Source organism: Salmo trutta, chromosome 22 (assembly GCF_901001165.1).
Source record: "Salmo trutta chromosome 22, fSalTru1.1, whole genome shotgun sequence".
NCBI lineage: Eukaryota > Metazoa > Chordata > Actinopteri > Salmoniformes > Salmonidae > Salmo > Salmo trutta.
This window is the reverse complement of record NC_042978.1, coordinates 48228116-48516473: the sequence shown is the minus strand read 5'-3', so window position 1 is coordinate 48516473 and position 288358 is coordinate 48228116. Positions and strand designations below refer to the sequence as shown.

Sequence of the window (288358 nt, the reverse complement as noted above, 5' to 3'; positions counted from 1 at the left end):
CAGAGGAGCTACTCAGACCACACTGAGGTTGCGTCCCAAATCACACCCTTTTCCCTATACAGTGCACTACACTCTTACAAAAAAGGGTTCCAAAAGGGTTCTTCGGCTGTCCCCATAGAAAAACCCTTTTTGGTTCCATGTAGAACTCTTTAGGGTTCCATGTAGAACCCTTTAGGGTTCCATGTAGAACCCTCTGTTTGAAGGGTTCCGCATGGAACTAAAAAGTGTTCTAACTGGAACTAAAGAGGGTTCTTCAAAGGGTTCCCCTATGAGGACCTGCCGAAAAACCCTTTTACATTCTAGATAGCACCTTTTTATCTACGAATGAACTTTTTTTCCCAGAACCTTATGGGTACTGTCTAGGGAATAGGGTGGCATTTGGGACGCACACTGCCACTGTCCAGCCTGAACAAGAGGGCATGCTTGATGTAGTAGGCAAAAAAATGCCATCACAATATTTAGCAACAGACCATTTTTTTTTAGGGAAGTACAAAAGAAGCCTGTTATAGATATAGCCTCTATTGGTGCAGTGTAGATATAGACTCTACTGGTGCAGTGTAGATATAGCCTCTATTGGTGCAGTGTAGATATAGCCTCTATTGGTGCAGTGTAGATATAGACTCTACTGGTGCAGTGTAGATATAGACTCTACTGGTGCAGTGTAGATATAGCCTCTATTGGTGCAGTGTAGATATAGCCTCTACTGGTGCAGTGTAGATATAGCCTCTATTGGTGCAGTGTAGATATAGCCTCTATTGGTGCTGTATAGATATAGCCTCTATTGGTGCAGTGTAGATATAGCCTCTATTGGTGCAGTGTAGATATAGCCTCTATTGGTGCAGTGTAGATATAGCCTCTATTGGTGCAGTGTAGATATAGCCTCTATTGGTGCAGTGTAGATATAGCCTCTATTGGTGCTGTATAGATATAGGCTCAATTGGTGCAGTGTAGATATAGCCTCTACTGGTGCAGTGTAGATATAGCCTCTACTGGTGCAGTGTAGATATAGCCTCTTCTGGTGCAGTGTAGATATAGCCTCTATTGGTGCAGTGTAGATATAGCCTCTATTGGTGCTGTATAGATATAGCCTCTATTGGTGCAGTGTAGATATAGCCTCTATTGGTGCAGTGTAGATATAGCCTCTATTGGTGCAGTGTAGATATAGCCTCTATTGGTGCAGTGTAGATATAGCCTCTACTGGTGCAGTGTAGATATAGCCTCTATTGGTGCAGTGTAGATATAGCCTCTATTGGTGCAGTGTAGATATAGCCTCTATTGGTGCAGTGTAGATATAGCCTCTACTGGTGCAGTGTAAATATAGACTCTATTGGTGCAGTGTAGATATAGGCTCAATTGGTGCAGTGTAGATATAGCCTCTATTGGTGCAGTGTAGATATAGCCTCTATTGGTGCAGTGTAGATATAGCCTCTATTGGTGCTGTATAGATATAGCCTCTATTGATGTAGTGTAGATATAGCCTCTATTGGTGCAGTGTAGATATAGCCTCTATTGGTGCAGTGTAGATATAGCCTCTATTGGTGCAGTGTAGATATAGCCTCTATTGGTGCTGTATATATATAGCCTCTATTGATGTAGTGTAGATATAGCCTCTATTGATGCAGTGTAGATATAGCCTCTATTGGTGCAGTGTAAATATATTCTCTATTGGTGCAGTGTAAATATAGCCTCTATTGGTGCAGTGTAAATATAGCCTCTATTGGTGCAGTGTAAATATGCCTCTATTGATGCAGTGTAAATATATTCTCTATTGGTGCAGTGTAAATATAGCCTCTATTGATGCAGTGTAGGGTTAGGCAATTCAGAGGCATTGGTAAAGATCTGGGACCAGGCTACAATTAATCCACTGTACTGTGAGACGGCATTACACCACACATGACATCTTGCCTTCTGGTAAAATAAACTAATTACTGTTAATCTTTAAGTAATTACCAGAGAAGCCAAGCTAGGCTGTAGCGCCTGCAGATATGCAAGGTCTGTGAAGTGCAATGGTGGCGTCGGCATCCGAATGCGTGTTGTCTTTTTGTTATTACCGACTCCATAACGACTGTAAAGAATGTAAACAAAGGACCCTGGTTAATAGTTGTGCACTATAAAAGGGAATAGGTTGCCATTTGGGACGCTGATTATTAAGATTAAATCAGAGCAGATGGCAATATCTGTGTTCTCTTGGCAGAGATGGCCGTCACTCCCTCTCTCTACTGGTTATGCTGCAGAGATGGCCGTCACTCCCTCTCTCTTCTGGTTATGCTGCAGAGATGGCAGTCTCTCCCTCTCTCTACTGGTTATGCTGCAGAGATGGCCGTCTCTCCCTCTCTCTACTGGTTACGCTGCAGAGATGGCCGTCTCTCCCTCTCTCTACTGGTTACGCTGCAGAGATGGCCGTCTCTCCCTCTCTCTACTGGTTATGCTGCAGAGATGGCCGTCTCTCCCTCTCTCTACTGGTTATGCTGCAGAGATGGCCGTCTCTCCCTCTCTCTACTGGTTATGCTGCAGAGATGGCCGTGACTCCCTCTCTCTACTGGTTATGCTGCAGATGGCCGTCTCTCCCTCTCTCTACTGGTTATGCTGCAGAGATGGCCGTCTCTCCCTCTCTCTACTGGTTATGCTGCAGAGATGGCCGTCTCTCCCTCTCTCTACTGGTTATGCTGCAGAGATGGCCGTGACTCCCTCTCTCTACTGGTTATGCTGCAGAGATGGCCGTCTCTCCCTCTCTCTACTGGTTATGCTGCAGAGATGGCTGTCTCTCCCTCTCTCTACTGGTTACGCTTCAGAGATGGCCGTCTCTCCCTCTCTCTACTGGTTACGCTGCAGAGATGGCCGTCTCTCCCTCTCTCTACTGGTTATGCTGCAGAGATGGCCGTGACTCCCTCTCTCTACTGGTTATGCTGCAGAGATGGCCGTCTCTCCCTCTCTCTACTGGTTATGCTGCAGAGATGGCCGTCTCTCCCTCTCTCTACTGGTTACGCTTCAGAGATGGCCGTCTCTGCCTGTCTCTACTGGTTATGCTGCAGAGATGGCCGTCTCTCCCTCTCTCTACTGGTTATGCTGCAGAGATGGCCGTGACTCCCTCTCTCTACTGGTTATGCTGCAGAGATGGCCGTCTCTCCCTCTCTCTACTGGTTATGCTGCAGAGATGGCCGTCACTCCCTCTCTCTTCTGGTTATGCTGCAGAGATGGCAGTCTCTCCCTCTCTCTACTGGTTATGCTGCAGAGATGGCCGTCTCTCCCTCTCTCTACTGGTTACGCTGCAGAGATGGCCGTCTCTCCCTCTCTCTACTGGTTACGCTGCAGAGATGGCCGTCTCTCCCTCTCTCTACTGGTTATGCTGCAGAGATGGCCGTCTCTCCCTCTCTCTACTGGTTATGCTGCAGAGATGGCCGTCTCTCCCTCTCTCTACTGGTTATGCTGCAGAGATGGCCGTGACTCCCTCTCTCTACTGGTTATGCTGCAGATGGCCGTCTCTCCCTCTCTCTACTGGTTATGCTGCAGAGATGGCCGTCTCTCCCTCTCTCTACTGGTTATGCTGCAGAGATGGCCGTCTCTCCCTCTCTCTACTGGTTATGCTGCAGAGATGGCCGTGACTCCCTCTCTCTACTGGTTATGCTGCAGAGATGGCCGTCTCTCCCTCTCTCTACTGGTTATGCTGCAGAGATGGCTGTCTCTCCCTCTCTCTACTGGTTACGCTTCAGAGATGGCCGTCTCTCCCTCTCTCTACTGGTTACGCTGCAGAGATGGCCGTCTCTCCCTCTCTCTACTGGTTATGCTGCAGAGATGGCCGTGACTCCCTCTCTCTACTGGTTATGCTGCAGAGATGGCCGTCTCTCCCTCTCTCTACTGGTTATGCTGCAGAGATGGCCGTCTCTCCCTCTCTCTACTGGTTACGCTTCAGAGATAGCCGTCTCTGCCTGTCTCTACTGGTTATGCTGCAGAGATGGCCGTCTCTCCCTCTCTCTACTGGTTATGCTGCAGAGATGGCCGTGACTCCCTCTCTCTACTGGTTATGCTGCAGAGATGGCCGTCTCTCCCTCTCTCTACTGGTTATGCTGCAGAGATGGCCGTCACTCCCTCTCTCTACTGGTTATGCTGCAGAGATGGCCGTCTCTCCCTCTCTCTACTGGTTATGCTGCAGAGATGGTCGTCTCTCCCTGTCTCTACTGGTTACGCTGCAGAGATGGCCGTCTCTCCCTCTCTCTACTGGTTATGCTGCAGAGATGGTCGTCTCTCCCTCTCTCTACTGGTTATGCTGCAGAGATGGCCGTCTCTGCCTGTCTCTACTGGTTATGCTGCAGAGATGGCGTCTCTCCCTCTCTCTACTGGTTATGCTGCAGAGATGGCTGTCTCTCCCTCTCTCTACTGGTTATGCTGCAGAGATGGCCGTGACTCCCTCTCTCTACTGGATTGTATTTATCACACTGTCATCAGACGTACAATCACACAATCGGGGATTTTCTCTTCAAGCTTTCTGGTGGCTTTCTCAGTCAAAAACAGAATTGCTGGAGTAGGTGTATGTAATATTCATATGTGTAAACATACTGAATTATAATTGGATGCATTTTACCTCCGTATCATACTGTGCTATGATTGGTTAAGACCACCCAGAGGGTTAGGTCAAGGTCAGTTGATCATGGTTGGAGATAAATGAACATGCCAGTTGTAGCTAGCTAATAATAAAGAGCTACGTTAAGAAATATCCTGTAGTATTGCATTTTATTATTTTGTACAAAGCGTACAAAACAAGACATGGTGTCAGAGTAAAAGGTCTTAAAATATGGATTTTTTTCTGGAGTTCCTTCACCTCGAATGGACTGGGAGTCTACAAACTTACCTGATGCATGGCGTCAGTACAAACAGCATGTGGCGCTAATGTTCACGGGTCCTCTGAAGGCAAGAGGAGAAGAGGAAAAATGTAGCTACCTGCTCCTCTGGATCGGTGAAAAAGGGAGAGATATTTACAACACATGGACACTTAGCGAGGCTGAATCAAAGCTACTGAAAACACACTACGATCGTTTTCAAGCATGTGTTGTGCCGAAGACTAATGCAATTTTCGCTAGGTACAAATTCCATGAGAAAGTACAGGGAGCTAGCGAGTCTTTTGAACCGTTTGTGACTGAGCTGCGTCTGCTTGTTAAAGACTGTGATTATGCAAACAAGGATGAGATGGTCAGGGACCGTATTGTATTTGGAATACACTCAACCCCAAGTGGGAGAGAAACACTTTTGATTGTTGGGTCTGAGCTGGACAAAGCTATCGACATAACCAGATCTCACGAGCTAGCACCGGCTCAGATGAAAACCGTTTCGCGCAGCAGCACGAGCGCATCACGTGAACAAGCAGTGGACTCGGTCAGGCAGACATCAAACCTCCGGTGCACAGAGAGCGCGTTTTACAACGGAGAGAGACACAACTCTCAAACAGAGCGACACAAGACTCAAAACATGTGGATATTGTGGATACAAAGTGCATAGCGAACAAGGAAATTGCCCAGCTGAAGGCAAACAGTGTACTAAATGTGGTAAATGGAGTCACTTTGCAAAGGTGTGCAGAGCTTACCGTGTAAAAACAGTACACACAGTGAGTGAAGATGAAATGTCAATCAAAGAGTCAAATGCTGATGAACTGTTTATTGATTCAGTGACACAGAAAAGTCATATCAGAGACAGAGCAAGCCTTTGCTGACATTGAGATAGGAACACAAGGCACAAAGCTAAAGTTCAAACTAGACACTGGTGCACAAGTAAACATTATTCCTCTGAATAAGTACCGCAGCTTGACATCTGAGTGTGAGCTACAACAGCCCACCATGCGCAGACTGACTGGTTATGGTGGTGAACAGCTCCCAGTAAATGGTCTGGACAGGTCCGCTCCAACCCACTGAACAGTGATGGGAATTTACGTTGATCTTAGTGTCTTACAGAACTTTAAAAACCTCACTCCATGTTCCAAAACCAAACAGAACGAATGAATAAAACACAGAGGGTTCTCCTTACCTCTTGATCCTACCCCCGGCTTTACCTTACACTCCTTGACCTTTCCATGGCGCTTCTTCTCTACAGGTGTTTTGTCACGACTTCCGCCGAAGTCAGAAATAGCGATATAATTAATGCCTTACCTTTGAAGATCTTCTTCTGTTGGCACTCCAAACTGTCCCAGAAACATCACAAATGGTCCTTTTGTTCGATAATGTCCTTCTTTATGTCCCAAAAATGTACATTTATTTGGCGCGTTTGATTCAGAAATACACTGGTTTCAACTCGCCGAACATGCCTACAAATATAGTTACCCGTAAACTTGGTCCAAACATTTCAAACAACGTTCCTAATCCAACCTCAGGTACCCTAAAACGTAAATAATCGATCAAATTTAAGACAGAATAAACTTTCTAATATCGGATAAAAACAATGTGAAGCGAGCTCCAGTTCACGCACCTCAAAACAGTAGAGTCCACCTGGAGTGACACTTACAATGAATAGGACTACTTCTTAATTTCTCAAAAGAAAAACATCGAACAATTTCTAAAGACTATTGCCATCTAGTGGAAGCCATAGGAACTGCAACCAGGTTCCTAATAATAAGGGTATCCCATAGAAAACAATTGGAAAATCCTATGACCTCAATTTATTTTCCCTGGATGGTTTGTCCTCGGGGTTTCACCTGCCATATCAGTTCTGTTATACTCACAGACATTATTTTAACGGTTTTAGAAACTTTAGAGTGTTTTCCATCCAAATCTACCAACTATATGCATATCCTAGCTTCTGGGCCTGAGTAACAGGCAGTTTACTTTAGGCACGTCATCCGGAGGTGAAAATACTGCCCCCTACCCAAGAGAGGTTAAGAAACCAGACATTCTAAATGAATAGGGGAATACATTGAGATTGACAGTAACTTCACTGATGAATATATATGAATATTTATATATATATTTCACTGGGAATTGATAAACAAGTAAACAAATAGTGCGCAGGAATCAGTGGTCTGTAGCACATCTCCCCCCCCCTTTATTCTGGTCTGCATTTTAAATATTATTCTTGAGACATTTTCCTCACACATAAACACTAACCTCAAACAATGTCAGGACATAACAGTGGTCTTTTTACCTTTCAACTCATATTAGTAAATTTGGCATTTTATCCACATCCCTCCAGCCTATTCAATAGAGATGAATTACTTACATCTTTATATGAACTTTCATAAAAATACAAATAGTGAAATATTAAAAAGCTTTGAACCTCGCGGCTTAAACAATGACGCGGCTAATATATGGATTTTTCCCGCTTTCAAATTTTTTTCTCCAAAAAAACACATTCTGTGACGTGCTCAGTTTTTTGCCGGCATGAAGCTTTCATTAGACCAATGAAATTGCCGAACGGGTTAAGGTCAAACAACTTTTTTGTTTACTGTTTAGATTAAATCGAGCGCTCTCAAACTTCCCATCATTCTGATTACGGTAGTCATTTTGTCACCCTCATGGCAAAGAAAAGACACGGAGAAATGTATATGATGCAGCTTTCAAGTTGAAGGCGATTAATCTGGCTGTTGGAAAAGGAAATAGAGCTGCTGCACGGGAGCTTGGTCTTAATGAGTCGATGATAAGACGTTAGAAACAGCAGCGTGAGGAATTGACTATTAGCTTACTGCTAATTTATTATTTTTTGTTACAAGCCGTGTTTCGTTAAAGCCTATTTATTTTGTTACAAGCCGTGTTTCGTTAAAGCCTGTGTAAAGTTAATTTGTTTCAATGTACCGGTAGGCACCTGCGGCTTATAGACATGTGCGGCTTATTTATGTTCAAAATAATATTTATTTTTTAATTCAGTGGGTGCGGCTTATATTCAGGTGCGCTTAATAGTCCGGAAATTACGGTAATCTAAATATAATCACGTCACCAAATAACTGATTTAAACACACTGTTTTGTAATGAAAGTCAACAGTAGCCTCAACAGCACTCTGTAGAGTTGCATGGTGTAGCTGGAGGACAACTAGCTTCCATCCTCCTCTGGGGACATTGACTTCAATACAAAACCTAGGAGGCTCATGGTTCTCACCCCTTTCCATAGACTTACACAACAATTATGACAACTGACAGGACGTCCTCCGGCGCTACAGAGGGTAGTGCGAACGGCCCAGTACATCACTGGGGCCAAGCTTCCTGCCATCCAGGACCTATATAATAGGCGTTGTCAGAGGAAGGCCCTAAAAATTGTCAGAGACTCCAGTCACCCTAGTCATAGACTGTTTTCTCTGCTACCGCACGGCAAGCTGAACCGGAGCGCCAAGTCTAGGACCAAAAAGCTCCTCAACAGCTTCTACCACCAAGTCATAAGACTGCTGAACAATTCATATAATCGCCACTGGACAATTTACATTGACACCCCCCCTCTTGTACACTGCTGCTACTCACTGTTTGTTTGTTATCTATGCATAGTCACTTCAGCCCCCACCTACATGTACAGATTACCTCAACTAGCCTGTACCCCTGCACACTGACTCAGTACCGGTACCCCCTGTAAATAGCCTCCACATTGACTCTGTACCGTAACACCCTGTATATAGCCTCCACATTGACTCTGTACCGTAACACCCTGTATATAGCCTCCACATTGACTCTGTACCGGTACCCCCCCTGTATATAGCCTCCACATTGACTCTGTACCGTAACACCCTGTATATAGCCTCCACATTGACTCTGTACCGTAATACCCTGTATACAGCCTCCACATTGACTCTGTACCGTAACACCCTGTATATAGCCTCCACATTGACTCTGTACCGTAACACCCTGTATATAGCCTCCACATTGACTCTGTACCGTAACACCCTGTATATAGCCTCCACATTGACTCTGTACCGGTACCCCCCCCCCTGTATATAGCCTCCACATTGACTCTGTACCGTAACACCCTGTATATAGCCTCCACATTGACTCTGTACCGTAATACCCTGTATACAGCCTCCACATTGACTCTGTACCGTAACACCCTGTATATAGCCTCCACATTGACTCTGTACCGGTACCCCTGTATATAGCCTCCATATTGACTCTGTACCGGTACCCCCTGTATATAGCCTCCACATTGACTCTGTACCGTAACACCCTGTATATAGCCTCTACATTGACTCTGTACCGTAACACCCTGTATATAGCCTCCACATTGACTATGTACCAGTTACCCCCTGTATATAGCCTCCACATTGACTCTGTACCGTAACACCCTGTATATAGCCTCTACATTGACTCTGTACCGTAACACCCTGTATATAGCCTCTACATTGACTCTGTACCGTAACACCCTGTATATAGCCTCCACATTGACTCTGTACCGTAACACCCTGTATATAGCCTCCACATTGACTCTGTACCGTAACACCCTGTATATAGCCTCCACATTGACTCTGTACCGGTACCCCCTGTATATAGCCTCCACATTGACTCTGTACCGTAACACCCTGTATATAGCCTCCACATTGACTCTGTACCGTAATACCCTGTATACAGCCTCCACATTGACTCTGTACCGTAACACCCTGTATATAGCCTCCACATTGACTCTGTACCGTAACACCCTGTATATAGCCTCCACATTGACTCTGTACCGTAACACCCTGTATATAGCCTCCACATTGACTCTGTACCGGTACCCCCCTGTATATAGCCTCCACATTGACTCTGTACCGTAACACCCTGTATATAGCCTCCACATTGACTCTGTACCGTAATACCCAGTATACAGCCTCCACATTGACTCTGTACCGTAACACCCTGTATATAGCCTCCACATTGACTCTGTACCGGTACCCCCTGTATATAGCCTCCATATTGACTCTGTACCGGTACCCCCTGTATATAGCCTCCACATTGACTCTGTACCGTAACACCCTGTATATAGCCTCTACATTGACTCTGTACCGTAACACTCTGTATATAGCCTCCACATTGACTATGTACCAGTTACCCCCTGTATATAGCCTCCACATTGACTCTGTACCGTAACACCCTGTATATAGCCTCTACATTGACTCTGTACCGTAACACCCTGTATATAGCCTCTACATTGACTCTGTACCGTAACACCCTGTATATAGCCTCCACATTGACTCTGTACCGTAACACCCTGTATATAGCCTCTACATTGACTCTGTACCGTAACACCCTGTATATAGCCTCCACATTGACTATGTACCAGTTACCCCCTGTATATAGCCTCCACATTGACTCTGTACCGTAACACCCTGTATATAGCCTCTACATTGACTCTGTACCGTAACACCCTGTATATAGCCTCTACATTGACTCTGTACCGTAACACCCTGTATATAGCCTCTACATTGACTCTGTACCGTAACACCCTGTATATAGCCTCTACATTGACTCTGTACCGTAATACCCTGTATATAGCCTCCACATTGACTCTGTACCGTAACACCCTGTATATAGCCTCTACATTGACTCTGTACCGTAATAACCTGTATATAGCCTCCACATTGACTCTGTACCGTAACACCCTGTATATAGCCTCTACATTGACTCTGTACCGTAACACCCTGTATATAGCCTCCACATTGACTGTATGGAGCCTCGTTATTGTTATTGTGTTACTTTTTATTATTACTTTTTATTTTAGTCTACTTGGTCAATATTTTCTTCTTCTTGAACTGCACTGTTGGTTAAGGGCTTGTAACTAAGCATTTCATTGTAAAGTCTACACTTGTTGTATTCGGCGCATGTGACAAACAGATTTGATCACATTTATTTACATCTTAAAAAACTACCCATAACATGATGCAGCCACTACCATGCTTGAAAATATGAAGAATGGTGCTCAGTGATGTGTTGGATTTGCCTCAAATGTAACGCTTTGTATTCAGGACATAAAATTGATTTCTTTGCCACATTTTTCCCAGTTTTGCAATATTTGTATTCTGTACAGGCTTCCTTCTTTTCGTTCTGTCATTTCGGTTAGTATTGTAGAATAAATACACTCTCAGAAAAAAAGGTGCTATCTAAAACCTAAAAGGGTTCTTCGGCTATACACATAGGAGAACCCTTTAAAGAACCCTTTATGGTTCCAGGCAGAACCCTTTTGGTTCCATGTAAAACCCTTTACACAGAGGGTTCTACATGCAACCCAAAAAGGTTCTATTTGTAACCAAAAAGGGTTCTTCGACTGTCCCCATAGGAGAACCCTTTTTGGTTCCAGGTAGAACCCTTTTTGGTTCCAGGTAGAACCCTTTTTGGTTCCAGGTAGAACCCTTTTTGGTTCCAGGTAGAACCATTTTTTCTAGGGAGTATACAATGTTGTTGATCCATCCTCAGTTGTCACCTATCACAGCCATAACACTCTGTAACTGGTTTAAAATCCCCTTTTGCCTCATGGTGAAATCTCTGAGCGGTTTCTTTCCTCTCCGCCTGTATTTTTGTAGTCGCTGGGTGTATTGATACAACATCCAAAGTGTAATTAATAACTTGACCATGCTTAGAGGGATATTAACCTTCTACTTTTTTACCCATCTACCAATCGGTGCCCGTCCTTGCGAGGCATTTGAAAACCTCCCTGGTCTTTGTGGTTGAATCTGTTTTTGAAATTCACTGCTCGACTGAGGGGCCATGCCGATAATGTCTAAAAACATAATTCCACTTTGACATTATGGGGTATTGTGTGTAGGCCCGTGACACAACATCTAAAAGTAATCAATAATACAAATTCAGGCTGTAACACAAAATGTGGAAAAAGTCTAGCGGTGTGAATACTTTCTGAAGGAAATATAGGCTATTTCATTTAAGGGTTCACCACCTGAGGAAGTGGAAACTACAAAACAAATAGCCTCGATCGCTTACTCTAAATATAATACTGTTAGTAGCCATTTATTCATGTCATGTCCTACAAAAACATTACCAGTTGTAGGCTATTACCAGTTGTAGGCTATTACCAGTTGTAGGCTATTACCAGTTGTAGGTTATTACCAGTTGTAGGTTATTACCAGTTGTAGGCTATTACCAGTTGTAGGCTACTACCAGTTGTAGGTTATTACCAGTTGTAGGTTATTACCAGTTGTAGGCTATTACCAGTTGTAGGCTATTACCAGTTGTAGGCTACTACCAGTTGTAGGTTATTACCAGTTGTAGGTTATTACCAGTTGTAGGCTATTACCAGTTGTAGGCTACTACCAGTTGTAGGTTATTACCAGTTGTAGGTTATTACCAGTTGTAGGCTATTACCAGTTGTAGGCTATTACCAGTTGTAGGCTACTACCAGTTGTAGGTTATTACCAGTTGTAGGTTATTACCAGTTGTAGGCTATTACCAGTTGTAGGCTACTACCAGTTGTAGGTTATTACCAGTTGTAGGCTATTACCAGTTGTAGGCTATTACCAGTTGTAGGCTATTACCAGTTGTAGGCTATTACCAGTTGTAGGCTACTACCAGTTGTAGGTTATTACCAGTTGTAGGCTATTACCAGTTGTAGGTTATTACCAGTTGTAGGTTATTACCAGTTGTAGGCTATTACCAGTTGTAGGCTACTACCAGTTGTAGGTTATTACCAGTTGTAGGCTATTACCAGTTGTAGGCTATTACCAGTTGTAGGCTATTACCAGTTGTAGGTTATTACCAGTTGTAGGCTATTACCAGTTGTAGGCTATTACCAGTTGTAGGCTACTACCAGTTGTAGGCTACTACCAGTTGTAGGTTATTACCAGTTGTAGGCTACTACCAGTTGTAGGTTATTACCAGTTGTAGGCTACTACCAGTTGTAGGCTACTACCAGTTGTAGGTTATTACCAGTTGTAGGTTATTACCAGTTGTAGGCTATTACCAGTTGTAGGCTACTACCAGTTGTAGGTTATTACCAGTTGTAGGCTATTACCAGTTGTAGGCTATTACCAGTTGTAGGCTACTACCAGTTGTAGCCTACTACCAGTTGTAGGCTATTACCAGTTGTAGGTTATTACCAGTTGTAGGCTATTACCAGTTGTAGGCTATTACCAGTTGTAGGCTACTACCAGTTGTAGGCTATTACCAGTTGTAGGCTACTACCAGTTGTAGGCTATTACCAGTTGTAGGCTATTACCAGTTGTAGGCTATTACCAGTTGTAGGCTACTACCAGTTGTAGGCTATTACCAGTTGTAGACTACTACCAGTTGTAGGCTATTACCAGTTGTAGGCTACTACCAGTTGTAGGCTATTACCAGTTGTAGACTACTACCAGTTGTAGGCTATTACCAGTTGTAGGTTATTACCAGTTGTAGGCTATTACCAGTTGTAGGCTATTACCAGTTGTAGGCTATTACCAGTTGTAGGCTATTACCAGTTGTAGGTTATTACCAGTTGTAGGCTATTACCAGTTGTAGGCTATTACCAGTTGTAGGCTATTACCAGTTGTAGGCTACTACCAGTTGTAGGCTATTACCAGTTGTAGGCTATTACCAGTTGTAGGCTACTACCAGTTGTAGGCTACTACCAGTTGTAGGTTATTACCAGTTGTAGGCTACTACCCATAAGACCTATAGGCCTCTACCCTCACAATGGCAGGTACGTATTTCGCCCGTGTGCCGCCCCCATATCTCAAAGCCATATCAAATATCTAGGTTTTAAAATAGTTGCTATTGAGCTGAATATTGAGCTGATCCCTCCAGAAAGCTGAGACCCTTCCTCTCCTCGACAGGAACAAGCGGACAAAGCTGTGTTTTTCACGCTATTGCATTTTAAAATGTTATACTATCCAGAACTTGTTTTTCTCTCGAGTGACTGTGGGAGAGGAAAGTGGTTCACTCATCACAGCAATAAGCCCCAGAGAGGGCACAGGGGAAGGGAAGGGCAGACACTTTCATCACAGGATTTATGATGATAATGCACTTTTCTATTAGACCAAATTATGGTTTTAGCCGCCCCCCCCAAAAAAGTGATGTTTTAAGTGAGGTGAAAATGTAGAATTCGCTCTTTCTAAAATTATAGGCATCCTTTCTGTTTTTTTTTTTTACGATAACATGATCTTGGCTGTTTAACTGATAACATAGTCGGAGCAGGTGTCTTTGCTGATGGCGCGTTTGATTATGAATGTGAGGACACACCCTCTCCTCTCCAGGTCTCCGGAGAGAGAGCTCGGTCATAATCAATTCAGCGTCAGTCAATGTCAGGATGAAAACCTCACACACCCTATCATGGGGGAGACACTCCTGCAGAGCCCCCCCCCCCCCCATAGGAACAGCAGAGGAGCAGGAAGGACACAGTTCAGCCTCCAACAAGGTGTCCTCACCAGGACCCAACTGGTAAACTTGACTGGATCACATTATTCACTTAGCCTACCACAGAGATTAGATGTTTTTCCCCACATTTTATGGAAACCCAAATAAGTTATACTTGCTGCCAACCTGTCACTCAACTTTTTCTATTTTTTTATATAATGACATAAAACTAAAACTGAGGGGGCTTAAGTTTGAACTGAGGGAGCTGAGCCCACTTTAACCCACTAAAGCCCACTTTAACCCACTTTAATCCACTAAAGCCCACTTTAACACACTTTAGCCCACTTTAACCCACTAAAGCCCACTTTAACCCACCTTAATCCACTTTAACACACTTTAGCCCACTTTAACCCACTAAAGCCCACTTTAACCCACTTTAACCCACTAAAGCCCACTTTAACCCACTTTAACACACTTTAGCCAACTTTAACCCACTAAAGCCCACTTTAGCCCACTTTAACCCACTTTAGCCCCTCGTGGAGCCGGGTACACCCTCTGATCTTCTGCCTCTCATCTTCTACCTCAATACCACCTTGACCTTTCCATAGCGCTCCTTCTCTACAGGTGTTTGATAACATCCTCTACCTAAATACCTCAACATCCTCTACCTAAATACCTCAACATCCTCTACCTAAATACCTCTACATCCTCTACCTAAATACCTCAACATCCTCTACCTAAATACCTCAACATCCTCTACCTAAATACCTTCTCTACAACCTCTACCTAAATACCTCAACATCCTCTACCTAAATACCTCTACATCCTCTACCTAAATACCTCAACATCCTCTACCTAAATACCTCAACATCCTCTACCTAAATACCTCTACATCCTCTACCTAAATACCTCAACATCCTCTACCTAAACACCTTCTCTACATCCTCTACCTAAATACCTCTACATCCTCTACCTAAATACCTCAACATCCTCTACCTAAATACCTCTACATCCTCTACCTAAATACCTCAACATCCTCTACCTAAATACCTCAACATCCTCTACCTAAATACCTCAACATCCTCTACCTAAATACCTCAACATCCTCTACCTAAATACCTTCTCTAGGGGGAGGTAGAGGAGGGGTGAAGGGGGAGGTGAGGGGGGAGATGAAGGGGGGTGAAGGGAGTGATCAAGGGAGAGATTAGAGGGGAGATGAAGGGGGTGAGGGTGGAGATGAAGGGGGAGATTAGAGGGGAGGTGAGGGGGGAGATGAGGGGCGGTGATCTTATGCTGCCACATTAAATGAATTACTACACATTTAGAAAACAGGGTTCCCATAGGAGAAACCCTTTTTAGATCCATGTAGAACACTTTTTGGTTCCATGTAGAACACTACTTTAGAAAAGGCCCACCTTGTGTGTGTGTGTGTGTCTGTGTGTCTGTCTGTCTGTCTGTGTCTGTCTGTCTGTGTCTGTGTCTGTGTGTGTGTGTGTGTGTGTGTGTGTGTGTGTGTGTGTGTGTGTGTGTGTGTGTGTGTGTGTGTGTGTGTGATACTCACTGGTTGTGTTTCCTGACATCTGGATGATGCATTTGCTGTCCTTCCCCATCTCTCTGGAGTTGAAGGGACGGACCCGCACCGCCACCTTCACAGAGGCCCCGGACATGGTGCCTCCTGCCTAGGACCAGCCTGCTCGGAGCGCCTCTCAAAACGGGCCCAAATACAGGGCCTGAGAAATCTATAGCAACACCTGTAAAAGAAAATGGAAAGTATAAAACGGCAAATCCTTAGACAGTTAACGTTAACACACACACGCACAAGAGAAACTTCTATCTGTGAGCTTGTCTCACTGCTATCAAACCTGTCTCTGTTTTTAGTATCGATGTGATACAGTTATACCCTATTACTGTGACTGAACCCTACGATTGGTTTCCAGTTGATCACCACAGAGTCAAACAGAGCAACGTTAAGAGTCGTAAGCATTATACTGTATCTCCATGGTGTGACCTTGTTGTAAGCATTATACTGTATCTCCATGGTGTTTCATGTTCACCTTGTGTGACTTTGCACCACTATTACACCTGGACTACATCCCAAATGGCACCCTATTCCCTATGTTTTGCATTACTTTAGCCCAGGGCCCCATAGGGGGTCTCTAATCAAAAGTAGTGCACTATAAAGGGAATAGGGTGCCATTTGGGCCGCATGTCAGATCACAAAGCCCTTATTCTGCTGCGTTTCCATTAAGGTAAACAGAAGGAGGTATAGTGATTCAAGAAACCTCTTCTCCCGGAAGGATAAAGCTCATAAATTACATTAGTTCAGCTACAGTATCTAAGATCCTTGATCACTAAAGATGTAGACTCCCTCCCTCTGCTCTGTCCGTCCATATCACTATGGCAACCTACTCTTCCGAGAGTCATCAAGCACTCTCAAATCTATAATCTTATTTAAGGGAGATGACCACTGAATTGTAAGAGAGCGAGAGAGAGAGAGAGAGAGAGAGAGTGTAAACATATGTTTCCCATGCCAATAAAACGTAAAACATGCAGAGCATTAGGCCGATACCCGGTAATTATCAAAATCCAGAAAAGAGACGTTATATTCTACAACCATCTAAAAGGAAGCTATTCCCAAACCTTTCATCACCTACAGAGAAAATAACATGGAGAAGAGTCATGGGGCTCTGTTTACAAACACAAACAGACCCCACAGAGCCCCAGGACAGCAACACAAGTAGACCCAACCAAATCATGAGAAATCCAAAAGATAATTACTTGACACATTGAAAAGAATTAACAAAAAAACTGAGCAAACTAGAATGCTATTTGGCCTTAAACAGAGATTATACAGTGGCAGAATACCTGACCACTGTGAATGACCCAAAATTAAGGAAAGCTTTGACTATGTACAGACTCAGTGAGCATGGCCTTGCTATTGAGAAAGGCCGCCGTAGGCAGACCTGACTCTCAAGAGAAGACAGGCTATGTGCAACACTGCCCACAAAACGAGGTGGAAACTGAGTTGCACTTCCTGACCTCCTGCCAAATGTATGACCATATTAGAGACACATACAGAGCCTTCGGAAAGTTTTCAGACCCCTTGATTTTGTCCACATTTTGTTACGTTACAGCCTTATTCTAAAGTGGATTAAACAGAAAAAAATCCTCATCAATCTACACACAATACATCATAATGACACAATTTTACCTTTATTTAACTAGGCAAGTCAGTTAAGAACAAATTCTTATTTTCAATGATGGCCTAGGAACAGTGGGTTAACTGCCTTGTTCAGGGGGCAGAACGACAGAGTTGTACCTTGTCAGCTCGGGGATTTGAACTTGCAACCTTTCGGTTACTAGCCCAACGCTCTAACCACTAGGCTACCCTGCCGCCCAATAATGACACAATGAAACGGTTTTCCCATTGTCATTATGGGGTATTGTATTTAGATTGATGAGGGGGGGAAAAAAAACTATTTAATGAATTTTAGAATAACGCAGTAACCTAACAAAATGTGGAAAAAGAGGTCTGAATACTTTCCCGAAGGCACTGTATTTCCCTCAGATTATACAGACCCACAAAGAATTCAACAACAAAACAAATTTTGATATACTCCCGTATCTACTGGGTGAAATACCACGGTGTGCCATCGCAGCAGCAAGATGTGTGACCTGTTGCCACATTGATTTATTTTCCCTTTTGTAGTTGAACTGTTTGCACATCGCTACAACATATGACGTTTGAAATGTCTTTACTCTTTGTTCACTATTTCACTTTTGTTTTTTTTAATCTATTTAACCTGCTTTGGCAATGTAAACCTATGTTTCCCATGCCAACAAAGCCCCTTGAATTGAATTGAGAGAGAAACAGAGAACTGAACCTGTCTAATCTCAGAACCCAGACCCAAATCTCACGTCAACTGGCCAGCTACTTAATTTATGTTTATGTATTTAACTAGGCAAGTCAGTTAAGAACAAATTCTTATTTTTCAATGACAGCCTAGTTCTGCCCCTGCCTTGTTCAGGGGGCAGAACGACAGATGTGTACCTTGTCAGCTCAGGGATTCGGACTTGCAACCTTTTGATTAGTAGCCCAACGCTCAAACCACTAGGCTACCCTGCCGCCCCAATGTAAAGTCTATCACGAGAGACCTGTCATTCAATTAAATCCATCTGTGTACAAACAAGGCCTCACATCCCCTGGTCCAGACCACCACCAGTGGACTACAATAGAGGGCGCCTGACTGTGTGGCTGGCTGGCTGTCTCATGAAAGGAGCATGCATGGTCAGCTCCAGCGGAGGAGAGATGGGAACTTAGCCTAGCGACAACAATAGAAGTGCAGCCACAGCTGAATGACAGGCCGCTCCCTAGGATTACCCTGGTCCAATAACACAGAGACAGACCAGTCAGTCAATCAGTCAGTCACACTGGCCCAATAACACAGAGACAGACCAGTCAGTCAATCAGTCACACTGGTCCAATAACACAGAGACAGACCAGTCAGTCACAACACAACAGACATAGACTAGACAAGTCCGTCAGTCAGAACACAACAGACACAGAGCAGACCAGGGTTCAGGACTGGGAGAATACAGGAACTATAGGTGTAAATAATGGCTGGATAGGATATTATCATATTTCTATAGCAATTAGTTATCAATGAGTTACATACAGTAGGATTACATGCTCAGCTGTCTCGTTAAGGGAATATATTGAATTTCACAGTATATTTTGACATACTATATTTGGAGACGTGTGCTGTTGAAATCAATGAAAAACCTTTAAAAGTCATTACAATAGTGAACAATAATTCAGCAGCCTCCCTGTTCGTGGCATTAATATGACCTACTGTTTGACAAAATATCTAAAATAATGCTTGGATTTGACGTATAGAATCACAAGCACAATACTAATAGACCTATAACACAGTGGTAAAAACACTACGGCGGTTGGTGTGCAAACTGTACCGTCACACAAGGCATAGTTCCTTTCTCCCCATTGGCTGCCCCCAAAGGCCCCTATGGTGTCTGGAACACAAATCAGGATATAAATATCCTTCAAGTTACCCAACCAGTTCCTAATGTTAAACCGTTACCATATTCAATTATAACCTAGACTATTCATATTTTATGGTTAGGGTTAGAGTATGGCAAAAAAAATAAAATAAATGGAATCATTGTAATCGATTCCCACCATAACACCATAATATCACCATAATATCACCATCATAACAACATAATATAGCCATAACACCATAATATCACCATAATATCACCATAACACCATAATATCACCATAACACCATAACACCATAATATAGCCATAACACCATAATATCAACATAATATCACCATAACACCATAATATCACCATAACACCATAACACCATAATATCACCATGACACCATAATATCACCATAACACCATAACACCATAATATCACCATGACACCATAATATCACCATAATATCACCATAACACCATAATATCACCATAACACCATAACACCATAATATCAACATAATATCACCATAATATCACCATGACACCATAATATCACCATAACACCATAATATCACCATGACACCATAATATCACCATAATATCACCATAACACCATAATATCACCATAACACCATAACACCATAATATCAACATAATATCACCATAACACCATAATATCACCATACATCTATAATATCACCATAACACCATAATATCACCATACATCTATAATATCACCATAACACCATAATATCACCATAACACCATAATATCACCATAATATCACCATAACACCATAATATCACCATAAATCTATAATATCACCCTAACTGTCACGTTCGTCGTTCAATGAAGACCAAGGCGCAGCGTGTATATCGTTCCACATTTTATTCTCACTGTGAAACTATGCAAGACATACAAATAAACTACAAAACAAAATAACAAACCGTGACAAAGAGGTGCAAACATACACTACCTCAAAATAATCTCCCACAAACCCAGGTGGAAAAAACAACTACTAAATATGATCCTCAATTAGAGACAACGATGACCAGCTGCCTCTAATTGGAGATCATCCCCCCAAAAAACAACATAGAAAAACAGAAACTAGAACCCCACAATATAGAAAATATAAACTAGACAAAAACCCCTGTCACGCGCTGACCTACTCTACCATAGAAAATAAAAGCTTTCTATGGTCAGGACGTGACAGTACCCCCCCCCCCCCCCCCCAAAGGTGCGGACTCCGAACGCAAAACCTGAAAAAAATAAAATAAAAAGGGAGGGTTAGGGTGGGTGTCTAATGTCGGTGGCGGTTCTGGTGCAGGACAAAGAACCCTCTCATCCTGCTTATCCGCCAGCATAGGAGGCGGCTCCGGTTCGGGGCGTAGCCCCCACTCCACCAGTATGATCCCTCCGCTTTTTGTCACCGGACCGTGGATCATCGCCGGAGACTCTGGACTGCAGACCGCCGCTGGAGACTCCGGACTGCAGACCGCCGCTGGAGACTCCGGACTGCAGATTGTCTCAGGAGGCTCCGGACTGGGGGACGTCGCTGGAGGCTCCGGACTGTAGGCCGTCTCAGGAGGTTCCGGACTGTAGGCCGTCTCAGGAGGTTCCAGACTGTAGGCCGTCTCAGGAGGTTCCGGACTGTAAAACGTCGCCGGAAGCTCCGGACTGGGAACTGTCGCCGGAAGCTCCGTACTGGGAACTGTCGCCGGAAGCTATGGGCTGGGAACTGTCGCCGGAAGCTCTGAACTGGGAACTGTCGCCGGAAGCTCTGGACTGGGAACTGTCGCCGGAAGCTCTGGACTGGGAACTGTCGCCGGAAGCTCTGGACTGGGAAGGCGCACTGGAGGCCTGATGCGTGGGGCTGGCACAGGTGGCGCCAGACTGGTAACACGCACCTCAGGGCGAGTGCTGAGAGCAGGAACAGGACACACCGGACTGGGCAGGCGCACTGGAGGCCTGATGCGTAGGGCTGGCACAGGTGGCGTCAGACTGGTAACACGCAACTCAGGGCGAGTGCAGGGAGCAGGAACAAGGTGTACTGGGCTGTGGAGATGCACTGGAGGTCTGGAGCGTAGGGCTGGCACAATCCGTCCTGGCTGGATGCTCACTTTAGCCCGGCAAGTGCGGGGCGCTGGCACAGGATGCACTGGGCTGTGAATGCGCACTGGAGACACCGTGCGTATCACAGCAAAACATGGTGCCTGACCGGTCACACGCTCCTCAGGGAAAATGCCGTACATACTACGCCAAATCAACAGCTCTCTCTCATCACCCCCCTCAACTATCTCACAGTACTCCTCGCTCAGTCTCTCCCAATATTCCTCTTCGCTCTCAGAATCACCCCTCGGCTTCGCCGACCAACCCGTGTGCCCCCCCCCAAAATAATTTGGGGGCTGCCTCTCGTGCTTCCGTCATTGCCGTGCTAGTTCCTCGTATCGTCGCCGCTCTGCTCTCGCTGCTTCAATCTCCTCCTTCGGATGACGATACTCCCCAGCCTGCCTCCAGAGTCCTTTCCCGTCCAGGATTTCCTCCCATGTCCAACTCGTCTTCCCCGTAAACGCACGCTGCTTGGTCTTTTTGTGATGGGAGATTCTGTCACGTTCGTCGTTCAATGAAGACCAAGGCGCAGCGTGTATATCGTTCCACATTTTATTTTCACTGTGAAACTATGCAAGACATACAAATAAACTACTAAACAAAATAACAAACCGTGACGAAGAGGTGCAAACATACACTACCTCAAAATAATCTCCCACAAACCCAGGTGGAAAAAACAACTACTAAATATGATCCCCAATTAGAGACAATGATGACCAGCTGCCTCTAATTGGAGATCATCCCCCCAAAAAACAACATAGAAATACAGAAACTAGAACCACACAACAGAAACTAGACAAAACCCTGTGTCACGCCCTGACCTACTCTACCATAGAAAATAAAAGCTTTCTATGGTCAGGACGTGACAATAACACTATAATATCACCATAACACTATATCACCATAATATCACCACAACACTATAATATCACCATAACACCATAATATCCCCATAACACCATAACACCATAACACCATAACACCATAATATCCCCATAACACCATAATATCACCATAACACCATAATATCACCATAATATCACCATAATATCACCATAACACCATAATATCACTGTAACACCATCATATCCCCATGATCTTGTGTATAGTTCAACCAAAAATAAAAGCAAACAATAACTACTGTATATCATATTCCATGTAGTTTACAGTAGTCCCAGTAAGACTTACGTGTAGTTTACAGTAGTCCCAGTAAGACTTACGTGTAGTTTACAGTAGTCCCAGTAAGACTTACGTGTAGTTTACAGTAGTCCCAGTAAGACTTACGTGTAGTTTACAGTAGTCAAATCAAATCAAATGTATTTATATAGCCCTTCTTACATCAGCTGATATCTCAAAGTGCTGTACAGAAACCCAGCCTAAAACCCCAAACAGCAAGCAATGCAGGTGTAGAAGCACGGTGGCTAGGTTGAACTACTAGCATGGTGGCTAGTAGTCCCACGGTGGCTAGGGACTACTAGCACGGTGGCTAGTAGTCCCAGAAGACTTCCATGTAGTTTACAGTAGTCCCAGTAAGACTTACGTGTAGTTTACAGTAGTCCCAGTAAGACTTACGTGTAGTTTACATGGGCGGCAGGTAGCCTAGCGGTTAGAGCTTGGGCCAGTAACCGAAAGGTTGCTAGATCGAATCCCCGAGCTGACAGGGTAAAAATCTGTTGTTCTGCCCCTGAACAAGGCAGTTAACCCACTGTTCCTGGGCCGTCATTGTAAATAAGAATTTGTTCTGAACTGACTTGCCTAATTAAATAAAGGTAAAATAAATTAAAAATTAAAAATATACTGTAGCATGTGGCTAACTGCAGGCTATTATCTGCTAGGCCTGCGTGTAGGCTTAACCTGACATGAGGTGGGTAGTCTATTTAAATGCATTTGACTGCCATTTTATAAAAATACTGTAATAATTAGGTTATTAACACAGGGTTTTGATTTAAATTACCTTTGTTATTACTGTTAGGATGCTGTGTGAAATAAGACTCAGATGCACAGGCTATGAGTTTATCATATGCACAGATGCACAGGCTATGAGTTTATCATACGTTAGCCTATCTACAATGTACTCCCTGCATCATTTCTGTCATACACTCTTAGGAAAAAGGGTTCCAAAAGGGTTCTTCGGCTATCCCCGTAGGAGAACCCTTTTGGGTTCCAGGTAGAACCCTTTTGAGTTCCAGGTAGAACCCTTTTGGGTTCCAGGTAGAACCATTTTGGGTTCCGGGTAGAACCCTTTCCACAGAGGGTTCTACATTGAACCCAAAAGGGTTCAACCTGGAAAACAAGCGGGTTCTTCCTGGAACCATAAAGGGTTCTTCAAAGGGTTCTCCTATGGGGACAGCCGAAGAACCCTTTTAGGTTCTAGATACCACCTCTTTTTCTACTAGTGTAGGCTACAAAACATCCCTGTAGCCTAGACGTAGGATTTCATTTGAAATTGACATTTCAGGATAATTCCTGACTATTGTATAATGCCGGGCCAAAGGCACAATTAATTTGCAACCTAATAAATAAGCATAATTCTTCATGAGGTTGTCAACTGATTTTGCTGCCTAGTCTACCTCCTGAATGACAGGGCAATTCTTATTGTCAACCAGCTCAAAATGATAATAAATAGGTTGTAGAGAAAATGATCTATTATATTTAAGCCCCTAGTTTTCCATCTGTCTTACATGGTCTGAGCTGACAGCTCCTCAATAGCCGCACCCCATCACAATCATTCCTCCCTTCCCTTCCCAGCCCCGGGAGACCCAACACCAAACAAACACTGCCCCATGAATACTGCATTAGTACCAGAACAATGGATCCTACCTCTTCAATGCCACGTCCGGTTTAAGAAGCTTGTTTGCTCTGCTCTCCTCCTCTGTTAATCGTCTTTCTCCCAACTCCAGTTCCTCTCTTTCTCTCTCTTTCTCTCGTCTTGTTTCCACAGCCTCCAGTCTCTTCTCCTCCGGCTCTGTCTCTCTCTCTCTGTCTGACTGTCACAGACCAGCTGGCAGCCCACCTCCCTTCTCTTCTCCCCTCCCTCCGAGCAGGAAGAAGACACAAGGCAGAAATAACACCACCGGTAAGGGTATATTCTAGTATAGCCTAGATACCCTGCTATAGCCTGGGGTCCAGGGAGGGTTTGCGTTGTGTGCTCCACCACCACCTAGAAGACAAAATGTCTCTGTTCTGTTGACTGCCTGCCTGCTGCTGCCTACAGGAAGGATGCTGAACTATACTGAGCCGATGATGTCATCACGAGGGAGGTGGCAGCAGCATCAATGCAGCAGAGAGAGAGAGGGAGGAGGGCTGTGCACCGGGCAGAGAGAGAGAGAGAGAAAGAGACAAAGAGAGAGAGAGAGAGAGAGAGAAAGACAGAAAGAGAGCGAGAAAGAGAGAGAAAGACAGAAAGAGAGCGAGAAAGACAGAGAGAGAAAGACAGAAAATGATAAAGAGAGAGAGAGAGCGTAGATTAGGTTCCTCAGAGGAATAGAACAGACACACATAAGCTCTGCTCTGTCTGTGTTTAGCATTGGAACAGGAATGTGTAGCATCTATCTACACACTGTGTTTAGTTTGTTTTGAATTTGATGGTTGTTTTTACATCTTTAAAGAAGTAGTAGCTTATGGTATAGAGATTGAAGGAGACAGAATTCCTAAGGATGAATACAGTAGGCTACTTGGAAAATGGAAATACAGTAGGCTACGTGGAAAATGGAAATACAGTAGGCTACGTGGGAAATGGAAATACAGTAGGCTACGTGGAAAATGGAAATACAATAGGCTACGTGGAAAATGGAAATACAGTAGGCTACGTGGAAAATGGAAATACAGTAGGCTATGTGGAAAATGGAAATACAGTAGGCTACGTGGAAAATGGAAAACAGCAGCATTCTGATCAGCGTGGTGAATTCATCCTGAGATATCAACCTGTGAAGGGACAACACCAGGACAAAGGAGGGCTCTGTAGCAAAGACATGTTATGAGGCCTGATTAGTTGGTAGACCACCAAGTTGTTTAGAGGGCCTGGTTAGTTGGTAGATCACCAAGTGGTTTAGAGGGCCTGGTTAATTGGTAGACCACCAAGTGGTTTAGAGGGCCTGGTTAGTTGGTAGACCACCAAGTTCTTTAGAGGGCCTGGTTAGTTGGTAGACCACCAAGTTGTTTAGAGGGCCTGGTTAGTTGGTAGACCACCAAGTGGTTTAGAGGGCCTGGTTAGTTGGTAGACCACCAAGTGGTTTAGAGGGCCTGGTTAGTTGGTAGACCACCAAGTGGTTTAGAGGGCCTGGTTAGTTGGTAGACCACCAAGTGGTTTAGAGGGCCTGGTTAGTTGGTAGACCACCAAGTGGTTTAGAGAGCCTGGTTAGTTGGTAGACCACCAAGTTGTTTAGAGGGCCTGGTTAGTTGGTAGACCACCAAGTTGTTTAGAGGGCCTGGTTAGTTGGTAGACCACCAAGTGGTTTAGAGGGCCTGGTTAGTTGGTAGACCACCAAGTGGTTTAGAGGGCCTGGTTAGTTGGTAGACCACCAAGTGGTTTAGAGGTCCTAGCTAGTTGGTAGACCACCAAGTTGTTTAGAGGGCCTGGTTATTTGGTAGACCACCAAGTTGTTTAGAGGGCCTGGTTAGTTGGTAGACCACCAAGTTGTTTAGAGGGCCTGGTTAGTTGGTAGACCACCAAGTTGTTTAGAGGGCCTGGTTAGTTGGTAGACCACCAAGTGGTTTAGAGGGCCTGGTTAGTTGGTAGACCACCAAGTGGTTTAGAGGGCCTGGTTAGTTGGTAGACCACCAAGTGGTTTAGAGGGCCTGGTTAGTTGGTAGACCACCAAGTGGTTTAGAGGGCCTGGTTAGTTGGTAGACCACCAAGTGGTTTAGAGGGCCTGGTTAGTTGGTAGACCACCAAGGTGTTTAGAGGGCCTGGTTAGTTGGTAGACCAACAAGGTGTTTAGAGGGCCTGGTTAGTTGGTAGACCACCAAGGTGTTTAGAGTGGATCAAGATGAGATCAGACTGATACATGGACTATGATGTCAGACCTCTTGCCAAGAAGAGAGTTGCTAGGGCAACAACGTACAATTTGGTATCAATAACACTTGACTTTGGGGTTATATTTTAGTGGATCAGAAACATAGACCGTTGTTTTTGTTCGTAGGTTTCTGTTTTTTAAATTCTCAAATTGTTAGGTATGCGTAACTGGCTGTAAGGGAGTCAGGCGCAGGAGAGCAGAATTTGGGTAGCAAATGGAGCCTTTTATTTAGGCGAACAAAACACACGGCACAAAGAACACTAAACACAATACGGGTTGACATACCCCAGCACAACCAGTCTAACGTGCGCATACACGAAACAATAAACTATTTCACACGCAGACATGGGGGGAACAGACGGTTAAATACACGACAAGTAATGAGGGAAATGTAAACCAGGTGTGTGGGAAAACAAGACAAAACAAATGGAAAATGAAAGATGGATCGGCGATGGTTAGAAGACCGGTGACGTCGACCGCCGAACGCCGCCCGAACAAGGAGAGGGACCGACTTCGGCGGAAGTCGTGACACAAATTGTCTTTGATATGTATACACTGAGTGCACAAAACATTAAGAACACCTGCTCTTTCCATTACATTCTATATTTGTACATAAAAAAAATGTAACCTTTATTTAACCTTTATTTAACCTTTATTTAACTAGGCAAGTCAGTTAAGAACAAGTTCTTATTTACAATGACGGCCTGCACCGGCCAAACCCGGGCGATGCTGGGCCAATTGTTCACTGCCCTATGGGACTCCCAATCACAGCCGGTTGTGATATAGCCTGGATTCGAACAAGGGTGTCTGTAGTGACACCTCTAGCACTGAGATGCAGTGCCTTAGACCGCTGTGCCACTCAGGAGCAATATAGATTGACCAGGTGAATCCATGTGAAAGCTATGATCCTTTATTGATGTCACTTTTTAAATCCACTTCAATCAGTGTTGATGAAGGGGAGGAGACAGGTTAATTAAAGAATGATTTTTAAGCCTTCAGGAAATTGCGACATCGATTGAGTATGTGTGCCATTCAGAGGGTGAATGAGCAAAACAAAATATTTAACTGCCTTCGAACTGGGTATGTTAGTAGGTGCCAATTTCAGCGGTTTGTGTCAAGAACTGCAACGCTGCTGGGTTTTTTACGTTCAACAGTTTCCTGTGTGTATCAAGAATGGTCCACCACCCAAAGGACATCCAGTCAGCTTGACACAACTGTGGGAAGCATTGGAGTAAAGATGGGTCAGCAAACCTGTGGAACATCTTGTAAAGTCCATGCCCCAATGAATTGGGGGGTGGGGGGGGGGGAACCCACCGTTCCTAACTCAGTATTAGGAAGGTGTTCTTAATGTTTTGTACGCTCAGTGTAAATATCATATGTATAATATAATATGTATAATAATGTATAAATTATGGATGGATATGCAGTATTTAATCCTAGATAGTAGCTTCATTTTCCCATAAGATAATATTCCCTATGATATGCCGATAAAGCAGTATATTAAACGTTGTATAATATATCAACCATTTCTGATGCAGTGATTCTGTAAATAAAAGATGCCCTTTTCACCCTGTACTGTCTCTCTGTTGGAGTGCAGGGTTTATGGATCCCTCCCAAAAGCTACCCTATTCCTACGGCGTACTACTTTGACCAGGGGCTCTGGTCCAAAGTAGGGCACTAAATAGGGAATAGGGTGTAATTTGGGGATGCTGTTTATATCCCTTCCCCAAAATGTGAGAAGAAATCTCCTTCTTCAGTAAATCCCATTGCAAGACATCCGTGTAATCCTCTCTCAGTGGTAGGGATTGGAGAATGCAGCGCGGTGAGGACATCATGAACACAGCTCTTCTTGTTGAGTCAGCTTTGGCTTAGCCTCACAAGGGATTGAATTTAGGTATTTTCTCAACAATTCTATTATCTTTGGTAATAATAGGTGTAATATGATCGTAACTTAATTACAGTACAGCATTATGTTGGTCTACTTACTGAATACGTGTAGAATCACCTTACTGGTGATTTTGGGGGGGTGGCAGGTAGCCTAGGGGTTATAGAGCATTGGACTTGTAACCGAAAGGTTGCAAGATCGAATCCCCGAGCTGACAAGGTAAAAAATTGTCGCTCTGCCCCTGAACAAGGCAGATAACCCACTGTTCCTAGGTCGTCATTGAAAACAAGGATTTGTTCTTAATTGACTTAAATGAATAAAAACAGTACAGCATACATGAATATGTGTAGAAAGTTATGACCTATTTATTTAGTCAAAATGGTAACCAATGTATTTGTCCTACTGATGTACACAACCAGCTCCAAAATGAAAGAAAAATTATACAAAATGTATTATATAAAATGTTCTAAATTAATAAACAACAAAAAATGAAGATATCTTGAATGCATACAGTATGTCTTCACAACCCAGAGATAAAGATGTCCTCCAGTGATTTTTGAACTTTTCCTGTTGAAAAGCAATATCCCAAGTATAAATACAGTAAAGTACACACACTAAAGCACGTCAAACTCGTTCCACAGAGGGGCGAGTGTCCGCTGGTTTTTGGTTTCTCCTTTCAATTAAAACCTAGACAACCAGGTGAGGGGAGTTCCTTTCCTAATCAGTGACCTTAATTAATAAATCAAGTCCAAGAGAGGAGTGAAAACCCTGAGACACTCGGCCCTCCGTGGAATGAGTTTGACACCTGTAAAGAAAAAAAAGTAGTTTTTTAGACACAACTGCAAACCTCAAAGAGTTGGTCTGACGGCAAGTCGTGATGTCACCGGCCTCTCCCTTGCTTGAGGAACCTCAAAGAGTTGGTCTGACGGCAAGTCGTGATGTCACCGGCCTCCCCCTTGCTTGAGGAACCTCAAAGAGTTGGTCTGACGGCAAGTCGTGATGTCACCGGCCTCCCCCTTGCTTGAGGAACCTCAAAGAGTTGGTCTGACGGCAAGTCGTGATGTCACCGGCCTCCCCCTTGCTTGAGGAACCTCAAAGAGTTGGTCTGACGGCAAGTCGTGATGTCACCGGCCTCCCCCTTGCTTGAAGAACCTCAAAGAGTTGGTCTGACGGCAAGTCGTGATGTCACCGGCCTCCCCCCTTGCTTGAGGAACAACAGAGGAGCGATAAAGAACAAAAGAGAAATCTCCTGACAAACTCCCCAGTCCCTGCTGGTGACAAGAATACCTTTAACATTATGCTGCCACCATAATAATGATGCTGCCACCATACTAATGATGCTGCCACCATACTAATGATGCTGCAACCACAATACTGATGCTGCCTCCCCAATACAGATTCTGCCACCACAATACTGATGCTGCCGCCACAATAATGATGCTGCCACCACAATACTGATGCTGCCACCACAATACTGATGCTGCCACCACAATACTGATGCTGCCACCCCAATACTGATGCTGCCACCCCAATAATGATGCTGCCACCACAATACTGATGCTGCCACCACAATACTGATGCTGCCACCACAATACTGATGCTTCCACCACAGTACAGATTCTGCCACCACAATACTGATGCTGCCGCCACAATACTGATGCTGCCACCACAATACTGATGCTGCTGCCACAATAATGATGCTGCCACCACAATACTGATGCTGCCACCCCAATAATGATGCTGCCACCACAAAGACCTCATCTTTCCCTAAATAATTGTATCTATATTTATTGTTGATTAATACAGTAGTGGTGTATACAGATCACATCATCACACAGTAAACGGTTAAATGAAGCTGTGTAGATTCTAGGCCTGGTTGTTGATGAGGTTTGTTCCATAATAATGGCTAGTGGACAGGAAGTACTGTCTAGCTGGCTGATCTAGAAGGTACCATGCTACTGTAAGGGCAGGCAGGCTGGGGTCACTCAGGTTTCAGCCGGGCTGTAACACAATGACATTGTATTTTCTGACCTTACTCTCAGTCCAGCCTCGATCCAGACCAGACATGCTAGCTAGCTACAGTCAGCCAGGTTTTTTTTTCTCTCTCTCTCTCTCTCTCTCTCTCTCTCTCTCTCTCTCTCATCCCTCGCCCTCCATCTCGCTCCCTCCATCTTTTCTGACTCACTCTGCAATACATGTATTTAATTCAACAACATGAATGTATCATGGTCTAGCTCTCAGAGCCATACTGCCATCAGCTAATCCAGAGAATATTACAAAGTAGAGGAGTTGAAACGCACACAGCCTCAGGCCTTATGGCCAACAGATACACCCATCAGATGAAGAAGGAATATGATTTAACAACTACAGAGCCAGAGGCAAACTGATATTCTATCCTCTTCTCTCCTCATTTCCTCTCCTACTCTCTCACATCTCCTCTCCTCCTCTCTCACATATCGTCTTCTCATTTCCTCTCCTCTCCTCTCCTCTCCTCTCCTCTCCTCTCCTCTCTTCTCCTCTCCCCTCTCTCCTCTCCTTTCTGTTCCTCTCTCTCCTCTTCTGTCCTTTCCGTTCCTCTCCTGCCTCTACTCCCTTTCCATTCCTCTCCTCTCTCTCTGTCCTCTCCTCTCTCTCTGTCCTCTCCTCTCTCTCTGTCCTCTCCTCCCCTTGCTCTCTCCTCTACTCCCTCTCCTTTCTTCTCTTCTCCTCCTCTCTCCTCTCCTTTAAGTCTCAGTTTAGTGGTACTGTCGCTTTTAATAATTTATTGGCAGAATGAGTTGTTGCTGCTAGGCCAGTATCTGACATGTTTTCTTAAAGAGACGTTACACACCACCTTTACTCTCCCTTTAAATCTTTATGGTCTATAAAATCACTGCGTAATCCTCACAGACGAAGACGTTTATTAGGGTAATGAACAAGAGGAGTTACTTTACCACACATTTATCTATTTCATACACCTGATTTAGCTATAGATGAAACGCAAACTAGGTCCAGGAGAGATACTTGTGTAGTGTAAAGAGACAGATCTAGATTCAAATCTGTCTTTTAAGAGACGTCTCCCAAACTACCTCTGCATGTCGCCATCTACACCACATACCCACCCCCCTCCCCTCCCCTGAGTGGTGCAGTGTAAAGACAATAGTTCTCCCACGACACATGTCCCTGCAAAATAATATTCACACATTTTAGTGAATCATTGCATTAATCAAGTGTGACTCTGCAAGGTGTCGAAAGCGTTCCACAGGGATGCTGGCCCATCTTGACTCCAATGCTCCCCATATTTTTGTCAAGTTGGCTGTATGTCCTTTGGGGGGGTGGACCATTCTTGATACACACAGGAAACTGTTGAGTGTGAAAAACCCAGCAGCGTTGCAGTTCTTGAAACCAACCAGTGAACCTGGCACCTACTACCATACCCTCGTTTAAAGGCACTTCAATCTTTTGTCTTGCCCATTCACCCTCTGAATGGCACACGTACACAATCCATGTCTCAATTGTCTCAAGGCTTAAAAATCCTTCTTTCACCTGTCTCCTCGCCTTCATCTACACTAATTTAAGTGAATTTAACAAGTGACATCAATAAGGTATCATAGCTTTTACCTGGATTCACCTGGTCAGTCTATGGCATGGAAAGAGCAGGTGTTCTTAATGTTTTGTATACTCAGTGTCTATACATGATATTTACAGTATGATAATAGCTGCACCCACATGAATCAAGAATATAGCTTTGTCCACACCACATCTAAGGCTAGTGTAAAAGTTGCAAATCTAATGTTAAAGAGAGATAGATCTCACTAGACATATTTTACTAACATATATCCCCCTGAAAACGAGTTGCTTTAAGCGTGGTACTTGGCTCGTGGGTTCATTCTGTATACAGAGTAAAGGAGAGGTCAACAAACCTCTATCACTGTCTGTAACCACTATCTTACGCAAGCCTTTACTCGCCTGCCTTGGGGGAGGTGCCTCCACAGTATTCCACAGAATATCTGCACACAGACCAGACTTAAAAGCCGAGTCTGTTTGTTTTACTCTTTAGACTAGCCCAGGTAGTCCTGCAGTAATGGAGCCTGGGTCGACCGTGAGTGCAGTGAGGAGTAGCAGGGTTCTGTGTGGCACAGAGATACGGCCTGCTCTGATTGTCATCAAAGAGGGAAAGATACACAAAATCCTCCCAGACTCTAGTGGTTCTACCGAAGATACTGCTGCTGGCTGTGAGGTAGGCTTTGATTGGCTTTCTGGCTTCTGCTCAATTTGGTGTTGGTTTTTTGTGTTAATTATTATTTTGTTTGTTCAGAATGTTTGCGTAATGATTTCCTATGAAGACAAAACACTTCCCAGTTCAACTAGGTCTCACAGTCTCACGTCAGAATTAGACGTTCATCTATGTTTCTCAAAACGTCAAATTTTGAAGTTGTTGCAAACTTGAAATTTCGAAGTGTTTTATGTTAAGTTTAGGTATTAATGCAAAATGTTTAAGGTTAGGGTTAAGTTCAGGCATTAACTCAGAATGGTTAAGGTTTGGGATAGGTTTAAAACAAAAACCTCAACAACAAAAAATTATAGCTGGATTTGAACTTGTGACCTTTGGAATCAGAGGCAGATTCACCCACTATCCTTGTCCACAGCACTTTACCAAATCCAAAACCTACTGGAACGTAACGGCGCTCACTGTTGCCCCTAGTGGCCGGTTTCCACGTCCTCAAACATGAATGGAAGTTAAATACTGAATTAAGCTAGCAGTGTTATTAAAAGTCTTATTGAAACGTTCAGTTAAAGTTTTAAGCAGGGCTTGTAACCGAAATGTTTTTCTCATCATTTTATTTGTTCTGTTCCACTGTTCCAACCAGCAAAATAAAGTTCTGAACCAACATCGAAAGGTTAATCGTTTCTTCTCTAGTTAAAAATCTCTCATGGATGCATGAATCTGTGTGTGTGAACATGACTGAGTGGAAACTAAGTAAACCTACAAAGGAACAAACAAAACAGGATCATACCTAGAGAGAGAGAGAGAGAGAGAGAGAGAGAGAGGAGAGAGAGAGAGAGAGAGAGAGAGAGAGAGAGAGAGAGAGAGAGAGAGAGAGAGAGAGAGAGAGAGAGAGAGAGAGAGGAGAGAGAGAGAGAGAGAGAGAGAGAGAGAGAGAGAGAGAGAGAGAGAGAGAGAGATTAGTGAAGCAGCAGTTTAAATACCCTGAGCCCAGGTGGCTCCAATCACTAACGACCCTCCTCTGCCTGCAGGAGGAACCGCCCCTGCACTGCAGAGGAGGGGCCGAGACAATATAATGCTTATCTTTTATAGTAAATATTCTGACAGAAAATGTATGATTTAGCCTCCTTCTGTATGCCTTTAACTGTATAGCAGATTCATTAGGCCCTAATCTATGGATTTCACATGATTGGGAATACAAAAAGTTGTGGCGTGTGCCAGAAAACCAGTCAGTATCTGGTGTGACCACTATTTGCCTCATGTTGCACGACATCTCCTTCGCATAGAGTTGATCAGGCTGTTGATTGTAGCCTGTGGAATGTTGTCCCACTCCTCTTCAATGGCTGTGCGAAGTATCTGCATATTGCTGGGAACTGGAACACGCTGTCATTCCAGAGCATCCCAAACATGCTCAATGGGTGACATGTCTGGTGAGTATGCAGGCCATGGAAGAACTGGGACATTTTTCATCTTCCAGGAATTGTGTACAGATCCTTGCTACATGGGGCTGTGCATTATCATGCTAAAACATGAGGTGATGGCAACGAATAAATGGCACGACAATGGACCTCAGGATCTCGTCACGGTGCATTGAAATTGTGCATTGAAATTGCCATCGATAAAATGCAATTGTGTTTGTTGTCAGTAGCGTATGCCTGCCCATACCATAACCTCACCGCCACCATGGGGCACTCAATCCGGACATACCCCATCCGGACATACCCCATCCGGACATACCCCATCCGGACATACCCCATCCGGACATACCCCATCCAAAAACATGGATGAACAGAGTATTCGTATCATGCTGACAGCCCGTACTGCAGCATTCAATGTCAGCAGAACGAACCCAGACGACTCGGTGGCGTGCAACGTGTACAAGCAAGTAGCCACAAGCCTCGCAAATCCATTAAGGAAGCAAAAAGACAACCTCAAACTTGTATTTATGTTCAACAACTCAGACTCATGTGGCAAGTGGCAAGGACTACAGACTATCACGGACAACAAAGGCAAATCCAGCTATGTGGTGCCCAACGAAGTCTCCTTCCCAGACGAGCTTGACACATTCTACGCTCGCTTTGAGGCAGACAATACCAAGCCGTTCAGGAAGGCTCTCGCTGCTCCGGACGACCAGGTGCTTTTGCTGAAGCTGACGTGAGGAAAACTTCAAAAGAGTGAATGCCCAGGTGGCATCCCTGGCCACGTCCTGAGAGTGTGCGCTGAGCAGCTGGCGGGCACCTTCTCTGACATCTTCAACCTGTCCCTGTCCCAGGCTGTAGTCCCCACCTGCTTCATGGAGACCACCATCATCCCAGTGCCCAAAAAAAAACAAGGTGAAATGCCCAAATGACTATCGCCCCATCACACTCACCCCTGTCGTCATGAAGTGCTTCGAGAGGCTGGCCGTGGCCAGCATGCCAGGTACACTGGACCCACTCCAAGATGCCAATTCCATCTCCATTCACATGGCCATAACACATCTGGACAAGAGAAACACCTATGTGAGAATGCTGTTCATTGACTACAGTTCAACAGTAGCATTCCCTCCAAGCTCGACATCAAACTCAAAGCCCTGTTTTTTTGGACAGCACACTGCAACTGGATCCTGGACTTTCCTGATGGGCAGACCACAGGCTGTGAAGATTGGTAACAACACCTCCTCCACACTGACCCACACACCCCCCAGCCACGAGCTGTTTACTCCTGACCATAAGGCAGATGTTATCGGCGCATGAGGTCTGATACCAACAGCCTCAGTTTCTATTTACAAACCATCAGACTGCTGAACACTTGAAATGGACTGACCAAATCAAATCAAATGTTATTTGCTGTTTAATACAACAGGTGTAGACCTTACAGTGAAATGCTTACTTACAAGCCCTTAACCAACAATGCAGTTTAAAAATATATATATAAGTTAAGCAAATATTTACTAAATAAACTAAAGAATGGGGGGGGGGTCAATGCAAATAGTCCGGCTAGCCATTTGATTAACTGTTCAGCAGTTTTATGGCTTGGGGTCAGACGCTGTTAAGGGGCATTTTGGACCTAGACTTGGTGCTCCGGTACCGCTTTCCGTGCGGTAGTAGAGAGAACAGTCTATGACTCGGGTGGCCTTCCTCTGACACCGCCTGGAATAGAGGTCCTGGATGGCAGGAAGCTTGGCCCCAGTGATGTACTGGGCCATACGTACCAACTATCATGCTCCAAACATAGTAAGACAGTTGTGAAGAGGGCATGACAATGCATATTCCCCCTCAGGAGAAACTGCTTTGGACCATGATAGCCCTCTGTAGCGCCTTGCGGTCAGATGCCAAGCAGTTTCCATACCAAGCGGTGATGCAACCAGTCAGGATGGTCTCGAATGGTGCAGCTGTAAAACTTTTTGAGGATCTGAGGACCCATGCCAAATCTTTTCAGTCTCCTGAGGGGGAATAGGCATTGTCGTGCCATTTTCACGACTCTGTTGATGTGTTTGGACATGAGAGTTTTTTGGTGATGTGGAGATTAGTCCCCGGGTCCTTAGCTTAGTGATGAGCTTTGAGCGCACGATGGTGTTGAATGCTGAGCTGTAGTCAATGAGCAGCATTCTCACATAGGTGTTCCTTTTGTCCAGGTGGGAAAGGGCAGTGTGGAGTGCAGTATAGATTGCGTCATCTGTGGATCTGTTGGGGCGGTATGTGATTTGGAGTGGGTCTAGGGTTTTTGGGATGATGCTGTTGATGTGAGCCATGACCAGCCTTTCAAAGTACATCATGGCTACAGACGTGAGTGCTACGGGTTGGTAGTCATTTAGGCTGGTTACCTTGGCACTCTTGGGCACAGGGACTGGTCTGCTTGAAACATGTCGGTATTACAGACTCGGTCAGGGACAGGTTGGAAATGTCAGTGAAGACATTTGTCAGTTGATCAGCACGTCCTGGTAATCCATCTGGCCCTGAAGCCTTGTGAATGTTGACCTGTTTAAAGGTCTTACTAACATCGGCTACAGAGAGCGTGATCAACAGTCACCCGGAACAGCTGGTGCTCTCATGCATGCTTCAGGGTCGCTTGCCTCGAAGCGTGCATAGAAGTCATTTAGCTCGTCTGGTCGGCTCGTGTTACTGGGCAGTTCGCATCTGGGCCTTCCGTTGTAGTTTGTAAAATTTTGCAAGCCCTGCCACATCCGACGAGCATCATGGCTGGTGTGAAAGGATTCAATCTTAGTACTGTATTGATGATTTGCCTGTTTGACGGTTTGTTGGAGGGCATAGCGGGATTTCTTATTAGCGTCAGGGTGAGTGTCCCGCTCCTTGAAAGCGGCAGCTCTAGCCTTTAGCTCACTGCGGATGTTGCCTGTAATCCATGGCTTCTGGTTGGGGTATGTACGTACGGTCACTGTGGGGACGATGTCATCTATGCACTTATTGATGAAGCCGATGACTGATGTGGTATACTCCTCAATGCCATCGGATGAATCCCGGAACATATTCTAGTCTGTGATAGCAAAACAGTCCTGTAGCTTAGTATCCGCGTCATCTGACCACTTCCGTATTGAGCGAGTCACTGGTACTTCCTGTTTTAGTTTTTGCTTGTAAACAGGAATCAGGAGGATAGAATTATGGTCAGATTTGCCAAATGGAAGGTGAGGGAGAGCTTTGTATGTGTCTCTGTGTGTGGAGTAGATGTGAATGTGTCACACCCTGATCGGTTTGCCCTGTCTTTGTGCTTGTCTCCACCACCCTCCAGGTGTCGCCCATCTTCCCATTATCCCCTGTGTATTTATACCTGTGTTCTCTGTTTGTCTGTTGCCAGTTCGTTTTGTTTGTGAAACCTACCAGTGTTTGTTCCCCTGCTCCTGTCTGTTTCCTTGCTCCTGTTTTCTAGTCCTTCCTGGTTTTGACCTTCTGCCTCCCCTGGCCCTGAGACTACCTGCCATTTTGTACCTTACCCCACCTTTCTGGATTATTGACCTCTGCCTGCCCTGACCCTGAGACTGCCTGCCGTTCTGGACCCTGTATACCTTCTCCGGATTATTGACCCCTGCCTGCCTTGACCTGTATTTTGCTTGTCCCTGTTGTTAGTAATACACTTTTGTTTCTTCTAAGCTGTCTGCATCTGGGTCTTACCTTAAACGTGTTATAAGGTGGTTTAGAGTTTTTTTTCCCTTTGGTTGCACATGTGACATGCTGGTATAAATTAGCTAAAACTGAGCGCCGCCTCGGGATGAGCATTATCTTGTTTGCTTATGCCCTGATACAGCTCCAGTTGTTATTGACAAATAGGCACAGATCACCACCCCTCGTCTTACCGGAGGTAGCTGTTATGTCTTGTCAATGCACGGAAACCCCAGCCAACTGTATATTATCCATGTCGTCGTTCAGACACGACATGGTGAAACATAAGATGTTCTTAGTGTCCCGTTGGTAGGATAGTCTCAAATGGATTTCATCCAGTTTATTCTCCAATGATTGCACATTGGCCAATAGGACGGATAGTAGAGGCGGGTTACCCACTCGCCTACAAATCTCTAAAGCCACCCGGATCTGCATCCCCTGTATCAGCGCCTCCTCTTCATGTGAATGACGGGTGCAGCAGTAAATCTTTCGCATCTGACTCATTAAAGAAAAACAATGTGTCCAGTATGAAGTGAGTAATCGCTGTTCTGATATCCAGAATCTCTTTTTGGTCAAAAGAGACTGTGGCAGACATGTACTCATTCACGCACACACCCGCACAGACACCCACACATCCACACACACAAACACATACACACACACACACACACACACACACACACACACACACACACACACACACACACACACACACACATAATCTCAGCAAAAAAAGAAATGTCCCTTTTTCAGGACCCTGTCTTTCAAAGATAATTCATAAAAATCCAAATAACTTCACAGATCTTCATTGTAAAGGGTTTAAACACTGTTGCCCATGCCTGTTCAATGAACCATAAACAATTAATGAACATGCACCTGTGGAACGGTCATTAAGACACTAACAGTTTACATACGGTAGGCAATTAAGGTCACAGTTATGAAAACGTAATACACTAAAGAGGCCTTTCTACTGACTCTGAAAACACCAAAAGAAAGATGTCCAGGGTCCCTGCTCATCTGAGTGAACGTGCATTAGGCATTCTGCAAGGAGGCATGAGGACTGCAGATGTGGCCAGGGCAATAAATTGCAATGTCCGTACTGTGAGACGCCTAAGACAGCTACAGGGAGACAGGACGGACAGCTGATTATTTTCGCAGTGGCAGACCACGTGTAACAACACCTGCACAGGATCGGTACATCCGAACATCACACCTGCGGGACAGGTACAGGATGGCAACAACAACTGCCCGAGTTACACCAGGAACGCACAATCCCTCCATCAGTGCTCAGACTGTCCACAATAGGCTGAGAGAGGCTGGACTGAGGGTAATGTCACAAGACATTACCGGCAACAACGTCGCCTATGGGCACAAACCCACCGTCGCTTAACCAGACAAGACTGGCAAAAAGTGCTCTTCACTGACGAGTCGCGGTTTTGTCTCACCAGGGGTGATGGTCGGATTCGCGTTTATCGTCGAAGGAATGAGGCATGTACTCTGGAGCGGTATCGATTTGGAGGTGGAGGGTCGTCATGGTCTGGGGCGGTGTGTCACAGCATCATCGGACTGAGCTTGTTGTCATTGTAGGCAATCTCAACGCTGTGCATTACAGGAAGAGTGGGGTAACATCTCACAGCAAGAACTGGCAAATCTGGTGCAGTCCATGAGGACGAGATGCACTGCAGTACTTAATGCAGCTGGTTGCCGCACCAGATACTGACTGCTATTTTTGAATTTCACCCCCCCCCCCACCTTTGTTCAGGGACACATTATTCCATTTCTGTTAGTCACATGTCTGTGGAACTTGTTCAGTTTATGTCTCAGTTGTTGAATCTTGTTATGTTCATACAGATATGTACACGTGTTAAGTTTGCTGAAAATAAACGCAGTTGACAGTGAGAGGACGTTTCATTTTTTGCTGAGTTTATATACACTGAGTGTACAAAACAATAAGGACACTTTCCTAATATTGAGTCACCCAATTCGTGAATTCTACAAGGTGTCGAAAGCGTTCCACAGGGATGCTGGCCCATGTTGATTCCAATGCTTCCCACAGTTGTGTCAAGTTGGCTGGATGTCCTTTGGGTGGTGGACCATTCTTGATACACACAGGGAAACTGTTGAGGGTGAAAAACCCCAGCAGCGTTGTAGTTCTTAACACAACCGGTGCGCCTGGGCACCTATTACCATACCCCGTTCAAAGGCACTTAAATATTTAGTCTTCTCCATTCACCCTCTGAATGGCACACAAACACAATCCATGTCTCAATTATCTCCTCCCCTTCATCTACACTGATTGAAGTGGATTTAACAAGTGACATCAATAAGGGATCATAGCTTTCACCTGGATAGTCACATGGAAAGAGCAGGTGTCCGTAGTGTCTTGTGCACTCAGTGTAAATTCAAGCTACACACACAGCACAATTTTGTTTTTTATTTAACTAGGCAAGTCAGTTAAGAACAAATACTTATTTACAATAATGACCTAGGAACAGTGGGTTAACCTCCTTGTTCAGGGACAAAACAACAGATTTTCACCATGTCAGCTCGGCGATTCAATCCACCAACCTTGCAGTTACTAGCTTAACACTCTCACCACTAGTCTACCTGCCGCCCAAATTGCTGCTACGAGATTTGTTTTTAGTATTGCTAATACTGCACAATTCAATCACTTGCCCTCCCCCCTTACTCTGATACATGTGTAAATATTGTACTATAATTGTGACTTCCTGTATTATACTTTTACTAACGTATTCATTATATTCTTATCTTATCTTTAATTATTTATTTTATTATTTCTTATTGTTGTTGTTTGATTATAGAGAAGGAACCTGAAGTAAGCATTTCGTTGGACAGTGTATACCACGTGTATCCTGTACATAAGACTAATAAAACTGGAAACTTAAAAATTGGTTCTCTGGCTCACTTCCTCCCCCTGTTGGAGAGAAAAGATACTGTCATTCAGTGTATTTATTCATCACCCATTTGTAATCATAGTTCAATCGAGGCTATTTTGTGGCCTAGATTGCTGAAGTCGTTCGTCATTCTTAAAAAAATTTAATTACACTGTAATAACATCTGTATTACTACATCTGTATCCCAAATACCACCCTATTCCCTACATAGTGCACTACTTTTGACCAGAATCCGATAAGCCCTAAGGGCCCTGGTCAAAAGTAGTCCACTATATAGGGAATCATGTGCCATTTGGCCATTACTGATTGAGCATTACTATGAAGGTGTATAACTATTTATAACGGTGTATCTTAATCCTGGTCCTGGGACCCAAGGGTGTGCACATTTTTGTTTTATCCCTAGCACTACACAGCTGATTCAAATCATCAACTCATCATCAAGTTTGGATGATTTGAATCAGGTAAGGCAAAAAACAAAACGTAAACCCCTTTGGGTCCCCAGGACCAGATTATAAATTACAAATAGTTATACGTGTTCATGGTAATGGCCAGGACCAGGATTGAGATACACTGATCTATAACGTTGTTTTACTGACGTAGCATTACTGACGTAGCATTACTGACGTAACATTGCTGACGTAGCATTACTGACGTGGCTTTACTGACGTGGCTTTACTGACGTAGCGTTACTGACGTGGCTTTACTGACGTGGCTTTACTGACGTAGCATTACTGACGTAGCTTTACTGACGTAGCATTACTGACGTGGCTTTACTGACGTGGCTTTACTGACGTAGCATTACTGACGTAGCATTACTGACGTAGCATTACTGACGTGGCTTTACTGACGTGGCGTTACTGACGTAGCTTTACTGATGTAGCTTTACTGATGTAGCTTTACATCAGTATGGCCTCCCGAGTGGTTCCGTGGTCTAAGGCACTGTATCTCAGTGCAGGAGGCATCACTACAGTCCCTGGTTCGTATCCAGGCTGAATCACATCCGGCTGTGATTGGGAGTCCCCATAGGGTGGCGCAACAATTGTCCCAGTGTCGTCTAGGTTTGGCCAGGGTAGGCCGTCATTGAAAATAAGAATTTGTTCTTAACTGACATGCCTAGTTAAATAAAGGTGAAATAAAAAATAAAATAAATATAGTCTGTTCTGGATTTGGGGACTGTGAAGAGACCTCTGGTGGCATGTCTTGTGGGTTATGCATGGGTGAGCTGTGGTTCAAACAGACAGCTCGGCGCATTCAACATGTCAATACCTCTCATAAATACAAGTAATGATGAAGTCAATCTCTCTTCCGCTTTGAGCTGGGAGAGATTGACATGCATATTATTAATATTAGCTCTCTGTGTACATCCAAGGGCCAGCCGTGCTGCCCTGTTCTGAGCCAATTGCAATTTTCCTAAGTCCTTTTTGTTGCACCTAACCACACGACTGAACAGTAGTCCAGGTGGACAAAACTAGGGCCTGTAGGACCAGCCTTGTTGATAGTGTTGTTAAGAAGGCAGAGCAACGCTTTATTATGGACAGACTTCTCCCCATCCTAGCTACTGTTGTATCAATATGTTTTGACCATGACAGTTTACAATCCAGGGTTACTCCAAGCAGTTTAGTCATCTCAACTTGCCCAATTTCCACATTACAATATTTAGTTGAGGTTTAGGGTTTAGTGAATGATTTGTCCCAAACACAATGCTTTTAGTTTTTGAAATATTTAGGGCTAACTTATTCCTTGCCACCCATTCTGAAACTAACTGCAGCTCTTTGTTAATTGTTGCAGTCATTGCAGTCGCTATAGTAGCTGATGTGTATAGTGTTGGCTTTACTCAAAGCCAGTGGCATGTCATTAGTAAAGATTGAAAAAAGTAAGGGGCCTAGACAGCTGCCCTGGGGAATTCCTGATTCTACCTGGATTAGGTTGGAGAGGCTTCCATTAAAGAACACCCTCTGTGTTCTGTTAGACAGGTAACTCTTTATCCACAATATAGTAGGGGGTGTAAAGCCATAGCACATACGTTTTTCCAGCAACAGACTATGATCGACAATGTCAAAATCCGCACTGAAGTCGAACAAAACAGCCCCCACAATTAATTTCTCTCAGCCAATCATCAGTTATTTCATGGCAGGTCCTATAACATGTATAGCTGTATCTATAACATACATTTGTTACACTGATGGCAGGTGTTGGATGTGGGAGACCGTCTGGTGATGCCTGGTATCGTGGACTGTCACGTCCATGTGAATGAACCGGGTCGCACCACCTGGGAGGGATTCTGGACCGCCACGAGGGCCGCTGCTGCAGGAGGGGTCACTACCATAGTGGACATGCCCCTGTAAGTCATTACCATAGTGGACATGCCCCTGTAAGTCATTACCATAGTGGACATGCCCCTGTAAGTCATTACCATAGTGGACATGCCCCTGTAAGTCACTACCATAGTGGACATTTCCCTGTAAGTCATTACCATTGTGGACATGCCCCTGTAAGTCATTACCTTAGTGGACATGCCCCTGTAAGTCACTACCATAGTGGACATGCCCCTGTAAGTCATTATCATAGTGGACATGCCCCTGTAAGTCATTACCATAGTGGTCATGCCCCTGTAAGTCACTACCATAGTGGACATGCCCCTGTAAGTCATTACCATAGTGGACATGCCCCTGTAAGTCACTACCATTGTGGACATGCCCGTGTAAGTCATTATCATAGTGGACATGCCCCTGTAAGTCATTACCATAGTGGTCATGCCCCTGTAAGTCACTACCATAGTGGACATGCCCCTGTAAATCACTACAAAGTTGAGTTTATTAATTCTACCATTGTAAAAACATAAACCTGATAAATATATACATGTACGATACATGAGTAGAATCATGGAGGATAAAGTCTGGGATTTATTTCCATTCTGGTCCTCTTACCAAGAACATGGAGCAGCCAGTCACAATTAGCTCCCTACCCCTTGCCTTGGCCCTAACCCTTCAATATTTGCAGATCTGTGAGGTTGAAGCTTTTCTGGTTATGCCTATCCAGACCATTCAGATTTTTAGACATGGAGGAGTTAGGGACAAATGGGTAGGGGTAAGGAGTGATAGAGGATGACTGAGTCTCTTTTACCCATTGTCCAGATTACCCATTGTCCAGATTCAGGCGTAAGGTCAGAGGTTATGAGTCTGAGATAGTGGAAGGGTAAACTACAGATTGCCTCAAAAGGTACTTTTCTAAAGCTGAAAGCTGGAAAGATCACCTTGTCAAGACATGCCTGTCACATTGACTAACTTAGGCTACTCCTGTACTCGACGAACACATTCAGATCTGGCCAAACATCCGGATCACTAACGATAACTAAAAGTTTTGAAAAGAGATTTAAAATGTGCAAAATGGAACTGTGTTTTAATTACTGTCTCCATAGCAACAGCATCCCGCCGACCACCACCCTGGATAACTTCCATGAGAAGATGGCAGCAGCGTCAGGAAAGTGTTTTGTAGACACTGCCTTCTGGGGAGGGGTCATCCCTGGCAACCAGGTACAGTACTAGCTGTGGGAAAAAGTAAAAAAGCCTTGCACAAGTCTGGGCTCCTATCTCTGTAGCATGATGTACAAGAATACCCCCATGGACAGGACGCTAGTCTATCGCAGGGCCTTCCCCCCCAATCTATCTCCTTAATGCTGAGTGCCAAGCAGAGACGCATCAGGTCCCATTTTTACAGTATTTAGTATGACTCGCCAGGGATCAAACGTCCAAGCTTCCAATCTCAGGGCAGACACTCTAACCACAAGGCCACAGAGTTGGTTGAGGGACAAAGAGTAGAGATAAAACTAACCCACTAGGCAAAAACCGGGTTGAATCAACGTTGTTTCCATCAACCTGGAAAACTGATTGGATTTGCAAAAAAGTTATACATTTTAAGGGAATTTTGTGTAAATATAAATGTAAATATAAATCAAATGTATTTTTAAAGCCCTTCTTACGTCAGCTGATATCTCAAAGTGCTGTACAGAAACCCAGCCCTAAAACCCCAAACAGCAAGCAATGCAGGTGTAGAAACATGGTGGCTAGGAACAACTCCCTAGAAAGGCCAAAACCTAGGAAGAAACCTAGGAAACTAGACGATCATCTGACATCTGTTCCCAGTGTGAAGGCTCTTTCTCAATTGTCAAAAAGTTCTGTCCTCTCCTCATCGTCTTCCCTTGATCTGCCCTGATTGGGACAGACTTGACAGGTGAACATAACCTGAAACCCCACCTCTTTAAGGAATACCTGGGATAGGATAAAGTAATCCTTCTAACCCCCCCACCCCCCCTAAAAGATTTAGATGCACTATTGTAAAGTGGTTGTTCCACTGGATATCATAAGGTGAATGCACCAATTTGTAAGTCGCTCTGGATAAGAGTGTCTGCTAAATGACTTCAATGTAAATGTACAAATTATTAGGCTGACCTTAGCCTGGTCAGTTATATCAGATCTGTAGAGATTCAAGTAGAGGAGAAGAGGAAAGGATGGATGTTTTTTGCGGGACAATTAAGAAAAACGACCAATCACTCGGGTGAACCTAAACCAAAGCCCTGTGGTGATGGTGTGGCTTTGGTTTCTACCCGTAGTGTTTTCTAGGAAACTATCTGATACAAATGACTCTGTCTCTGCAGCTGGAGCTGCTTCCTATGATCCAGGCTGGGGTGGCTGGTTTTAAATGTTTCCTGATCCACAGTGGAGTTGAGGAGTTCCCTCATGTGACTGACGAGGATCTGCACATCGCCATGAAACAGCTACAGGGCACAGGGAGCGTTCTCCTGGTAACTCACAGATAGCTGGAAAATAAAATACGCTTTCCGTTTTAACGTATTTTAAGCAGCAGAGGTCAGAGCAAACTAACAAAGGCTGTCGCCGAAATGCGTCCGTTTGACTTCTGACTTCTGACTTAAAGGACATGTCTCCTACGTTAATGACTTACAGGGACATGTCTCCTACGGTAGTGACTTAAAGGACATGTCTACTACGGTAATGACTTAAAGGACATGTCTCCTACGGTAGTGACTTAAAGGACATGTCTCCTACTGTAGTGACTTACAGGGATATGTCTACTACGGTAATGACTTACAGGGACATGTCTCCTACGGTAGTGACTTAAAGGATATGTCTACTACGGTAATGACTTAAAGGACATGTCCACTATGGTAGTGACTTACAGGGATATGTCCACTATGGTAATGACTTACAGGGACATTTCAGTGAGTACAGGTTTGTCCTTTTTTCCCAGTATAGACCTTTTGAACACGGTTCCTAAATACGTTTTTTCATGATAAACTTGTGATTAAGCACGCCAATGCCTCATTCTAGAATTCACAGCTTCCTCACCAACACACTCACTGCATTGGAAAGTTGTTTGTTTCTTGTTGTAATTCTATGAAACTTGTGTCTGCTCTATAATATACAACTTGTAAACTATGGGGGTGAAAAAAATCCTCTTGAAGGAGATTAAAGGGAATTTATTAATCAATGTTATACACCTTATAACTAAGGGGTTAACAAATACCAATCTAGACTTCTCCTTTCTCTGTAGTTTCACGCTGAGAGGGATGTCCCCCTGTCATCAGAGGAAGCAGGTATCATTTTAACGCCGATGGCAAAAAGTATTCAGAAAAATTTAGCAGTATTTTGCTACTGGTGTGTCAGAGTAATTTAACAGTTTCTGTAAGAACCATCCTCCTACTTCCGTCCCCATCACTGCTTTCCATAGACCCCAAAGAGTACTCTACCTTCCTCAAGTCCAGACCAGATGTTATGGAGCTGGAGGCCATTCGAACTGTCACTGAGCTCTGCCTGCAATACCAGTAAGAACTACTACTGCTACTGCTGCTACTACTGCTACTACTACTACTGCTGCCACTACTACTACTGCTGCTACTACTACTACTACTAACACTACTACAACTACTACTGCTACTACCACTACTACTGCTACTACTACTACTGCTGCCACTACTACTACTGCTGCTACTACTACTACTACTAACACTACTACAACTACTACTGCTACTACCACTACTACTGCTACTACTACTACTGCTGCCACTACTACTACTGCTACTACTACTGCTACTACCACTACTACTGCTACTACTACTACTGCTGCCACTACTACTACTGCTACTACTACTGCTACTACTACTACTGCTGCCACTACTACTACTGCTGCCACTACTACTACTGCTACTACTACTGCTACTACTACTACTACAACTACTACTGCTACTACCACCATTACTACTGCCACTACTACTACTACTACTACTATTACAACCACCAGTAATACTACTACTACTACAACTACTACTGCTACTGCTGCTACTACTGCTACTGCTACTACTGCTACTACCACTACTACTGCTACTACTACTACTGTAACTACTACTACTACTACTAACACTACTACAACTACTACTGCTACCACTACTACTACTGCTGCTACTACAACTACTGCTACTACTACTGCTACTACTACTACTACTACCACCACTACTACTGCTACTACTACTACTGCTGCCACTACTACTACCACTACTACTACTGCTGCTACTACTGCTACTACTACTACTACTAATCAAATTTCAAATCAAATGTATTTATATAGCCCTTCTTACATCAGCTCATATCTCAAAGTGCTGTACAGAAACCCAGCCTAAAACCCCAAACAGCAAGCAATGCAGGTGTAGAAGCACTATTACTACTACTGCTGCTACTGCTACTACTACTATTACTACTACTGCTGCTACTGCTACTACTACTACTGCTACTGCTACTACTACTACTACTGCTACTACTACTACTACTGCTACTACTACTACTACTACTTCTACTACTACTACTACTGCTACTACTACTACTACTACTATTACTACTGCTATTACTACTACTATTACTACTAACACTACTACTACTATTACTACTACTACTAGTACTAGTACTGCTACTACTACTACTACTACTACTACTACTACTACTACTACTACTACTACTACTACTACTACTACTACTACTACTACTACTACTATCTCTGCTACTACTGTCACCGAGCTCTGCCTGCAGTACCAGTAGGAACATGCCCACCATAGTGATGGAACCTGTGTTATGTACCGTGCTGCTGTTTGAGTTCATATCTAATCGTTAGATTAGATCAGCAACGAGGGACGAGGGTTTAGAGATGGCCCACTGAGTATCTCTCTTAGTTTTTTCAACATTCTATTTATTGACAATTTGTATATAAAACAAAAGCAGTAACATGTCAAATGTACAGAGGTTTTAACTCTAACTCTCTAGGGTGCATTGCCACATTGTGCACCTGTCCTTTGCCCAGCCCTGGGCTCTGATGTGGACTGTGTATGTCTCTCTCAAGGGTGCATTGCCACATAGTGCACCTGTCCTCTGCCCAGCCCCTGGCCCTGATCCAGGCAGCGAAGCAGGCAGGAGCCCCTCTGACGGTGGAGACCACCCATCACTACCTCAGCTTGTCTGCTGAACACATCCCTGCTGGGGCCACACAGTTCAAATGCTGTCCTCCCATCAGAGGAGTAGCTAACCAGGTACACCTCTCATCAGAAGGATATCTAACCAGGTACACCTCTTATCAGAGGGATATCTAACCAGGTACACCTCTCATCAGAGGGATATCTAACCAGGTACACCACCCGTCAGAGGGATATCTAACCAGGTACACCTCTTATCAGAGGGATATCTAACCAGGTACACCTCTCATCAGAGGGATATCTAACCAGGTACACCACCCGTCAGAGGGATATCTAAACAGGTACACCTCTCATCAGAGGGATATCTAACCAGGTACACCTCTCATCAGAAGGATATCTAACCAGGTACACCACCCGTCAGAGGGATATCTAACCAGGTACACCACCCGTCAGAGGGATATCTAACCAGGTACACCACCCGTCAGAGGGATATCTAACCAGGTACACCTCTTATCAGAGGGATATCTAACCAGGTACACCTCTCATCAGAGGGATAGCTAACCAGGTACACCACCCGTCAGAGGGATATCTAACCAGGTACACCACCCGTCAGAGGGATATCTAACCAGGTACACCACCCGTCAGAGGGATATCTAACCAGGTACACCTCTCATCAGAGGGATATCTAACCAGGTACACCACCCGTCAGAGGGATATCTAACCAGGTACACCTCTCATCAGAGGGATATCTAAACAGGTGGGTAGACATTATGAAGAGAGATAACTAACCAGGTCAGTAGACATGACGAGAAGAGATATCTAACCAGGTTGGTAGACATTATGAAGAGAGATATCTAACCAGGTTGGTAGACATTATGAAGAGAGATCAGGAGGAGATCAGAATGAGTAGAATAGGAGACAGGGACGGACTGGGACCAGAAATCAGGCATTTCAAACACACCGGTCCATTTATTCCCTCAAGGCCCCCATTATTACCCAAATTCGTATTATGCGCACAACCCATATCCAGACAGGCCCATTTGGCAAAAAATAGACCAGCCCACCTGGCATTTACCAAAATTGCCTTATGGCCAGTCCGCCCCTGATAGAAGATGATGATGAGCAATACTGGAGATAGTTCACCCCCTAATCAGAGCACTGATCCACACACAATAAATCACACTTTATTACAATTGTATTTAACAAAGTCACCACACACTTTCCAGAAATATATATACAGTATGTATGTATGTATGTATATATATACAGTACCAGTCAAAAGTTTGGACACACCTACTCATTCAAGGGTTTTTCTTTATTTTTACTATTTTCTACGTTGTAGAATAGTAGTTGAAGACATCAAAACTATGAAGTAACACATGGATCATGTAGTAACCAAAAAAGTGTTCAACAAATCAAAATATATTGATATTCTTCAAAGTAACCACCCTTTGCCTTGATTACATTTTTTTTTACACTCTTGGCATTCTCTCAACCAGCTTTGAGAAATGCTTTTCCAACAGTCTTGAGGGAGATCCCACATATGCTGAGCACTTGTTGGCTGCTTTTCCTTCACTCGGCGGTCCAACTCATCCCAAACCATCTCAATTGGGTTGAGGTCGGGTGATTGTGGAGGCCAGGTCATCTGATGCAGCACTCTATCATTCTTCTTGGTCAAATAGCCCTTACACAGCCTGGAGGTGTGTTTTGGATCATTGTCCTGTTGAAAACAAATGATAGTCCCACTAAGTACAAACCAGATGGGATGGTGTATCGCTGCAGAATGCTGTTGTAGCCATGCTGGTTAAAAGATCTTAGGGCTAGGATCTATTTTTCAGAGTTTCCGCCTGACTGACGTGCCCAAATTAAACTGCCTGTTACTAAAAAAATATATTTTTTAAATCTCAAATTTAGACTCATCAGACCAAAGGACAGATTTCCACTGGTCTAATGTCCATTGCTCATATTTCTTGGCCCAGCAAGTTTCTTCTTCTTATTGGTGTCCTTTGGTAGTGGTTTCTTTGCAGCAATTTTGACTATGAAAGCCTGATTCACGCAGTCTCTTCTGAACAGTTGATGTTGAAATGTGTCTGTTATTTGAACTCTGTGAAGCATTTATTTGGAATGCAATCTGAGTTGCAGTTAACTCTAATGAACTTTTAACAAGGCACACCTGTTAATTGAAATGCATTCCAGGTGACTACCTCATGAAGCTGGTTGAGAGAATGCCAAGCATGGGCAAAGCTGTCATCAAGGCAAAGTGTGGCTATTTTGAAGAATCTCAAATATTAAATATATTGTGTTTTGTTTAACACTTTTTTGGTTACTACATGATTCCATATGTGTAATGTCATAGTGTTGATGTCTTCACTATTATTCTACAATGTAGAAAATAGTAAAAATAAAGGAAAAACCCTTGAATGAGTAGCTGTGTTCAAACTTTTGACTGGTACTGTATATATAATGAATGTATAATTAATAAATGAAAACAAGAAAAACAGAGAAAGGGCAAATTAACAGAGAGACTGCATACATACAGACAGTAGAAGACTAACATAGACCACACCATCTCATTACATAACAGAAGTTAACATAAGGGCCAGTCACCCATCCACACCATCTCATTACATAACAGAAGTTAACATAAGGGCCAGTCACCCATCCACACCATCTCATTACATAACAGAAGTTAACACAAGGGCCAGTCACCCATCCACACCATCTCATTACATAACAGAAGTTAACACAAGGGCCAGTCACCCATCCACACTGAGCATGATTGTTATTTCCAAATGAATACCTGAATGTAGCCCGTCATCTGAAACATCCCATTAACTTCTACCCCTCCAGGAGCAGCTGTGGTCTGCCCTGAAGGCTGGTCAGATTGACATGGTTGTGTCAGATCACTCCCCCTGCACACCAGACCTGAAGCGATTGGACAGTGGGGATTTCACTCAGGCCTGGGGAGGGATCTCCTCCCTACAGTTTGGTAAGTGAGATCCATAAGAGATCCATTAGAGATCCATAAGAGATCCATTAGAGATCCATAAGAGATCTATAAGAGATCCAGTGGATCATTAGAGATCAATCAGAGATCAATCAGAGATCCAGTAGAGATCCATAGGAGACCCATTAGAGATCCATAAGAGATCTATAAAGAGATACAATGGATTCATCAGAGATCCAGTAGATCCATCAGAGATCCAATGGATCCATCAGAGATCCAGTAGAGATCCATCAGAGCTCCAGTAGAGATCCATCAGAGTTCCATTAAAGATCCACCAGAGATTCATTCGAGATCCATTAAAAATCCATTAGAGATCCAGTAGATCCATTCGAGATCCATTCAAGATCCATTCGATATCCATTAAAGATCCATTAGAGATCCATTAGAGATCCATTCGATATCCATTAGAGATCCATAAGAGATCTATAAGAGATCCAGTGGATCATTAGAGATCAATCAGAGATCCAGTAGAGATCCATAGGAGATCCATTAGAGATCCATGAGAGATCTATAAAGAGATCCAGTGGATCCATCAGAGATCCAGAGATCCATCAGAGTTCCATTAAAGATCCACCAGAGATCCATTCGAGATCCATTAAAAATCCATTAGAGATCCAGTAGATCCATTCTAGATCCATTAGAGATCCATTCGAGATCCATTAAAGATCCATTAGAGATCCATTAGAGATCCATTAAAGATCCATTCGATATCCATTAGAGATCCATTCGATATCTATTAGAGATCCATTCGAGATCCATTTGAGATCCATTTGATATCCATCAGAGATCCATCAGAGATCCATTAGCTATTAGCCATACCTTGCCAACTATATATGGGATTTTCTGTGTGAGTAGGTACACATAGAAGCCTAATATCCAACTATAGAAATAGAAATAGAATCTATTAGAATCTATTATGTGTCCATCAGAGGCACCAAACGAAAAAGGTATCTATCGTGTTGTTCTGTAAAACTTATTTATAAATTTTCATATACAATAAATTCATCATACATTAAACCATGCCTTGTATGTTGGCAAAGCCCCTAAACTCTGCTCCTGATGACACTACTACTCCAGTCTCCTGCTACACGACAAAGTCCACAAGGAGATAAACATGGATACAGCGCTAGTTTACAAGACAGTGTAATTATTTACTGGCCAGTCACAGTGAACAGAGAAGAGGTCTGATCAAAGACTCCTGGCTTTGTGTGGTGGTTAATTTCTTTACTATCAAATGAGGAAAGACAAACTTATCACACAAGTTAGAGTTATACTTAGACTAAATCTTTATTCGCTTATTAATACGGGAGCAGGTCAATACAACACACACATATAAAATGAATCGAATGAGTGCTTTACGATAATGATGGCTGGTCGAAGAATCACTATCAGATGATTCGTTGAGAGCCCCGAGACAAAGGTATAAAGGTCTTTTATAGCCAAGATACACCCTCTTCAAGCTACATGACAAACAACAGATGTATGGAATGGGTCACAGGGTTAAGATTTGTATGAAAGATACTTATAATTCGGTATCTGCTGTAAAAACTGTTTTTATTGTGAGGAGCTGGACCTGGGGTCATCTCTCCCTGGTACGTTATAGAACAGAAACATTAACTCATGCTCTGGAACGCGGTCTTGTTAGGTTTATCACCCCAAAGGATCGTAAATCTTCTGTCAGAATTAAGCCTCCCCAGAGGCCCACTTTCAGTTCACACAGACACAGTAGAGTTCTAAGAACCCTCAATTCTGTTGCATAAAACAACCATTTGATGCAATTACAGTATTGTAACATCATCTTGTAATTTCTATTTAGCTCTCTCCCTCCCAGGCTATAGTATGCATTCAGCTCTCCCTCTCCCAGGCTATAGTATGTATTCAGCTCTCCCAGGCTATAGTATGCATTCAGCTCTCCCTCTCCCAGGCTATAGTATGTATTCAGCTCTCCCAGGCTATAGTATGTATTCAGCTCTCCCAGGCTATAGTATGTATTCAGCTCTCCCAGGCTATAGTATGTATTCAGCTCTCCCTCTCCCAGGCTATAGTATGTATTCAGCTCTCCCTCTCCCAGGCTACAGTATGCATTCAGCTCTCTCTCTCCCAGGCTATAGTATGCATTCAGCTCTCCCAGGCTATAGTATGTATTCAGCTCTCCCTCTCCCAGGCTATAGTATGTATTCAGCTCTCCCAGGCTATAGTATGTATTCAGCTCTCCCTCTCCCAGGCTATAGTATGTATTCAGCTCTCCCAGGCTATAGTATGCATTCAGCTCTCTCTCTCCCAGGCTATAGTATGCATTCAGCTCTCCCTCTCCCAGGCTATAGTATGTATTCAGCTCTCCCAGGCTATAGTATGTATTCAGCTCTCCCTCTCCCAGGCTATAGTATGTATTCAGCTCTCCCAGGCTATAGTATGCATTCAGCTCTCTCTCTCCCAGGCTATAGTATGCATTCAGCTCTCCCTCTCCCAGGCTATAGTATGTATTCAGCTCTCCCTCTCCCAGGCTATAGTATGTATTCAGCTCTCCCAGGCTATAGTATGTATTCAGCTCTCCCTCTCCCAGGCTATAGTATGTATTCAGCTCTCCCTCTCCCAGGCTATGTATTCAGCTCTCCTTTGTTTAACCAGAACCTTGCTTTGGTTGAATTATGAATTCAACAGATGGCCTGACAATGCACTTTAGCATTTTGTCTGCCTGTTTGTACAATAGTATATTTGTATTTGTATTTATTATGGATCCCCATTACCTGTTGCCAAGGCAGCAGCTACTCTTCCTGGGGTCAAGCAAAATTAAGGCAGTTATACAATATATTCACAACACACTGTGTGCCCTCAGGCCCCTACTCCACCACATATCTACAATACAAAATCCATGTGTACGTATGTACCGTGCACACTCTGACAGAGAGACCAGTCACTCAAAATGTCCTCTATCTCGGTATATCATCCGGTCTGTTTCAAAGAGACTGAATAGAGTGTCCCTGCCTCACTTTCCTTCTGTCTCTCTCTCTGTCTCTCTCTGTCTCGCCCTCTATCTATCTGTCTCTATCTGTCTCTCTCTGTGTCTGTCTCTCACTGTCGCTCTCTCTCTCTATCGTCTCTATCCATCTCTCTCTATCTGTCTCTTTCTGTCTCTCTCTGTGTCTGTCTCTCACTGTCGATCTCTCGCTCTCTTTCTGTCTCTCTCTCTATCCGTCTCTATCCGTCTCTCTCTATCAATTCAATTCAAGGGGCTTTATTGGCATGGTAAACGTATGTTAACATTTCCAAAGCAAGTGGCTCAGTTGGTAGAGCATGGTGTTTGCAACGCCAGCATGGTGTGTGCAATGCCAGGGTTGTGGGTTCGATTCCCATGGGGGGCCAGTACAAAAAAAATTACAATTACAAATTTAAAATAAAAAAAATGCATGAAATGAAATGTATGCATTCACTACTGTAAGTCGCTCTGGATAAGAGCATCTGCTAAATGACTAAAATGTAAGTGAGGTAGATAATATACAAAAGTTAAATAAACAATGAAAATGAACTGTAAACATTACACTCACAGAAGTTCCAAAAGAATAAAGACATTACAAATGTCATATTATGTCTATATACAGTGTTGTAATGATGTACAAATGGTTAAAGTACAAAATGGAAAATAAATATGGGTTGTATTTACAATGGCTCTTGTCTCTCTCTGTATTGACTCTCTCTCTGTATTGACTCTCTCTCTGTATTGACTCTCTCTCTGTATTGACTCTCTCTCTGTATTGTCTATCTCTATTGTCTCTATTGTCTCTCTCTCTCTCTCTATTGTCTCTCTCTCTATTGTCTCTCTATTGTCTCTCTCTCTATTGTCTCTCTATGTCTCTCTCTCTATTGTCTCTCTATGTCTCTCTCTATTGACTCTCTGTCTATCTATTGACTCTATTGACTCTCTCTCTGTATTGACTCTCTCTCTGTATTGTCTCTCTCTCTGTATTGACTATCTCTATTGTCTCTCTATTGTCTCTATTGTATCTCTATTGTCTCTATTGTCTCTCTATTGTATCTCTATTGTCTCTATTGTCTCTCTCTCTATTGTCTCTCTATTGTCTCTCTCTCTATTGTCTCTCTATTGTCTCTCTATGTCTCTCTCTCTCTCTATTGTCTCTCTCTCTATTGACTCTTCTCTATTGACTCTCTCTCTATTGACTCTCTCTCTATTGACTCTGTCTATCTATTGACTCTATTGTCTCTCTCTGTCTCTCTCTGTATTGTCTTTCTCTCTATTGTCTCTCTATGTCTCTCTCTCTATTGACTCTCTGTCTATCTATTGACTATTGTCTCTCTCTCTATTGTCTCACTCTCTATTGTCTCTCTATTGTCTCGCTCTCTATTTTCTCTCTTGACTCTGTCTATCTATTGACTCTCTCTATTGTCTCTATGTCTCTCTCTGTCTCTCTGTTGTCTCTCTCTGTCTCTCTCTGTATTGTCTCTCTCTATTGTCTCTTTCCGCCTCTCTCTGACTCACTCTGTATTGTCTCTCTCTATTGTCTCTCTCTATGTCTGTCTCAGGTCTGTCTCTGTTCTGGACGTCAGCCAGTAAGAAAGGATTCACCCTGCCAGACGTGGTGAGGCTCCTCTGCCAGCGCACTGCACAACTCTGTCGCCTTGACAACCAGAAGGGAAACCTTGTTCCTGGTCACGATGCAGACCTGGTCATATGGGACCCAGAGAAGGAGTTTGAGGCTAGTATTATAGGAGAGGGATTCACTAAAGACAAAGAACACACAGTCTTTCATTTTATCATACTGTTCATTTGTTGGTTTTGTGTGCAACTATTATTTTATATTTCTATTGATGACCTTCCACAGGTGAAAGATGCAAGTATACACCACAAAAATAAGGTGAGCAAACATTAAACCATGAGTACAATACCCTACACAATATTAAACTATGAAGAACAGTCCAGACTATACATATAGAGCCTTCACAATCTACTGAAGGCAATGTTCCTGGTTGACGATCCCCCTCGTCTCTCTCTCCAGCTAACTCCCTACCTGGGCCTGACGTTGCTTGGGGAGGTGAGTGTCACCATCGTCCGAGGCAGAGTGGTGTACAAGCAGGGTTCCTTCTCTCCTACGCCCCTGGGGAAGCATCTCCTCCTCCCCCAGGGGAAGACCCCAGGTCTCCCTGTGTGATGGAGAGAAGACCGAGGGCACCCAGGCCTCACGGTGACTCCCTGGAAAACAGTGACAAGACATGTTACTGAGGGGACAATCCTGGCTAGATAAATACAATACAGTTAAATAAATGGACCATAGGGGTGGAGGGGGGGGGGGGCCTTGTATGTCTCAAAGTTCAGATGCTTGACTGTTGTTATAAGATGTTTTAATAAACAAAGTCATCTCTTTCAAAGGAGATTTGTGTCTGCATTACATTACTCCCTCCACCTAAACCGAGTAGATTCCATAGTACAGCAGTTAAGGAACTAGAGGAGAGTGGGGGGAGGGGTTAATCTCCTGTGCCTTCCCACTGCCTCTCCGTGTCACTGAGTAATCTCTGACCAAACAGACACTGTCAGAAATCTAGGAAGCACATCAGCTTATAAATACCCTGAATCAAAGATGACAGGGCAGAATCCCATGATCACACAAACACTTGTTTTATTAGACTAGTATATCAAGGTCATCATTCTTTACCATTAGGTTTTAGGACTGAATGGAAAAGTCAGTATCTGCTGAATATGGCCTACAGTATAAGATATAATTGTATGACCTACTGAAGCAGTGGCGGTCAATGGTTAACCCCATGTGTGGTGAATAAATTCAGGGGAGGGGGTTCTCACTGCAGTAGAGCCAGGGGAGGGGGTTCTCACTGCAGTAGAGCCAGGGGAGGGGGTTCTCACTGCAGTAGAGCCAGGGGAGGGGGTTCTCACTGCAGTAGAGCCAGGGGAGGGGGTTCTCACTGCAGTACAGCCAGGGGAGGGGGTTCTCACTGCAGTAGAGCCAGGGGAGGGGGTTCTCACTGCAGTACAGCCAGGGGAGGGGGTTCTCACTGCAGTAGATTCAGAGGAGGGGGTTCTCACTACAGTACAGCCAGGGGAGGGGGTTCTCACTGCAGTAGAGCCAGGGGAGGGGGTTCTCACTGCAGTAGAGCCAGGGGAGGGGGTTCTCACTGCAGTAGAGCCAGGGGAGGGGGTTCTCACTGCAGTAGAGCCAGGGGAGGGGGTTCTCACTGCAGTACAGCCAGGGGAGGGGGTTCTCACTGCAGTAGAGCCAGGGGAGGGGTTCTCACTGCAGTACAGCCAGGGGAGGGGGTTCTCACTGCAGTAGAGCCAGGGGAGGGGTTCTCACTGCAGTACAGCCAGGGGAGGGGGTTCTCACTGCAGTAGAGGGGGTTCTCACTGCAGTACAGCCAGGGGAGGGGGTTCTCACTGCAGTAGAGCCAGGGGAGGGGGTTCTCACTGCAGTAGAGCCAGGGGAGGGGGTTCTCACTGCAGTACAGCCAGGGGAGGGGGTTCTCACAGCAGTACAGCCAGGGGAGGGGGTTCTCACTGCAGTAGAGCCAGGGGAGGGGGTTCTCACTGCAGTAGAGCCAGGGGAGGGGGTTCTCACTGCAGTACAGCCAGGGGAGGGGGTTCTCACTGCAGTACAGCCAGGGGAGGGGGTTCTCACTGCAGTAGAGCCAGGGGAGGGGTTCTCACTGCAGTACAGCCAGGGGAGGGGGTTCTCACTGCAGTAGAGCCAGGGGAGGGGGTTCTCACTGCAGTACAGCCAGGGGAGGGGGTTCTCACTGCAGTAGAGCCAGGGGAGGGGTTCTCACTGCAGTACAGCCAGGGGAGGGGGTTCTCACTGCAGTACAGCCAGGGGAGGGGGTTCTCACTGCAGTACTGCCAGGGGAGGGGGTTCTCACTGCAGTAGATTCAGGGGAGGAGGTTCTCACTGCAGTAGATTCAGGGGAGGGGGTTCTCACTGCAGTAGATTCAGGGGAGGGGGTTCTCACTGCAGTAGATTCAGGGGAGGGGGTTCTCACTGCAGTACAGCCAGGGGAGGGGGTTCTCACTGCAGTAGATTCAGGGGAGGAGGTTCTCACTGCAGTCAATGGGATCTGGGGGTAACGGGCGGCGGAGATGGCAGAGAGGATAGGTAGTTGATTAGCATGGGGGACAGGGGGGATTACTTTATTGCTGCTATCTGTCAGACAATGTTTGTGTCCAAAATGCCACCCTGTTCCCTATGTAGTGTACTCGTTCTGACCAGGGCCCTGTTCCCTATGTAGTGTACTAGTTCTGACCAGGGCCCTGTTCCCTATGTAGTGTACTAGTTCTGACCAGGGCCCTGTTCCCTATGTAGTGTACTAGTTCTGACCAGGGCCCTATTCCCTATGTAGTGTACTAGTTCTGACCAGGGCCCTGTTCCCTATGTAGTGTACTAGTTCTGACCAGGGCCCTGTTCCCTATGTAGTGTACTAGTTCTGACCAGGGCCCTGTTCCCTATGTAGTGTACTAGTTCTGGCCAGGGCCCTGTTCCCTATGTAGTGTACTAGTTCTGACCAGGGCCCTGTTCCCTATGTAGTGTACTAGTTCTGACCAGGGCCCTGTTCCCTATGTAGTGTACTAGTTCTGACCAGGGCCCTGTTCCCTATGTAGTGTACTAGTTCTGACCAGGGCCCTGTTCCCTATGCAGTGTACTAGTTCTGACCAGGGCCCTGTTCCCTATGTAGTAGTGTTCCCTATGTAGTGTACTAGTTCTGACCAGGGCCCTGTTCCCTATGTAGTGTACTAGTTCTGACCAGGGCCCTGTTCCCTATGTAGTGTACTAGTTCTGACCAGGGCCAATCTCTTTCTGTGCATCAAGACTGGTATTTTCTGATCTGTTGTCGTGTCACTGTTTCTCCCCCCAGGCCTTTGGCCAAACACAAACCTGTGCTGTTCTTCCTACGGATGATCCTCCACTGAAGTAGTTCACCCACTAGATTACATTGGAGACATATGTCACTAATTAGAGCACCTAGCCACCTCTGCAGCTTCCATTTCAATATAAATGGTTATAAACCACAACAGACAATATACAGCATAAAGTTACAGCGTATTGCATAAAGTAGTGCCTCTATTTTCTTTCTGCAAGGCACAACTGTCTGTCTCTCGTTGACCGTGTGGCTTCAATGGGAGGGCTTGGTGGTGAAATTACAAGATAAGGAACCCCATTCCATTCAATGGAATTACATTAGGTTCATCACCGAAGGCGTCGTAAATCTACTGTCAGTGTTAAATCTCAGAAGCTCCTCTCAGTTCACACAGACACAGTGGAGTTCCGAGAGCCCTCTATTCTGTTGAAATAAAAACAACCATTTGATGCAATTACAGTATTGTAACATCATCTTGTAATTTCACCACCACATGGACAAACAATGTATGGTTTTGTAGTGACACTGCAGGTATAACAGATATTACAGGGACCCTACAGGTACTATAACTACTACCTTTTCCCCTACTGTATTTATTTATTTTATTTATTTTTGCTCCTTTGCACCATATTATTTATATTTTAACTTTTAACTTTCTTCAAAATACAAATCTACCATTCCAGTGTTTTTCTTGCCATACTTTATTTACTCTGCCACCATGGCACTTTTTTGCCTTTACCTCCATTATCTCACATCATTTGCTCACATTGTATATAGTCTTATTTTTTTCTCTACTGCATCATTGATTGTATGTTGTTTTACTCCATGTGTAACTCTGTGTTTTTGTATGTTGTCGAACTGCTTTGCTTTATCTTGGCCAGGTCGCAATTGTAAATGAGAACTTGTTCTCAACTTGCCTACCTGGTTAAATAAAGGTGAAATAAATAAATAACAGATAGTACAGGGACCCTGCAGGTATAACAGATAGTACAGGTATAACAGATAGTACAGGGACCCTACAGGTATAACAGATATTACAGGTATAACAGATAGTACAGGGACCCTACAGGTATAACAGATAGTACAGGTATAACAGATAGTACAGGGACCCTGCAGGTATAACAGATAGTACAGGTATAACAGATAGTACAGGGACCCTGCAGGTATAACAGATAGTACAGGGACCCTACAGGTATACCAGATAGTACAGGGACCCTACAGGTATAACAGATAGTACAGGGACCCTGCAGGTATAACAGATAGTACAGGTATAACAGATAGTACAGGGACCCTACAGGTATACCAGATAGTACAGGGACCCTGCAGGTATAACAGATAGTACAGGGACCCTACAGGTATAACAGATAGTACAGGTATAACAGATAGTACAGGGACCCTACAGGTATAACAGATAGTACAGGTATAACAGATAGTACAGGGACCCTACAGGTATAACAGATAGTACAGGGACCCTGCAGGTATAACAGATAGTACAGGTATAACAGATAGTACAGGGACCCTACAGGTATAACAGATAGTACAGGGACCCTACAGGTATAACAGATAGTACAGGTATAACAGATAGTACAGGGACCCTACAGGTATAACAGATAGTACAGGGACCCTACAGGTATAACAGATAGTACAGGTATAACAGATAGTACAGGGACCCTGCAGGTATAACAGATAGTACAGGGACCCTGCAGGTATAACAGATAGTACAGGGACCCTGCAGGTATAACAGATAGTACAGGTACCCTACAGGTATAACAGATAGTACAGGGACTCTACAGGTATAACAGATAGTACAGGTATAACAGATAGTACAGGTACCCTACAGGTATAACAGATAGTACAGGGACCCTACAGGTATAACAGATAGTACAGGTATAACAGATAGTACAGGTACCCTACAGGTATAACAGATAGTACAGGGACTCTACAGGTATAACAGATAGTACAGGGACCCTACAGGTATAACAGATAGTACAGGGACCCTACAGGTATAACAGATAGTACAGGTATAACAGATAGTACAGGTATAACAGATAGTACAGGGACCCTGCAGGTATAACAGATAGTACAGGTATAACAGATAGTACAGGGACCCTACAGGTATAACAGATATTACAGGTATAACAGATAGTACAGGGACCCTACAGGTATAACAGATAGTACAGGTATAACAGATAGTACAGGGACCCTGCAGGTATAACAGATAGTACAGGTATAACAGATAGTACAGGGACCCTACAGGTATAACAGATATTACAGGTATAACAGATATTACAGGGACCCTACAGGTATAACAGATAGTACAGGGACTCTACAGGTATACCAGATAGTACAGGGACCCTACAGGTATAACAGATATTACAGGTATAACAGATATTACAGGGACCCTACAGGTATAACAGATATTACAGGTATAACAGATATTACAGGGACCCTACAGGTATAACAGATAGTACAGGGACCCTGCAGGTATAACAGATAGTACAGGGACCCTACAGGTATATACAGATAGTACAGGGACCCTGCAGGTATAACAGATAGTACAGGTATAACAGATAGTACAGGTATAACAGATAGTACAGGGACCCTGCAGGTATAACAGATAGTACAGGGACCCTGCAGGTATAACAGATAGTACAGGGACCCTACAGGTATAACAGATAGTACAGGTATAACAGATAGTACAGGGACCCTACAGGTATAACAGATAGTACAGGGACCCTGCAGGTATAACAGATAGTACAGGTATAACAGATAGTACAGGGACCCTACAGGTATAACAGATAGTACAGGTATAACAGATAGTACAGGGACCCTACAGGTATAACAGATAGTACAGGGACCCTGCAGGTATAACAGATAGTACAGGTATAACAGATAGTACAGGGACCCTACAGGTATAACAGATAGTACAGGGACCCTACAGGTATAACAGATAGTACAGGTATAACAGATAGTACAGGGACCCTGCAGGTATAACAGATAGTACAGGGACCCTACAGGTATAACAGATAGTACAGGTATAACAGATAGTACAGGGACCCTACAGGTATAACAGATAGTACAGGTATAACAGATAGTACAGGGACCCTACAGGTATAACAGATAGTACAGGGACCCTACAGGTATAACAGATAGTACAGGTACCCTACAGGTATAACAGATAGTACAGGGACCCTACAGGTATAACAGATAGTACAGGTATAACAGATAGTACAGGGACCCTACAGGTATAACAGATAGTACAGGGACCCTACAGGTATAACAGATAGTACAGGTACCCTACAGGTATAACAGATAGTACAGGGACCCTACAGGTATAACAGATAGTACAGGTATAACAGATAGTACAGGGACCCTACAGGTATAACAGATAGTACAGGGACCCTACAGGTATAACAGATAGTACAGGTACCCTACAGGTATAACAGATAGTACAGGGACCCTACAGGTATAACAGATAGTACAGGTATAACAGATAGTACAGGGACTCTACAGGTATAACAGATAGTACAGGGACCCTACAGGTATAACAGATAGTACAGGTACCCTACAGGTATAACAGATAGTACAGGGACCCTACAGGTATAACAGATAGTACAGGTACCCTACAGGTATAACAGATAGTACAGGGACCCTACAGGTATAACAGATAGTACAGGTATAACAGATAGTACAGGGACTCTACAGGTATAACAGATAGTACAGGGACTCTACAGGTATAACAGATAGTACAGGTATAACAGATAGTACAGGGACCCTACAGGTATAACAGATAGTACAGGGACCCTACAGGTATAACAGATAGTACAGGTACCCTACAGGTATAACAGATAGTACAGGGACCCTACAGGTATAACAGATAGTACAGGTATAACAGATAGTACAGGGACTCTACAGGTATAACAGATAGTACAGGGACCCTACAGGTATAACAGATAGTACAGGGACCCTACAGGTATAACAGATAGTACAGGTATAACAGATAGTACAGGTATAACAGATAGTACAGGGACCCTACAGGTATAACAGATAGTACAGGTATAACAGATAGTACAGGGACCCTACAGGTATATACAGAGTCCTGGTTTGTTGAGAGGGATGAGCAAAGATCACATCAGTGTTACAGAGCCACCGGTGGCTCCTGGATACACAGACAGGTTTATCAACCCAGGGGAAGGCTTGCCTCTGTATTCATCTGATTGCTATGTTGATGCTTAATAGGAAGCTAGTACTAATAACGATTGAAATGCACCTTAACCCTGCATATAACTTTACTACATGCAATGTGAAAATAGCATTACTGCTAGTATAATTAATTTTTACCTCCATCAGAGCTAACAGATCTCAGGTTGAAACTTAACTAGTCATTTTAATATTTGTTCCTTGTGTTTTCTTCAGGTGTCGACATCCTGTACATTGGCTTACAGAAGGTCCTGAATGCCCCATCTAGTGGTCCCAGCTCTTTCCAGCACTCTGTATATATTGACCTATGCTAAACCTAGAGGTAACTGCCAAAATAAAGGAAACACCAACATAGTGTGTCTTAATAGGGTGTCGGGCCGCCACGAGCCAGAACAGATTCAATGCATCTTGGCACAGATTCTACAAGAGTCTGGAACTCTGTTGGAGGGATACAGACACCATTCTTCCACTAGAAATTACAGCATTTGCTGTTTTTTTGTTGATGGTGGTATCAGGCTATTGGTATCATGTATAGGTCTATTGGCATCATTAAGGACAGTTACCTGTATAGGTCTATTGGCATCATTAAGGACAGTTACCTGTACAGGCCTATTGGCATCATTAAGGACAGTTACCTGTATAGGCCTATTGGCATCATTAAGGACAGTTACCTGTACAGGCCTATTGGCATCATTAAGGACAGTTACCTGTATAGGCCTATTGGTATCATTAAGGACAGTTACCTGTATAGGTCTATTGGCATCATTAAGGACAGTTACCTGTATAGGCCTATTGGCATCATTAAGGACAGTTACCTGTATAGGCCTATTGGTATCATTAAGGACAGTTACCTGTATAGGTCTATTGGCATCATTAAGGACAGTTACCTGTATAGGCCTATTAAGGACAGTTACCTGTATAGGTCTATTGGTATCATTAAGGACAGTTACCTGTATAGGTCTATTGGCATCATTAAGGACAGTTACCTGTATAGGCCTATTAAGGACAGTTACCTGTATAGGTCTATTGGTATCATTAAGGACAGTTACCTGTACAGGCCTATTGGTATCATTAAGGACAGTTACCTGTATAGGCTTATTGGCATCATTAAGGACAGTTACCTGTATAGGCCTATTGGCATCATTAAGGACAGTTACCTGTACAGGCCTATTGGTATCATTAAGGACAGTTACCTGTACAGGCCTATTGGCATCATTAAGGACAGTTACCTGTATAGGCCTATTGGTATCATTAAGGACAGTTACCTGTACAGGCCTATTGGCATCATTAAGGACAGTTACCTGTACAGGCCTATTGGCATCATTAAGGACAGTTACCTGTACAGGCCTATTGGTATCATTAAGGACAGTTACCTGTATAGGCCTATTGGCATCATTAAGGACAGTTACCTGTACAGGCCTATTGGTATCATTAAGGACAGTTACCTGTACAGGCTTATTGTTACAATTATGGCAAGGCAACATTATTCCTCTTAGGAGAGTCCAGACAATCAATAAAATCCTATGTGCAACCGGCTCACTGACCAGTCATGTGACTCTTTCCCCAGGTGCTGCGTGTGGGACTGATGGGGTGTCACAGCAACAACGCCAGTGTTGACATGGTGCTGGAGGCCTTGACAGATGCTCTCAAACACTGCCATAAAGGCAGGGTATAGACATGGCTCAAACACTGTCATAAGGGCAGGGTATAGATGTAACAGTGTATACATAGACATAGCTCAAACACTGTCATAAAGGCAGGGTATAGACATAGCTCAAACACTGTCATAAAGGCAGGGTATAGACATATCTCAAACACTGCCATAAGGGCAAGGCCAAAGTTTGTATCAACATTGTAAACCTTCTCTGACAAGGTCTTAAAACATGTACTGTCATAAGAGTAAGGTATAACATGGCTGTCTCGAAGTCAGTTTAAGTTGTCTTTAATATCAGGGAAGAAAAATGTATATATTATACATGTTGAATCTGACAAATAAGAAACACAGTATGGCTTATTAGTTACCTCTGACTCAACTGTAAACTTTTAATAAAATGCATATGTGATTGTGGGGTTTTCTTTCATTTGATAAAATATATGCAATGTTTTTAATTCTTTCAAAGGCTGTTTGAGAATTTAAAAAAAAGTGTCTCCTCTTCTCCCAAAGCTGTGATACTATTCTGTCAACAGTAGAGGGCGGGCTCTACTTTACCCAAAAGTCTTACTTGGTGTTTAATTTGGAGGAGTGTTTGGCGCATGTCGACTTGGGTCTTCCTGATTTCACAGCCAAGGCGGTGCAAGAAATCCTTTCGGTGAATGTAGCCCCATCACAGGCCCCTGAGCTTGTGTAGGGATGTATTTTGGAGTAGACTGTGATTGAAGAAGTGTGATGGGTTTTCTTAGTTGACATGTTTTATATTGTAGGATGTCGTTTTCCACCTTTCACCAAAATGTGTTTGTTTGTTATTCAATACCCCGTCCAGCTGGTGGCGGTAATTCACCATTAACATTGGATGCCAACCGCCGTTAAACACCAGAGAAGAATTATTTTGACATCAAGAAACCACCAGCAGTCGAGCCACATTCCTTTCTTGTTGCAATTGAAATATTTGTTCGCTATTTATAATGACATGCAGAAGAGGAGCTCTCATTGTGCTCGAAGGAGTGGACAAGGCAGGGAAAACGACACAATGTAACAAACTTGTCCAAGCACTGCAGGATAGCGGACAGACAGCTGAGATGATGAAGTTCCCTGGTAAATTGACTTTATTGTTCGTGGCTGCTAATTTATCAAAATGAAAGGTATTTTCCTCAATTGTGTGGTTTGAAGCCGCTTTGATTGCTAATTTACCTAGACCCAAATCTCTCGGATCATACATACGTTTTGCCTTGCCCTGTTCCCCTGTCTGGGTGGAGTTTGGTCCACATGGCGATGCAAAATGAATTCGCCTTTGATTAAATGCTCTTCCTGTATTACTCTTGTTTGTACAGAAAGAATTACAAAGATCGGCCAGTTGATTTGCTAATTTACCTCGACCCAAATCTATCAGATTATACAAACTCGTTTTGCCTTGCCCTGTTCCCCCGTCTGGGTGGAGTTTGGTCCACATGGCGATGCAAAATGAATTCGCCTTTGATTAAATGCTCTTCCTGTATTACTCTTGTTTGTACAGAAAGAACTACAAAGATCGGCCAGCTGATCAACTCCTATCTTGAGAACAAAAGCAACCTGGAGGACCATACAGTGCATCTGCTGTTCTCTGCCAACCGATGGGAACTAATGTAATACACTCAAACATACAGAAGCATTGATCATCACATCAAATGGTATTGATCACATACACATGGTTAGCAGATGTTAATGCGAGTGTAGCGAAATGCTTGTGCTTCTAGTTCCGACAGTGCAGTAATATCTAACAAGTAATCTAACAATTTCACAAACAAGATGTCGTAGCATTACGTTGAATACACAACGTAACACTGAACTCAAACCGTCTGCGCGCGTGCGCCATCGTGCATAAATGTATTTTGTCCCCCTACACCAAACGCGATCACGACACGCAGGTTAAAATATCAAAACAAACACTGAACCAATTATATTAATTTGGGGACAGGTTGAAAAGCACTAAACATGTATGGCAATTTAGCTTGCTGTTGCTAGCTAATTTGTCCTGGGATATAAACATTGAGTTGTTATTTTACCTGAAATGCACAAGGTCCTCTACTCCGACAATTAATCCACACATAAAACGGCCAACCGACTCGTTTCTAGTCATCTCTCCTCCTTCTAGGATTTTTCATCTTTGAACTTATATGGTGATCGGCATCTAAACTTTCATAGTTTTACCACGACAACCGGCAAAACAGTTTGTCTTTCAATCCCCCACTGGGTACCTGCTTCTATAAACCAATGAGGAGATGGTACGTGGGTACCTGCTTCTATAAACCAATGAGGAGATGGTACGTGGGTACCTGCTTCTATAAACCAATGAGGAGATGGTACGTGGGTACCTGCTTCTATAAACCAATGAGGAGATGGTACGTGGGTACCTGCTTCTATAAACCAATGAGGAGATGGTACGTGGGTACCTGCTTCTATAAACCAATGAGGAGATGGTACGTGGGTACCTGCTTCTATAAACCAATGAGGAGATGGTACGTGGGTACCTGCTTCTATAAACCAATGAGGAGATGGTACGTGGGTACCTGCTTCTATAAACCAATGAGGAGATGGTACGTGGGTACCTGCTTCTATAAACCAATGAGGAGATGGTACGTGGGTACCTGCTTCTATAAACCAATGAGGAGATGGCACGTGGGTACCTGCTTCTATAAACCAATGAGGAGATGGTACGTGGGTACCTGCTTCTATAAACCAATGAGGAGATGGGAGAGGCAGGACTTGCAGCGCGATCTGCGTCAGAAATAGAAAGGACTTATATTTTAGCCCTTGGCAACGCAGATGCTCTTTGGCGCAATAATTGAATAACATGGATTTCTACATTTATTTTGCGACGTGTCTGGTCTGCATGTCACTTCCTACCGGCGCATACTATAGAACGGAAGTCAGTCCAGTTGTTATCGACGATATAACGTTACCACCACTATGTCGCAGTTGATTACTAGGCGTCTTCAGGACTTGCCTCATTGATTTTAATGTTGTAAGTTACATTGAATTGTTAAATCAGCCTCCGAGACTCCAGCTAGCAAGAATGAAAAGGGGTTGAAGATGTATATAGGAAGCTACATACACAACTATGAAGGTGAGTACCAAGTCAGTGACCGATATAACGTTAGCTAGCTAATTTAACTATTAACTGTAGCTAGCTAGCTAATTTAACTATTAACTGTAGCTAGCTAGCTAATTTAACTATTAACTGTAGCTAGCTAGTTACTTTGTAAATGGATGTAACGTTGACAGAATCTACCTGAGAATGTGTGTATTTTCATTAGCTTGGTTAATTTATGCTTGCTAGCTAAAAATCATTGTTATTCATGTCTTCTACACAGTATCTAACAAAGAGACATTGACAGGGGAGATCACCGTGAGGGCTGCCTGTCACAGGTCCATGAGGAAGAGTGAAAAGCCGCACAGCATGAGAGCAGGGAAAGGTTATAGATGGCTACTAGGGACCTTGTTAAACATCTCCTGTGAGACACTGTCATCATAGTGTGTTGGAGACAGTGTCAACATTTAATCTTATCAGTAGATAGATATTAATGATGGGTCCCAGTTTAGAATTTCCCACTTAACAGGTTATTTGGTAAAGATCTGTTAATGCAGTGTTTGGTAATTGTGTTACTGAGACACAATGTATTCCTGTATAGTTAAATGATCCCCTAGTTCAGACTAGACACTATGTTTATTGTTATTTATGGGCCGCATCATTCTTGTTTCTCACTTCAGTCTTTCATCACACTTATCTTCACAGATGGTGTTAAAGCACTCCGTATCAGTGATGGTGGTCCAATGCTCCTGTGTTGCAGGAAGTGCTCTGTGCAATCATCTGGTGGCCCTTTACCAGACAGCGTACTACTCTCAACTAAAACATTCCTGCTGCACCACCAGTTCACAGCTGCACAGACACAGAACAGCGTTGAAAAGTATTCAGCCTTTGTAACAGTAAATCCTTGTTAATTAGGGTGTGGAACCAGGTCAGGTTGATGGGATAGAGTTCCGTAAACCTACTAACTCGTGTGCTGATGGAATAAGGTAAATTGGAGGTTCCTAGAATGGAAACATTTTAGAAAACATTTTCTTGTGATTTTTTTTTTTCTCCCCCCCCCCCAGATAAGCCTAAACAGTGGCGTCTTAAGAACCAAAGACTGGGGGGGAAATATATGATCTATAAATCTGTATATTTTCATCCATTTTATTTGAACTTTCGGGCTTGTTCTGTTTCTGGAGAAGTTACATGAGTCTTTGTCATAGTGATCTCTCCAACAAGGTTTTAAAATGTTTTGCAGAAGTTCTCTCTACAAAGAACTCAATGGATACATGCCTGACATGGATCTTCTCCGTGTCTCAGAAACGTATGCCAATTTTACTCCACTTACTGCCCCTCTTGTGACAACAATGGAAATGTCAGCTGACGTGCCCCTGGTTGAGTCTGCCTTTGGGTCAGCGCACGCTGGCAGTGTTCTGTCCTATCCGCTTCCATAGCCAAAGACCAGTGAAATAGTGAAGATTGCCAATGCCCCTTCTCCACCAATACCTCCATTAGATGGCTTCAGGAGTACTTCAGGAGTACTGCGGGGGGCTAGCCATGGAGCCAGTGTCTGTACAGGAGTACTGCGGGGGGCTAGCCATGGAGCCAGTGGCTGTACAGGAGTACTGCACACTGAAGAATGTTAACTTCTTTCCGTGTGGCTTCGTAGTGCACCCAGACGCTCCGTGGTTAGGATCCTCTCCAGATGGAATCATATTTGATCCCAGTGTGAGACCACACATTGGACTCTTAGAGGTCAAGTGGCCAAATGTACCAAGTTATGTTGACTGCCCTTACCTGAAGATACAGAATGGAGAGCTGAAGTCGAAGAGATCTCATGCTTACTACTGTGGGGGTGCAAAGGTCAAATCCTTCTCACAGGTTGTAGCTGGTGTGACTTTGTCATCTGTGCACCGGAGGAACATCCTAGTTGAAAGGATATTATAAAGATCTACAGGTTTCAAAAACTATAAGAGAGAAGGTTTACCACTACTTGCAGAAGTGTCTCTCGCACCTCAATGATCCCCTGCATGGGCGCCAAGTTTAGTGGTTTTATGAAAAAAAACAAGTATTGATGTTCTTGTGAAGAAAACTACAGTAGGATATATTTGTTTATAAACAATGTATTTCAGCAAATGTTCAACAGTTGAGTTATTGTATTGTTATTGTATTAAATCTTGCATTGTGGCTATTCTGTGTTTACTTGATTTCCCCCCCCCACCCCTGTTACTCATTGCCTAATTAAAGCCAATACAAGCTCCACACAAACTGATATTCACTACAACACAAATGATTGATACATGTCATAGATAAACAAATTATTTTGCTGCTAGCAAATAAACACATGTACATTTACGCTGGCTTGGCCCATGCTCTGACCAAAGGTCCGTTTTGATAGTTGACCAACAGGCACGCCACTACAAATAATTGGTTGATGCTGCCTGAGATGGTCAGGGGGATGACTGTGTCAAACAGCTTGTGCTCCTTTACTCTGCGGATCATTCTTTCAACATGCAGCCTGGCAATGGATTGGGCCTCCCTAACCTCATGCGCTGGCATCTGTGTGCGTCTTGACAGAAAGGCTGGCTGGTAGACATCGCACGGAAAACAATGTCATCTACGAGAAAGCCCTTATCCACCATAATGGCCATGTCTGGTGAGTAAGGAACTAATTCCAGACTGCTTGAAGATCTCCTTGTCATTCACAGATCCAGCATACAACCATGACACAAAAGTGACAGCTCCATGCGGTGACATTCCCAACATGCCCTTAAGAGGTACAGTGTGACTTGTAGGAAGAAAACACCTCACTGCAGTAGTAGTGAAGATGATGTCTGGCAGCGGAGTTCAGTGCAGTCGATCACTACCTGGGTCTCTGGATAGTCCTTGAACTCAGGTGGCAGGTGGGATTTGATGGTTTCCTTGGGGATCCATATCCGTGCTGATCCAAGCAGACAGTAGAGGAAGTTGGCCCAAGAGATGATAATCCGGGCTCACTGTCGATTGGTGGATGCTGAACCGATGGGCCAAATCCTTCTGCTTCAGACCCAGCGACAGACGAGTCATAAACAAGAAGAACTCGTCGATTGATGGCAGTGTCTGAACGTAAAGAAAACCGTTTTAGTACAATATATTCCTTATATTCGGTCCTTAATAAAACAACGTAAATAATGTTTAACAATTACAGTAAGATCAAATAATATTCTGTTAAGTATTTAAATAAGTTGTCCCTGACTGTTTTTTTCCCCAGTAACACTTGTTTCAGATGGATTGGTGCTTGTGACTCTAATAAACTTAGTCTCTGCTGCGTGCTCAATCGAGTGCCAGAAGGCCATCAGGTCGGTGTAGCTTGCAGATCTAAAGACTGACCCAGAGTATTTGAATACCAAAAAAGCTCATTACTATTATTGCCCGTCTTCTCTAAGCATCAAGTAGCACTAGACATGACCTAGCTGCTATTGTAGCCTGTTTTTCTTGTTACTGCAATTGGTACTGTAATTCACAGCAGCGAATTTGTTTAAATGATCAGTTATTTAACCTGGGAAGTGGACTAAGAACCAAATCTTATTTGCAGCAAGGACCTGGGATCATTTTTGGGGGTTAATGTAAAGACAATATACACATTTTAGTCATTTAGCAGACGCTCTTATCCAGAGCGACTTACAGTAGTGAATGCATACATTTCATACATTTTCATACATTTTTTTTCTGTGCTGGCCCCCCGTGGGAATCGAACCCACAACCCTGGCGTTGCAAACACCATGCTCTACCAACTGAGCCACAGGGAAGGCTTACTTATACATTCAATGTGCCCACTTATGCTAAGATATGCTAGCCTAGTTTTAAATAACAATGAACATTTTCTTAAAGTTAAGATGGACTTTGGGATGATAATTATAAATAGTAATGCTGGATAATAATAATATAATTACTGTACCTTGTGTAAAAAACGTGTATATCCTTGTCAGAACCAGGAAATCGCTGTAGACCAAAGCCGTGTTGGGCGGTCAGTTTCTCCAACTTGGCTCAAAGATCCTCAATTTCTCTTACGTGCTTATGGTTTGCCATTAGGGCCATGTTCAGGGACTGCACAGTAATCATGTGTCTGGACCGGATCAAGAGACGGCACAGTCCATAGGCAGCGCACCTTGTTCTCCATCCCCCTCAGTCGGAGCAGGAGGTTTCAGTCTTCTTTCCAAAACACCAGGTCTCTTTTGAATGTCCCAGTTCCACGTGAAGACTAAGAACAACACCTTTTGTTTTGGTTAGTGTTAATTTTTGTTTTGGAAAGTGTTAATGAGGTGTAAATGTTAGTTTGTTACAATCTAAGATGGATAATGATCGTTAATGTAATTAACGGTTATTAGAACACCTGTAATGCGGAGTGATACATGTATAGTTAAAAGTCCCAGTGCTGTTATAATCTACTCCAATCAAATAACTTCGTCGTATCATAAATACTTGTGAACATTTTCAGTTCTTTCCGCCTTTTTACTTGCATTTGCTTTTAGTAACATTCAAGATGCTTTTGGTGGTGCGTTATCTGCGGCGTTTTTATTACTTCCTCATTTACATTTTTGTCATTTAGCAGACGCTCTTATCCAGAGCGACTTACAGTAGTGAATACATATATTTAATTATTTTTTTGTACTGGCCCCCCCATGGGAATCGAACCCGCAACCCTGGCGTTGCAAACGCCATGCTCTACCAACTGACCAACTGAGCCATGCTCTACCAACTGACCAACTGAGCCATGCTCTACCAACTGAGCCTTATCAATAGATTGCACAGTCGCAGCCCTGATTTCTAGTTGCTCTGTGGTATTGACGGATGCACCGAGAAATATAGTGTACAATTCCTTCTATCATCTTGTAAAGAGAAACCACCTTCAACACTTACTTGAAGGCACCCGACCAGATGAACAGCCATTGGAGGAAAATCAAGTACCACCGGAACAAGTAAGTAGCTAGCAACCATTTTTTGTTGTTTGGATTTACAAAAATGATTTAATGAACGGACGATACACAGACCAAATTCATGCTGTCCATTAGGCTATTCGATCATTTTAGTTATAATGACTCTTATTGCAAACGCTGAGTTAATGTGAAAATAATCAATGATAAATAGGAACAAAACACTTAAATAACTCTTGGTGAAACTAAATACAATTTCAAATAATAATCTGTTTCTTTCATGTGTGGTATACAGGACAACATTCAACCCGATCAGCTTCTAGCTAACTCCATCCATCTGACTCAGATGAAGGCAAACCCAAGTTAGCGTGGAGCTGTCACAGTGCAACAAGTAAGTTACTCGGTTGGTGGCAATCTACTGAAATTAACCATATTTTTTTTAAGTACTTAGATTTACAAATAGCATTTATAGTCAGTCTTCACAACCACTTCTCCTGTCACAAACATTATACTTGTCATGAACTAGTCATGTCCAGCCTCAGGATACTACATTCAATGATATGACAACACATGCCACTGTTTTTGTGATAAATGCCAGAGCCAAGCATCATCTCTCACAGGTAAGATGCTTTTTCTGAACAGAGCACAGAATTTGGTTAGTTAGTTAGTAGTTCAGTGATGGTTGAGTTCATTGTCAGTGCTAGGTTGTCCACCTTACTATTGTTGATCCCTTATGTTAATATGTCATAAGCAAAATCTGTATATCATCGGTATACATGATGGAGTGTTCCAACCTCCATGACTGATTCTCTTTCGCTCTCTTTCTCTTTCAGAAAGGTGTGAATGACATTGTTGCTGTGGTACAGCAGTATCAATCACCACTATTGGACAACCTCAGGAAGCAGATGGAGGCAGTGCTAAAGAAGCATTCAGGAAGCACATCAGGTCAACTTGGAAAAGATGCAATGGATATTTGACAATTTCATTGACCCTTGAAACAACATTTAGACAGGACAGTGTTATTAAGAAGCAGTTTAGCTGTTTGGACGTAGAGGAAATTCCAATTGCTGGAACCAGTGTGGAGGATCAAAATACATTTTCATCAAAGACAAATTATTTCATTATGTACCATTAGTCAAAAGTCTAGAACATTTCTTAACACACCCAATGATTTTGTCTGGTTGAAAAGGGACCTAAGATGTGCAGGGAAAGTTGTTTTCATGACATTGTTGATGGTGCTCTTCTAAAATCACATGCCTTTGGTTTCTCTGAAACTAAGGGATTGCAGATTGTTCTGTACACGGATGAAATAGAGATCTGTAATCCACTAGGATCTTTTGCATCAAAAAAACAAGTTGTTAATGGTGTACTACACCCTAGGAAATATAAATCCAAAATACAGGTCTGAACTGGCTGCTATCAGGCTACTTGCCATGGCTAGATTAGCAGACCTCCGTCAATCTGGTGTAGATGTAATATTGAATAGAATCAAGGAAGACATGGATGCATTGTACAGTGGGGTTAAAATGCTAACTAGTAACAGACAGAAAACGATATATGGTGCCATGGTCTCTCTGTGGAGATACCCTGGCACAACATAAACTAGCCGGGTTCAGAGGGTGTGGGCTTTGCCTACAGTAAGTGCAGACACTGTGAGTGTTCTTTTGAGGACATGCAGTCACACTTCAATGAGGATGCATATACTAAAAGGACATTGGAGAAGCATGTCAGAGAGTGTGATGAAATAGAAAAGGCACAGACGGACTTGCTTCGCAACAGCCTGAGAACAACATATGGGATCAATAGAAGGAGCAAGTTAGTTGAATTCCCAGCCTTTGATATCATACAACAAACTCCGCAAAACATTATGCATGTAATTCTGGAGGGCGTAGCCCCATTGGAAATCAAATGTGTTTTGAATCATCTTGTTGTGTCAGGACAGATTGATCTGGACTCAGTGAATTCTGCGATTCTTGGTTTCCCTTATTCCCCTCTAGATGTTAGAGATGGGCCATCCCCAATTTCTGTTAGTGATGGTAAACTTAAACAGTCATCTGGGCAAATGCTTGTCCTGCTAAGGATATTGACATTTGTTTTGGAGACTTTGGAAGTCGATGCATATATACACGACTGATAATTGAGCTAATAGAGATTGTACAGATGGTATTCGCACATGTTCTTTCCGTTGCGACTGTGTCTGCGTTGAAGTTACTCATTGAAAATCATTTGAAGCATTGGAAGGAGCTTTTTCCAGACCGCAATGTTACACCTAAACAGCATTATATGATATATTTGCCATCACAGATAAAGTCATTGGGTCCAATGGTTAGACATATGTGTATGCGGTTCGAGTCTAAACATTTTTCTTTAAACAATGGGCTTCCAAGCTCAATTTAAAAAATATTTGCAAGTCTTTGATCAATCAGAACCAAATATATGAAGCTGCCAAAATGTTGACAGTTCAATACACCCACTTTTTTTCAAATGAAAGGGAGATGGGACCTGTATCAGAGGTTAAAGATCTACAATATTTATGTGGAAAAGTGAGGGACTTCCTAGGTTTAAGTAAACCATGCTGTATCAGTCAAATGGCTTGTAATAAATACATCATTCAGAAGTCCATGGTAATATGCCAGAATTTGGACTGGTCAAAAACATATTTCTTGTTGATTCTAGGCTTTATTGTTTGGAATATCAACAATTTCAAACTATACGCTTTGATAGAAACGTCATGGCTTATCAAGTTGAGGTCCCACACCTTGCACAGGCCACTGAGTTGATTTTACCTCTTATTACACAATTGGCAACAAGAGCCAAACTTATGTACAAGTTAAATACCATCTTGGGGATGTAATAGAATTGTACAACAGTTCAAATGACTCATAGTGTGTTCCCCAGATATGAAAAGTGTACTGTCATTGTTCTGTACTGTATTTTGTCTACATGATTGCTGTGCTGTGTGTAAGATTGACAATAAAACAGTGAATTCCATTTGGTCATTATCTGTTCTTAATATGTGAAGCGATGAAAAGGATAAGATGCTTGAAATAAGAAATCATGACTTTGACAAAGCAGTTTTGTACTTGTCAGTGTTGATCAAACAGCTTTGTAATTCTAGTTTCGAGCATTAAGTTACTCAGAACCAGTAATACAACTAACAAGTCATAATATCTTAAGATAATTAAGGACAAAAAAGCTTGAAACAAGTAAAATGCTTTAACATTAACTGCCTGGTAAGAAGAAATATCTTGTCAGACAAAAATCAAGCATATTGCCTTGATTTAATCTTACTTAGATTCCAATTTTTGCAGTGTAATTGTAGACTGTGTTGTGGAGTTGTACGGTTTTGATTTATTTATATTCTTTGCTGTAGCACAATGTTTTTTGATGTCATACATTTTTGCAAGCATATCTGATTTGCAGTAGGCACAGTATACCCGACAATCATCCCCAATGATTGGCTTCAGCCACCCTTTAAATTCAGGTACAGTCTCCCACTCTTTTCTGTACTTCTGGCTGTACAATTTTGATTGAGACATGTTGATTGATGTTGTAAGTTCTGTTCAAGATCAAACATTCGTGACCAACTATAAACATTGGGTTTGTCTAGTCGAACCCGTACTACCACTGCAGCAGTCAGCCAACAACGATTTGCAATTTGCTGAAAATGCTGCTGGCCTGCTGCTGCCTCTGCACGAGCTGAGTGCCTTCTGCTGACGTCACTCACAATGTACTTTTGCAGACAGGCACGTGTGTTGTGACTGAGTGTGTGACAGAGAAAATCATTTTTGTGTCGTATAGAGGGGAAATGCATGCATTTCAGCATAGTCTGAAAAGTTGCTAAATCTAGCAACAAACGTGCTAAGTTGGCATCACTGAATGTAGGGTATGTAAACATTATATAAAGTGGCATTGTTTAAAGTGAGTAGTGATACGTTTATTACATCCCATTATTAAAGTGGGCTAGAGATTTGAGTCAGTATGTTGGCAGCAGCCACTCAATGTTAGGGATGGATTGTTTAACAGTCTGATGGCCTTGAGATAGAAGCTGTTGTTTAGTCTCTCGGTCCCTGCTTTGATGCACCTGTACTGACGTCGGATTCTGGATGATAGCGGGGTGAACAGGCAGTAGCTCGGGTGGTTGTTGTCCTTGATATTTTTGGCCTTCCTGTGACATCGGGTGATGTAGGTGTCCTGGAGGGCAGGTAGTTTGCCCCCGGTGATGCGTTGTGCAGACCGCACTAACCTCTGGAGAACCTTACGGTTGTGGGCGGAGTAGTTGCCGTACCAGGCGGTGATACAGCCCGACAGGATGCTCTCGATTGTGCGTCTAAAACTTTGAGTGCTTTCGGTGACAAGCCAAATTTCTTCAGCCTCCTGAGGTTGAAGAGGCGCTGTTGCGCCTTCTTCACCACACTGTCTGTGTGGGTGACTGTTTCAGTTTATCCGTGATGTGTACGCCGAGGAACTTAAAACTCTCCACCCTCTCCACTACTGTCCCGTCGATGTGGATAGGGAGGTGCTCCCTCTGCTGTTTCCTGAAGTCCACAATCATCTCCTTTGTTTTGTTGACGTTGGGTATGAGGTTATTTTCCTGACACCACATTCCGAGGACCCTCACCTCCTCGTCATTGTTGGTAATCAAGCCTACCACTGTAGTGTCGTCTGCAAACTTGATGATTGAGTTGGAGGCGTGCAGTCATGGGTGAACAAGGAGTACAGGAGAGGGCTGAGAACGCACCCTTGTGGGGCCCCAGTGTTGAGGATCAGCGGGGTGGAGATGTTGTTTCCTACCCTCACCACCTGGGGGCAGCCCGTCAAAGTCCAAGACCCAGTTGCACAGGGCGGGGTCGAGACCCAGGGTCTCGAGCTTAATGACGAGTTTGGAGGGTACTATGGTGTTAAATGCTGAGCTGTGGTCGATGAACAGCATTCTTACATGGGTATTCCTCTTGTCCAGATGGGTTAGGGCAGTGTGATTGTGATTGCGTCGTCTGTGGACCCATTGGGCTGGTAAGCAAATTGGAGTGGGTCTAGGGTGTCAGGTAGGGTGGAGGTGATGTGGTCCTTGAATAGTCTCTCAAAGCATTTCATGATGACAGAAGTGAGTGTTAAGGGGCGATAGTCGTTTAGCTCAGTTTCCTTTGCTTTCCTGGGAACAGGAACAATGGTGGCCCTCTTGAAGCATGTGGGCACAGCAGACTGGGATAGGTATTGATTGAATATGTCAGTAAACACCAGCCAGCCAGCTGGTCTGCGCATGCTCTGAGGACGCGGCTAAGGATGCCGTCTGGGCGGGCAGCCTTGCGAGGGTTAACACGTTTAAATGTTTTACTCACGTTGGCCACAGTGAAGGAGAGCCCACAGGTTTTGTTAGCGGGCCGTGTCAGTGGCACTGTTTTGTCCTCAAAGCGAGCAAAGAAGTTGTTTAGTCTGTCTGGGAGCAAGACGTCCTGGTCTGCGACGGGGCTGATTTTCCTATTATAGTCCATGATTGACTGTAGACCCTGGCACATACCTCTCGTGTCTGAGCCGTTGAATTGCGACTCTACTTTGTCTCTATACTGACGCTTAGCTTGTTTGATTGCCTTGCGGAGGGAATGACTACACTGTTTGTATTCGGTCATGTTTCCGGTCGCCTTGCCCTGATTAAAAGCAGTGGTTCATGCTTTAATTTTTGCACGAATGCTGCCATCAATCTACAGTTTCAGGTTAGGGAAGGTTTTAAATTGTTTAACTTGGGTCAAACGGTTCGGGTAGCCTTCCACAAGCTTCCCACAATAAGTTGGGTGAATTTTGGCCCCTTCCTTCTGACAGAGCTGGTGTGACGGAGTCAGGTTTGTAGGCCTCCTTGCTTGCACACACTTTTTCAGTTCTGCCCACAAATTTTCTATGGGATTGAGGTCAGGGCTTTGTGACGGCCACCCCAATACCTTGACTTTGTTGTCCTTAAGCCATTTTGCCACAACTTTGGAAGTGTGCTTGGGGTCATTGTCCACTTGGAAGACCCATTTGCGACCAAGCTTTAACTTCCTGACTGATGTCTTGAGATGTTGCTTCAATATATTCACATAATTTTCCTCCCTCATTATGCCATCTATTTTGTGAAGTGCACCAGTCCCTCTTGCAGCAACGCACACCCACAAAATGATGCTGCCACCCCCGTGCTTCACGGTTGGAATGGTGTTCTTTGGCTTGCAAGCCTCCCCCTTTTTCCTCTAAACATAACGATGGTCATTATGGCCAAACAGTTTTATTTTTGTTTCATCAGACCAGAGGACATTTCTCCAAAAAGTACTATCTTTGCCCCCATGTGCAGTTGCAAACCGTAGTCTGCCTTTGTTATGGCGGTTTTGGAGCAGTGGCTTCTTCCTTGCTGAGCGGCCTTTCAGGTTATGTCGATATAGGACTCGTTTTACTGTGGATATAGATATTTTTGTACCCGTTTCCTCCAGCATCTTCACAAGGTCCTTTGCTGTTGTTCTGGGATTGATTTGCACTTTTCGCACCAAAGTACGTTCATCTCTAGGAGACAGAACGCGTCTCCTTCCTGAGTGGTATGACGGCTGCGTGGTCCCATGGTGTTTATACTTGCGTGCTATTGTTTGTACAGATGAACGTGGTACCTTCAGGCATTTGGAAATTGCTCCCAAGGATGAACCAGACCTGTGGAGGTCTACAATTTTTTTTGTTCTGAGGTCTTGGCTGATTTTCCCATGATGTCAAACAAAGAGGCACTGAGTTTGAAGGTAGGCCTTGAAATACAGCCACAGGTACACCTCCAATTGATTCAAATGATGTAATTAGCCTATCAGAAGCTTCTAAAGCCATGACATCATTTTCTGTAATTTCCCAAGCTGTTTAAAGGCACAGTCAACTTAGTGTATGTAAACTTCTGACCCACTGGAATTGTGATACAGTGAATTATAAGTGAAATAATTTGTAAACAATTGTTGGAAAAATTACTTGTGTCATGCACAAAGTAGATATCCTAACCGACTTGCCCAAACTATAGTTTAAGAGAAGTTTGTGGAGTGGTTGAAAAACAAGTTTTAATGACTCCAAACTAAGTGTATGTAAAACTTCTGACTTCAACTGTGTGTGTATATATATATATATATTTATTTATTTTTACATCTTGGATTTAGGAGAACTGAAAAAAAGGGTTACAATGACAAAATAATGAGATGGTGTGTTATTAGATGAGGTTGAGCTGCCTTCCTGTCATAAGCAGTAGGAAATGATGTGTTATTAGCTGTGGTTATGTCTGGGTCCTTTTCCCTCCAGGCCTCTGATGAAGGAGAAGTTGGAGCAGGGCATCAGTCTGGTGGTGGATAGATACGCCTTCTCTGGAGTGGCCTTCACCAGCGCCAAGCCTGTGAGTTCATTAAAACAATACACACAACTCTCACCAGAGCCAACCCTGTGAGTTCATTAAAACAATACACACAACTCTCACCAGCGCCAAGCCTGTTCTGTATGTACTGTCTGTGGTTACCCCGATCACGTTTTGCTCTGCCTGAAATACCCCCTCCTGCAGTGTTGTAGTACTCGAGTCCGGTCTCGAGACCACACATTGAGTGTGTCGGTCTTGTCTCAGTTTGGAATACATTTGTACTCTGTCTTGACTTGGTCTTGGACAGTGAGGACTCAACATTTCTTCCCAAGACCAGCTGGGTAGGTAGATAGATGGGCTGTTTACAGATGGGCTGTGTACAGGTGCAGTGATCTGTGAGCTGCTCTGACAGCTGGTGCTTAAAGCTAGTGAGGGAGATATGAGTCTCCAGCTTCAGTGATTTTTGCTATTCGTTCCAGTCATTGGCAGCAGAGAACTGGAAGGAAAGGCGGCCAAAGTAGAAATTGGCTTTGGGGGTGACCAGTGAAATATACCTGCTGGAGCGCGTGCTACGGGTGGGTGTCGCTATGGTGACCAGTGAGCGGAGATAAGGCGGGGCTTAACATAGCAAAGACTTATAGATGACCTGTAGCCAGTGGGTTTGGCGACGAATATGAAGCGAGTGCCAGCCAACGAGAGCACACAGGTTGCAGCGGTGGGTAGTATATGGGGCTTTGGTGACAAAACGGATGGCACTGTGATAGACTGCATCCAGTTTGCTGAGTAGAGTGTTGGAGGCTATTTTGTAAATGACATCGCCGAAGTCAAGGATTGGTAGGATAGTCCGTTTTTACAAGGGTATGTTTGGCATCATGAGTGAAGGATGCTTTGTTGCTAAATAGGAAGCCAATTCTAGATTTAATGTTGGATTGGAGATGCTTAATGTGAGTCTGGAAGGAGAGTTTACAGTCTAACCAGACACCTAGGTATTTGTAGTTGTCCACGTATTCTAAGTCAGAACCGTCCAGAGTAGTGATGCTAGACGGGCGGGCAGGTGCGGGCAGCGATCGATTGAAGAGCATGCATTTAGTTTTATTTGCATTGAAGAGAAGTTGGAGGCCACGGAAGGAGTGTTGTATGGCATTGAAGCTCGTCTGGAGGTAAGTTAACAGTGTCCAAAGAAGGGCCAGATGTATACAGAATGGTGTTGTCTGCGTAGAGGTGTATCAGAGAATCACCAGCAGCAAGAGTGACATCATTGATGTATACAGAGAAAAGAGTCGGCCTGAGAATTGAACCCTGTGGTACCCCATAGAGACTGCCAGACGTCCGGACAACAGGTCCTTCGATTTGACACACTGAACTCTATCTGAGAAGTAGTTGGTGAACCAGACGAGGCAGTGATTTGAGAAACCAAGGCTGTTGTCTGCCGATAAGAATGCGCCGATTGACAGTCTCGAAAGCCTTTGCCTGGTCGATGAAGACGGCTGCACAGTACTGTCTTTTATCGATGACGGTTATGATGTCGTTTAGGACCTTGAGCGTGGCTGAGGTGCACCCATGACCAGCTCTGAAACCAGATTGCATAGCGGAGAAGGTGCGGTGGGATTCGAAATGGTCGGTGATCTGTTTGTTAACTTGTCTTTCGAAGACTTTAGAAAGGCAGGGTAGGATAGATATAGGTCTGTAGCAGTTTGGGTCTAGGGTGTCTCCCCCTTTGAAGATGGGGATGACCGCGCCAGCTTTCCAATCTTTGTGGATCTCAGATGATACGAAAGAGAGGTTGAACAGGCTAGTAATAGGGGTTACAACAATTGGGGCGGATAATTTTAGAAAGAGAGGGTCCAGATTGTCTAGCCCAGCTGATTTGTAGGGGTCCAGATTTTGCAGCTCTTTCAGAACATCAACTATCTGTATGCAAACCAGGTATTGAAAAAGTTTGGTTCTTAGTCTTGGTTAGTTGGTTATTTGCGATGCTCAATCCAGTCATCATTCACTGTTTGGATGAATAAAGGCTTTAACAAACAAACCTTCCCAATTAAATGTTGACTGTAATGTTAGCTTACCTGACAGAACAATTTAATGCTGAGCTGTATCAATGGGGAGGACATTTTGTTTTGCTCAATTGAATTAAAGGGCAACTACACTCTCCAAAAATATATTACATTTTTATTTATCCCAGACCTGAAAAATGTTCTGACAGTTTAAGCATTGTGGTGGACTTAGAACAACACATTTTTGTCTTTTTTTGTTGTTGTTAAAAATGTGATTTTTGACTGAAAAATCTATAGGAAAACAGGATTTTTCACATGGGGCCTTACCTTCACCAGGCACCACTGCATAGGGCCGATGGAAAGACAGTCCATTCACTCTGACACAACAAGCCAGTAGGTCCTATGCCATAACGAGCCAGTTCATGTTTGTCTGCCGAGCAGGGTTTCAGTCTGGACTGGTGTATGAATCCTGACAAGGGGCTGCCCAAGCCAGACCTGGTGATGTTCCTGCAGCTCAGCCCCTCCGAGGCCGCCCAGCGGGGTCAGTTTGGGACAGAGAGATATGAGACCACCGTCTTCCAGAAGGCCGTACAGCAGAAGTTTGAACTTCTGATGAAGGACTCCTCTGTCAAGTGGCAGGTAAGAAACTGTGTCCTGATTCTCCACACTTCCTATGTTTGCACTTTCACACTCCTTATCATTGATTTAACAATGGTGGAAACTCCCCTCCAGCCAATGACTACACCTGTCCAATACTTTAATCTATTAATGGGAGTGTAGAAGTGGGAGAATCTGGAGATTTGGCCATTGGTTTGTCCCACCATAATACAGCACGGCACAAACATGTTACATTGTGCTCTTAAATGGGAAATTCACCAAGATATTGTTGCCATCTCCCAGGTGATTGATGCAGCCAGGAACATTGAAGATGTGCACGCTGACATTAAGAACCACAGTGTTGATGCCATCAAAGCAGCAGAGAATGAGCCAATCGGGGAGCTGTGGAAGTGAGCCTGGACCAGGAGACCAAATTTATCCTCTGGAGATTCCACCCAACAGTACCTAGTACACAAGAAGAAGCTTGAATATGAAACTGCAAACTGTATGTTACGATATTTGAGTGGGTATAGTCAACTCTTTCAAATCATTATTTCACAAAAAAAAAACACAAACAAGTAAATGAAATAAATGTCCAAGCTGTAACTTTATTTCGTCCTTATTAACATTTCAAATGGTCTGTTCATCATTCATCTTCATGGATTGAGTAAATCAATGAGCCAGTGTTTTTGTACAGAGAGATTTAACATGACAACGATACTCTGAATGAACAAGATAATCTATTTGGATCTGCGAATTTCACTTAACCAAATGTTGGTTTACATCCGTTAATACAGACTTCAGATATCAGTGACCTAAGCAAAAAAGTATAGTAGTAAACCGTTATGGATTAAACACTAGTCAACTGTGTTATGGAAATTCAGCTTTTATGGGGAGGGGGCGGGTAAAGGCACCATATCACTTGAAATATTTCCTTTTGAAGTGTTAAGACTTAATGGAAACATGTAAAGATACACTGAATTGGTCCTGAAAGCTCCCACTACCTTGTATCACCACCTCCTAGCAAGGAGTCTCCTCATTGGACACAGGGCAGTCAGTGGCTGTTCAGAAGACAACTGTGTTGACACATCACTACGCCATCGTTGCCAGGCTGGCTAGTGATGTTATTATCTCCTGTCCCCCTATGGCTTCCCTTCTGATGCAGAGAAGAATCGTTGGGGTTTCTGCCAGGACATATGATTGTATTCGATCATCACAGGGACAGAATTTCAAACTCTTCATCCTCAGAATCAAAGAACCGTTCCAACCTATCAGAGTCTGAGAAATCTAGGAGGGGGAGAAATACTGGATTCAACAACACTATCACAACGTCTGTAAAGGGAAATGAATCACCTCAACAACAACCTATTAAATCACTGCATTGTCCTACCCAGATTTAGGCCAGGATTCGATCAAAGGCATGTTGTAGATAAACACACAGCGCTTGGCATTTAAAGGTCATTTACACTTGAGCTGACATCTGCAGGGATAATTGCCTTTCAAAAGGCGCTTGTTGACAACGCACCTCTCTGACTGAATCCCAGCCTCAATCTGTAAAGAAAACTAAAATCACAATATCCCTTCCTCGATTCCCCCCCACAGGTCAAGAGAATGTAGGTCAAGTGTTTGATGTTTACCAGGATTGAGGTTGAGAACGTCTACAGAACAGGCAAAGTGAGATGGTTGACAGTCTACCAGTTCAAACATGGGCAGACCTGCTCTAGTGTGAGACAACTGAAGAAAGAGCAGAAAAAGAATGGTTAGTACACGCTGGGAGAATTACGAGGAGTCAATGCTCGCTGAACCACAACGAAAACAACTGCCCCGATGAAGTAACCGTTATTTAACCAGGTTGACCCATTCAGCTGGGACAACTGACACCCCTAACCGTTCTGAAAAGAGGTTTAGTGCTGAGGTGAATTGATAACCTCCTATATTTGTATCCCTTTGATGAAACATCGTACAGTACCTTTCGGAAGCGCATACACCAGTCATCAAAGTCGTCCTCCGTTCTGCAGAAGAAACCCTGGTAAGCATCAGAAAAAAAGGACAGCTGTAGGACAAACATCTGCTTTACTGTGTCAGCAAAATAAAACGCAAATCCCTAGAGCTGATATCACACCTAACCAACAGAGGCAACGTTTAGTCATTCACTTCAAATAGTGTTCAGCAAAATACTATTTAGCTAAATGCTATCATTAAGATATACCTGCTGCTTGCTAACCTTGCTGACCTCAACCCACTTAGCCCTAAGTCTCTGGTTCTCTTACCACTGCGATGGAGGGGTCTATTTCACAGATGTGCATGCGGCATGGCGGGTGCTGACAGTGGTAAGTGTCGTCAGGGACCTGGCTGTCCTCACAGGGCTCTACTGCAGGCTGGGTAGTGTGGGGGTCCAGGTAGATCAGCTCCTCTCCTGGGGGCCAGATGCAGGACAACAAGCTCTACTTAGCAGAACGAGACCAGTCAACAGAGCCATTCAAGTACGACTTTTAGCTCCTAGTGAGCAGAGGGTCGCAATAGTGCAAAGCATGAAGTATCTGTTTTAATTGGAGGAGACCATAGACTGGATATAAATAACTAGAGGACCATAGACTGGATATAAATAACTAGAGGACCATAGACTGGATATAAATAACTAGAGGACCATAGACTGGATATAAATAACTAGGAGGGACCATAGACAGAACATACCAACATAGCCTATGAAGTAATGGGCATGGTTGGGTTTCCCTCCGATGACACCCAGGGACTGGGGCAGCTGGAAGCACTGCTGTGAACAAGAGACACAGAAAGAGGGGACAGAATTTGACCTGGCTGTATACATGTGAAAAAGATCATTACACTTTAGTTTGTTGGTGAATATTAGCCTGGCCCCAGATAGGTTTGTGTTATATAGCCAACTCTCATGGCATGACAACAACCATTAAAAGTTGGTAAGACAGCACAAACAGATCTGGGACCAGGCTCTTTCTCTCAGTCCTACCTTCAGGGTCTCGATGTAGGCCTCGTTGATATCGCTTAGGCCCAGCCTGAGAGGAATGAGGAGGAGCAGGGGCTTCCAGAGAGCTGTCTCTTCCTCAGCCAGGGCACAGGCCCCCTCCAGGCAGCCGTTAGGCTCTGGCATACCCCCCTGGAGATCCACACACGCTGCTCCACCATAGTCCAGCCAGGGCATACACAACCGCTCTGAGGAGAATAGCAACATTACATAACATACAGTGCATTCGGAAAGTATTCAGACCCCTTGACTTTTTTCCCACATTTTGTTACATTACAGCCTTATTCTAAAAAGGATTAAATAGATTTTTTTCCCTCATCAATCTACACACAATACTTTAGAATGAAAAAGCAAAAACAGTTTTTATTTTTACATTTTTGGCTAATTTATTTAAAATAAACTGAAATATTACAGTTACATAAGTTTTCAGACCTTTTACTCAGTACTTTGTTGAAGCACCTTTGGTAGTGATTACGGCCTGGAGTCTTCTTGGTTATGATGCTACAAGCTTGGCGCACCTGTATTTGGGGAGTTTCTCCCATTCTTCTCTGCAGATCCTCTCAAGCTCTGTCAGGTTGGATGGGGAGCGTCGCTGCACAGCTATTTTCAGGTCTCTCCAGAGATGTTCGATCGTGTTCAAGTCCGGGCTCTGGCTGGGCCACTCAAGGACATTCAGAGACGTGTCCCGAAGCCACTCCTGCGTTGTCTTGGCTGTGTGCTTAGGGTCGTTGTTCTGTTGGAAGGTGAACCTTCGCCCCAGTCTGAGGTTCTGAGCGCTCTAGAGCAGGTTTTCATCAAGGATCTTTCTGTACTTTGCTCCGTTCATCTTTCCCTCGATCCTGACTAGTGTCCCTGCCGCTGAAAAACATCCCCACAGCATGATGCTGCCACCACCTTGCTTCACCGTAGGGATGGTGCCAAGTTTCCTCCAGATGTTACGCTTGACATTCGAGCCAAAGAGTTCAATCTTGGTTTCATCAAACCAGAGAATCTTGTTTCTCATGGTCAGAGTCCTTTAAGGGCCTTTTGGCAAACTCCAAGCGGGCTGTCATGTGCCTTTTACTGAGGAGTGGCTTCCGTCTGGCCACTCTACCATAAAGGCCTGATTGGTGGAGTGCTACAGAGATGGGAGAACCTTGAACAAGGACAACCATCTCCACAGAGGGAACTCTGGAGCTCTGTCAGAGTGACCATCGGGTTCTTGGTCACCGTTTTTTTATATACATTTGCTAAAATTTCTAAAAACCTGTTTTTCGCTTTATCATTATGGGGTATTGTGTGTAGATTGATGAGTAAAAAAAAATATTTAATCAATTTAGAATAAGGCTTTAACGTAAAACAAAACGTGGAAAAAGTAAAGGGATCTGAATACTTTCCGAAGGCCCTGTACACATCTATACATACACAACCACTCTGGGGAACAGGACAGGAGGTCAGTTTGAATTAGAGTCTAGCTCACTCATCTCAATAACCTGTTCCACCTACTGTTATGGTGGAGATTGGTCCATAAAATCCCTTGGCTTGACAATTCTGGACTACACTCAATACACAACTGGATGAACGCTAACGTGAGTAGGACTAATAGTTAATGGCCCCTCTTTAACCATGTCTGAGTAGGACTAACAGTTAATGGCCCCCATCTTTAACCATGTATGAATAGGACTAACAGTTAATGGCCCCCATCTTTAACCATGTATGAGTAGGACTAACAGTTGATGGCCCCCATCTTTAACCATGTCTGAGTAGGACTAACAGTTGATGGCCCCCATCTTTAACCATGTATGAATAGGACTAATAGTTAATGGCCCATCTTTAACCATGTATGAGTAGGACTAACAGTTAATGGCCCATCTTTAACCATGTATGAGTAGGACTAACAGTTAATGGCCCCCATCTTTAACCATGTATGAGTAGGACTAACAGTTAATGGCCCCCATCTTTAACCACGTATGTTCTATAGATTGATGAGGCACTGTGTTAATCCTGTAGAAACCATGGCTGTGTTCACTACTCACTGATCTCTTCGATCACCACAGTGTTGTCCATAGCAACGTGTACAGTCAGGCGACTCCACGAGTCAAACACAGCTAGTTTCCTGAGGGGGAAGACGGATGATATTCAACACAGTGTAGCAGTCATCATCTGTATCACACACTGTGCAGCCATAGCCTGAGTGCCAGTCTGTTTGTGCTAATACCAATGACTGGCTTGACAATGACAGCAATGGATTTGGCAAGAGCACACACACAGAGATCTGGGACCAGGCTAGTGCAGCCATCATCTGTACCACAGAGTTGGCCATTATCTAGACTGGAGACTAAGTGAGGAGCTCACTGTACTTACTTCAGTACCTGTGCCACTGTGTTTGGTCCGTACCACTGGCCTATAGACTTCCCCTCTCCGACTCCCATCTGGGCTGTAGTACACAGACACACAACTGATGTTTTAATCCTAATAAAGATAGATGTTGTTATACCAATGATGTCATCCTAGTAAAGATAGTATAACGCTATTGGTGTCAGAAATACCGCCCATTCCTTTCTGAAGTATGACTGTCTGAAGATGAGATTACAAGTCAGTATTCACCGATTTGATGTAAAGAATAGTAGCCATCTTTCTTGTCAAGGAAGGCGTTGAGGATACTGATGTAGTCTTCTCTCTGAGACTGGCTCCTCACCCATCTCCAGTCTGCTTAACAAACACACCATTATCAATGGCTGGTTGTGAAAGCCCTTTGTACAGAACACATAGTACAAGTGCAATAAGAGATTTGTATCACAACAGTGATTTGGTGAAGTACATTTGATAACTTGAATAATAGAAGCTAATGTTGACGGGTACACACAATAACACTTGCTGTATGCTCCAGGGAACAGATAACGGTACAGAATTAGAAAAGCAGTCATTCATACCTCGGCCTAGATGCCTGCGGACCAGGGCCTCGCCTAGGATCATCTGTCCACATCGCAGCATGCAGCCCCAGCCTGTGTCGGACGTAGGCCCTGTCCCTCCTGGAACACATTGAAACAATCTGCACCTCATAGGCTAATCTTAATGGGCATTACAATCAAAATGCTATGGTACTGTAGACGTAATAGTAACGTCCTAGAGTTTATTCTGTGGCCTGCGACAGTAGGTTTAGGCTACTCACCAATGGGTGGGAAGTTTTTTCTGTAGGTGAACCATAGTCTTGAAGTGACATGTGAAAGAATGTCTTCCTTTTCTGGATAAGCAAAGACAATGAATTAGCTAAGAAGCATGCCTTCTGCTGCTTACAGTAGGCCTTTATGTACTGCCTGCTGCTTACAGTAGGCCTTTACTGCACTGTCTGCTGCTTACAGTAGGCCTTTATGTACTGCCTGCTGCTTACAGTAGGCCTTAACTGCACTGTCTGCTGCTTACAGTAGGCCTTTATGTACTGCCTGCTGCTTACAGTAGGCCTTTACTGCACTGTCTGCTGCTTACAGTAGGCCTTTATGCACTGTCTGCTGCTTACAGTAGGCCTTTATGTACTGCCTGCTGCTTACAGTAGGCCTTTACTGCACTGTCTGCTGCTTACAGTAGGCCTTTATGTACTGCCTGCTGCTTACAGTAGGCCTTTACTGCACTGTCTGCTGCTTACAGTAGGCCTTTATGTACTGCCTGCTGCTTATAGTAGGCCTTTACTGCACTGTCTGCTGCTTACAGTAGGCCTTTATGTACTGCCTGCTGCTTACAGTAGGCCTTTACTGCACTGTCTGCTGCTTACAGTAGGCCTTTATGTACTGCCTGCTGCTTACAGTAGGCCTTTACTGCACTGTCTGCTGCTTACAGTAGGCCTTTATGCACTGTCTGCTGCTTACAGTAGGTCTTTATGCACTGTCTGCTGCTTACACTAGGCCTTTATGTACTGCCTGCTGCTTACACTAGGCCTTTATGCACTGTCTGCTGCTTACAGTAGGCCTTTATGCACTGTCTGCTGCTTACAGTAGGCCTTTATGCACTGTCTGCTGCTTACAGTAGGTCTTTATGCACTGTCTGCTGCTTACAGTAGGCCTTTATGCACTGTCTGCTGCTTACAGTAGGTCTTTATGCACTGTCTGCTGCTTACAGTAGGCCTTTATGCACTGTCTGCTGCTTACAGTAGGTCTTTATGCACTGTCTGCTGCTTACAGTAGGCCTTTATGTACTGCCTGCTGCTTACAGTAGGCCTTTACTGCACTGTCTGCTGCTTACACTAGGCCTTTATGCACTGTCTGCTGCTTACAGTAGGTCTTTATGCACTGTCTGCTGCTTACAGTAGGCCTTTATGCACTGTCTGCTGCTTACAGTAGGTCTTTATGCACTGTCTGCTGCTTACAGTAGGCCTTTATGCACTGTCTGCTGCTTACAGTAGGTCTTTATGCACTGTCTGCTGCTTACAGTAGGCCTTTATGCACTGTCTGCTGCTTACAGTAGGTCTTTATGCACTGTCTGCTGCTTACAGTAGGTCTTTATGCACTGTCTGCTGCTTACAGTAGGCCTTTATGCACTGTCTGCTGCTTACAGTAGGTCTTTATGCACTGTCTGCTGCTTACACTAGGCCTTTATGTACTGCCTGCTGCTTACACTAGGCCTTTATGCACTGTCTGCTGCTTACAGTAGGCCTTTATGCACTGTCTGCTGCTTACAGTAGGCCTTTATGCACTGTCTGCTGCTTACAGTAGGTCTTTATGCACTGTCTGCTGCTTACAGTAGGCCTTTATGCACTGTCTGCTGCTTACAGTAGGTCTTTATGCACTGTCTGCTGCTTACACTAGGCCTTTATGCACTGTCTGCTGCTTACAGTAGGTCTTTATGCACTGTCTGCTGCTTACAGTAGGCCTTTATGTACTGTCTGCTGCTTACAGTAGGTCTTTATGCACTGTCTGCTGCTTACAGTAGGCCTTTATGCACTGTCTGCTGCTTACAGTAGGTCTTTATGCACTGTCTGCTGCTTACAGTAGGTCTTTATGCACTGTCTGCTGCTTACACTAGGCCTTTATGCACTGTCTGCTGCTTACAGTAGGCCTTTATGTACTGCCTGCTGCTTACAGTAGGTCTTTATGTACTGTCTGCTGCTTACAGTAGGCCTTTATGTACTGCCTGCTGCTTACAGTAGGCCTTTATGCACTGCCTGCTGCTTACAGTAGGCCTTTATGCACTGTCTGCTGCTTACAGTAGGCCTTTATGTACTGTCTGTTTGTTCTGTACTTCATTTATGTGTATACAATGATGATTTACTGAGGATCAAATCAAATGTTATTTGTCACATGTGCCGAATACAACTGGTATGCTGTTATACCATCGTAATAAAGACGTTATACCGTGAAATGCTTACTTACGAGTCCTTAACCAACAACGCAGAGTAATAAAATGCTAAATTAACTAAATGTAAAAAAACAAAAAAACACATCAGAGACACCACCTTCCCTCTTGCATTACATATCAGCAACATTGTAGGTGACAGTAGACTGCCCCAGCATATGTGTGTTAGAGATGGTGACAGTAGACTGCCCCAGTATATGTGTTAGAGATGTCGACGATGGTGACAGTAGACTGCCCCAGTATATGTGTTAGAGATGTCGACGATGGTGACAGTAGACTGCCCCAGTATATGTGTTAGAGATGGTGACAGTAGACTGCCCCAGTATATGTGTTAGAGATGTCGACGATGGTGACAGTAGACTGCCCCAGTATATGTGTTAGAGATGTCGACGATGGTGACAGTAGACTGCCCCAGTATATGTGTTAGAGATGGTGACAGTAGACTGCCCCAGTATATGTGTTAGAGATGTCGACGATGGTGACAGTAGACTGCCCCAGTATATGTGTTAGAGATGGTGACAGTAGACTGCCCCAGTATATGTGTTAGAGATGTCGACGATGGTGACAGTAGACTGCCCCAGTATATGTGTGTTAGAGATGTCGACGATGGTGACAGTAGACTGCCCCAGTATATGTGTTAGAGATGGTGACAGTAGACTGCCCCAGTATATGTGTTAGAGATGTCGACGATGGTGACAGTAGACTGCCCCAGTATATGTGTTAGAGATGTCGACGATGGTGACAGTAGACTGCCCCAGTATATGTGTTAGAGATGTCGACGATGGTGACAGTAGACTGCCCCAGTATATGTGTTAGAGATGTCGACGATGGTGACAGTAGACTGCCCCAGTATATGTGTTAGAGATGGTGACAGTAGACTGCCCCAGTATATGTGTTAGAGATGTCGACGATGGTGACAGTAGACTGCCCCAGTATATGTGTGTTAGAGATGTCGACGATGGTGACAGTAGACTGCCCCAGTATATGTGTTAGAGATGGTGACAGTAGACTGCCCCAGTATATGTGTTAGAGATGTCGACGATGGTGACAGTAGACTGCCCCAGTATATGTGTTAGAGATGTCGACGATGGTGACAGTAGACTGCCCCAGTATATGTGTTAGAGATGTCGACGATGGTGACAGTAGACTGCCCCAGCATATGTGTGTTAGAGATGTCGACGATGGTGACAGTAGACTGCCCCAGTATATGTGTTAGAGATGTCGACGATGGTGACAGTAGACTGCCCCAGTATATGTGTTAGAGATGTCGACGATGGTGACAGTAGACTGCCCCAGTATATGTGTGTGTTAGAAATTATCGACGATGAGTATGACACGACTCCCCTCGAACGCCCAGAAAACTCTGATTGAAACTCCCATTAGACAGCTCTGCAAGCGTTATGTCAAAATACCTTCGTTGCCATCTTCATTTACTCCCGTTACGGCCGGTATGTACTTCCAACAAAGTTCCAAATAAAAATGTACAAGCAACCGAGAAAATGCCTCTTTGGCACCTCCGATGGCAGCTGTTGTAGACTCCGACCTGTGTGTGGCAGTAATGAGTGATTGTAGGTCGTGAATACACATTTTCTCGGTTGCTTGTAAATGTTTCTTTGGAATTTTTGGGGGGAAATACATACCGGCCGTAACGTGAGTAAATGAAGATAGATACTCAGCGAAATTCCATATTTGGTGAGTAATGAATGTATTATAACATATGCAGAGCTGTCTAATGGGAGTTTGTATCAGAACATTCTGGGCGTTTAGAGAGGAGACGTTATACTCATCGTCGACATCTCTAACACACATATGCTGGGGCAGTCTACTGTCACCATCGTCGACATCTCTAACACATATACTGGGGCAGTCTACTGTCGACATCTCTAACACATATGCTTGGGCAGTCTACTGTCACCATCGTCGACATCTCTAACACACATATGCTGGGGCGACAGTACACCCGTTTTATGATCCCATGTCTTCAGTACCTGTGAGTGCATTGAATTCTTTCCCCAAGATCCACACTGGCTCTGAGGTCTCTGGAAAATCGTCAAACTCTCCAAAGCCAAGTGTGTCGTATGTGAGAGTAGCTGAAATATAAAAGTGCATCTGATTCAGAACCCTTTGTTACATGGCTCTCACACACACACTCGATCAAGGAATCATTAATGAACACCTTCCTAATATTGAGTTGCATTCCCTTTTGCCCTCAGAACAGCCTCGATATGTCAGAGCATGAATTCTACAAGGTGTTGAAAGCGTTCCACAGGGATGCTGGCCCATGTTGACTCCAATGCTTCCCACAGTTGTGTCAAGTTGCCTGGATGTCCGTTGGGTAGTGGACCATTCTTGATACACACGGGAAACTGTTGAGCATGGAAAAACCCAGCAGCGTTGCAGTTCTTGACACAAACCGGTGCACCTGGGACCTACTACCATACCCCTTCTGAAGGCTCTTAAATATTTTGTCTTGCCCATTCACCCTCTGAATGGCACACATACACAATCTCAATTGTTTCAAGGCTTAAAAATCCTTCTTTAATCTGTCTTCTCCCCTTCATCTACACTGATTGAAGTGGATTTAACAAGTGACATCAATAAGGGATCATAGCTTTCACCTGGTCAGTCTATGTCACGGAAGGAGCATGTTGTACACTCAGTGTATATTTATTTCAGTAACAGGACTAGTACATGGCTATCTTTCAAGCACTTTCAGCACTGCAAAACATACTCAATGCAATTTGACAGTTGAGCTTGCTGGCTAGCTAGCCAAGGATGGGATTGCGACAGAGAATGACATTGCAAATACAGATTTGGCTTGCTAGCTACGTGACCATCCTTTCAGCAGTTGTTGGTAGGTAGTTAGCTAATTAGTTTGCTAGTGACAATGGACAATAACGTTATGTTACATGGGTGTAGACGACAAAAGATGATTTGTCTTGGGAGTCAGGGACCCAATTATGCTAACGTTAAACTGATGTCAAGGACAGGAAATAGCCGCAGCTAAACATGGGGTTTATTTCACCTTAGTTCGTCGTTTTCAGTCCAAAATATAATGATTGCTAGGTCAGCTAGTTAGTACACCATGAAAATGTTTTTCATAATCTACCAAACTGACATCTGCTGATTTTAGCCTGTCTGTCTGTCTGTTAGCGAGTAACAGTATCTGCCTAAACAGGCTAGCAATGACTATTTTGATTCACATTCAAAATAGATGTAAACCTCAACCGATGTACAAATTGTAATCCATTATGAAAATAGATAAATATGCCGTGCTTTTGTTCAGAGGGACTCAAAAACACAAAAGTGTTAAATCATTGTTTCCTACCTGCATCCATCCTGACAGTTCTTAACCCTATCTTGTTGTTGTTGTTGGTCCGTCTAACGCTGCGAAATATCATCCGGCCAATGAGAAATCAATACTGTCCGAAATCGTCTTGCAGTATCCAATAGGATTTCCTGTTTTGGGCGGGGCAACTATTTTGTCCAATAAGAAGCCGCCGAACTCATTTTAGGCGGAACATTTTCGCAGATCTGTTGGTGTTGATTAGAATGCAAGGAAAGCAATTTCAACGCGATTTCTTTCCACGTAATACTATGAAGATCAGCGAAACTTGGCAAACTGACTGGCTGCTAAGATCTACTAAAGTAAACAGGAAGTCAGAGAAGAAAGGAATTTGTCCAACGTGTCCCGTCCCGTGATCAACTTGTTTACAGGTCATGGCTAGCTGGGATATAGATTATGTGACACTGACGTCAAGAAATGTATTTTTTTTTGTTATTGTATTTTAGCTAACTCTTACCATATTCCTAACCTTAATGTAATTTCTCATAACCTGCTGCGTAAATTATCCTAACCTGCTACGAAAAGACAATTCTGTAAAATATTGACATAAACTGTATCCCATCTAGACGAAACCATTGTTTTTACCTCGTTCCCCTCAGCTTTCAACTCGCCTGTAATAACCTGTAATAGTTTCCCATTAATTATTTAAAATCATATTTATTGTTTTGTGTTGAGCCAATAAATAACGACTCATTATTATTTGTAGATCAGACAGTTATTCATAATTTACCCATGATACATCACGGTTTTGATGCTCTCGAACACGGTCGTCACTAGTTAACACAGCCACAAAGTCATAAACCCCACCTATTTCTGAAACGTATCTTCTTAAAATGCGATTTTAAACCTAACCTTAACCAACACTGCTAACCTTATGCATAATCTTAACCTTGAATTAAGACCAAAGAGAACATTTTTGTTTTCATGATTTTTTAGAAATGTTTAGCCAATTGTGTTCCAGGATTCATCCTATAACATTGAAGAGTACCACATCAGTCACCGGCCATAATTCATGGATTTACAGGCAACATCTGCACTGAGCTAAAGGCTAGAGCTGCCGTTTTCAAGGAGTGGGACACTAATCCGGAAGCTTATAAGAAGTCCTGTTAAACCGATGAGCCATCAAACAGTCAAAAAGTCAATACAGGACTAAGATCGAATCCTACTATGCCAGCTCTGATGCTTGTCGGCTGTGGCAGGGCTTGCAAACTATCACGAATTACAAAGGTTAACCCATCCGCATGCTGCCCAGTGACGCAAGCCTACCAGAGGAGCTAAAATCCTTCTAACACTGAACCATGCATGAGAGCACCAGCTGTTCCGGATGACTGTGCGATCTCGCTCTCCATAGTCGATTTGAGTAAGACCTTTTAAACAGGTCAACATTCACAAGGCCGCAGGGCCAGATGGATTACCAGGACGTGTACTCAGAGCATGCGCTGACAAGTGTCTTCACCATTTCTTAAATTGTAAATCGGGAGGTGCCGGGAAAAAAAAGTGAGCTAGGGGTCTCTGAGGCACTGGAATGGACCAACAAAAAAAATCACATTTAGAATAAAGCAGTGCATGCATATCATCACATTTGCATAGAGCAGTAGAGAAGAAGGAAAAAGTTGTACTTGGGTCTGGGAAGAATTTGGCCTTTTATAAACACATTTCAGGCCTGGGAAGAATTTGGCCTTTTATAAACACATTTCATACACTTTTCAGACTTTAGTAGAATATTTTTGAATACCACACAAATGATCGAAATGACAGGCTACTTTGACACTGACAAACTGAGAATCTGAGATCAAAAAATGGGCAATACTCTCATGCCAAAAGCATATCGCTCTTGTATTACTTTGTAAAACAATGTTCGCTCCATAGGCCTATTTGGAAGTTGATCAAATATTTTGATAGCCTAAAGTCAGAATAGTTTTCACTTTTAAGCAGGAGTATTTGAAATATTGCAAAAGGATTGTTCTGGCTGCACGTGGTTCACTGACAGATTTGCTGTGCATTCCCAAGCTACAGTATATGCCTTGTGATTGGTCTATATAAACACAATCCACAGCAGTGGCGGTTCTAGCTTGTATGGCTCCGTGGGCGAACCCCCCATTCAGCCCCCCCCACCAACAACCAAAAAAAAGCACCATTCTGCATTAACTGTAATTTTTATTTCAACATTTGGAAGGCAAATAAATAATCCTAACATTTAAAACTATATAAATATAAAAATATATACAAAAATAAGAATCATTTATATCAAAAAGAAGTAACAAAGACAAATAGAAACAAATTTGTGTTGATTTGGCACTCGAGCATCAATACATTACCCCTCCCCCAACACTGTCAACCAAGGGTCAAGACTAAACCAGTTCACCTTGGTGGTGTGCAGACTGGTTTTATATTATTCTTAACGATTTCTCACAAACCAGAAAAAAATGCAACAATATGTCTGTGAAACTATATATTCACAGTATTATGAATGAATTGTGGTTTATTTGGTACCATTTTGTAGTGTGACTGATTTTACAAATTGCATTTGTACTGTACAAAGTTAGAGGTACGCTATTTGATAGATTCCCCCGCTCACCCCTACCTCAGGATTCCAGTGGGGAGACCTGAGGTCAACCTACCCCCGCCCCCTCCCAATCTCGTACTTCCCACTCAGAAGTAGGCAGGCTAGTTTATGAGCTAGAATCAGGGCGCCACTCCGTAAAGGTTCATTGACCCACAGTCCCACATGGTGACATGATATCATTGACGTGACGTGCAAATGAGCGATAGAAAACCGATCGTGCAAATGTCACCATTCAGAGTGCGGGCGCCCCGTGCCACAGCCGGTAAGATGCCGCCCTGAGCGTCTGCCCATGTCGACTATACCTAAATCCGCCATTGATCCACAGCTAGTCTATTTTTAAAAAGAAGCTATTGGTCCTCTGTGGTTAAATTATAGGTCTACTCCTTGAGTAGTATTCTGAATGATTTCATTTCTTTCTGAACAGACAGCAGTGATTCTATAACTTTGGCAAATTTACTTCAATTAATCAGGGGGCGCTGCAGCTCCTCCAGCACCCTTCCCGCGGCTATGATTCTATAAGAAAATAAATGAAGTTCAACGCTGGAGAGAAGAGAGTTGCAGGCTCATGTCTAGCAGAGAGGAGAGAGATAATAGAAAGTGAATCTCATTTTAGTTCTGAGAGAGAGATACAGGTGCGCCACAGCAATGGCCACGTGTTGGTCTCAAACACAGGATATAATGTTGTGTAAACTATATGCCAGGGCAAATTCATTCTTAGAATTATGTTTTTTTTTTTTTAGGGGGCAGGAGAATTAATGAGGAGGCAACTCGAATTACCTCTGATCGCTTTTGTTCAAATTCTTACATTCAGGGCCGGCTCTGGCAAAGTGGGTGGGGTTATATCCTGCCTGTTTGGCCCTGTCCGGGGGTATCATCGGATGGGGTCGCAGTGTCTCCTGACCCCTCCTGTCTCAGCCTCCAGTATTTATGCTGCAGTAGTTTACGTGTCGGGGGGCTAGGGTCAGTCTGTTATATCTGGTGTATTTGTCCTGTCTTATCCGGTGTCCTGTGTGAATTTAAGAATGCTCTCTCTAATTCTCTCTTTCTCTCGGAAGAACTGAGCCCTAGGACCTTGCCTCAGGACTACCTGGCATGATGACTCCTTGCTGGCCCCAGTCAACCTGGCCGTGCTGCTGCTCCAGTTAACTGTTCTGCCTGCGGCTATGGAACCCTGACCTGTTCACCGGACGTGCTACCTGTCCCAGACCTGCTGTTTTCAACTCTCTAGAGACAGCAGGAGCGGTAGAGATACTCTCAATGATCGGCTATGAAAACCCAACTGACATTTAATCCTGAGGTGCTGACTTGTTGCACCCTCGACAACTACTGTGATTATTATCATTTGACCATGCTGGTCATTTATGAACATTTGAACATCTTGGCCATGTTCTGTTATAATCTCCACCCGGCACAGCCAGAAGAGGACTGGCCACCCCTCATAGCCTGGTTCCTCTCTAGGTTTCTTCCTAGGTGTTGGCCTTTCTAGGGAGTTTTTCCTAGCCACCGTGCTTCTACACCTGCATTGCTTGCTGTTTGGGGTTTTAGGCTGGGTTTCTGTACAGCACTGAGATATCAGCTGATGTAAGAAGGGCTATATAAATAAATTTGATTTGAATTTGATTTGACTCTAGCCTTTTGGGGGGCCCTAAGTGCAATTTGGTTGGCTTCTCAATTTACTGTTGCGAGTTAGAATAATAGAATACACAAGGTGCAAGTTCGAAATGTGGTTGTGCATCAGCAGTTTTTTTAATGTTATGTCAGTCACTGACAGTCACTCAATTAGCCATGTTGTCACAGCTGTCGTATTGATGAGACCAAGGCGCAGCGGGTTGCGTGCTCAACATATTATTTATTAAAGACGTGAACACGAAAAACAAGAAAATACAGAAACACGACAGGAACAGTTTTGCAGGCTAACAAAACGCAGTGCAAAAACAACTACCCACAAATCCCCAGGTGAAAACAAGCAAGTAATATATGACTCCCAATCAGGAACAACGACGTACAGCTGTTCCTGATCGGGAGCCACACAGACCACACAGAAATAGACAAACTAGAAAAACCATACAAAACACAAACCCTTCTGCCACGTCCTGACCAAATACTAATACAATTACTCCCTCTGCTGGTCAGGACGTGACACATGTCAGCAAAAAAAAAATGGATTGGTAAATTAGTCTAGCCAGCTATCTAAACTAGTAGTAATCATGGCCGAATACCAATCAGGAATAATGGTCTGGGGCTGTTTTTCATGGTTCAGGCCCCTTAGTTCCAGTGACAAATCCCCAGTGCACAAAGCGAGGTCCATACAGAAATGTTTTGTCGAGATCGGTGTTGAAGAACTTGACTGGCCTGCACAAAGTCCTGACCTCAACCCCATCGAACATCTTTGGGATGAATTGGAACGCCGACTGCGAGCCAGGCCTAATCGCCCAACATCAGTGCCCGACCTCACGAAGGCTCATGGCTGAATGGAAGCAAGTCCCCTGCAGCAATGTTCCAACATCTAGTAGAAACCCTTCACAGAAGAGTGGAGGCTGTTATGGCAGCAAAGGGGGTGACCAACTCCATATTAATGCCCATGATTTTGGAATGAGATGTTCGACAAGCAGGTGTCCACATACAATTACCATGTAATGCATCTACCTCAATTACCTCGTACCCCTGCACATCGACTCAGTACTGGTACCCTGTGTATATAGCCATGTTATTACCTCGTACCCCTGCACATCTACTCAGTACTGGTACCCCGTGTATATAGCCATGTTATTACTTCGTACCCCTGCACATCGACTCAGTACTGGTACCCTGTGTATATAGCCATGTTATTACCTCGTACCCCTACACATCTACTCAGTACTGGTACCCTGTGTATATAGCCATGTTATTACCTTGTACCCCTGCACATCGACTCAGTACTGGTACCCTGTGTATATAGCCATGTTATTACCTCGTACCCCTACACATCTACTCAGTACTGGTACCCTGTGTATATAGCCATGTTAATACCTCGTACTCCTACACATCGACTCAGTACTGGTACCCCGTGTATTTAGCCATGTTCTCGTTACTCATTGTGTATTTATTCATCCTATTATGCGGTTAATAATTATTTCACTTTTTATTATCTGTATTACTATTATGTTTTAAGTCACTTTGTCCTGCATTGTTGGAGCTCGGAGCTCAAGAATTTCACTGTACCCTGTAAATACATCTGCAATCTTGTACATGTGACTTAAAACTAATCAAATCCATTATTTTTCAAAAATAATTCTCTGCTTTGTTGGAAAGGGCCCGTAAGTAAACATTTCACTGTTAGTATACACGTTGTTTACAACACAAGTGACAAAAGCGATTTTATTTGTGGTCCTGTGTGGCTCAGTCAGTTGAACCCACAACATCAACGGTAGTGGGTTCGATTCCCGCTGGAGCCACCCAAGTGTAAAATGTGTGACTAAGATCGCTTTGGATAAGTTTCTGTTAAACGGCTTATTACATTTGAACACAGCTATTTAGATCTAGTGGGAAGATAAAAAGCCTTAACTTTCAACCACACAAATATTTTGTGTATCCTACCTAGAGTTAGCCCAATGTGATCAGAATGAAAGGTTCTCTAATATTGCAATAGACAAACGTTTGGTGTTATACTTGTATTGGACAGTAGGTGGCAGTAAATCATGATAAATAAATTGGCTATTTAAGACTACATATGGCAGACTTGGGCTATTTGGTCCAACCATTCACTTGTTAGTAGGCTAAGCTAAGTTGGTATCGCTTTTCAATGTATAATGCTGACGTTAATAAATAAGAAAACAATGTTGAAATGTAAAACATTTTATTTCTGAAGACACTCAGTGCTGCATGCCAAATACAGTGTATGTGTACGCTACTGTGTAGTTAGTTATTCACAGAATACAAATTATTTGTAGAAAACAGACAAAATGTCTGAATGGGATTCAAGTGAGAGCGATCCATAATTGCACAATATTTTACAAAAACAGTCATATATATATATATATATATATATACACACACACACAAACACACACTTATTCACCCAGATTGTTTGTAAATTCACACACTCAACTACGTGGAGCATGCAGACAAACCTTAGAATCTAAATGATATTTCCATCCAAACTGAGGAATTCCGAATGATTTCACAATTTTCCTTTTCAAATCGTCATCAAAAAGGGATTCTGGTCATTCTTATTGTCAGCCACCAGGGAGAGTATAACCCCTGGATGAAAAATACTGGTTTATTTACAGGTACACTGTCTGGGCCATATCCCCTTTGCTTGACATGTGCAGAACAGAAACGGAAATTTATAGAAATCTTCCATTGCTTTGAATGTAATATTTGCCCATGTGTAAAGCAAGCTCCTGGGTGGTGCACAATTGGCCCAGTGTTGTACGGGGTAGGCCTGTCATTGTAAATAAGAAAATGTCCTTAAGCTGACTTGCCTAGTAAAATTCATATATTTTTTTTTTTTTTTTAAAAGCAAGGAATGTGACTCTCGGATTTAACTGAAGAAAAACAAATACAGAAATATAATGAGTAGAAAGGACATTCACATTCAAGTCAATGGTTGATGGGTGGCATTCTATTCTATAGATCTATATGACTAGACTACTACCTCACAATCCAGCTGGAGGATCTGTACTGCACGCCAAAATATTGCTGTCAAGCTAAATAATAAATACCCTTAAGTTTGTTCAAAGCAGACGAGGCTAATTCACATTGATGCTCCAGGCCAGTGCGTTTGTGAAGGCCCAAGGTGCTCGCCGGTGGCAGTGTCGGAGCAAACTTCTGCAGGTGTAAACAACAACATATCTAGACGCTAGAGCAGGGATGGCTGCAGCTCTGCAGCTCAGACAGAGGGACAGAGGGAGAGAGGAAGGAAGGGAGGGAGGCTGGCCCTGAGTACCAGTCTGTTTGTGCAACTCCTTGTCACTCATTGTCATGACAAACATGTTTGGCTTGACAATGACATCACTGGAGTTGTCAAGAGAACAAAATGATCTGGGACCAGGCTTTGCTTGTCCTGTACTCCACTGATGGACGGGGGTGGCTGTGTTCGTATGACGCAGACTGCTCATCGTGTGTCTGCGAGCTTCCTCCTCCGTTGTCACTTGTCCCGGAGCAGGTAAAACACCATGGCCTTCAGGTAATGTCCACAGGCGCAGGCAGCAGACATCAACCAATGGGAGCGGAAGCTGGGGTCTGTGTTCACCACGCACTTCGTGATATCAGCCTGAGGGAAGAGACAGATGACAGCAACTCAGATACTAGCCAGCATTATTGAAATATACATTACATGACCAAAAGTATTTGGACACCTGCTCATCTAACATCTCATTCCAAAATCAGGGGCATTCATATGGAGTTGGTCCCCCTTTGCTGCTATAACAGCCTCCACTCTTCTGGGAAGGCTTTCCACTAGATGTTGGAACATTGTTGTAGTGATCTGCTTCCATTCAGCCACAACAGCATTAGTGAGGTTGAGCACTGATTTGGGGCGATTAGGCCTGGCTCACAGTCGGCGTTCCAATTCATTCCAAAGGTATTTGATGGGGTTGAGGTCAGGGCTCTGTGCAGGCCAGTGAAGTTCTTCCACACCGATCTCGACAAACCATTTCTGTATGGACCTTGCTTTGTGCACGGGGGATTTGTCCTGCTGAAACAGGAAAGGGCCTTCTCCAAACTGTTACCACAAAGTTGAAAGCACAGAATTGTCTAGAATGTCATTGTACGCTGTATCATTCAAGATTTCCCTTCACTGGAACCAAGGGGCCCAAACCACAAAAAACAGCCTCACGCCATTATCCCTCCTCCACCAAACTTTGCAGTTGGCACTATGCATTTAGGTAGGTAGTGTTCTCCTGGCATCTGCCAAAACTTAGATTAGTCCGTCGGACTGCCAGATGGTGAAGCGTGATTCATCGCTCCATAGAACGCGTTTCCACTACTCCAGCAGATGCTTGGCCTTGCACATGGTGATCTTAGGCTTGTGTGCGGCTGCTCTGCCATGGAAACCCATTTCATGAAGCTCCCGACAAACAGTTATTTTGCTGATGTTGGTTCCAGAGGGAGTTTGGAACTCAGTAGTGAGTGTTGCAGCCGAGGACAAATGATTTTTTACACTATGCGCTTCAGCACGCTGTGGTCCCGTTCTGTGAGCTTGTGTGGCCTACCAGTTAGCAGATGAGCCGTTGTTGCTCCTAGACTTTTCTACTTTACACTAACAGCACTTACAGTTTACCGGGAAAGCTCTAGCAGGGCAGAAATTTGACAGACTGACTTGTTGGAAAGGTGGCATCCTATGACAGTGCCACATTGAAAGTCACTGAGCTCTTCCGTAAGGCCATTCTACTGCCAATGATATGGAGACTGCATCTCTGTGTGCTCCATTTTATACACCTATCAGCAACAGGTGTGGCTGAAATTGCCAAATCCACTCATTTGAAGGGGTGTCCACATACTGCTGTGTATATATAGTGTAATTTAGTATAGTGTACAAGGGCTAAGTCTCAATTCTTGTATCTGTTCCCCACACATCCCATCATGGATTTAACAATGGTTGGCACGCCTACAGCCACTGATTACAGCAATCAATACTGTTAAATCCACGAAGGGACTAGTGTGGGAGAAGGGTGGAAAATTAGGACACAGCCCTTTGAGCAGAGGCTGGGCACTGATGATGTCACTAGTCAAAGTTTCAAAAGGCAATAAGGGATTCCCTATATACACACACACACACACACACACACACACGTCGATTTCCTTTAAACAGGGTGGGATCCTTTAACAGTTAGTCAGTAACCAATGAATGTCTGATAAATAACATGTGTTAACAGGACTAGATTACATTATATTACAAAATGTGTTTGAGAGAGGTTGGTCTCTCCAAATAGGTCTAGGTTAGGTTAAAATGTTCATAAAAAAAATAGAACGTATACATGATCACATAAAAAAAAGAGGAAATGCAGCGAGTTAACTAAGCAACGTCTCAGCCAAATCCAAAACTGTAATCTTAACGACACACATTTCAACATACCACTTGAAACAAATTGGTCAAAGGTTTTGAACAGCAGTAAAACAGCACAATAAAAGGAGAAAAAAAAAATATGAGTCATCAAGACAGGTTGAAGGTTGCAAAGTAATTTCAACAAAAATAAATTGATCTGATGACATTGAAGCCATGTGGACAACTGATTGGATTTGCAAAAAGTCATCAACGTAAAGTAATTTCTTTTTCACCTAAATCCAATGGTGAAATGTTTTGTTGATTTCACGTTAGATGTAAATCATTACTAGATGTTGAAAGGACGTCTGTGGCCACTTGGGTAGCTAATAGTACAGCCATTTTCTCCTCAATGTTTTGGTATGGTTTTATAGCAGCATCAAACTCCAGTCCACGTCAACATTTTATGACCTTTAATTATCTGGCGTGGTCAACTTCCAAATGGGCCATTCCAAGGTTGAGTCCCAAATGGCACCCTATGGGTCCTGGTCGAAAGTAGTGCACTATATAGGGGAAATCGGGGTCCATTTGGGAACACAGGCCTGCTTTAGAGGGATTCTTGGTTGACTTTTAAGCTTTGCCAACAGAGCAGAATTCATAGATTTAGGCCGAGGCTCTTTGCCAGGCCGCCTCTCAGCTTTGAGTACCAGTTGGACACCACACGTTGCTTTCAGAGGATTTTCATCAGATGATCTCTAGAGCAAGACTAATATATATTACATTTTTGGGAGTTTCTTAAAGTAGTGGCTGAATTCAACTCAATATCGAGACATTGGCTATTAGAAATAGCTGTTACAAACACCTCATGCTTTGAAGACAAAGCCTTGAGTTAGTCAAAGTCAATGTGCAAAACACCCTGCCCTTCTACCATGTACAGGACAGGGAGTTGTGTTTTTCAGTCATGATTGTATTGTGTTCAGGCTCTTGTTTACCTCAGTTTTATTGAGCTAGTCTCTCAGTGGACACCTAGAGTAACATGTTCAGGACACACCTGATAGGTGGGTATAGAAGACCATGACCTGCAGGCAGTCTGAACTCAAATATGTACAACATAGGGAAACACATACAGGCATCACAGTCGTGAGACATGGAGTCTGCACTAATCTCACGTGGACAGACTACGTCAACAGAAATGGTACCAAAGATGCTCAATCGATCATCTGACTAAATTACACAAGATGTTAGTTCTGGGTTATCTGTGATTATGTCTGTGCAGACATGGGCTTGCTGTATGCACACTTCTGTGATTAAAATAGCCTATGTCCGTCATCAACACACAGCCCATCCTAAATAAACCTTGGCGGTGCACAGACTCAGTCAATCACTTGAACCACAGGCAGGGCTCTAAAGTAGGACCAATTATTTTTGTGTTTTATTTTGGGAGCACCATGCGACAAAAAAAAGAAAATTACTATCAAAAATTCAAAGCATAACAATATTTCATCCAAACACTCTTTTCTACACTGCTCAAATCACTCAGACAGGCAGCACACAGTTCCTATACACTGTGCCTGTTTCTCTCAGAAAGCAGCATTGTTGAATACACATGTTTTCTCTTTAATAATATTAGTTTGTGTATCTTTCTTTTTGCAAAATGAGAGTTAGTCTAAGGAAGCTGGCATGTGCCTAAAGCTAATCACTAATGCTAATCGCTAGCTAGATAAATGCCCTTAAGATAAAATCACTAGCTAGGACAAAGAGAATGTTAGCTCTAATACAGGTTGCTACCAGTGGTGGTGTATATCAGCATGTTGTTTGTGCAACGCATGTTCTCAATCAGATAAAATAGGCTTCTAAATGTAACATCTATGCATCAATTCAAACGGTATTAGGGTCCACTGGGAAACAGGCGAAGCGTCAACACAGGACTAAGATTGACTCCTACTGCACCGGCTCTGACGCTCGTCGGATGGGAAAGGGATTACGGATTACTAATGAAAACCCAGCCGCGAGCTGCCCAATGACGCAAGTCTATCAGACGAGCTAAATGCCTTCTATGCTCGTTTCAAGGCAAGCAACAATGAACCATGTGTAAGAGCACCAGCTGTTTCGGACGACTGTGTGCTCACGCTCTCCGTAGCCGATGTGACATGTACTTAGAGCATGCGCCGACCTTTCTGGCAAGTGTCTTCACTTACAACGCCTCTTCCCCCTCAGGACACTGAAAAGATTTGGCATGGGTCCTCAGATCCTCAAAAAGTTCTACAGCTGCACCATTGAGAGCATCTTGACTGGTTGCACCACTGCCTGGTATGGCAACTGCTCGGCATCAGACCACAAGGCGCTACAGAGGGTAGTGCGTACAGCCCAGTACTACACAGGGGCCAAACTACCTGCCAGCCAGGACCTCTAGACCAATTGGTGTCAGAGGAAGGCCCTAAACATTGTCAAAAAGACTCCAGCCACCCAAGTCATAGACTGTTCTCTCTGCTACCGCATGGCAAGTGGTACCAGAGCGTCAAGTCTGAGACAAAAAGGCCTGAACAGCTTTGACCCCCAAAGTCATAAGACTGCTGAGTCTACCCATATACGTACTGTCAAATTACAGTTGTCTGAAGTGTTTTCTCCTATTCTAGTAATTGTATGTCTATCGGTAAAACTATGGCGCGGTGAGCATAGAAATAGTCTATAATAAGGGCATGGAACCTTGAACATTCTATAGATTCTACTGCATTTCTATACTAGTGTTTATCTTACCCATCCTCCTCTCCTCTTCAACCAGGAGACCAGGCTCTTGCGGACAAACTCCCCCATGCAGTCTACGATGGTGTGGACCATTGCTGGGTGACCATGCCTCACGCAGTCCACCGCCAGGGCACCAGCTACCGCATACAGGGATACCACCTTCCCCCACGTTATACCTGAGGAGAGATGCAGACAGAGACACTAAAACCTCCTGAATCAAACACCCGGGATCCCCCCCTTTCACACACATTCCAATAATGTTAGCGGTGTCCAAGTACATTTATTTATCCATTTCATTTCAGCTTATTACAAAAAAATATCATGTAAAATCTTTACTTCTGACTGGATAGCAATAACATGAGATCATTTTTTGGGTTTTACATGATCGTGCTGCCTGAAGGGAGGGAGGGTGACTGACTGACTGAGGGAGCCGAGTGCGTATGACTGCGTCTCTGCCAGGAACTCCTTTAGTGAAGGGAGACAGAGACATAACTAGATGTAGCCTCCAGCCATTCAGCCGTCATGCCCATCCGCCAAACAACAATACATCATAAAGGCAGTCTAAAACTGGTATATTATTCTTTATTAGCTCAGACAGCAGACGTTTAGCAAACTTGAAGCACTTGTTTTTCAGTCAGGATTTTAACTAGTAACGCTACCATTTATGGTAATGTGTTCAGACTATGGAGGACAGTGAATAGCCCTACACTGAAATTGTTGCACAGACTCATTCCTTGGTAGAAATCAGCTCCTTTCACTTCTAAGCATCATAGGAGGGATTTACCACCACGTTGGAATCCAGACAGATATTTCTAGGGATTGAAAATGTCAAGTAATCAACTGACAACGTAATGGACTGTGTGTAATGTAAAGTTTTAAGTTGTATGTTTTAAGTTTAATGTAATGTAAAGTTTTAAGTCCAAGGTCATGGATTCAACGGTCATTCCCTGACAGAATGGGATCATGTTAATTAACAACTACACTTTGGTTAGTCTCTTGTGACAGACTAACTATGGACCATCCCCCCCCAAAAAATAATTTTAAAACAGCCATTTAAAACAGATGCTTTTATTCAAAGCGACTTAAGGCGTCGGTATGCTTCAGTTTGGCTGAAGCCGAGTTCAAAACAAACGTGTGCTCACATACTCCCTTAAAAGACCTTTACTTGAAAAAACGAGAAAAGTAGAACCGTTTGTCCATTTTGAGACGCTATAGCCAGTGTACACTTCCTCAAAAGTCAGATTTAATCTAAGATACTTTTGGCTATGTAGTAGTGTATGTGGATATCTGCTCGACAAACATCTCATTCCAAATAACGAGAATCAATATGGAGTTGGTTCCCCGTTGCTGCTTTAACAGCCGCCATTATCGTAGGAAGGCTTTACACTAGATGTTGGAACATTGCTGTGGGGACATGCTTCCATTCAGCCACAAGAGCATTAGTGAGAGGACACTGCTGTTGGGCGATTAGGCCTGGCTCGCAGTCGGCGTTCCAATTCATCCCAAAGGTGTTCGGTGGAGTTGAGGTCAGGGCTCTGTGCAGGCTAGTAAAGTTCTTCCACACCGATCTTGATAAACCGTTTCTGTATGAGCCTTGCTTTATGAAAGTTCGAAGCACAGAATCTTCTAGAATGTCATTGTATGCTGTAGCGTTACATAATTCTTCCCTGCTACCAACTACAGCACAGTACACTATAGGACAGGGAAAGTAAGGCCAATGCTTAGTCTAGCAGATAGGACCTTTGGGAAAGCAGCCCTCAAAGCCATATCTTCGTTTGGGTTTGCAGAATCCTCGTCTCGGCCCCAGACCATTATCCCTCTTCCACCAAACTTTACAGTTGACACTATGGTAGCGTTCTCCTGGCATCTGCCAAACCCAGAGTCGCAGTCTCTACTCTACAGGCTCCATGGCAGAGTCAGTCTCTACTCTACAGGCTCCATGGCAGAGTCACAGTCTCTACAGGCTCCATGGTACCCAGAGTGCTGTACTATACAGTCTCCTGACGCTCTAAGAAACAGCCAAGGCTGAATGTGTACAAAAAATGTCAGAAAATGTCTATTTTTACCTTTCCCACAGAACTATGCTTGGCCCCTGCCAGTAAATCACTTTAAAAAGAGGCCCGTAAAGAGAGGTAACACACCATACTGAGAGCTGGTCTGTGTCCCAAAAAGGCACCCTATTCCCTATATAGTGCACTACTTTCTAGTGCACTATAAAGGGAATAGGGTTCCATTCTGGACACATCCCTGGTCTCAGTTACCTCTGTTGACATGCTTCTTTAAAGTCAGTTGAACTTGTTCTCCCTAACGTTACATATCTTCATTGATAATGAATCCACTAGTTCCTCTTTTTCTATACAACACACTGCTAATAGATCACCCAGCATCCTCTGTGATTCATTACTCCCCCCCCCCCTCTGAATATTCTTGCTAATATTTGCCACAATACAAGAAACAACTCTACCAACATTACCATCATGTTACAACCCAGATACATTATAACCAGTTGTCCATCCATTTCAGGGCTTTTCATACTACTAAGACGAACAGAGCCAAGCTGAGCTGGCCTGGTTCTGAATCCACCATAAATAGTAGCTGAAACCATGCTGCTGAAAATATACATCTGAGTCAGCACAGTTTGGTTGGGGTCGGCAAGATCACGTATAAGGTTTGTTCGCCCCAGGCTGGTTGTCAGAGAGATCTTGTCCCACTGGTGTAGTAGTGAATAGGCATTGACCTACCGGTGGAGAAGATCTCTGCAGCCACAGCCAGGAAGGCATCAGACACCACGCTCTCAGACGCTACGGTGATGTTCAGCTGACGAGCTACGTTACGGTAGATGTTGGGCCGCAGGTACTCCAACTCATCACCTAGGGAACAGAACAGGTAGTGAGCCAATCAGGAACTCCCAACTCATCATCTAGTGAACAACAGGACAGGTAGTGAGCCAGTGAGGGGGTTTGGTTTCCCAGCTTGGTCAGAGATATCTGTGCCTGTATACAGCACAAACATAAGGTTCTACGTGTGCAGAGCACATGCCCCTTTACCCTTCCTGTCTCCAAAGTGCCCTTTTGGGTGGCGGTATAACCCCCCCCCATAAAAAACGTTATGTATATATGTTTGTCATCTTTGTTCGGAACCCACTGCCCGCAAGTCGTTGTCAAGTTCGCACCTCCATCCCATCCGCTGGTTGCGCCTGTTGATCTGCCCTGTACAGAGATCGCGTGTGTCCAGTTGCACCGTTTCCCCAGTCTGCCCTGTACAGAGATCGCGCGCACCCGGTATCCAAACATGTATGGTTTGAGAGATGCGGTCACCGGTCGAGTTTGTGTGTGTGTGTAGCTAGCTACATGCACTGTGCAGAAATCACTCCATTTCCTGGTTGCTAAAATTCTAACATTCCCCTAATTTCAGTTTATGTGACAAAACAAACAAGATAATTAAATGTAGAATCTAAAACCGCTGTGAAATATATTTCTTAGAACCCCCCAAAAATAGTATTTTACAGCCGTTTAAAACATAGAACAGATCTACCGCATCTTAGACTTACTTTCAATGAGAATGACAGATCTATAACGAAAACGTCTACGTGCCCCAAAAAAGGTCATGTCACCCAAAAAGTGACTTATTGCAGGTTTAAAATATCAACCACTTCCACAGCGGCATAACATTTGATTAACACTTGATAAAAATCTATATCATCAATATTTGGTCTGGTTGAGTGATACGCACAGCAGATAAGAGGCAGAAAGACAAAGAGGAGCAGAGCAGCGGAGCATCAATGACTCTCTGACCCAACTTCATCCGTTCTTCAGGGTCGGTTGTTACAGCGTTTCAGGGCAGCAGCAGCAACACAGGTAGGCCTAGTCTACACTCAAGCGAACCACCTATACTAACATAAATCAACACAAGCCACTAGTCAGCCAGCCATATATATCATGAGTTAGAAGATTATTAAGTTATTATTTGATATGAGCATTTGGATTACTGTTTAGTAGAGTTAATTGAATTTTTGTGACGATATTTCTTCATTTCTTTTTTGGATTACGTGTGTATTGCTTTGTATTGCTAGGTATTACTGCACTGTTGGAGATATCAACATAAGCTTTTTTTGCTACACCTAAGATAGCATCTGCAAATCTGTGTACACAAAACAAAAAAAACTCTGATAAATCACAAACCAGTAAAAGAAATGGAGCTAGCTAATTAGCAGATTTAAATCAATAAATCAGCTGATAGCCCACCTTTGACCCCCAAATGTCAATCATGTGCTTAAGAGACACTGTCGCTAGCTAGCTTACCATTTGCAGGCCTTTTTCCATTTTGAGCAACTGTTCCATGCAAGGTCTGTGCACAGCCCTGGTCTGTATTACCCCATAGAATACTTCATCTATATGTCTAGGCCACTCCTATTGTCATTGTTAACCATAGAAGTGGACAAGACAGCACAGACCTGGGACCAGGCTAGTGAATTCCCTGTTCACTAGTGCTGCAGGTACTATCTTTAAGTTAACTCTCTTTACTCTCTGTGATTCAGCGGTATCATTTCTACTATTAGCTGAATGTCAGGAGCCTCTGACCCAGAGGCACCCTATTCCCTATTTAGTGCACTACTAAAACAGACCAGGGCTCCGGTCAAAAGTAGTGCACTAAAAACAGGGAATAGTGTGCCATTTGGTACACAGACATGGCTAATATTTCTGTCCACAGTTAGAAGGTATTTATTTAGAGGTATTCTCCGTTGCTAAGTAACAGGACATTAATGTGATGCACTGTGCTGGGCTTCAGACAGTGATTCATCAGTGTGTCTATCTTTCAGGAGACTTCTCTTTCTCAAAATAATACAGAGGGGAAGGGGGGGGGGGGGATAATGGGCTACAGAGGGAAGGTTTTGTACAATCCAACACCGAGTAGCCTAGGTAACCTCCACAAACTCATGACATCAGTTGGATGTCTAGAGAGGAGTCTGAACAGAGAGCAAAATTCCAACATCAAGCTAATGTGACCAAGTAGGCTTGGCTAATAGCTGAATCTAGAAACTGAAGCTATAATATAAACAAATAACATACTATTTGGACATTGTAGACAATCGATTACCATGTGCTTTCTAAAAAATAAAAATAAATGGTTTTATAGGATATGCTGCTGAATATAGCCCCAATAGATGCTTCACACAGACACTAGCCCACCAATGTACACAAATTGCGCACTGATGCCCTCTTACCTAACCACATGAGGACAGAGGATACCTCTCCAAGCATCCCACCAGATGCTGACAGCTGATGCTCGGGTTTGGACCAACCTATCCCGGTTCGGTTCAGCCTGGAATGGATATAGTCCCTGCATAGAGCCTTCGCCTGTGACACCAGCTCCTTGTCTGTTGGGGAGCGGTCAAATACTTCCATCACTTCAGCCGCGAAAACTGAGGAGCGACGCAACATCTCCATACCCCAGTCCCCAGCAGCAGTTAATCACAAACAACCCGCCTGGCGCTGGCCCTGATCCACCTCAATCTTCAACCTCGGTCGCCGTGTATGGTCCTCTTTGTCACCAGAATGCTACTCCTCTACTCCCCTCCCTCGGACTGAGGGCGTTTCGAACAGAATCGGCCTGTTTGGAAAAAGGGGCATTATTTCATTGATTTTCAGTAGCGCAGAATTGAATTAGTTTATTTGGTCACCGTCAACAACCTATAGGTGCCCATAGGCTCCCATAATGCCATCCTTTCGCAGTTTGACAAACTCAGCTTCCTTGTGTTAATGGCGAGAATTACAAGCATTTCTCTACACTCGCAATAACATCTGCTAACCATGTGTATGTGACCAATAACATTTGATTTGAACTACACATTTTAACTACACAGAAACCTCTACATTTTTGTCAATTGTATTTGATTATGATGATAGTTTACCATTGTAAAGTGAGCAGGTTATTGCAGGAGTTTGTCAATTAAAATGTATTTAGTTACAATATATATTCAAATATAACGTAAATAGAAAATGCTACTGTACACAGATAAGCAAAATGTCCAAATACCTTTCGATTCCAGTCCTGTAGTCTACAGGCGCACGGTGTGCGCCGTCGGGATTATTGGCTACAGGATATCCACATCTACCACTTTGTCATTACGCATATATTAAAACAGTTCATTCTCGGTTCCAAAAAAAAAAAAAACTGCTGTGAAGTCTTCACGGCGTCAGTTCCTTACCGATACTCTGAACGCTTTCTTGACCATTGATTTATAGTGTTCGGCACAGCCAGGGTTGGTAGCTGAGAGAAGTGCGCCCCAACACTCGAGGATAGTTTCCTTCTATGGACCGTTTGGATATAAAGGCAGGGATAAGGATCTCATTATCTCCATATGCCCCGCCCATCCCACAGCAGCACATTTCTAAGGAAATCTCTTTTGATGGGTCATTTTTTGGGAAATTTAATTTAACCTTTATTTAACTAGGCAAGTCGGGTAGGGGTGTAGCAGACAAAGGAATGTGTTTTATATCTTGTAACAAACAAGATATTGCAATATTATGTTGTCCAAAGATAATCACGACTATTGTATTAATACATAATCATGATAATCAAGGCTATTGTATTAATATATAATTATGATAATCACAGCTATTGTATTAATACATAATCATAATCAAGGCTATTGTATTAATACATAATCATGATAATCAAGGCTATTGTATTAATACATAATCATGATAATTATCATCGTCCAACAACATCATCTTCTCTAGAATGATGCCCTGATACTTCTAGCCTCTCGACTTCCATAGAAAAATTCTCCCTCCAAAAATTGAACAGCATGTGTTGCTAGAATCTTTCTCGATTTACATGAACATACTTTTGTAAATAATAACACAACTGGGATGTATTGCCTTTTCCCAATATACAAATATAACATATTTGAACATTACAAACACTCACACATACAAACTCCCAACACTGGTTCCTCAAATGATATCCTTCAGAAAGGTCATTACCGTGCCTTAGCTCGCCATGCCAAGACATGCCCTGTAATTATTGTAGAGCAGCAGTTTGGCAGAATCTCCCTGGAAGAACTGTAGACTACACTTTCAGCTCCCTTATTACTCATTGTTTGTGTTCCAAAATGTACCAGAACTCTAGCTCAAACAATATGGCAGCTACGAGCCAATGAGCTTGAATGGATGGGTTTTCATGACCAACAGCACCACCATGCGGCAAAACGGAACAATATTTTACAGATTAGCTAGACTCGTATCCCTGAGCATGTGTGCCAAATTTCATCGCACAGAGTCAAACAGATCAAGAGATATAAACATGTGCCCGTTATAGCGCCACCGTGTGGTCAATCTGAATGTGCTTGAATATGTTAAGTCTTCAGTGGTTGGAACATGTGTACCAAGTTTTGTAACAATCAGAATATCCGTGACTGATTTATATGCATTTATGTGCCAGACCACGCCCACGCTTATGGGCCTAGTCTGGAAAATGTTGCTTTGGGAGAAATTTGTCCATAGATGCCACATATCAAGTTTGGTGCAGATCGGTCATTCTGTGCCAGAGGAGTAGCGTTTGAAGTGTTTTTCCCCCCAAAAAACTCAAAATGGTGAAAGATCCATCATGGCAGACCTTATGGGTCCTTGAGGTAAATGTGTTCCTTGTGAGGAGAAGTAACCGATGTACTCTAGATCAAACAGGGTGAGGGGCGTGAGCTTTCAAAGATTGCATTTTCATTTTTGCTTGTTAAAGCACCACCGTAAGAGGGTGTGGCCCATGTGTGTTTTTTACCATCATGATAAGTAGCACCTTAGGCATTACCTACTCTCTGGAATTTGATATTTAATATTGCCTTACAGAAGAAGCAGAATAATAATAAATCAAATCAAAGTTTATTTGTCACATGTGCTGAATACAACAGGTGTAGACCTTACAGTGAAATGCTTACTTACAAGCCGTTAACCAACAGTGCAATTTAAGTTAAAACATTTTGTTTTTAAAAAAGGTATTAGGTGAACAATAGATAAGTAAAGAAAAAAAACTGTAAAAAAAATAAATAAAAGTGAAAAATAACAGTAGCAGTAATGGATGCCAACAAAAACAACTGTGTTTGACCAGCTGCTGAACCCTTAATAACATGTTCTATCTACAATATAACAGAATGTTAACAGGCAGCGAGCTTGGGCACCGTTTCACCTGGCTCAAACCACAAACGCCACTTTAGTCGCTCCCTTCTCCTTCCCTACCTGGCTAAAACTGAATGTTATCTTAGGAAAATAAAAAGTAGCTCTCTGGAGCTTCCATATGAAGATTACAGATGGCCCTGGAATTGATCAAACACACAACAGTCCTCCCTGATGATCCAAACAGGATTTAAAAATGCTGTATTCTATTTCTGTTATCAGTTCATGAGTTTGGTTCACTCAATAAAAACCTGGGCAAAAAATAGAATGAGGTTATCAAGATCGTGCCTCATGTAGGGGCGGAAGGTAGCCTAGTGGTTAGAGCGTTGGACTAGTAACTGGAAGGTTGCTAGATTGAATCCCTGAAATGACAAGGTAAAAATCTGTTGTTCTGCCCCTGAACAAGGCAGTTAACCCACAGTTCCTAGGCCGTCATTGAAAATAAGAATTTGTTCTTAACTGACTTGCCTAGTTAAATAAAAGGTTAAGAAGAGAAATATTATAACCTACTTATAAAACGGTCCTTCCCTGCTACGGCAACCCAGAGGTTCAAACCCAGTCCTTCCCTGCTACGGCAACCCAGAGGTTCAAACCCAGGTCACATTCTGAGAACACTTGGTTCTACAGAATGTATTGTTGAAGATGCAGTCTGTCTCCACATGGAGTTAATGTTGTTTGTTACTACTGTACTTCAACAAGACATTGTACAAGTTTGGTTTTCACCGCACCCTCACATACACATGTGGAAAAATGAGTTTTGTTTAGGCATGCCCAGAGAATACCTTCTCATAGGATTCCCCCACCTGTTTGAGTCGTTTCCCAGGGTAAGTAAGCTGTTTACGCTGCTATGGGTGTCAGAGTTTCCATTCTCTCTCTGTTCTTCCAAGGTTTTCACTCAATGGGAACACCACGACCGTCACTATCTGGACAAGTCGGAAGCCTTCTACAATTTCTCATCTTAATAAAATACATTTTTTTTAAAAACCTAACCTGGCCATCTAGTGGGAACAGAATGACCTGCAGTAGTCATGAGCATTAGGTCAACAGCCCATCACTGCCACCTTCTGGTAGAGCGTCAGCTGGACAGGTAACATTGGTAGAGCGTCAGCTGGACAGATAACATTGGTAGAGCGTCAGCTGGACAGATAACATTGGTAGAGCGTCAGCTGGACAGGTAACATTGGTAGCGTGACAGATGGGACAGGTAACCTTGGTAGTGCGCCAGATGGGACAGGTAACCTTGGTAGAGCGTCAGATGGGACAGGTAACCTTGGTAGCGTGACAGATGGGACAGGTAACCTTGGTAGTGCGTCAGATGGGACAGGTAACCTTGGTAGCACGTCGGATGGGACAGGTAACCTTGGTAGCGCGTCGGATGGGACAGGTAACCTTGGTAGCGCGTCAGATGGGACAGGTAACCTTGGTAGAGCGTCGGATGGGACAGGTAACCTTGGTAGCGCGTCAGATGGGACAGGTAACCTTGGTAGCGCGTCAGATGGGACAGGTAACCTTGGTAGAGCGTCAGATGGGACAGGTAACCTTGGTAGAGCGTCAGATGGGACAGGTAACCTTGGTAGAGCGTCAGATGGGACAGGTAACCTTGGTAGAGCGTCAGATGGGACAGGTAACCTTGGTAGAGCGTCAGATGGGACAGGTAACCTTGGTAGAGCGTCAGATGGGACAGGTAACCTTGGTAGAGCGTCGGATGGGACAGGTAACCTTGGTAGCGCATCGGATGGGACAGGTAACCTTGGTAGAGCGTCAGATGGGACAAGTACTCCTTGGTAGAGCGTCAGATGGGACAGATAACCTTGGTAGAGCGTCAGATGGGACAGGTGACCTTGGTAGAGCGTCAGATGGACAGGTAACATTGGTAGAGCGTCAGATGGGACAAGTACTCCTTGGTAGAGCGTCAGATGGGACAGGTAACCTTGGTAGCGCGTCGGATGGGACAGGTAACCTTGGTAGAGCGTCAGATGGGACAAGTACTCATTGGTAGAGCGTCAGATGGGACAGGTAACCTTGGTAGAGCGTCAGATGGGACAGATAACCTTGGTAGAGCGTCAGATGGGACAGGTAACCTTGGTAGAGCGTCAGATGGGACAGGTAACCTTGGTAGAGCATCAGATGGACAGGTAACCTTGGTAGAGCGTCAGATGGACAGGTAACCTTGGTAGAGCGTCAGATGGACAGGTAACCTTGGTAGAGCGTCAGATGGGACAGGTAACCTTGGTAGAGCGTCAGATGGGACAGGTAACCTTGGTAGCGCGTCAGATGGGACAGGTAACCTTGGTAGAGCGTCAGATGGGACAGGTAACCTTGGTAGCGCGTCAGATGGGACAGGTAACCTTGGTAGAGCGTCAGATGGGACAGGTAACCTTGGTAGCGCGTCAGATGGACAAGTAACCTTGCAGGTGATGACAAACTAGTCTCGTGGGGGCCATCCTTCCAAATATTGTATCGTTGGGTGTCAGGCTAAAAGCACACAGGCAAATAGTTTGAAAAGAAAACCTGACTAAGTTGTTTAACATCTGTTCAACTTTATTTGTTATCCTTTCAATGCAATAATAACAGGAGAAAGAAGCATGACATACAGGAACAAGTAGGGCTCCAATGACATGCTGCTACACAATAAATAGGAAGAACATCTGACTGGAGACTTTAACAGCAGGGGGGCCAGTGGGGCCTTGGTTGGTTAGCACACCTGAACACAGAGAGATGAACTGGGAGAGGAGTTAAGAGAGGTCTCCCCCCCCCCCCCCTCCTAAAAATCATAGATGCATCTCAAAATGGCACCCTATTCCCCAAGGGTCCTGGTCAAAAGTTGTGCACTATATAGGGAATAGAGCGCCATTTGGGACACACATAGGGGTGAGATATAGGTGCGCCCTAAACATTGCGATTCTTTCCAGTCCAACAAGGGAAAAAGGAAGATGACAGGACCACACCTCACTGGCCCCTATCACTCCGGAGACAGAAAGACAATATCATGAGACCACGGTCTGTAGACAGTAACGGGGGAAAGGGACTTTTTGATGACGAACGGCCAAGATCAGGGGCCCGTATGCATCTAGCGTCTCAAAGTAGGAGTGCTAATCTAGGATAAATTCTCCCCTCTTATGCGTACGATTTACAAGGGGGGGGGAAAAAATATTTAAAAAAAAAACCTCATCCTAAATCAGCTCTACTCCCAAGACAACGAATATACAGGTCCTGATCTCCTGTAGTCACCTATTAAACACAATACTCACATGACCCGCTTCATACAGCATCACCTAACAGTTATACCACTACAGATCATCTTCTAACATGGTCCCAAATGGTATATTTACTCCCTTTATAGTGTACTACTTTTTAAACAGGGCCCATAGGGAATAGGATCCCATTTGGGACGCATCCAAGCTCTTCAGCCTTAACGACATATTAGAATGGAATCTGTAACTTTAAAGACTAGATATTAGGATATACACTGCATATTATTTTATGAGGTCATCGTCCTCCCTATGTTAAATGAACGACAACAAAAACGCTAAAATAACTATAATCCAGAACACATGATAGTAACTATACAAGCCCAGCAAGCCAAACAAAACATTCATCAAATGTAGCACCTTCCTTCCCGACTTCCTTCTTCTCCTTAAAACTAGGAAATCAGACAACAACAGTAGAACTGGCCAACACTGACTAATAATAAGTCAATAACACAACAATTAAATGCTTTAAGTATGTTTAACTTTAACATTTGAGGTTATGAGAGCCAGAATTAGGTTGGACTATTGTCAATGTATGAAAATAAAATAGGACTACATATTGATAGTATAGGAAAACTTCATTAACAAGTTTTTTTCTCTCTTGGGGCCAACAAAGTACTTTTACATTTATTAACAGGAATATATGACCCCTTGAAACACTTCAATGGAAAACGTACCTTACAGAATGTGCGTTTTGCTCCATTTTTTTTAATTTAACTCCATTTCCATGAATACCTTAGTGTGACAACAGAACAAATGAGAACTACGAAATTCTCAAACAACAGAATAATGCCTCCAAGTCCTTTACAGAAGTATCCTAAAAGGAGATTGACTGCTTGTGTTCCTAACTCATTTCAACATACAATATTATCTGCCTTTTATCAATGAATAAAAAAGAAGGTCATTCACTGGGTACCTCCCTACCTCTCTTGCTGTACCAGAGCTCTGGTCCAGGGCATTAATTCCTCCACTAATTCCTTAGTGGAAGAAATAACACCCTGGACCAGAGCTACCTCGACTACAACTCTTTTAAACCTGGTATAAAGAAAGTATCTGGGGTTGTTCTCCAGCTAGCTATCCTTCCCAGTCCCTAGTCAAATCAATCCTGCAAGCTCTGCACCTCCGTATATCATCACTGCCCTCCTCCACCTACCAGTTCCATTTCTACACCACTATCTCCGTGTAGACAAGACACGATACACACTCCACAACGACCGTCCGCAGAATGCTTTCACTGGTTAAAAGGAAACAACAGTCTTTAGACTAACGCTGTATAAACTTCTCTAGAACATAACCTGATAGATTAATCACTATAAAACGGTTTTCTAGACACAGATTAAGTCTAGTCCTGGACACAGATTACGTCTAGTCCTGGACACAGATTAAGTCTAGTCCTGGACACAGATTACGTCTAGTCCTGGACACAGATTACGTCTAGTCCTGGACACAGATTAAGTCTAGTCCTGGACACAGATTACGTCTAGTCCTGGACACAGATTACGTCTAGTCCTGGACACAGATTACGTCTAGTCCTGGACACAGATTACGTCTAGTCCTGGACACAGATTAAGTCTAGTCCTGGACACAGATTACGTCTAGTCCTGGACACAGATTACGTCTAGTCCTGGACACAGATTAAGTCTAGTCCTGGACACAGATTAAGTCTAGTCCTGGACACAGATTAAGTCTAGTCCTGGAGTAAAAAGCACTTTCAAAAAGGAGATTGTCCATCTAAAATGCTTTTTTTAGGCCAGGACTAGACTTAATCCGAGTGTGGGAAACCAAGCCTATGTTTTGTGATGTAGTTGTTTTACACTGGCTGCCGTGAGAAGGTTATGAGTCCCGCTTTAGTTCCCTTTCTCAGCTGGCTGAGTGTATACACTCAACCTTGACAGAATGTCCTCAAGCATCCTTGTTTATCGTGATAGCACTGTATATCTTTCTCTCTTGAACCACGTATCCAATTACTGGATTCATAATGTTGTTCTGTTCCCTGCTGATACATTGTTTCAACAGATTCTCACATAACAATGGCTGACAATTCTAGAAGGAGAGAATGAATATATAGATCTAAAAAAATATATATATAATAACTTCCAGTCACTCACTGAGCCCTTATCTGCCAAATAAATCCAAGACATGAGTGCCACTTTAACATGATTCCAATGAGAACGAGAGAGAGAGGAGAGAGGAGAGAGAGATGGTATTATACAGTATTGTCTCAGAGTCTATTGGGCCCAGCCCTTTTCTCTCTAGGACTGACCCTAGGGTGCCATTTGGGATGAGGGCTCTGGTCAAAAGTAGTGCATTATATAGGGAATAGGGTTCCATCTGGGACGCAGGTTAGATAGAAGCTTCTAAGCCGCAGTAGATCAGATCAAGGAGCGCAGTTAGTTCCCATTCATCTGCAGGGGACCTTTAGGTATGAGGAGACTCATCCTGCCTGTAGCACTGGCCGCACTCTTAATCACCTCCATCCATCTGTAGAGAGGAGGAGGGAGAGAAACAGAGAGAGAGAAAGAGAGAAACGAAGAGAGAGAGAAACAGAGAGAAACAGAGAGAAACACAGAGAGAGAGAGAGAGAGAGAGAGAGAGAGAAACAGAGGGAAGGAGAGAGGGGGTGGAAAGAGGGAGAGAGAGAAACAGAGAGAAACAGAGAGAGAGAGAGAGAGAGAGAGAGAGAGAGAGAGAGAGAGAGAGAGAGAGAGAGAGAGAGAGAGAGAAACAGAGGGAAGGAGAGAGAGGGGGTGGAAAGAAGGAGAGAGAGAAACAGAGAGAGAAACAGAGAGAGAGAGAAACAGAGAGAGAAACAGAGGGAAGGAGAGAGGGGGTGGAAAGAGGGAGAGAGAGCGAGGGAGTAAGAGAAAGACAGAGGACATCAGCGCTATTACAGCCATAGTGTAAACACAAAGCACCACTCCATCTCCTTAACACTGACCTGTTAGCCAAAAACCACGGGCAAGTTTCACAATTAAAACGCGTCCCGGAAATGTTCTGGAATCATAATGATGCATTGTTGGAAAGAGTTAAATATTGAATGAAACAGTCACTATACCTCTCGAATGTATACTCGCTCTCCGCCCGGAAGAAATAAACGTGGGACTTGAACTGCAGTTTGAAGACGTATTCCTTGTGGATGCTGTCTGACTCTCCCGGGCTGCTCACAGTGTAACCTAGCAACGGGAGGCTGGCCAGCGGGAAATCATCCTGCACACAGAACTAGACATTTGGCTGGGATACCTTAACATCCAGGGAACACTTCAACATAGAATCAACAGAGGACATTTGGCCTCAGCAAAGGAGTCTGACTCAAGATATTTATAAGCATCTAGGCTGCATTTGCAGTACAACTAACATGTAAATTGGTTGTGTAAAAAAGCCAAGCTGCAGTATTAAAGACAAGTGTTGCGCCAGGCCAGTACCTGGTGAGTCTTGTAAAACAGAAGTTGGTGAAAACCACCCAGAGCTTCTACCAGCCGTGTTGTGTTATGTTCAGTGTGTGTTCAGGGTTCGGTGTGTGTGTGGCCAGTACCTGGTGAGTCTTGTAAAACAGAAGTTGGTGAAAACCACCCAGAGCTTCTACCAGCCGTGTTGTGTTATGTTCAGTGTGTGTTCAGGGTTCGGTGTGTGTGGCCAGTACCTGGTGAGTCTTGTAAAACAGAAGTTGGTGAAAACCACCCAGAGCTTCTACCAGCCGTGTTGTGTTATGTTCAGTGTGTGTTCAGGGTTCGGTGTGTGTGGCCAGTACCTGGTGAGTCTTGTAAAACAGAAGTTGGTGAAAACCACCCAGAGCTTCTACCAGCCGTGTTGTGTTATGTTCAGTGTGTGTTCAGGGTTCGGTGTGTGTGTGGCCAGTACCTGGTGAGTCTTGTAAAACAGAAGTTGGTGAAAACCACCCAGAGCTTCTACCAGCCGTGTTGTGTTATGTTCAGTGTGTGTTCAGGGTTCGGTGTGTGTGGCCAGTACCTGGTGAGTCTTGTAAAACAGAAGTTGGTGAAAACCACCCAGAGCTTCTACCAGCCGTGTTGTGTTATGTTCAGTGTGTGTTCAGGGTTCGGTGTGTGTGGCCAGTACCTGGTGAGTCTTGTAAAACAGAAGTTGGTGAAAACCACCCAGAGCTTCTACCAGCCGTGTTGTGTTATGTTCAGTGTGTGTTCAGGGTTCGGTGTGTGTGTGGCCAGTACCTGGTGAGTCTTGTAAAACAGAAGTTGGTGAAAACCACCCAGAGCTTCTACCAGCCGTGTTGTGTTATGTTCAGTGTGTGTTCAGGGTTCGGTGTGTGTGGCCAGTACCTGGTGAGTCTTGTAAAACAGAAGTTGGTGAAAACCACCCAGAGCTTCTACCAGCCGTGTTGTGTTATGTTCAGTGTGTGTTCAGGGTTCGGTGTGTGTGTGGCCAGTACCTGGTGAGTCTTGTAAAACAGAAGTTGGTGAAAACCACCCAGAGCTTCTACCAGCCGTGTTGTGTTATGTTCAGTGTGTGTTCAGGGTTCGGTGTGTGTGTGGCCAGTACCTGGTGAGTCTTGTAAAACAGAAGTTGGTGAAAACCACCCAGAGCTTCTACCAGCCGTGTTGTGTTATGTTCAGTGTGTGTTCAGGGTTCGGTGTGTGTGTGGCCAGTACCTGGTGAGTCTTGTAAAACAGAAGTTGGTGAAAACCACCCAGAGCTTCTACCAGCCGTGTTGTGTTATGTTCAGTGTGTGTTCAGGGTTCGGTGTGTGTGTGGCCAGTACCTGGTGAGTCTTGTAAAACAGAAGTTGGTGAAAACCACCCAGAGCTTCTACCAGCCGTGTTGTGTTATGTTCAGTGTGTGTTCAGGGTTCGGTGTGTGTGGCCAGTACCTGGTGAGTCTTGTAAAACAGAAGTTGGTGAAAACCACCCAGAGCTTCTACCAGCCGTGTTGTGTTATGTTCAGTGTGTGTTCAGGGTTCGGTGTGTGTGTGGCCAGTACCTGGTGAGTCTTGTAAAACAGAAGTTGGTGAAAACCACCCAGAGCTTCTACCAGCCGTGTTGTGTTATGTTCAGTGTGTGTTCAGGGTTCGGTGTGTGTGTGGCCAGTACCTGGTGAGTCTTGTAAAACAGAAGTTGGTGAAAACCACCCAGAGCTTCTACCAGCCGTGTTGTGTTATGTTCAGTGTGTGTTCAGGGTTCGGTGTGTGTGTGGCCAGTACCTGGTGAGTCTTGTAAAACAGAAGTTGGTGAAAACCACCCAGAGCTTCTACCAGCCGTGTTGTGTTATGTTCAGTGTGTGTTCAGGGTTCGGTGTGTGTGTGGCCAGTACCTGGTGAGTCTTGTAAAACAGAAGTTGGTGAAAACCACCCAGAGCTTCTACCAGCCGTGTTGTGTTATGTTCAGTGTGTGTTCAGGGTTCGGTGTGTGTGTGGCCAGTACCTGGTGAGTCTTGTAAAACAGAAGTTGGTGAAAACCACCCAGAGCTTCTACCAGCCGTGTTGTGTTATGTTCAGTGTGTGTTCAGGGTTCGGTGTGTGTGGCCAGTACCTGGTGAGTCTTGTAAAACAGAAGTTGGTGAAAACCACCCAGAGCTTCTACCAGCCGTGTTGTGTTATGTTCAGTGTGTGTTCAGGGTTCGGTGTGTGTGGCCAGTACCTGGTGAGTCTTGTAAAAGAACAGACAGAAGTTGGTGAAGACCACCCAGAGCTTCTGCCAGCCGTTGCTATTCTTGAATTTCCGTAGGAGGTAACCTGAGAGCTGGTTCTGAAGACGGGACCGGAAAGGACAGTCAGCAGTGTTGAAGAGAAGTGAATTACTTGTAATTCAAGTCATTTAACTACAATTTTTTGCAGTAGCTTGGTGTTAGTTGAACAAAATTCAAATCTAGATTGAGTTTTCAGTAGTCAATTACGTTTTGTTTTTTTTACCATGTAGCGGTGTAGCTAACTACTGGAACTACAGACTTGCCAAATTCTCAGTTGAAACATACAGTGCGCCTTCAGAATGTATTCATACCCCTCAACTTAAGAGATTTATACACCTGGTTTGCGCAACATTTTTCCATTATTCCTTTCAAAATTCTTAAAAGTTCTGTCAAATTGGTTTTAGATCATTGATAGACAACCTTTTGCAGGTCTTTCCATAGATTTTCAAGTATCTTTAAGTCAAAACTGTAACTAGGCTACTCAGAAACATTCACTATCATCTTGGTAAGTAACTCCAGTATATATTTGGCCTTGTGTTTTAGGTTATTGTCCTGCTGAAAGGTGAATTTGTCTCCCAGTGTCTGGTGGAAAGCAGACAACCAGGTTTTCCTCTGGGATTTTTGCCTGTGCTTAGCTCCATTCCGTTTCTTTTTCATCCTGAAAAACTCCCCAGTCCTTAACGATTACAAGCATACCCATAACATGATGCAGCCACCACTATGCTTAAAAATATGGAGCGTGCTGCTCAGTAAATACATTTTCCCCAGGCATAACACTTTGTATTCAGGACAAAAAGTTTTTTTGTTGCAGTTTTACTTTAGTGCCTCTGTACAGGCTTCTTTCTTTTCACTCTGTCAATTAGGTTAATATTGTGAAGTAACTACAATGTTGATCCATCCTCAGTTCTCAGCCATTTAAAGGTTTAACGGTTTTAAAGTCACCATTGACCTCATGATGAAATCCCTAAACAGTTTCCTTCCTCTCCGGCAACTGAGTTAGAAAGGACGCCTGTATCTTTGTTGTGACTATGGGGCAACTCTGTTCACAACGTTGACATCAGCAAACCCCTCGCCCACACGACGCCATACACGTAGTCTGCGGTTGTGAGGCCGGTTGGACGCACTGCCAAATTCTCAAAAACGACATTGAGGACATTCCTGCAGTGATCATTCCAATTGCACACTCTCTCAAAACTTGAGACATCTGTGTCATTGTGTTTTGACACAACTGCACATTTTAGAGTGGCCTTTTATTGTCCCCAGCACAAGGTGCACCTGTGTAATGATCATGCTGTTTAATCAGCTTATTGATATGCCACACCTGTCTGGTGGATGGATTATCTTGGCAAAGGAGTAATGTTCACTAACAGGAATGCAAACAAATTTGTGCAGAACATTGAGAAATAAGTTTGTAGTGCATATGGAACCAACACTTTACAAGTTGTGTTTTATATTTTTGTTAAGTATAATAACTTGACCATGCTCAAAGAGATATTCAATATTTGCAGATTTGTTTTACCTATCTACCAATAGGTGCCCTTCTTTGCAAGGCATTGGAAAACCTCCCTGGTCTTTGTGGTTGAATCTGTGTTTGAAATTCACAGCTCGACGGAGGGACCTTACAGATAATTGTATGTGCGGGGTACAGAGATGAGGTAGTCATTCAAAAATCATGTTAAACACTATTATTGGATACAGAGTGAGTCGATGTAACTTATTATGTGACTTAAGCAAATTTTTACTCCTGAACTTATTTAGGCTTACCATAAAAGGGGTTGAATACTTATCGACAGTTGAGCTTTAAATTTTTAATGAATCTGTAAAAACATCTAAAAACATAATTCCACTTTGACATTATGGGGTATTGTGTGTAGGTCAATGACAAACAATCTCAAATGAATAAATTTTTTAATTCAGGTTGTAACAACAAAATGTGTAAAAAGTCAAGGGGTGTGAATACCTTCTGAAGGCGCTGGAGTTTTTGTGTTTAATAGGCTAAATTCCACATTCTGTTAACATATGCCCCAAAGGGATCTGTCCTTGTGATTTGTAGTCTGACATTTCAGATTTTTCATATAATTTTTTTTTTACCAAAGTAGTTTGGATATAGTGAACTACTTTTTCAAAGTAACTTAAGTTAAGTAAACTATATTAAGTAATTGGTAGCTTGGTAAACTATATTTTTTTCTTAGGGGTAGCTTTAGTGTAGATTATCTTCTTCCAGTGAGAAGTAATTGAAGCTTGGTAAACTATATTTTCAGAGTAGCTTCCCCAACACTGCAGATCAGTAAACTGTATGTATCATTTGGCGTCTCCCTGTTAAAATTGTACTGTGGTTCTATCATCAGTTTGGTAATTATTTCAAACATGGTTCTACTATAGTGTCTGGTTCTACCATGGTTCTAGTCTGGTACCTGGTTCTAGTATGGTATGTGTTTCTAGTCAGGTACCTGGTTCTACCATGGTTCTAGTCTGGTATGTGGTTCTAGTCTGGTACGTGGTTCTACCATGGTTCTAGTCTGGTACCTGGTTCTAGTATGGTTTGTGGTTCTAGTCTGGTAACTGGTTCTACCATGGTTCTAGTCAGGTACCTGGTTCTACCATGGTTGTAACTGGTTCTCGAATGGCTATAGTATGATTCCAGTCTTGTACCTGGTTCTACCATTGTTCTAGTCTGGTACCTGGTTCTGGTATGGTTCTAGTCTGGTACCTGGTTCTAGTCTGGTGTATGGTTCTAGTCTAGTGCCTGGTTCTACCATTGTTCTAGTCTGGTACCTGTTCTAGTATGGTTCTAGTCTGGTACCATGGTTCTAGTCTGGTACCCAGTTCTACCATTATTCTAATCTGGTACCTGGTGCTTCCCTGGTTCTGGTATGGTTCTACCATGGATCTAGTCTGGTACCTGGTTCTACCCTGGAATGGTTCTAGTCTGGTACCTGGTTCTACCATGGTTCTAGTCTGGTGTATATTTCTAGTCTGGTACCTGGTTCTAGTCTTGTACCTGGTACTACCTTTGTTCTAGTCTGGTACCTGCTTCTACCCTGGCTCTGTTATGATTCTACCATGGTTCTAGTCTGGTACCTGGTCCAAGTCTGGTACCTGGTTCTATCATGGTTCTAGTGGGTTTCCTGGTTCTACCATGGTTCTACTCTGGTACCTGGATCTAGTAAGGTTCTAGTCTGGTACCTGGTTCTACCATTGTTCTGCTATGGTTCTAGTCGGGTACTCGGTTCTAGTCTGGTGTATGTTTCTAGCCTGGTACGTGGTTCTAGTAAGGTTCTAGTCTGGTACCTGGTTCAACCACGGTTCTAGTCTTGCACCTGGTTCTACCACGGTTCTAGTCTTGCACCTGGTTCTACCACGGTTCTAGTCTTGCACCTGGTTCTACCACGGTTCTAGTCTTGCACCTGGTTCTACCACGGTCCTAGTAAGGTTCTAGTCTGGTATCTGGTTCTAGTATAGTTCTAGTTTGGTACATAGTTCTAGTCTGGAATGGTTCTACCACGGCTCTAGTCTGGTACCTCGTTCTAGTATGGTTCAGGTCTGGTACCTGGTTCTATCATTGTTCTAGTCTGGTACCAGGTTCTGGTATGGTTCCAGTCTGGTACGGTTCTAGTATGGTACCTGGTTCTACCATAGTTCTAGCATGGTTGCAGTCTGGTACCTGGTTCTAACATGGTTGCAGTCTGGTACCTGGTTCTTTCTTGGTTCTAGTCTGGTACCTTGTTCTAGCATGGTTCTAGTCTGGTACCTGGTTCTAGCGTGGTTCTAGTCTGGTGTGGTTCTAGTTTGGTACCTGGCTTTACCATGGTTCTAGTCTGGTACTTGGTTCTAGAATGGTACCTGCTTCTAGTATGGCACCTTGTTCTAGTCTGGTATCTGGTTCTAGTCTGGTACATGGTTCTAGTCTGGTACCTGGTTCTACCGTGGTTCTAGTCTGGTACCTGGTTCTACCGTGGTTCTAGTCTGGTACCTGGTTCTAGTCTGGTACCCTCTTCTAGTCTGGTACCTGCTTCTCATCTGGTTCTAGTCTGGTACCTGCTTCTCGTCTGGTACCTGGTTCTAGTCTGGTACCTGGTTCTACCATGGTTGTAGTCTGGTACCTGGTTCTAGTCTGGTACCTGGTTCTACAGTCTGGAACATGGTTCTGCTAGTGTGGTACCTGGTTCATGCGCAGATAATCAGTGAGTGAGAGGTTCTGGTTGCGGTACCAGCAGACGTGTGTGATGGTGTTGGGTCTCTGGCCCTGACCCAGCAGGTAACGAGGAGGGAGCTCTGGAGACACGGCTGGGGAACAGAACACTGGGGGGACAGAGAGAAAAGGACAGAGACAGAGAAAGAAAGACAGGGGCAGAAAGCGAAAAGGACAGAGAGAAAGAAAGGAGGAAAGTAACATAGGATGAGTCGGCAGGTTACATTCAGTGACAGAAAGAGAATGGTAGATTAGAAAGTCCTTCAGCCAGGGCTGTGGAGGGGAGGAGTTAGTTAAAGACAGAACAAGATTGGTCATAGATAAAGAACACATGCTTCTGATTGGAGTGTTTTCCACAAAGACAAGACTTCAGTGCAAGGAAGTGATGAAATAGTGAAACACTGAAATGAAACAGAAAGGATCATCCTCAGAGAAGGAGAGAAGATGAATCATGGGAGAGAGAGTGGAGCAGGGAGGTGCAGGAGAATGACGATGGGGTGAGGAGATGAGGACAGGCCGTGTATCCACTGCTCTGTGTGCCTAATGAAATCTTCCCCAAATACTGCAGCTCTGTCTGACAGCTGCCCCAAATACTGCAGCTCTGTCTGACAGCTGCCCCAAATACTGCAGCTCTGTCTGACAGCTGCCCCAAATACTGCAGCTCTGTCTGACAGCTGCCCCAAATACTGCAGCTCTGTCTGACAGCTGCCCCAAATACTGCAGCTCTGTCTGACAGCTGCCCCAAATACTGCAGCTCTGTCTGACAGCTGCCCCAAATACTGCAGCTCTGTCTAACAGCTGCCCCAAATACTGCAGCTCTGTCTGACAGCTGCCCCAAATACTGCAGCTCTGTCTGACAGCTGCCCCAAATACTGCAGCTCTGTCTGACAGCTGCCCCAAATACTGCAGCTCTGTCTGACAGCTGCCCCAAATACTGCAGCTCTGTCTGACAGCTGCCCCAAATACTGCAGCTCTGTCTGACAGCTGCCCCAAAATACTGCAGCTCTGTCTGACAGCTGCCCCAAATACTGCAGCTCTGTCTGACAGCTGCCCCAAATACTGCAGCTCTGACAGCAGACCAACACAACGCTGAGGGATGGACGTTTTTAAAAGACAGTGGAGACGGAGAAGGGCAACATGGTACAACTTTTATCGTGTTTCGCTTTATATTAATAGTATTATCATGTGACCACCAAGCACTTCTGGACATCAGATCGACAGTTACTAAACTCCATTTTTTACTTCAAATATGACTTCAAGTGTGTTTTTTCATAAATAACAACTTGTGTGCAGCTTCGAGTGTGAAGGGACTCTCAAGCTAGAATACCTCATGGTAAACTGCAGACCCTTTAATCTACCTGATATAGACCCTTTAATCTACCTGATATAGACCCTGTAATCTACCTGATATAGACCCTATAATCTACCTGATATAGACCCTTTAATCTACCTGATATAGACCCTGTAATCTACCTGATATAGAATACCTCATGGTAAACTGCAGATCCTTTAATCTACCTGATATAGAGCCTTTAATCTACCTGATATAGAATACCTCATGGTAAACTGCAGACCCTTTAATCTACCTGATATAGACCCTATAATCTACCTGATATAGACCCTTTAATCTACCTGATATAGAATACCTCATGGTAAACTGCAGACCCTTTAATCTACCTGATATAGACCCTTTAATCTACCAAGAGAGTTCTCATCCGTAATTATCAAGGCAGTCTACATCCCTCCCCATGCCAACACCACTCTGGTCTCAACGAACTGTATGGGGCCATAAACAAAGAGACCGCTCACCCAGAGGCAACGTTTCTGGTGGGCAGAGACTAACTCAGAGACTAACTCAGAGACTAACTCAGAGACTTAAAACCATCCTAGATCCCTTCAACCAAACACGTCTTTTTGAGTCACTGGAGGCACAGAAACTCTAGACCACTTATATTCTACCCACAGAAATGCATACAAGGCCCTCCCTCGTCCTCCCTTCGACAGATGTGACCACAACCATCTGACCATTGACTCCATTGTCATAGATCTCTCTTTATGTGATGTTGTGGTCTCTTTATGTGGTGTTGTGGTGTCTCTTTATGTGGTGTTGTGGTGTCTCGTGATGTGGTGTTGTGGTGTCTCGTGATGTGGTGTTGTGGTGTCTCGTGATGTGGTGTTGTGGTGTCTCGTGATGTGGTGTTGTGGTGTCTCGTGATGTGGTGTTGTGGTGTCTCGTGATGTGATATTGTGGTGTCTCGTGATGTGATGTTGTGGTCTCGTGATGTGATGGTCTCGTGATGTGATGTTGTGGTCTCGTGATGTGGTGTTGTGGTGTCTCTTTATGTGGTGTTGTGGTGTCTCTTTATGTGGTGTTGTGGTGTCTCTTTATGTGGTGATGTGGTGTCTCTTTATGTGGTGTTGTGGTGTCTCTTTATGTGGTGTTGTGGTGTCTCTTTATGTGGTGTTGTGGTGTCTCTTTATGTGGTGTTGTGGTGTCTCTTTATGTGGTGTTGTGGTGTCTCTTTATGTGGTGTTGTGGTGTCTCTTTATGTGGTGTTGTGGTGTCTCGTGACGTGGTGTTGTGGTGTCTCGTGATGTGGTGTTGTGGTGTCTCGTGATGTGGTGTTGTGGTGTCTCGTGATGTGGTGTTGTGGTGTCTCGTGATGTGGTGTTGTGGTGTCTCGTGATGTGGTGTCTCGTGATGTGGTGTCTCATGATGTGGTGTTGTGGTGTCTCGTGATGTGTTTTTGTCCTATATATATATTTTTTTTATCCCAGCCCCCCGTCCCCGCAGGAGGACTTTTGCCTTTTGGTAGGCCGTCATTGTAAATAAGAATTTGTTTTTAACTGACTTCCCTGGTTAAATAAAGGTAAAATAAAACATAAAAATAAAACTCTTGCTTCCTGTTTACAAACAAAAGCTCAAACAGGAAGTACCAGTGATGTGCTCAATACAGAAGTGATTGGATGAAGCAGAAGTAAGGCTACGGGACTGTTTTACTAGTACGGACTGGGATATGTTCCCGGGATACATCCGATAACATTGAGGAGTTCAGTACAACCGTCACAGGCCTCGTCAATAAGAGCATAGACCATGTCTTCCCCACAGTGACTATCAGAACGTATCCAAATCAAAAAACATTCATTTCAGACAATAGCCACACTGGGCTAAAGGCTAGAGCTACAGTTTACATTCAAGAAAACCAGCTACAACATCCGATGAGACATCAAACGTGTGAAAGAACAATATAATAGGAGGAAAGTGGCATCCTATTACATCGGCGCCAACGCTCGTCGTATGTGGCAGGTCGATAGCCGATTACTAAACGGAAACCCAGCCATGGTTTGCCCAGCGATGCACAACTCCCAAATGAGCTAAATGCCTTTTTTTGCTCGCGTCGAGGAATAGAAGACTGTGTCTCCGTGAAAGCACCCGTTTTTCCAGATGACTGCGTGATTTCGCTCTCCTTGGCCCGACGTGAGTAAAAACTTTTAAACAGGTTAAGAATCACAAGGCCCGCCGGGCCAGACAGAATACGAGGGCTCGTTCTCAAAGAATGCACAGACCAGCTCGGCCAATTTCTTCACTGACATTTATAATCTGTCCATGTCCCAGTCTGTAATCCCAACATATTTCAAGCTGACCACCATAGTCCCTGTTCCAAAGAACTCCAAGGTAACCTGCCTAAATGACTATCACCCTGCAGCACTCACATTTGTAATTAGGAAGTGCTTTGAAAGGCTGGTCATGACACACATCAACACCATCATCCCAGACACCCTGGACCAACTCCAATTCACATACTGCCCCAACACATCCAAATCCACAGATTTCACATCACACCGCCCTCTCCCACCTGGACAAGAGGGGAAATAACTACAGCTCAGCATTCAACACCATAGTCCTCTTCAAGCTCACCACCTAGCTAAGGACCCTGGGACTGAACCCCTCCCTCTGCAACTGGATCCTGGACTTCCTGAGGTGGTAAGGGTAGGTAACAACACCTCCGCCACGCTGACCCTAAACACGGGGACCCCTCAGGGGTGTGTCCTTAGTCACCTGCTGTACTCCCCATTCACCCACGAATGCATGGCCACGCACAACTTCAACACCATTATCAAGTTGGCTGACGACACGAAGGTGGGTAGGCCTGATGAGACAGCCTACAGGGAGGAGGTCAGTGACCTGGCAGTGTGGTGCCGGGACAACAACCTCTCCCTAAACATCAGTAAGACCAAGGAGCTGATAGTGGACTACAGGAGAATGATGGAAGAGCAAGCCACCATCCACATTGATGGGGCTGTAGTGGAGCGGGTTGAGAGCTTCAAGTTCCTTGGAGTCCACATCACTAAGGACCTAACATGGTCCACACACACACACACACACACCGCACAGTCATGAAGATGGGGCACGGCTTTTCATACATCTTTAGACAGGTTGTTTTTTTTACACCACATACGGTCCATTTTTATGTACAGTACCAGTCAAAGGTTTGGACACACCTACTCATTCAAGGGCTTTTCTTTATTTTTTACATTGTAGAATAATAGTGAAGACATCAAAACTATGAAATAACACATATGGAATCATGTAGTAACCAGAAAAGTGTTAAATCAAAATATATTTTATATTTGAGATTCTTCAAAGCAGCCACCCTTTGCCTTGACAGCTTTGCCCACTCTTGGCATTCTTTCAACCAGCTTCCCCCAGAATGCTTATCCAAGAGACTTGAAGGAGTTCCCACATATGCTGAGCACTTTTGGCTGCTTCTCCTTCAGTCTGCGGTCCGACTCATCCCAAACCATGTCAATTTGGTTGAGGTCAGGGGATTGTGGATGCCAGGTCATCTGATGCAGCACTCCATCACTCTCCTTCTTGGTCAAATAGCCCTTACACAGCCTGGAGGTGTGTTTTGGGTCATTGTCCTGTTGAAAAACAAATGATAGTCCCACTAAGTACAAACCAGATGGGATGGCGTATCGCTGCAGAATGATGTGGTAGCCATGCTGGTTAAGAATTCTAAATAAATCAGACAGTGTCACCAGCAAAGCACCCCCACATCATAACACCTCCTCCTCTATGCAGAGATCATCCGTTCACCCACACCGCGTCTCACAAAGTCACAGCGGTTGAAGCCAAAAATCTCCAGTTTGGACTCCAGACCAAAGGACACATTTCCACCCGTCTAATTTCCATTACTCGTGTTTCTTGGCCCAAGCCAGTCTCTTATCCGTGTCCTTTAGTAGTGGTTTCTTTGCAGCAATTCGACTATGAAGGCCTGATTCACGCAGTCTCCTCTGAACAGTTGATGTTGAGATGTGTCTGTTACTTGAACTCTGTGAAGCATTTATTTGGGCTGCAATTTCTGAGGCTGGTAACTCTAATGAACGTATCCTCTGCAGCAGAGGGAACTCTGGGTCTTCCTTTCCTGTGTCGGTCCTCATGAGAGCCAGTTTCATCATAGCGCTTGATGGTTTTTGCGACTGCACTTGAAGAAACGTTCAAAGTTCTTGAAACTTTCCGTATTGACTGACCTTCATGTCTTAAATTAATGATGAACTGTCGTTTCTCTTTGCTTATTTGAGTTGTTCTTGCCATAATATGGTCTTAGTGTTTTACCAAATGGGGGGGTATACAGAACATAGCCCTACCTTGTCACAACACAACTAATTGGCTCAAATGCATTAAGGAAAGAAAGAAATTCCACAAATAACTTTTAAGAAGGTACACCTGTTAATTGAAATGCATTCCAGGTGACTATGTCAAGAAGCTGGTTGAGAGAATGCCAAGTGTGAAAAGCTGTCAAGGCAACGGGTGGCTATTTGAAGAGTCTCAAATATAACATATATTTTGACGACTATATATACAAACCATATACACACACTACATTAACACACCCACACAAAACCCACACATACACTACATACACACACGCAGACTGACAACAAACATTACACACACACTTTTACACTTTACATTTTCTGCTGCTGCTCTGATCTTTATTTTACTCTTATTATTATCTGTCCTGATGCCTAGTCACTTTACCCTGCCTTCATGTACATATCTACCTCAAATACCTTATTATTATCTATCCTGATGTCTAGTCACTTTAACCTGCCTTCATGTACATATCTACCTCAAATACCTTATTATTATCTATCCTGATGTCTAGTCACTTTACCCTGCCTTCATGTACATATCTACCTCTAATACCTTATTATTATCTATCCTGATGTCTAGTCACTTTACCCTGCCTTCATGTACATATCTACCCCTGTACATTGATCTGGTACTGGTACTTCCTGTATAGCTCCACATTGATCTGCTACTTCCTGTATATAGCTCTACATTGATCTGGTACTGGTACTTCCTGTATAGCTCCACATTGAACTGGTACTGGTACTTCCTGTATAGCTCTACATTGAACTGGTGCTGGTACTTTCTGTATATAGCTCTACATTGATCTGGTGCTGGTACTTCCTGTATATAGCTCCACATTGATCTGGTACTCCCTGTATATAGCTCCACATTGATCTGGTATTGGTACTCCCTGTATATAGCTCCACATTGATCTGGTACTTCCTGTATATAGCTCCACATTGATCTGGTACTCCCTGTATATAGCTCCACATTGATCTGGTACTTCCTGTATATAGCTCCACATTGATCTGGTACTTCCTGTATATAGCTCCACATTGATCTGGTACTGGTACTTCCTGTATATAGCTCCACATTGATCTGGTACTGGTACTCCCTGTATATAGCTCCACATTGATCTGGTACTCCCTGTATATAGCTCCACATTGATCTGGTACTCCCTGTATATAGCTCCACATTGATCTGGTACTCCCTGTATATAGCTCCACATTGATCTGGTACTCCCTGTATATAGCTCCACATTGATCTGGTACTCCCTGTATATAGCTCCACATTGATCTGGTACTTCCTGTATATAGCTCCACATTGATCTGGTACTTCCTGTATATAGCTCCACATTGATCTGGTACTTCCTGTATATAGCTCCACATTGATCTGGTACTTCCTGTATATAGCTCCACATTGATCTGGTACTCCCTGTATATAGCTCCACATTGATCTGGTACTTCCTGTATATAGCTCCACATTGATCTGGTACTTCCTGTATATAGCTCCACATTGATCTGGTACTTCCTGTATATAGCTCCACATTGATCTGGTACTTCCTGTATATAGCTCCACATTGATCTGGTACTTCCTGTATATAGCTCCACATTGATCTGGTACTTCCTGTATATAGCTCTACATTGATCTGGTACTTCCTGTATATAGCTCCACATTGATCTGGTACTTCCTGTATATAGCTCCACATTGATCTGGTACTTCCTGTATATAGCTCCACATTGATCTGGTACTGGTACTTCCTGTATATAGCTCCACATTGATCTGGTATTGGTACTCCCTATATATAGCTTCACATTGATCTGGTACTTCCTGTATATAGCTCCACATTGATCTGGTACTTCCTGTATATAGCTCCACATTGATCTGGTACTCCCTGTATATAGCTCCACATTGATCTGGTACTTCCTGTATATAGCTCCACATTGATCTGGTACTTCCTGTATATAGCTCCACATTGATCTGGTACTTCCTGTATATAGCTCCACATTGATCTGGTACTTCCTGTATATAGCTCCACATTGATCTGGTACTTCCTGTATATAGCTCCACATTGATCTGGTACTTCCTGTGTATAGCTCCACATTGATCTGGTACTCCCTGTATATAGCTCCACATTGATCTGGTACTTCCTGTATATAGCTCCACATTGATCTGGTACTTCCTGTATATAGCTCCACATTGATCTGGTACTTCCTGTATATAGCTCCACATTGATCTGGTACTTCCTGTATATAGCTCCACATTGATCTGGTATTTCCTGTATATAGCTCCACATTGATCTGGTACTTCCTGTATATAGCTCCACATTGATCTGGTACTTCCTGTATATAGCTCCACATTGATCTGGTACTTCCTGTATATAGCTCCACATTGATCTGGTACTCCCTGTATATAGCTCCACATTGATCTGGTACTTCCTGTATATAGCTCCACATTGATCTGGTACTTCCTGTATATAGCTCCACATTGATCTGGTACTTCCTGTATATAGCTCCACATTGATCTGGTACTTCCTGTCTATAGCTCCACATTGATCTGGTACTCCCTGTATATAGCTCCACATTGATCTGGTACTTCCTGTATATAGCTCCATTCTTGTATATTTAATTTGATTCCTTGTGTTACTATTATAATTGTTTACTTTTTAACTCTGCATTGTTGGGAAGGGCTCATAAGTAAGCATTTTACTGTAAAGTCTACACCCGTTGTATTCGGTGCAGGTGACCAATAACATTTGATTTATATGTGCCGCTAGAAAATAACCGAAAGGTCGCTTAGTTGAATCGCAGACAAGGTGAAACATATGTCGATGTGCCCTTGAGCAAGGCACTTAATCTTAATTGCTCCAGGGTCGCCGTTGATAATGGCAGACCCTGGCCGTTACCCCATCTCTCTGGGTAATGCAGAAAACGAATGTCCAATTCACACATGTAGTAACACACACTTGTACATGTGTGAAATAGGACAAAAATAAGCACCCACGAAATAGTGTGTGTGTGTTGTGTCTGTGGCTCTACGGGACAGGCCTCTCTGTGTTGTGTCTGTTCCTCTACGGGACAGGCCTCTCTGTGTTGTGTCTGTGCCTCTACGGGACAGGCCTCTCTGTGTTGTGTCTGTGCCTCTACGGGACAGGCCTCTCTGTGTTGTGTCTGTTCCTCTACGGGACAGGCCTCTCTGTGTTGTGTCTGTTCCTCTACGGGACAGGCCTCTCTGTGTTGTCTGTTCCTCTACGGGACAGGCCTCTCTGTGTTGTGTCTGTGCCTCTACGGGACAGGCCTCTCTGTGTTGTGTCTGTGCCTCTACGGGGTCAGGCCTCTCTGTGTTGTGTCTGTTCCTCTACGGGACAGGCCTCTCTGTGTTGTGTCTGTTCCTCTACGGGACAGGCCTCTCTGTGTTGTGTCTGTTCCTCTACGGGACAGGCCTCTCTGTGTTGTGTCTGTTCCTCTACGGGACAGGCCTCTCTGTGTTGTGTCTGTTCCTCTACGGGACAGGCCTCTCTGTGTTGTGTCTGTTCCTCTACGGGACAGGCCTCTCTGTGTTGTGTCTATTCCTCTACGGGACAGGCCTCTCTGTGTTGTGTCTGTTCCTCTACGGGACAGGCCTCTCTGTGTTGTGTCTGTTCCTCTACGGGACAGGCCTCTCTGTGTTGTGTCTGTTCCTCTACGGGACAGGCCTCTCTGTGTTGTGTCTGTTCCTCTACGGGACAGGCCTCTCTGTGTTGTGTCTGTTCCTCTACGGGACAGGCCTCTCTGTGTTGTGTCTGTGCCTCTACGGGACAGGCCTCTCTGTGTTGTGTCTGTTCCTCTACGGGACAGGCCTCTCTGTGTTGTGTCTGTTCCTCTACGGGACAGGCCTCTCTGTGTTGTGTCTGTTCCTCTACGGGACAGGCCTCTCTGTGTTGTCTGTTCCTCTACGGGACAGGCCTCTCTGTGTTGTGTCTGTTCCTCTACGGGACAGGCCTCTCTGTGTTGTGTCTGTGCCTCTACGGGACAGGCCTCTCTGTGTTGTGTCTGTGCCTCTACGGGACAGGCCTCTCTGTGTTGTGTCTGTTCCTCTACGGGACAGGCCTCTCTGTGTTGTGTCTGTTCCTCTACGGGACAGGCCTCTCTGTGTTGTGTCTGTTCCTCTACGGGACAGGCCTCTCTGTGTTGTGTCTGTTCCTCTACGGGACAGGCCTCTCTGTGTTGTCTGTGGCAGACAGTATGCATCCCGCATCGGACTCTACAGTCATCAGAGAACCCACAAGCAGTGATGGAAGTCATCAGATGCGATGTGTGTGTGTGTCTCTCTGTGTGTGTAGTCTCTTTCTCTGTGTGTGTAGTCTCTGTGTATGTGTAGTCTCTCTCTCTGTGTGTGTAGTCTCTCTGTGTGTGTAGTCTCTCTCTGTGTGTGTGTGTGTGTGTAGTCTCTCTGTGTGTGTAGTCTCTCTGTGTGTGTAGTCTCTCTGTGTGTGTAGTCTCTCTGTGTGTGTAGTCTCTCTGTGTGTGTAGTCTCTACCTCCACAGCCAGGCTGTGATCTGACATGGACACGCTGGTGTTACGATGCCAGCAGACATGCATGGTGCTGTTGGCACGGTGATGGGTCTGCTTATCCAGAGAGTTACGGGACGACGACATGTCATCCTCTGACTCCTGCTCCAGAGAAACCTCATCCGACGACCCTGAGGAAGGAGGGGAGGGGTTAGCTACATCTAAAGGGAGGGGGTACAGTACATTTGTACAAAAGTCCACCCAATAGGATCACCATCTGGCTCCAACAGTCCATGGATGCACCAGAAAATCCACAACACATATAGCGACGGTTTCAAACCCAGCTCACGAGGCTAGTAGGTTCCACAATATCCAGCCCAAGAGGCTAGTAGGTTCCACAATATCCAGCCCAAGAGGCTAGTAGGTTCCACAATATCCAGCCCAAGAGGCTAGTAGGTTCCACAACAAAAGGGGAAAAGACAATTTAAAAACATTATCACTATAAAAACAAAGAAGGATCTAATACTGTAGGCTACATCCAGGTGCATGAACAAGTACTATAGATCCTAACTATACACTACAGAGAGGGGTAATGCTGGGATCGCTACAGGGCGGGGTAATGCTGGGATCGCTACAGGGCCGGGTAATGCTGGGATCGCTACAGGGCGGGGTAATGCTGGGATCGCTACAGGGCGGGGTAATGCCGGGATCGCTACAGAGAGGGGTAATGCTGGGATCGCTACAGGGCGGGGTAATGTTGGGATCGCTACAGAGAGGGGTAATGCTGGGATCGCTACAGGGCGGGGTAATGTTGGTATCGCTACAGGGCGGGGTAATGCTGGGATCGCTACAGGGCGGGGTAATGCTGGGATCGCTACAGAGGGGTAATGCTGGGATCGCTACAGGGCGGGGTAATGCCGGGATCGCTACAGGGCGGGGTAATGCCGGGATCGCTACAGGGCGGGGTAATGCCGGGATCGCTACAGGGCGGGGTAATGCCGGGATCGCTACAGAGAGGGGTAATGCCGGGATCGCTACAGAGAGGGGTAATGCCGGGATCGCTACAGAGAGGGGTAATGCCGGGATCGCTACAGGGCGGGGTAATGCTGGGATCGCTACAGAGAGGGGTAATGCCGGGATCGCTACAGAGAGGGGTAATGCCGGGATCGCTACAGAGAGGGGTAATGCTGGGATCGCTACAGGGCGGGGTAATGCTGGGATCGCTACAGAGTGGGGTAATGCTGGGATCGCTACAGAGAGGGGTAATGCTGGGATCGCTACAGAGAGGGGTAATGCTGGGATCGCTACAGAGCCGGGTAATGTTGGGATCGCTACAGAGAGGGGTAATGTTGGGATCGCTACAGGGCGGGGTAATGCCGGGATCGCTACAGGGCGGGGTAATGCCGGGATCGCTAGAGAGGGGTAATGCTACATCTTACTGTTGGAGCGATCCCAGAGAGGGGTAATTCTATGCCTTACTGTTGGAGCGATCCCAGAGAGGGGTAATTCTATGCCTTACTGTTGGAGCGATCACAGAGAGGGGTAATTCTATGCCTTACTGTTGGAGCGATCACAGAGAGGGGTAATTCTATGCCTTACTGTTGGAGCGATCACAGAGAGGGGTAATTCTATGCCTTACTGTTGGAGCGATCACAGAGAGGGGTAATTCTATGCCTTACTGTTGGAGCGATCACAGAGAGGGGTAATTCTATGCCTTACTGTTGGAGCGATCAAAGAGAGGGGTAATTCTATGCCTTACTGTTGGAGCGATCACAGAGAGGGGTAATTCTATGCCTTACTGTTGGAGCGATCACAGAGAGGGGTAATTCTATGCCTTACTGTTGGAGCGATCACAGAGAGGGGTAATTCTATGCCTTACCGTTGGAGCGATCACAGAGAAGGGTAATTCTATGCCTTACTGTTGGAGCGATCACAGAGAGGGGTAATTCTATGCCTTACTGTTGGAGCGATCACAGAGAGGGGTAATTCTATGCCTTACTGCTGTTGGAGCGATCACAGAGAGGGGTAATTCTATGCCTTACTGTTGGAGCAATCACAGAGAGGAGTAATTCTATGCCTTACTGTTGGAGCGATCACAGAGAGGGGTAATTCTATGCCTTACTGTTGGAGCGATCACAGAGAGGGGTAATTCTATGCCTTACTGTTGGAGCGATCAGAGAGGGGTAATTCTATGCCTTACTGTTGGAGCGATCACAGAGAGGGGTAATTCTATGCCTTACTGTTGGAGCGATCACAGAGAGGGGTAATGCTGGGATCGCTACAGAGAGGGGTAATGCCGGGATCGCTACAGAGAGGGGTAATGCTGGGATCGCTACAGAGAGGGGTAATGCCGGGATTGCTACAGAGAGGGGTAATGCCGGGATCGCTAGAGAGAGGGGTAATGCTGGGATCGCTAGAGAGAGGTATTGCTACATCTTACTGTTGGAGCGATCACAGAGAGGGGTAATTCTACGTCTTACTGTTGGAGCGATCACAGAGAGGGGTAATTCTACGTCTTACTGTTGGAGCGATCACAGAGAGGGGTAATTCTATGCCTTACTGTTGGAGCGATCACAGAGAGGGGTAGTTCTATGCCTTACTGTTGGAGCGATCACAGAGAGGGGTAGTTCTATGCCTTACTGTTGGAGCGATCACAGAGAGGGGTAGTTCTATGCCTTACTGTTGGAGCGATCACAGAGAGGGGTAGTTCTATGCCTTACTGTTGGAGCGATCACAGAGAGGGGTAATTCTATGCCTTACTGTTGGAGCGATCACAGAGAGGGGTAATTCTATGCCTTACTGTTGGAGCGATCACAGAGAGGGGTAATTCTATGCCTTACTGTTGGAGCGATCACAGAGAGGGGTAATTCTATGCCTTACTGTTGGAGCGATCACAGAGAGGGGTAATTCTATGCCTTACTGTTGGAGCGATCACAGAGAGGGGTAATTCTATGCCTTACTGTTGGAGCGATCACAGAGAGGGGTAATTCTACGCCTTACTGTTGGAGCGATCACAGAGAAGGGTAATTCTATGCCTTACTGTTGGAGCGATCACAGAGAGGGGTAATTCTATGCCTTACTGTTGGAGCGATCACAGAGAGGGGTAATTCTACGCCTTACTGTTGGAGCGATCACAGAGAAGGGTAATTCTATGCCTTACTGTTGGAGCGATCACAGAGAGGGGTAATTCTATGCCTTACTGTTGGAGCGATCACAGAGAGGGGTAATTCTACGCCTTACTGTTGGAGCGATCACACAGCCCTGGGTCCAGGAACAGGTCTGATTTCTCCTGAGATTTCTTGGCCATCTCTATTGCCATGTTGAGATCCTCTATCCATTTTCCCATCTCCACCTTCGAGCTACAATCACATCCACACAGGGAGGTTATTACAGATCAGCTGATGAAGTGAACAGGGTGGGTTTTACGACTCAGGACTTTAACCAACTCTGGTTCACTATTAAAATGTGCATTTGTCTTTAGATTAAAAAGCATAACGTTTTGCTTGATCTTTGACAGTGTGTGTGTGTGTGTGTGTGAAACTCCTGTGTGTTTACCTGGCTGCCACCACAATGGTCCTCTGCGCAGAGTAGATGGTGAAGCAGTGAGGGACAGACCACTCATTCTCACTCTCTTCCACCTAAGGATGGAAGGGAGGGGGTGGGGGGGAGAGAAAAACAGTAAGATGGTTGATCAGCAAAGATATGTTGGCCTTTGGCCACTACGACCAGCTCTCATGGAATTGGACAAGAGCAGCAGGGGAACTTGAGGTATAACAGATCAAAGGAAGGCCTGCCAAAAGCCTCTCGGCCTGGGGGGTATCTACTGCACATCCGTCTGGCCTGGGGGGGGGGGGTAATCTACTGCACATCTGTCTGGCCTGGGGGGGTAATCTACTGCACATCTGTCTGGACTGGGGGGGTAATCTACTGCACATCCGTCTGGACTGGGGGGGGTAATCTACTGCACATCCGTCTGGCCTGGGGGGGGGGTAATCTACTGCACATCCGTCTGGCCTGGGGGGGGGGGTTATCTACTGCACATCCGTCTGGCCTGGGGGGGTAATCTACTGCACATCTGTCTGGCCTTGGGGGGGGGGTTTATCTACTGCACATCCGTCTGGCCTGGGGGTATTCACATCTGGCATGTGGCATTCGGGGCGGCAGGTAGCCTAGTGGTTAGAGCATTGGACTTGTAACCGAAGGGTTGCAAGATCGAATCCCCGAGCTGACAAGGTCTGTCGTTCTGCCCTTGAACAAGGCAGTTAACCCCACTGTTCCTAGGCCGTCATTGAAATAAGAATTTGTTCTTAACTGACTTGCCTAGTTAAATAAAAGGTAAAATAAATAAAATCTAAACAAACACATCTTCTTTCTCCCTTTCCCAGCCATTCCCAGACGTCTCGTCAGAGCCCACATCTAAGCGTTGTTTTGTCTACACCAGCACGGGAGAGGGAGCAGGGCTGCGTGCCCTAGCCAACAGAACCCAGAGTACTCACCGGAGCATCCAAAACAATGAGCTGCATCACAAGTGAAGAAGCAGAGACGCAGGTTAGACCAAGGCAGGGACCTCGAGGTAGTCTCACTGACAGACAAACAAGTCAAACCCCCCACCCTGTCTGCCAACTTCCCCCAACTCAACACAGTGCTACTCTTTATTATAGAATGCAATGGAAACACCTCACAGGTCTCCCTGATTTGGTGTAAGTTTCCAACCCCCCCCCCCTTAGCAGTGACTTATCTTTCTCAGTTTCCTTCTGACTGACTGACTCTTCAGAAAACTGAACAACCATGACAGCTGAGGGGGTGATGATAAAATATTTCAGTAACTTGGGGATCAATTCAATCTGTAGCGTAGAAGATCTGCGTTGTAGCACGGTTGACATTTGAAAGGTAATTTTCTCTAGGAGCCGACATATGCAACGTTTACCGCGAACACAGTCTCCGCGAATGCGGTAACATTGCCTTTAAAGAAAGTAAATTGAGCTAGAATGCAGATCTTCTGCACTACGGATTGAATCGAGCTCTCAGAGTGGCCCATGAAGGTGATGGTTTTCTGAAACGTCCATTTTGTCGTCATGGGGCGACTTGCTGAATCAGATAGTTGCACATACACATGAGTAATAATTCAATCCAAAATAATAGGAAGGAAATAGTCATTCACAATACGGTTGCTAATTTCTAGGTTTTCCAGAAAACTCAGTTGAAAGATTGCCAGAATCAGGAGGGAAAGCAGGAATTCTGTAATCCTACAAGTAAGATATCTGAATTTTGCAACCCTAGTAAGTATTTTATTAGCAGCAGGTTACCACAGCTAGGTCAGGTTACCACAGCTAGGTCAGCTATACCACAGCTAGGTCAGCTATACCACAGCTAGGTCAGGTTACCATAGCCAGGTCAGGTTACCACAGCTAGGTCAGGTTACCACAGCTAGGTCAGGTTACCACAGCTAGGTCAGGTTACCACAGCTAGGTCAGGTTACCACAGCTAGGTCAGGTTACCATAGCTAGGTCAGGTTACCACAGCTAGGTCAGGTTACCATAGCTATACCACAGCTAGGTCAGGTTACCACAGCTATACCACAGCTAGTTCAGGTTACCACAGCTAGTTCAGGTTACCACAGCTAGGTCAGGTTACCACAGCTAGGTCAGGTTACCACAGCTAGGTCAGCTATACCACAGCTAGGTCAGCTATACCACAGCTAGGTCAGCTATACCACAGCTAGGTCAGCTATACCACAGCTAGGTCAGCTATACCACAGCTAGTTCAGGTTACCACAGCTAGGTCAGGTTACCACAGCTAGTTCAGGTTACCACAGCTAGGTCAGGTTACCACAGCTATACCACAGCTAGGTCAGGTTACGACAGCTATACCACAGCTAGGTCAGGTTACGACAGCTATACCACAGCTAGGTCAGGTTACCACAGCTATACCACAGCTAGGTCAGGTTACCACAGCTATACCACAGCTAGGTCAGCTATACCACAGCTAGGTCAGGTTACCACAGCTAGGTCAGGTTACCACAGCTATACCACAGCTAGGTCAGGTTACCACAGCTATACCACAGCTAGGTCAGGTTACCACAGCTAGGTCAGGTTACCACAGCTAGGTCAGGTTAACACAGCTAGGTCAGGTTACCACAGCTAGGTCAGGTTACCACAGCTAGGTCAGCTATACCACAGCTAGGTCAGCTATACCACAGCTAGTTCAGGTTACCACAGCTAGGTCAGGTTACCACAGCTAGGTCAGGTTACCACAGCTAGGTCAGGTTACCACAGCTAGTTCAGGTTACCACAGCTATACCACAGCTAGTTCAGGTTACCACAGCTATACCACAGCTAGTTCAGGTTACCACAGCTATACCACAGCTAGGTCAGGTTACCACAGCTAGGTCAGGTTACCACAGCTAGGTCAGGTTACCACAGCTATACCACAGCTAGGTCAGGTTACCACAGCTAGTTCAGGTTACCACAGCTAGGTCAGGTTACCACAGCTATACCACAGCTAGGTCAGGTTACCACAGCTAGTTCAGGTTACCACAGCTATACCACAACTAGGTCAGGTTACCACAGCTAGGTCAGGTTACCACAGCTAGTTCAGGTTAACACAGCTAGGTCAGGTTACCACAGCTAGGTCAGGTTACCACAGCTAGTTCAGGTTACCACAGCTAGTTCAGGTTACCACAGCTAGGTCAGGTTACCACAGCTAGGTCAGCTATACCACAGATAGTTCAGGTTACCACAGCTAGGTCAGGTTACCACAGCTAGGTCAGGTTACCACAGCTATACCACAGCTAGGTCAGGTTACTACAGCTAGGTCAGGTTACCACAGCTAGTTCAGGTTACCACAGCTATACCACAGCTAGGTCAGGTTACCACAGCTAGTTCAGGTTACCACAGCTAGGTCAGGTTACCACAGCTAGGTCAGGTTACCACAGCTATACCACAGCTAGGTCAGGTTACCACAGCTAGTTCAGGTTACCACAGCTAGGTCAGGTTACCACAGCTAGTTCAGGTTACCACAGCTATACCACAGCTAGGTCAGGTTACTACAGCTAGGTCAGGTTACCACAGCTAGGTCAGGTTACCACAGCTATACCACAGCTAGGTCAGGTTACTACAGCTAGGTCAGGTTACCACAGCTAGGTCAGGTTACCACAGCTATACCACAGCTAGGTCAGGTTACCACAGCTAGGTCAGGTCACCACAGCTAGTTCAGGTTACCACAGCTAGGTCAGGTTAACACAGCTAGGTCAGAGCCAGATTAACCTCAGAAGTCATGGCTAACAGGGTAAAGGTCAGGGGTCAACACAGGGCAGGCTAACGAACTGCAGGCAGCTTATACTCACGATCATGCCGTGCAGAGGCAGCTGGCCATGGACCTTGAACTGGTTGGTGGCCGTCACACCTTTACTTGTGTACAGGAGCTGGTCAGAGAACTGAGAGGAAAGACCGTATATAGACCATGAGATACACCATGACAAAAACTCTTGTTATCTTAATTAGGGTTGTCATGATACCAGTAACCTAATGTCGCAGGCGTAAAAGAAACGGCTGAAACTAGATCCCCTACGAAAAACTGTTCAAGCAATCCTGTAAATGTGGAGGAGTTAATATGGAGTGTTTGAAAGCATCAAATCTGATGCATTGTGGGTAAATGGTGACTGACTGATCGACAAATAATAAATGAGTCGTTATTTATGATGAAAGTTGATTTGTAGATCAGTCAGTAGGCAGTCTCCTGCATTGTCAGCTGTAATGTCGAACAAGCTCGTTGTTAACGTCCAAAAACGGAAGTTAACAGTCTCTTTCCATTTCCCTTGAAAACCGGAACATTTGGTTGCTGTGGACTCGGCAGAGGCTACGATAACAGTATGGCGATACTACGATACCAGATTTTCGAACGGCAGAAAATAACACCAAAAGCAGACTAAACTCTATAGTCCGTTAAAAACCTACTGTATGCAACATTTTGTGTGATATAGTTTGGAAAATAAATGTGACGGACGGTCAACACAAGGCTGTATTTTTTCTTCCCAACATTAGGACTGTTTTCCTCAAGATATGAAGTCCACTTCATGTTGTTTCCTTTCCTTTCTTACCTCCTAGTATGGCAATACCGGTACCATGATAACGCTAATCCTAATAGTTTATACTGAGGGACCACTAACTGGCATGAAACATCACATATCTGAAAACAGAGAGGAAAGATACACATCAATATATTTAACCATTATTTGTCGAGGTTTGTCTCATTGAGATTATCAACCCTACTGGTTTATAACAGTGTAAAGTAAGTCACTCTGGATAAGAGCCTGCTAAAATGACTAAAATGAAAAATATAAATAATACAGGAGACAAAGGAAAGACGGGAGAGCCATGAGATAAACTCACATTGTCTGAGTGATACTGATCATTTCTCTCAGCTTGTATAAAAAAAGATAGAAATTAACAAACAAAAGGGATTGTTGAAACTGAAACACTGTTACTCACCAGGAAAAACATCCTTTGCTGCAGCCCTTTTTTGGTCAGCTTGTACAGACAACCCTCTCGAATGAACTCCTGAAAACCAGAAAAGTAGATATTAAAAACTCAGTAAAACAAAGAAACGTTCTGTCACTGTCAACTGCGTTTATTTTCAGCAAACTTAACATGTGTAAATATTTGTATGAACATAAGATTCAACAACTGAGACATAAACTGAACAAGTTCCACAGACATGTGACTAACAGAAATGGAATAATGTGTCCCTGAACAAAGGTGGGGGGGGGGTCAAAATCAAAAGTAACAGTCAGTATCTGGTGTGGCCACCAGCTGCATTAAGTACTGCAGTGCATCTCCTCCTCGTGGACTGCACCAGATTTGCCAGTTCTTGCTGTGAGATGTTACCCCACTCTTCCTCCAAGGCACCTGCAAGTTCCTGGACATTTCTGGGGGGAATGGCCCAAGCCCTCACCCTCCGATCCAACAGGTCCCAGATGTGCTCAATGGGATTGAGATTCGGCCTCTTCGCTAGCCATGGCAGGACACTGACATTCCTGTCTTGCAGGAAATCACGCACAGAACGAGCAGTATGGCTGGTGGCATTGTCAGGTTGGAGGGTCATGTCAGGATGAGCCTGCAGGAAGGGTACCACATGAGGGAGGAGGATCTCTTCCCTGTAACGCACAGCGTTGAGATTGCCTGCAATGACAAGAAGCTCAGTCCGATGATGCTGTGACACACCACCCCAGACCATGACAGACCCTCCACCTCCAAATCGATCCCGCTCCAGAGTACAGGCCTCGGTGTAACGCTCATTCCTTCGACGATAAACGCGAATCCGACCATCACCCCTGGTGAGACAAAACCGTGACTTGTCAGTGAAGAGCACTTTTTACTAGTCCGGTCTGGTCCAGCGATGGTGGGTTTGTGCCCATAGGCGACGTTGTTGCCAGTGATGTCTGGGGAGGACCTGCCTTACAACAGGCCTACAAGCCCTCAGTCCAGCCTCTCTCAGCCTATTGCGGACAGTCTGAGCACTGATGGAGGGATTGTGCGTTCCTGGTGTAACTCGGGCAGTTGCTGTTGCCATCCTGTACCTGTTCTGTAGGTGTGATGTTCGGATGTACCGATCCTGTGCAGGTGTTGTTACACGTGGTCTGCCACTGCGAGGACAGCTGTCCGTCCTGTCTCCCTGTAGCGCTGTCTTCGGTGTCTCACAGTACGGACATTGCAATTCATTGCCCTGGCCACATCTGCAGTCCTCATGCCTCATTGCAGCATGCCTAAGGCACATTCACACAGATCAGCAGGGACCCTGGGCATCTTTCTTTTGGTGTTTTTCAGAGTCAGTAGAAAGGTCTCTTTAGTGTCCTAAGTTTTCATAACTGTGACCTTAATTGCCTACCATCTGTAAGCTGTTAGTGTCTTAACGACCGTTCCACAGGTGCATGTTCATTCATTATTTATGGTTCATTGAACAAGCATGGGAAACAGTGTTTGAACTCTTTACAAAGAAGATCTGTGAAGTTATTTGGATTTTTTAAGAATTATCTTTGAAAGTCAGGGTTTTGAAAAAGAGACGTTTCTTTTTTGCTGAGTTTATTATTATCCTGCATCGCCCCAGTCTACCTCCCCTGAATACTGCTCTCACCCTGACCACTGATGGAAAAATAGTTCTACTTTATTTGTGAGTGCTGGATGTCTTCTTCAAAGCGGTCAGATTACTCCTACTACAGCACCCAAAGACTCATTCACCGTACAGAACTTAGTAAGAGTTGAGCATATTGTGCATTTTGTGCAATGATGTAGTCAAGTCACTAAGTGTTCAAGTCTCTAGCGTTTGTTCAAGTCCATCTCCTGGACTCGAGTACTGCTGCCCAGTCTCCATCTACGAGGTAATAGACTCACCCCTGCCAGGCGCAGCAAGGTTCTACGAGGTAATAGACTCACCCCTGCCAGGCGCAGCGAGGTTCTACGAGGTACTAGACTCACCCTGCCGGGCGCAGTGAGGTTCTACGAGGTACTAGACTCACCCTGCCGGGCGCAGTGAGGTTCTACGAGGTACTAGACTCACCCTGCCGGGCGCAGTGAGGTTCTACGAGGTACTAGACTCACCCCGCTGGGCGCAGTGAGGTTCTACGAGGTACTAGACTCACCCCGCCGGGCGCAGTGAGGTTCTACGAGGTATTAGACTCACCCTTCCGGGCGCAGTGAGGTTCTCGATGCCGATCAGGTCTCTCTGGAGCTCAGACAGCTTCTGGAAGTTCTCCAGGCGGATCAAACTACTCTGGAGCTGAGTGGCCATCTCTGCCACCTCTTTCAGGGCCTCTGTAGACAAGGAGGGAGAAAGGGATAAGGATACATACAGGAGGGGAAAGAATCCATACAGGAGGGTTGAGGATCCACACAGGAGGGATACAAACATCAGGGAAGATGACAAGATGGTGGCTGCTTAGCTCGGCCCATGATTACCAACCCATTCTGAACATTTTCTCCCTGCTGAACATTACCCAGGTCTCTTAAGTAGAAATGAGCAGGAGAGCTTAGGTATCTGACTCATAGAAATATAATCCATATAAAAAGGATTGGCACCTCTAACCCTGGCAATTTCAGTGGTAAACTCACGGGTACACTCGCAATGGCTCCCAGTCCACCCATTATGCCATCTTTAACTTAAAAGGGCACGCCCATTCTCTGGATTCTATTACTATGATCTGACTGTCAATGTGACAGCTCTCTATGGTCCCCTGACGGACCTCCCACCCATCAGCCACGTAGCATTCTCAATGTGACAGCTCAGAGGGACCTCCCACCCATCAGCCACGTAGCATTCTCACCTCTGCAGTTGTTGTGGTCGGGGTGGTCTGGGCTGTAGTGTTTACACAGTCTCTCTAGGATCAGTTTGTAGTGCATGAGGCGTTGGATGGGCTTCAGCAGGAACGTGTTGAGAGGCAGGTAACACACCTTCTGAAGCTCAAACTCTTTATAAACCGTCTCCAGCTTCTTCAGACGCTTGGTGGCCTTCTCCAGCTCGGTCAGCACCTCGTCGTGTTTCTGCAGGTAGCTGGTGAACTCCTGGGGAGAGAAGCGGGAACAACAAGCAGGGATCCCTTTATAAAACATGGTAATGGTCTAAGTTAGTGTGGACGCCGTGTAAAAAAAAAAAAAAAAAAAATCACTTCCCTTTTGTAACTTAATGTAAACAGATGCAGTGCTAAGCTTACACATGACAACGGAGTTAAGACGGTTTATCCCATCACTTTCCATCCCTGTTTTGTACAGCAGCAGTCTCCCATCTGACTATAGTGTGTAGCAGTAACCCGCCTGAACAACCAGGTGGTGACAGGAAGCCAGTCTCACCTTGAGAGCACACATGTTCCTCAGCATGACGTCGCCAATCCTCTGGTAGTCTCCCTTCACATGAGCGTTAGATCGTCCCTCCCTGGTCACAAACAACCCCCCCCCCAAAAAAAACAAATTATACTTTTGACTACATACTGTAGCTTTGACAGTAAAAAAAAAAAAAAAGGTCTCAACTTTTTAAAATTAAATAAGGATTGCTGCGTTCCATTTTTCAGTGTTTGCCGTACTCTTCCATTTCTCAGAAGGCTTAGTATAACATAGATCTTGTCTTTTGATAAGATTACCACAGCATTAGCCTGTTTTATATATGTAGATTACCACAGCATTAGTCTGTTTTATATGTAGATTACCACAGCATTAGCCTGTTTTATATATGTAGATTACCACAGCATTAGTCTGTTTTATATATGTAGATTACCACAGCATTAGTCTAATGTTTTGCATATGTAGATTACCACAGCATTAGTCTGTTTTATATATGTAGATTACCACAGCATTAGTCTAATGTTTTGTATATGTAGATTAGCCTGTTTTATATATGTAGATTACCACAGCATTAGTCTGTTTTATATATGTAGATTACCACAGCATTAGTCTAATGTTTTGCATATGTAGATTACCACAGCATTAGTCTGTTTTATATATGTAGATTACCACAGCATTAGTCTAATGTTTTGCATATGTAGATTACCACAGCATTAGTCTAATGTTTTGTATATGTAGATTAGCCTGTTTTATATATGTAGATTACCACAGCATTAGTCTGTTTTATATATGTAGATTACCACAGCATTAGTCTAATGTTTTGCATATGTAGATTACCACAGCATTAGTCTAATGTTTTGCATATGTAGATTACCACAGCATTAGTCTGTTTTATATATGTAGATTACCACAGCATTAGTCTAATGTTTTGCATATGTAGATTACCACAGCATTAGTCTAATGTTTTGTATATGTAGATTAGCCTGTTTTATATATGTAGATTACCACAGCATTAGTCTGTTTTATATATGTAGATTACCACAGCATTAGTCTAATGTTTTGCATATGTAGATTACCACAGCATTAGTCTAATGTTTTGCATATGTAGATTACCACAGCATTAGTCTGTTTTATATATGTAGAGTACCACAGCATTAGTCTAATGTTTTGCATATGTAGATTACCACAGCATTAGTCTAATGTTTTGCATATGTAGATTACCACAGCATTAGTCTAATGTTTTGTATATGTAGATTAGCCTGTTTTATATATGTAGATTACCACAGCATGAGTCTGTTTTGTATATGTAGATTAGCCTGTTTTATATATGTAGATTACCACAGCATGAGTCTAATGTGTTGTATATGTAGATAAATGTGAGCAGAGCAGCACTGACCATAAAGCTAGTCTCTGGTCGATCTCCTTGAGGAATCCCCGGTGGAACTCGTAAATGGGGTCGATGTTGGAGAACAGCAGGGCCATCAGACCCTCTGGCATGGCGTTTTCTTTGATCACAGCACTGCGGAACCACTGACAGGAGACAAGAGAAAAAAGGACACGCACATTTTAGCATTAGAACACAAGCCTTGTTCCAGATCTGTTTGCGCTGGGCAGCATATTCTTATGAAAAGACGGCACAAACTGATCTGGGACCAGGCTACCGCAGCAACAACAAAAAATAACATAAATCTGTACACAGCCATAGATGAAACACACAGTGCGTGTATCGCTCACCACTGTGATGACCTCTAGGTCTTTCAGGTAGGTCCTCTCTGTGGTTAGAATCTCTTTGGCAATGAAGTAGGCCTTGTCGGTGGGATATCGCTGAGGAACGAGACCATCAGGTCATGTCAACACTGGATACACACAGCATTCAGCTAATAATCAAAACAGCTTTATGGAAAATATGGCTCATAAGATTAAAATAAAAGTGAATTTGACCCTGATAAATTTCATGCAACATTACTGTGTAAAGCACAGGCTTTCAAAAACAACGTGTATGGAACTCTAGAGACGATTTAAAATCTATTTATTTTAAGAGGAAAGGACAGTTTGTTATCTCTTACAATTATGATTTAACAAAAATTCACACCCAATCACCATGTAAAAAAAAAAATGATCCACCTAAAACAAAATGTGATTGAATGATCGGTTGATTAATGAATCAACTGACAGATCAATAGAGGCAGGCAGTGTACCTTCCTCCTGCCCTCCTCCTCCTCCTCCTCTAGCCTGTTGGTGCCCACCTCACTCAGGATGGGGCTCTGTAGGGGCGAAGGGACCTGGCCCGCCCCCGGGAGACTCAGCGTAGACATCTGGAAGGAGGGGGACAGGCAGAGGGGAGAGCTCTTGGAGCTGAACGGGGAGAGCTGGGGGCTGTCCATAGAGGACCCTGGGAGAGGGGAAAGAGCAACAACAAAAAACACGTCAAACTATGAATTACATTTCAAAATGTGTCTATACAAATTCAAAATTATTGAATTCATATTCCATCTCTGCTGCACACTATATATACACACACACAGATGCATGTGGACACCCCTTCAAATTAGTGGCTTCAGCTATTTCAGCCACTCCCGTTGCTGACAGGTAAAAATCGAGCACACAGCCATGCAATTTCCAGATAAAAACATTGGCAGTACTGAACAGCTCAGTGACTTTCAACATGGCCCCATCAATACAATGCCACCTTTCCAACAAGTCAGTTAGTCAAATTTCTGCCCTGCCAGAGCTGCCCCAGTCAACTCTAAGTGCTGTTATTGTGAAGTGAAAACGTCTATGAGCAACAACGACTCAGCCGCGAAGTTGTAGGCCACACAAGATCACAGAACGGGACCACCGAAAGCTGAATGGCGTAGCGTGTGAAAATCATCTGTCCTCGATTGCAACACTCACTACCGAGATCCAAACTGCCTCTGGCAGCAACGTCAGCACAAGAACTGTTCGTCAGGAGCTTCTTGAAATGGGTTCCCATGGCCGAGCAGCCGCACACAAGCCTAAGATCCCCATGGGTAATGTCAAGTGTGGGCTAGAGTCTCTGTAAAGCTTGCACCATTGGACTCTGGAGCAGTGGAAACCTACTCTGGAGTGATGAATCACGCTTCACCATCTGACAGTCTGACGGATGAATCTGGGTTTGGCGTCTGCCAGGAAAACGCTACCTGACCCAATGCATAGTGCCAACTGTAAAGTTTGGTGGAGGAGGAATAATGGTCTGGGGGTGTTTTTCATGGTTTGGGCTCCTTAGTTCCAGTGAAGGGAGATCTTGAAGGCCCTTTCCTGTTTCAGCATGACAATGCCCCCGTGCACATAGCGAGGTCCATACAGAAATGGTTTGTCGAGATCGGTGTGGAAGGACTTGACTTGTCTGCACAGAGCCCTGACCTCAACCCCATCGAAGACCTTTGGGATGGATTGGAACGCTGACTGTGAGCCAGGCCTAATCTCCCAACATCAGTGCTCAACCTCACTAATGCTGTTGTGGCTGAATGGAAGCAAGTCCCCACAGTAATGTTCCAACGTCTAGTGGAAAGTTTTCCCAGAAGAGTGGAGGCTGTTATAGCAGCAAAGGGTGGACCAACTCCATATTAATGCCCATGATTTTAGAAGGAGATGTTCTACGAGCAGGTGTCCACATACTTTTGGTAATGTAGTGAATATATCAAACCCATGTATGAGACAGACAACACTTAAGGAGTACCGCATCATCTCTCTGTTATCTCAAAGAAAATATTTCTCTCTACACACAGCATGAGTGAAAACAACACACGAGAACATGACATTAAAATAAGCTTGTATATTTGTAAATGAATCCCACAGGAGGCAGCTGCTTAGGGGAACAGGAGGGAACTGCTCTATTACTGTACAAGCCTCTGCTTTGGAAAAGGTGGGAGGAACATCCAGGCAACAACAGAAAAACACAGTAGAGGGAAAGGCCACTTCATTCAGGAAATAGATACAGAACCATGGGTCAAGGATACATTTGGACCTATTTGAAAAAAAAATACAAATAGGATTAAATATGTTAATAAAAAGTTATTATTGCTCATCCAAACTGTATTATCCCCATGACAGAACCATAAAGAAACAGACTGTTACTGTATGACAATGTCCCGTGTCCTTCAATAGAAACAGGCTGAAGGGTTCTTCAAACAAATCTTTCAATGCTCTCACACACACACACTCTCGTTACAGTCCCACATGCTCTCACACACACACACACACACTCACACACACACACACACTCGTTACAGTCCCACATGCTCTCACTCACTCACACACACACACACACACACGTTACAGTCCCACATGCTCTCTCACTCACACACACACACACACACACGCTCTCGTTACAGTCCCACATGCTCTCACACACACACACACACACACACTCGTTACAGTCCCACATGCTCTCTCACTCACACACACACACACACACACGCTCTCGTTACAGTCCCACATGCTCTCACACACACACACACGCTCTCGTTACAGTCCCACATGCTCTCACACACACACACACACACTCGTTACAGTCCCACATGCTCTCTCTCTCTCTCACACACACACACACACACACACACACACACACTCGTTACAGTCCCACATGCTCTCTCTCTCTCTCTCTCACACACACGGTTTGACATGAATAGAGAAAGATAATGGCCCCCACATTTTTTCTCTCAAGCCATTGTTTTCAGAGCTGCAGTCCCCTAGAATGATTTATCACCAGCTCTTATATGAAGCTAATTACATTAGAGAACTGAAGCTGCTTCACAAATGGCACCCTATTCCCTATGGGCCCGAGTCAAAAGTAGTGCACCCTATTCCCTATGGGCCCCAGTCAAAAGTAGTGCACCTTATTCCCTATGGGCCCCAGTCAAAAGTAGTGCACCCTATTCCCTATGGGCCCCAGTCAAAAGTAGTGCACCAAATACAGAATAGGGTGCCATTTGGGAAGCACCCAGTCTGCAGTGTGATGATTCCCTATTGGAGGAGTCTGCAGTGTGATGATTCCCTATTGGAGGAGTCTGCAGTGTGATGATTCCCTATTGGAGGAGTCTGCAGTGTGATGATTCCCTATTGGAGGAGTCTGCAGTGTGATGATTCCCTATTGGAGGAGTCTGCAGTGTGATGATTCCCTATTGGAGGAGTCTGCAGTGTGATGATTCCCTATTGGAGGAGTCTGCAGTGTGATGATTCCCTATTGGAGGAGTCTGCAGTGTGATGATTCCCTATTGGAGGAGTCTGCAGTGTGATGATTCCCTATTGGAGGAGTCTGCAGTGTGATGATTCCCTATTGGAGGAGTCTGCAGTGTGATGATTCCCTATTGGAGGAGTCTGCAGTGTGATGATTCCCTATTGGAGGAGTCTGCAGTGTGATGATTCCCTATTGGAGGAGTCTGCAGTGTGATGATCCTCTATTGGAGGAGTCTGCAGTGTGATGATTCCCTATTGGAGGAGTCTGCAGTGTGATGATTCCCTATTGGAGGAGTCTGCAGTGTGATGATCCTCTATTGGAGGAAGTGGAGAGAATCAAACTCCACACCAGCTAGACGTTTTGGCTGTACTCTTCCTGACAGAGCCACAGAAAGTCAGAGCCGTTCTCCCATTTCTCACAGAAGAGAAGCAGAACAACAGACCAGGAAGAAGAGAGAGAGAAAAAAAAGATTCCTCTCCGACCTGGAAACAGTTCCCTGAGTCACGGCTCGGAACAGCCCGGCGGCGGCCTGGCAGACAGGCGGTGGTTTATAGTTGAACTGTTTTACAGCCCCACGGGGGACAACACAGGACGGGCGGAGACTGAGGAGATAGATAGCACAGCCTGCAGTCTCTCTACACAGAAGGGGAGATAGCACAGTCTACAGCAGGGTTTCTTAACTGGCGGCCCACGGGTGGTTTTATTGTTGGACATAAAGACTGTACAACACCAGGAAATCGGCTCCAAGTGATTTTAATTTTGGAAATCTGTTCCCAAATATTCCCGCACACAGAGAGACATGATCGTATACTAATGTAAACAAGGTTTGAAATGATTGTTTTGGTCAGACATATTTGTTTGGACTTCTTGAGGTCAACTTCAGTCTACCACTTATTTGTAATTATGTTCCGGCCCCTGAGCATCCACTCAAGAAAAAAGATATATAAAATTGGCCCGTGGCTGAATCTAGTTGATGATCCCTGGTCTACAGTCTCTACAGATGGAGAGGAGTGGGGGGGGGCAGTCACAGGAAGGGGGGAGTGGAGATGGACAGTCCAGTCACAGGAAGGGGGGAGTGGGGATGGACAGTCCAGTCACAGGAAGGGGGGAGTGGGGATGGACAGTCCAGTCACAGGAAGGGGGGAGTGGGGATGGACAGTCCAGTCACAGGAAGGGGGGAGTTGGGATGAACAGTCCAGTCACAGGAAGGGGGGAGTTGGGATGAACAGTCCAGTCACAGGAAGGGGGGAGTTGGGATGGACAGTCCAGTCACAGGAAGGGGGGAGTGGGGATGGACAGTCCAGTCACAGGAAGGGGGGAGTGGGGATGAACAGTCCAGTCACAGGAAGGGGGGAGTGGGGATGAACAGTCCAGTCACAGGAAGGGGGGAGTGGGGATGAACAGTCCAGTCACAGGAAGGGGGGAGTTGGGATGGACCGTCCAGTCACAGGAAGGGGGGAGTTGGGATGGACAGTCCAGTCACAGGAAGGGGGGAGTTGGGATGGACCGTCCAGTCACAGGAAGGGGGGAGTTGGGATGGACAGTCCAGTCACAGGAAGGGGGGAGTGGGGATGGACCGTCCAGTCACAGGAAGGGGGGAGTTGGGATGGACCGTCCAGTCACAGGAAGGGGGGAGTTGGGATGGACAGTCCAGTCACAGGAAGGGGGGGGAGTTGGGATGGACAGTCCAGTCACAGGAAGGGGGGAGTGGGGATGGACCGTCCAGTCACAGGAAGGGGGGGAGTTGGGATGGACAGTCCAGTCACAGGAAGGGGGGGGGGAGTTGGGGTTTGCTGTGTGGAATGACTTGGCAGAGAGCCTGTCTAAACAGGGAGCATGTGCACACACACACAAGCTGTGGAATGTAGTATTTGAGGAGCACCCCTAGGGCTCTGGTTAACAGTAGTGCACTATATAGGAAATAGGGGGCTACTTGGAACACAGCCTAGATTAAAACAAGGAGCATGTGTTTTGTATTCTCTAATTCTAAACAAAGCAGACAGCTCCTGCATTTTAAGCCCCAGATAAAGCCCTAATCCTAAACGACATGCTCTGGCCAGGCACAGTGGTTACACAAAACCATAGGAATGATAGTGACATGTAACATTAAAAAAATGTTAGCAATTTACGAAAGTATATAGAATTGAATATCAAATATCTCCCCCAACCTAGATACTGTTATGAATGTATTTTTTGACCTAGTAACCAGAGGGACCTATTGAGATTGTGGTGTACTTCTCTAACTAAAGGTGTACTGGACCAGGTAACCACCTGAGTGTGAGAGTGTGGTCCACAGCGCTAGTGTCTAACTAAACACTGCAACGTAAGAGGGTTCAGCTGCTTGAGGGTTAGAGGGTTTCAGGTAGGGTTAAGGTGGAGCGAGGACAAGGTGAATTGGTCCATCCAAAATGCATCTCTCTAAAGCCTCTAGCGTGCAGATGCCACTTCTAGCATTCCTCCTCCTGGACAAGGTGAAGAATCAGCAAGTCAGTCTCAGTGGGATGAAAAAACAGGTTTTAGCTGTAGCTAAAAATCCATCACTTTAAACAGTATTAAAATCAACACTTTGTTGTCGGGACCATCTGTTTATGCAATCTTGTGTTTCAAATGTTCATTTAACAATATCCACACTAACATGGAAAAGAATTCTCCAGTTGATGACTGTCAAATTCAGTAGAGGATTATTCAAATTCCAAAAGCCACAGAATTGATCACCAAAACGTCTCCTGCACATGATTCTCTGCTTCCTTGATTGAAAGTAAAATCAACAAAATGTCTAAAATAAATTTTAAGTCTGACATTTAAAAAAAAGGTACCCAAAAGTGATTACTTTATTCTTAAGAGGAGAAAAACAACATACAAAACCGTAAGAGTACACTTTGTTTAGAATCAGTAACCATACATGTTCATTAAGAAATGTGTGTTGCATTATTTGATGCCATTATAAGTGCCAGTTGCAAGCTACAGTAGATCAAAAGCTAGGTGAATAATTGTCTCTTAGTACACCATGCACTTGATTCAAGAGAGGGGGGGGGTGAATCTGCAGGCCACGAATTAAAGCTAAAATGTTCTAACAGAGGCCAACAACCGCAGGTCAAACATCTATGAGTGGAAATGCAAAGGTCTCCATCTGTGCATTTGTTTTTTTGTGTGTGTGTGTGTTTTCTGGGTATTTGAACTTTGACCCCGACTCCCTGTAGGAGGCTCAGAGGACTGCTGTTTTACTCACTTGTGATGGTAGAGAGCGAGGCTCCGCAAGCGCACTTCTATGAACCCTTTTACGAGGGGGAGGAGGGGAACGTGAACGTGTAAGTTCTAAGCATTTGACCAAAATGACAATGAGAACCTGGGTTGTAGAGTTTTTAGAAAAGACAAACTATGTAGCGTAGCTGTTTCACTCAACAGGTGAAATATTAGTTGGTTTTCTTGATCGCCAAGTGGTTTAAAAAAAATTAAATTAAAAAAAGTACCCGGTCCCCCCCACATTTTTACATTCATGTAGAAATCACTCAAATATACTCCCCCAACCCCATTTTGACATTCATGAAGAAAATCACACAAATATTTAAAAATTCACCTCTAAGCGTCAGCGATCCATTATATGAATACATATTAAGTGAATGAGTCAAACAATAAGGCTTAAGGAATTGAGCAACATTAGTCAAAACAGTACAACTTAAGGTCCATAGACTACAGCCGGTTTAGAATGGCCACGCCGACAACGTGAATTAAAAAAAAATATCTATATATATATATATATATATATATATTTTTTTTAAATCGGTCAATGTGCCACTTGAGCAAAGCACTTCAAACCCCAAGTCTGCTCTGGATAAGAGCGTCTGCTGAATGACATAAAAACGTGTAAATAACCTTCAGAGTGAGCAGACTCTACCGTGCTACAGAAGACAAATAGATTGTGTTCTAAACGCACTGAAACAGAACAGTTTGCGTTGCAGAACGCCAAGTCAGAGGCCAAGTCAGAGGCCAAGTCAGAGGCCAAGTCAGAGGCCAAGTCAGGGGCCTTTGGGAAGATTAAAGCTAGCTACTTCAAATGACAGGAAATTTAAAAAAAAATGGGACTTGGGGAGTTTAGATTGATGATGTAATTTCCTCCTCATGACAAAGTAGAGAAACACTCCACTGACTCCATTTCCATGGTTACGCCCCAAACGGCACCCTATTCCCCATGTAGTGCACTACTTTTGACCAAGGCCCATCGTGCACTAAGTAGGGAATAGGGTGCCATTTGGGACTCATCCCTATGTCGATTCAACAGGACTTTATTTACCATGGCACCTAGTCAATTGTTTCTCCACACTGTTCCACTGTTCCCTACTCCGATCCAAACAGAAACCCAACACATAACTGTGGCTTGGACGTCAACACCACAATACGTCACTGGACCCACTATGGTAACGGCTACGGCTGCATACCAGTTCATTCATCAAATTATAAAAGAAAAAAATAAAAAAATTAACTGCTAAGACGAATCTCAAAATGGCAGGTTATATAAAAGTGACAAGATTAAGGACCAAAGTGAGAAAAGTCCCTTGTTGTTACTGCGGCTGTTAGTGTTATTCTCTTGAAGTGCCTCAGACGCCGCTACAGGAAGTGATTATAGACTGTGTATAAAACCTCATGCAACATGTTTACAGTAAACGATCAGATGAAGTAACAGATACATGGAGCTTTTAAAAATCACTTCCAGCACAATGATATGGTGACAATAGTAAAACTTCATTTTCATCACTCTGTTCAAGAACTTCATTGATTCCCCATGATTTTCACTGAAAGAATATAAACCAGGTTAAGTATAAATGCTTCTTACGGTTTACTGAGGGCTTCTATCTTTACTTATAGTACATTAAGACATCTAAACAGTTTGTAATCTATTGGCATACTAGCTGCTGTTATTACTGAAGCAGAAACGTCATATATTTTGTTACATGGGTTTGTTAAACGTACATTCACGTTGTTGGCTGTGGTGTGTATAATATTGCCTCAGCAGTACACTGCCTACATTCTTTAAACTGAAATCTACACCGACTCAAATCTACAATGTGCTTGTGTCTTGTTTCATTCGTCTACGTCTTTACTTCATCAATCTCAACAGGACGTAAAAACCTCTGCGATATGAAGGCCTAGGAAGTGGGTTAACTGCCTTGTTCAGGGGCAGAACGACAGAACGATATAGCCTAATACTCTTAACCCAGTACACCTAACATGAACCCCAGACTGAGGCTGTGTGTTACTCAAGACAGACGTGGTAACGGACAGGAGAGTCAAGGTTATTATGGACCAGCAGATGTCTAAATGGAACAAAATCTTCAAGGAAAGTAGTAGCATGATATAAAGGCTCTAGAAAAACACATATTGTAGTGTCTTTATAGGAGGGCCCTGGTCAAAAGTAGTGCACTATGTAGGGAATAGGGTGCCATATGGCCCTGGTCAAAAGTAGTGCACTATGTAGGGAATAGGGTGCCATATGGCCCTGGTCTAAAGTAGTGCACTATGTAGGGAATAGGGTTCCATAGGGCTCTGGTCTAAAGTAGTGCACTATGTAGGGAATAGGGTGCCATATGGCCCTGGTCAAAAGTAGTGCACTATGTAGGGAATAGGGTGCCATATGGCCCTGGTCAAAAGTAGTGCACTATGTAGGGAATAGGGTGCCATATGGCCCTGGTCTAAAGTCGTGCACTATGTAGGGAATAGGGTGCCATATGGCCCTGGTCAAAAGTAGTGCACTATGTAGGGAATAGGGTGCCATATGGCCCTGGTCAAAAGTAGTGCACTATGTAGGGAATAGGGTGCCATATGGCCCTGGTCTAAAGTAGTGCACTATGTAGGGAATAGGGTGCCATATGGCCCTGGTCAAAAGTAGTGCACTATGTAGGGAATAGGGTGCCATATGGCCCTGGTCAAAAGTAGTGCACTATGTAGGGAATAGGGTGCCATATGGCCCTGGTCTAAAGTCGTGCACTATGTAGGGAATAGGGTGCCATATGGCCCTGGTCAAAAGTAGTGCACTATGTAGGGAATAGGGTGCCATATGGCCCTGGTCTAAAGTCGTGCACTATGTAGGGAATAGGGTGCCATATGGCTCTGGTCAAAAGTCGTGCACTATGTAGGGAATAGGGTGCCATATGGCCCTGGTCAAAAGTCGTGCACTATGTAGGGAATAGGGTGCCATATGGCTCTGGTCAAAAGTAGTGCACTATGTAGGGAATAGGGTGCCATAGGGCCCTGGTCAAAAGTAGTGCACTATGTAGGGAATAGGGTGCCATATGGCTCTGGTCTAAAGTAGTGCACTATGTAGGGAATAGGGTGCCATATGGCTCTGGTCAAAAGTAGTGCACTATGTAGGGAATAGGGTGCCATATGGCCCTGGTCAAAAGTAGTGCACTATGTAGGGAATAGGGTGCCATATGGCCCTGGTCTAAAGTAGTGCACTATGTAGGAAATAGGGTGCCATATGGCCCTGGTCAAAAGTAGTGCACTATGTAGGGAATAGGGTGCCATATGGCCCTGGTCAAAAGTAGTGCACTATGTAGGGAATAGGGTGCCATATGGCCCTGGTCAAAAGTCGTGCACTATGTAGGGAATAGGGTGCCATATGGCTCTGGTCAAAAGTCGTGCACTATGTAGGGAATAGGGTGCCATATGGCCCTGGTCAAAAGTCGTGCACTATGTAGGGAATAGGGTGCCATATGGCCCTGGTCAAAAGTCGTGCACTATGTAGGGAATAGGGTGCCATATGGCTCTGGTCAAAAGTCGTGCACTATGTAGGAAATAGGGTGCCATATGGCTCTGGTCAAAAGTCGTGCACTATGTAGGAAATAGGGTGCCATATGGCTCTGGTCAAAAGTCGTGCACTATGTAGGGAATAGGGTGCCATATGGCTCTGGTCAAAAGTCGTGCACTATGTAGGAAATAGGGTGCCATATGGCTCTGGTCAAAAGTCGTGCACTATGTAGGGAATAGGGTGCCATATGGCTCTGGTCAAAAGTCGTGCACTATGTAGGAAATAGGGTGCCATATGGCTCTGGTCAAAAGTCGTGCACTATGTAGGGAATATGGGGTCATTTGGGATGCAGTTAATGTTGAATTTCTAACTTTAGCAGCAGTCTGCTATATATCTGTACGTTATAACAGTCCCCGAGGCCTGTATAACCTCTTTCAGACTGAGAATACACTGACATACTACTAGACTATGTTACACCAATGAAGGATCAGCATTGATTTCGTTACTACCCCTGAGATCTGAGTGGTAAGACAAATATTCATCTTTGACTCACAAAAAGCATCTGACAAATCACAGATTGTTGCCTACTATTTTAAATGTAAATTTAAGACGTTTTATTTTAAGTAAAATACTATACGTTAGGAAAAGTGCTGTTAAAAATTAAAAATCTAATTTACTTTTAGGGGTGTTAAATTTAGACAAAGAACGCATATATTCAAGTCAAAGAGACGGCTAGAGTCTGAATCCCCTGAATCAAAATCGATTATATTTAAAATGATATATTTAAAATCAAAGCTGTATTAAGTCTGAACCTACATCCATGTAGGTTACAAGATTGAACCTCAACAATGGTGAAGTAATATATTCTTCAGAACGCCAGACAATCAATACTAAATCAGCTGTAGAAATATTCTCCTCCCAACATTCACGTCGCAAATACATTTTTATGTCTTATTCTGAATAGGCACCACGTGTCTTGAAAACATAAGAAATATTTTCCTTAAAAAAAAATAATAAAAAAAGTAAACGATTAAGGAATCGAAATGCAAAGCACCTAACACTATACAGCTGTGACAGAAGGCCAAATCAAAGCACCTAACACTATACAGCTGTGACAGAAGGCCAAATCAAAGCACGGTCTAAGACTGAAGCGTAGCAGGGTACGGAAGAGTGGACAAAGAATAGAGTCACCATAAATGGTACCGACAGATTCAAAACCACAAACAACTTTAGAGCAATTGCTGTATGCTAGGGGGATATAATAGCAACCGTATCCCATCCAATAACTCTCCAATTATTAAGTTAAGCCACATAGGCAAGCATATTATATTCGTTCTATCCCTGCACTCGACCACTTAAGACTTCAGTATTGTGCTCTTACTGTTACTGAGCCGTGCTGTGCAACATGAGCTGACGGCTGTAATGCCAGACCACTGTTACGAGGCATAAAAGGTCTTAAAATATCCTGTTTCAATAACGCAAGCATGGACAGCACCCAAAAGCAGAGCTGGAGGGAGAACAGTCATTAGCAGGTATGATGTCTGGGTAAGTGCTGCAATTGATCTGTTTAAAAAAGGTCAAATGTGACTGGCTGCCCAGTAAAGGCAAATGTGACTGGCTGCCTAGTAAAAGGCAAATGTGACTGGCTGCCTAGTAAAGGCAAATGTGACTGGCTGCCTAGTAAAGGCAAATGTGACTGGCTGCCTAGTAAAGGCAAATGTGACTGGCTGCCTAGTAAAGGCAAATGTGACTGGCTGCCTAGTAAAAAGGCATCAAATGAGTGAGAGGTGGGTGGGCCGTTCGCCAATCACAAAATTAAAGATTCAAATCTGATTCAAAATGTTCCGCGAATATTCAAATCTTCGCCAAAACCACAATAATATTTCGTAACGTTAGCTAAGTAAGTAGTGTGACTGCCTATATAGGGCCTTCACATGTTAATGTGGGGGTCCACCAGAGGATTCCCCCAGGGCTAGGGCCTTCACATGTTAATGTGGGGGTCCACCAGAGGATTCCCCCAGGGCTAGGGCCTGCAGGTCATGACACTGCAGAAGGAACCCTTCCACCCCGCCAGGCCCTCCGGCTAGGGGGTTGCTATAGAACAGGTTCTGCTCAGGGGGCAGGCCGCTGTCTGAACCCCAGTCGGAGTCAGAATCGTCGCTGCCGTTAGCAGACCCCTCCGTGGCCGTAGGAGGATAGCTGAGGTGCTCTAGTTGCTCCACTAGGTCGCTGAACTGCACCGCCGAGCTAGTCTCCGAGCGGACTGAGTACGCCGGGAAGTTAACCATGGAGCTAGCCTCGGACGGGTTGTCAGAGCCCGGGAGGCGGAGGGAGGAGGAGAAGTCTGGCCCGTCGAAGCCCAGAGACCGGGAGTCACCTGCGGAACTAAGCCCCAGGTTGTCAAGGGAACTACACTCCGACCTGTTGTTAACCAGAGAGCTGGTCTCTGAGCGACCAACAACGCTGTGGTCAGAGAAGAGGTTAGTGTTGCTGTTCAGGTCCTCCAGACCCAGACTGACACCCCTGGTTTTAGTGAGGTCCCCACCACCACCCTCTGTATAACCGCCATACTGACCCCACTTCTCCTCATAGCCGTAATAGGCCTCGGCCCCGCCGCCGTAGAACGACATCTCAGAGGGGTCGTCATCTATGAACTCCTCTGTGACATGGAGCTGGGTGTTAGCCAATGGGAACAGGGGCTTCTGCCTGGCTCGGAGAAGCTCCGCCTCAAACACATCAGCTGAGAGGAACACTCTCTTCTCCCCCCCTCCTCCTCCCCCCCTGCACATCGACCCCCATCCCCCACCCTGCTCACTATCCTCATTGCCATTTTGGGAGGGCTGCTGCTGCGGATGGGAAGCTCTACTCTCTACACACACAGACGAGGGGTTGCAGTCTCCTGCCGCCGGGTAACTTGGGGCACCTTGTGAGAAGGCGTGGTGACATGGGGGGATGCCGGTGGCCTTGTGGGGGTCCTCCTTCGCTGGGGGGCTGGAGGGCCTGGCCAGCTGTGGGGGCAGGAGCTGGGTCTGTTGCTGCTGGGGAGGAAGCTGTGGAGACTGGGCCTGTCTCTGGGGAGGAGGCTGTGAAGACTGGGCCTGGCTCTGGGGAGGAGGCTGTGGAGACTGGATCTGGGGCTCCGGACGTAGGGGGGAGCTGGAGACTTGTATGGAGTGGAAGGACCCGGTCCCAGAGGACGGGGAACCTGGCGCCCGCAGGCTGTCATTGAACGACAACGTCTGAAAAGACATGAAAGAAAGAGGAGAGATGGGGGAGAGAGGGTTCCATTAGTTTCCAACGACTCTGTACCTCCTTCCTAAAATGCTTTAGCCTGTCGGAAAGACTCCTCACTAACCCCGTCGTCGGAAAGACTCCTCACTAACCCCGTCGTCGGAAAGACTCCTCACTAACCCCGTCGTCGGAAAGACTCCTCACTAACCCCGTCGTCGGAAAGACTCCTCACTAACCCGGTCAGAAAGACTCCTCACTAACCCCGTCGTCGGAAAGACTCCTCACTAACCCCGTCGTCAGAAAGACTCCTCACTAACCCGGTCAGAAAGACTCCTCACTAACCCCGTCGTCAGAAAGACTCCTCACTAACCCCGTCGTCAGAAAGACTCCTCACTAACCCCGTCGTCAGAAAGACTCCTCACTAACCTGGTCAGAAAGACTCCTCACTAACCCCGTCGTCAGAAAGACTCCTCACTAACCCGGTCAGAAAGACTCCTCACTAACCCCGTCGTCAGAAAGACTCCTCACTAACCCCGTCGTCAGAAAGACTCCTCACTAACCCGGTCAGAAAGACTCACTAACCCGGTGAGAGATGCATTAGTCTTGTAATCCCACTGACCTGTTTAGGCACATCGGGGGCCAGGGAGCGAGTTGACATCCTCACCTTACTGTTCCTCCTGACAGATAGAGAGACAGAGACCACATGAGAGTTAAAGAGGTCAAAGACACAGAGAGACAGAGACCACATGAGAGTTAAACAGAGGTCAAAGACACAGAGAGACAGAGACCACATGAGAGTTAAACAGAGGTCAAAGACACAGAGAGACAGAGACCACATGAGAGTTAAACAGAGGTCAAAGACACAGAGAGACAGAGACCACATGAGAGTTAAACAGAGGTCAAAGACACAGAGAGACAGAGACACACACACCTCTGATATGGTGTCCTCCTTGCTCCGCTGTCCTTGACATATTCCACTAGTTGCTTCTGGGTCCTCCCACTAAACCAGAAAGAGTCACAACACAGATACAATCAAACAACAAAAGCACGAGCCATAGAGTCTCCCATGGGTTCAAGCTGTATACTACATGGTACTCTTAACATCTGTGAAAATTTACCTCAACATAACATCCATTTCATTTTTTTTTTTTACAAAATCTACCTCCGTATGATTCAGCAGAAAGCAGAGATACCTGTATCTGAACGACGATCCCCGACTAAAGAGAATGGCTTTGGACTTGGGCTGCGGCTGATCCAAGAGGCGGAAGAAAGAGTGATGTTCCACACAGTTCTTCCAGAAGATCTTACACTGGTCCCGACTGACCATCTGGAATTCTAAGGTATCCTGATGTGGCCCCTACAAGTAAATATGGCCTTTATTTTTTAAATTAAATACATCGAACAATATGTACATGTAGTCCCAGAGGATAGTTGAAAGCAGGAATTAAAACAGTTATTCCCAAAGTGGTCCAATAAAATATTACTCGAATGCTAACGTTTACTCATGGATGATTGCTGTAAACACGTACAGTGCATTTGGAAAGTATTCAGACCCCTTTGACTTTATCCACATTTTGTTACGTTACAACCTTATTCTAAAATGGATTAAAATGAATACAAATCCTCAATCTACACACAATACCCCATAATGACAAAATGAAAAACAGGTTTTTAGAAATGTTTGCAAATGTATTAAAATATATTTTTTAAACTTATTTACATAAGTATTCAGACCCTTTGCTATGAGACTTGAAATTGAGCTCGGGTGCATCCTGTTTCCATTGATCATCCTTGAGATGTTTCTCCAACTTGATTGGAGTCCACCTATGGTAAATTCAATTGATTGGACATGATTTGGAAAGGCACACACCTGTCTATATAAGGTCCATAGTTGACAGTGCATGTCAGAGAGCAAAAACCAAACCATGAGGTTGAAGGAATTGTCCGTAGAGCTCAGAGACAGGATTGTGTCGAGGCACAGATCTGGGGAAGGGTACCAAAACATTTCTGCAGCATTGAAGGTTCTCAAGAACACAGTGGCCTCCATCTTTCTTAAATGGAGAAGTTTGGAACCACCAAGACTCCTCCTAGAGCTGGCCGCTCAGCCAAACTGAGCAATTGGAGGAAGAAACCAAGAAACCTGATGGTTACTCTGACAGAGCTCCAGAGTTCCTCTGAGGAGATGGGAGAACATTCCAGAAGGACAACCATCTCTGCAGCACTCCACCAAATCAGGCCTTTAGTCAGGATCGAGGGAAAGACGAAGAGCAAAGTACAGAGAAATCCTTGAGAAAAACCTTCTCCAGAGCACCCAGGAAATCAGACTGGGGTGAAGGTTCACCTTCCAAAAGGACAACAACCCAAAGCACACAGCCAAGACAATGCAGGAGTGGCTTCAGGACAAGTCTCTGAATGTCCTTGAGTGGCCATGCCAGAGACCAGACTTGAACCAGTTCAAACATCTCTGGAGAGACGCTCCCCATCCAACCTGACAGAGCTTGAGAGGATCTGCAGAGAAGAATGGGAAAAACTCCCCAAATACAGGTGTACCAAGCTTGTAGCGTCATACCCAAGACGACTCAAGGCTGTAATCACTGCCAAAGGTGCTTCAACAAAGTACTGAGTAAAGGGTCTGAATACTTATGTAAATGTGATATTTGCAAAAATGTCTAAAAACCTGTTTTTACTTCGTCATTATGGGGGTATTGTGTGTAGATTGATGAGGGGAAATATGTTGGGTTTTTTTTTAATCCATTTTAGAATAAGGCTGTAACGTAACAAAATGTGGAAAAAGTGAAGGGGTCTGAATACTTTCCAAATGCACTGTATATGGTTAGAACTTGGCACAGATTACCTTCAGCCCACTGGGATAAAAAAAAAAACACAGATACCTTTACATAGATTTGTAAAGACAGATTTCTACTTTTTTCTTGTACAGGGTAGAGTACAACTCCAGACACTCTGGATGCCACTCAATTAGCCTATTTGTGTTGAATCTACAGACGCTACATCCATCTTTGGACTTATGAATTAATGATACAGGTAAAATGCCAAAGTTAAACATGGTTAAAACTATAATTTTGATATCATGGATGGTCAATCTTTTCATCTATAGCTCTGTCTATAAATTCTAGAGTGGTTACATTTCTTCAGCCCCATTCCTCATTTTTTTACCAAAACAAGGGCAGCGAGAACACTTCATTTTTTTCAACTGCTGATTGCCTCCAATGCTTTGATGACAGAAATACAGTACTCACATGAACCTCTGGGTATAACTTGATCAGGAAGCGTTTCCTCTTGAAGCTCAGTTTTCGGATCTTGGACCAATTGAAAGTATTTATTTTGGTGTTACCCTGGGAGAAAAGGAGACAGAAGACGAAAATGTGAAACCTGAGGGATGAGGCCTCGGGTGCATTCTCAGGGGTGGAGCGAGGTGTGTGTGTGTCAGCAGTAGAACTACTAGTCACCTGGAAGACCTGCAGGCCTATGTGAGCCACGGCCAGATTGATCTTCGTTCCCTCGCGATCGGCTGCTGGGTGGAAGCGGACGCCGTACATCTCCAGTTTACGGGCGATCTCCAGAACCTGAAAGTCTGAGTCGGCTGGAGTCTGCCCGCTGGGGGGGAGAGAGACACAGGGGAAGTTCCGTTCACTTCAGGTCAATGAAAGTTTGTCTTTGGAATGATGGTATGGCACCGATTTTGGAACCTTGGCAACAAGAATATCTATTAGCCGGTTCCATCCCTGTTCACTTTATTGGTCTTATTCATGAATTTGTCTCATATGAGCGAGGGTATGGATGAACTGAATATTAACAGTCTACTGGGTATTAAAACCTATAGAAAGATCAGAGAGAACGGCTGGCTGGCTGGCTGTTGAACTTACAAAATGGCTGACGTGTCCAAATGGGCTGTGATGATTTTCCTGAGAAGAGGAGTTACTCTAGCAGTAAAAAGACAATGACTGTAAATCCCCCGAAAGCTCCCCTCCCAGCCCTAACCTCTTAAAGGACTTAAACAAAAACATGTCAAAATGTTTGACTAACAACATGTTGGAGAAGAGGAAAAGCCATCCAATCGCCTGAATGTTTTCTTGTAGAGCGCACACGTGCGTGTACAAACCAATCATGATGCTCCTCTTTGGTTAGTAGGGTGGCAGTATGCCAGATCATCACCCAGCATTCTAATTTTGTTCATCCTTTAAGCTGTGAAATCTCCTTATGCCACTCCCCCTCCCCTCTTCCCCTGCCCCCCCCCTCCTCCCCCTGCCCACCCCCCTCCTCCCCCTGCCCACCCCCCTCCTCCTGGCTGTCTGGCTAATCAAATAGCCTGTCCTGAGCCGAGGGGGATTAGATCAGGGTGCTAGGGAGGAGGCTAGGAGCCATGCACTAGCCATAGTCTGAGTCCCAAATGGCACCCTATTCCCAGTATAGTCCACTACTTTTGACCAGGGCCCATAAGCCCTATTTAAGGAATAGAATGCCATATCGGACACAGCCAGAGCTTCCTCCCTAACAGCAACAGCCAGAGCTTCCTCCTCAACAGCAACAGCCAGAGCTTCCTCCCCAACAGCAACAGCCAGAGCTTCCTCCCCAACAGCAACAGCCAGAGCTTCCTCCCCAACAGCAACAGCCAGAGCTTCCTCCCCAAGAGCAACAGTCAGAGGGGGAGATAACCCACCACCATGCCTGCCAACCTAGGAGCTGCTACATCAATAGCTATGTTTCCATTAACTTGTCCACTGATTTTGTTGTCTACATGTAGAATGTTTCCATCGAACGGTCTTGCGTCGATAGCCTGCTAGGGCGAGATTCCGTCCAACTGTCTTGCGTCGATAAAAACAGCATGACGTAACAATGTCACACCTAATTAAATGTATTTTTATTTTAAATGGTTGAAGTGCTTCCATTACCCTTTTAGACAAATCGACATTAATAAATTGGAGGCAGCCTGTATGCCCTCCCACCTATCTGTTTCAAGTCTCAAATAGCTGGCGAAAGCCAGCATGGATAGAATGCAAGAATTGGTTTGCCATGTTTTAGTAATTGTCATGTTCCAACGTATCGCCACAACCTGGGCCATGGTGAAGATTTGGATGGTGAAACACGCGTTCCGGCCAAACAGAAAAGCAAGTCGAAGCAATTCAGGCATTCTAGAAAGTCAGGACGATCCCTGTCCTGCAAATTAACCTTTTTATAGTCAAATGTTTTATTTAGCAAGCAGTACGTATTTAGAATTAACTTGAGTGGAGTATTATAGTATTATAATTTTAAATAAGTTAGACACCCATGTCACACATTTTTGTTGATCTTTAAAAAATATATCCTATACATCTGTCCATTGCATATGGCGCAAAGATTTCTTCTGCAACATTGCTTTTGGGGAATAAACCTGGGTCAGTGGAAACCTGCCTATTGTGCATTCCAAATGCAATCCTATTTCCTTTTTTAGTGCACTACTTCTAACCAGGGCCCAGAGGGACGCAACCGCAGTCTATAGAAAAGGAGTGGAAAGCCACTAGAAGCCCGTGGGAGAGTGTTTGAACAGGCAGGCTGAAATGTGGGAAAGGGCAGTGAGCTATAACACCCAGATTACCATGAAGAACCCTTTGAATTCTGAACAGCTACCAGATTCAACTCCTCCCAGAGACACAGTCACATTTAGTTGTCTATTGACTACGTTTGATGTGCGATTTTAAGTGTCTATGTCAGCTTTTGTCCAGTAGAAATCTCTAAGATAATGTTCCTTTTTAGGTAAAAAGTTAACACAGGTTTATGGATATCCAATAAAACCCTGTTGTAATCTTATTATCAAGCTATTCAAAGCAATTTAGTGCTGCCTGAACCACTTGTAAAACAAACAAAAATATAAATCTATGTCAAAGATGACTCCAGGACAGCTTAAAACAACAAGATGTTCAGTACTGAGGTGAAGCAGACAATCTGCAACAGCTAAAACAAATGTATCTTAGGTTCAGCTTCATAAGGTGCCATGTGAGTCTGCATCCCATATAGCGCACTAGTTGACAAGGGGAATGTAAGACAACAAGCAACGGCCGGAATTCCCCAGGGCAGCTGTTTAGGCCCCTTGCTTTTTTCAATTTTTACTAACAACATGCCACTGACTGAGTAAAGCCAGAGTGTCTATGTATGTGAATGACTCAACACTATACACGTCAGCTACTACAGCGACTGAAATGACTGCAACACTTAAAGAGATGCAGTTAGTTTCAGAATGGGTGGCAAGGAATAAGTTAGTCCTAAATATTTCATAAACTAAAAGCATTGTATCTGGAACAAAACACTCACTAAACCCTAAACCTCAACTAAATCTTGTAATAAATAATGTGGAAATTGAGCAAGTTGAGATGACTAAACTGCTTGGAGTAACACTAGATTGTAAACTGTCATGGTCAAAACATATTGATGCAGTAGTAGCTAAGATGGGGAGAAGTCTGTCCATAATAAAGCTCTGCTCTGCCTTCTTAACAGCACTGTCAACAAGGCAGGTCCTACAGGTCATAGTTTTATCGAACCTTTACTGTTCAATCGTGTGGTCAGGTGCCACAAAAAAAGGCCTAATAGCCTGACTACACTTGCAAAATACATTTAGAAATATGTTATTCAATTATTGCACCCACACTGCTCGCGCGCGTCAACAAGCATCTGCGTTGCCAAGGGCTAAAATAGAAGTCCTTTCTATTTCTGACGCAGATCACGCTGCAAGTCCTGCCTCTCCCATCTCCTCATTGGTTTATAGAAGCAGGTACCCACGTGCCATCTCCTCATTGGTTTATAGAAGCAGGTACCCACGTACCATCTCCTCATTGGTTTATAGAAGCAGGTACCCAGTGGGGGATTGAAAGACAAACTGTTTTGCCGGTCGTCGTGGTAAAACTATGAAAGTTTAGATGCCGATCACCATATAAGTTCAAAGATGAAAAATCCTGGAAGGAGGAGAGATGACTAGAAATGATTCGGTTGGCCGTTTTATGTGTGGATTAATTGTCGGAGTAGAGGACCTTGTGCATTTCAGGTAAAATAACAACTCAATGTTTATATCCCAGGACAAATTAGCTAGCAACAGCAAGCTAGCTAAACAGGACAAATTAGCTAGCAAGTGCAAGCTAACTAGCTAAATTGCCATTAATGTTTAATGCTTTTCGACCTGTCCCTAAATTAATGTAATTGGTTCAGAGTTTGTTTTGATATTTTAACCTGCGTGTCGTGATCGCGTTTGGTGTAGGGGGCCAAAATACATTTGCCCACGATGGCACACGCGCCCAGCCGGTTTGGGTTCCGTGGAAGGAATATTGCAATTAGCTCAGAACAGGGCAGCACGGCTGGCCCTTGGATGTACACAGAGAGCTAATATTAATAATATTTATGTCAATCTCTCCTGGCTGAAAGTGGAGGAGAGATTGACTTCATCACTACTTGTATTTATGAGAGGTATTGACAAGTTGAATGCACCGAGCTGTCTGTCTAAACTACTGGCACACAGCTCAGACACCCATGAATACCCCACCAGACATGCCACCAGAGGTCTCTTCACAGTCCCCAAGTCCAGAACAGACTATGGGAGGTGCACAGTACTACATAGAGCCATGACTACATGGAACTCTATTCCACATCAAGTAACTGACGCAAGCAGTAAAATTAGATTTAAAAAACATTAAAAAACACCTTTTGGAACAGCGGGGACTGAGAAGCAACACAAATATTGGCACAGACACACACACACACACACACGATAACACACACACGGATTTAGTACTGTACATGTGGTAGTGGTGGAGTAGGGGCCTGAGGGCACACAGTGTGTTGTGAAATCTGTGAATGTATTGTAATGTTATAAAATTGTATAAACTGCCTTAATTTTGATGGACCCCAGGAAGAGTAGCAGCTGCTTTGGCAGGAACTAATTGGGATCCATAAATACAAATACAAATACCCCGCTATCATCCAGAAAGTGAGGTCAGTACAGGTGCATCAAAGCTGGGACCGAGAGACAAAAAAACCCAGCTTCTATCGCAAGGCCATCAGACTTAAATAGCCATCACTAGGTGGCTTCCACCCAGTTATGCAACCCTGCACCTTAGAGGCTGCTGCCCTATATACATAGACCTGGAATCACCGGCCGCTCTCATAATGGAACACCGGCCGCTCTCATAATGGAACACCGGCCGCTCTCATAATGGAACACCGGCACGGCCGCTCTCATAATGGAACACCGGCACGGCCGCTCTCATAATGGAACACCGGCCGCTCTCATAATGGAACACCGGCCGCTCTCATAATGGAACACCGGCACGGCCGCTCTCATAATGGAACACCGGCCGCTCTCATAATGGAACACCGGCCGCTCTCATAATGGAACACCGGCCGCTCTCATAATGGAACACCGGCCGCTCTCATAATGGAACACCGGCCGCTCTCATAATGGAACACCGGCCGCTCTCATAATGGAACACCGGCCACTCTCATAATGGAACACCGGTCACTCTCATAATGTTTACATATTTTGCCTTACTCATGTGTTTAAACTGTATTCTATTCTACTGTATTTTAGTCAATACCACTCCTACATTACTCATCCTAATATTTATATATTTCTTAATTCCATTCTTTTACTTTAGATTTCTGTGTGTATTGTTGTGAATTGCTAGATATTACTGCACTGTTGGAGCTAGGAACACAAGCATTTCGCTACACCCACAATAACATCTGCTAAACACGTGATTTGATGAGGGTGCCATTTAGTACACAGACGGATAAGACACTGGCTGAGGTTACTGGGGAGTACTGGCATGTACTTGTTAGAAGAAACCTGTAACTCAGGACGTAGAGAGATGAAGACGTTTTCATACTCCTGCTTCAAGGAGGAAATTCATTCATGTTGTAAAGTGTTGAAGTTAAACAAAAGGACCTTCATGTTCTCTCAAAACATTGGAAAAAGTGACAAGCACTATATTTGTAGTCAGTACAACGTGGAAATCGGACTGCCAATAGCAAGGAGCGAAATGAACACGGACTGAGTATGTAGTACAGAGATAGATCTGGGACTCGGCTGTTTGTGTCGTCTTGCCAACTCCTATAATCATTGTCATGCAGACAGCCATAGGAGTAAACAGGTCGGGGACCAGGCTAGGACAGAGGTGATCTTAGTTTAACTGGGTGTGAGGTGAGAACAGAAGGACGTAGCGACTCACAGGTGTCTGTGGTGCAGTTCCATGATCCTCTCCTGTATCCTCTCCTGATTGGGCAGCAGCTTGTTCAGCTTCAGGAAGTCCCTGTCCGCCACATCGTCATAGTCCCCTATCTCCGCTGTGATTGGAGGAGAGGGCGGGGTGCAGTGTTAGAATGCAGCAACATGGCACAAAAAAAAAAATCTTATTTATCCATTGTCAATATAATATGCATGTAAGGCAGCTATAATTGTTGTTTATTTGGTAACGCTTTATTGGAAGGGTAGCCTTTAGGGACAGACTTCATAACACATTCATAATCAGTACACACTGTACACATGTATAAAGCGTTATCATTAATCTACTACACTAGACGAAAATAACCTGTATCATCAGACATACATTGAAGGAGGTGTGAGGCCAGCAGGGAAGCTGTGTTTTCTGTACAGCTCAACTTGCCCTCTAGCAGGTCTCGCTTCATCTGCAGGGAGAACAGGTACCTGAGGAAACACACACAGGGCTTTAGTTTACTCTGCTTTTCAATATGTACACCGGTGTTACACTGATGTATACACCCTGGTGCACTAGAGAAATTGTGTTTCCATATCTAGGGCCAACAAGTACTCGGGAAGGAAACAGTCAGGACTTTAGTGAAACAGTTACAGTGCATTTGTGGAAAATAGTGAAAGGGGTCTGAATACTTTCCCGAATATAGATGTGTAAACACAGTCAGGACTTTAGTTTATAGTGTACATGTGGTCATCGATCTCTATAATAATAACGCCCGGTTAAGCTCGTCAGAGAGGCAGTGTCATCAGCTTTTTCAAAAATAATGACTGAACAATTTAAAGCGTATGACAGCTGTCCTGTTCATGTTTATTGCGACTACGGATGTGTCCCAAATGGCACCCTATTCCCGATATAGTGCACTACTTTTGACCCGAATGGCACCCTATTCCCAATATAGTGCACTACTTTTGACCCAAATGGCACCCTATTACCTTTATAATGCACTACTTTTGACCACAAGTAGTGCACTAAATAAAAGTGCCATTTGAGACGCAGGGAGAGTGAGGGACAATCAGACCTAGTGTACTCCTCCTGCAGCTGACCAGGATCAGGGGGAAAGAACTTCACTGACAGCCTGAAGAGGGTGTTCATGGGTCCTGAAACAAACAAACAGACGTTAAAACTCCACCTCACAATAGTCCAGTTCTGTTGTGTTAGAAATGCGCCATGTCTGTGTGAACTTACTCTTCACTTGTTTCACTACGAGCTTCGTGGGTTCCAACCAAACCTGAAAAAAAAAAGTTTTAAAATTACGATGAGCCTTAATTATCATTTAAAAGAAATGCTTTAGCGCTTAGGAAACATAGTCCTTCCTCTCTGCTCTGTTTGTGGCCTAGTGGGTCCAAGAGAAAGTACTGTCCAACAGTCATAATTCAGGCATGACGGGACCACAGCTATGTAGATGGCTGCCTTGGTGACAGTGGTGGACGCTGTGAGTAACAGTTAAGGGGCGGGGTTTGGGGGTATTTGAGGGTTGGCTCCATAGCCACATTGCAGAGGCCCCCCCCCCCTCCCCTCCACCTTTCTCCCTTCATCACATCTGGGGCCTGATGGAGAGAGGAATGCTCCTTCTATTCTTACACAGTTCACACCTCTATAGCAGTCCTCAGCTCCTCTCTATTTAAACGACACAGGACAGCAGGAGTCCAGTGTCGTTAAGACAACAGCCACCCGGGATAACCTTTGACCTTAGTGAGGAAAGGACATCAGCAACATATAGGAAAGCATTCCAGTTGAAAGATCACTTTCAAATTGTGGAAAGTCTAAACCAGGGACGGGCAACTGGCAGCCCCCTTTTTGTGTGTACACACAAACACACACACACATACAAACTCCGACGTGCTCTCAACTTATTGTTGAGAGTTAGAATAGTAGGAAAACAAATAAAAAATGACCTTGTGTTAAGTGTGGTTGTGCATCACCAGTTTTTCCTCGTTATGTCAGTTTTACCGAGTCACTTAACTAGCCCATGTCTGCACATTTTGTTTAGATTGGTAAACGAGTCTAGCAGCCAGCTATCTAAACTTGGAGTAAGCATGCTCAAATTACCAACCAGGGTGGGGCCCGTTGCAAACATTAGCCTCCACCTTATAGCAAAATGTGTAAAATTGCAAGAAATGTACTTTAAAACTTCCAATTGTTTTTCTTCACGGTCTGGACCGTTGAAATGTTTTGCTCACAAAGGGGGGGGGGGGTAAGGATGCAGGTACGAGCCACTACGGCCATTCATGATGACTTTGCGCCCCCCCCCTCCATCAAAGTTGCCCATCCCTGGTCTAAACTATGGTGTATCCATCTCTACTGTTCCCAGTTTCTACAGCACATCTTTGTCCTGGTTTTATCGATTCAGATTGAGTGCACTTATCAATTGCTATGGTCTCCATGACAATACTCCTTTCACAAATCTGACAGCAGGTCAGAAAAGATGTGTAAACGGTGATGAGGTTTTTTTTTTATTAAGAAGTTGGCTTTTAGATTTCCTTAACTGTGATCCGACTGAACCGCCAACCACCGCTGGACAGACCACAGGATGGATCCAGTGAACCTCGCAGGCATCTGAAAATGTCCCTTAGTCTGTCCTCTTTGAACAAGCCATCCTAACGGTCTCCCATGTGTAAGAGATTCCTTTTCATACATCTACCGGTCTCCCATGTGTAAGAGATTCCTTTTCATACATCTACCGGTCTCCCATGTGTTGGAGATTCCTTTTCATACATCTACCGGTCTCCCATGTGTCGGAGAGTCCTTTTCATACATCTACCGGTCTCCCATGTGTTGGAGATTCCTTTTCATACATCTACCGGTCTCCCATGTGTCGGAGATTCCTTTTCATACATCTACCGGTCTCCCATGTGTCGGAGAGTCCTTTTCATACATCTACCGGTCTCCCATGTGTAAGAGATTCCTTTTCATACATCTACCAGTCTCCCATGTGTAAGAGATTCCTTTTCATACATCTTTAGACAGGTTTTTTTTTTTATACACCACATCCGGTCCATTTTTATGTACAGTACAAGTCAAAGGTTTGGACACGCCTACTCATTCAAGGGTTTTTCTTTATTTTTTACCATTTTCTACATTGTAGAATAGTGAATACATCAAAACTATGAAATAACACATATGGAATCATGTAGTAACCAAAAAAATGCTATATCAAAATATATTTTATTATTTTAGATTTTTCAAATAGCTACCCTTTGCCTTGACAGCTTTGCACACTCTTGGCACTCTCAACCAGCTTCACCTGGAATGCTTATCCAACAGTTTTGTAGAGTTGCCACATATGCTGAGCACTTGTTGGCTGCTTTTCCTTCACTGCGGTCCGACTCATCCCAAACCATCTCAATTGAGTTGAGGTCGGGTGATTGTGGATGCCAGGTCATCTGATGCAGCACTCCATCACTCTCCTTCTTGGTCAAATAGCCCTTACACAGCCTGGAGGTGTGTTGGGTCATTGTTCTGTTGAAAAACAAATGATAGGATGGCATATCGCTGCAGAACGCCGTTGTAGCCATGCTGGTTAAGTGTGCCTTGAATTATAAATTTATCACACCTCCTCCTCCATGCTTCACGGTGGGAACTACACATGCGGAGATCATCCATTCACCTACTCTGCGTCTCACAAAGACACGGCGGTTGGAATCAAAATTTTCAAATTTGGACCAAAAGGACAGATTTCCACCGGTCTAATTTCCATTGCTCGTGTTTCTTGACCCAAGCAAGTCTCTTCTTATTATTGGTGTCCTTTAGTAGTGGTTTCTTTGCAGCAATTCGACCATGAAGGCCTGATTCACACAGTCTCCTCTGAACCGTTGATGTTGAAATGTGTCTTACTTTAACTGTGAAGAACTTATTTGGGCTGCAATTTCTGAGGCTGGTAACTAATGAACTTGTCCTCTGTAGAAGAGGTAACTCTGGGTCTTCCTTTCCTGTGGCAGTCCTCATGAGAGCCAGTTCCATCATAGCGCTGGATGGTTGTTGCGACTGCACTTGAAGAAACGTTCACAGTTCTAGAAATGTTCCGCATTGACTGACTTTCATGTCTTAAAGTAATGATGGAATGTAATTTCTCTTTGCTTATTTGAGCTGTTCTTGCCATAATATGGACTTGATCTTCTGTATACCACCCCTACCCTGTCACAACACAACTGATTAGCTCAAACGCATTAAGAAGGAAAGAAATGTCACAAATGAACAAGGCATTCCAGGTGACTACCTCATGAAGCTGGTTGAGAGAAAGCCAAGAGTGTGCAAAGTTGTCATCGAGGCAAAAGGGTTGCTACTATATTTTGATTTGTTTAACACTTTTTTGGTTACTACTTGACTCCATGTGTGTTACTTCATAGTTTTGATGTCGTCACTATTATTCTACAATGTAGAAAATAGTGAGAAAAATTGAATGAGTAGGTGTCCAAACTTGAGAAAGAGCAAGGAGATGCCGTGGGTCTGAAGTCTAGAGAGCAGCGGAGAAAATACCGACTTTTAAAACTCCAAGGATCCTCTAGGACCTTCCCTTCTGTAGAGAATAATCAAAACAGCTTATTTCCCCAGTTTGGACACAAATTTGGACACACCTACTCATTCCATTTTTTTTGTGTACTATTCATCAAGTTCAAGAACAAGTCACAGTTAGTGGAGTACCTACCCAGCTCATCTGCATGTTCTGGAACTCCAGGCCAAAGTAATCGCTCTCCATGAGGTTGCTCCTCCGGAACACATCAGAGAGAAGAGTCTGTCCGTCAGCTCTGGACTACAGGAGACAGAGAACATCACCACTTTCTATGAGAACAAATATTTTATGGCATGAACAAAGCAGACTATCCCTGTCTAGATTTACAGTAGCTTGTCTGAACACAAATACTGGTCCATTGTAATAAATACGATGTCTAATGGTTCACCAATAACTAACCTGCACTCATAACATAACACACAAAGTCAATCAAGGTAATTTAGTCTCAGTCAATACGACGAAGGGAGTCATTCAGGTTACATAACGTAATTCGCATTTGAGCATAATCTGTTATAAGGCTTGAGAACACAGTTGAGGTGAGTGTCTGGAATCTGTCAATGATCCACTGTCAGTCTGATGGCAGTACCAATGGCCTGTCAGTCTGACGGCAGTACCAGTGGCCTGTCAGTCTGACGGCAGTACCAGCGGCCTGTCAGTCTGACGGCAGTACCAGTGGCCTGTCAGTCTGACGGCAGTACCAGCGGCCTGTCAGTCTGACGGCAGTACCAGCGGCCTGTCAGTCTGACGGCAGTACCAGCGGCCTGTCAGTCTGACGGCAGTACCAGTGGCCTGGCAGTCTGACGGCAGTGCCAGTGGCCTGGCAGTCTGACGGCAGTACCAGTGGCCTGGCAGTCTGACGGCAGTACCAGTGGCCTGGCAGTCTGATGGCAGTACCAATGGCCTGATGGTCTACTGTCTGATAGCAGAACCAATGGCCTGATGGTCTACTGTCTGATAGCAGTACCAATGGCCTGATGGTCTGGCTGTCTGATAGCAGTACCAATGGCCTGATGGTCTGGCTGTCTGATAGCAGTACCAATGGCCTGATGGTCTGGCTGTCTGATAGCAGAACCAATGGCCTGATGGTCTACTGTCTGATAGCAGTACCAATGGCCTGATGGTCTACTGTCTGATAGCAGAACCAATGGCCTGATGGTCTGGCTGTCTGATAGCAGAACCAATGGCCTGATGGTCTACTGTCTGATAGCAGTACCAATGGCCTGATGGTCTGGCTGTCTGATAGCAGTACCAATGGCCTGATGGTCTGGCTGTCTGATAGCAGAACCAATGGCCTGATGGTCTGGCTGTCTGATAGCAGAACCAATGGCCTGATGGTCTACTGTCTGATAGCAGTACCAATGGCCTGATGATTTACTGTCTGATAGCAGAACCAATGGCCTGATGGTCTGGCTGTCTGATAGCAGAACCAATGGCCTGATGGTCTACTGTCTGATAGCAGAACCAATGGCCTGATGGTCTACTGTCTGATAGCAGTACCAATGGCCTGATGGTCTGGCTGTCTGATAGCAGAACCAATGGCCTGATGGTCTACTGTCTGATAGCAGTACCAATGGCCTGATGGTCTACTGTCTGATAGCAGAACCAATGGCCTGATGGTCTGGCTGTCTGATAGCAGAACCAATGGCCTGATGGTCTACTGTCTGATAGCAGTACCAATGGCCTGATGGTCTGGCTGTCTGATAGCAGTACCAATGGCCTGATGGTCTGGCTGTCTGATAGCAGAACCAATGGCCTGATGGTCTACTGTCTGATAGCACTACCAATGGCCTGATGATTTACTGTCTGATAGCAGAACCAATGGCCTGATGGTCTGGCTGTCTGATAGCAGAACCAATGGCCTGATGGTCTACTGTCTGATAGCAGAACCAATGGCCTGATGGTCTACTGTCTGATAGCAGAACCAATGGCCTGATGGTCTACTGTCTGATAGCAGTACCAATGGCCTGATGGTCTGGCTGTCTGATAGCAGTACCAATAGCCTGATGGTCTGGCTGTCTGATAGCAGTACCAATGGCCTGATGGTCTGGCTGTCTGATAGCAGAACCAATGGCCTGATGGTCTGGCTGTCTGATAGCAGAACCAATGGCCTGATGGTCTGGCTGTCTGATAGCAGAACCAATGGCCTGATGGTCTACTGTCTGATAGCAGAACCAATGGCCTGATGGTCTACTGTCTGATAGCAGTACCAATGGCCTGATGGTCTGGCTGTCTGACAGCAGAACCAATGGCCTGATGGTCTGGCTGTCTGATAGCAGTACCAATGGCCTGATGGTCTGGCTGTCTGATAGCAGAACCAATGGCCTGATGGTCTGGCTGTCTGATAGCAGTACCAATGGCCTGATGGTCTGATAGCAGTACCAATGGCCTGATGGTCTGTACCAGTGGCCGCTGGCCATGGGAAGTCATTCGCTTGAGTTGTGTGTGTCAACAAATAACAGGATTGGTGATTCTTTCTCTTCTAAGAATACACAACCTAACTAAACAGGCCCTTCACTGGACCTGAACCCGAGTCCTGTAAATTCACATGGGAGGGGAATGGAAAGAAACTCTCCCGTCCTTCAGTTTACCTTTGCAACGTTGTTGGGTTTGTTTTCACTAAGTGCTGCACTAATTACTATGAACCAGGAATAGACTTCAGCGGTATACCGTGTATACTGGTGTATTTTCAGCAGGAATGATATGAAGGTATGAAAATCTGGATACCGGCCAACCCTAACGAGGAACACACTGCAGTTGGGGTTTGGAATCCTAACCCGTGACTTCCATAGAAAATTATAGTGTGAGACATCTGGTTGTAATTTCAAATTGTATTTTTAAAAACCTTATAAAAAGGTCTGGTTTGCATTGGCAACACTACCATTACATCTCTCTGTTTCCACAAAGACTAGGGAGATAATGTAAGTAGCCTTAAAAATACATCCTCCAGTGATTTTTGAACTTTTCCTGTTAAAAAGCAATATCCCAAGTATAAATACAGTAAAGCATGTCAAACTCGTTCCACAGAGGGGCGAGTGTCTGCTGGTTTTCTCTCCTCCCTTGTACTTAATTGAGGAATTAAGGTAACTGATTAGTCAATTAACTCCCCTCACCTGGTTGTCTAGGTCTTAAGGTCACTGTTAGAAAAGGAACTCCCCTCACCTGGTTGTCTAGGTCTTAATTGAAAGGAGAAACCAAAAACCAGCAGACACAAGGCCCTGGAATGAGGTTGACTACTGCACTAAAGGGCGAAAAAAAATATGTTTTGAGCAAAATATATATATATATATTTTTTTAAGACAACTTCAAGGAGTAGGACATTCAAGGACGTGGTCTGATGGGAATCCGTGATGTCATCAGCCTCCCCCTTGCTTGAGGAACAATAGAGGCGCAATAACAAAAAAAGAGGAAAGCCCCCCCCCCTGCCATGTCATGACTTACCTGGACCACCTGTTGAGATGTGCCTTTTGTTATTAAGGAAATCAGTTGTTAAATGGAGGTGAAAAGGAGGCCAGAGTGCCACTAAGTAAGGCCTTTCTTTGGGGTTGATATTGTCTAAAACACACGCAGACAGATTCAGAATCATTCTTATAACATTTGTTTAAAAATGGCTGCCAGATGGATAAAGCCAGTACTACACTACATCCAGGTAATCTGGAATTTAAAAATGGGACATTTGACTTCGTAACCGTCGACTGGGAGTTGATTTAACGTTAACCCGATTCAAAAACAACAAGCCTTTCGTTACCTGCTTCGATAAATCTGAGGAGGAGGAAGAGAAGGTTTCCAGAATCCGACCGCGTGTTAATCATAAACCTTCTAAAAAAAGGAACGCTGAAGAAGATAAAAGAGGAAGAGAAAAGCTTATAAATTAAATCCTCTTCTCTGTCTCCTTTTCCTCCGGCTGCCTGGGACACTCAGCACCATCTCCCACAATCATGTGGGAGGCAGTCAGAGGAGGTATCCCCAAATGGCACCTATTCACTATTGACCAGGGCCCATATGGCTCTGATCAAACGCACTGCACTATATAGGTGCCATTTGGGACACAGCCAGTGTCAGAGGTAGAGGTAGAGTCGGGGGTGGAGTCAGAGGTAGAGTCGGGGGTGGAGTCAGAGGTAGAGTCGGGGGTGGAGTCAGAGGTAGAGTCGGGGGTGACATTTGTCCACTGCTTAAAATTGCTCCCATAAAAATGTACCTTTGTACAAAGCGTCTAGTTTGAAAACAAAAAAAAGGGCCCAGTGCAGCAGCTGTGTACGCACACGCACACGCACACCTCCACCTACATTCCTGCTGTGCCAAACACCTCATTTCATATCTAATGTAATGTCTGAAGTCAAGACCGGTTGGTATCAGTGGGTATGATCAGACAGCTTTCTCATAGGTCTAGATGCATTTCTAATCTTGGCCTCAAAACACATTCCTTATAGACAAGCAGAGAGCCATGTCAAAGAGCCTGAAAATCGGTTAGAATCCAGTTTGAGGGAGAAGGAAGGTGAATACAATACTTCACAGGAGAATTTACACTCAACCGAGAATGTGTTGGCATTGAGCAACAACAATTAGTACACCTCTCTGGGCACTTGAGTTTACACACGAAACAGATTGGCTTGTTTTAAAATCACCTCGTACTAGCAGGGTTGTGTTGGGGCTTGTTGTATCTGGGAGGAGTCATTGTCTAGCTCCTTATATTACAGATTTTTCCCACAAAAAACATACTAGTTATGGGGAGTTTTTACTGACTCAGATCTTCGACACAAGACCCTCTACTGGTGAACTGAAAAATAATCATTTTTCTACAAGCCTCTCGTTCACATGTTATTGGAGCGGTCATTTGTGATTGAGACTCGTAAAAATGTGTGCTTTAAAACTAAATGTTGATTGCTAGCCTAACAAATACGATTATGTCTTGATACATTTGAAACGAGGTCTAGTCGGGGGCCCACAACCGCGGACTAGATTGTGACCGACTCTCGCCGGAATGCATTGCTTGACTGTCGCGAGGGTGAGAAGTAGGCCTGGGAATTGACAGGGAACTCGCGACAATGTATCGCGACGCCGATACCAATACGTATTGTGATTCGATGCTGTGATTTTATTGCGATTTGATGTCTCAAACATATTGCTCACCATGTCTGCTGCAGAGGGACGAGAGAGCCATGAGAACATGAGTTTTGATCAGTCATGGAAACATAAGTGCTGAAAACACATTGAGTCACTAATTTTAATTAGATGGATTACAAGCTATAGGATGACAAATATGAATTTTGACAGAGGTTGACTAGGGCTAGCTAATGCTACCTAGCAAAAATAAAAATACAAATTTACAAAATCGTCAAAATAATATTGCGATGTGAATGTATCTATTTTTTTTCTCGCATCACTAGTGATGAGCACAATATCATTTGAAGTGCAGACCCCCCCCCCCCAAAAAAGTATTAATTTACAAGTTTGAGTGTGTTGAACAGAGTTGTTTTGCTTCTACAAAGCTATGTCCATAACCAATTAATTGCATTCATTCTTGCACCATGCGATCAATGATAATTTCTGAACATGTCTTTTTCGTCTATGCTGCCTGCAGCATGATCTGTTTTCCTGCACGGCTATATGACAGACAGTTGTTGGTCGGAGCATGTCTCTGGAGCCGCTGAGCCGGAGGAGAGTGGATTAATCCTGCTGTAGGACTTCACTGCGGCCAGCAGGTCAAAACAAATGACTAAAATGAACGAGTCACTCACAAAAAAAAAAAAACGAAGCACGACTTGAGTCAATAAAAAGAGTTGTACCAAAATTAACGAATCGTTTGTGAACTGCACATCACTAAAAACACAATCGTGCGGCCACTTTCACTACAGGAAGTCTCCAAACTGTCCTTTATAATTCATTAAATAATAGTAGTCTGAGGAGCTTTGCTTTTTAAGCCTGATGTTCAAGTTGGCAACTACAGCACTATACTTCCCTTTATTCAAGGGGTCGAAAACACCTACATTCCCTGCAGCCAGGTGACCAATTAAAAAGGTTGGGAGTGTTACAAAATGTCAAATCTCACCTAATCTATTGAGGAAGGAGTCCAATACTAAATCAACAATGTTTGCTGTAGGCCTAAACAGACTGTAAATAGTACCTATACCAGCTGTGGGTGGGAACCGCCCTTATCCTATGTATATGACCAGCTGGCCAAAGACTGTCAGACGATAACAGTGGGATGGTTAGCTAACTAGAGAGAGTGTGTTTGTCAGCCGGTAACAGTGGGATGGTTAGCTAACTAGAGTGTGTGTTTGTCAGCCGGTAACAGTGGGATGGTTAGCTAACTAGAGAGTGTGTTTGTCAGCCGGTAACAGTGGGATGGTTAGCTAACTAGAGAGAGTGTGTTTGTCAGCCGGTAACAGTAGGATGGTTAGCTAACTAGAGTGTGTTTGTCAGACGATAACAGTGGGATGGTTAGCTAACTAGAGAGAGTGTATTTGTCAGCCGGTAACAGTAGGATGGTTAGCTAACTAGAGAGAGTGTGTTTGTCAGACGATAACAGTGGGATGGTTAGCTAACTAGAGAGAGTGTGTTTGTCAGCCGGTAACAGTAGGATGGTTAGCTAACTAGAGAGAGTGTGTTTGTCAGCCGGTAACAGTGGAATGGTTAGCTGGCGCTAATCAGGATCAGGGGAAGAGATTAGATTTACCTGCCTGCCTTCCCTAACCCTTCTGTTCCACTCTGCTGTCCTCCCCAGATATTACTACATGTAATGATACTGTCTCACACAAACGTGAGGCTCCTCAGGACCCCAAGGGGTCGACCTTTCGGTTCTAATCACTACACAGCTGATTCAAATGAACAAAAGCTTGATGATTAGTTGATTATATGAAATCAGCTGTGTAGTGTTAGGGCAAAAACAAAATGCCCACCCCTTTGGGAAACCCTGATTTAACTACTCCAAAGCTGGATGGTTGGTCATTAACAGTCTTACAAAGCTATACATAACTAATTTATAAAATATAAATATTTTTTTTTTTACTGATAATCATAATAAAGGAGATTGAGCAACTTCCTCAACTAGGGACTACTTTGGGTTCTGCCTGCACTCTCTTCCTGCGAGACTTGGTATGGTTTTGTAAATAAAACTCCCAGAAGGCCTCCAGCTGTTGGTACTCTCGTAGTTTGTTTGTTTATTATTTGTAAATCATCATAGTCCGACATGACTTTAATAAAGGTTGAGGTGGAAGACCATTTTTATTCCGAGAAATATATTTATTCGAGCCGGAATTAACGAGCACGGAGGGAGGCTGAATCGGAGGAGCCGGTAGACGAGCTACCAGGAGCGGTGGAGAGCGCCAGGTCTGGGTGGGGGAGTGATGGTGCAACTGTGGGAAATGGCAACCCATGAAAAACAACATGTGTTCGTGCTGCACAGAGTGGGACTTGTGACTGCCATCCGGGGGGGGGGGGGGATGGACTGCAAGAAGCAGTCCATACCGGCTGGACCGAATAGACAACTGTCTATCGAGTAAGTGGCATTCCTGCTTGTCCCAGAACACAGTAACAAATACAGATACATTTATAATTTGTTGTTTTATAATTGCACTCCGATTAAATAGTATCTAGCTACTCACAAATAACATCTGTTCTTAGTCAATACAGGCTGGTTGCATAAAGACTGGTGTTGGAGTGGGCAGTGAAGGGAGATAGACAAGGACAAGGGAACAGGACAAGGGAACAGAAGAGTCTTGCCTTTGTGTTGTTTGTGCCATTCACCACTAATATCCCTCGCCGACAGGAGTCGTCTACATGGGACTCAAGGAGGCAGCGGATGTAATGGGCCTGTTGTAATTACACTACGGTGACTTAGCTTCACAGCCAGACATCACTGTAATAAATACCATTAGTCAGTACCATCTGCTATTAGTGATTCATTACAGTATGCCATGTGATAGTACCATCTGTTACTAGTGATTCATTACAGTATGCCACGTGATAGTACCATCTGCTACCATCTGCTATTAGTGATTCATTACAGTATGCCACGTGATAGCAGATGGTACTATTAGTGATTCATTACAGTATGCCACGTGATAGTACCATCTGCTACCATCTGCTATTAGTGATACATTACAGTATGCCACGTGATAGTACCATCTGCTACCATCTGCTATTAGTGATTCATTACAGTATGCCACGTGATAGCAGATGGTACTATTAGTGATTCATTACAGTATGCCACGTGATAGTACCATCTGCTATTAGTGATTCATTACAGTATGCCACGTGATAGCAGATGGTACTATTAGTGATTCATTACAGTATGCCACGTGATAGCAGATGGTACTATTAGTGATTCATTACAGTATGCCACGTGATAGTACCATCTGTTACTAGTGATTCATTACAGTATGCCACGTGATAGCAGATGGTACTATTAGTGATTCATTACAGTATGCCACGTGATAGCAGATGGTACTATTAGTGATTCATTACAGTATGCCACGTGATAGTACCATCTGTTACTAGTGATTCATTACAGTATGCCACGTGATAGTGTATGATATACATCAATTAGATCAGTAACATCTGAATACTGAAGGTCAATATAACAGACCAGTAACATGTGAATACTGAAGGTCAATGTGTGGTCCCGTGTGGCTCAGTTGGTAGAGCATGGTGTTTGCAACGCCAGGGTTGTGGGTTCGATTCCCACGGGGGACCAGTACGAAAGAAAATGTATGAAATGTATGCATTCACTACTGTAAGTCGCTCTGGATAAGAGCGTCTGCTAAATGACAAAAAAAATGTAAAAAAAATGTCAATATAACTAATTGGTAAAAGCCAGTAAAACACAGCGTAGACCGACAGCATGTAATAACACGACCATCCATGAACCGGAAAAGACAAGCATTTATTTTTACATATCAATGTCCGTAAAGTACCAGACAGTATAGACAAGGCACTCACACAACTCGTCTCAATAACAGGTGAAATATACATTAGATAGTATAAAGTAGGTATGCAAAAAAAAAATTTAAAAAAAATGCTACAGTGTGATAATAACCAGAAGCTAACGACGGACGTTACATGAGTGTTTGTATTAAGTAGTAGGACCATGTCCATGGATAGTGGGTGAGTCGGGGGGTGTCAGAAAAGCCCCCCCCAAGGGTCCATGAACCACGTCACTGCAGACCTCCTTGCTGGGTTTTGGGACGGGGGTAATGTTGGCAGCCAGACGACCTCTTCCACAGGGTTTTGGGCTCCCGGTATTTGTCCAAGCAGGACGCTCTCCATCAGGTCATTCCTGGACTGATATGCTGGCCACTTGTTTTGGGTAAACAACGTTGAATCTTAAGAGTGGCTCAAATGAGGAAAGAGAAGAAACCAGTGGATAGAATCTAAAACACAAGGACATTACATACAGCACATATAGAAGGAACATATGGGATTATTTTTGGTTTTCTACATTGCTTTAGTGTAGTGATTAGTGCAGTGGATATAGTCAGGCATCAAACTAGAAAAAAAGGGTGCCTCTGAGTACACTTGAAAAGGAGCACCGTCACCATCCCCCAAATAATTTACCAGCAACGGTTGAGGCAATTCCTTGTGGTCTGTCCACAGTAGGCATATCTCCTATTCCCCTCAGGACAGCCTCAATTCGTCGGGACATGGACAAGGTGTCGAAAGCGTTCCACAGGAATGCTGGCCCATGTTGATTCCAATGCTTCCCACAGTTGTGTCAAGTTGACTGGATGTCCTTTGGGTGGTGGACCATTCTTGATACACAAGGGAAACATGTTGAGCGTGAAAAAAAAACACCAGCATTGTAGTTCTTAACAAACCGGTGCGCCTGGCACCTACTACCATACCCCGTTCAAAGGCACTTAAATATCTCGTCTTGCCAATTCACCCTCTGAATGGCACACATACACAATCCATGTCTGAAATGCCTTGAGGCTTTAAAATTATTTTTTAACCGGTCTCCTCCCCTTCATCTACACAGATTGAAGTGGATTTAACAAGTGACATCAATAAGGGATCATAGCTTTTCCCTGGATTCAAATCAAACTTTGTCACATGTGCCGAATGTGTAGACCTTACCGTGAAATGCTTACTTACAAGCCCTTAACCAACAGCGCAGTTCGAAAGAGTTAAAAAAATATTTACCAAATAAACAAGTAAAAATAAATAAGCAGCACAATAAAATAACAATAACGAGGCTATATACAGGGGGACCGGTACAGAGTCAATGTGGAGGCTATATACAGGGGGGTACCGGTACAGAGTCAATGTGGAGGCTATATACAGGGGGTACCGGTACAGAGTCAATGTGGAGGCTATATACAGGGGGTACCGGTACAGAGTCAATGTGGAGGCTATATACAGGGGCTACCGGTACAGAGTCAATGTGGAGGTTATATACAGGGTGTTACGGTACAGAGTCAATGTGGAGGTTATATACAGGGTGTTATGGTACAGAGTCAATGTGGAGGCTATATACAGGGGGTATCGGTACAGAGTCAATGTGGAGGCTATATACAGGGGGTACCGGTACAGAGTCAATGTGGAGGCTATATACAGGGGCTACCGGTACAGAGTCAATGTGGAGGCTATATACAGGGGCTACCGGTACAGAGTCAATGTGGAGGCTATATACAGGGGCTACCGGTACAGAGTCAATGTGGAGGGGTATATTTGATTTACAGGTTAGTCGAGGTCATTTGTAGGGATAAGTGACTATGCATAGATAAACAGCGATTAGCAGCAGTGTAAAAAAAAAAATTGGGGGGGGGGGGGGGGGGGGGGGCAATGTAAATAATCCGGTGGCCATTTGATTAATTGTTCTTGGTCTTATGGCTTGGGGGTAGAAACTGTTGAGGAGCCTTTTGGTCTTAGACTTCGCGCTCCGGTACCGCTTGCCGTGCGGGAGATGAGAACTCTCTATGACTAGGGTGGCTGGACAGTCTGACAATTTTTTGGGCTTTCCTCTGACACCACATAGTATATAGGTCCTGGATGGCAGGAAGCTTGGCACCAGTGACGTACTGGGCCGTTACGTACTACCCTCTGTAGCGCCTTACAGTCAGATGCCGAGCAGGTACCATACCAGGCGGTGATGCAACCAGTGGTGCAGCTGGAGAACTTCGAGGATCTGGGGACCCATGCCAAATCTTTGCAGTCTCCTGAGGGGGAAAAGGTTGTCATGCCCTCTTCACGACTGGTTTGGTGTGCTTGGACCATGATAGTTTGTTGGTGATGTGGACACCAAGGAACTTGAAACTCTCGACCCGCTCCACTACAGCCCAGCCAATGTTAATGGGGGCCTGTTCGGCCTGCCTTTTCCTGTAGTCCACGATCAGCTCCTTTGTCTTGATCACATTGAGGGAGAGGTTGTTGTCCTGGCATCACACGGCCAGGTCTCAGACCTCCTCCCTATAGGATGTCTCATCGTTGTCGGTGATCAGGCCTACCACTTGTGTCGTCAGCAAACTTAATGATGGTGTTGGAGGTGTTTGGCCATGCAGTCGTGGGTGAACAAGGAGTACTGGAGGGGACTGAGGGGCCCCTGTGTTGAGAAGCAGTGTCGCGTATGTGTTGTTCCCTACCCTTACCACCTGGGGGCTGCCCTTCAGGAAGTCCAGGATCCAGTTGCAGAGGGAGGTGTTTAGTCCCAGGGTCCTTAGCTTAGTGATGAGCTTTGAGGGCACTATGATGTTGAACGCTGAGCTGTAGTCAATGAACAGCGTTCTCACATAAGTGTTCCTTTTGTCCAGGTGGGAAAGGGCAGTGTGGAGTGGTATGTTCGCGGTATGCGAATTGGAATGGGTCTAGGGTATCCAGGAGGATGCTGTTGATGTAAGCCATGACCAGCCTTTCAAAGCACTTCATGGCTAACGACGTGAGGGACTATGGTGGGCTGCTTGAAACATGTAGGTATTACAGACTCAGTCAGGGAGAGGTTGAAAATGTCAGTGACGACACTTGCCAGTTGGTCCATGCTTTGAGTACACTCGTTAAAGAAAAATTATTCGTCCAGTTCGAGGTGAGTAGTCGCTGTTCTGATGTCCAGAACTTATTTTCAGTCATATCAGACAGTAGCAGCAACATTAAGTACAAAATAAGTTACAAACAACACACATTTTTTTTTTTTTTTTTTAAATGAACAAATAGCACAGTTTAGGAGCACGTAAAATGTCAGCCGTCCCCTCCGGCACCATTCACCTGGTCAGTTCATGTTATCGAAAGAGCAGGTGTTCCTAATGTTTTGTACACTCCGTGTATAAAGGCAAGGCAATTTATTAATTTCTCAAGCACGTGAAAATTGTAGTTAAAATGTACTTGAATACAGATGAAAATAATGGCACCACTCAATTTGGAGTTATAACGACAGCACAGTTGAGCATTCCTACTGGTTTTGTTGTACTCAGCTATTCTTTGGCTTTGAGAGGAGGGCATTCACACAGATGTAGCAGATGACATGGGACAGCCTATCACATTATGAGAACAGCTAGCTACTATTGAATCCGATGTTAGATAATCGTAACACTTACCCCACTCCGCTTTGTTCGACGTGCGTAGGACGCCACTGGTTCGTCTGATAAATAAAATACCGGCGCAAACTAGCTAATGTTCCCAACTCTGAGGAGTGTCATCTATATCCAGGGAAACTAACCATACTTTTTAAATCGGTCTGGATCATTTAAATGGAAGTTTGTGAAAGATTACAGTCGACCACTTCTTTGTGTTTGTTATTTCAAGTTTTTACAGCACACACCCACAAACCATATTGGACAAGTGATTGTTGTCCGTCAATGTGACAAGTCTCATCACACTTAGCTACGTGGACTAGCTAGATACTTGCTGACGTAAGCTAGCAAAATAGCTTGAAAAATACTTGGAGCAGTGTCAACAATCTTCACAGTCACAGCTGCGAAGTAAAAATATTGCTTTGGGCGAGAAATGGCAGTCTGTTGATGTCATCTTCCCACACTTGATATCTAGCAAAAACGTTCATAACTGCCACTGTCCTGATGTCTCAGCAAGCCAGCTGTGTTGACACTCATGCAGACTATCCCTGCGCCCACCGTCACAGCGGATGAATGAAATGCATAGTTCGGAGAAAATATATATATATATTTTTTTATGTATGGTTTTCCAAAACTACTAACGTCATAATCAAATGATGATTTAATATATACTTAGAGTACAAAGTGGGGGATAGGGGGGGGGGGGGGGGGGGGGGGTATCCATGAGTTCGTCTGACTCTGGACAATTAGGAAATTACCCCAAATCCCAATGTACCAAAGTAACCCTTTAATCCTGACATTGTGATATCCCTGTTCTGAAAACACCATGGTCAAACATGCACATGCCTTGAGGCTCGTCATGCCAGGGGAAGAATGTTCCATAAAATTCACAGCTTCGATTGTGTCACCCTTCAGCAGTTCATGATTAAGCAAAACATGGGTGAACTGAACTCAAATAAAAATAGGGGAAAAAAGCAGATTAAACAATTACAGCAGAATCTTCATGTGACTCACAATACATGCTTTTATATACTATGAGCTCCACTTTCGACATGTCCTAAAAAAAAATTCTGCTGGTTTCACAAAATAATAAACTCATGAAATCAATACTGGAACAGCCTCTCCTCTCCGGGCTGAAACAAGTCACTGAATGGGTTAAAAATTTAAATGATCAGTTGTTGAAATTCCTTGGCAACAATTCCTGTGGGGCTTCTCTAAGCAGCTTCACTCAAATTCATCCCCTCCCCCCTTCCTCTAGGGCCCCAAACTCAGACACAACTGGTCTTTAAAACACCACAGGCTGCCCCTCTCTCCTCCTCCTCTCTCCTCCCCCTCCTGTGTCCCCCACTTGGTTGTCAACCTCACTATTTATGTACTTGTTTGCTAATTCTGAGCTAGCCCTGTCTACCCCACCTCCCCGTCTACCCCACCTCCCCGTCTACCCCACCTCCCTGTCCCTAATGCTGAGCTAGCCCTGTCTACCCCACCTCCCCGTCTACCCCACCTCCCCGTCTACCCCACCTCCCCGTCTACCCCACCTCCCCGTCTACCCCACCTCCCCCGTCTACCCCACCTCCCCGTCTACCCCACCTCCCCGTCTACCCCACCTCCCTGTCCCTAATGCTGAGCTAGCCCTGTCTACCCCACCTCCCCGTCTACCCCACCTCCCCGTCTACCCCACCTCCCTGTCCCTAATGCTGAGCTAGCCCTGTCTACCCCACCTCCCGTCTACCCACCTCCCCGTCTACCCCACCTCCCCGTCTACCCCACCTCCCCGTCTACCCCACCTCCCCGTCTACCCCACCTCCCTGTCCCTAATGCTGAGCTAGCCCTGTCTACCCCACCTCCCCGTCTACCCCACCTCCCCGTCTACCCCACCTCCCCGTCTACCCCACCTCCCCGTCTACCCCACCTCCCCGTCTACCCCACCTCCCCGTCTACCCCACCTCCCCGTCTACCCCACCTCCCTGTCCCTAATGCTGAGCTAGCCCTGTCTACCCCACCTCCCCGTCTACCCCACCTCCCCGTCTACCCCACCTCCCTGTCCCTAATGCTGAGCTAGCCCTGTCTACCCCACCTCCCCGTCTACCCCACCTCCCCGTCTACCCCACCTCCCCGTCTACCCCACCTCCCCGTCTACCCCACCTCCCCGTCTACCCCACCTCCCTGTCCCTAATGCTGAGCTAGCCCTGTCTACCCCACCTCCCCGTCTACCCCACCTCCCCGTCTACCCCACCTCCCCGTCTACCCCACCTCCCTGTCCCTAATGCTGAGCTAGCCCTGTCTACCCCACCTCCCTGTCTACCCCACCTCCCTGTCTACCCCACCTCCCTGTCCCTAATGCTGAGCTAGCCCTGTCTATCCCACCTCCCTGTCCACCCCACCTCCCTGTCCACCACTTCTCCCTGTCTACCCCACCTCCCCGTCTACCCCACCTCCCCGTCTACCCCACCTCCCCGTCTACCCCACCTCCCTGTCCCTAATGCTGAGCTAGCCCTGTCTACCCACCTCCCCATCTACCCCACCTCCCCGTCTACCCCACCTCCCTGTCCCTAATGCTGAGCTAGCCCTGTCTACCCCACCTCCCTGTCTATCCCACCTCCCTGTCCCTAATGCTGAGCTAGCCCTGTCTACCCACCTCCCCGTCTACCCCACCTCCCCGTCTACCCCACCTCCCCGTCTACCCCACCTCCCCGTCTACCCCACCCCTCTCCAGTCCCGCATTCTCACACCGCTTGGTTCCACAGCCCACCCCGTCGCCCCCTGCTTGCACGGCGAGTTGGAGTAGCGAGCTGAGAAGTGGAGAAGGCCAGCAAAGAGAGGGACAGCCTGGGGCTGGCTGGATAAAAGAACCCTGTGTTCCCTGCCCTGCCTCCCTGGCCAGACACCACAAGGATGGGCTTTATCCTGTTTCTCTAGGTATAGGAGGGGCCCGGAGCCCTGGACAAGAACCATACAGGCTAATGTGTGACTGTGCTGACATTGACCATGCCAGCAACCTGCAGCTGTGGACCAGACCAGAGGCAGTACTCAGAACATCAAGGCATCAGATTCCTGCTTGGATTTGTAGCCCTGGTTGGATTTGTAGCCCTGCTTGGATTTGTAGCCCTGCTTGGATTTGTAGCCCTGCTTGGATTTGTAGCCCTGCTTGGATTTGTAGCCCTGCTTGGATTTGTAGCCCTGCTTGGATTTGTAGCCCTGCTTGGATTTGTAGCCCTGGTTGGATTTGTAGCCCTGGTTGGATTTGTAGCCCTGGTTGGATTTGTAGCCCTGGTTGGATTTGTAGCCCTGGTTGGATTTGTAGCCCTGCTTGGATTTGTAGCGGATGGCAGTTTGTTGAAGGGCACAGCAATTTGAAACATCAAACACTGCAATTTAGTATCTATTTATGTACAAAGTCCACATGGGAAAATTTCAAGCAAGATTAAATTACAAGCCATAGTAGCTATAAAGCGTAGAGTATTAAAGTTGTGTTTATCATATCCTCATCCTGTCTCATGGGTCATGTCAGCAAAAAAAAGCACAAATTTAGATGTATTTCCTAGTTGACTAATAATTCAAGGTATATACCTACTTTCTGATAAATCATTACTCCATATACTTCTAGAAACATGGAATTATGTATTACTACTACAAACACATTAGCCAGCTATCTTAAATGAAAGTCAATGGCACGTTAGGAAACTACAAGTTTAGAAGAACGACTGCACGTTAAGAAAGGGACATTCTGTCTTAGAGAGCTACATTAGTATCCCACCCCCAGTGTCACTGAGCAGATAGAGAGGTGGGGAAAAAAATACCCAATTGTTATACTTGAGTAAAGATACCTTAATAATAAATGACCCTTGTAAAAGTAAAAATCACCCAGTAAAATTCTACTTGACTAAAAGTATTTGGTTTGAAATAGTACATTTACATTTTAGTCATTTAGCAGACGCTCTTATCCAGAGCAACTTACAGTAGTGAATGCATACATTTTATACATTTTTTTCTTCTTCCGTAGTATCAAAAGAATGATAATATGTAATAGCTAAAATATACTTAAGTATCAAAAGTAAAAATTATTTGAAATTCCTTATATTAAGCGTCCCACCTAGCCCACCTAGCCCATAGAGGTTAATCAGTTTAGCCAAATGCACTAAATAATATGTAATAATATTTGATTTAGAATGGAACATTATCATGCACACGTCTCAAAACAGAGGCAGGGGGGAAAAAAATACCTGTCATCTATCCACTTAAAAACAGTGAATGGAGGATGCTTCTCCGTGGTTTATTTTCATGCCAGCCAGGTAGGCTATACTCCTGTAGTAAAGATAAGCAACGTGCCTCATATTAGGAAAGTTGATAGATAAAAATATAGTAGGCCTAGCCTATAGAAAGCTGATGGGAACCTCCTCTTTTTAATAGAGGCCATCACTCTCTTCTCTCTCGCAATTGCATAGCCTATAGAAATGTTGCGCAACATTAGCTCTCAAGAAGTGTTTGATTCGATTTACGATTACATTTGCATTTTGATGTCAGACACTGTGGTTGTACTAAGCAGTTAGCAAGTTTGGTAGGATACTAATGACCATCAGCAGCATCAGAGCTTGGAGAAGCCTAGTTACCGTGACTAAACGGTCATGTGGAATTTGACTGCCTTCATGACTCGTGACCGCCAGTGTGGCGGTAATATAGTCACCGCAACAGCCCTAGCGGCAACTGACTCAGAGTCCTTCAGTGTTAATTCGTAGTGGAAACTCTACTTGGATGGATTTTCTCCCTCCAGAGAGCAGGAAACGTGGCGTGATGTAGTGACTTCCTCATCACTTCCTATTAGCCTAGTGAATGAGGTCCTGCAACCACCAAGCCAGAGACAGCAAGCCCAACCAACCACCAAGCCAGCCCAACCAACCACCAAGCCAGCCAGACAGGCAGAGCCAGCTAATCAGCCACCCAGGGAGACAGGCAGACAGAGGATAGACAGACAGCAAGCCAGCCACAAATACAAGACAAGTGGGGAGCTAAAACCTTACGCAAGACAGCAGCAAATCATGATCTAAGGCTAGCCTAAGAGCCAGTCCATCAGAACCCAATTTATTATTACTTCTATTATGTCCTGGTATAATTAGCAGGGTAAAACTCCCTTAGCCAGAGTTAATTTTAATAACCAGTAGCTTGAGTAGGAGACGCTAGAGAGTAACCATGCATTAGATTTCAGTGGTGGCCTCGACTATTGACAGGGTCAAAGCCAGTGTGTCCCCCCCCTCACCAGCCACCCGCCCACCACAACATGATACAAAATACTGGCCTACCACTAGCACCTCTGGGGTTACAGGCTAGAAAAAGCATAAGGAGCTAAAGTCATGCTTCGCACTTGAGTGACAACTGGACTAACAAAAACAAAACCTATGTAGAAAACCTAAACTCCTCAAATATACAGCTATGGCATTGCCTCGTAGCCATAGTCTTGTGTGTGAACTGTAAAACCGTGCTTGCATGTGTAAAGAAAACAGTAACAGACACATGCTTCCTCTCTCTTCCATCTCTCCATAGTGATATACAGTTTTCCTGACAGTATTTGGGAGAGGTCTAATTGACATCGTTGTCCGCTCAACTTGACACAGTGTGCTGTGACCCGACTACGGGCCAGAGAGAAAAGGAATCAGCACAGACTGGAGGAACATCAAAGTACAGGAAGGATAGATGTCTTGGTCAGGTGGAAAAGGAACGGGTAAGGAAATGTGGCCATCATATTGCAGTCATGACCACACCTCACTGACCGGGCTACACCAAACGACCGGTCTACACCAAACTGCCAAACCACAGGGCAGCGAGGCACAGATCACAGCCACAGTAGGGACAAAAGTGCACTGGTGAGTAACAGTAGCATTAACAGTAATAGAATACAGTAACACCAGGGTCATCCCAGCTCCATAGTGTAAAACAGAATACAGTAACACCAGGGTCATCCCAGCTCCATAGTGTAAAACAGAATACAGTAACACCAGGGTCATCCCAGTACAGCTGAATTCTATAGTGTTAATCAGACTAAAGTAACACCAGGGTCATCCCAACAGTAAGCAGTCTTAAAGGGGGGTGGGAAGGGATTTGTGGACCAAAGCCATGTGGCAGCTGTCACCACCAGAGTCAGGGACTTGAGGATGACATGCTCTGCTGTTGTGCCTCTGCTACAGAATGGCTTCTGTTACTTGACAAAGAGGAAAGATAGAGTTGCAATGGGATTTTTCTGACCAACAGAAAGTCATGCAATGCATTTTGATCTCCCCATAAATTTAACAAAATATGCATTTGAATTATTTAATTATGACCATATAATGAAGCTGCTTGGATCTGTTCTACAAGCGGTATCCAACTTCCCCTCTGAAGATCAATAAAGAGTCGTCAAGGACTAGCATGACCGCAACGTCAATTAGTAGGTCTATGAGGCAACTCACCTCCAAGTTGTAAAACTCCTGGGAGTCGTCCAGGCCCTGGACCCTGAGCTGTAGTCCTCTGCCTGGGCTCCTACCCCCGGGGCCCAAGGCATCACTGAGGCTCTGGCCCGGCTCCAAGGTACTGATCCCAGCATTGAACTGGGCCCCCAGCCGGGTGCCAGGGGTCTGTATGGCCCTGTAGGAACCCTCAATTTCACCCATGGCTGCTGCTCTCCCCTCACACCAACCAGCCCACTGGGTCACTCACTCCTGCAGAGAGACATTCAGAACAGTTAAAGCAAGGACAAAGTAAATAGTAAATTTTCAAATCTGGTGTGCTGCAAAAGGCGGCAACTAATGTAAATCAGGCTTCTAGAATTAAGGATCTTCTGGCCTCAGGATAAATCAGATCTCAGGCAGGTGGCATCTCTGCTTGACAACAAAAGATACAATTATGTTTGATGCAGTGGTCAAATCAACATGTCAAACTGTTTACCACTGAAGAGAGAAAGAATTGGGTGAAAATGTATTGGCCAATGTTTATTAGACTTGGGCAGTGTACCAAATACATCGTATAATTTGGAAATTGCCAAGGGAGGATTTTTTCAATAACGTTGAATCTATTTATTGAAAGTTTGTTTGATATATATATACACACACACATTTGAATATTTGTAGTTACTTTAAGTAAATACCTGCAGTCAACTTGTGCAATACGTTAGAAGATAAAGAAGATCGCATTCTTCATTTCACCTGCCACAGTTTTTCCATTATGAAGCTGACCGGTAGTGTTTGTTTACAAGTACACAACGACGAGAGACCGGAGCCTTGTGAGTCACTCACTGTGGTGCAGCACGTGCCAGGTGATCTAGTAACAGTATGGAATTCACATCTAAATGTTTACCAGCTAGACATCTTACAACTATTAAGTTAACTGTCTAAAATGTTAAGGTATTACAAAAATCAAGCTTCACTTCAAAGCCTAACAGCAGAGAATCCCCTCCTGGATCAAGAGCCTTGCGTTCTAATATTTGTTATGTGCGTACAGCAAACTGGGAGTAGCATTTTTGCAAGTAGTTTAAGTCGGAGACTGTAAAAAGGTTAGCATTTCGTTAGCATTCTAGCATTTGTACATGTACTTGTTAGCATTGCTAACCTTCGGATTCCAGAGGCTAAAGGGGTCCGCATGCTTTCCAGCCGAAACAGTTCGGTAGAGTTTGTGCATATACTTTGATGACATTTTGTAATGTTTTGGACTTCGGTGAGGGTTTTTCAGCTGTTTGGGCATACAATTTCTTGGAAGCAAGCCGAAGTTTGGAGCCGAAATCGACACCCCTTCGGTGATTGATCAACAGTAGGGATTTTACAATAAAGTTTGTCATTCAACAAGAGACAAGAGGTCGACCGATTAATCGGAATGGCCGATTAATTAGGGTCAATTTCAAGTTTTCATAACAATCGGTATTTTTGGCCACCGATTTGCCTTTTTTTTTTAACTAGGCAAGTCAGATTAAGAACACATTCTTATTTTCAATGACGGCCTAGGAACGGGGGTTAACTGCCTTGTTCAGGGGGATTCGTTTTTGCAACCGTCCGGTTACTTGTCCAACGCTCTAACCACCTGCCTTACATTGCACTCCATGAGGAGCCTGCGTGGCAGGCTGACTACCTTTTACGCGAGTGCAGCAAGAAGCCAAGGTAAGTTGCTAGTTAGCATTAAACTTATCTTATAAAAAAAACAATCAATCTTAACATAATCACTAGTTAACTACACATGGTTGATGATATTACTAGTTTATCTAACGTGTTCTGCGTTGAATATAATCGATGCAGTGCCTGTTAATTTCTCATCGAATCACAGCCTACTTCGACAAACGGGTGATGATTTAACAAGCGCATTTGCGAAAAAAAGCACTGTCATTGCACCAATGTACCTAACCATAAACATCAATGCCTTTCTTTAAAATCAATACACAAGTATATATATTTTTAAACCTGCATATTTAGTTAATATTGCCCGCTAACATGAATTTGTGTCACTTCTCTTGCGTTCCGTGCAAGCAGTCAGGGTATATGCAGCAGTTTGGGCCGCCTGGCTCATTGCGAACTGTGTGAAGTCCATTTATTCCTAACAAAGGCCGTAATTAATTTTACATAATTATGACATAACATTGAAGGTTGTGCAATGTAACAGGAATATTTAGACTTAGGGATGCCACCCATTAGATAAAATACGGAACAGTAACGTATTTCACTGAAATAATAAACGTTTCGTTTTCGAAATGATAGTTTCCGGATTCGACCATATTAAATGACCAAAGGCTCGTATTTCTGTGTGTTATTATGTTATAATTAAGTCTATGATTTGATATTTGATAGAGCAGTCTGCTGCTGCCTACCATCGCTCAGTCAGGCTCGTAAGCATTCATTCAAACAGCACCTTTGTGCGTTTTGCCAGCAGCTCTTCGCAATTCTTCAAGCATTGCGCTGTTTATGACTTCAAGCCTATCAACTCTCAAGATTAGGCTGGTGTAACCGATGTGAAATGGCTAGCTAGTTAGCGGGTGCGCACTAATAGCGTTTCAAACGCTCTGAGACTTGGAGTAGTTGTTCCCCTTGCTCTACATGGGTAACGCTGCTTTGAGGGTGGCTGTTGTCGATGTGTTCCTGGTTCGAGCCCAGGTAGGAGCGAGGAGAGGGACGGAAGCTATACTGTTACACTGACAATACTAAAGTGCCTATAAGAACATCCAATAGTCAAAGGTATATGAAATACAAATGGTAGAGAGAGAAATAGTCCTATAATAACTACAACCCTGGGAATATTTTAGACTCATGTTAAAAGGAACCACCAGCTTTCATATGTTCCCATGTTCTGAGCAAGGAACTTAAACGTTAGCTTTCTTACATGGCACATATTGCACTTTTACTTTCTTCTCCAACACTTTGTTTTTGCATTATTTAAACCAAATTGAACATGTTTCATTATTTATTTGAGGTTAAATTGATAGTATTTATGTATTATATTAAGTTAAAATAAATGTTCATTCAGTATTGTTGTAATTGTCATTATTACAAATAAATAAGTTAAAATAATAAAAAAATAAAAAGGCCGATTAATCGGTACCGGCTTTTTTTGGGCCTCCAATAATCGGTATCGGCGTTGAAAAATCATAATCAGTCGACCTCTACAAGAGACCGCTTTCATGCACATTGGAAATTGCTGCACCAAACATCTTAGTTAGATGTAGATTGCTCCAGCAAAAATGTAAAATGAATGACAGATTTCTTGAGTTATCTTAGATTAACTCTGACTACGCCGTCTCAAAATGGACAAACGGTATCATTTCAGCTTTTTCCCCTCATTTTTCTAAGCGAAGGTCTTTTTAAGGGAGTATGCGAGCACACTTCTTTGGTTGGACTAGCCAAGTTCAACCCTCTTGTTGCAATCGTTGTGAGAGCAAGCTCTAAGTCCGTCAGAAATCCACTGCGTTTCATTTCTTCACACTCACAACAGTAAGTTAGCAGCTCGCCATATTTGCAAATCTATTTTTTATATAATTACCTTGTAATGTCTTCAATTTTCCTGTTATGTTGAATAAAAAAGTTAAACTCAAAACATTGTCAGATATGTTCTGGTATTACACGAGCTGGCTAGCCAGCTAATGTTAGATAGCTACATTAGCTAACAAGCTAACGCAAACCAAAACATTATTTCGAGAAAGTTGCTTTTAGTTTCCTGGCTTGCCAGACTGACATAGCTATCCTAAATACATTTTAAAATGGATGGGGTTTTTGGTGCAGAAAATAGAGTATGTGACATCACTATTTGGACCAGGCTGCTACGATGTCATGCAGACTGCCATTTTTGTGTTTATAGTTTTTAATAAATGATAAGGACAAGTTTGATGTCAGACAACAATTGAATGTTGATTTTGTTAATACGTGCCCAAGACGGTAAGATGACGTTTATACTGCGGGGTTGGCAGGACTTTTAAATACATTACCGCAATCACGACTAGGTTGGTTGCAGGAAATAAAAGTACAGGCTTCATTGCCAGTAATACCTATCAAATATAAAGAAAAGTCGGCAAAAAGTTACAGAGAAAAAGTCTGTATGAAAGGTGACTAGACAATTTAAAAAAGGTTTCAGGGTTCTTCATTAAATATGTCTAAAAGCCCAGTGCAGTCAAACATGATTTTTCCTGTGTTTTATATATACACTTCCACACTATGAGGTTGGTATAAAATTGTGAAAATGATCATGCCCTTTCAGTGTAAGAGCTGTTTGAAAAGAACGCCTGAAATTTCAGCCTGTTTTGGTGGGATGGAGTTTTGGCCTGCCTGGTGATATCACTAGGCGGTAAATTAGTTAAAACACCAATAAAGAAGAGAGTTCTAAACCTCTCTTGCCAATAACAGCTAGTTCTCCCATTTTACTCTCCTCACTAAGACAACTCCCAGACAGCCCTAGCAAAATTGTTGCTTAAGAAATTGCTCTTTGCTAAGGAAGCTATTTGTGATTCTTTTCGGCCATTTTAAAATTAAAAATTAAAATAAAAAAATAAATCACAGTAAGTTAATTAACTTTTACCTAGAAAGGATTTGATATTGAGCTATAAAAAAAAAAAAAAACAGCTGCATTGGAATTTTAAGAAGGTTGAGGTATTTCTGGATGACTCATACAAAAACCCCCACACAAAATCAAAGGTCATATCTGGAATTGAGATAGCAATATTTGTTTTTCACTCTGTCTAATGAATTGGCTAAACACAGCCTCTTGACATCAGAAAAATAAAAAGGGGAAATGACTACTTCACCTTTACAACCATTCATCACACAGTGACAACTGTGTAGGAGGGTGCCAATGAGGTATGGTTAGGATATCTTACATACCTTATCATTGCCTGCCCTGATTTACCCTCTACAATCAAACAAACCAAATTCCTTCTCAAACTTCTGTAGAAAATGCATTATGTTTACTCGGTAGATTACGTTTGCTCTGACTCAGTACATTTATTAGCAGTAGAGACTAACACGATTTAGGGCCAACTTGCTAAGAAAAAAAAGACAAAACTACCCATTTGCAGAAATAAGAAACAAAATTATAGAACGCTAATGGATTTATAATAAGAAGGAAAGTGAAAACAGCATCATTGTCATCAACATGGAGACTGAACGCAAGCGGTCTTGTGGTCGAAGAAAAACAAAATGCGCTCGTTGAGTGACGGGGCCAAGGTCTGTGTGGAAACCCGTAGAGCGCTACCCCAGGCCAACCCTAACCCGGATGACGCTGGGCCAATTGTGCGCCGCCCTATGGGACTCCCAATCACGGCCGGTTGCGATACAGCCTGTAATTGAACCAGGGTCTGTAGTAGCACTGAGATGCAGCGCCTTAGACCACAGTGCCACTCGGTAGCGCCATATCACATTTAACAACCCAAACATTCAAATACCATTATAGAAGGTAAAGTAAAAAGCCAAACCGGTATGTGCATCAATACCAGTAGATGGTTAAATTAGGCATATCGCCCACCCCTAGCAGTATAGCAAATGTTGGACCTGCCATCATTCACTTTGAACTGGACTGTGTGTTTACTGGCAGTTCAAACAGCATGACTTTAGATCATTAGAACACATTAGCCAAAAGCCACAAAATACACCTGGAAGGATTTCAGCAAATATGTCAATACCACTTGGGAGTCCTCTTACAGTTGAGAACATTACAGTCATATTGATCAAACAACCATAAAAAAAAGGTAGACTCTCTCTCTCTCAGTTAATCACAAGAACAAGATGGACAACTAATGCAAGCCAGAGCAAGATGAGTTCAAATCTAACGAGGGAACATCAGATAAACCCTCAGCTTGCCTGCCAATGCATGCTTTTCCCAACCCACGTTCTGAGAACTGAATGGGAACTTGCCTGACTGCCCACCTATTTGATCGATGCCAAATACATTTGAGTGACAACTAAGGGTGCGTTCGTCAACTGCCTCCAGTGTGTCAGTGTGTGCTCCGAGTCATTCCTATATTCAGAGCGCTTCACTATCCGAGCGTTCAGAGCGCACACTGGATGCTCTGGCCGAGGAGGAGTAGGGTTAATCCGAGCGATCCTCACAACGGCAGTCAAGCACCCAAGCTAACTGTCTAACGTTGGCTAGCTTGCTAGTTACTTCCAGATAAATGAGACACTCTGATCATTTTAAAAATCACACTAGCAGAGGTTGTTAACTAGGCTGTATTCATGTTATTTCGTGACGAACTGTGCTGCTGACAACAATTGTACAACTTTTTTTTTTTGCCAACTTTTACTGACAGCGGTCATATTTAGCGGGTGTTGCGCGTTCATGAATTCATCAGTTATTCTGCACTCTGGCACACTCAGACGAGAGTGCTCTGAAACCGGAGTGGCCAGAGTGACTTTACGAAAGCAGGAGATATGCTAACCGCATAACAGTTATTCAAGTTCAGCATAACTAGCTAGCAAACCAATTCACCATTTTTGCACTACCAAGAAATGTATTGGTCAATTATATTAGTCATGCATTGAACTGCATCCATCTATTCTGCCAACAATGTCTTACTGTAAGTCATGGAATTATGAGTCAAATAGAATCTATTTTTAAAACTTCTTATAAAGGGTGCGTTCGTAAAGTCGCTCTGGCTATCTACTCCGATTTCAGAGCACTCTCGTCTGAGTGTGCCACAGCGCAGAATAACTGACGAATTTACGAACGCTCAACACCCGTTGAATATGGACGATGTCAGTAAAAGTCGGCAAAAAAAGCGTCATGAAATTATTGCCAATGGCACAGTTGCAGTCACCAACGCTCTGGATAACATAACTGCCTAACCAGCTCTGCTAGGGAGAGTAAAATGGTCAGAGTGAGGTGTTCTCTCATCTGTGTCTGGATGTAGCTAGCACGCTAGCCAACGTTAGCTTGGATGCTTGACTGCCGTTGTGAGGTCAGAAAGTTCAGATCAACGCAATGCATCGTCCACAATGCACTCGGGAACGCTCAGAGAGCGAAACGCTCTGAATTTACAAACAGACAATGTGACAATGCTCAATTTACAAAACGCCCAGAGCGCACTCTGACACACCAGATTGAATTTACAAAACACACCCAAAAAAGTTGTATTGTAGCATAAACTGGGAATTTTATATTTTTGACTGATATGATACAAATAAACAAAGTAAACAAATAAACAAACAACAAATAAACAAAGTAGTTCAAATGCTGTCAGTAACACGTTAAAAAAAGTTAAAATATGCCAACTTTGATTTAAAAAAATAAATATCATAATTATGCTTTTAGATTCAAATGTCAACAATTCTTCCTCCAAAGGACTATTCTATTGATTCCATTTAATAAAAATGCCCCAAATAATTGTATTTTTTTTTTGTCTGGGTTTCGTGAGGAATCAGTCATGAGACCTAAACCGAATTGATTTTATTCATTCAAATCAATATCTCCTTTCCCAAGGAACCCTGTCTGTCATTCAATGAGTTGAGAGTTGATTTCAGAGATGATTAAAGTCTGGACTGAAATAGCACTATTGTGGTTTAGAGTCTCAGTCCATTAAATAACAACAGAACATTTTATATGAAAATAATAATTATAAAAAAAGGTTAAAAAAAAATTGTAATGCCTTTTGTTTTATATTTTAGTGCCTTTCTATTTCTGATATAATTATTTCCGTTGAGGCATTTTTTGTGGGAAGCCATAGGGTTGGTTGGCAGAGACGCTTGGCACTCTTAGGTCTCAAACTCTCAGCCAGAACACGTCGACACACTGTAGTAGACTCTCCACTGTCCGTGTAGGACTTTGCTTATTAACATTGTCTTGACAATACATCTTCATGCAATTGATTAACTACGTGTTAGCTATGAATAACACAATGGCGCATGAATGAAGTCAAAATCAGAACTTGTGTGAAAAGAAAAGCAACAGGTAACGTTAGTAGTGAATAAGTGGCTCCTCCGTCTAAGGCCTCGCGGTTACTCTTCAGTTTGCGTCAGTGGTTCAATGCGTTGCAGATCAACTCAAAACCACGTCTGTTCATATTCCTAAGGATTTACATGTTTTAGAATATATTGGATTTCTAATGAATTCTGCATGTTGCACCCAGGAGAATCCCTGGCCAACCCCACGCCCATAAATGATACTTTTATTTGGTCCAACGTACGACCGGACATTTTACGTGCAAAAACGATTTCATTTGACATCGTGGTCGATAAAAAGCACATGTGTATTAAAACGTTAATGAAAATGATCAGTGATTGACCTACATATGCTACACGATATCCGATGGGAAAGTTAAACAAATTAACTTATAGTTAGCTGCTGGTTATAGCTGCTTTTGTAATCAAAGTTAATTATAGTGGCCATGAGATTGTTGTGATTGCTTCTTAGTTTATTTTAACTTGCGCTATCAAGAGCCTCGAAAAGTGACATTTACTGTTCGTTATAATTTATGCCGAAGAAAAACTTAGGTTACACCGAAGAGAAGCCTACATAAAAACATGCATTCCCCACTGATTAACTTCAGAACGGTCGTTACTTGTATCTTTCTGTAGTACATTTAATAAATCAATGTTTCAACAAAAAAAAGTAACAACAGTAAATTGCAACAATAAATCCGTAAAAAAATAAAAAGAGATCGTACCTTCTGTCCTTCGTCTTGCAATACTGGAACTCCAATAATGAGTACGATATACTGGATCTGTCTCCGGGAAAAGCTCGCAGACACAAGACACTTTGTCATTGGACAGAACACAACTAATTCGCTCTCTTATTGGTTCAGATTGTATTTGATAGGTCCTTTACGATTGGTGAATATGGGAATTTATGGAATTACCTTACAAATCTTGATTGGATGAAAAGTAACCAAGGAAGTTATTGTAATTGGTTAATCTCATATATGGACTATTATAAGAAATAGTGCGGTTATTAATCAAATCAATTTCATACGTTGTAGTTTATTTTCATAAAGAATTAAATTGCAGTAAGTTATAATGATATTATGTCATATGTCAGTTCAATGAAATAAAATGTGTATAAACAAAATAAGAAACATAAACAGTTAGGTTCAGAGTAAATTAATAGCTGAACATTATCAACTGACTGAAATACATCAAGACAGTGACTCGTTATATCTCATCTGCATCCCAAATGGCAACCTTTTCCCTATATAGTGCACTACTTTTGACCAGAGCCCTATTGGCCCTGATCAGAAGAAGTGCATCATGCAGGGTTTTTCCAACCCTGTTCCTGGAGAGCTACCCTCCTGTAGGTTTACACCAGGGCTTTCCAACCCTGTTCCTGGAGAGCTACCCTCCTGTAGGTTTACACCAGGGCTTTCTAACCCTGTTCCTGGAGAGCTACCCTCCTGTAGGTTTACACCAGGGCTTTCCAACCCTGTTCCTGGAGAGCTACCCTCCTGTAGGTTTACACCAGGGCTTTCCAACCCTGTTCCTGGAGAGCTACCCTCCTGTAGGTTTACACCAGGGCTTTCCAACCCTGTTCCTGGAGAGCTACCCTCCTGTAGGTTTACACCAGGGCTTTCCAACCCTGTTCCTGGAGAGCTACCCTCCTGTAGGTTTACACCAGGGCTTTCCAACCCTGTTCCTGGAGAGCTACCCTCCTGTAGGTTTACACCAGGGCTTTCCAACCCTGTTCCTGGAGAGCTACCCTCCTGTAGGTTTACACCAGGGCTTTCCAACCCTGTTCCTGGAGAGCTACCCTCCTGTAGGTTTACACCAGGGCTTTCCAACCCTGTTCCTGGAGAGCTACCCTCCTGTAGGTTTACACCAGGGCTTTCCAACCCTGTTCCTGGAGAGCTACCCTCCTGTAGGTTTTCAATCCAACCCTAGTTGTAAGTAACCTAATTCAGTTTATCAACCATCTAATTATTAGAATCAGGTGTGAATGCCCTAATATAAGGGATAGATAGAGTGCCATTTGGGATGCAGCCCTCGTTCAGAAAGACCCTTCCTATCTGAAGCAGGCAGTTGCCTGGGGAACAGTGTGCCGTCGGTTCAGGATGCGGTTGGCAGTCTGTAAAACATGGTAGCGCTGCCTGAGGTGTTTTCTCTGGATGTACTCATTGGTGACCTGCACCGCACAGTAATCCGGGAACCAGCCCCGCTCACCGTCCACAAGTCTCCTGCCCTCTAAGAAACCTGGGATAGCGAGACATGTTGTTAGTGGGGGGTATGAAGATGGACTTGCTAGACATGATACAAGCAGTACTGCGATTGGAAAAAGCAAATTAACCCGTAAAATCACATTGATTTATATTTCCCTTTTTTACATCCACAGGAAATTGTCCTAAAGTGCTTTACAGTAACCCGACCTATACCCTATACCTCAAAGGGCAAGCAGAAGCACAGTGGCAAGGGGAAAAACTCTGTAGAAGGAATACACCTTGAGAAGAACTATCTTAGAATTAGGAATTAGAATATTAGCATGGAACCTTCTTATGATGGTCCAAAAGTCAGCCATGTTGGTCAGGGAGTTGGTCAACCATAGTTTACCAGGGCTGTGATAAGATATTGTGTAAAACAATGAATGTGAAGAATTTATCTGCGCTGTATGTGTATTAGCTAGCTAGTCAATATATTTTTTTAATCTACAATGACGGTCTACCACGGCCAAACCCAGACGATGCTGGGCCAATTGTGCGCCTCCCTATGGGACTCCCAATCACGGCCAGTTTATGATACAGCCTAGAATTGAACCAGGGTCTGTAGTGACACCTCTAGCACTGAGATGCAGTGGCTTAGGCCGCTGCACCACTCGGGAGCCCCCAACATTCTGTTCAAATAATACAGTCAAAATGATAGGACTTATACAAATTGTAAATGCAACAAGTACTGATATTGTATCATATAACAGCACTCACAGCATTCAAAGAAAACTAAATCTGAGACATTATAGGCTGTTTACATATATTTTAGAGGCTATTTACAGAAAATTGGTATACAACCCATTTAAACTGTATTAATAATTATATATCAATATTTTAGGTTGACTTTAATTCCATTATACAATTTCTGATATATCACATGCCTTACTTGTATTGTCCTGCGTGAGTAAAAGCAGGAAATGCGTGACCTATGCCTCTACTGCCATTCAATCCAAATAGACTGGTTTTGTATTTCTCCCTGACCAAGATGGCTGCCATTTTCACCCAATTCGGGTACTTTGAGGGTTTATGACATAGAACCTGTAGTAATTTAATAGGATCTCTATGGGAACTAGACTCAGCGGGGGGGTGGGGGGGGGGGGGGGGGGGGTGGGGGGGGTGGCGGCCCCATCCTCCTCTGGCTGTACCCGGTAGAGTAGTAGTAGTACCTGAGTGAAGAACACTGTCATGATTTTCTGGTCCACATAACTTACCATCAGTAGTTTTCTGTATAACATTGATGGTATCACCCAGCTGTATACTCAGTTCCCCTGGCTGCTGTGCTATGTAGACCTCCGTGCATCGTACCTGAGGACAGTCTGAGACAGGCAACGTGTTTATTAAGGTTCTAAATATGTGTGTTTATAAATGTGCATTACACCTTATAATATGTGTTGTTATTCGTTTTAAACACAATAATGAGTGAATAAACAGAAGTCACATTGAGGATGCCTATGGAACCTGAATAATTTGTACTAAATCTCTGCCGTATATAGTTGAGTGTTCTGACCTCTAGTGGAAAGAAGAGAAACAACATGGCCTTTGAGATAATCTGACAGTACAGTAGGCCTGTGCAATTTCCATTTAGAGGCAAAAACACGATCAGGGTCCAATGTAATTTATTCCTGAGTTATCTGTTGGTAGAAAGATATGGTCCCTGAATGACACTCACCCCATTCTTCATAGATTCCTTCCATCCCGTCCTCTCGACGACTCAACACCTCCATCCAAGTTATCTTCTCTGCTCTACAGCAGCGGAAGACAAGAAGTAAAATTGTCACACTCAGGGCTCTAAAACATTTTTCTCTATTGATAGCACTGGTGCTGCCAACTAAAAAAGCTAGCTGCACCAAACATTATTTAGCACCAGAAAAATGAGCTGTGCTTTATAGTCTATGGTACTCAGAAGCTGCGGTACTGCAAAGCCAGTGACTTTCCCTTAATCAAGCTTCTCACAGGTTTCAAGGGAAGTGAACACTTCTGCTATCTCACTCAGCCTCAGCCTTCATCAGGACTGAGGTGTATTTTACAGGTGCCTGGCTGGACTGGGGCCTGATTGGATAGTTCAGAGCCTCTGCTCTTTTCTATCAATATCATGTCATGAAATGAGAGGGAGGAGGCAAGGCAGGCAGGGGGCAAAGAGGGAGGGCATGGTTAAGTCAAGGCTTGGTATTAAAAGATGCTTATGGAGTGTTTGTGGATCACAAAAGCGTGATTGGCTCGTTTCCCAAACTGATTTTAATTCAAACAAACGAATAAATTAAAAGATTATAAGAAGTGAAGAGATAAACAAAAATGTGTTAATTCTGGTAATAACAAGTTAGTAAGATGTTGGTCATAATAGCAAGTTTTTTATTTTACATGTATTTTTTATTTTACCTTTATTTAACCAGGCAAGTCAGTTAAGAACAAATTCTTATTTTCAATGGCGGCCTACTGGGGAACAGTGGGTTAACTGCCTTGTTCAGTGGCAGAACAACAGATTTTTACCTGGTCAGCTCGCGGATACGATTTAGCAACCTTTCGCTTACTGGCCAGACGCTCTAACCACTAGGCTACCTGCCGTTGGTAACTTAGTAAGATGTTAGTGGTGATAACAAGTTAGTAAGATGTTAATTATGCTAATAACAAGTTAGTAAGATGTTAATTATGGAAATAACAAGTTAGTACGATGTTAATTATGGTAACAACAAGATAGTAAGATGTTATTGGTAACAACAAGTTAGTAAGATGTTATTGGTAACAACAAGTTAGTGAGATGTTATTGGTAACAACAAGTTAGTGAGATGTTATTGGTAACAACAAGTTAGTAAGATGTTATTGGTAACAACAAGTTAGTAAGATGTTATTGGTAACAACAAGTTAGTAAGATGTTATTGGTAACAACAAGTTAGTAAGATGTTATTGGTAACAACAAGTTAGTGAGATGTTATTGGTAACAACAAGTTAGTAAGATGTTACTGGTAACAACAAGTTAGTGAGATGTTATTGGTAACAACAAGTTAGTAAGATGTTATTGGTAACAACAAGTTAGTAAGATGTTATTGGTAACAACAAGTTAGTGAGCGTTAATAAAAGGAACGAGGGATGCGAACCCTGGGTTGGAGGATATAGATACGAAACTGGGTTAGGGTAAGGACTAGGGTAGGGTACTTAATAAATAGCATAAACTTATTAGTAAACAGTAGAAAGGTTGGTAGGAAAGTACACAGAGTAAAATACTACTTGAGTAAAAGTCTAAAAGTATTTGGTTTTAAATATACTTAAGTATCAAAGTAAATGTAATTTCTAATATATACTTAAAAGTGTCACGCCCTGATCTGTTTCACCTGTCCTCGTGATTGTCTCCACCCCCTACAGGTGTCGCTTATTTTCCCCAGTGTATTTATCCCTGTGTTTCCTGTCTCTCTGTGCCAGTTCGTCTTGTCTGTTTCAAGTCAACCATTGTGTTTTTCCCGTGTTCCTGCTTTTTCTATTCTCTTTTGCTAGTCCTCCCGGTTTTGACCCTTGCCTGTTTTCTGGACTCTGTACCCACCTGCCTGACTATTCTGCCTGCCCTGACCTCGAGCCTGCCTGCCACACTGTACCTCCTGGACTCTGAACTGGTTTTGACCTTTTGCCTGTCCGTGACCATTCTCTTGCCTACCCCTTTTGGAAACGTATAAATATCAAAGACTCAAACCATCTGCCTCCCGTGTCTGCATCTGGGTCTGGCCTTGTGCCCTTATACTTAAGTATCAAAAGTAAAAGTATAAATAATTGAAAATTCCCTATATTGAGCAAACCAGATGGCACCATTTTCTTGTTTTTTTATTTATGGATAGCCAGGGGCACACGCCAACACTCAGACATAATTTACAAACAATGTCACGCCCTGACCTGAGAGAGACGGTTTATTTCTCTATTTTGTTAGGTCAGGGTGTGGGGTGGGCATTCTATGTTTTGTATTTCTTTGTTTTGGGCCTAGTATGGTTTCCAATCAGAGGCAGCTGTCTATCGTTGTCTCTGATTGGGAATCATACTTAGGCAGCCTTTTCCCACCTGTGTTTGTGGGTAGTTGTTTTCTGTTTAGTTTTCTGTACCTGACAGAACTGTTGGTTTGTTTTCGTTTTGTTATTTTGTTCGAGTGTTTCATTAGTGAAATAAAATCATGAACACTCATCACCACGCTGCGCTTTGGTCCCCTCTCTACAATAGCTGTTACAAACAAAGCATTTGTGTTTAATGAGTCTGCCAGATCAGAGGCAGTAGGGATGACCAGGGATGTTCTCTTGATAAGCGCATGAATTTGACCATTTTCCTGTCCTTCTAGCCATTCGAAATGTAACGAGTACTATTGGGTGTCATGGAAAATGTATGGAGTAAAAAGTACATCATTTTCTTTAGGAATGTGGTGAAGTAAAAGTAAAAGTTGTCAAAAATATAAATAGTAAAGTACAGATACACCAAAAAACTACTTAAGTAGTACTTTAAAGTATTTTTACTTAAGTAGTTTACACCACTGCTGAATGCAGTTTAATTTCTTGGTTCTGGATTCTTTGCAGTCGGTTCATTTGTGGTGTGAAGGCTGTGATCCAAGGAGAATAGTGTGTACTCGAAGAGTAATCTGATGTAGCTAAAATATACTTTTAAAATGGTTTCCGTTGATGCTCCATTCTTTCCACAAAGTGCTTTCAGGTGATTGGTCCTCTGCCGTCCCTCTTTCTCAACGTTCCCAATATGGGTCATCAACAACATATTGCTTTGAAATGTTACCCCTAGAAACTTTGCATCTTTTTCTATTTGTATTATTTAATTTGGAGAGTTATGGGTTCCTTTGGTTTGCGTTTCTGGTGAATAGGACACACTGTGTCTTTTGAGGGTTGAGTTTCTCTTTGTTTCACCATTTTTCTCCTTTCTTCTATGTTGAGTTTCTTTGGAAGCTACTTGTGGAAACTTGGAGCTGGTCCAGTAGCAGAAGTCGTCCGTCGGCAAAATCGTGCTACTTGTCAGACAGAAGGTGGATGTCTGAGATGTAGATAATGAATAGAAGTGGGCTGAGGACTACACCTTGAGGGACTCCAGCTTCTGGGGTGAATGGTGTGGAGAGATGGCTTGTCTTACAGCTTAGAGGTGGAGACGTTTTTTTTTTTGCTGTGTATTCCCACTGTGATTTGTCGTTAATCCATATAGGAGACCATTTTGAAACACAAAAGTCTCCTTAATAATTTCAACTGTAAATCTCTAATGAAGGCTGAATGTGTTGATTTAACAATAAAGAAGTGTTTGTATCAACTTACTGTCTGTCCTCCAAGAGTTGCTGAATGTATAGACTGCTCACTATGTATGCTGCTCAAATAATAATACAATTGTAACAACAGCCAGAGAAAACTGGACACAAAACAATTATGATAAAAATTTAACAACTTTGCTTGCTCACAATGGCACACATATAATTTTGTCATTTAATTTGTTATCAGGTTGAACATTTTTCCAGGTGTGTGCTACAAAATAAAAATTCCAGGTCCCACAGCAAAATGTACAGATGTAGGATCTTAATTGTATTGCTCTTTTGTTGCTAAGAATTTTCCTGCACAGAAGGAAATGCAAACTTGAAGTGTAATCAAGGTTTAAAAAGGCTTCTAAAGTTTGTCATTTCAATTTCAAAAAGTCAGACTTGATTTGCCCTTAAGAAAGATTTATCAACCCCTACAAAAAAAATATATTAATTACAATCCAAATAATTCACTTTTCCTGTTGCTGCAGGATTATTTTTCTGCTGTATCAAATTGGCTCAATTTAAGGTCCTTAATTTGCATGCATATGTGTCGCAATTTAGAGCCCTGATTTGTGATAAAATGTAAAAAAAAAAAAAAAAAATGTTTAAGTTCAAGTCCCTTGTAGGCAAATGTTTTTATGTTTGGGAAAGACCAAAGTGTAATGGGTTTGTGCTGGTGGCAGGGAAGTCAGGCGCAGGAGCACGAACTTGGTATAAACGGAGTCGTTTAATAAGTGCTCACAAAACTCAGAAAACAAAAATATACTAAATAATAAAAGTGGGTACAAAAACCCGTCGCGCACCAGAACATAACTTGCACATCACATACAAACAAACAATCACCGACAAGGACATGAGGGGAAACAGAGGGTTAAATACACAACATGTAATTGATGAGATTGGAACCAGGTGTGAAGGAAGACAAGACAAAACCAATGGAAAATGAAAAATGGATCAGCGATGGCTAGAAGGTCGGTGACGTCGACCGCCGAACACCGCCCGAACAAGGAGAGGGACCAACTTCGGCAGAAGTCGTGACACAAAGCAAGAAGGACTTTCCATTACTTCCAAAATGAAGGGACACCATTAAATATTTTAAGGGGCAGTGATAGCCTATTTTAAAGCATTGCTGAGATCGCTTTCTTTCAGACCATATGGGGCCAATCGATCGACTGGTCATCAGGAGTATCCCACATGAAAAAATACTACAGTTTACTATAGAATACTATAGTACTTACTATAGAATTCTATAGAATTTTGAAGTAAACTGTAGTATACTGTGGAATGATATACTACACACTGTACTATCCATTGATTGTGTAGTGCTTACTTTAGAATTAGGTAGTAAACTGTAGTATACTGTAGAATACTATAATACACACTACAGTATCCCTCGATCATGTGTAGTACTTATTATAGATTTTCGCAGTTTACTGTAGACTACTACAGTATTTGTTGCAATAAATACTACTGTAATTTCGCAAACACACTAGTGTCTGCAAAAACACTACAAGTTTTTAAATCTAGTAATACTACAGTATTTAATTTCTCCTTTAGCCCACCCATTCCGCTCCCCCATGTCCCAATTTGTGCCACCCATAAGTGAGAAACTTGCATGCCAAGTATAGATCATATATTCTGTTCCCTACAGGTTATAGAAAAGAGCAGAAGCTCTGAACTATTTGTTCAGACTGCAGTTCTACCTACCTAGAGGTTATGGAAAATGTGCTCTTTTTGTATTTGTCCAGTAGGTTTCCTCAAGGAAAAAGGCCCTACTTATACTGTATGTCAATGTCAAAGATAATAAAACAAAAACACTATTAACTGTTACATCTGCTACTGCCACGCCCTCTACTGCTCATCCTGTGTCTCCTTGACCTGCCGCCACTCCTCCAGTGCTCTCTCCCTCTCCCTCTCCCTCTCTCTGTGTGTGATTGTGTCGGGGCGGAGACAGGTGTGCTGGAGTCAGAGCAGATCCCCACCAGCTGCAATCTGTTCCATAATCAAGACCTCTACAAATACTCAGTCCTGCCACTTCCTGCTCAGTCAATGTTTCTAGCCATTTGTTACTATTTAGTTCCTGTTATCCTGTTGTTCCTGTTTTCCTTGCCTGACACGGTTTTCCTCTCCTCTACGGTTCTGCCCGCTCTGCCTCTGGTCCCTGTCTCCAGTCCCACGTCTCGTCATCCTGCTACTCTGCCCTGGATTCCCCACTCTGCTATTCTCTTGGATTCCCCTCCGGACCTGCTTACCCTGTCCCAACCCCTCTCGCTCCAGCCTCAGCCTCCGCACCTGCTTTCCAGCAACCCCCCCCCCCCCCCAAGCTTCCCCTGGCCTGCACTCCATCTTCCCCCCTGTGTTTCAATAAATACCTTGGTTACTTCATCCCAGTCTCCTCGTCTGAGTCTGCTCTTGGGTTTCCCTGTTCCACTCCGCGTAACAATTAACTATATTACTACTACAGTATTTATACTATAGTAGACCATAAATACTACAGTATAATACAGTCATGTCCGCAAAAACCCTACAGTGAATACTATAGTATATAAATATAGTAATACTACAGTATTTATACCATAGTATACAGTACTATAGTATTTTTTATGTGGGCTAGTGTAGTAGTACTGCCTGTCTGATCCATAGATATACATATTCTGTGTGGTTACATGCTTCATTGGTCTGATCTAGGATGTGTAAACTAACTCACTCGGAGGTGGGCGCAGCAGGAACTAAGATGTGGTTTTGCTGATCTATAGGATATGTGGTAAACTCACTGTGTGGAGGCCTGCAGCAGGAACTAAGATGTGGTTTTGCTGATCTATAGGATATGTGGTAAACTCACTGTGTGGAGGCCTGCAGCAGGAACTAAAGATGTGGTTTTGCTGATCTATAGGATATGTGGTAAACTCACTGTGTGGAGGCCTGCAGCAAGAACTGAGATGTTGTTCCCCTCTGGTTCTTCAGCAGAGCTAGGCAGAACATCCTCTCCCGTGAAGCACACACCAAATCCTCCTTCTCCTCCAGTCCTTCACTCACCTCTATCAGGGAACGGTGGACATGATCCCGCACCACAAACCGATCCATGCTGAGATACAATAACATTTTGATATCAGGCACAACAACATCATAACAGTCAGTGGTATTGTAACTTGAGACTGAAACGGAGACTGTATAGTAAGTGTAAGATGATACATGTGGCTCAGTTGGTAGAGCATGGTGTTTGCAATGCCAGGGTTGTGGGTTCGATTCCCACGGGGGACCAGTACGGAGACATTTTTTTAATGAAATGTATGCATTCACTACTGTAAGTCGCTCTGGATAAGAGCGTCTGCTAAATGACTAAAAATGTAAATGTAAAATGTAATGATACATCCACCACAGACCTTTTCCTAGTGGTCACCAGCAGTAGGTCATTGAAGAGGAAAAGGTAGATGTGACAGAGCTTCCGGTGACCAAAGATGTTCTCTTTCTCTGACAGCTGAGCTAGTTGCCCCTGTCTCACTAGCCAACGAGAGGAAGACACCAGGGGAAGGGCCTTGAAGAGGGAAAAATACACGTGTTTAAGATTTGATTAAGAGTTCTAGTTAAATCTCATTCTCGGATCTCTACTGATTTATCCTTTATCACCATTTAATGCTACTTAATTGAAAATCAAAATCGTATATTTAGTCATTTTTTTTCACCTTGCATTCAAACTCAGTTTTGTTGGCGATGTGAACGATTTCCTCCATCATCTTCATCCTCCCCACCTCCCTATTGCAGGCCTCAACTACCTGTGGGGTCAGAGGGCACGATGCGCTCAATGCCATTGGGTGGAAATTGTGTTCGTCCCGTGTGTCTAATATTATAATGTATTGTAATTAGAGCTGTGGCGGTCACGAAAATTTCATCAGCCGGTGATTGTCAAGCAAATAAATGTCGGTCTCATGTTAATTAACATAAACACATTTAGCATCTCCTGGCTTCCACACACAGCCTACAAGCCACTGATACAGACCTTTGGAACATCTACATTTTAAAAAGTCTAATAAATCCATTTAATAAAGCCTACACCGTCACAATAAATCCCTTATTTATTTTAGACAGGTCTAAAGAAACATTATGATATGAAGAAAATGTTGTCTATTTCAGAAGAACAGAATCACATACTCTGAGTTGTCCTTATGTTAATTCCTGATGTGGCTATACCATATGGCTGTGGGCTACACTAGTTCATTTAGCAGTCAAGATGTGCTTAGAATTCTGTGGCATTATTTTAAATTATAGTAACAAGAATACAAGTGAACAAAGCTGAATAAACTACAAAGGATATTTTCTCCAAACGATGAGGGAGTGAACACATGTGGCTATTCTGTGTTGAGCGGGTTAATAAAGAAATAGGTCCTCCTATATGCTTCATTTAAAGTAATGAATGTAACTTTAGATGTTCTACAAACGTTGGGCTATATGTTTAGATTTTTAATACGCTGTAAGGCTGAATGACGAGACTCGATGGGACTCGATGAGAGACAAACGTCCCCTTTGTGTGGCCGTAATGCACCCTAAAATGATCCATGCTTTTGGCGACCAGTGGCGGTTGTGCCCTTGACCCAGAGTGTGGCATTGTGCCCTTCATCCCGGAAGGTGCTCAGAAGCACCTCTCACTCACATGGCTCACGTGATCGGGTCTTTCTCACAGGCTACAAGTGAAGAAAGACACATCGGGGACGCACAACTGCGTGCGTCCTTGTCCAATTCCGAGGTGCATATTGGAAGAACTGTCCACATTTACTTTTCGTCAGCAAACAAGATGAGTAGGCCTAACGAACAGCAAAAGCACTAGCACTATGTCAATATACTATTCCCCATAGTAGTTGACGGTGCTTATGTATGCCAGTTAGGCTCTACACCCCTTGTAAAGTGGATTAATGTGCTAAATTTTAAGAAGTTATTTGGCCACTTTAGTTGTGATACAAACCTCAAATCAAAACATATAGGCCTATGGGCTAGGTTACATGAGGTGTGTGACCATGATTAGAAAAAGTCACACAAAAAAAGGCATTGTTTCTTGCTTTACCGCTGGGCATCATTTACAAGTGATAATATATAATTCACAAACGATAGGCTTTATTGTCACCCATCAGACTATTCTTGATTTAATCTTGTCTTTACATGTACTAAATAATATATGTGTGAAATTTGTTTGGATTTAGAATGGACCATAATCATGCACCTTTCTCCAAACAGGGGCATTGGAAAAAATACCTGTCATCTATGCACTTAAATACCGAATGAAGGACGCTTTTCCGTGGTTCATTTTCATGCCAGCCAGGCAGGCTATCGTCCTGTAGTAAAGATAAGCAATGTGCTTAATATTAGGAAAGTTGAGAAATAAATATAGTAGGCCTAGCCCATAGAATGCTGATGGGAACCTCCTCTTTTTAATGGAGGCCATCGCTCTGTTTTCTCGCGCAATTGCATAGCCTATAGAAATGTTGCACAACATGAGTTCATGGGCTCTCATGAAGTGTTTGATTCGATTTTCGATTACATTTGTATTGATGTCAGAGTGATTAGAGGGACAATAGAGTGCAGTTAGCAAGTTTGGTAGGCTACTAATGACCATCAGCAGCATCAGAGCTTGGAGAAGCCTAGTTACCGTGACTAAACGGTCATGTGGATTTTGACTCCCTTCATGACTCGTGACCACCAATGTGGCGGTAATATGGTCACCGCAACAGCCTTAATTGCATTGTATTTCTTTTTAATTTATTTAACCTTTATTTAACCAGGAAGGGCTCACTGAGATTTAAAATCTCTTTTTCAAGAGCGTCCTGGCCAAGATAGGCAGCACCAAGTCATTCCAAAAATTACAGACAAACAACATGAAAAACTACAAGTAATCTAGTAAAAACCATAGAATTCACAAGAGTATAACAAAATCAAAAACAGCAAATTAAAAACATTGACAGGTCAGGGAATCAGTCTCAAAATCATTCATCAGTGATTTAAAAATACCAATTGGGACAAGTTCTTCCAGTTTAAAAGTATTTTGTAAGGCGTTCCAAGACGATGGTGCAGAGTACATAAAAGCCCTTTTACCAAATTCAGTTCAGACATTTGGAACAGTTAGCAGGAAAAAGTCCAGCGAATGAAGAGAGTACCCACCACATTTCTGAACAATAAAACTGCCCAAATAAAATGGTAGTAAACCCAAAATGGCTTTGTAAATAAAAGTATACCAGTGACTGAGCCTACGAGTGACTAGAGAAGGCCAGCCAACCCTGGTATACAAAGTACAGTGGTGCGTAAAGGTTTTGCATTTTAAAATAAATCTCAAAGTGCCATGGTAAAGGGTGTCAATTGATCTCAAACACTGAGCGGAAGCATTCACATATAAAATATCCCCATAGTCTAGTAAAGGCATAAATGTAGCTGATACTAGCCTCCTTCTGGTTTCAAAAGAAAAACAGGCCTTATTCCTAAAATAAAATCCCAATTTCAGCTTAAATTCTTTTTGGAAGTTGTTGAATATGCAATTTAAAAGAGAGGCCGTAATAATAGGTAATAATAGGTGAAAAGTTGTATACCTTTATGAGTGCTCTCAGTGCTTTCTCTGCAGACACCTGCCTCTCTGACCCCCGCTCTGTACTCTTCAAAATGTTCTAGGAACAGGAGTACAGTCAATATGAATCTGCATTATCTTGCATAATGGCAATACCAGGTCATATTTACTTAATAGGGTACAATGTAACATCTCTACACCTCTCACCTCTATGAGGATCTTGAGTCGTGTGATCCTCTGAAAGGGAAGGACCAGGAAGGACTTCAGGGGCAGACGATAACAGCGTTGGTCGTCTTGTAACTTCCTTAATATTTCCATGATCTGGGGGTTCTCCCTCCTGCTCAGGGACGCATTAGAGTTACAAAACAGATATAAACAAAGTCTCTGTTGTAGCATAATACACTACAGTACCAATAATGCTCTGTCCTGTCCCACTACCTGTCACACCCTGATCTGTTTCACCTGTCTTTGTGCTTGTCTCCACCTCCCTCCAGGTGTCGCCCATCTTCCCCATTATCCCCTGTGTATTTATACCTGTGTTCTCTGTTTGTCTGTTGCCAGTTCGTTTTGTTTGTGAAACCTACCAGTGTTTGTTCCCCTGTTCCTGTCAGTTTCCCTGCTCCTGTTTTCCAGTCCTTCCTGGTTTTGATCGTTTTGCCTGCCCTGACCCTGAGCCTGCCTGCCGTTCTGTACCTTACCCCACCTAACTGGATTATTGAATCCTATCTGCTCTGACCCTGAGCCTGCCTGCCGTTCTGTACCTTACTCCACCTTACCGGATTATTGAATCCCATCTGCCCTGACCCTGAGACTGCCTGCCGTTCTGGACCCTTTGCACCCTCCCTGGATTATTGACCCCTGCCTGCCTTTGACCTGTCGTTTGCCTGCCCCTGTATTAGAAATAAACTGTTGTTTCTTCGACACTGTCTGCATCTGGGTTATACCTGAAACGTGATAGTACGAACTCGCCATGACTGACCCAGCAGACTCGGACCAGCTCCACAACGCCCTCTCCTCCCAAGGAGCCACCATTGGAAGGCACGAGGAGTTGCAGACCTTAGCCGAACGCCACGACCAAGCATTGAACACATTGCTGGAGAAATTTTGTGGGTTGTCTAGTATGCAGGCTACCACGACGGTAACCTCCCAGCCCCTCGGTTACCCGGCTGTTGCAGTGCCGTCCCCCCGCTTACTTCCCCCGGAGCATTTCGATCGAGAGTCGGGCAGCTGTCGGGCGTTTCTCGCTCAGTGTTTACTCATCATCGAGCTGCAGCCCTTCTCTTTCCCCTCGGACCGCTCTAAGATAGCATACCTCATCACACTGATGTCTGGGAGGGCTCTCGCCTGGGCTATGGCGTATGGGAACAACAGTCTGGAGGAGTTCGTAGCAGAGGTAAAGAAGGTTTTCGATGCTCCATTGTCTGGGAAAGAGGCTGCCCGGAAGTTACTCCAGCTTCGGCAGGGCTCCCACAGCGTGACGACTTCAGTTCTGGATGTAGGCAGCTGAGAGTGCCTGGAACCCGGAAGCACTGTTTGACATGTTCCTGCACGGAGTTTCGGAGGAAGTAAAAGATGAGCTTGCTGCCCTGGAACTACCGACGGATCTCGATTCGCTCATCGCCTTGACCATTCTGATCGATGGGCGACTACAGGAAGAAAGGAAGGAGAGGAGATTCGATTTCACTCACCTGTCCAAGGAATCCACCTCGCTTCTGAGGTATCCCGGAAATCCCTGACGGCTCCGTTGCCGAGAGAACCCGAGGCTACCCAAGTTCCTCCGAGAGTCTCCAAAGGCTGCCGATTCACCTCTTCCTGAACACTTTTTTTGGTTACTACATGGTTCCATATGTGTTATTTCATAGTTTTGATGTCTTCACTATTATTCCACAACATAGAAAATAGGAAAAATAAGGAAAAACCCTTGAATGAGTAGGTGATCTAAAACTTTTGACCGGTAGTGTACATTGTGGACTGCTGGGTTCATAGCTGCTGGGTTGATCCGTCTTTCTGCCTCCCCCACCGGTGCAGGGTTCTTCTTTTTGGAGAAGAAGGGCAAAACCCTGTGCCCGTGCATCAACTATCGAGGTCTTAATGACATCACGGAGAAGAATCGCTACCCGCTACCTCTCATCTCCTCGGCCTTTGAGCCGCTCCACGGTGGGGACGAGTGAAAGACTGCATTCAACGCAGCCAGCGGCCGCTACGAATACCTGGTCATGCCCTTTGACCTTACCAACATCCCTGCTGTGTTCCAGGCTCTGGTTAATGATGTTCTCAGCAACATGTTGAACCGGTTCGACTTCGTCTACCTCGATGACATCCTCGTCTTTTCCCGCTCTGCCCAAGACCACGTCCTCCACATCCGACAGGTTCTCCAACGCCTCCTGGAGAACCAGCTTTTTGTAAAAGCAGAAGTGCGAATTCCATCGCTCCACCATCCCTTTTCTGGGTTACATCATCGCTGCAGGGAGCGTACAAATGGATCCCGGGAAGGTGAGAGCGGTGATGAATTGGCCTCAGCCTACATCCAGAGTACAGCTGCAGCGGTTCCTGTGTTTCGCCAACTTTTACTGCCGCTTTACCCGGGGCTACAGCACCTTGGCTCCTCGTCCCGGTTCTGGAAGGCGTTCTGCACCCTCATTGGGTCGTCAGCCAGCCTGTCCTCAGGGTTCCACCCCCAGTCCAACGGCCAGTCGAAACGAGCCAACCAGGACCTTGAGACTACTCTGCGCTGCCTGGTCTCCGCACCACCAGGAGCCAGCAGCTTGTGTGGGTCGAATACGCCCGCAACACCCTTCCCTGCTCTGCCACGGGTTTATTACCGTTCCCTGGGGTATCAGCCCCAGCTCTTCCCTGAGCAGAAAGAAGAGGTCGGCATACCTTCTGCTCAGATGTTTGTCCGCCGCTGTCGTCGAACTTGGAGGAGAACCCGTTCGGCCCTCCTCAAGACCACCTCCAGCCTGCCTGCCGTTCTGTACATTGCCCCACCTACCTGGATTATTGACCCCTGCCTGCCCTGACCCTGAGACTGCCTGCCGTTCTGGACGCTTTGCACCCTCTCTGGATTATTGACCCCTGCCTGCCTTTGACCTGTCATTTGCCTGCCCCTGTATTAGAAATACACTTTTGTTTATTTTACACTGTCTGCATCTGGATCATACCCGAAACGTGATACTACCAATACAACTGACACACGCAATGAGCACATCTGAGACCAGGGCTCTTTCTAAATTAAGTTTTTCCTTGATTCCTTGCATCCTCTCTCTTCGCATCCTTCACAAATCGCATTGGATGAGAACATCCCATGTCCCTCCCCTCTAGCCATCTCCTCCAATGTCTTTTGAGGAGAAGGTGAGGAAAGAGGATTTAAGTAAAGAGGAATTGGGAAAGAGCCGAGGCAATATTAACCAATTTTCTTCACATACCCCAGGTTGTGCATGGTCTGTTCCTGGTAAGGCATGTTACGGATGTAGTCCACATAGGCACCAAAGTGGCTGCTGGTGTGGCGATGGATGACATCACACAGCATGTCACATAGCAGGTTAGACTCTAGCTCCTTCTTCATCGCATCTAAAAATCTGACAACACAACGATCTTCTCAGATCAGTCCTCAAAGGCACAACAAGCTAATGCATTGGTCTTTGTACAGGTAAGACTAGTAATGGAGTCTTGCACCCTTAGATTGGCGCCCAATGTGCAACAGGCAGGCTTACTTCTGGCTAATCTCCCTGATCTTGGCAATACTAGAGAAAAGAGACTTGTGGTCTCTGGGTGACAGGGCTAGACGCAGGGTAGATGACTTCATGAAATGGTTCACAGCGACACCCAGCCTCTCCAGGTAGGACTGCTCTGTTGTCACCACCTCATACATACTCTGGGACATGAGAGAGAGGAGGGAGGGAGACAGAGAGAGAGAGAAAGGGAAAGGAGGGAGGGAGACAGAGAGCGAGATAAAGGGAGAGAGGGAGGGAGACAGAGAGAGAGAGAAAGGGAGAGGAGGGAGGGAGACAGAGAGCGAGAGAAAGGGAGAGAGGGAGGGAGACAGAGAGAGAGAGAAAGGGAGAGGGGGAGGGAGACAGAGATAGGAAGAGAAAGGGAGAGGAGGGAGGGAGACAGAGATTGGAAGAGAAAAGGAGAGGAGGGAGGGAGACAGAGAGAGAGAGAAAGAGTGAGAGATCCAATGCAGTTATCCATACAATGGTGTCAATCAATCACAATGAACAAGACACCTATTGGAAAAAAAAGGCTTAGATAAATGTTTTACTAACAGTATAGAAAACACACTGATGATACTGTATACCTCCTGTAGCAGCAGCTCTTGCTTGTTGAGGTACGGCAGTATTCCGCTCTCTTGCACCAGTCTGCGTTCCTGCCACAAGGTTTCTAATAATCCGTTTTTCTCTCTGCAGTTTGCTTTCAGCTTGTCTGTCACAGCAGTGTTCAGCCTCTCCTGGCTGCCTCTTGGAAGCTGTGTATAATGCAAATCAGCTACTGAGCCCTCAGTGTCAATGACAACCATGTATCCAATGTTTCTGTTCTCAGTGTTCATGTGGACCATTCTCTGAACAATACTGTTTATTTTTAAAGTTGGGAGGAGCTTGTTAGGGGGAGGAAGTCTTTGGACGGGGTTGGTGCGTAAACATAAGGGCTCCTCCATATGTCCTGCTACCAGACCTGTTATGGAAACAAGAAAGCTGTCATGATACTGTATCCGTCAAAGTATTAGAGATGCCAATGTACTGTGTTCACTAGTAAGTTTCAAGTTCATGCGCCGTCTGTAATGAATACATTGGAAGTCTTACCAGAGCTCTCACAGTAAAGACACAATAGTTTAATAAATGAAGGGTCCTACCTGAGTCTCTGCTGTGTGGGTTAAGTGTTGGTCCGACTCTGAGACGAAGCTTTGGAACAGGTGTGAACCCAATAGAAGCCCCTTGTTCCTCCGCAGGTGTTGGTCCGACTCTGAGACGAGGCGGCTTTGGAACAGGTGTGAACCCGATGGAAGCCACTTGTTCCTCCGCAGGTGTTGGTCCGACTCTGAGACGAGGCGGCTTTCGAACAGGTGTGAATCCGATGGAAGCCCCTTGTTCCTCCGCAGGTGTTGGTCCGACTCTGAGACGAGGCTTTGGAACAGGTGTGAACCCGATGGAAGCCCATTGTTCCTCCGCAGGTGTTGGTCCGACTCTGAGACGAGGCGGCTTTGGAACAGGTGTGAATCCGATGGAAGCCCATTGTTCCTCTGCAGGTGTTGGTCCGACTCTGAGACGAGGCTTTGGAACAGGTGTGAACCCGATGGAAGCCCATTGTTCCTTCGCAGGTGTTGGTCCGACTCTGAGACGAGGCGGCTTTGGAACAGGTGGGAATCCGATGGAAGCCCCTTGTTCCTCCGCAGGTGTTGGTCCGACTCTGAGACGAGGCTTTGGAACAGGTGTGAACCCGATGGAAGCCCCTTGTTCCTCTGCAGGTGTTGGTCCGACTCTGAGACGAGGCGGCTTTGGAACAGGTGTGAACCCGATGGAAGCCCCTTGTTCCTCCGCAGGTGTTGGTCCGACTCTGAGACGAGGCTTTGGAACAGGTGTGAACCCAATGGAAGCCCATCGTTCCTCTGGAGGTGTTGGTCCGACTCTGAGACGAGGCTTTGGAACAGGTGTGAACCCAATGGAAGCCCATTGTTCCTCTGCAGGTGTTGGTCCGACTCTGAGACGAGGCTTTGGAACAGGTGTGAACCCGATGGAAGCCCATTGTTCCTCTGCAGGTGTTGGTCCGACTCTTAGACAAGGCTTTGGAACAGGTGTGAACCCGATGGAAGCCCATTGTTCCTCCGCAGGCGTCGGTGAAGATGCAGATTGGATCCTGGAAGAGCCAGAGTTCATAACTTCAGATGAAATAGAGTCCCCCTGGCTATTGATGAGGGGTGGTAGGGACTTGTACCTGGTCAGTTGTCCCTTCTCCTGACCATGGTCCCCTGCTTCACCTGTACAGGTGTTCCTGTTCAGGACAGTTACAGTGTCTGTGGCCACGTGACATCGTTCCCTTCTGGGCTGGGGTTTGGGTGGAACCCGGAAGGGAAACGGGCCTTTAGGAAGTAGAGAGGTTGGTAGGAGCCCTGATGTGTTCTCAGTACCCATGCAGACCTTTTTGGATCTCCAAAAAACACCTACAGGAATGTGAAGAAACAATGTGTATGAGGTGACTGGCTCCGTGTATGAGGTGACTGGCTCTGTGTATGAGGTGACTGGCTCTGTGTATGAGGTGACTGAATCCGTGTATGAGGTGACTGGCTCAGTGTATGAGGTGACTGGCTCAGTGTATGAGGTGACTGGCTCAGTGTATGAGGTGACTGAATCCGTGTATGAGGTGACTGAATCCGTGTATGAGGTGACTGGCTCAGTGTATGAGGTGACTGGCTCAGTGTATGAGGTGACTGGCTCAGTGTATGAGGTGACTGGCTCAGTGTATGAGGTGACTGGCTCTGTGTATGAGGTGGCTGAATCCGTGTATGAGGTGACTGGCTCAGTGTATGAGGTGACTGGCTCAGTGTATGAGGTGACTGGCTCTGTGTATGAGGTGGCTGAATCCGTGTATGAGGTGACTGAATCCGTGTATGAGGTGACTGGCTCTGTGTATGAGGTGGCTGAATCCGTGTATGAGGTGACTGAATCCGTGTATGAGGTGACTGGCTCAGTGTCTGAGGTGACTGGCTCAGTGTATGAGGTGACTGGCTCAGTGTATGAGGTGACTGGCTCTGTGTATGAGGTGACTGGCTCTGTGTATGAGGTGACTGGCTCTGTGTATGAGGTGGCTGAATCCGTGTATGAGGTGGCTGAATCCGTGTATGAGGTGACTGAATCCGTGTATGATGTGACTGGCTCCCTGTATGAGGTGACTGAATCCGTGTATGAGGTGACTGAATCCGTGTATGAGGTGACTGGCTCAGTGTATGAGGTGACTGTCTCCGTGTATGAAGCGACTGGGTCTTTGTAGGTATTGTAGGTAGCAATAGGTATTGCTGTCATGCTATGTTATTGCCTTGCTATGTTGTTGTCGTGATGTGTTTTGTCCTATATTTATATTAAGTGTATTTTTATTTTTTATCCCAGCCCTCGTCCCCGCAGGAGGTCTTTTGCCTTTTGGTAGGCCGTCATTCTAAAGAAGACTTAACTGACTTGCCTAGTTAAATAAAGGTTAAATATATATATATATCTTTTTTAAATAACAAATTTGAAAGAGGACAGAAAGTCCCTTCCCCCACTAAGTTCCACAGAGGAAACCTGCAAGTGGCCTGTACAGTCAACACAGTTTTACAACCAGGAACTGTAACAGACAGCCGATCTCACCCTGCCCCTGCTTGTTGGCAACTGTTCTAATGACAGTCATAGGATGCGTTCCAAATCACACCCTATTCCCTATGTAGTGCATAGAGCTCTGGTGAAAAGTAGTGCACTAGCTAGGGAATAGGGTGCCATTTGGGATGTAAACAGAGACATTACATCTTTCGGTAAACATTTTATGGTAGCCTGGAGCTTCCAACCCAACTACCCTCAATTAAAAGCTAATAACAGAGGAATTTAACTGTGAAATGGCCTGGTGTGGCTGGGTGTGAACAGCTGGGTTAGTTCCCTCAGAATGAGCTAATGGAGTTTTGCATCTGCGGAAGCAATTAGCCGGCACTTTTGTGAATAGGTCTTTGTGTAGAGAAGCCATATGTATGAATCGTCTCAGAGGAAGAGGGCTGAGTTAGGATCAGTTTTCATTTTAGATCACATATTTCATTGACGGGAGGGACCTGATCCTAGATTCCCACTCCTACTCTGAGATGCTAGATACATACTACCCCAGAGAAAACTCCTCGTTCCTCTCCCTTTTTTGTAAATATTTTCTTATTTATTTCATTTATTTTTACTCCTTTTTCTCCCCGGTATCCAATTGGTAGTTACAGTTTTGTCCCATCGCTGCAACTCCCATACGGATTCGGGAGAGGTGAAGGTCGAGAGCTGTGCTTCCTCCAAAACACAACCCAGCCAAGCCGCACTGCTTCTAGACACAATGCCCGCTTAACCCGGAAGCCAGCCGCACCAATGTGTCAGAGGAAACACTGTACACCTGGCGACCGTGTCAGCGTGCATTGTGCCCGACCCGCCACAGGAGTCGCTAGTGCGCAATGGGACAAAAACATCCCTGCCGGCCAAAACCTCCCCTAACCAGGACGACGCTGGGCCAATTGTGCGCCACCCCATGGGTCTCCCGGTCGCGACAGAGCCTGGACTCGAACCAGGATCTCTAGCACTGAGCCACTCGGGAGCCCCTGTATTCCTCTCACTTTTAAAATACATGTACATGTAGGAACGGTAAGTGCATTGAGCTGAAGGCAAACAAATACTGTAGCTGGATTTGACAGAGATATCGCACGTACAGTACCAGTCAAAAGTTTGGACACACCTACTCAATCAAAGGTTTTTCTTTACTTTTTCTATTTTCTACATTGTAGAATAATAGTGAAGACATGAAATATGAAATATCTCATATGGACTCATGTAGTAACCCAAAAAAAAGTGCTGAACAAATCAAAATATATTTTAGATTTTAGATTCTTCAAAGTATTGCCTTGATGACAGCTTTGCACACTCTTGGCATTCTCTCAACCACCTTCACCTGGAATGCTTTTCTAACAGTCTTGAAGGAGTTCCCACATATGCTGAGCACTTGTTGGCTGCTTTTCCTTCACTCTGGGGTCCAACTTATCCCAAACTATCTCAATTGGGTTGAGGTCGGGTGATTGTGTATATATAAAATAACTTTTCTACTAAGCCATATATACAGTACTTCCATAAATTTTTTCAACTGGTACTGGGGAGCTTTAGGCAAGTCTTGTGTAGAAAATAGTAAAAATAAAGAAAAACCCTGGAATGAGTAGGCGTGTCCAAACATTTGACTGGTACTGTAAGTCAATGGCTTCATTCTCATTTACGGAGCTCAAAGACTGTTAAATAACAAAACAAAACAAAACTCGTGACGAAGGCTAAAATAAGTCCCTTCTCTATGGCCAAACATACTTTTTTGTTGTTGTCTTAATTAGATTTTAGGTTCAAGACATAACAGAGAAGGACAATAGATCTTCAATTACGAATGGACTTGCAAGCCCCGTCTCCAGACCACACTTTCACATAACCATTTATGTAGTCTGAAAAAATACATTGCACAGTTTGATAGAAATCAAGTGGATCAAAACAGATACAATCCCACTGTGCAAATACTGGTTGTGATTTCAACCCCCCCCCCCAAAAAAAAATCCATATGATGATGTGGTATCAATGTGGAAAACCGAATGGATTTGCTAAAAGTCATCAACGTAAGGCCATTTTGTCTTTTTTTTCCACCCAACTTTGAACTTTTAACCTTGATTTCACGTTGAATTAAAACGTTAGTTAACAACTCAATCTAATGTAAATCCAAACTAGACGTTGAACTGACCTCTGTTCCCATTGGGATGGGTCTGTACTGAGTGTCTGTACTGAGTGTCTGTACTGAGTGTCTGTACTGAGTGTCTGTACTGAGTGTCTGTACTGAGTGTCTGTACTGAGTGTCTGTATTGAGTGTCTGTACTGAGTTTTCTGTATTGAGTGTCTGTATTGAGTGTCTGTACTGAGTGTCTGTATTGAGTGTCTGTACTGAGTGTCTGTACTGAGTGTCTGGACTTGGGACGGTAGTCATACCATACAATACTGATATCAGATGAAATGAAAGCAAAAGTTCAGTGGCTTTGTCAATATCTAAAAACACTGCTACAAAATTAGACAATTACTGCGCCAAGAGCCAGTCCAATGACTACTGTATTAGCATAGTAATACACAATGCCCTGTTTCACCCTACCACGTAGACAGGATATTAGCATAGTAATACACAAAGCCCTGTTTCACCTTACCACATAGACAGGATATTAGCATAGTAATACACAACGCCCTGTTTCACCCTACCACGTAGACAGGATATTAGCATAGTAATACACAAAGCCCTGTTTCACCTTACCACATAGACAGGATATTAGCATAGTAATACACAAAGCCCTGTTTCACCCTACCACATAGACAGGATATTAGCATAGTAATACACAAAGCCCTGTTGCACCCTACCACACAGACAGGATATTAGCATAGTAATACACAAAGCCCTGTTACACCCTACCACACAGACAGGATATTAGCATAGTAATACACAAAGCCCTGTTTCACCCTACCACATAGACAGGATATTAGCATAGTAATACACAAAGCCCTGTTACACCCTACCACACAGACAGGATATTAGCATAGTAATACACAAAGCCCTGTTTCACCCTACCACACAGACAGGATATTAGCATAGTAATACACAAAGCCCTGTTTCACCCTACCACATAGACAGGATATTAGCATAGTAATACACAAAGCCCTGTTGCACCCTACCACACAGACAGGATATTAGCATAGTAATACACAAAGCCCTGTTACACCCTACCACACAGACAGGATATTAGCATAGTAATACACAAAGCCCTGTTTCACCCTACCACATAGACAGGATATTAGCATAGTAATACACAAAGCCCTGTTACACCCTACCACACAGACAGGATATTAGCATAGTAATACACAAAGCCCTGTTTCACCCTACCACACAGACAGGATATTAGCATAGTAATACACAAAGCCCTGTTTCACCCTACCACATAGACAGGATATTAGCATAGTAATACACAAAGCCCTGTTTCACCCTACCACATAGACAGGATATTAGCATAGTAATACACAAAGCCCTGTTTCACCCTACCACACAGACAGGATATTAGCATAGTAATACACAAAGCCCTGTTTCACCCTACCACATAGACAGGATATTAGCATAGTAATACACAAAGCCCTGTTACACCCTACCACACAGACAGGATATTAGCATAGTAATACACAAAGCCCTGTTACACCCTACCACACAGACAGGATATTAGCATAGTAATACACAAAGCCCTGTTTCACCCTACCACATAGACAGGATATTAGCATAGTAATACACAAAGCCCTGTTACACCCTACCACACAGACAGGATATTAGCATAGTAATACACAAAGCCCTGTTTCACCCTACCACATAGACAGGATATTAGCATAGTAATACACAAAGCCCTGTTTCACCCTACCACACAGACAGGATATTAGCATAGTAATACACAAAGCCCTGTTTCACCCTACCACACAGACAGGATATTAGCATAGTAATACACAAAGCCCTGTTACACCCTACCACATAGACAGGATATTAGCATAGTAATACACAAAGCCCTGTTACACCCTACCACATAGACAGGATATTAGCATAGTAATACACAAAGCCCTGTTACACCCTACCACATAGACAGGATATTAGCATAGTAATACACAAAGCCCTGTTTCACCCTACCACATAGACAGGATATTAGCATAGTAATACACAACGCCCTGTTTCACCCTACCACATAGACAGGATATTAGCATAGTAATACACAAATCCCTGTTTCACCCTACCACACAGACAGGATATTAGCATAGTAATACACAAAGCCCTGTTTCACCCTACCACATAGACAGGATATTAGCATAGTAATACACAAAGCCCTGTTTCACCCTACCACATAGACAGGATATTAGCATAGTAATACACAAAGCCCTGTTACACCCTACCACACAGACAGGATATTAGCATAGTAATACACAAAGCCCTGTTACACCCTACCACATAGACAGGATATTAGCATAGTAATACACAAAGCCCTGTTACACCCTACCACATAGACAGGATATTAGCATAGTAATACACAAAGCCCTGTTTCACCCTACCACACAGACAGGATATTAGCATAGTAATACACAACGCCCTGTTACACCCTACCACACAGACAGGATATTAGCATAGTAATACACAAAGCCCTGTTTCACCCTACCACACAGACAGGATATTAGCATAGTAATACACAAAGCCCTGTTTCACCTTACCACATAGACAGGATATTAGCATAGTAATACACAAAGCCCTGTTACACCCTACCACATAGACAGGATATTAGCATAGTAATACACAAAGCCCTGTTACACCCTACCACACAGACAGGATATTAGCATAGTAATACACAAAGCCCTGTTTCACCCTACCACATAGACAGGATATTAGCATAGTAATACACAAAGCCCTGTTTCACCCTACCACACAGACAGGATATTAGCATAGTAATACACAAAGCCCTGTTTCACCCTACCACACAGACAGGATATTAGCATAGTAATACACAAAGCCCTGTTACACCCTACCACACAGACAGGATATTAGCATAGTAATACACAAAGCCCTGTTTCACCCTACCACATAGACAGGATATTAGCATAGTAATACACAAAGCCCTGTTTCACCCTACCACACAGACAGGATATTAGCATAGTAATACACAAAGCCCTGTTTCACCCTACCACACAGACAGGATATTAGCATAGTAATACACAAAGCCCTGTTACACCCTACCACACAGACAGGATATTAGCATAGTAATACACAAAGCCCTGTTTCACCCTACCACATAGACAGGATATTAGCATAGTAATACACAAAGCCCTGTTTCACCCTACCACATAGACAGGATATTAGCATAGTAATACACAAAGCCCTGTTACACCCTACCACATAGACAGGATATTAGCATAGTAATACACAACGCCCTGTTTCACCCTACCACACAGACAGGATATTAGCATAGTAATACACAAAGCCCTGTTACACCCTACCACACAGACAGGATTAATAACAGTAAGTCCATGGACCCAGTGGGTGCATCTCTTTTATACGCTCACTAAGGAAGTAGTACAGGAGATAAGATAGGCAGGGAAAGTGAATGTTTTCATGTGTGTCCTTGGATCTAAACATTTGACTAAAAATAACAGTAGCCTCTTTGGAGAAAAAAAAAGTTCATAGTATGACATGAACTTCATCTACAACAAAGCAACCAACACAACTTCACTGCTGAGTTCTGAACTGTAATTACTGTTGATTAAGTACAGCCAGAACACATTTTGGTGGTAGCTATAGAATTAAAGATATAGCTTTATTTATTGTACACCCTATTGCACCTGAATTCATATCACATATCTGCAGCTATCAATCAATGCTGATTCTTGCCTGAGGACTCTGAGGGGTAAAGTCGTCTAGTATGTGGCTCAGTGTTATAAACAGCAGCCGCAAGGTTCCCAAACTCACCTCGGGTTCTGACAGTCCAAATCCACAGTGTTTTCCGTAGCAGTTGTCTCTCACAGTATGTTGCTATCCCTTTCCCTGAGTTCAGCACAATGAAACAGTCAGTCTAGTCTATCAGACATAACATAGTGCATCAGCACAGGCCCGTATAGTCTCTCTCTTTGTGAACCTGATTCAGCCAATGTCTGCACACTAGCAGATACTTAAGGGGGGGGGGGGGGGGGGGGGGGGGGGGGGTTTAACTGTAAAAATGATGGGAATACGGAGTATGAGGGAGACTAGTCTCTACCTGTCGAGCTGGCTCACATCCAGACATCCAAGCTACAGAGGTATAATCTATCCAGACATCCGCCTTGCCTCCCACCATTTTTAAAATGCTCTGGCTTAACAGCCTAGGGTTTGGTTTTAGAGAGTAAGAAAGGCATGAGAGGACCCACAGGGCAGGAAATCACCCAGGAGAGGCCTTGTCTCCACATAGAGCCTCAAATCAAATCAAATTTTATTTGTCACATACACATGGTTAGCAGATGTTATTGCAAGTGTAATGAAATGCTTGTGCTTCTAGTTCCGACAGTGCAGTAATATCTAACAAGTGATCCAACAATTCCACAACAATGACCTAATACAAACAAATCTAAGTAAGGGATGGAATAAGAATATATACATATAAATATATGGATGAACAATGACCAAGCGGCATAGGCAAGATGCAATAGATGGTATAAAATACAGTCTATACATATGAGATGAGTAATGCAAGATATGTAAACATTATTAAAGTGTGCCAGTGATTTCATATCTGTATGTTGGCAGCAGCCTCTCTATGTTAGTGAAAGTTGTTTAACAGTCTGATTTTTTTTAACCTTTATTTAACTTTTTTTTAACCAGGGCAAGTCAGTTAAGAACAAATTCTTATTTTCAATGACGGCCTAGGAACAGTGGGTTAACTGCCTTGTTCAGGGACAGAACGACAGATTGGTACCTTTCTAACCACTAGGCTACCCTGCCGCTACCCTGATGGCCTTGAGATGGACGCTATTTTTCTGTCTCTCGGTCCCAGCTTTGATACACCTGTACTGACCTCGCCTTCTGGATGGTAGCAGGGTGAACAGGCAGTGGCTCGGGTGGTTGATGTCCTTGATGATCTTTTTGGCCTTTCTGTGACATTGGGTGCTGCAGGTGTCCTGGAGGGCAGGTCGTTTGCCCCCGGTGATGCGTTGTGCAGACCGCACCACCCTCTAGAGAGCCCTGCGGTTGTGGGCGGTCAATGGCCGTACCAGGCGATGAGGGTTTTAGATGACAAGCCAAATTTCAGAAATCCTCCTGAGGTTGTGGGTGGACCATTTCAGTTTGTCCGTGATGTGTGCGCAGAGGAACTTGAAACTTTCCACCTTCTCCACTGCTGTCCCGTCAATATGGATTGGGGCGTGCTCCCTCTGCTGTTTCCTGAAGTCCACGATCATCTCCTATGTTCTGTTGACGTTAAGTGAGAGGTTGTTTTCCTGACACCACACTCCGAATGCCCTCACCTCCTCCCGAAAGTCTGCCTCGTCGCTGTTGGTGATCAAGCCTACTACTGTTGTGTCGTCTGCAAACTTGATGATTGAGTTGGAGGCGTGCATGGCCACGCAGTCATGGGTGAATAGGGAGTACAGGAGAGGGCTGAACACACACCCTAGTGGGGCTCCAGTGCTGAGGATCAGCGAAGTGGAGATGTTGTTTCCTACCTTCACCACCCTGGGGGGCGACCCGTCAGGAAGTCCAGGACACAATTGCACAGGGCGGGGTTGACCTCTGACCTGACCTGGAGACCTCTGGGCCCATATTCATAAAACATTTCAGAATAGAGTGCTGGTATCAAGGCTCGGGCCCAGACCCAGGAGGCGAATAGTACGAGTCTCAGAGTTTATTATAATACAAGGGGCAGGCAAAAGGTAGGTCAAAGCAGGTAAAGAGTCGTAATCCAAATCAGAGTCAGGCAGGTACAAAACGGCAGGCAGGATCAGGGTCAGGACAGGCAGAAAGGTCAGAACTGGGAAGACTAGGAAAACCCAAAATTAGAGTGCAGGAAACACGGGAACATGCTGGTAGATCTTGACGGGACAAGGCGAACTGGCACAGACAAACAGAAAACGCAGGTATATGTAAATACACAGGGGATGATAGGGGGAGATGGGAGACAAGCACAAACACAGGTAAAACAGATCAGTGTGTGACAGCTGGTCTAGGTTCAGTTTTGCCTTTTAGATCATAATGAATAAGACAGGGTGGACTAGATACTAGATCCGCACCCTGGCCCTTCCCATTTTTATTTTTTTAAAGGGAAACTGAGCTGCAAGAAAATTCAGCTGAACTGGTGTTGTTATGACCTTTATTGAAGCCTGCAAAGAAACTTGATCTTGTTTTGATGAGGTTCAGGGTGGTAAAGTAACATATCCTCCTAAATGATGTCGAAACTACTGAAATATTTTTTATTTTTGGGTGCTGGTCATATTTTTTTAAGCCAGGTGCTGGTACCCAAGCAGTCAAACATTTTAGGCGCTGCCTGGCACTCAGTACCCGTGTGTACCAGGCTGGCCCAATTCAAGCACTGCATGTCCATGACCAGGGCCAGATCACCACATCTCACGCCCTCGCTTCATACTTGTCGCCAAACCCACTGGCTCCAGGTCATCTACAAGACCCTGTTAGGTAAAGTCCCCCCTTATCTCAGCCCACTGGTCACCATAGCAGCACCCACCTGTAGCACACGCTCCAGCAGGTATATCTCACTGGTCACCCCCAAAGCCAATTCTTCCTTTGGTCGTCTCTCCTTCCAGTTCTCTGCTGCCAACGACTGGAACGAACTACAAAAATCTCTGAAACTGGAAACACTTATCTCGCTCACTAGCTTTAAGCACCAGCTGTCAGAGCAGCTCACAGATCACTGCACCTGTACATAGCCCATCTATAATTTAGCCCAAACAACTACCTCTTCCCCTACTGTATTTATTTATTTTGCTCCTTTGCACCCCATTATTTCTATTCCTACTTTGCACTTTCTTCCACTACAAATCTACCATTCCAGTGTTTTACTTGCTATATCGTATTTACTTTGCCACCATGGCCTTTTTTGCCTTTACCTCCCTTATCTCACCTCATTTGCTCACATTGTATATAGACTTATTTTTCTACTGTATTATTGACTGTATGTTTGTTTTACTCCATGTGCAACTCTGTTGTTGTATGTGTCGAACTGCTTTGCTTTATCTTGGCCAGTGTGTTTTAATCAATTATTTGGTTACATGTGATTATATTTAGTATAGTTTTCTATAAAAAAAACATGTTAAATGTTTTACCATTATTTTAATGAAAAAATGACTGAGGAGGATGGTCCTCCCTTTCCTCTTCTGAGGAGCCTCCACTCTTATCTATTGTAGGTCCCAGGATACAACAATAAATCATGTTGAAAAAACAAATACCATAAAGTGATAAAGTTACAATTTACAACAAGGAACACCTTGTGAAAGAGTTGTGAAAACCAACCTGGCAGTGATCTTTTTTTTTGTACACTCACATGGCAATCATATACTGAATTCTGGTGTGTGGAATAGAGCGGAGGTGGGTGCTGTGTGGGTGGGAGGTTCTGCCATTCAACAGGCAGCCGGAAGGGGGACTTGAAGAGGGAGACTGCAAAGTTCACGCACTGATGCTCTCTTTGTTCTGAGTGTTTGCAGTGCAAGTGTTTTTAGTTCACCTGTGTATCTCACATTTTATGTACCCAGTATGATAGAGCAAGAAAACTTTATTAGCAGATAATGACAAACATAACAGTAACAGTCGCTGTAGATTATGTAATTGTTGGAGGGCGGTTGGTAATGGAGGACATTAGGTAGATCCACGTCTGGGTGTTCGGCAGAACTCCTAGGTCCTGGAGAACAAGAGTTAAAGGGAACAGGAACAGGCTATGAGACAGAGATGTAAACAAGCAAACACACAGGTTACACTCTACTATTAGAAAATGTGATGGATTACTGCAGTGTTATAAATGGGAGATACTGTATGTACTTTTCAACTGTTTTTTGAAGGTTAAGCTGGTCCCCCTCAGACTCAGAGCACAGAACGTCAGATTGTTCCAAAATCACTGGCTCTGGTGGATGGGACACCTCCTGGGTGGCTCGGACAGTCGATGGTCCTGAAGTCATTTGGAGGTAAATTGAAGAGGTCCATTTTTATAAGCTCAGCATAACTACCATTTCTTGCTTTCTCAAATGTCAACCAAAGTTTAACATACTTTGTCTATTGGGCTTCACCGAAGCGTAGGGCGTCAGGGCTTTCAGTGGTCGACCGTCCAACTGTTCCAACTGGAGAAGATTGTTGGCTTCCACCGAGGTAACCCTTGGAAGACAAAGTGAAAACTAAAACTAGCTTCAGGTTATTTTGTGTGCAAATGCAAATAGTTATTATCTGAGATTTTTATATTCAGCTTAACGGATGGTCACCCTAGCTAGGAGCGAAAGAGCAGAGGTTTCCCAGGTCTCGTCTTCCTTTCGACCTTCTTGCAAGCCAAGTCATTCGATGTCGAGCACTTGGTTCCCTTTTTGATTCTCCTCCAGTAGCTCTCCTTTTGTTTCTCCTGCGCCTTGTCCATGTTCAGTCTCACCTTGATTGATGACAGAAATAAATGCAATCATATTTAATATTTTTACAAATACATTTCTTACATATGTCTTGGGAGGGCCAGAAAATAAATTAACAGCGGACAATCATTTTTACCTGGTCAAAAACCTCCACATCCTTCTCAGTCCGTGCCTGAACGTGGTCCTGGAAGGAATTCTGATCTGGTTCAACAACCTCCATCACATCAGGTGGAATTTCAGTGATCTGAAAGTTACGTTATACAAAAATAGAAATATATATATAAACAACACTAAGTAAATCACACATTTTAAAAACGACAGCATATACAATAATTGTATATACAATTGCATTGTTTACCTCACTAACAGCTACGGCTCACGTCCGTACAGCAGGCGATAGGGCGATGGAATCCTGGGCGCTGCTGTTGTGTTCAAAGAGAATTACCTTCAGGTTGTTCTCCCACCGTTCCTGGTACCCGTCAAGGGACTTTCCCATGGTAGTCTTGAGGGCCTGGTTGGTCCGTTCATCCAAACCTGGAGGAGGGGGTAGGAAAGCGATATCTATCTGACATTGTAAGATATTGAAATATGTCTGATTATGTACCATGGAAAACAAAAACGAATTGTAAAAAAAAAACTAAAACAAACCATTGGTGACAGAATATAACTTATAACATCCGTACCTTGTTCCAGAGTTCACGACCTCGGTGACTCAAGATGACCTCAGGAGAACCGTGGGTTTTGAAGATGTCCATCATCGCCTTGGAGGTGTCCTCGCCAGTCTCGTCCTTGATGGATATCATACACGCAGCTCACAGATCACTGAACCTGTACATAGCTCATCTGTATCTACCTCATCCCCATACTGTATTTATTTATTTATCTTGCTCCTTTGCACCCCAGTATCTCAACTTGTACATTCATCTTCCGCACATCCTACCATTCCAGTGTTTAATTGCTATATTGTAATTACTTCGCCACCATGGCCTATTTATTGCCTTACCTCTCTTATCCTACCTCATTTGCACATGCTGTATAACGATTTTTCTACTGTATTATTGATTGTATGTTTGTTTATTCCATGTGTAACTGTGTTTGTAACGGCTGTTGCAGGGAGTAGACCAAGGCGCAGCGTCATATTGAAGAGACCAAGGCGCAGCGTGTTGAGTGCTCATCTTTTATTTTGGATGAAAAAAAGGCACTTCACAAAAAAAAAAAAACGACAGCCAAACAGTTCTGTCAGGTATCCTAACACACTAAACAGAAATTAACCACCCACAAAACCCAAAGGAAAACAGGCTACCTAAGTACGGCTCCCAATCAGCGACAACGATGTACAGCTGTCCCTGATTGAGAGCCATACCAGGCCAAAACAAAGAAATACAAAACATAGAAAAAAGGACATAGAATGCCCACCCTAGTCACACCCTGGCCTAACCAAAATAGAGAATAAAACCCTCTCTATGGCCAGGGCGTGACAGTGTTGTTGTTTGTGTCGCACTTGTCATCTCCCGTCTGGATTACTGCAACTCGCTGTTGGCTGGGCTCCCTGCCTGTGCCATTAAACCCCTACAACTCATCCAGAACGCCGCAGCCCGTCTGGTGTTCAACCTTCCCAAGTTCTCTCACGTCACCCCGCTCCTCCGCTCTCTCCACTGGCTTCCAGTTGAAGCTCGCATCTGCTACAAGACCATGGTGCTTGCCTATGGAGCTGTGAGGGGAATGGCACCTCCGTACCTTCAGGCTCTGATCAGGCCCTACACCCAAACAAGGGCACTGCGTTCATCCACCTCTGGCCTGCTCGCCTCCCTACCTCTGAGGAAGCACAGCTCCCGCTCAGCCCAGTCAAAACTGTTCGCTGCTCTTGCACCCCTATGGTGGAACAAGCTCCCTCACGACGCCAGGACAGTGGAGTCAATCCCCACCTTCCGGAGACACCTGAAACACCACCTCTTTAAGGAATACCTAGGATAGGATAGAGTAATCCTTCTAACCCCCCCCCCCCTAAAAGATTTAGATGCACTATTGTAAAGTGGTTGTTCCACTGGATATCATAAGGTGAATGCACCAATTTGTAAGTCGCTCTGGATAAGAGCGTCTGTTAAATGACTTAAATGTAAATGTAAATGAACTGCTTTGCTTTATCTTGGCCAGGTCGCAGATGCAAATGAGAACTTGTTCTCAACTGGCCTACCTGGTTAAATAAAGGTGAAATAAAATACAAAACAAAAATAAATGTTTGGTTCCTAGCACCCTTTTTAATGGGTTACAGAAGGGAATTGAGAGTTAAGCACGTTCTCTTCCTTTACTGACTTTAATGGGTATCGCCTCCACCCACTAAGGTAAAGTGATCGGTCACCGTCAGACACCAGCTGTTGTTCCTGGATTTGTTTAACGGTCCGATGAGGTCCACTCCAAACATTTAAAGTGTCACAGAGAAGTTGACTTTATTCTTACCCCGTATCTGTGTCATACAGTATGCAGATTTTCATATGTGTAAGGATACTGAAACACACACACATTCTATAATATGGAACTCTGTTGTGGTCAAATAAAAGCAGCCTTTACAAAACAACTTAGAGTAAAATGTGAATTGTGCCACTAACCGATCATGTGCCACGGTGAAATAACTGATGGGCTGACCAATCATGTGCCACGGTGAAATAACTGATGGGCTGACCGATCATGTGCCACGGTGAAATAACTGATGGGCTGACCGATCATGTGCCACGGTGAAATAACTGATGGCCGGACCGATCATGTGCCACGGTGAAATAACTGATGGCCGGACCGATCATGTGCCACGGTGAAATAACTGATGGGCTGACCGATCATGTGCCACGGTGAAATAACTGATGGGCTGACCAATCATGTGCCACGGTGAAATAACTGATGGGCTTTAACTCCGGCGCCACAGTCATCACCCTCTCAAACTTCTGGCTGACTAGACAGGGTACTGACCTTTAGGCACAACGTGGCACATTGAAACATTGTGTGCTCTCTGATATGATAGTCATTTTCAGATATAATAGAATGTAATTGATAAACAAAAGGTTATTTCACTTGCACAGCTGTCCACATCCTTGACAATCCCACTCCAGAAGAAGCGTAGGTTTATTTTGCCAATGATGCGCTTCCCTCCGAAATGGCCAGCATTGATCTCCGTCAGCACGGCCTCCTCCTCTGTAGTGAAAATCACCCTCCTGTGTGGCTGGCCATCCTTTCCTTGTGATTGCCTAATAAGTTGAAAGAGAAGAGTTGTTGAAATACTCAAGTCTAAGTAAATGTGCACTGCTGTTTTTCTTACTTTCTTCCTCTCTCTCCCCCTCTCTCTCTCTCTCTCTCTCCTCCCTCTCTCTCTCTCTCCCATCTCTCTCCCCCCCTCTGTCTGTCCCCTCTCTCTCCCCCCTTTCTCTCCCCCCTCTCTCTGACCCCTCTCTCTCCCCTCTCTCTCCTCTCTCCCCCCTCTCTCCCCTCTCTCCCCCCTCTCTCTCCCCACCTCTCTCTGTCCCCTCTCTCCCCCCCTCTCTCTGTCCCCTCTCTCTGTCCCCTCTCTGTCCCCTCACTCTCCCCCCTCTCTCTCTCTCCCTCCCTCTGTCTGTCCCCTCTCTCTCCCCCCCTCTCTCTGTCCCCTCTCCCTCCCCCTCTCTCTCCCCCCTCTCTCTCCCCTCTCTCTGTCCCCTCTCTCTGTCCCCTCGCTCTCTCCCTCCCTGTCTGTCCCCTCTCTCTCCCCTCTCTCTCCCCCCCTCTCTCTGTCCTCTCCCCCCCCCCTCTCCCCCTCTGTCTGTCCCCTCTCTCTCCCCCCTCTGTCTGTCCCTCTCTCTCCCCCCTCTCTCCCCCCATCTCCCCCCTCCCCCTCCTCTCTCTATCTGTGTCTGTCTAGTAAAGACACCTAGTTAAGGGCAATTGGAATGACCATAATGGCTTACACCTATCCATTTGAATGGTGAGGGTTAACTTATAGCTAGATAGCTCATTATGACAGACATATAACTAACTACATGTATAGCTAGTAACACGTAGACGACCAACTAACTAGACGGACAACGGTTGTTGAAAAATGGTTGTACATACAGTACCAGTCAAAGATTTGAACACACCTACTCACTCAAGGGTTTTTCTTAATTTTTACTATTTTCTACATTGTAGAATAATAGTGAAGACATCAAAACTATGAAATAACACATATGGAATCATGTAGTAACCAAAAAAGTATTAAACTAATTTTGAGATTTGAGATTCTTCAAAGTTGCCACCTTTTGCCTTGATGACAGCTTTGCACACTCTTGGCATTTTCTCAACCAGCTTCACCTGGAATGCTTTTCCAGCAGTCTTGAAGGAGTTCCCACATATGCTGAACACTTGTTGGCTGCTTTAATTTTAGCTTGTAAGCAAGAATCGGGAAGACAGAATTTCAAGTTATCAAATAGAAGTTAAATGCTTAAGGTTTCCCTGAATCGTGAATTTCTCTGCCCCCTACGAATGTTGTGCCTCTTGTCGAGATCAGTGGTGCCTTCATACTACTTTGCCTGTTTGGACAGATACAGTTAAATCTCCTAGAGGGAAAACCATTGAAATGCAAGCTATATACAAACAGTAAGCTACAATAACAGTTAGCTGCCTAGCTAATGTTAGCTAAATACAACTGTCTGGCTAGCTACATTTTTGGCAGGGGGACACTTTTTGGCACTAGATGTGCAGTTGTATATCTAAACTATTCTAGACATTTTGCCATGAAGCTGAGAGAACATTTAGCAGTTTCAAAGCACATTTTTTTTCTTCTGCTATTCTACACATTTCGCCATAAACAGTGCTGACTCCAAGTAAAAGTAAAGTAAGGGGTCGCTTAGGGCAACTTGCCTCTAGGACCGCTGCAAAAACAATCTCTCTGCCCTATGGCAACATTTGTAGAATTGCGTGAAACTGGTTATAAAATTGCTACATTTTCTCTACGCCCATGGCAAAATCTGTAGAATTTAAAACGTCCATTTTTGTCTGTCGCTTCGGGCCCCGAAAAAGCTAGAGCTGTGAGACTGAGGGAAGATTTAGACGTTTTACCGCTAATTTCCTGCAATTCTACACATTTTGCCTTGGCTTTAGATGTGTTCATATGGTATCTGGGGGGGCTGACCTCCAGGGTGCCCTCAACTGAAGTGTTTATATGCTATCGGGGGGGGGGGGGGGGGGGGGGCTGATCTTCTGTCTATGACCAACTCTATCAGACTTAATGATGAGACATAGGTCATATGGGATTGACTGGAATTAATGATTTGGAAATGTTAGATATGATAAAGGCAGGGCCGGTCCTGGCCGTTTTGGCTCCCTAGGCAAGACAAAAATTGCAGTGTTACCTGAAATAGAATTTTAGGAATGCCCATCTATGTGGTAGGCCTGCCGTTTGTAAGATACCAACAACAACAACAAAAAATGTCCAAAAGACATTGGCGTCGGTCTCCGTTTACTGAGGTGTGGCCTAGCATAGCGGGCTCGCAATGGAGTTTTATGAATGTCCATCCATGTGGTAGGTCCACTGTTTGTAAAACAGGCCGTTGCATTGGCTTTATTCCTGTGAATAATCAATTTGGCTATTTAACTTTATCTTCTGTGCTCTTTTCTGCCCTCAGTGCCCTGTTGGTTAAATATAAACCAAAATACCAATGACAATAGTTATCTTAAAGTCTATCAGGAGCAAATAGTGGTCAGTGGTCACCTGTGATGTGAACTAACTCCTCTCTCTGATTGATTTTCTAAACCTTGACTGGATTAGGGTCTTGAGGTCAGTTGTCAACATGGACGCCTGACTGTCTGAAAGTAGAGATGTAAAAGCTTGGGAGCAGGGTTTTTTGGTGCCATTGTTTGAAGCGCTGTCAATATGATTTTAAAAAAATATATAATTTGTCTCAGCAGCATACATATTTATTAATGCAAAGAGGGTAGAAATGGCTTATTTGATCGATATTACTTACCAAGCCAAGCAGACAGGCCCAGCCTTAGGATAAAGTGACTAAGGGGTCAGTTGAAATCATTGAGGGGGCACAATTTTGGGGGGTTCTACATTGCAATTATATTATATTCTGCTTATATAATGCTATACCACAATAAATCAGCACAATGGAAAGCACCCTAAACACTAAAGCAAGGCCGTTATGGTAATGAATATAGACTCCAAGATAGATAGGCTAATTCACCTGTTACAAACAGCGTATGTGAATGCAGCCATACACAACTAAATGCTGAAAGTAGTAGCTTAGTTATTGATGAAAAACAAAAATGCTGAATAGCAGTTTGGCTTAGAATACAGTTTTCTGCTAAGGTGCAACCTTTGGTAGGCTGACGGAAGACTACTCAGAGTCATTCTGCACTATTTTTTTCAACCTTTATTTAAGTAGGCAAGTCAGTTAAGAACAAATTCTTATTTACAATGACGGCCTACGCCAGCCAGACCCGGACGACGTTGGGCCAATTGTGCGCTGCCCTATGGGACTCCCAATCACGGCCGGTTGTGAAACAGCCTGGAATTGAACCAGGGTCTGTCGTGACACCTCTTGCACTGAGATGACAAAAAACGGCAACTGTAATCCGTTACCAGCTAAAATATTGTAATCAGATTACAGATACTTTAAAAAAACTAGATGATTACATCGAGGATTACTTTTAAATTCAGAAAGGATGTTTGCGGGGAAAAAACTTTGACATTTCTCTAGTTTTCTCAATGACCTTCAAATCAGCATTGAAAAAAGGCGCACATTTACGTTAGTTCCACCTGAGCGAGTCTGACCACAAGTCAGAGACCTCTATGATGTCAGAGACCTCTATGATGTCAGAGACCTCTATGATGACACACTAAATGTGTTTGATGGATCGCGAGGAAAGAGCAGGAATAGGCTTTTGTAGGCTACAGTCTAAACGATGTCTTCCAATTGTTTGACTGCTGTCGGCATTCCAAAGATTATTATCCAACTTGAATAAACACTTGGAGGTAAGGATGACAGCAGTGGTGGAGTCTATGACGATACGGATATTACTTATTATTGATATCTACAAAGTGCATTGGTGTGAATCACACTGCTGCTCTCTCATTTAGCTATTTGCGCCTTACGGATTGTGGATGGCTGTTCACAAATCTAAATGTGCATTTGAACCCAATGATGGTTGAATTCAAGAAGTTTAAGCTGACTATCAATCATTGTTTTTAGAAACCAGTGGACAGCCAGTGAAAAATGCGCTCTTGCAACAGATGAATCGTGCAGAGCCAAACCTATGGAATAAAAGTGGGGCTTTAATTGCTCAATCTAATTCATGCTGATAAATATGTTTTAAATCCATAGGCCTAATGGACACGTGCTCAAACTCGCACACTTTGGATAGACTTAAAGGGGTAATCTGTATTTGCTACATCCATTTTTGGACTTATAAATTATATATATATATATATATATATATATATATATATATATATATATATATATATATATATATATACATACATACATACATACATACATACATACATACATACATACATACATACATACACACACACACACACACACACACACACACACTACCGGTTAAAAGTTACAGAACACCTACTCATTCAAGGTTTTATCTTTATTTTTTGTACTATTTTCTACATTGTAGAATAGTAGGGAAGCAATCAAAACTATGAAATAACACATATGGAATCATGTAGTCACCAGAGTGTTAAACAAATCAAAATATATTTATATTTGAGATTCTTCAAATAGCAACCCACAGCATTCTGCAGCGATACACCATCCCATCTGGTTTGGGTTTAGTGGGACTATAATTTGTTTTTCAACAGGACAATGACCCAAAAGGGCTATTTGACCAAGAAGGAGAGAGATGGAGTGCTGCATCAGATAACCTGGCCTCCACAGTCACCCGACCACAACACAATTGAGATGGTTTGGGATGAGTTGGACAACAGAGTGAAGGAAAAGCAGCCAACAAGTGCTCAGCATATGTGGGAACTCCTTCAAGACTGTTGGAAAAGCATTCCAGGCGTAACTGGTTGAGAAAATGCCAAGTGTGCAAAGCTGTCATCAAGGCAAAGGGAGGCTACTTTGAAGAATCTAAAATCTAAAATATATTTTGATTTGTTTAACACTTTTTTGATTCCATATGTGTGAACTTGTTTTATTCCAATGTTTGTGAACATTATCAATGTAAACAAACACTGTATAGCCTCATAACATGGTTAAAACAATTATTTTTATATCATGGATGGTCAGTCCTTGCAACCATAGCTCTGTCTACTAATCTGAGAGTGGTTACATTTCTCAAGGCCCCATCCCTCAGCTTTTTACCAAAACAGAGGCGGGGCGGCTATTTTGTTATTGTTTCATCTGTGGATTTGCCCTTTAAACAGCTGCATATTATCAAGATATCAAAGTGTAACCAACAAAAAGGTAAACAATAGGCCTATAGCAAATGCAGCATATGGCATTTATTTTTCACATGTAAATAGCACTTTTCAGTAGTGCTCAAAGCCATTCTATGAGGATCAATGAGCCCAATCAGTCCTCCATAACAACACAATCATAAACAACAGAGTAGGACTGGCTTATAAATCCTTAGTTTTGGGGCTATGCTCAGGTAAAACAATTAGGCTAATCTATACTTCCATATTTCCAAGTCCTATTCTTGAAGATCAAGGGGTATAACATTTATTGGAATGACTGGAATTCTGATCGATTTTAGTTTTTATTGTAAAGATATACAGTTGAAGTAGAAAGTTTACATACACTTAGGTTGGAGTCATTAAAACTTGTTTTTCAACCACTCCACACATTTCTTGTTTACCAACTATAGTTTTGGTCGGTTAGGACATCTACTTTGTGCATGACACAAGTCATTTTTCCAACAATTGTTTACAGACAGATTATTTCATTTATAATTCACTGTATCACAATTCCAGTGGGTCAAAAGGTTACATACACTAAGTTGACTGTGCCGATAAAATTCCAGAAAATGATGTCAAGGCTTTAGAAGCTTCTGATAGGCTAATTGACATCATTTGAGTCAATTGGAGGTGTACCTGTGGATTAATTTCAAGGCCGACATTCAAACTCAGTGCCTCTTTTCTTGACATCATGGGAGAATCAAAAGAAATCAGCGAAGACCTCAGAAAAAAATTGTAGACCTCCACAAGTCTGGTTCATCCTTGGGAGCAATTTCCAAATGCCTGAAGGTACCACATTCATCTGTACAAACAATAGTACGCAAGTATAAACACCATGGGACCACGCAGCCGTCATACTGCTCAGGAAGGAGACGCGTTCTGTCTCCTAGAGATGAACGTACTTTGGTGTGAAAAGTGCAAATCAATCCCAGAACACCAGCAAATGACCTTGTGAAGATGCTGGAGGAAACCGGTACAAAAGTATCTATATCCACAGTAAAACGAGTCCTATATCGACATAACCTGAAAGGCCGCTCAGCAAGGAAGAAGCCACTGCTCCAAAACCGCCATAAAACAGCCAGACTACGCTTTGCAACTGCACATGGGGACAAAGGTCGTACTTTTTGGAGAAATGTCCTCTGGTCTGATGAAACAAAAATAGAACTGTTTGGCCATAATGACCATCATTATGTTTGAAGGAAAAAGGGGGAGGCTTGCAAGCCGAAGAACACCATCCCAACCATGAAGCACGGGGGTGGCAGCATCAGCACTGGTGCAATTCACAAAATAGATGGCATCATCAGGAAGGAAAATTCAGTGGATATATTGAAGCAACATCTCAAGACATCAGTCAGGAAGTTAAAGCTTGGTCGCAAATGGGTTTTCCACATGGACAATGACCTCAAGCATATTTCCAAAGTTGTGGCAAAATGGCTTAAGTCAAGGTATTGGAGTGGCCGTCACAAAGCCCTGACCTCAATCCTATAGAAATTTTGTGGGCAGAACTGAAAAAGCATGTGCGAGCAAAGATGCCTACAAGCCTGACTCAGTTACACCAGCTCTGTCAGGAGGAATGGGCCAAAATTCACCCAACTTGTTGTGGGAAGCTTGTGGAAGGCTACCTGAAACGTTCGACCCAAGTTAAACAATTTAAAGGCAATGTTACTAAATACTAATTGAGTGTATGTAAACGTCTGACCCACTGGGAATGTGATGAAATAAGTAAAAGCTGAAATAAATCATTCTCTCTACTATTATTCTGACATTTCACATTCATAAAATAAAGTGGTGATCCTAACTGACCTAAGACAGGGAATTTGTTACTAGGATTAAATGTCAGGAATTGTGAAAAACTGAGTTTAAATGTTTTTGGCTAAGGTGTATGTAAACTTCCGACATCAACTGTAATTTAATCGTATTATTATATGTCGTAGAAAGCGATGAGTTAGAAGAAGCCAACATTACCAACCCATAATGTAACATTTAACATCCATATATGGCCGGCCACGTTAACGTTAACATTGATTTATCCTGCAATAGATGTCGTTCAGCTGGTGACAAACATGTTTGTCTTCTTCTAATGCCTCTTAAGGGGAAAGTAATCTAAAAGTAACAGAATGTAATCAGATTACGTTACTGAGTTTGGGGAAATCCAAAGGTTACGTTACTGATGACTTGAACAGGTAACTGCAACAGATTACATTTAGAAAGTAACCAACCGAACCCTGCATATAAAATGGACATATCTATTTTAATACAGACTAGCTGAAATCATTACCTGTCATTGAAAATGGCAAACTACCAAATGGATCATAATTTTCTGGTAAAAAAGTGGTTGGGCAAAAAAAAAACACGTTTGCACCCCTATTTTAAAAGTGGGATGCAGCTGCTCCGTTTGCCCCATTGCTAAGGCGCCTATAATTGGTCAATACTTATTTATCAGAAAAGTATCTGTCCAAAGGTTTGTTAGTCATTCATTCATTCATTTATTAATTCATCCTTCATTTATAATGGCGTATTGATAAGGAAACGTGAATGAGTTGGACGATAAAAAAAATAGATAGATCCACGTAAAGCACAGATATGTAAAGTAAAAAGTGAATGCATACGTGTACATTTGATTATACTAAAAGGCGTCATCGACTTCTTCATGGATCCTATAGCCACATCGTCGACCTGAGAACTGGGGGTTAACTATTTGCGACGGTGCAACAACAACAACGACGTAACAACTGGTTTAAAACGACATTGTTGGCTACAATGTTGCAAAACACATGAAACTTCAGCTGAGAATACTTGTTACTCATCGAATAATTTTCGGCTCCAGTTACAGCATCAGAAATACCGACAAAAAATCTGAATTGTAGCAACTCGGGTTTATGAAACGTCATCTTTCGTCAGAGTTTAATGTATTTGATTTCTCAAGCTGTAGCATTTTTTTTCTGGAGGGGAGGGGGGGGGACGGGTGTATAAAACTGAAACATATCAGATATACACACCATCAAATCATAATCAAATGTAGTCATAGTGAAAATGTTACATGAAAAATATACTTTTTTTTCTTCTTTCTTTTCTTCTTCACTGTATGAAAAATCAGTGAATTGTAATCAGAGGCTGTTGACGTGACGTTAGAGAAGACGATTGGAGGGTGGTGCTGGTATATAGCTATCCTTCGGCCTTCAGTTCCACCTTCTCGCCAGTGGAGTTTCATCACAGCTTCTGCACCACCCAGGGCAGACGAGAACATAAACACAAGTAAGTAGCTAACAAAATTGTTTCACAAAATGTAACACGTACCAGGAACATTAAAGGCGATGTGCTCGTTATTACCGTCGACATTTAGCCAGTCGGGGCGGCTGATAGTTGTCGAGGATGCGGTGAAATATTATCACTGTCAAAATGTGCTCTGGCCTGAGTCGCCTCCATGTCATTTCTCCCCTTGTTCGGCTGCCTTATGCCTACGTGGACTTTGTGTAGATTATTGTGGAGCTAACGTTCCGTATTAAAAATGGGAGAATATCTTTAACTTATCATGGTTTTGATTATTTAATTTTTTAAACACAATGTGTAAAATGTAAGATCTAACCACCGTTTTTATCGGTTTAATGTTTTAATTACATTTTTTTTATAATGAAGTTTCCATGAGGGTGTTTCAATTTTTAAACTGGTTGTTAGCCGCCGGAGCTAGCTTAGCGCTAGCACTGCAGCTACGTGTCATTATCTCGCACGGTCAAAGTTTATACGAGTTTATTAGCTAGCTAGCTAGCTAGCAAGCTAATGCGTCTACATAAAGTTTTCAATAGAAGTGGCGTCTCGCAAAACGCAATGGGGGGGCGTTTTACTGGAATACACGATTAATGTTTTAATTAAAATAAAAATCCTTCTCAAGTAAGATTCAGTTAGCTTATTTATTGCAATCGTCCATTTTCAAGAATTCCTCGGACATTTCTTGTCATGTCGACGTAGTACCTAGCCGCGAGAAACCAGGGAATATTAGCTATCTATTTAACATTTTTATGTTTTGGTCAGTTAGCTAGCTACCAATATTCATCTGATGCTATCGTGGCCTTGGGATAGTCTGTCAATGTTCACGTCACATCGTTTGATTTTTTTTTTTTTTTAGCTAGGTAATTGTTTTTATTTTATTTTTTTAAACGCCATCCAGCTAACTAGCTATTTTGCTAGCTAGCTTGTAAATTAGGCAGAGGTAGGCCAGTGTTCTAGCTAACGTTAGCTAGCAGTCTTTTTTTTTTTAGCTTTTCAGCTGCAACCCCACGTTGATCTATCACAGTTGACTAACTGGGGTTGAAAGTTCAATAAATGCCAGTTATATGAATAAGGCTAATTTAGCGTCAGATGTAAAGGCCAAATCAAATTGAGTCTGTGGTCTCACTGGAAGAGACATACACCTCATTAGGCTATATGACAAAGCTGGCCAAGTCTGTAGTATAATATAATACTTACCACTGATCTAATATCAAACAAGAATATGTTTTGGTTTCTTAGCTTTTTCTAAACTACCTTTTACCTTCAAGCAAGTAGGCCCAGATTTGTATGCTAGCTTCTTCTATAGGGGGATCCCTCCAGCCATTAATTAGATGTCAAAGCTTGGTTTAATGTTTTATCCCCCCCCCCCCCCCCCCCCACACACACACAAATCCCAACATTTGAATATACCACTTAATCTATTAATTGAATGTCCAGTATTTTATCACCCGACTGTCTGTGAAACCAGTATGTTTTTTTTTGATTGTGCTTTTCAGGCAAAAGCTGGCAGGCTGACACGAACAGGCAGCTTTACAGGACGGATTATCTGGTAACTGACCATTTAGCTGGTAAGAAGTGACACTACTCTAAGCTCCTAATTATAGCCATGCTGCAGTCCTTTCTAACCTGCAGTTTTCAAATGGAAGGCAGTGGAAAAGATGGCCTTGTTGGCCACATCCACTGGCTCAGTAATTAAAGAGCAAAGGCAGACATTTTACTTTTTAAATACTAGGATGGGTTGGCGGCTATATATTTTGTATATTATTGGGTCAATCACAAACCAGATGCTTGTCAGATATACCTGGAGTTCATTGAAATACTTTGAATCAGTGTATACAGTACCAGTCAAAAGTTTGGACAACTACTCATTCCAGGGTTTTTCTTTTCTTTTTACTATTTTCTACATTGTAGAACAATAGTGGTGATACCAAAACTATGAAATCACACATATGGAATCAGGTAGTGACCAAAATTGTTAAACAAAATATATTTGAGATTCTTCAAAGTAGCCACCCTTTGCCTTGATGACAGCTTTGCACACTCTTGGTATTCTCTCAACCAGCTTCATGACGTAGTCACCTGGAATGCATTTCAATTAACAGGTGTGCCTTGTTAAGTTACTTTGTGGAATTTCTTTCCTTAATAATGCATTTGAGCCTATCAGTTGCGTTGTGACAAGGTAGGGGTGGTATACAGAAGACGGCCCTATTTGGTAAAAGACCAAGTCCATAGTATGGCAAGAACAGCTCAAATAAGCAAAGAGAAACGACAGTCCATCGTTACTTTAAGACATGGAGGTAGGTCAATCTGGAAAATCTGAAGAACTTTGAAAGTTTCTTCAAGTGCAGTCGCAAATACCATCAAGAGCTATGATGAAACTGACTCTCATGAGGACCGACACAGGAAAGGAAGACCCAGAATTACCTCTGCTGCAGAGGACAAGTTCATTAGTTACCAGGCTCAGAAATTGCAGCCCAAATAAATGCTTCAGAGTTCAAGTAACAGACAGATATCAACATCAACTGTTCAGAGGAGACTGTGTGAATCAGGCCTTCATGGTTGAATTGCTGCAAAGAAACCACTACTAAAGGACACGGATAAGAGACTGGCTTGGGCCAAGAAACACGAGCAATGGACATTAGACCGGTGGACATCTGTCCTTTGGTCTGAGTCCAAATTTGAGCTTTTTGGTTCCAACCGCTGTGTCTTTGTGAGATGCAGAGTTGGTAAATGGATGATCTCCGTATGCGTTGTTCCTACCGTGAAGCATGGAGGAGGACGTGTGGGTGCTTTGCTGGTGACACTCAGTGATTTAATTTAGAATTCAAGGCATACTTAACCAGCATGGCTACCATAGCATTCTGCAGCGATACGCCATCCCATCTGGTTTGGGTTTAGTGGGACTATCATGTTTGTTTTCCAACGGGACAATAACACACCTCCAGGCTGTGTAAGGGCTATTTGACCAAGGAGAGTGATGTAGCGCTGCATCAGATTATCTGGCGTCCACAATCACCTGACCTCAACCCAATTGAAATGGTTTGGGATGAGTTGGACTACAGAGTGAAGGAAAAACAGCCGAGAAGTGCTCAGCATATGTTGGGAACTTCAAGACTGTTGGAAAAGCATTCCAGGTGAAGCTGGTTGAGAGAATGCCAAGAGTGTGCAAAGCTGTCAAGGCAAGAGGGTGGCTACTTTGAAGAATCTAAAATGTGACTTTTTTTCTCTTTTTGGTTTGTATATGATTCCATTTGTTATTTCATAGCTTTGATGTCTTCACTATTATTCTACAATAAAAAAATTAAAAAAGAAACCCTTCAATGAGTACGTGTCCAAACTTTTGACTGGTACTGTATATAACATTCTCAAATCTTTCTAGAGAAGGCTTGAAGCACTTCAGTCAACTTTGTGAAATCTTTTCAACATTTTCCATTTTGGGTGCAATGCTGTTTTGTTGCTCCGTGTTAAACCAATGAGACGCCAGTAGTATGGCTTACCCGGGCTGGCCTGTAGTTAGCACAGTGAACTACATAACACACCAATGATTCGGCCTGCTCAGCCTGAAAGATGCCTAGCCTAGAAGGAAGAGGCCCCTTAAAGGGTGCTGTTCTGGAAAGCATGTGAAAACAGCTGTACTAACGCCCTGCTAAGGATCCCAAGCACCACCTCCATTGACTGTGCTGTGTGCCAGTACAAAGTATAATTACTAGATAGGACCTTCCCATCAAGTGGATGTTCTGTGATTGGTAGGATTCTATTTTGATGGTATAATGCCCCCCCCAACCCATTGATTCTCATTCATTTGAAGCAAAACAATTTTGCAGAGGAATAGTCTAAATGTTCTCCGGGGTCAGCTCCCCTCTCGCCAAATCCTAACCTTAACCATTAGTGGGGAAAAGTACAAAACTGACCCAAGATCAGTGTCGTCTAGGGACAACTTCACCCTACGCCTAGTGCACGTGCTCAGTGTTTAGTCTGACCTACCTGGTTAGGACTGGTGAGGGAGAAGCTGATCCTAGATCAGTACCTAGGGGAAGCTTCAGTGGGTGGCTGAACTGAACGGGTCAGTGGGGGAATCCTCTTAACCTTGGGAAAGCTCATTCACCCAGCTTAGAAAAGGCCTAGGCCAACAACCTCAACTTAGTTGTTGAAATCAATGTATTTGTCAAGTGCCGAATACAACAAGTGTAGACCTTACTGTGAAATGTTTACTTACATGCACTTAACCAACAGTGCAGTTCATGAAGTGTTAAGAAAATATTTGCAATGTAAACTTAAGTTTTAACTTTAAGAGGCTTTATACAGGGTGTACCGTTACCTAGTCAATGTGCAGGTCAGTCCAGGTAATTTGTACATGTAGGTAAGGGTGAAGTGACTATGCATAGATTGGGCTCCGGGGTCAAGTTTCCCCTAGGTACAGATTTAGGATCCCCCTCCACTAGCCCAAAGGCAGGCAGATGTCAATTTTGAGTCGTTTCCATCTTACTGTCCAGATGGATTGTATGCAGCCGGCAATACACTCGTATCTCACGTGGACATGTTTAAACGTAAGACTTTCTCCATTCAGGTTGCAAAAGTGTCAATTTCCTCTAACTAGACTTAAAGACAGGGAAATGTTTTTTTTTTTCTCTAAAACATTTTCCACCACCATGCTAAAGTGGCTAATGCCTAGGAATGCTAGTTCTGGATGTTATGTATCGCGTTCAGCCAATCAGGTTGCAGCAGTATGTTTACCTCTTGCTAAACGTAGGGCGCAACATCAGGAAGTACCATTAGCCACTAACATGGTGGTGGAAATGGTGTTTCATTAAGAAAGTACGCATTTTTCTTCCTTCTCGCCGTAAAATCTAGTTAAGGAGGAAATCGACACTTTTTTGCAACCTGAATGGAGAATGTTTCTTAGGTACATACCGGTCCATGGGATACGAGTGTTTGCTGCATACAATGCGTTTGGACTGTAAAATGAAAACCATCCACAACAGATTAATATCGCCATCAGCTGGCCTTTGGGATACCCCTCCCCTCCCCCCAATCCTAACCTTTAACGTCTAGTGTGGAAAATGCTGAACTGATCCGAGATCAGCGTCTTGGGTCAACGTCACATGTAACTACTGCAATGAATCAGTTTGTCCTCTTGGTTATGCTTAATTTGCCTATTCTGCGCACTGAGGCTATTTGTCAGACTTTCAAAGAAAGTGATGGCGTGTGAAATGGGTAATAGCTAGCACAGGGATTATCCCTCCTGGAAAGGCATGGTGTCTTTTGATAACGGTAGATAAGACAATGGGGCCCAACATCCAAAGTCCACTCAAACTGGTCAATGTGTTTTGTACTACTATATATTTAACCCTAACTATAAAAGTGGTCTGTTTTTTTTGTTTTCATTGTTTATTGTATTTTCTAGCTATGAGACAAGGCCTTATAAAGACATCACAACTTAATAATCTTGTCTTTTTGAGTCTGTCATGTCTTAGCTATGCAGGCTATTTTTGTTTTCTTTTAACTCTAATTATGTCCTCTTTTTCTTTTACTAGTGACACACTCGTACTCCGTGTAAACGTGGGATTTCGACCATGAGCTCAGTCGCTGTACTTACGCAGGAAAGCTTCAACGAGCACCGCTCTGGGCTCGTTGCAGAGCAGGCAGGCGGTGAGTTACTGTTTTATCTGTTCCTCTGGGTAGATTAGTCTGGCTTTTTTTAAATTAGCCATCAGTTATCAATGATTCTCAACAAATATGCTAACTAAAACCTGAAGTAACAACAAGACATGAGTTGTAGTAACTGCCGTTGAACCGATCATGTAGCTGCCATTTTTAGTCATTTCAGACACTCGTAGTCAGTGAGTTTTTTTTATATATGGTGGCTTGTTTCTAATGGTTCTGACACAGGGTCTAGTACTGCTGGAGATGAGGAGGCCCCAGCCTACAAGGATGCCTTCCCCCCGCTGCCTGAGAAGGCTGCTTCACCTGAGGGGACCCAGGAACCAGTCAACGCCTGGACCTCCAAGATCCGGCCCCTCAAATCCTCTGTCATCACCCAGGTAGCTACAGCAGCAGAGTTTACGCAACACTTTGTTGCATTGGAGGAATAAGAAACTGTTTGTTGTAGCAAATGGTATCCCTATTCCATATAGTGCACTACTATTGACCAGAGCCCATAGAGCTGTGGTCTAAAGTAGTGCACTATGTAGGGAATAGGGATGCCATTTGGGACACGACCCATGTTTGTTGTAGCGAACAACTCTTCTGCCTTTGGCAAACCTGGGTGTGTAGACCTAAAGTCTATTGTTCAAACATGTGATGTTTGCTCTCTTTAACTTATGACCCTGCTAGGTTTTCCACGTCCCTCTGGAAGAGCGCAAGTACAAGGACATCAACCAGTTCGGTGAAGGAGATCAGGCAAAGGTCTGTGTGGACATCATGCATAAGACTGGAGCCCACCTGGAACTCTCCATGGCTAAAGACCAGGGTCTGTCCATCATGGTGTCTGGGAAACTGGACGCGGTGATGAAGGCCCGCAAGGAGATTGTGTCCCGACTGCAGACTCAGGTCTGTGTAGATCGATGGGTTCACATTTAGCCCTTATGTGGCTGTTGTATTCATTATAACAATGTAGGTTACAGTGTATATCAGAGCTAAATTTAGACTCATCCTTTGATTTCCCAAACTTGTACTATCAGTGTGTTGTTTTGAGGACCCCACCTCAGGACTCCCTGGAAAACAGTGGCAATGCTTACTGAGTGGACTATCATGGCTAAATAAAATTAAATCAGTCATCCCATTTCAATAGGAATTCATGCACGGCTACTAAAGTTAATCCAAGGTGACTACTTAGTGATTATTTATTTACCTTTGTGTTAATGTTAACCATTTTCCTTCATGTTGAGATTTTTTTTTTTTTTTTTACGCCAGGCTTCAGCTACTGTGGCCATCCCCAAAGAACACCATCGCTTTGTCATCGGCAAGAATGGGGAGAAACTACAGGAGTTGGAACTCAAGACTGCCACCAAGATCCAGATCCCAAGACCAGATGACCCCAGCAACCATATCAAGATCTCTGGCACCAAGGAGGGCCTGGAGAAGGCCAAGCATGAGATTCTGCTCATCTCTGCCGAGCAGGTAGCCAACCTGGTGTCATGAGTTACCTAGCTATCGCTCTAGTGTCATCCTCTATAACTACTCTCCACTCGCTGACTTAACTACCACATAATAACCTCCTAACTCACTATGGAATCCTTTGCGGAACAACTTTTTTTTTTTTCCTACTTCAGTCATATCTGTTACCTTATATTTAAAACTCTTTATAATTTCTGCCATTTAAGTTAACCACCCTACTTAATGAACATGCCCCTATACTGCTAACACTGGCCTTACTGTTATTACACTGCCATGAACACGGTTTGGAAGCGAGCTAGTTCAATTTGTGAATTGTTATATCAGTCCGAGTGTTGGACAACCTAACTGATGACTGTCCGCTCTCTGTCCTCCCCTCCAGGACAAGCGTGCTGTGGAGAGGGTGAACATCGACAAGGTGTTCCACCCCTTCATCACTGGTGCCTACAACAAGCTGGTGGCAGATATGATGCAGGAGACGGGAGCCCGCATCAATGTCCCCCCACCCAGCGTCAATAAGACGGAGATCGTCATTACTGGGGAGAAGGAGCAGGTGGCCCTTGCTGTGGCTATGATCAAGAAGATTTATGAGGGGAAGGTGTGTAGGTCTATGTTCTGTCCTCTTCTAACCTCTCTGGGGTAGGTGGGACGTTAGTGGGTCTTCCAAATGAACAATGACCCCCCAAGCACTGAAAAGTGTGTGCGAGCAAGGAGGTCTACAAACCCGACTTGGTTACACCCGCTCTGTCAGGAGGAATGGGCCGAAATTCACCCAATTAATTATGGGAAGATTGTGGAAGGCCACCTGAAATGTTTGACCCAAGTTAAACAATTTAAAGACAGTCAATTAGTATTTTGTAGCATTGAATGTACATTTCTGACCCACTGGGAATGTGATGAAAGAAATAAAAGCTGAAATAAATGATTCTCTACTATTATTCTGACATTTCACATTCTTAAAATAAAGCGGTGATCCTAACTGACCTCAGACAGGGAATATTTACTAGGATTAAATGTCAGGAATTGTGAAAAACTGAGTTTAAATGTATTTGGCTAAGGTATGTCAACTTCTGACTTCAACTGTATGTCCTGCTAGCTAAGCAGGAATGATTGAATGTCTGTGTTTTTAACATGTATGGAATGTTGTCATGTAGCCTCAGGGTATCAGGGCGTGACTTCGGTTGTCTCAAGAAGCTGTTGAGGGGCCTTATGGAGGTTCATACTAGCCTTCCGTGGCACGACTGCCGTCTTAGACTGAAAAGAAAGAGACAGTCTTAACATTTTATTCAAATTGGGACCAATACAATTAACATTTTTGAATATGCAACAGTGAAATGCACCAAGTTACACTTTATCTTTACACTAATTTCCAGTGCTCTGTCTTCCCTTTTCTCCCAGCAGAAAAATGCCACCACCATCGCGGTAGAGGTGAAGAAATCTCAGCACAAGTACGTGATCGGCCCCAAGGGAAACACCCTGCAGGAGATCCTGGAGAAAACTGGCGTCTCGGTCGAGATCCCACCCCCAGACAGCAACTCGGAGACCGTCATCCTGCGCGGGGAGCCAGACCGGCTGGGTCAGGCTCTCACTGAAGTTTACGCCAAGGTAGATATGTTACACATTCCAACAGAAACACTACACAGTACGTACTATACAGGTCTCAATGAAGTTAGGGCCAAGGTAGATATACATTACATAAGACATACGCAGCACCTTTCTCACCGACCTGGCTGGGCCTGGTATTCACTGATGTTTAGTCAAAGGTAGATGCCTTATTTTTGAAGGTTTTACTTGCAATGTGAATGAATGTGTTTTTAAAAAAAATTTTTTTACCTTAGTTAAATGCACTGATTTGTAAGTAGCTCTCTATAAGGCTGCTTGCTAAATGACTAACGTATAGCACCTTTTCAGGGCCTCTGGTCTAAGAGGATGTCCCATGACCTCAATGGCTTCTCAGTTTCTAAATGTGACCCTGTTTGTGTTTCCCAGGCTAACAGCTATACTGTATCATCAGTCGTAGCTCCTTCCTGGCTTCACCGCTTCATCATTGGCAAGAAGGGGCAGAACCTGGCCAAGATTACCCAGCAAATGCCCAAGGTGTGTGTGTGTGTGTGTGTGTGTGTGTGGGGCATGTGTTTGTTCCAGAGGGGATGCAGCTCAAGGCCTGACTTGGTGTTTCTGTGTTTTGCAGGTGCACATTGAGTTCACTGAGGGTGAGGATAAAATCACCCTGGAAGGCCCCACCAAAGACATGCAGATGGTGCAGAGTCAGATGGAAGCCATCGTCACTGACCTGGTAAAGACCATCCAAATAAAGAGGACCAGGCTAGCCTCGTCCACTCTAAGCAGAAAGCCCGTTTACCAAAACCAGATTAAGCCTATTAGATTACTGGGCTAAAGAGTATTCAATGGAGAGTCTCCCTTGAGCATGCTTTGTAGTTAAAGAGTAGGCTTTAATCTGAGCCTAGGCCTAGTTTGTTTCATTGTCCCAAGGACAGACTGTGTAAACCACACTGGTTTCCTTGGTTTTAGGACTTGGTAGTTACAATCATTCATTTGATGCCATGTTTATTTCATTTTCTCCTTCTAGGTGAGCCGCATGGATTATAGGGAGATCAGTGTGGACCCCAGATTCCACAGACACCTGATTGGGAAGGGCGGTGCCAACAGTAAGTATTATGTTTTTAAGCGGAGGTTGGTTTGAGAAGTGGGAAGAGTAAGATAATAAATAAATACAAAGTTACACCAATGTATTTAAGATATTTAGCGTATTACTAAATGGTGGTTAAAAAACATGTTTATTTTCCTGCCCTGTACAGTAAACCGCATCAAAGATCTACACAAGGTGTCTGTGCGTATCCCCCCTGACAACGAGAAGAGCCACCTGATCCGCATCGAGGGGGATCCCCAGGGGGTTCAGGAAGCCAGTAAGGAGCTGCTTGAGCTAGCGTCGCGCATGGTGAGTATCACAATACATTCGCTCTCTCACACACGTCCCCATTGGGAGTTGTCCTTCAACCTTTCGTCTCTCTTGCAGGAGAACGAGCGTACAAAGGACCTGATCATTGAACAGCGTTTTCACAGAGCCATCATTGGCCAAAAAGGGGAGAAGATTAAGGACGTTCGTGACAAGTTCCCTGAGGTGAGTCACAAACCATGTTGCCGTGGGAACACACCTGATGACGTCAGAGACTGGCTCAGTAAGACTTCAGTCAGCAAGGCTGTATTTACACAGGCAGCCCAATTCTGCTCTTTGGCCCAATTATTAACAAAAGAGTGGAATTTAAAAATTAAAAAATAAAATTGATGGCTCAAAAGACCAATTAGTGGGAAGGGGGGGGGGGGGAGAGCTCAGAATTGGGCTGCCTGATTTTTAAACGCAGCCTTAGAAACCATGATCGTGTGTGCCAGATTCATATATTTAGAAGAGCTGTACATGTATGGCTCTGGTAAATGCTTAAGTGTATACAGCTATAACATTTTGCTGTATAATTACAGTAAACAACTATGTTCATTTTAGTTAGGATGGGCACTTAAATCAAATCAAATGTATTTATATAGCCTTTCTTACATCAGCTGATATCTCAAAGTGCTGTACAGAAACCCAGCCAAAAACCCCCAACAGCAAGTAATGCAGGTGTAGAAGCAAGGTGTTGTATGAGGAAAAGGAAAATATAAAAAAAATTCCAAGCTGTACATAAAGTAGTAATGTGTCGATTTGCAGGTCATCATCAACTTCCCAGACCCGGCAGCGAAGAGTGACATCGTTCAGCTGCGTGGTCCAAGAAATGAGGTGGAGAAATGCTCCAAGTTCATGGCTAAGATGGTTGCTGAAATGGTATGTAGATCATCAAACAAACGTCTCAATGATTGACTCTCTGTGACAACTAGGTTTAACCTTTCTTATTTTTTTACGTTGCATGAGGTTAGTGTAATGTGTTAAGTACATTTGGCTTTCAAGATGTTGTGCCGGGTAAAGCACTTCATCGTTGGTATGATTGATAGCTCTTTCCGTAAGTGTATTGAACATGTCAAATCTTGCTTTGCAGATTTGAAAAAATGTTTTCACATTAACTGTTTTTTATCTATGATTGATTTGTCTTTTTCAGGTGGAGAATGGTTTCTTTCTCTCAGTTCCCATCTTCAAACAATTCCACAAGAACATTATTGGGAAAGGTGGCGCCAACATCAAGAAGGTATATTCTCATTAATAGGATATAAATTTAAACTTGGTTTGGGACACAGTTCTTTCACAATTTCAGGCTTTTTAAAATATGGGAGGAGAAAAAAAATGGTATTACCTGACAAAGTAATTCCTTCATTTCCAGATTCGTGAGGAAACTAACACCAGGATTGACCTGCCTGCCGAGAACAGCAACTCTGAGATGATCGTCATCACCGGCAAGAAGGAAAACTGTGAGGCCGCCAGAATCCGCATCCTGGCTATCCAGAAAGAATTGGTAATTTTCTGGCTTTTCGCAGGGAGATTTCCTTCTAAGATGGCCTGTGTTCGTCTATGTCAATGCAGATAAGGATAGAATGTTCTTAATTTGTCTCTCTATATGAAACCATGTTTCCATTCTGTGCCCGATGAACTACATATGCCGCTATTGTGTCCCTCCCAGGCAAACATTACAGAGATGGAGGTGTCCATTCCCTCAAAGCTGCACAACTCCCTGATTGGCTCTAAGGGCCGTTTTGTCCGCTCCATCATGGAAGAGTGTGGCGGCGTCCATATCCACTTCCCCACCGAGGGCTCCGGCATCGACACAGTCACCATCAGGGGCCCTGCTGAGGAGGTGGAGAAGGCGAAGAAACAGCTGCTCTCTCTGGCCCAGGATAAGGTTTGATCCTGCTCTTAGTTGTCTTATTTAGGCTTTACTTATTAGTAGGTTGAGGGACCAGGTTGTTTTTTTTTTTTTTGTTCATTGGCTATGGTTGTCATGAGGGTTGGGTTCAATTTCAGGAAGTAAACTGCAATTCCCAATTATCCTTCACTAAAAAGCAATTGAAATAGAAATCATCCTAACTAGGGTGGCCACATTTTAAAAAAATGCTTAGTGCGCACGAAATTTGGTGATGCAGAAATGAGACTGACTGTTTTCTACAAATTTGCGAATATTTATCCACAGTAACAATTCTGGTTGGTCTCAAGGAATGTAAAACTGGTAGGATTTATTATTATTTTTTTTTAACTGTTGAGTAAAGTAGAAGCAGCCTACCAAGTGTGAGGAAAGGACCTTTTCTCTAATAGGCTACAGCTACTTAGGCCTACTTACTATTGTTGTTCTTCGTTAGAAGCACACTTTTTATAAGTAGTTAGCGGTCCTCTCCAAGTTTTAGCTGGAATTTAGCCCAAAAGGATTTGACAAATGTGATTGGTTGACGATATGACCTTGCCCTACGTGTCATCTTGCGTTGTGCAGAATATCAGATCTCAACAACGATTGGAGAAAGTGTTAAACATCACCAGCACCACGTCCTTATGATATATAGCTGGGCATAAGCGCAATGTGACAGCATACGACACAGGTTGGAATGTCTGAATGAAATATGGGACAAATGGACTTGTTAAAAAAAAAAAAAAACTCTCTGGCCCTGGGACACAGCCACAAACTTTAGAGAGGAACTCTCCAGCCCAGCAGAGGCTACCATCCCCTGGTTTCGGACCTCTGGCATTGTTACGGGGTTGCCAAGAGCCCTTCTAGAACACTCCCCTGCCTGTGATTGGCTGACCTGGTCAGTCAATCACAGGCTGTACCTGGTTGGGTGGGTGGTGTGTCTCAAACCCCCAATATTCTGTTCTTTAGTTGGACACAGAGGTCCAGAGACAACGGGTCAGAACTCTGCACCACCTCAACACAACTCAATACTGGACCCTTCCTGACCAAGCTTCCTAACTGTGTTAGTGGTTGGATGACCATAAACCACTATACACTACCTCACTTACCCTAATGCTAGTCTCCTCTTCGTGTGTCCTTATGATGATGATCAGTCCTTTAACATGAACTCTGGGACAGTTGCACCTATAATCAAAACCGGCACCTCTGAGTCTACACAAAAAAATAAGAAATGTTTTGTAAAATACAGCGTCTGATTGTTTGGTAGGGGGATGAAGGGCCAAAATGTGAGACTGTCCTGTACAATCTGGGACGTGGTCACCTTAATCCCAAACCTGGTTGTCAGTAGTCCATGTACACACCTTTCAAGGAAGTAAACTGAACTAATCAGCTCCACCATTATGTTGCAGCACATTCCAATAAAAACATTCTGAAATATATTTTTTTCCCTCTTTCTATCCCTAGCAAACCAAGAGTCACACAGCTGAGCTGAAGGCTAAACCAGAGTACCATAAATTCCTGATCGGTAAAGGAGGTGGTAACATCCGTAAGGTACGTGACAGTACTGGAGCCAGGATTATCTTCCCTACACCTGAGGACGAGGACCAGGAGCTGATCACCGTGGTGGGGACAGAGGAGGCCGTCAGAGAGGCCCAGAAAGAACTGGAGGAACTCATCAAGAGCTTGGTAAAGACCGTTTTTTTTATCAATACATCTTGTTGATTTGATTAGGGGAAAACAGGAGAAACTGACTAATCAAAAGTTTCTCCTGGCAATATTGTTTTGATGTTACGTACTTGTGTTTACAGCGGAATCAAACTCCTGTGTATTTGTAAGTTTGAGTGTAAGGAAACTGTTGTCATTTTGGTACTGACTCCAACCTTTATATTATACACTGTATTGTTTGACACAGCTGAATATTAAACCCCATGCTTGCTTGTCATCCCTCAGGATAACGTGGTGGAGGATGTAATGAATGTGGACCCCAAGCACCACCGGTACTTTGTGGCTCGCCGTGGGCAGGTGCTGAGGGACATCGCTGATGAGTACGGCGGTGTGATGGTGAGCTTCCCCAGGAGCGGCGCCAACAGCGACAAGGTCGCTCTGAAGGGAGCCAAAGACTGTGTGGAGGCAGCCAAGAAACGCATGCTGGAGATCATCGAGGACCTGGTGAGTTCACAGGGCTTTACCAACTTATTTATGACTACTTTTCCACTGGAGACTTAGCCCAGTGTCTTACCAAGAAGGCTGTCTTCTGATTCCATGGCTCCAGTGTCTTACCAAGAAGGCTGTCTTCTGATTCCATGGCTCCAGTGTCTCACTAGGCCATGGCCTCAATGGACCTGCTCTTAATTGGGGCCAAAGCCTGACCACTGGTACTTTTCAGCTGGCATTTACACTGAAATTGTTGTATTTAGATTTTTGTTCAAAGAGTTACAGTTCATATAAGGAAATCGGTCAATTGAAATAAATTCATTAAGACCTAATCTATGGATTTCACATGACTGAGAATAGATATGCATCTGTCACAGATATACTATACCTTAAAATGTAAAAAAAATAAAGTAGGAGTGTGGATCAGAACCAGTCAGTTTCTGGTGAGACCACCATTTGCCTCATGCAGCGCAATACATCTCCTTCATCAGGCTTATTGTGGCCTGTGGAATGTTGTTCCACTCCTTTTCAATGGCTGTGTGAAGTTGCTGGATATTGCTGTGAACTGGAACACGCTGTCGATCCAGCATACCAAACGTGCTCAGTGGGTGGACATGTCTGAGTATGCAGGCCATGGAAGAACTGGGACAGTTACAGCTCCCAGGAATTGTGTACAGATCCTTGGGACATGGGAGGGGGGGGGGGGGGGCGCTGTGCATTATCATGCTGAAACGTGAGGTGATGGCAGCGGATGAATGGCACGACAATGGACCTCAGGATCTTGTCACCGTATCTCTGTGCATTGTGTTGGTTGTCCGTAGCTTATGCCTGCCCATACCATAACCCCACCACCACGGGACACTATTTACAACGTTGGGACACTGTTCACAAACCACTCGCCCACACGACACCATACACGTGGTCTGAGATTGTGAGGCCGGTTGGAGGTACTGCCAAATTCTCTGAAATAACGTTGGTGGCGACTTATTGTAGAGAGATAAACATTAAATTCTCTGATAACAGCTCTGGTGGACATTCCTGCAGTTAGCATGCCAATTGCGCAAGCCCTCAACTTGACATCTGTGGCGTTGTGATAAAACTGCACATTTTAGTGGCCTTTTATTGTCCACAGCGCAAGGTGCACCTGTGTAATGATCATGCTGTTTAAAACCTCTTACATCTAGACGTTCCACTAGCGGAACACCACTCCAATATCCAATGATTGGGCGTGGCGCGAAATACAAACTCCTGAAATCTGAACTTCAATTTCTCAAACATATGACTATTTTACACCATTTTAAAGACAAGACTCTCGTTAATCTAACCACACTGTCCAATTTCAAAAAGCCTTCACAACGAAAGCAAAACATTAGATTATGTCAGCAGAGTACCCAGCCAGAAATAATCAGACACCCATTTCAAGCTAGCATATGTCACAAAAACCACAGCTAAATGCAGCACTAACCTTTGATGATCTTCATCAGATGACACCCCTAGGACATTATGTTATACAATACATGCATGTTTTGTTCAATCAAGTACATATTTATATCAAAAAACAGCTTTTTACATTAGCATGTGACGTTCAGAACTAGCATTCCCACCGAACACTTCCGGTGAATTTACTAAATTACTTACAAAAAACAATTATTTTAAGAATTATAGATACAGAACTCCTTTACGCAATCGCGGTGTCCGATTTTAAAATAGCTTTTCGGTGAAAGCACATTTTGCAATATTCTGAGTAGATAGCTCGCCATCACGGGCTAGCTAATTTGACACCCACCAAGTTTGGTACTCACCAAACTCAGATTTACTATAAGAAAAATTGGAATACCTTTGCTGTTCTTCGTCAGAATGCACTCCCAGGACTTCTACTTCAATAACAAATGTTGGTTTGGTTCCAAATAATCCATAGTTATATCCAAATGGCGGCGTTTTGTTGTGCGTTCAAGACACTATCCGAAGGGTGACGCGCGTATCGTGACAAAAAATGTCAAAATATTCCATTACCGTACTTCGAAGCATGTCAAACGCTGTTTAAAATCTATTTTTATGCTATTTTTCTCGTAAAAAAGCGATAATATTCCGACCAGGAGTCGTTGTTTTCGTTCAGACTGATAATCTAAAATGGACTTCACGTGCATGCGCGCACCCGTGTCATTGTTCTCAGATCGACCACTATCCAAATGCGCTACTGTTTTTCAGCCATGGGCTGCAAAGTCATCATTCAACGTTCTGGTGCCTTCTGAGAGCCTATGGGAGCCTTAGAAAATGTCACGTTACAGCAGAGATCCTTTGTTTTGGATAGAGATGACAAAGAAGGCCAAGAAATGGTCAGACAAGGTACTGCCTGTACAGAATCTTCTCAGGTTTTGGCCTGCCATTTGAGTTCTGTTATACTCACAGACACCATTCAAACAGTTTTAGAAACTTTGGAGTGTTTTCTATCGAAAGCTACTAATTATATGCATATTCTAGTTTCTGGGCAGGAGTAATAACCAGATTAAATCGGGTATGTTTTTTATCCGGCCGTGAAAATACTGCCCCCTATCCATAAGTTAATCAGCTTCTTGATATGCCACACCTGTCAGGTGACCTGGATTATTTTGGCAAAGGAGAAATGCTCCCTAACAGGGATGTAAAGAAATTGGTGCACAAAATTTAGCTTTTTGTACGTAAGGAAAACATGTTTTTATATTTTTTGTTCTGTGTGTGTGTGTGTATAGGAACACTAAAATAACACATCCTAGATCTGAATGAAATAATCTTATTAAATACTTTTTTCTTTACATAGTTGAATGTGCTGACAACAAAATCACACAAAAATAATCAATGGAAATCCAATTTATCAACCCATGGAGGTCTGGATTTGGAGTCAAAATTAAAGTGGAAAACCACACTACAGGCTGATCCAACTTTGATGTAATGTCCTTAAAACAAGTAAAAATGAGGCTCAGTAGTGTGTGTGGCCTCCACGTGCCTGTATGACCTCCCTACAACGCCTGGGCATGCTCCTGATGAGGTGGCGGATGGTCTCCTGAGGGATCTCCTTCCAGACCTGGACTAAAGCATCCGCCAACTCCTGGACAGTCTGTGGTGCAACGTGGCGTTGGTGGATGGAGCGAGACATGATGTCCCAGATGTGCTCAATTGGATTCAGGTCTGGGGAACGGGCGGGCCAGTCCATAGCATCAATGCCTTCCTCTTGCAGGAACTGCTGACACACTCCAGCCACATGAGGTCTAGCATTGTCTTGCATTAGGAGGAACCCAGGGCCAACCGCACCAGCATATGGTCTCACAGGGGGTCTGAGGATCTCATCTCGGTACCTAATGGCAGTCAGGCTACCTCTGGCGAGCACATGGAGGGCTGTGCGGCCCCCCCAAAGAAATGCCACCCCACACCATGACCGACCCACCGCTAAACCGGTCATGCTGGAGGATGTTGCAGGCAGCAGAACGTTCTCAACGGCGTCTCCAGAATCTGTCACGTGCTCAGTGTGAACCTGCTTTCATCTGAAGAGCACAGGGCGCCAGTGGCGAATTTGCCAATCTTGGTGTTCTCTGGCAAATGCCAAACGTCCTGCACGGTGTTGGGTTGTAAGCACAACCCCCACCTGTGGACGTCGGGCCCTCATACCACCCTTATGGAGTCTGTTTCTGACCGTTTGAGCAGACACATGCACATTTGTGGCCTGCTGGAGATCATTTTGCAGGGCTCTGGCAGTGCTCCTCCTGCTCCTCCTTGCACAAAGGCGGAGGTAGCGGTCCTGCTGCTGGGTTGTTGCCCTCCTACGGCCTCCTCCACGTCTCCTGATGTACTGGCCTGCCTCCTGGTAGCGCCTCCATGCTCTGGACACTACGTTGACAGACACAGCAAACCTTCTTTCCACAGCTCGCATTGATGTGCCATCCTGGATGAGCTGCACTACCTGAGCCACTTGTGTGGGTTGTAGACTCCGTCTCATGCTACCACTAGAGTGAAGGCACCGCCAGCATTCAAAAGTGGCCAAAACATCAGCCAGGAAGCATAGGAACTGAGAAGTGGTCTGTGGTCTCCACCTACAGAACCACTCCTTTATTGGGGGTGTCTTGCTAATTGCCTATAATTTCCACCTGTTGTCTATTCCATTTGCACAACAGCATGTGAAATTTATTGCCAATCAGTGTTGCTTCCTAAGTGGACAGTTTGATTTCACAGAAGTGTGATTGACTTGGAGTTACATTGTGTTTAAGTGTTCCCTTTTTTTGAGCTGTATATATGTGTGTGTGTGTGTGTGTATAGAGCTGACATTAACATAGACCACTGGTGGTGGGAGTGCCTCATACGGGGGGGGTGGGAGTGCCTCATACGGGGGGGGTGGGAGTGCCTCATACGGGGGGGGGGGTGGGAGTGCCTCATACGGGGGGGGGGGGGGGTGGGAGTGCCTCATACGGGGGGGGGTGGGAGCGCCTCATACGGGGGGGGTGGGAGCGCCTCATACGGGGGGGGGTGGGAGTGCCTCATACTCATCTCCTGGGACATAAGGATGCAAAAACCCTTTAGTCTCGTTCACCCAGTACCATGATTCCCATGTCATAACTAGCCTGTCCTCTCTGATTGGCTAACGGTCCTCCTCTGTCTCCAGGATGCCCAGGTGACCATGGAGTGTGTGATTCCTCAGAAGTTCCACCGTTCCATCATGGGTCCCAAAGGTTCCCGTATCCAGGGCATCACCAGGGAACACAACGTGCAGATCAAATTCCCTGAGCGAGTGGATGGTCCGGGGAAAGGAGGCTCAGCCGGTAAAGCAACCTGTCGTTCTCAGGCAGTATTCAAACACAGGAGTGCTGATATGGGATCAATTTTGACTAGTTTAAAATCAGCACTCGTACTTTACAGGCAAATGACCTAAAATGTAATGATCATAGATTGTTAAGAGATGTCTCTTACTTCAAGGCTGCTTGAAGCAAGTCTTTCAGATTTCTGCTGTTCAACTGCCTGGTTTATTCTTTCTAATCAACCTTTTGTTTTTTTTCCCCCCTCTGTTCTTCCCCAGCTCCCCTGGCCGAGGCTGCAGTGCAGGAGAACGGAGAGGCTAACGGGGAGGTGGTTGAAGAGCCTGCAGCACATGTGGATCCCAATGCACCTAAGAAGTGTGACGTCATCGTGCTTTCTGGCCGCAAGGAGCGATGCGAGGCTGCTGTGGAGTCACTCAAGGTCAGTCTTCTTGAACGTTGGGATTTCCACATTGAAATAATCTGTCTGTACTGTCAGTAAACTCTTTACGGAGGTTATTTGTGACTTGTATAGAGCAGTGTGTTTTTCACTTTCATTTTTTCCCCCCCCCATATAGTTGAACTGATGTTTCACTACCTCCTCCTTTATCCTCAGGCTTTGGTCCCTGTCACCACTGAAGTGGAAGTGCCTTTTGAGCTTCACCGTTACATCATTGGGCAGAAGGGAAGTGGAATTCGTAAGATGATGGATGAGTTTGAGGTACGTAAGAGTAGTTTCATTGTCTTTTTTTACGTTAGGGGAGTAGCTGAAATGGGACTCATTCAGGATACAGAGTCTCTTCTGTCTGGATGTTTTATTCAACATTCTAGTGTTTTACTATTGCCTCCACCGCCAGGTTAATATTCAAGTGCCTGCTCCTGAGCTGCAGTCCGATATAATCTCCATTACTGGCCTGGCCAATCACCTGGACCGCGCTAAGGAGGGTCTCCTGGAGCGTGTTAAAGAGCTGACTGCTGAGCAGGAGGATCGGGTACGTGTTACTCTCTCTTTACTGCGCTTTACATCACAGAACCACAGTATTAAAAGTGTTGACTGCAGTCAATCACAAGTTACACTGGTCTCGGATCTGTTTGTTGCCTAGTCATTGTTATGCCATCTGGCATCCAGCCCAACCGGCAGAAAGACCAGGCGACGAGTGACATGGTTCTGACTGGTGATGTTGTTTTGTACTTGTTATTCATTGCAGTCCCTCAGGAGCTTCAAGTTGACCATCACTGTGGACCCCAAGTATCACCCCAAGATCATTGGCCGTAAGGGGGCCATAATAACCAACATCCGCACAGAGCACGAAGTTAACATCCAGTTCCCAGACAAGAACGACGACAACCAGGTACAGGGTTACGCCTTCTGTTGTCAATTCTTCTGCCTTTGTCCTCAAACCCTTGTCCTTTACAAAAAGCATTGGAGAAAGTCAGAGGAGAGTGGTCTTGGATCTTCCCTCATGTAAGTTCTATAGTCCTGACATGCACCACCCCCCCCCCCCCCCCCCCTACAGGACCAGATCACCATCACGGGGTATGAGCACAAGGCTACAGCCGCCAAGGATGCCATCCAGGCCATCGTGGATGAGCTGGAGGAGATGATCTCTGAGGATATCACCCTGGACGCCCGTGTCCACGCCCGCATCATTGGGGCCCGTGGCAAGGGCATCCGCAAGATCATGGATGAGTTCAAGGTGAGGGGGGGGGGGGGGGCCCTTTTCAGTGGGCCAGTTTCTCGGACTTACAAGCATGCTCAATGAAAATTGTCTATTGAAATAGGATTTTAGTCCATCTGTCTCGGACTAGGCTTAATTATTATTTTTTTTTTCTTCATCGTCTCGGATAAGGTTGTAAAAACAAATGTTACAGGGTCGTCTTGCCTTGTCCCTTTGAATTCTGGGAATCCATTTGAACGTGTTCTGTCTGTACATGCTATTGGATGCGTTTAGTGTGTGTATAATGCAATGCCCTCTTTGGCTTCACTTCCTGCTTTTAGGTTGACCTGAGATTCCCCCAGCCCGGAGCTGCTGACCCCAATCAGGTGTTTGTTACTGGACGTCCTGAGCTGGTGGATGAAGCCATCGACCACCTTCTCAACCTGGAAGAGGAATACGTAAGTACTCCTTTCAAAGTGGTGCAGGGTGAATTTGCCACTAAATGCTGCTCTTGGGTCAGTTTTTTTTTTGCCATTTTCCCCACTGATGGTTAAGGTTAGGATTTCAGGAAGGGAAGCCGATCCTCCATCTGTACTTAGGGGAAACTTCACCCTGGACTTTCAAAGCCATTTTGGGCATCCTCCATTTACTTGACTTAATCCTCTTGGCCCTTGGTGTCCACCATGGCTCTCCATAGCCTCTGATGCTTTGTAATTTACTGTCATTTTTTTTTTTCTGTGTCTGGTCAGTGATAAGTTTAGTCTTTATTGGTCAGTTTATTGATTGATCTGTATCATTGATAAAGCATTTACCTATTTAAAAAAAAAAAAAAAAATTCCCCCTCTGTAATCTTTGGCTCTTCATTTGACTGTTATACACACTTTCTGATTCCCTTGAATGAACAGTACCTTCAACACCCCCCCCCCCCCCCCCCCCCCATTTTCATATAGCTTTTTAAAAATCAAACTGGTTTCCTGTGTTCAGATGGCTGACGTGAATGAGAATGAATCTAAGATGACGTACATGAAGCCCACTGGTGACCGTGGTGCGTCCTCGATGGATGAGGGAGGACGAGAGCGAGGCTCCTCCAAAGGCTTCGTGGTGAGGGAGGCACCGTGGCAAACCGGCAGTGAGAAGGTGAGAGAGGTGACAGATCTTTATTTTTTTTCCTCCTTTGACAAATCTGACCCATTACCTTTTTGTGCTAGTCTGGTCCCTTATCTATTTATACTGTCTTGCCATACTTTTTCCTGTGGTCATTGTATTTAACACAGATCTGCGACCATCCAGGCTACTTTTGTGTGTTGTCTTTCTTGTAGTTTTGGAATGCAGTCATTTGTAGTTCAATGATCACTGACGTACTTGTTTTTCCTCTCCAGGCCCCAGACATGAGCAGCTCAGAGGACTTCCCCAGCTTCGGTGCTCCTGTGGCGGCCACCAACAAGGCCTCTCCCTGGGGTCCCAAGCGCTTCTGAGCAGAGCTGTGTTGCTACGAAGGAGACAAGACGGCCCTCACCTCCACCTGACGACACAATCTTCCCCTCCATCGCCTGCCCCAACCCTATGGACCTGGACTGACCGCTGACCCCCTCCCACACAGAAAGTCTCTGCAGTCCTGGAAATGTTTCATGCTTCTCTTCTGTCTACATAACTTGGTTTGCCTTTTGTAGATTGTACGGTGTAGTCTGAAATGCTTTCAACCAAACTGTATTTGGACCTGTAACTTAAGCTTTGTATCTTTTTGCATTCAGTAATGCGTCTTTCTGCAACACAAATTATACTTATTATAAGAAACATTGCTGGGTTGTTGGGTTATGTCTATATTCAGGTAGACGTTCAATGTTGTTTTCCGAGACTTGACATTTCATAATGATTTTGAAATGTTACCAAATCCAAAGCTGTTAAGGGAACCGAGCAACGCTTCTTAGGTTTACTGAGCTGTCCCTTAGTTGCCTTCGCAGGGTGTGTGGGGCTTGGGGGAGAGTTGGCTTACCTCTGGCGACATGTTAGTGCATGTCTGTCCATTTTCAGCTTTTGATTTGAAGTGAAGAAGCTTGACCACCATGGTGGCCAGCTGTCCGTTTCAACTACTCTCCTCCACTCCTCATGGAACTGTGTACGTCATCTCATTCAGTTCTCAGTCTTATTGCTGCATCTGAGTGGTTATCTGTCCTCAGTCTTTCATTCTGTCTGCTTGTTACTGTGCTTGTGAGTGTATGGCCAGGTAGTGATGTGTTGTATCATGCAGCCTTATTTGTTGAACTTTTTGTTTTTTGGAGGGGTGATTCACTACAGATATACTCTTTCACACACTCTCAAACTGCCAGATGCTTTTGGAGATTGTACTGGATCTTGTATCATCCGCCTGCAACACTAGAGCTCCAGAAGTTTCAATACCCCACACACTAACTGTTAAAGTACCATACTTGTTCCATACTGTAGTTTTTTATTTTTTTTTTGTGACATTTTGAAAATGAAGTTTAACTCTCTATTTACTCATGGCTTTTGGAAGCAAAAGAGCAGACCATTCTGTGCCAATGAACTGTCTTCTGTCTAGTGACGTGTTACTCATCCTGCTACCTACCGGGGTCAGTGTCCAGTCCCTCTTTGTCTTCCAGTTGCTATGCAGATATGTTCTGTAACCATAGCAATGGCCCTCTTATCAGCCTTAGCTCTAGAGTGATATAAACCAGACCCCAGAGTTGATGTCACAGTCCTGAGGAGATTAGGAGGCGTACAGTACAACGCTGTGGATGAAATGTTCAATCATCTCATTCAGTTCTTGGCAGTGGGTGGTGTTTAATTTTTCTCCCGGTGGTGCAGATACACTTCCTGAAAGATATGACATCATTGTCTAATCCTGGTCTATATCATTCTAGCCTTATGAAAGATTATGCAAAAACCATACAAGAAGTGAAACAATTATGGATGACACTGGAAATGAAATTGTCCAAAAAGTCAATAAAAATTGAAAATTGTATTTTTTTTTTTGTTGAGTTGAACATGTAGCTAGCTACTTTTACTAGAGTTGAGGCTGCATGAGGCCCTGACCCCCCCCCCCCCCCCCCCACTTCTGGTAATTGTACATGTTTTGAGCTGCATTTTTTAAAGTGCACCAGAGCAGGAAACGCATGGAGACAGAGTAGGAGATTAAGGCAGAGGGTCTGACATGGCAACGCCTGGAGCAGAGAGCACAAGACCGAAAGGGATAGAGGTGCTTCATCGATGGCTTATGTTCTGTAAGGAATACAAAGGCCTAGCTAACTAAGAGTAGGGTATGAGTACGGTACATTTAGCAGATGCTCTTAGCCAGAGCGACTTGCATTCGTCTTAAGATAGCTTGGTGGAAAACACAGACTTCGTGGCCAAAAGTATGTGGACACGTCTTCAAATTAGTGGATTTGTCTATTTCAGCTACACCCATTGCTGACAGGTGTATAAAATCGAACATGCAGTCTCCATAGACAAACATTGGCAGTAGAATGTGCTGTAGTGAAGAGCTCAGTGACGTTCAATGTGGCACGGTCATTGGATGCCACCTTTTTGACAAGTCAGTTCATCAAATACCTGTCCTGCTAAAGCTTCCCTGTCCCTGGTAAACTGTAAGTGCTGTTATTGTGAAGTGGAAACTTCTAGGAGTGGCTCAGCTGAGAATTGGTAGGCCACACAAGCTCACAACAGGATCGCCGAGTGCTGAAACACGTAGCGTGTAAAAATCGTCTGTCCTCGGTTGCAACACACTACCGCGTTCCAAACTACCTCTGGAAGCCATGTCAGCACAAGAACTGTTCACCGGGAGTTTCGTGAAATGGGTTTCCATGGCCGAGCAGCCACGCACAAGCTTAAGAACACCATGTGCAATACCAAGCCTTGGCTGAAGTGGTGTAAAGCTCGCCGCTATTGGACTCTGGAGCAGTGGAAACACGTTCTATGGAGTGATGAATCACACTTCACCATCTGGCAGTCTGACGGAAGAATCTGGGTTTGGCGGATGCCAGGACAACGCTACCTGCCCCAATGCATAGTGCTAACTGTAAAGTTTGGTGGAGGAGGAATAATGGTGTGGGGCTGTTTTTCATGGTTCGGGCCCCTTAGTTCCAGTGAAGGGAGATCTTAATGCTACAGCATACAATGACATTCTAGACGATTCTGTGGGGAAGGCCGTTTCCTGTTTTTTCCTGTTACCAGCATTGAAGTGATTGGATTGCTGTATTCGGCACATGTGACCAATACAATTTGCTTTGATGTACGTCCAGCGTACTAACACCACCTGCATCTGCAGTGGAAGCTGACAGAAGTAAAACTGTCTGCCTGAAGTCAGACATGAAATGGTAGGCGAATGTGTAACACATGGTATATCATCATAATGTTATATTAATTGTAGTGTAACCTCCACGAGTGAATATTTCAGAAGACCCTTAGTTGATAAAAAGCCCAGACTAGCCAGCCAAGTTAGCGTTAGCAAGCAAACGGCTAACTCTGTGGACTAAACTCCACTCGATGGCGAAAACATTTTTTTTATTAGGCTAACAAGTCAGCTAACCAATCACAAACGGTTAGTTTACTAGCTAACTAAAGGGTAAAAACAACCTGTTCGTATACTGTAATGCATGTAGCTAGCTAGGTAGCCAAAGACAACTTGCTAGCGAATGCAACTGCATTTAAGCCACCAGAGAGCCGCGAATCAAAGCACAACGGATTTATCATTTTATCTTGATAGTTAGTTATCAAGTTCGCCTCGGCTCCCATTTCACATTGAAACAAATATACGCGATGAAAACCTGTGACAGAGGCTATAAATATATATATATATATTAAAAAAAAAAGCACAACTCGGTCAGAGAACAAAGCCAAATGTAATGTCATTATATAATGTACCGAACATAGACAGTAGCCAGCAGTGTCCTTATATCCCATATATTCGGTCGGAATCACATTGGCAAAAAGCGCAATCCAATCACTTCAATTAACTAGTAGAACAAAGCCAAATGTTATATAATTAATTATGTAATGTATCAAAACACAGAACAATGACACAGATATTTCACCCGAATGTATAAATGTGAAGCATCCGGTTGTTGTTTTATGGTGGTGATGGGAAACTCAGTGTCCGGCAGTGGGAGAAGATGGATTTTGGACGACTTTTTGGCCAAATTTTCTCATCGATGAAATATTTTAATATCAATACAGTTTTCTGTTTCCAAAACTAAAATCTGTAACGAACTGAGTGGACTTCCGTTGTTCCTCTCTGCCCGCTTGGAGTAATTTGCTTCCGTTAAAAACGACAGGCAGTTGTCTATCTTGGATTAATTCTAAGTATCTGTGGTTGTAATATGTTCTTAACCTTTTTATCCTGGTGAGATTGTATTGGCTCGTTGGTCTAGGGGTATGATTCTCGCTTTGGGTGCGAGAGGTCCCGGGTTCAAATCCCGGACGAGCCCAATATTTTGAAGCCTCAACATGTACATAAAAAGAAAATCGACATTTTTGAAGAGATCATGCTATTCAGCTAGCTATTATGCTAAGGGGCTCCCTAAAAACACGCCACTTTGATACAGCTGCGACCGGAAGTGACTTATTGGTAGCAGGTTAGGAGAGCATTTTCCATAATCAATCAATCAAAAGTATTTATATAGCCCATTTTACATCAGCCGATGTCACAAAGTGCTGTACAGAAACCCAGCCTAAAACCCCAAACAGCAAGCAATGCAGGTGTAGAAGCACGGTGGCTAGGAAAAACTCCCTAGAAAGGCCAAAACCTAGGAAGAAACCTAGAGAGGAACCAGGCTATGAGGGGTGGCCAGTCCTCATCTGGCTGTGCCGGGTGGAGATTACAACAGTACATGGCCAAGATGTTCATAGATGACCAGCAGGGTCAAATAATAATAATCACAGTAGTTGTAGAGGGTGCAACAGGTCAGCACCTCAGGAGTAAATGTCAGTTGGCTTTCCATAGCCCTTTTCCTAACCTTAACCTAATTCTCCTAACCTGCTACGTTAATTATCCTAACTTGCTGCGTAAGTTCTCCTAACCTGCTACGAAAAAGTCACTTCCGGTCGTAGCTGTATCAAATTGATGTGTTTTTATGGAATCTCATGATACTAAGATCATGTGAATTATTATTGCGGAGACAACGTCTGCACACATTCAACTAGGAACATTCTCAACAGATCTCATGCGTTGGTGGTATGGCGGTCAGCACCGCAGCCAGACATATATTGCCGCAGCCAGACAATTTGGTGACCTTATTTTGACCTTTTCTTCTGCTTTTTGAGACGCGGTTCGATCCCACACGAATCCGCAGCAGCAGTGGTCGTTGACCCGGGTTTCAATTCCCGACCAACGCAACTGAATTCCAACTTAGAGACACACTCCAGCGATTTACATTTTTTTTGTTTATTTTTTGTTGTTGTTGTTGCACTTTTTCGGTTGAAAAACTATTTCAAGTGGAAATACAGTAAAGTACACACACTTGTGCCATGTCATGATACCTGGACAACCTATTGAGATGGACCTTTTGTTAAAGCTGCACTATGCAGAACTCGCTCTGCCATCTAAATTGCTGTAAAATAGATTTTCCATAACTAAAAATATTTTATTTTCAGCTATTTTGAAACTGGTGCACAAAACCGAAAGTAAAAAAACGCAAAAAACAAAGCTTAAGAACGCAAAGCATAGAAACAATGCACATAGAATCTATCTATGGCTTATTAGACTTGTTTTCAATGAGAATGTCAGACAACACACATTTCTATGTGAATTTGGTCGGGTTCCCCAAAAATTGACATATTGCAGCTTTAAGTAAAGCAGGTGATAAATGAGTTGCTAGGGGGGCTGCAGTGCATCTTTTAAATGAGTTGCTAGGGAGGCTGCGGTGCATCTTTTAAATGATGTTGTAGGGAGGCTGCAGTGCATCTTTTAAATGATGTTGCTAGGGAGGCTGCAGTGCATCTTTTAAATGATGTTGCTAGGGAGGCTGCAGTGCTTCTTTTAAATGAGTTGCTAGGGAGGCTGCGGTGCATCTTTTAAATGAGTTGCTAGGGAGGCTGCAGTGCTTCTTTTAAATTATGTTCCTAGGGAGGCTGCAGTGCATCTTTTAAATGAGTTGCTAGGGAGGCTGCAGTGCATCTTTTAAATGAGTTGCTAGGGAGGCTGCGGTGCATCTTTTAAATGATGTTGCTAGGGAGGCTGCAGTGCATCTTTTAAATGATGTTGCTAGGGAGGCTGCAGTGCATCTTTTAAATGATGTTGCTAGGGAGGCTGCAGTGCTTCTTTTAAATGAGTTGCTAGGGAGGCTGCGGTGCATCTTTTAAATGAGTTGCTAGGGAGGCTGCAGTGCTTCTTTTAAATTATGTTCCTAGGGAGGCTGCAGTGCATCTTTTAAATGAGTTGCTAGGGAGGCTGCAGTGCATCTTTTAAATGATGTTGCTAGGGAGGCTGCGGTGCATCTTTTAAATTAGTTGCTAGGGAGGCTGCAGTGCATCTTTTAAATGATGTTGCTAGGGCGGCTGCAGTGCATCTTTTAAATGAGTTGCTAGGGAGGCTGCGGTGCATCTTAGAAATGATGTTGCTAGGGTGCTGCGGTGCATCTTTTAAATGATGTTGCTAGGGAGGCTGCGGTGCATCTTTTAAATGATGTTGTCTTTGTGATTGCAATATGTCAGTGAGCTGTTATAGTTGGAGGGATTGATTCACATCTGGCATTGTAGCAAATAGCGACGCTTGCATTTAGCTATAGATTTTACTTTCATTTTGACTTTCCGTTTCATATCATTTTCTTCTACTCAAATACAATATTCTGAGAAAATACAAAGTGTGTGTCAGTGTCACAACTATCTGTAATCCCTCATCTTTTCAGGAGGCTGACCTTGTAGTCGTATGGAGGTTAGACACTGACTTTACGTCTCAAATGGCACCCTATTCCCCATAGGGATCTGGTCAAAAGTAGTGCACTATATAAGGAATAGGGTGCCATTTGGGACACTGCCGTGCTAAGGGGATCTGTCAAAGCTGATGCCTGGATGGGAGTAGCCAGGAGACAGACACTGACTGCTAAACACCCCCCCCCCCCTCCCCCCGTCCCGTCCCCCCCCCTCCCCGCCGCAGGGGCCCAGCACACTAGCGGAAAACTGAGAGGCTTCAAAACCTCCTCAGGACGCCCTGGCTTTAAGGTAAACCTTAACCGCATCACATCACCAGCCCGCCATCTTGATTTTCCATCACAAGACCTTTGTTAAGTCCCCTCAGTACAAGGCCTTTTCTGGTCTTAAAGTACACAGATACAGCACAGCCTCACAGTTTCTTTCTATGCCAATCTAATTCATAACCTAGCCAAACGGTTGCACAAAATACACTGGTGAAATTGAAATATCTTGTTCCAAATGATGTAAGGTAAGACTGCAAATGCAAGTGGTTTTGCATTTTATATCATTTTAAAATGCTTCGCAAATTTTTAATGAAAATACATACAAGTTAGTTCCCACAGAAAGGACCTAGAACATAACAGCAGTATGTGGACACCGCTTCAAATGAGTGGATTTGGCTATTTCAGCCACACCTGTTGCTGATAGGTGTATAAAATCGAGCACACAGTATTGCAATCTCCATCAGCCTTACTGAAGAGCTGAGTGACTTTCAAAGTGGCACCGTCATAGGATGCCACCATTCCAACAAGTCAGTTTGTGAAATTTCTGTCCTGCTAAAGCTTCCCCGGTAAACTGTAAGTGCTGTTATTGTGAAGTGGAAACTTCTAGGAGTGGCTCAGCTGAGAATTGGAAGGCCACACAAGCTCACAGAACAAGACCGCTGAGTGCTGAAGCCTGTATCAATCGTCTGTCCTCAGTTGCAACATTCACTACCGAGTTCCAAACTGCCTCTGGAAGCAAAGTCGGCACAAGAACTGTTAGTCGGGAGCTTCATGAAATGGGTTTCCATGGCTGAGCAGCCGCACACAAGCCTAAGATCACCTTGCGCAATGCCAAGCGTCGGCTGGAGTGGTGTAAAGCTTGCCGCCATTGGACTCTGGAGCAGTGGAAACGCGTTCTCTGGAGTGATGAATCATGCTTCACCATCTGGCAGTCCAACGGACGAATCTGGGTTTGGCGGATGCCAGGACAACGCTACCTGCCCCAATGCATAGTGCCAACTGTAAAGTTTGGTGGAGGAGGAATAATGGTCTGGGGTTGTTTTTCATGGTTCGGGCCCCTTGGTTCCAGTGAAGGGAGATCTTAATTCTACAGCGTACAATGACATTCTAGATGATTCTGTGGTTCCAACTTTGTGGCAACAGTTTGGGGAAGGCCCTTTCCTGTTTCAGCATGATAATGCCCCCATGCACAAACGAGGTCCATACAGAAATGGTTTGTCGAGATCGGTGTGGAAGAACTTCACTGGCTTGCACAGAGCCCTGACCTCGACCCCATCAAATCCCTCCGGGATGAATTGGAACGCCGACTGTGAGCCAGGCCTAATCGGCCCAAATCAGTGCTCAACCTCACTAATGCTTTTGTGGCTGAATGGAAGAAAGTCCCCAGAGCAATGTTCCAACATCTAGTGGAAAGCCTTCCCAGAAGAATGGAGGCTGTTATAGCAGCAAAGGGGGACCAACTCCATATTAATGCCCATGATTTTGTAATGAGATGTTCAACAAGCAGGTGTCCACATACTTTTGACCATGTAGTGTAGGTCCTACAGAGTACACATTCAGTTCTTGAATAAAAATGTAATGTAATATAAATGTGACCACAATCCACAGTAGGAAGATCACAACACCAGGTGTAATGTGGCACATTTTAAAGCTGATTTGCCACCAAGCCCAAGTTAGGGTTGGGAATTGCCATGAACCTCACAATACAGTATTACCAACTTACCGCGGAACTTCACAATACAATATTATCAACTTACCGCGGAACCTCACAATACAGTTATCAACTTACCGCGGAACCTCACAATACAGTATTATCAACTTACCGCGGAACCTCACAATACAGTATTATCAACTTACCGCGGAACCTCACAATACAGTATTATCAACTTACAATATTATCATGATATTTACGATACGACATGTATTGCTATTCTATATGTACTGTGTCTCAATGTCATTTTTTATTTCGATTCGATGTTTCAAACATATTGCTCACCATGACTGGTACAGAGGGACACGAGAGAGTCATGAGAACAGGAGTTTTGATCAGTCATGGTAATTAAAGTGCTGAAAACAAAATAAGAAAACGAAGATTGATGCCAAGCTATAGAAGGGGAAATAACGCATTTTTGCTGCAGGTAGACTAATCTCTAGCTAACTTTAACTACTTAGCAAAAAAAGCTATTTTGGGGGGCAGAATTGATACTTGGAGTCATACAATCAATATTATATATTCAAAAATGATATTGCGATACTCTACTGTATGTATAACCCCCCCCCCCCCCCCATCCCTACTCCATGTCATATGTGCTTCAGTAGGCTTTGTATGGTCGGTTATGTCATTACGGACTACTGTTGTTATGTCATGATGGACTACTGTTGTTAGGGCAAAATGGACTACTGTTGTTAGGGCATGATGGACGACTGTTGTTAGGGCATGATGGACTACTGTTGTTGTCACGTGATGGACTGCTGTTGTTAGGCCATGATGGACTACTGTTGTTAGGGCATGATGGACGACTGTTGTTAGGGCATGATGGACGACTGTTGTTAGGGCATGGTGGACGACTGTTGTTAGGGCATGATGGACTACTGTTGTTAGGGCATGATGGACTACTGTTGTTAGGGCATGATGGACTACTGTTGTTAGGGCATGATGGACTACTGTTGTTAGGGCATGATGGACTATTGTTGTTAGGGCATGATGGACTACTGTTGTTAGGGCATGATGGACTACTGTTGTTAGGGCATGATGGACTACTGTTATGTCATGATGGACTACTGTTGTTATGTCATGATGGACTACTGTTTTGTCATGATGGACTACTGTTATGTCATGATGGACTACTGTTGTTATGTCATGATGGACTACTGTTATGTCATGATGGACTACTGTTAGGGCATGATGGACTACTGTTAGGGCATGATGGACTACTGTTGTTATGTCATGATGGACTACTGTTGTTATGTCATGATGGACTGTTGTTAGGGCATGATGGACTACTGTTGTTAGGGCATGATGGACTACTGTTGTTAGGGCATGATGGACTACTGTTGTTAGGGCATGATGGACTACTGTTGTTGTCACGTGATGGACTGCTGTTGTTAGGCCATGATGGACTACTGTTGTTAGGGCATGATGGACGACTGTTGTTAGGGCATGATGGACGACTGTTGTTAGGGCATGGTGGACGACTGTTGTTAGGGCATGATGGACTACTGTTGTTAGGGCATGATGGACTACTGTTGTTAGGGCATGATGGACTACTGTTGTAAGGGCATGATGGACTACTGTTGTTAGGGCATGATGGACTACTGTTGTTAGAGCATGATGGACTACTGTTATGTCATGATGGACTACTGTTGTTATGTCATGATGGACTACTGTTTTGTCATGATGGACTACTGTTATGTCATGATGGACTACTGTTGTTATGTCATGATGGACTAATGTTATGTCATGATGGACTACTGTTAGGGCATGATGGACTACTGTTAGGGCATGATGGACTACTGTTGTTAGGGCATGATGGACTACTGTTGTTATGTCATGATGGACTACTGTTATGTCATGATGGACTACTGTTGTTAGGGCATGATGGACTACTGTTGTTAGGGCATGATGGACTACTGTTGTTAGGGCATGATGGACTACTGTTGTTAGGGCATGATGGACTACTGTTGTTAGGGCATGATGGACTACTGTTGTTAGGGCATGATGGACTACTGTTGTTGTCACGTGATGGACTGCTGTTGTTAGGCCATGATGGACTACTGTTGTTAGGGCATGATGGACGACTGTTGTTAGGGCATGATGGACTACTGTTGTTAGGGCATGATGGACGACTGTTGTTAGGGCATGATGGACTACTGTTGTTAGGGCATGATGGACTATTGTTGTTAGGGCATGATGGACTACTGTTATGTCATGATGGACTACTGTTGTTAGGATATGATGGACTACTGTTATGTCATGATGGACTACTGTTGTAAGGGCATGATGGACTACTGTTATGTCATGATGGACTACTGTTGTTAGGGCATGATGGACTATTGTTGTTGTCACGTGATGGACTGCTATTGTTAGGGCATGATGGACTACTGTTAGGGCATGATGGACTACTGTTGTTAGGGCATGATGGACTATTGTTGTTGTCACGTGATGGACTGCTGTTGTTAGGGCATGATGGACGACTGTTGTTAGGGCATGATGGACTACTGTTGTTAGGGCATGATGGACTACTGTTGTTAGGGCATGATGGACTACTGTTGTTAGGGCATGATGGACTACTGTTGTTAGGGCATGATGGACTACTGTTGTTAGGGCATGATGGACTATTGTTGTTAGGGCATGATGGACTACTGTTGTTAGGGCATGATGGACTACTGTTGTTAGGGCATGATGGACTACTGTTGTTATGGCATGATGGACTACTGTTGTTAGGGCATGATGGACTACTGTTGTTAGGGCATGATGGACTACTGTTGTTAGGGCATGATGGACTACTGTTGTTAGGGCATGATGGACTACTGTTGTTAGGGCATGATGGACTACTGTTGTTATGTCATGATGGACTACTGTTGTTAGGGTATGATGGACTGCTGTTGTTAGGGCATGATGGACTACTGTTGTTAGGGCATGATGGACTACTGTTAGGGCATGATGGACTACTGTTAGGGCATGATGGACTATTGTTGTTTTTAGGGCATGATAGACTACTGTTGTTAGGGCATGATGGACTATTGTTGTTGTCACGTGATGGACTGCTGTTGTTAGGGCATGATGGACTACTGTTGTTAGGGCATGATGGACTACTGTTGTTATGTCATGATGGACTACTGTTTTGTCATGATGGACTACTGTTAGGGCATGATGGACTACTGTTGTTTTGTCATGATGGACTACTGTTGTTAGGGCATGATGGACTACTGTTGTTAGGGCATGATGGACTACTGTTGTTAGGGCATGATGGACTATTGTTGTTGTCACGTGATGGACTGCTGTTGTTAGGGCATGATGGACTACTGTTGTTAGGGCATGATGGACTACTGTTGTTAGGGCATGGTGGACTACTGTTGTTAGGGCATGGTGGACTATTGTTGTTAGGGCATGATGGACTACTGTTAGGGCATGATGGACTACTGTTGTTAGGAAATGATGGACTACTGTTGTTAGGGAATGATGGACTACTGTTGTTAGGGTATGATGGACTATTGTTGTTAGGGCATGATGGACTACTGTTGTTAGGGCATGATGGACTACTGTTAGGGCATGATGGACTACTGTTAGGGCATGATGGACTACTGTTAGGGCATGATGGACTACTGTTAGGGCATGATGGACTACTGTTGTTAGGGCATGATGGACTACTGTTGTTAGGGCATGATGGACTACTGTTGTTAGGGCATGATGGACTACTGTTATGTCATGATGGACTACTGTTATGTCATGATGGACTACTGTTATGTCATGATGGACTACTGTTATGTCATGATGGACTACTGTTATGTCATGATGGACTACTGTTAGGGCATGATGGACTATTGTTGTTAGGGCATGATGGACTACTGTTGTTAGGGCATGATGGACTACTGTTGTTAGGGTATGATGGACTGCTGTTGTTAGGGCATGATGGACTACTGTTGTTAGGGCATGGTGGACTAATGTTGTTAGGGCATGATGGACTACTGTTGTTAGGGCATGATGGACTACTGTTGTTAGGGCATGATGGACTATTGTTGTTAGGGCATGATGGACTACTGTTGTTAGGGCATGATGGACTACTGTTGTTGTCACGTGATGGACTGCTGTTGTTAGGCCATGATGGACTACTGTTGTTAGGGCATGATGGACGACTGTTGTTAGGGCTTGATGGACGACTGTTGTTAGGGCATGGTGGACGACTGTTGTTAGGGCATGATGGACTACTGTTGTTACGGCATGATGGACTACTGTTTTTAGGGCATGATGGACTACTGTTGTTAGGGCATGATGGACTACTGTTGTTAGGGCATGATAGACTACTGTTGTTAGGGCATGATGGACTACTGTTATGTCATGATGGACTACTGTTATGTCATGATGGACTACTGTTATGTCATGATGGACTACTGTTAGGGCATGATGGACTATTGTTGTTAGGGCGTGATGGACTACTGTTGTTAGGGCATGATGGACTACTGTTGTTAGGGTATGATGGACTGCTGTTGTTAGGGCATGATGGACTACTGTTGTTAGGGCATGGTGGACTACTGTTGTTAGGGCATGATGGACTACTGTTGTTAGGGCATGATGGACTACTGTTGTTAGGGTATGATGGACTACTGTTGTTAGGGCATGATGGACTACTGTTGTTAGGGCATGATGGACTACTGTTGTTAGGCCATGATGGACTACTGTTGTTAGGGCATGATGGACTACTGTTGTTAGGGCATGATGGACTACTGTTGTTGTCACGTGATGGACTGCTATTGTTAGGCCATGATGGACTACTGTTGTTAGGGCATGATGGACGACTGTTGTTAGGGCTTGATGGACGACTGTTGTTAGGGCATGGTGGACGACTGTTGTTAGGGCATGATGGACTACTGTTGTTAGGGCATGATGGACTACTGTTGTTAGGGCATGATGGACTACTGTTGTTAGGGCATGATGGACTATTGTTGTTAGGGCATGATGGACTACTGTTGTTAGGGCATGATGGACTACTGTTGTTAGGGCATGATGGACTACTGTTATGTCATGATGGACTACTGTTGTTATGTCATGATGGACTACTGTTTTGTCATGATGGACTACTGTTATGTCATGATGGACTACTGTTGTTATGTCATGATGGACTACTGTTATGTCATGATGGACTACTGTTAGGGCATGATGGACTACTGTTAGGGCATGATGGACTACTGTTGTTAGGGCATGATGGACTACTGTTGTTATGTCATGATGGACTACTGTTATGTCATGATGGACTACTGTTGTTAGGGCATGATGGACTACTGTTGTTAGGGCATGATGGACTACTGTTGTTAGGGCATGATGGACTACTGTTGTTAGGGCATGATGGACTATTGTTGTTAGGGCATGATGGACTACTGTTGTTAGGCATGATGGACTACTGTTGTTGTCACGTGATGGACTGCTGTTGTTAGGCCATGATGGACTACTGCTGTTAGGGCATGATGGACGACTGTTGTTAGGCATGATGGACTACTGTTGTTAGGGCATGATGGACGACTGTTGTTAGGGCATGATGGACTACTGTTGTTAGGGCATGATGGACTACTGTTGTTAGGGCATGATGGACTACTGTTGTTAGGGTATTATGGACTGCTGTTGTTAGGGCATGATGGACTACTGTTGTTAAGGCATGATGGACTACTGTTGTTAGGCATGATGGACTACTGTTGTTAGGGCATGATGGACTACTGTTGTTAGGGCATTATGGACTACTGTTGGTAGGGCATGATGACTACTGTTATGTCATGATGGACTAATGTTATGTCATGATGGACTACTGTTAGGGCATGATGGACTACTGTTCTTAGGGCATGATGGACTACTGTTGTTAGGGCATGATGGACTACTGTTCTTAGGGCATGATGGACTACTGTTGTTTTGTCATGATGGACTAATGTTGTTAGGGCATGATGGACTGCTGTTGTTAGGGCATGATGGACTACTGTTGTTAGGGCATGATGGACTATTGTTGTTAGGGCATGATGGACTACTGTTGTTAGGTCATGATGGACTACTATTGTTTGGGCATGATGGACTATTGTTGTTAGGACATGATGGACTACTGTTGTTAGGGCATGATGGACTGCTGTTGTTATGGCTTGATGGACTACTGTTGTTAGGGCATGATGGACTACTGTTGTTAGGGCATGATGGACTACTGTTGTTGTCACGTGATGGACTGCTGTTGTTAGGGCATGATGGACTACTGTTGTTGTCACGTGATGGACTGCTGTTGTTAGGGCTTGATGGACTACTGTTGTTAGGGCATGATGGACTACTGTTATGTCATGATGGACTAATGTTATGTCATGATGGACTACTGTTAGGGCATGATGGACTATTGTTGTTAGGGCATGATGGACTATTGTTGTTAGTGCATGATGGACTATTGTTGTTAGGGTATGATGGGCTACTGTTGTTAGGGCGTGATGGACTACTGTTGTTATGTCATGATGGACTACTGTTAGGGCATGATGGACTATTGTTGTTAGGGCATGATGGACTATTGTTGTTAGGGCATGATGGACTATTGTTGTTAGGGTATGATGGACTACTGTTGTTATGGCGTGATGGACTGCTGTTGTTTTGTCATGATGGACTACTGTTATGTCATGATGGACTACTGTTAGGGCATGATGGACTATTGTTGTTAGGGCGTGATGGACTACTGTTGTTAGGGCATGATGGACTACTGTTAGGGCATGATTGACTACTGTTAGGGCATGGTGGACTACTGTTAGGGCATGATGGACTACTGTTATGTCATGATGGACTACTGTTATGTCATGATGGACTACTGTTAGGGCATGATGGACTACTGTTAGGGGCATGATGGACTACTGTTGTTAGGGCATGATGGACTACTGTTTTAGGGAATGATAGACTACTGTTGTTAGGGTATGATGGACTATTGTTGTTAGGGCATGATGGACTACTGTTGTTAGGGCATGATGGACTACTGTTAGGGTATGATGGACTACTGTTAGGTCATGATTGACTACTGTTAGGGCATGGTGGACTACTGTTAGGGCATGATGGAATACTGTTGTTAGGGCATGATGGACTACTATTGTTAGGGCATGATGGACTACTGTTATGTCATGATGGACTACTGTTGTTAGGGCATGATGGACTACTGTTGTTAGGGCATGATGGACTACTGTTGTTAGGGCATGATGGACTACTGTTTTATGGCATGATAGACTACTGTTGTTAGGGCATGATGGACTACTGTTATGTCATGATGGACTACTGTTATGTCATGATGGACTACTGTTATGTCATGATGGACTACTGTTAGGGCATGATGGACTACTGTTAGGGCATGATGGACTACTGTTGTTAGGGCATGATGGACTACTGTTGTTATGTCATGATGGACTACTGTTATGTCATGATGGACTACTGTTGTTAGGGCATGATGGACTACTGTTGTTAGGGCATGATGGACTACTGTTGTTAGGGCATGATGGACTACTGTTGTTAGGGCATGATGGACTACTGTTGTTAGGGCATGATGGACTACTGTTGTTAGGGCATGATGGACTACTGTTGTTGTCACGTGATGGACTGCTGTTGTTAGGCCATGATGGACTACTGTTGTTAGGGCATGATGGACGACTGTTGTTAGGGCATGATGGACTACTGTTGTTAGGGCATGATGGACGACTGTTGTTAGGGCATGATGGACTACTGTTGTTAGGGCATGATGGACTATTGTTGTTAGGGCATGATGGACTACTGTTATGTCATGATGGACTACTGTTGTAAGGGCATGATGGACTACTGTTATGTCATGATGGACTACTGTTGTTAGGATATGATGGACTACTGTTAGGGCATGATGGACTACTGTTGTTAGGGCATGATGGACTATTGTTGTTGTCACGTGATGGACTGCTGTTGTTAGGGCATGATGGACGACTGTTGTTAGGGCATGATGGACTACTGTTGTTAGGGCATGATGGACTACTGTTGTTAGGGCATGATGGACTACTGTTGTTAGGGCATGATGGACTACTGTTGTTAGGGCATGATGGACTACTGTTGTTAGGGCATGATGGACTATTGTTGTTAGGGCATGATGGACTACTGTTGTTAGGGCATGATGGACTACTGTTGTTAGGGCATGATGGACTACTGTTGTTATGGCATGATGGACTACTGTTGTTAGGGCATGATGGACTACTGTTGTTAGGGCATGATGGACTACTGTTGTTAGGGCATGATGGACTACTGTTGTTAGGGCATGATGGACTACTGTTGTTAGGGCATGATGGACTACTGTTGTTATGTCATGATGGACTACTGTTGTTAGGGTATGATGGACTGCTGTTGTTAGGGCATGATGGACTACTGTTGTTAGGGCATGATGGACTACTGTTAGGGCATGATGGACTACTGTTAGGGCATGATGGACTATTGTTGTTAGGGCATGATGGACTACTGTTGTTAGGGCATGATGGACTATTGTTGTTGTCACGTGATGGACTGCTGTTGTTAGGGCATGATGGACTACTGTTGTTAGGGCATGATGGACTACTGTTGTTATGTCATGATGGACTACTGTTATGTCATGATGGACTACTGTTAGGGCATGATGGACTACTGTTGTTTTGTCATGATGGACTACTGTTGTTAGGGCATGATGGACTACTGTTGTTAGGGCATGATGGACTACTGTTGTTAGGGCATGATGGACTATTGTTGTTGTCACGTGATGGACTGCTGTTGTTAGGGCATGATGGACTACTGTTGTTAGGGCATGATGGACTACTGTTGTTAGGGCATGGTGGACTACTGTTGTTAGGGCATGGTGGAC

The 288358-nt window shown here is 44.1% G+C and overlaps 8 protein-coding genes, 5 long non-coding RNA genes and 2 other non-coding genes across 38 annotated transcripts in view; 7 read left to right on the top strand and 8 right to left on the bottom strand.

Annotated features, from left to right (window-relative positions):
- kif1aa (kinesin family member 1Aa) overlaps positions 1–24606 on the bottom strand; it is a 137642-nt gene extending 113036 nt beyond the window's left edge. For 6 of the 16 annotated variants that reach the window (XM_029708284.1, XM_029708285.1, XM_029708288.1 and 3 more), the window contains exons 1-2: positions 24145–24604; positions 15769–15958 (exon numbers count right to left, since the gene is read on the bottom strand). In XM_029708284.1, the coding sequence (XP_029564144.1) occupies positions 15769–15874 (106 nt within the window). In that variant the 5' untranslated portion in view covers positions 15875–15958; positions 24145–24604. Of the gene's footprint in view, positions 1–15768; positions 15959–24144 lie in introns of all 16 variants that reach the window. The other 10 variants (XM_029708274.1, XM_029708279.1, XM_029708280.1 and 7 more) reach the window with 2 other exon arrangements.
- A 7607-nt stretch (positions 24607–32213) lies between these two features.
- On the top strand, positions 32214–56305 carry zgc:103559. Its single transcript, XM_029708273.1, has 11 exons — positions 32214–32443; positions 42632–42783; positions 43861–43975; positions 45097–45243; positions 46011–46053; positions 46188–46281; positions 47844–48030; positions 50764–50902; positions 55460–55632; positions 55759–55791; positions 55933–56305. The coding sequence occupies exons 1-11, from the start codon at positions 32288–32290 to the stop codon at positions 56083–56085; spliced, it is 1392 nt and encodes a 463-aa protein (XP_029564133.1). The 5' UTR covers positions 32214–32287; the 3' UTR covers positions 56086–56305.
- On the top strand, positions 48033–48793 carry LOC115158877 (uncharacterized). The gene is made up of 2 exons (XR_003868762.1): positions 48033–48062; positions 48383–48793. It is a non-coding gene; the product is annotated as an uncharacterized LOC115158877 (long non-coding RNA).
- Positions 56306–65506: 9201 nt separating the features above from the next.
- Positions 65507–83141, top strand: dtymk (deoxythymidylate kinase (thymidylate kinase)). The gene is made up of 5 exons (XM_029708272.1): positions 65507–65744; positions 66163–66271; positions 79899–79989; positions 82383–82580; positions 82842–83141. Exons 1-5 carry the CDS (start codon positions 65615–65617, stop codon positions 82950–82952), a joined length of 639 nt encoding a protein of 212 aa, XP_029564132.1. The 5' UTR covers positions 65507–65614; the 3' UTR covers positions 82953–83141.
- Positions 69913–71964, bottom strand: LOC115158875 (uncharacterized). Its single transcript, XR_003868760.1, has 2 exons — positions 71636–71964; positions 69913–70797 (listed from the first exon to the last, which is right to left on the bottom strand). It is a non-coding gene; the product is annotated as an uncharacterized LOC115158875 (long non-coding RNA).
- Positions 72428–75602, top strand: LOC115158874 (uncharacterized). Its single transcript, XR_003868759.1, has 2 exons — positions 72428–73002; positions 73445–75602. It is a non-coding gene; the product is annotated as an uncharacterized LOC115158874 (long non-coding RNA).
- On the bottom strand, positions 83127–94508 carry LOC115158872 (cysteine protease ATG4B). Its single transcript, XM_029708271.1, has 13 exons — positions 94193–94508; positions 92853–92954; positions 88691–88762; positions 88452–88550; positions 88126–88227; positions 87883–87955; positions 87555–87634; positions 85525–85727; positions 85233–85311; positions 84809–84954; positions 84508–84564; positions 84176–84272; positions 83127–83825 (listed from the first exon to the last, which is right to left on the bottom strand). The coding sequence occupies exons 1-13, from the start codon at positions 94263–94265 to the stop codon at positions 83752–83754; spliced, it is 1257 nt and encodes a 418-aa protein (XP_029564131.1). The 5' UTR covers positions 94266–94508; the 3' UTR covers positions 83127–83751.
- Positions 94509–100594: 6086 nt separating this feature from the next.
- On the bottom strand, positions 100595–112811 carry boka (BCL2 family apoptosis regulator BOK a). The gene is made up of 5 exons (XM_029708270.1): positions 112522–112811; positions 111710–112095; positions 109227–109355; positions 106498–106661; positions 100595–102030 (listed from the first exon to the last, which is right to left on the bottom strand). Exons 2-5 carry the CDS (start codon positions 111930–111932, stop codon positions 101905–101907), a joined length of 642 nt encoding a protein of 213 aa, XP_029564130.1. The 5' UTR covers positions 111933–112095; positions 112522–112811; the 3' UTR covers positions 100595–101904.
- Positions 112812–119850: 7039 nt separating this feature from the next.
- Positions 119851–206467, bottom strand: farp2 (FERM, RhoGEF and pleckstrin domain protein 2). Of its 4 annotated transcripts, none has more exons than XM_029708266.1 (27): positions 206243–206466; positions 197592–197840; positions 178790–178894; positions 175330–175372; positions 175163–175241; positions 174478–174575; positions 174100–174214; positions 168358–168505; positions 168148–168243; positions 166084–166247; positions 165822–165890; positions 165510–165567; positions 164583–164898; positions 151913–152106; positions 151449–151538; positions 151111–151244; positions 149727–149808; positions 149204–149441; positions 148564–148694; positions 146376–146444; positions 145232–145321; positions 141442–141524; positions 141127–141245; positions 127725–127864; positions 123514–123621; positions 120963–121114; positions 119851–120388 (listed from the first exon to the last, which is right to left on the bottom strand). In XM_029708266.1, exons 2-27 carry the CDS (start codon positions 197790–197792, stop codon positions 120298–120300), a joined length of 3213 nt encoding a protein of 1070 aa, XP_029564126.1. In that variant the 5' UTR covers positions 197793–197840; positions 206243–206466; the 3' UTR covers positions 119851–120297. The 4 variants fall into 4 exon arrangements, with proteins under 4 accessions (XP_029564126.1, XP_029564127.1, XP_029564125.1 ...); XM_029708267.1 differs by lacking the exon at positions 127725–127864 and adding an exon at positions 137914–138077 and having other exon boundaries at positions 151961–152106; positions 206243–206460; XM_029708265.1 differs by lacking the exon at positions 127725–127864 and adding an exon at positions 137914–138077 and having other exon boundaries at positions 206243–206459.
- On the bottom strand, positions 125351–127718 carry LOC115158870 (uncharacterized). The gene is made up of 2 exons (XR_003868758.1): positions 127359–127718; positions 125351–127313 (listed from the first exon to the last, which is right to left on the bottom strand). It is a non-coding gene; the product is annotated as an uncharacterized LOC115158870 (long non-coding RNA).
- LOC115158869 (uncharacterized) lies at positions 128299–129878 on the bottom strand. Of its 2 annotated transcripts, none has more exons than XR_003868757.1 (2): positions 129432–129878; positions 128299–129272 (listed from the first exon to the last, which is right to left on the bottom strand). It is a non-coding gene; the product is annotated as an uncharacterized LOC115158869 (long non-coding RNA). The 2 variants fall into 2 exon arrangements; XR_003868756.1 differs by having other exon boundaries at positions 128299–129295; positions 129432–129452.
- A 978-nt stretch (positions 206468–207445) lies between the features above and the next one.
- LOC115158867 (rho guanine nucleotide exchange factor 5) lies at positions 207446–232959 on the bottom strand. Of its 2 annotated transcripts, XM_029708264.1 has the most exons (14): positions 232816–232959; positions 225496–225721; positions 224417–225417; positions 223865–224238; positions 223278–223438; positions 222990–223142; positions 219772–219901; positions 219590–219664; positions 216704–216793; positions 216404–216555; positions 215932–216105; positions 209436–209509; positions 208978–209082; positions 207446–207758 (listed from the first exon to the last, which is right to left on the bottom strand). In XM_029708264.1, the coding sequence occupies exons 2-14, from the start codon at positions 225690–225692 to the stop codon at positions 207571–207573; spliced, it is 2874 nt and encodes a 957-aa protein (XP_029564124.1). In that variant the 5' UTR covers positions 225693–225721; positions 232816–232959; the 3' UTR covers positions 207446–207570. The 2 variants fall into 2 exon arrangements, with proteins under 2 accessions (XP_029564124.1, XP_029564123.1); XM_029708263.1 differs by having other exon boundaries at positions 224417–225721.
- LOC115159025 (U7 small nuclear RNA) lies at positions 214742–214795 on the top strand. Its single transcript, XR_003868820.1, has one exon. It is a non-coding gene; the product is annotated as a U7 small nuclear RNA (small nuclear RNA).
- Positions 232960–249008: 16049 nt separating the features above from the next.
- On the top strand, positions 249009–272629 carry hdlbpa (high density lipoprotein binding protein a). 4 transcript variants are annotated; one of them, XM_029708260.1, is made up of 28 exons: positions 249009–249111; positions 250620–250691; positions 254658–254772; positions 255013–255164; positions 255457–255672; positions 256036–256242; positions 256619–256834; positions 257638–257841; positions 258226–258333; positions 258428–258532; positions 258827–258905; positions 259056–259195; positions 259274–259378; positions 259961–260074; positions 260346–260432; positions 260565–260696; positions 260862–261080; positions 262542–262763; positions 263028–263246; positions 267862–268018; positions 268273–268433; positions 268608–268712; positions 268849–268983; positions 269200–269343; positions 269509–269688; positions 269991–270107; positions 270634–270795; positions 271029–272629. In XM_029708260.1, the coding sequence occupies exons 3-28, from the start codon at positions 254697–254699 to the stop codon at positions 271122–271124; spliced, it is 3858 nt and encodes a 1285-aa protein (XP_029564120.1). In that variant the 5' UTR covers positions 249009–249111; positions 250620–250691; positions 254658–254696; the 3' UTR covers positions 271125–272629. The 4 variants fall into 4 exon arrangements, with proteins under 4 accessions (XP_029564120.1, XP_029564121.1, XP_029564118.1 ...); XM_029708261.1 differs by having other exon boundaries at positions 257635–257841; positions 270634–270786; XM_029708258.1 differs by having other exon boundaries at positions 257635–257841.
- Positions 272630–275018: 2389 nt separating this feature from the next.
- trnap-ugg (transfer RNA proline (anticodon UGG)) lies at positions 275019–275090 on the top strand. The gene has a single exon. It is a non-coding gene; the product is annotated as a tRNA-Pro (tRNA).
- Positions 275091–288358: the final 13268 nt, after the last annotated feature.

Excerpts from the sequence above, each read along its gene's own strand:
- LOC115158872 (XM_029708271.1), bottom strand. The coding sequence starts at position 94,265 with ATGATATTTCGCAGCGTTAGACGGACCAACAACAACAACAAGATAGGG. Across the intron at positions 88,763-92,852 it reads AGAATTCAATGCACTCACAG|AAAAGGAAGACATTCTTTCA; the intron begins GTACTGAAGACA and ends TTGCTTATCCAG. Across the intron at positions 84,955-85,232 it reads TTACTTCATAGGCTATGTTG|GAGAGGAGCTGATCTACCTG; the intron begins GTATGTTCTGTC and ends TCTGGCCCCCAG.
- hdlbpa (XM_029708258.1), top strand. The coding sequence starts at position 254,697 with ATGAGCTCAGTCGCTGTACTTACGCAGGAAAGCTTCAACGAGCACCGC. Across the intron at positions 259,196-259,273 it reads TTGAGCTAGCGTCGCGCATG|GAGAACGAGCGTACAAAGGA; the intron begins GTGAGTATCACA and ends TCTCTCTTGCAG. Across the intron at positions 261,081-262,541 it reads TCTCTCTGGCCCAGGATAAG|CAAACCAAGAGTCACACAGC; the intron begins GTTTGATCCTGC and ends TTCTATCCCTAG.
- farp2 (XM_029708265.1), bottom strand. The coding sequence starts at position 197,792 with ATGGGTGAAATTGAGGGTTCCTACAGGGCCATACAGACCCCTGGCACC. Across the intron at positions 165,568-165,821 it reads AGGAGGACACCATATCAGAG|GAGGAACAGTAAGGTGAGGA; the intron begins GTGTGTGTGTCT and ends TCTATCTGTCAG. Across the intron at positions 151,539-151,912 it reads AGGAGGAGGGCAGGAGGAAG|CGATATCCCACCGACAAGGC; the intron begins GTACACTGCCTG and ends CTCGTTCCTCAG.
- zgc:103559 (XM_029708273.1), top strand. The coding sequence starts at position 32,288 with ATGGAGCCTGGGTCGACCGTGAGTGCAGTGAGGAGTAGCAGGGTTCTG. Across the intron at positions 46,054-46,187 it reads CCTGTCATCAGAGGAAGCAG|ACCCCAAAGAGTACTCTACC; the intron begins GTATCATTTTAA and ends TGCTTTCCATAG. Across the intron at positions 55,792-55,932 it reads GTATACACCACAAAAATAAG|CTAACTCCCTACCTGGGCCT; the intron begins GTGAGCAAACAT and ends CTCTCTCTCCAG.
- dtymk (XM_029708272.1), top strand. The coding sequence starts at position 65,615 with ATGACATGCAGAAGAGGAGCTCTCATTGTGCTCGAAGGAGTGGACAAG. Across the intron at positions 79,990-82,382 it reads CCTTCACCAGCGCCAAGCCT|GGTTTCAGTCTGGACTGGTG; the intron begins GTGAGTTCATTA and ends TCTGCCGAGCAG. Across the intron at positions 82,581-82,841 it reads ACTCCTCTGTCAAGTGGCAG|GTGATTGATGCAGCCAGGAA; the intron begins GTAAGAAACTGT and ends GCCATCTCCCAG.
- boka (XM_029708270.1), bottom strand. The coding sequence starts at position 111,932 with ATGGAGATGTTGCGTCGCTCCTCAGTTTTCGCGGCTGAAGTGATGGAA. Across the intron at positions 109,356-111,709 it reads CTCTGTCCTCATGTGGTTAG|GTGATGAGTTGGAGTACCTG; the intron begins GTAAGAGGGCAT and ends TCTGTTCCCTAG. Across the intron at positions 102,031-106,497 it reads TGAAGAGGAGAGGAGGATGG|GCTGATATCACGAAGTGCGT; the intron begins GTAAGATAAACA and ends CTCTTCCCTCAG.
- LOC115158867 (XM_029708263.1), bottom strand. The coding sequence starts at position 225,692 with ATGGGTACTGAGAACACATCAGGGCTCCTACCAACCTCTCTACTTCCT. Across the intron at positions 224,239-224,416 it reads CCCACACAGCAGAGACTCAG|GTCTGGTAGCAGGACATATG; the intron begins GTAGGACCCTTC and ends TTTCCATAACAG. Across the intron at positions 209,510-215,931 it reads TTGCTGCAGGCCTCCACACA|AGCAGAGAAGATAACTTGGA; the intron begins GTGAGTTTACCA and ends CCGCTGCTGTAG.